Genomic DNA, 288,358 nt, shown 5'->3' with positions numbered 1-288,358 from the left:
CACACACACGCAATGTGACTGGGAAATTGGTGTCACCTTCAAAGCAGCTGGCGTTTTGGCTATAGTCTCTTCCTGCGGCCACACAGTGGCACCGGTGAGTAAAGTGAGTCCTCACCCCTCAACAATAGACGCAAGAGATGTGACGTCACACATAGAACGACGCAGAGAGCGGAAGCAAGCGGTAATGTAAGCGTGGTAACATAATAATGTCAGATAAGATGGGTGAGAGGGGTGAGGACCAATGAAGAGAAAGAGAGAGACTCCAAGAGCCGAAAGCAGAATGTCTGACAGTGCACTAAAAGGGGCGGCGGAGGGGGCCTTAGGGGTTCCAGGTTGTAGCCTGGGGGATCTCTGGTTCTCTGGAGGTAGCATCCAACCGTATGATAAGGGATTTTTGCGTGGTCCTGGACGATCGGTCTTGTCTAGGAAATAGCTCCACCCTTGCTTCTAGGGTACGGGCTTCAGGAGGGATGGCAACCTCTGTTGGGTCTAGATAGGTTAGCTCTCTCTCTGGGTCATGGCAGGGACCCACAAAGGGGGTCCTGAAGAATCCCGATGGACGGTCCTGAGCGAAAGGCCCTAGGTCCTGGCAGGGTCCTGGGCGGTAGTCCTACTGGGTCCGTGGAGGTTGCTTCTAGACTATTGGGTTGTAGTGGGAGCCCTAACCCAGGACCTGAGGGGTCCAAATAATAAGGTTCCCTAATGAAGACCCTTCAGGATTTAGGTAAGTGAGTGAGTCTTAGGAAGTAGCACCCAGTATCCCGAGGGTTCTCAGGAGAGAGCCAACATTAGTCGATCCTGGGATGTATCCCCCTGGGTCCTAGGAGGGAGCTCCCTATCAGGTCTGCGAAGACTAACCTCTACACCTTTGGGTTCCGGGGCAGTAGTCTCCCTCAAATCCTGGGTGGTAGTTACCCCAGGTTACAAGGTCTTAGAGGTAGACCCCTTGCGTCATGTCAGGGAGCCCCAACCAGGTTTTTGAAGGGGAGCTCTGGGAGAGAACGCCCCCTCAGGTCCTCGGTTGTAGCTAATTGCCTGGGTCTTTGGAGGTAGCCCCACCCCAGATCCTGGGTCAAAGTGGTACTTGTCGGCCAGTCAATGTCTTGTGCTTGTGGCCCAAAAAACAGGAAATCAGAGACGTTTGGAGTGTGCTTGAACATCTACATGCAAGGACTACTACTGCGGCCATGTATTGTATGTGAAAGGACCACCCACCACAATCCAGGTTTACTGTATGTGTCGTGCTTGAATGGAAAAAAAATCCATCTCAAAATGTATTGATCCCAATCTCAATGGTCCCTTTGGCATCAGTGTCCACTTTCCACCCTCGGCAATCCACTCTTACCATTACCTTGGTGCGTCCACCTGGGTTGTCCTGATGTAGCCCAGGTGGCATTCATTGCCACTGGGGAAAACCTGTGGTCTTTGATTGGCTGGTAGAAATCAGCTGACCCAGGAGCTGGCGACGCTGGTGACTGACATGATGCTGCAGCGTTTCTTCACCATCATGTTAATGTAGGCCCTCATGATCTTGGCGATCTCGCCAACCTAGGAAACATTTTGTATCGTTTGCTGCCTCTTCTATGGAAAATAGATTAAATTGGACTAAAAACGAGCGTAATTTACCAGTGGAGTCTCAAAGAATATCTCCCTCTCATCCACGATGATCTTGTAGGTGCAGAGCTGCGACGCGCCAAAGAAGGTGATCTGTTCGTATTGGAAGGTCTCCAGCGGTTTCGGTTCACCTCTCTTGTACACAGACACGTTGTCGGCGCTCACACCGAGCCACAGATCGTGAGGGAAGCCCCCTTCTTTACACTGCAGAAGAAGACAAATATGCTTGAGCTGGTCTTAAAAAAAAATCGAATGAAAAAATCAGTTCATTTTTGTCACCTCAACATCGAAGAGCGTAGATCCGTATCCGGGCCACTCCTTGATGATTCCCATGTAATTGAGCATAGCCTGGTGCTGCGCCATGCCCTGCAAACGAGTCCACTTCTCCAGGACGCTAGTGCGAGTGGCTGACGTCTCCTCCTTCACCCACATCTCTAACATCTGCTCCTCCTCCACCTGCAACAACATTAATAGCTCAGATCAAGATTAGTCGAGGTTTGCATGCGCTTGTTCTTCTGTCTTACTGACCTTCTGTTTCTTCAGTGATCCCGTCTTGAAGCTCCTTCTCAGCGTACCGTCCAGGAAGCTAGGTGTCTTTCTTTTCTCAGCCCCAACACCAACAATTCCGCCCGGGCCCCCAACCATAGCCTTCCCGTCTCCCGCTCCACCTCCTCCAGCTCCGCCCGCCGATCCCACGCCTGGTTTAGTAGAGTGTATGATGCGGCTGCGAAGACGTCCAATGGGATAGACAGTCCCCAGGCTCCAGCCGGCCCGACCAGCCCCATCGCCGTGGAGATACTGGAGGCGCAACGCGGCCAGGTGCTGCAGAGTCTCTTCAGACCCCGGGAAGTGTCCGCTAATGAGAGACTCGTGGGCCTGTAAGGTGACAATCAATCAGCCTGGGGTTGGGCTAGCTCTTTTAGTGCCTACCTTCAATCTGTAGGTAGGTGCTCACCTGTTCAAACATGAAGGCAAACTCCACTCCTTCTTTGTTCATGCTCTCCACATCCAAGAAGCAGTAGAGCTTGAAGTAAAGCTTCCATTCTCCTTCTTCCTCCTCTTCCTCACTGCCAGCAAGCCTGGCAAAACAAATACAGCAGAATTTTAGCAAAAATACCAGCATACAGTAGATAAACGGAAAAAAAAGATAATAATGATCAATTTTGATAATAATGATTGGCCGGTTCGGCTGGCTGCTTTGAGTTGAATGGCTCGATAGGGTAGGTTAGTTGGTTGGTTGAGTTTGTTAGGAGGTGGGCAACTGGATGCAGGGCTGTCTGGGTTGGTTTGGGTATTTTTTTTGGTGGGATGTTTGGCTGTTAGGTTGATTTGTTGGCGTGCAGATTACTGTATTTTCCGCACTATAAAGCGCACCTAAAAACCTCCAATTTCCTCAAAAGCTGACAGTGCGCCTTATAATCCGGTGCGCCTTATATATGGGCCAATATTGAGCCACAACAGGTCTCGCAACTACGGTAACTACGCCGACTTCATTTTCCCCCGTAGAAGAGCTTCTTCTTCTACGGGGGAAAATGAATTCGGTGGCTGCTTACCGTAGAAGAAGAAGCGCTTCTTCTTCTACGGGGGAAAATGAAGTTGGCGGCTGCTTACCATAGTTGCGAGACCTAAACTTTATGTAAAGACCCAAAAATGGCTCCTATTAAGAGACACGCTTACGACGCAGAGTTTAAACTCAAGGCAATCAGTCACGCAGTAGAACACGGGAATAGAGCAGCAGCGAGAGAATTTAACATTAACGAATCAATGGTGCGGAAGTGGAGGAAGCAACATGATGACCTCTGCGCCAAGTAAAGAAGACTAAACAGAGTTTTCGAGGGAACAAAGCGAGATGGCTACAGTTGAAGGACAAACTCGAACAGTGAGTTGTTGAACAGAGAGCAGCAGGTAGAAGTGTCAGTACAATCACTATTTGTTTTGTTGACATTCCCTTTAGCGCAGCTCCATCTAATGGATACATAACGTAACCCCAGCCTCTACTATAGCGCCTATTCTATGCGCCTTATAATGCGGTGCGCCTTATAATAAGGTGCGCCTTATATATGAACAAAGTTTTAAAATAGGCCATTCATTGAAGGTGCGCCTTATAGTGCGGAAAATACCGTAGTTGGTTGATTGATGGAGGCGGGAGTAAAGTTGGGGTTGGATGGTGGGTGGCTAGGTTTGGTTGCTTGGGTAAGTTAGTTCGTTAATTGAGTTGATGTGATTCGGTTGGTTGAGTTCTTTGGTAGGCGTCTGGGTGGCCCGTTTTGCTAAGTTTGTTAGTTAATTATTGGGTGGATTGGTTGGATTGGTTACTTTCTCAATTCTTTTAGTTTGGCAGGTTTTGGGGGTTTTGTTTGATTAGGTGGGTTAATTGGTTGGTGGGCGGTAGCGTTAAGACTGGTAATTTGGTTAATTGTTGGGTAAGGTAATTGGTTAGTTGGTTTGATGATCAGTTGGTTCAGAGAGTTGGCTGGCACAAAGTGGTTTTGAAAACAACTCCGTAAGTTATTGGCTCGTAAATACTGCAGGTAAACTTTAAGTTGCGTCTAATGAGTGTACAAATAGATGATTAGATGTGTGTCAATAAACACAATGTCGTTTGTAAACTGCGTGTTTAATAGATACCTTTCGAATTTTGCCAGGACATCTGCCACGATGACTCTGCTCTCCAGCGCTCGATCTGTGACAGCGTTGTGCTCAAAAAGTGAGAAAAGGTTCTTGCTGTCCTCCATGGCCAAACCTCGAATCAACTTCTCCACAACCTTTAGCAGAAACATTTAAAACCAGATGTGTTTGTTGTGCAGTTCAGTCAGCTTTGTGTCCGTACTTGTCTGTAAGCTTTGTGTGCGCACCTCTCCTGCTGTGGTGTGGGAGTTGATGGAGATCTTGCAGGACCCTCCCCCATGGCAGTAAACCGTGGTGCTCATCTCTTGTCTCACCAACAGGGCGGCAATCTCCTCCTGTGAGGGCACAAACTCTCGAGTCTTGGTCTTCTTCAGGGACTCGCCGATGAAAGTGGCGTAGCGTTCGATCTCAGTGCCGGGATAACGCTCGCGCACCCTGACGAGGGACACACACATACAAAAATAAGTTTAATTACTTCTAGTGCGAAGAAATGTAGAGAGGCAGTGATCACAAGACTTACCTCTTGAGATGGAAACGCAGATATCTGAGAATGGCGCGACTGGGGAGGAAGGTGCAGCTCATGCAGGTGAGGAGGTGCCAGTGCGCCCGATTGGCCGGGCTGTTGGGCTGAGGCACGTGATTGGTCTGCTTGATCACCTGGCAATAAACCTAAGACACAAAACACGATGCTAACATGAAGACCCAGTAAAAAGCTAAGAAACAACAACAACTGAGGAGAAGAAGGTTCCCCTAAATTTACTTTTTAACATGAAGAGACACATTTTACTCAAAAAGGGGAATATGGAGTGGAGATTGTGGAGTGGGGGGAGGGTTTCACTGTATTTATGTTTCAGCAAGTAAACAACATCGGAGGAGAACAAAGGTCTCCTAAATATACTTCTCACAATGAGGTGACCAATTTTTTTCACAAGGAGAATATGGAGCACTGCAGCAAAGTGGAGAAGGAACGTTTCCTGTAGTTACTTCTCAGGAAAATAAGACCAATTTTTTCTAAGAAGAATATGGAGCATTGTAGCAAAGTGGGTAATGTGGAGTAAGGAGGTGTCCACTGTATTTACTTTTCAACATAAAGTGACCAATTTTACTCAAAAAGAAGAATATGGAGCATTGCAGCAAAGTGGAAAATGTGAAGAACGATGGTCTCCTGTATTAACTTCTCAGCAAATAAAGACCAATTTTATCCAAGAAGAATATGGAGCATTGGAGCAAAATGCAGACTGTGAAATGTGAGGGTTTCCTAAATTTACTTCTCAACATGAAGAGACCAGCGGAAATGCTGATTATCGGTCCTGCTAGACACCGACACCTATTTATTAATACCACCTTAACATTTCAAGGTTCAAAGTTCAAGGTTCAACTTTATTGTCCCCGCGGGGAAATTTGTCTTGGGCACAGAGCATCATTGCTTTCTTAACATACACAAAAACAAAAACACAAGCACAGACACAACCACAACCAGACAACTAACATTTAAACATCAGAACATGGAGCTTGATAGACATAGGTGGCACTTTGATGTAGGCATCAAATCTACAGTATGGAGATAAAGATAAAGTACCAGTGTGCATTGCACTAGAGCTCATGGATAAAGTTGACAACCAAACAATTACACAAGGCGACTCGGTAAAGAATCTGGGTATTATCTTCGACCCAACTCTCTCGTTTGAGTCACACATCAAGAGTGTTACTAAAACGGCCTTCTTTCATCTCCGTAATATCGCTAAAATTCGTTCCATTTTGTCCACTAGCGTCGCTGAGATCATTGTTCATGCGTTCGTTACGTCTCGTCTCGATTACTGTAACGTATTATTTTCGGGTCTCCCTATGTCTAGCATTAAAAGATTACAGTTGGTACAAAATGCGGCTGCTAGACTTTTGACAAGAACAAGAAAGTTTGATCATATTACGCCTATACTGGCTCACTGGCACTGGCTTCCTGTGCACTTAAGATGTGACTTTAAGGTTTTACTACTTACGTATAAAATACTACACGGTCTAGCTCCATCCTATCTTGCTGATTGTATTGTACCATATGTCTGCGTTCGAAGAACTCCGGCTTATTAGTGATTCCCAGAGCCCAAAAAAGTCTGCGGGCTATAGAGCGTTTTCTATTCGGGCTCCAGTACTCTGGAATGCCCTCCCGGTAAAAGTTAGAGATGCTACCTCAGTAGAAGCATTTAAGTCCCATCTTAAAACTCATTTGTATACTCTAGCCCAGGGGTCGGCAACCTTTACCACTCAAAGAGCCATTTTGGCAAGTTTCACACATTAAAGAAAGTAATGGGAGCCACAAAAATGTTTTTAAAATTTAAAATGAAAAACACCGCATACAAAGCTTACATGCTTTGTGCTATGTTAACCAGGGGTCTCAGACACACGCACCGGCACGCACTTTAATGTGGGAATTGGATGTTAGTGCAGCCCGCGAGTTTTGGATGAATGTCGCTTGCGTCACACTTGCCAACCCTCTCATTTTTCCCGGGAGACTCCCGAATATCAGAGCGTTGTGACACTGCATTTGGCGCCCTCTACAGTCTGCCCAATCAGTGTACCTGCTCGGCCACAAGTGGAATGCAACTTTAGCTTGCTCACGTAAGAGACAGCAAGGCTACTAACTCAGCAGCCACACATCTTACACTGACGGTACCAATACCCAGAATCCCATGCAGCCCTAACTCTTCCGCTCAACCAACCACGAAGAGGGGGGGGGGGGGGGGTTGATGTGTGGGGGGATTTGGTGGTAGCAGGGTGTATAATGTAGACCGGAAGAGTTAGGACTGCATGGGATTCTGGGTAATGGTTGTGTTGTGTTTATGTTGTGTTACAGTGGGATGTTCTCCAGAAATGTGTTTTTCATTCTTTTTTGGTGTGGGTTCACAGTGTGGCGCATATTTGTAACGTAACAATGTTGAAGTTGTTTGATACGGCTACCGTCAGTGTAAGCTGTGTGGCTGATGAGTAACTATGCTTTGCTGTCTCCTGTGTGAGCAAGTAATAACAACATACAACATGTAGCTGGCCTGACATGCTGTAAGTAAATGCTATAGAGGACAATTACTGCAGTGCAATTAGGGCATGCCCTTTATATAGTAATTAGAGTGTTAATAGGATTATTTTTCCCTGGGAGTAGTCTATGAGAGACACTGACATCCATAAGTCTCCTGGGAAAATCGAGGGGGTCGGCATGCATGTAGCTGAGCCGCATCAGAGTGGTCAAGGAGCCGCATGCGGCTCCGGAGCCGCGGGTTGCCGACCCCTGCTCTAGCCTTTAAATAGACCCCCTTTTTAGACCAGTTGATCTGCCGTTTCTTTTCTTTTCTCCTGGTCCGGTGGCCATGGATGAAGTGCTAGCTGTCCAGAGTCGGGACCCGGGCTGGACCGCTCGCCTGTGCATCGGTTGGGGACATCTCTGCGCTGCTGACCTGTCTCCGCTCGGGATAGTCTCCGGCTGGCCCCACTATGGACTGGACTCTCACTATTATGTTAGATCCACTATGGACTGGACTCTCACTATTATGTTAGATCCACTATGGACTGGACTTCCACAATATTATACTAGACCCACTCGACGTCCATTGCATCCGGTCTCCCCTAGAAGGGGGGGGGGGGGGTCACCCACATATGCGGTCCTCTCCAAGGTTTCTCATAGTCATTCACATCGACGTCCCACTGGGTTGTGAGTTTTTCCTTGCCCTTATGTGGGCTCTGAACTGAGGATGTCGTTGTGGCTTGTGCAGCCCTTTGAGACACTTGTGATTTAGGGCTATATAGATAAACATTGATTGATTGATAAACATTGAACTTTACTTAAAAAGGAGAATATGGAGCAATGCGGAAAAGTGGAGCGAGGGGGTCCACAGTATTAACAAGTAAAAAACAACAATGGAGGAGAATAAGGGTCGCCTAAATGTACCTTTCACCATTAGGGGACCAATGCTATTCACATGGAGAATATGGAGCACTGCAACAAAGTGGGTAATGTGGAGAACGATGGTCTCCTGTATTAACTTCTCAGCAAAAGATGACCAATTTTCTATCCAATAAGAGACTGAAGCAGACCAAGAAATCAGAGATCTGCAGCAAAGTGGAGATAGTGGAGCGTAACACTACGGCTCTGAAGAGTGTCTCTCCAGCGACGGGCCCACACTCCCCACCCTGCTTGGTTTGTTTTCCAGAGCACCAACCTCATCCCTGAGCGGGCGCAGGTCCTGGCAGGTCTGCAGGATGCCCTGGATGATGGGCACCGTGTCGGCCAGCGTCTCCATTTCCTGCAGCGAGTTGAAGACCCGCACTGCCTCGTCCTGCAGGCTGGCGTAGCCTTGCTGCCTTTGCACTGTGCAGGGATTGACACAATTAAGAGTTGGGTGACACTGGCAGTTGAGTTGTAGGTGGGGTCAGTGACTCACGGCTGGGGACCTCGCCGTACGGTAGCGGCAGCAGCGGCGAGTGGAGAGGATGCTGCGTGTATCTGAGGATGGGGTTCCTTTTGTACATCTGCTCCACTATTTCTGGATTGACGCTGTTCTCCTGTGGGATCACGACATGTAACTTAATGCTATCAATAAATGCTTGTTCAGGGGCTTTTACCTTGATGTCTCTGATGAGCTGTAGAGTCGGGGTCTCAATGGGGGTCTTGCTGTCTATGACGCCTTGTATGGCGGCCGTCCATCTCATGGCCTCATTCAGCATTTTGGTATAGAGGCGATAGGAGTGTTTTCTGCCATACACTGTGATGTTCCAGTAGCCTGCAAAACATGTCAATCAATCAATCATCCCTCAGGAGTTTTTGTATTTGTCCCTTACCCGTCTCCCTGTGAACTCTTTCGTCAGGCTGGATGATGGAGCACAGCGAGTTGAGGACAAGCGTTCCCATTTTGGACGAGTTGCGCTCGGAGCTCTTGTAGTAATCCAGGGAGTTGTGGGTGAGGACGAACCAGCGCTTCTTCAGCTTCAGGGAGGTGCTCTTGGCGTTGGTCTTCACCTCCTTCTGGAGCCAGCCTGGAAGGAGGTCGACGAAGACGAGGTAAGGAGCAAGAATTACCTGCACGGTTCAAAAGCGCTTAAAGGGGTCACGTCACCTCGAACGAGGAACTCCTGGCCGTCGATCCGCGCGTCTCCTTTGGGTTTCTGCAGCAGACTGATCCAGTGGTGCATCTCCTCGGGCGTGTCGCTGTTGCAGTGGATCACACGGTTGGCCGTGATGATCACAAAGGAGTTGGGCCTGGAAAGAGCACACTAATACTAAATCCACCTGAATTTATTACATTACCGTAATGACTTTTAAGATGAGTAAATAGAAGATCAACTATAAGAAAAAATGCAACAAAAATATGTGGTTTTTAATATTTCAGTAAAGTGGAATTCCTCAAATTCAGTGGAAACACGTCTGCAAATTCTGTGGAAACACGTCTGCCTGTCTTATGGCTTGTTTGGTGTGTGTGTCGCCCCCCCGCCCCCCCAAAAAAAGTAAACAAAAAATATAACCAAAAGGGGGGTGTTGTGTTTGTGTGTTTATTTTTCCAGGATAAAAAAAACATTACAATTAATAAATAAACTGGTCACAAATAAAAATAACAAAAAAAAGACTAAAAAACAACAAAAGAAAAGACCAAATAATTAGTTTCACTTGAGTTTAAAAAAACATTTATATCTATATTTTTGGTATATTTTATATTAATACATTTATTTAATTTTCTAAGGAAATAAAATACAAAAAGCGAGAGAGTATATATATATATATATATATATATATATATATATATATATATATATATATATATATATATATATATATGTATGTATGTGTATATATATATATACTGTATGTAAATATATATATATATATACAGGTATATATATATATATATATATATATATATTTCATGGCGAGTTTACTGACAGATATAAGTAAGAACTTTACACTACTTTATATTAGAAATGGCAACAGCGGAGGATGAATGTCCCATGACAAGAAGATAGAGAAAAAGAAGAAGATTATCGACTACGGTGTCGGCACGGACTACAAAGGCGGACTGCGCAATTTTTCAGGATTCACGCAGATCCCAAATACAGATCAGCAGGTACCAGAAGGTAAGAAAAGTTGCTTTTGCATAATATTGCGAAACAAAACGCCAATATGTCCATCAGCTTCCAGTCCTGTACTCCCTGTCACGGCCAGGGCGCATTCCAATGCGCCCTCATCTTTGCGCTCTGCTTGCTGTGCCTCGGGACGCGCCCACATGCCGGAAAGGCTGTGGGCGATCAGCAATCAGCGCACCTGGACCTGATGAGAGGGAGCTGTATAAAGGACCAGTGGACCCAAGGATCCTGGCGGGAACTTAGTTTACCCTTTGTGTACCTTGAGCCGAAGCGCCTCTGCCTCTCTCTCTCTCTCTCTCTCTCTCTCTCTCTCTCTCTCTACCTCTCTCTACCTCTCTCTCTCTCTCTCTCTCTCTGCGTTTTCCCTCTGTGTCTGACATCCTTGTCTGTTCTCCCTCAGTTCCGTCCAGAGTCTTAGCCCTTGGATATTCTTTCGTGTTTTGCCTTCCTCGATCCTCGACCCTCGCTCTGGACACGGACCTTGTCTCTTCTCTCCTGCCCTGGATCATCTGCCTGCCCCAGGGACTGCCTTGTTCATTCACTCTCGACAACACTTGGTAACACACACTTCAGTTAACCTTACACATAGCCTCACACACACACACACTCTTGGGTTTTGACACACACACCATTCTATAGTTTATTTGGTTAGTATTGTTTAGTTTATTGTATTGTATTGTTGTATATATATATATATATATATATATATATATATATATATATATATATATATATATATATATATATATATATATATATATATATATATATGCACAAATAAAATTTATGGCGAAGTTGGTAGAGTGGCCGTGCCAGCAATCGGAGGGTTGCTCGCTACTGGGGTTCAATCCCCATCTTCTACCATCCTACTCACGTCCGTTGTGTCCTTGGGCAAGACACTTCACCCTTGCTCCTGATGGCTGCTTGTTAGCGCCTTGCATGGCAGCTCCCGCCATCAGTGTGTGAATGGGTGAATGTGGAAATACTGTCAAAGCGCTTTGAGTACCTTGAAGGTAGAAAAGCGCTATACAAGTATAACCCATTTATCATTTATCATTTAAATACACAGAACTATACTGCCCCCTAGTGTCTGAGCCGTCATCTCCCTCTGCAAACATAACACTCCCTGTCATACTGAGTTTCTGTTTCTTGGGCGGGTCGACTCTAAACAAATCCCGTTGTACTTTTTAAGTGCAATTACAAATAAAACATCTCGTTTCTCTTGTATCTTGTAGATAAAAATCAGACTCACCGATCAGGATTGTCAGACGCGCAGACGGAGTCGATCAGGCCCACATCGAGCGTTCCCTGAAGAAAAAAAACATTGTTAGAAAATAACAATATTAGAATATATGGCATACAATTGAGTCAGCATATGCTGCTCTCTCTTGACTAATATTGCAAACTTTTCATGGACTGACCACAGCATTTTTGGGGTTGGCCTGTTCGTGGGACATTTCCAGCAGCTGCTCCGGCGTGCACACCCGCACCTTACTGAGCACCTTGAACCAACCACTGCACATAAACAGTTTGACGTCGTTAGCACGTAGCTGTTCTGCAGCCGACATAGGGCGAGCACCGCACCTGGCGTCCTCCGGCGACTCCGCAAACACCTGGTAGGTCCTCTCATCCGTCACGATGTTCAGGGCGTTTTCCTTCTCGTGGTTGTCGACGATTTCCCTGAGAGGACACGACACGTTGTTTACCGAATTTTGCAATTCAGGCGGGCTGAGGAATTGCGTCTTACTTTGCAGCTCGGATGTCGATGGTTCCCTTCAGCTTCTCCTCGCTGTCGTTGTCGTAATACATCAGCTTGCTGTCCCTCAGCACGAACCAGCGCATCTTCCAGTTTCTGATGCAAGCAGTACGGTTAGTTCAGTTTGCAACATGCATCTTGCTTACACTTGACACGATAGTGCTGAAAAGTTCTTAAAAAAAACTTTAAATTTGAAGGCAAAACAAAATAGCTTCCATTTTGGATGAATTGCTTTGAAGCGCCTGAAATTAGAGCAGTGGTTCTTAACCTGGGTTCGATCGAACCCTCGGGGTTCGGTGAGTCGGCCTCAGGGGTTCGGCAGAGCCTGTGTCGCGGAGGTCAAGACACACCCGACTCATCGTGTAAATAAAAACTTCTCCCTATCGGCGTATTATGGATACCCCCAAACAATGTTCCCTGTAATTTTCCATATGTGTGAGAAAACGCAAAAACTCCTTGAGCATTCGGTGGAGCACATGTGAGCGACATCAGACAAGCACACTGTGGCTACAACAGCAGCACACCTGTCCCAAACCTGACTAAATAACAAGTTCAATGTTTTATTATTGTAATCAAATGACAGCAGTTATTTCCATGAGATTATTTTCTAATATAATGGTTTTGGCCCACTTACAATGACTATAACATATTGTTTTTCATAAGCTGTGTACTAGTATTATGTCTGGGTGGGGTTCCTGCTTTGGAAATAATGTGTACCCCTTTCAGATATCGCATATAGTTCCCACTAAAACATTCACATGTTGCACAATGAGATGTAAACATGGGATCATGTGTACATTCGTGTAACTTTCTGTTTGTAAAATATATCTTTATTAGTATTTTTTTAATATAATAACATCGTTTTATGACTACGGTTCGGGTTCGGTGAATGCGCATACGAAACTGGTGGGGTTCGGTACCTCCAACAAGGTTAAGAACCACTTAATTAGAGCAATATATTTTATAACAAATAGACCAAAATTAGCGATTGGTCACACATCGATGCATTATGACACACAAGAAGGGATAGCGTGTCCATTGATGCCTCGATGTGTGTGTCACTTTAAGAAAAAAACATGTGACCGACAAAGCTGCTGCGTCCTGTAAAGCGCCAAACTTTTTATCAAGAAGCGTGGGTAATCCACTCTTGACATTACCTGAAAGAAAGTAAATGTTCTTCTTTTAATGTTTACCATTTGTTTAATTGATCAGAGTTGCACATTTCATGTTCATTTCTGCACAGCTATTACAAACCCCTAAACCAGTGAAGTTAGCACGTTGTGTAAATGGTAAATAAAAACGGAATACAATGATTTGCAAATCCTTTTCAACCTATATTCAATTGAATAGACTGCAAAGACAAGATACTTAACGTTCGAACTGGTAAACGTTATTTTTTGCAAATAAAAAAGCTGGCACAAGTGGCAAAAAAATTCTAAGAAAGGTGAGGAAATCTCATCAAACACTTATTTGGAACATCCCACAGGTGGACAGGCTAATTGGGAACAGGTGGGGGCCATGATTGGGTATAAAAGCAGCTTCCATGAAATGCTCAGTCATTCACAAACAAGGATGGGGTGAGGGTCACCACTTTGTGAACAAATGCGTGAGCAAATTGTCGAACAGTTTAAGAACAACATTTCTCAACCAGCTATTGAAAGGAATTTAGGGATTTCACCATTTACGGTCCGTAATATCCTCAAAAGGTTCAAAGAATCTGGAGAAATCACTGCACGTAACATTGAATGCCCGTGACCTTGGATCCCTCAGGTGGTACTGCATCAAAAACCGACATCAGTGTGTAAAGGATATCACCACATGGGTTCAGGAACACTTAAAAAAAACACTGTGCGTAACTACAGTGGCTTCGTAGTAAAAAAAAAGTGCAGGTACTAGACTGGCCTGCCTGTAGTCCAGACCATTGAAAATGTGTGGCGCATTATGAAGCGTAGCGGAGACCCCGGATTGTTGAACAACTTAAGCTGTACATCAAGCAAGAATGGGAAAGAATTCCACCTGAAAATCTTCAAAAATTGGTCTCCTCAGTTCCAAAACGTTTACTGAGTGTTGTTAAAAGGAAAGGCCATGTAACACAGTGGTAAAAATGCCCCTGTGCCAACTTCTTTGCAATGTGTTGCTGCCATTAAATTCTAAGTTAATGATTATTTGCAAAAAAACCAACAAGTTTCTCAGTTCCAACATTAAATATCTTGTCTTTACAGTCTATTCAATTAAATATAAGTGGAAAAGGATTTGCTAATCATTGTATTCTGTTTTTTCTTTACGATTTACAGAACGTGCCGACTTCACTGGTTTTGGGTTTTGTAGTTTAAAACATAGATATACATATACACAAGTATGTTTGCTAACTATTAATGTATTGACATTGTTTTGATCCAGCAGATGGTACATGTATGAATCCCCATCACAGTATCAGTGCAGTGTCAATACAGCCAGTGAGTGTCCCTCACATTCACTTATTCATCACACCACGGCAACAAACATGTACATTCTGCCGATTTTGATGGTTTAGATTCTCAATATGTCTGCTAATTGAGTAAGAATTATTTAGTTTTTTTAAATATTTTTTTCATATTTTATATAGAAGAGCTACTAATCATTGGTGGTGTATTGGTGCATGCTTCTGCCTTTCATAGCAGCGAGCCTGGGTTCAGTTCCCGGCTCGGGGTGCCCCAGGATGCTATGAAAAAATACTCACACTCTTTTCCCTCCATCGGATTTGGTGCCGTTGACTCGCATTATAATAACCACATTTGCTTGATATTCAGAAGTGGTACCTCGGCATACGAGTAGGGGTAAATGTCTGTGAAGCAGCTTGTACCTCGGAAAACACATTGCGAAACAGTGTCGCTCATTAAAAGTAATCAACATTTAATCGGTGCTTGGCCCCCCAGAAGAGCACTATTTTAACATGCCTTTTAAAAAAGAAACAAACTTTAGATAAGAATTATCGTATGGAAAAACATTATAATATAATGTTCTCTGAAGTAATGTAATAATAATGTACAACATTTTGCATGGAGAGCGAACTTCTAGGGGCGGAGGGAATTATATTTATATAGCGTTTTTCTCTAGTGACTCAAAGCGCTTTACATAGTGAAACCCAATATCTAAGTTACATTTAAACCAGTGTACTTCTAAAGTATATCGTTCAAGGTGCTTCACCGTATTTTCATGGATAAATGTCTGCTGTTTAGATATTATTTTAACATCCTCGGCTGGTGTTATCGACTCATTGGAAAAGGGCCTAAGGTTCCCTGCTCCTGGTATCTGGTGGTTAGTGTTGTGTGTGTAAATTAGTTAATGGATGAATGTGATCATTTATGTACTGTATATATACATATACTTAGGTATAGTGACGTGCTATATATGTATATGTGTCATTATCATGTTGGTGTGTGACATTTACCATACATCTGACTAAGCAAAGGCGTGTGTGTGTCCGTGTGTGTGTGTGTGAGTGTGTGTTCTTGTATTTCTACCCTTCTTGAGACAAGGAAAAGTAACGTCCGTATGAGGACCGGTGAACAAGTTAGGACCGAAATCATGGTCCCAATACGGAAAACCATCGCATCTGATAGAGAATGTCTCTTTTGCACCGCTGATGGTGAAATCTATCAAAATCAGGGTGGTCCCAAAAAGGAGGGATTTTTCAAATTGACTGTGTGTCGGTTATAAAAAAAAAAAAAAAAATATATATATATATATATATATATATATATATATATATATATATATATATATATATATATATATATATATATATATATATATATATATATATATATATATATATATATATATATATGTATATATAATTTTTTTTTATTTTATAATTTTTTTTTACACAAGTGTGTGTAAACATTTGAAGTGCTCCACCTTTGGCCAAAATTAATACAAAAATAAACATTAAAAAAAATAAAAAAATAAAATTTGTATATATATATATATATATATATATATATATATATATATATATATATATATATATATATATATATATATATATATATATTTATTTATATTTTTTATATATATATATATATATATATATATATATATATATATATATATATATATATATATATATATATATATATATATATATATATATATATATATATAAGAAATTATATATATATATCAAAATTAGGGTGGTCCCAAAAAGGAGGGATTTTTCAAATTGACTGTGTGTCGGTTTTAAAAGTGCTCCCCCTCTGGTCAACATATGAAATAACAGGTGTGTGTAAAAATTTGAAGTGCTCCACCTTTGGCCAAAATTAATTTAAAAAAAAATAAAATATATATATATATATATATATGTGTGTGTATGTGTGTATCGAGACATACTGTAATAGCTTAAAGTAAATAATGAAGATTAAAAAGCAATTACAAACATTTTTTCAAAATGTACTAAAAGCTTACCTTTTTTTTATTTGCATAGTATGTACATGTATATATTATTAATGTTGTCTTTGCAAAAACACAGTAAAAAATGACAAGCCCAAAATGCTAAATGGTAGGACAAATTTAAAACATTTTTAAGTTTTTGCAACATTTACAGCCAGGCACGTGCACACATAGGGCCCTATGGGTGCTTGAGCCCCTGCCCTTTTTTGCCTTGTCTTAAAAAGTGCCCTCTGCCTGTGTGTGTGTGTTTTTTTTCTTTTCTTTAAACAACATTAATAAATTCCTGTCAGGGATGTAAAAAAAACCAGCGGTACAAAAACTCCACGTTTTCTTGTAATACCGGGTTGTTTGAGTCTGCCGCTTCCGCCAGAGAGAGAGAGAGAGAGGGTGAGTGAGTGAGTAAGTGAGAGGAGAGAGAGCCAAGTTACTGCGCCCCTCAGGAGACGTGACAGTGGAGCAACTTGCACCTGTGAGTTATGGTCTAGTCGCCGTCCACTTATTCAGCATCTAATATGGGTAATATTTCAGAAAAACGCTGTATTATTCTATTATTCAATGTGTCAGCTTCTGTTTTTGCCGGACGTCGGAGCACAGCGCATCAATTGAGCACGGCACATCAAGTCCGCACAGAGCAGAGCGGATCGTGCGGGACAGGAAGTAGCGTACAAAATACAAAATAAAACACCGGGTTAATTTTCAAAATAAAATGCACTGTGTTTACGGCGGATCACATTTCTCTCACAGTAGAGTTTTAGATATAAAGTTTATTGTGACTTTGCTAATACTGTGTGGGTTAACAAAATAATATTAATAATAATGATAATAATAACAATAATAATAATAATAAGAATGATAATGATAATAATAATAATAATTATTATTATTATTAGTAATAATAATAATAATGTCAGCATTCTGGGGATATAAGATGTAGGTTATCTGTTAGGAATATTGCCATCTGTATTTAAACTTGATTCATGTTGATTATGCCTGCAGCACAATGCCAAAAAAAGAAAGGATACAGCCCTCTACTGGCCCCTGGTCCATATTTTTGGCTCTGTATTGCGTTTCAGTTGTTTAGTCTGAGCATTAAGTGAGAAAGACCATAAGTTACAACTTGATGGTGTTTTCATCAAGTTAAGGGAAGAAGGACAGATTTTCACATTGAAGTTTTTTCAATTTGGGTATTTATTTTTGTATTTTTTTTCAAAGTTCATGTTGCACTGTTCAATGTTCAATATTAAAGTGCTTATCTTTAACAATAAATAGCCTAATAATAAACCAGTGTTTTGTTGCTTTTCATGTCTTCCAAGCCTATGATAATGTAAATTAACTCATTATGACCATAATTTGTTGACACAAAAGAAATGGCAATCACTTTTACCTACAAAGGACACACAGCTAAGTAGTTAGCTTCCTATTAGCAAATTTAATTTTACAAAAAGGCCCAAAAAAAAAATTCCTGCCCTTTTCTGACTTTGAGCCCCTGCCCCTCTATAATCATGTGCACGTCCCTGTTTACAGCAATACATTGTCCCGATCTCGTTCTTACGTCCTATTGTCTCATTGATTTGTAATAATGGAAGATGGAGAAGCCATGTTACTTTGGACATAGAATTTGAATACACACAAATAAGAAAATAAAAATGGTAAAAACTACAACAACCTGCGTGAGAGTGTAGACAGGCCTCCTCCTTTCTTGTAGAGCCAACCCGACTTGAGGGACTCTTGTTTGGAGCGGAACCACATGAAGGTCTCGTCTTTTAGGACGCACCAGCGCCTCCTCCAGGGGATCATCAGACCGGCTGCGGTAAACATCGGAAAGGTTAAAGCGTCGATTCATGATCATGACTGATACGGCTTTTTTAGGGCCGATACTGATTATTAGTAGTCACGGAGACCGATAACCGATAATTGGAGCAATAAAAGCTATTTGGACATGAATAGTATACGTCACTAAACGGATGGACAAAGCTTTGAGTTGTTTTTTTAACTTTTTTTTTTTTAGGAAACATCGGCACCAATATTTGCCCAGCTGATAATCGGTCGATCTGTAATCATGATTATGTGTAGAAAAGTATGTGTTGCGTTTCACTGTTTGTCTGGTTGCAGAGACGGTAGGGCACGTTCAGGGAAGAAGCCCCTTTTATTAGGGAAACGCAGGAAAAACTCACCCTTCATGTAGAGGTAGCCGTGGAAATAAGGTGGCCCGTTTCCGTTAAACACCGTCACCCGTCCGTTTGTCACCTCCTCGTCTGTGTCCATCATGCCGTCGTGCTCGTCGTCGCTGCCTGCGTACTGAAGAAGACGACAGAATAATCACAAACGGGACAAGAGTGAACGTGGAGATGTATGGTACATACAGTCGTGGTCGAAAGTTTACATAAACTTGTAAAGGACATAATGTCATGGCTGTCTTGAGTTTCCAATCATTTTTACAACTCTTATTTTTTTGTGATAGAGTGATTGGAGCACATACTTGTTTGTCAAAAAAAACCATTCATGAAGTTTGGTTCTTTTATGAATTTATTATGGGTCTACTGGAAATGTGACCAAATCTGCTGGGGACCACAGAACTTTCCTCCAGAAGGTTTTGTCCTTGTCCATGTAATGTCAGATGAAACACAAATTGAACTGTTTGGCCACAGTACCCAGCAATATGTTTGGAGGAGAAAAAGTGAGGCCTTTAATCCTAGGAACACCACACCTACCGTCAAGCATGGTGGTGGTATTATTATGCTCTGGGCCTGTTTTGCTGCCAATGGAACTGGTGCTTTACAGAGAGTAAATGGGACAATGAAAAAGGAGAATTACCTCCAAATTCTTCAGGACAACCTAAAATCATCAGCCCGAAGGTTGGGTCTTGGGTGCAGTTGGGTGTTCCAACAGGGCAACTTCACACCGCGGTGAGGGATGTCTTGTCCTTGGTTTTTTGTGTCTTGTGAATTTCATGCTTTAGTTCACTTGACCTTCCTTATGTGTCATCAGTTTGACGTCATCCCTGATTGTTTCCACCTGTTCCTCATTACCCCCCATGTGTCTTATGAGTCCACGCCTCCCTTTGTTCTGTGCCAGAATGTCTGGTGCATCTCCAGCCTCATACCCAAGCCTCGTCTCGTCTTGTTTTCCAGATCCTGAATTTCCAAGTTGGTATTTTTCCTTTTCTCCTCTTAAGCAGAGTGAATCTTTGTTTGTTAAGTTTTCAAGTCGCAGTGGTGAGTTCAGTTTACTTCTACCGTCTCTTCTTTTCCCCATTTTTGAGTGAACTTTTGTTAATTATTTCTCTAGATAAAAATCAGTGTAGAAGCTTTATAGCCCATTGTTTTCCCCTCCTTTTTGGAGCGTCTTTTGTTATTTAAATGTCATAGTTATATTCCTCGCTCGTGTAGTTAGAGATAGATATTTTTGTTTCCTCCTTTTGGAGTAATTTTCGGTTGGTTCACAGTGAACAACACAGTGAACTTTTCAAAATAAAAGCCTGCCGGATTATTCCCCACCTATGCATCTGAGTCCTATTCCTGACCCAGGCATGACACAATGACCCCAAACACACGTCAAAAGTGGTAAAGGAATGGCTAAATCAGGCTAGAATTAAAGTTTTAAAATGGCCTTCCCAAAGTCCTGATTCAAACGTGTGGACAATGCTGAAGAAACAAGTCCATGTCAGAAAACTAACACATTTAGCTGAACTGCACCAATTTTGTCAAGAGGAGTTGTCAAAAAATTCAACCAGAAGCTTGTGGATGGCTACCAAAAGTGTCTTATTGCAGTGAAACTTGCCAAGGGACATGTAACCAAATATTAACATTGCTGTATGTGTACTTTTGACCCAGCAGATTTGCTCACATTTTCAGTAGACCCATAATAAATTCATAAAAGAATAGAGATGCTTTAAAATGTAATATCGGAAATGATCGGTATCGGTTTCAAGAAGTAAAATGTATGACTTTTTAAAACGCCGCTGTGTACACGGACGTAGGGCCAATAAACCTTAAAGGCACTGCCTTTGCGTGCCGGCCCAGTCACATAATATCTACGGCTTTTCACACACACAAGTGAATGTATGTTCATACTTGGTCAACAGCCATACAGGTCACACTGAGGGTGGCCGTATAAACAACTTTAACACTGTTACAAATATGCGCCACACTGTGAACCCACACCAAACAAGAATGACAAACACATTTCGGGAGAACATCCGCACCGTAACACAACATAAACACAACAGAACAAATACCCAGAGCCCCTTGCAGCACTAACTCTTCTGTGACGCTACAATATACACCCCCCGCTACTCCCTACACCAGTGATTTTCAACCACTGTGCCGCGGCACGTGTGCCGTGAGATATTGTCTGGTGTGCCGTGGGAAATTATGCAACTTCACCTAATTGGTCCAAAAAATATTTTTTGCAAATAAATAATCATAATAATGTGCCGTTGTCTAGTGCCTGTGCTGTGTAGAGCTTGGCAGGGTAATCTTGTAATACTCCATACCAGTAGGTGGCAGCAGGTAGTTCATTGCTTTGTAGAAGTGGGAACGCGTCAAGGATGGTTTGTCGTGATCCCAATATGCAGAGCACAGCAGGAGACAGCGTGCAGGTAAAAAGATATGTAAAGCTTAAACCAAAAATAGGAAAAGGCACTGAAGCTCAGGGATGGCTATGTAAAACAAAAGTAAAAACTGAACTGGCTACAAAGTCAACAAAAACAGAATGCTGGACGACAGCAAAAACTTACAGCGTGTGGAGCAAAGATGGCGTCAACAAAGCACATCCCGTACATGACATGACAATCAACAATGTCCCCCACAAAGAAGGATAGCGTACGCACAACTTAAATAGTCTTGATTGCCAAAACAAAGCAGGTGCGGGCAATAGCACTCAAAGGAAGGCGTGAAGCTGCTACAGGAGAACCAAACAGGAAAGGTCACCAAAATAACAGCGCAAGACAGGAAGTAAAGCACTACACACAGGAAACAACAACAAACTCAAAATAAGGCAAGACAACCTGGTGGAGTTTCATTTTTTTAACTTTTTCTGCTAGTGGTGTGCCTCCGTAATTTTTTTATGAAAAAAATGTGCCTTGGCTCAAAAAAGGTTGAAAAACACTGACCTACGAGCATGTCCCAAATTCCAAGCTGCTGTTTTGAGGCATGTTAAAAATAATAATGCACTTTGTGACTTCAATAATAAATATGGCAGTGCCATGTTGGCATTTTTTTCCCATAACTTGAGTCAATTTATTTTTGGAAAACCTTCTTACATTGTTTACTGCATCCAGCGGGGCATCACAACAAAATTAGACATAATAATGTGTTAATTCCACGACTGTATATATCGGTATCGGTTGATATCGGTATCGATAACTAAGAGTTGGACAATATCGGAATATCGGCAAAAAAGCCATTATCGGACACCCCTATAAAAGAACCAAACTTCATAAATGTTTTTTGTGACCAACAAGTATGTGCTCCAATCACTCTATCACAAAAAAAATAAGAGTTGTAGAAATGATTGGAAACTTAAGACAGCCATGACATTATGTTCTTTACAAGTGTATGTAAACTTTTGACCACGACTGTATGTGTGTGTGTGTGTGTGTGTGTGTGTGTGTGTGTGTGTGTGTGTGTGTCCTCACATGTCATGTATTTTAAAGAATGGTTGCTGTGCAATTTACGCAGATGACACAACAATATATGCTTATGCTGATAATTGCACAGACCTGAGCAGTATACTACAAGACAAGGTTATGCAGATTTCTAAATGGGTTACAGAAAATAAGATGAAACTTAATATTTCCAAAACAAAATGTCTTGTTGTTTGCTCAAAACATGCTCATAGAAAAGAATGCATATTGAATGTTTCTTTGAACGGAGTTCATATTGAACAAGTTAAAGAAGCCAGGTTGCTGGGAGTTACAATAGATGAAAGACTATCTTGGGCCACTCACATTAATAACATAGTAACAACAATGAGCAGAAGCATCTCAATCATAAGAAGAAGTGCCTATTTTTTAACTAACACAACTACGAAACAAGTTATACAATCCCTTGTATTGTCACATATTGACTACTGCCCAGCAATCTGGTCTAATGCATCTAAACAAGAACTCAATAAAATCCAGCTTACCCAAAACAGAGCTGCCAGACTCGCTCTCCATTGCTCATTTAGGACCAGCGTTGAGATCATGCATAATGAATTGTCATGGATGAGAGTTGGTGAAAGAGTAGCGTGTAGTTTGATTCTATTTTTAAAAACAATCTATACATACCATAAACCTTCATATCTGTATTCTCAGCTGTTGCTTGCTAGTGAAAGTCACAACTATGGTACCAGGTTAGCCCTAAGAGGTGCTTTCACCCGTCTTAAACCCAAAAGTGATGTTTTGAAAAAGACTGTAATGTATAGGGCAATCACTTACTGGAATCGACTTCCACAATATCTGGTATCAATCACCAGCAGAGTGGGTTTTAAGAATAGACTAAGAGGAGAAGTATTGCGGAAAGAGATTATTCTAGATTGTACCTAATGTCATGACTGTTTTTATTGACTATTTTATTGATTATGGGACAAGCAGTAGAAAATGGTGGATGGAACTTTTTTCGTCACTTACTGTTTGTCTTTGGTACACTAATGTATATATTTTAGGCCATTGGTTCTTTGTTTTATTTTTTATTTTTTTTTTGCAAAAATATATATATATCTATTTTTATATTGCTCTTTTTATCTTTGGTATGAACAATATGTAAACTCGAAGTTATTATTATTTTTTTGGTTCTTTGTTGTTGCTATTTTTGTATTACAACATTTTATTATTTGATCATGTTGTACTGCATTTTAATCTTTTGTTTTGTGATTGTGTGATGTTTTTTGCCTGGACCCCAGGAAGAATAGTCTCCACTGCGGTGCAGACTAATGGGGATCCTTAATAAACTAAACTAAACTAAACTCACAGAGTCTGTGCTGCCTCTGTAGGACTCCATGCTGGCGTTGGTGCAGGTGGACTTGCGCGGGTGCTCCTCGTCAGTGGCGGCGGCGCTGCCCCGGTTGCTCCCCGACACGGAGCTGTCGTCCCCGGCCGTGACCGAGCCCTCCTCCTCCTCCTGGTCGTAGTCGGACTCGGTGTCGGCGGGCATGCTGTAGATGGGCTCCTCCCCGTCCACCAAGCTGTCCACCATGCTCACCTTCCTCTCAGGGGCGGCGGCGGCGGCGTCATCACCAGTCCGGGGTGGGACTGGAGTGGCGTCGGCGGGACATTCTGAAGGTACCATCCCTTCGGCGAACGCAGGCGGAGGTGGCGGCAGGTGGGCAAACATGGCCTGATCCATGGGCGTGTCCGTCTCCGCGGGAGGTGGGAAGTCAGGAAGCGGGATGCACTCCTCCTCGGCGTGGAAACCCTCGTCCACCTCCTCATCCTTGGACGCGCCAGCCGGCACGGCGTTCGCAGCCCTGGGGGCTTTCGGTTCAGCGACCGGCTTTGCCGCCGCGTCCCCCAGCGCGGGGTCCACCACGCCGTCGAAGTTGAGGAGGTCGATGAGGCTCGTGGCCTTGCGGGAGGCTTCCTTCTTCATGCGCTTGAGCTCGGCGTCGCGGCGCAGCTGCAGCTCCTGCTTCGACGACTCGCACAGCTGCGACACCTCGTCCTCCCGCTTCTTCTGCAGGCGCTCGATCTCACGTTCCAGCTGCAGGATCTCCTCCATCTGACGTGCCTCGTCCTAAATGTGCAGAAAGCCAAACTTAGTCCAGTGGATGTGTGTCCATGAGAATATGCAAAAGATGCTGATGATGTGTTGATTGATTGATTGAGACTTTTATTAGTAGGTTGCACAGTGAAGTACATATTCCGTACAATTGACCACTAAATGGTAACACCCGAATAAGTTTTTCAACTTGTTTAAGTCGGGGTCCACTTAAATTGATTCATGATACAGATATATACTATCATCATAATACAGTCATCACACAAGATAATCACATTGAATTATTTACATTATTTACAATCAGGGGTGTGGAGGGAGGGGGGGGGGGGGGTGGGTGGGGGGATATGGACATCAAGTAGTGGACATAGAGAGAGAGAGAGAGAGAGAGAGAGAGGGAGATCAGAAGGCATAAGAAAAAGAATCTGCATTTGATTGTTTACATTTGATTATTAGCCATCCGGGGAGGGTGTTAGTTTAGGGTTGTAGCTGCCTGGAGGTGAACTTTTATTGCGGTTTTGAAGGAGGATAGAGATGCCCTTTCTTTTATACCTGTTGGGAGCGCATTCCACATTGATGTGGCATAGAAAGAGAATGAGTTAAGACCTTTGTTAGTTCGGAATCTGGGTTTAACGTGGTTAGTGGAGCACCCCCTGGTGTTGTGGTTATGGCGGTCATTTACGTTAAGGAAGTAGTTTGACATGTACTTCGGTATCAGGGAGGTGTAGCGGATTTTATAGACTAGGCTCAGTGCAAGTTGTTTAACTCTGTCCTCCACCTTGAGCCAGCCCACTTTAGAGAAGTGGGTAGGAGTGAGGTGGTTGATTGAGAAGCAGCTCGGAGGCTATACCGTAGAACAGACCTGGGCAAATTAAGGCCCGCCGGACATTCCCCAATCATTTTTGTACAAACCCCGTTTCCATATGAGTTGGGAAATTGTGTTAGATGTAAATATAAACGGAATACAATGATTTGCAAATCATTTTCAACCCATATTCAGTTGAATATGCTACAAAGACAACATATTTGATGTTCAAACTGATAAACATTTTTTTTTTGTGCAAATAATCATTAACTTTAGAATTTGATGACAGCAACATGTGACAAAGAAGTTGGGAAAGGTGGCAATAAATACTGATAAAGTTGAGGAATGCTCATCAAACACTTATTTGGAACATCCCACAGGTGAACAGGCAAATTGGGAACAGGTGGGTGCCATGATTGGGTTTAAAAGTAGATTCCATGAAATGCTCAGTCATTCACAAACAAGGATGGGGCGAGGGCCACCACTTTGTCAACAAATGCGTGAGCAAATTGTTGAACAGTTTAAGAAAAACCTTTCTCAACCAGCTATTGCAAGGAATTTAGGGATTTCACCATCTACGCTCCGTAATATCATCAAAGGGTTCAGAGAATCTGGAGAAATCACTGCACGTAAGCAGCTAAGCCCGTGACCTTCGATCCCTCAGGCTGTACTGCATCAACAAGCGACATCAGTGTGTAAAGGATATCACCACATGGGCTCAGGAACACTTCAGAAACCCACTGTCAGTAACTACAATTGGTCGCTACATCTGTAAGTGCAAGTTAAAACTCTCCTATGCAAGGCGAAAACCGTTTATCAACAACACCCAGAAACGCCGTTGGCTTCGCTGGGCCTGAGCTCATCTAAGATGGACTGATACAAAGTGGAAAAGTGTTCTGTGGTCTGACGAGTCCACATTTCAAATTGTTTTTGGAAACTGTGGACGTCGTGTCCTCCGGACCAAAGAGGAAAAGAACCATCCGGATTGTTATAGGCGCAAAGTTGAAAAGCCAGCATCTGTGATGGTATGGGGGTGTATTAGTGCCCAAGACATGGGTAACTTACACATCTGTGAAGGCGCCATTAATGCTGAAAGGTACATACAAGTTTTGGAGCAACATATGTTGCCATCCAAGCAACGTTACCATGGACGCCCCTGCTTATTTCAGCAAGACAATGCCAAGCCACGTGTTACATCAACGTGGCTTCATAGTAAAAGAGTGCGGGTACTAGACTGGCCTGCCTGTAGTCCAGACCTGTCTCCCATTGAAAATGTGTGGCGCATTATGAAGCCTAAAATACCACAACGGAGACCCCCGGACTGTTGAACAACTTAAGCTATACATCAAGCAAGAATGGGAAAGAATTCCACCTGAGAAGCTTAAAAAATGTGTCTCCTCAGTTCCCAAACGTTTGCTGAGTGTTGTTAAAAGGAAAGGCCATGTAACACAGTGGTGAACATGCCCTTTCCCAACTACTTTGGCACATGTTGCAGCCATGAAATTCTAAGTTAATTATTATTTGCAAAAAAAAATAAAGTTTATGAGTTTGAACATCAAATATCTTGTCTTTGTAGTGCATTCAATTGAATATGGGTTGAAAAGGATTTGCAAATCATTGTATTCCGTTTATATTTACATCTAACACAATTTCCCAACTCATATGGAAACGGGGTTTGTAGATCTTTAAGATGGAAACTGTAGCTGCCATTGTGATGTGCAGGGATGTTTTCAAATGACCGTAAGTCTTGAATTATACAAAGTATTTCAATTTCAACAAGTGGATTAATAAATCATTTTTACAGATTGTCCCTCACAATTTTGACAAAATAATAGAATGATAAATGACACAAAATGTTACTGCATATGTCAACAAACAAATTAGGAGCCTTTGTTTGCTTACTTACTACTAAAAGACAAGTTGTCTTGTATGTTCATTATTTTATTTAAGGACAAACTTGCAATAAGAAACATATGTTTAATATGCCGTAAGATTTTTAGTTAAAATAAAGCCAATAATGCCATTTTTTGGTGGTCCCCTTAATTGAGAAAAGTATCGAAATACATTTTGGTACCAGTACCAAAATATTGGTATCGGGACAACCCTAGTGGGCGTCTTGCACTATATTGTTGAGGTAGTAACATTGATGTTGTTTTAAACAAGGAACCGCTCATTGCACACTTAAAGATACAATACTTGCCTCTATAGGTTTATTCTTGCTTTCAGCGTCTTCATCCCCATCTTCCTCCTGCTCCCCATCGCTGTCTGTCTTCATCTCTTCTTCGTCCTCCTCCTCCTTGTCCTCATCTTTCTTCCTCTCCTCTTCCTCTTTCTTCCTCTTGGCGTCTCGAATCTTCCTGACCCGAGTCCGGGCCACCTGACCTCTCCGGTGCTTCTGCAGCACCTGCGCCGCCTTGCGCTGCCGGACGAAGTGCCTGCGCTGGATGTGCCTGCGGAGGTGCTTCTGCAGGGTGACGGTACTGGCGCGTACTCGCTTGAAGTGTTTCCTAGGCAGACATATTTTTACCTCAGTAGTACAATAGATGATACAAAACCCAAAACCAGTGAAGTTGGCACTTTGTGTAATTCGTAAATAAAAACAGAATACTTTTCAAATACTTTTCCACCTATATTCAATTGAATAGACTGCAAAGACAAGATATTTAATGTTCAAACTGAGAAACTATTTTATTTTTTGCAAATAATCATGAACTTAGAATTTAATGGCAGCAACATTTCCAATGGGAGACAGGTCTGGACTACAGGCAGGCCAGTCTAGTACCCGCACTCTTTTACTATGAAGCCACGCTGTTGTAATACGTGGCTTGGCATTGTCTTGCTGATATAAGCAGGGGCGTCCATGATAACGTTGCTTGGATGGCAACATATGTTGCTCCAAAACCTGTATGTACCTTTCAGCATTAATGGTGCCTTCACAGATGTGTAATTTACCCATGTCTTGGGCACTAATACACCCCCATACCATCACACATGCTGGCTTTTCAACTTTGTGCCTATAACAATCCGGATGGTTCTTTTCCTCTTTGGTCCGGAGGACACGACGTCCACAGTTTCCAAAAACAATTTGAAATGTAGACTCGTCAGACCACAGAACACTTTTCCACTTTGTATCAATCCACCTTAGATGAGCTCGGGCCCAGCGAAGGCGGCGGCGTTTTTGGGTGTTGTTGATAAATGGCTTTCGCTTTGCATAGTAGAGTTTTAACTTGCACTTACAGATGTAGCGACCAACTGTAGTTACTGACAGTGGGTTTCTGAAGTGTTCCTGAGCCCGTGTGGTGATATCCTTTACACACTGATGTCACTTGTTGATGCAGTACAGCCTGAGGGATCGAAGGTCACGGGCTTAGCTGCTTACGTGCAGTGATTTCTCCAGATTCTCTGAACCCTTTGATGATATTGCGGACCGTAGATGGTGAAATCCCTAAATTCCTTGCAATAGCTGGTTGAGAAAGGTTTTTCTTAAACGGTTCAACAATTTGCTCACGCATTTGTTGACAAAGTGGTGACCCTCGCCCCATCCTTGTTTGTGAATGACTGAGCATTTCATGGAATCTACTTTTATACCCAATCATGGCACCCACCTGTTCCCAATTTGCCTGTTCACCTGTGGGATGTTCCAAATAAGTGTTTGATGAGCATTCCTCAACTTTATCAGTATTTATTGCCACCTTTCCCAACTTCTTTGTCACGTGTTGCTGTCATCAAATTCTAAAGTGAATGATTATTTGCACAAAAAAAAAATGTTTATCAGTTTGAACATCAAATATGTTGTCTTTGTAGCATATTCAACTGAATATGGGTTGAAAATGATTTGCAAATCATTGTATTCCGTTTATATTTACATCTAACACAATTTCCCAACTCATATGGAAACGGGGTTTGTAGTTCAAATATTAAATATCTTGTCTTTGTAGTCTATTCAATTGAATATAGGTTGAAAATGATTTGCAAATGATTGTATTTTGTTTTTATTTACGATTGACACAACGTGCCAACTTCACTGGTTTTGTACTTCAAAGTACGTGATTGTCAGGGTCTCACTTGGCCGAGAACGTGAGGAGGTGAGCTCGAATGATCATGGCCGCCTGCCGTCGCACTTCGTCACGGTCTTTCTCCAGACGTTGCTCCAGAGACTCCTTCATAAACACCTGACGTGAAAGAGGAGAGAGTCAGAATTATGCAGAAAGACAAAACAATGCGTCTTACTTTGGTCTTCCCCAGCTGCCATTCTTTCTTGGTCTTGTCATATCTGGTTAAAAGATCTGTGCTTCTCTTTTTGTCGTCTCCCGCTGCAGCTGCTTTCTCTTTGGAAATGATCTTGTATCTGCAGCAGGAAGAAGAGAGGAAATACATCTTAGAGCTTAGCAAGATGTTTTGGGCAATTGTATGCTTCCAATTTACGGAAATTTGTTGGAGTGTAGTGGGGAACTTGTGTACGTTTTCACTGTATTTGGGTTTTTTAATGGCAAATCATATATTTTTACACAAATAAATCAATATTTTAAATTACAAATAATGCATAAATAATTATGATAAATTCCTTAAAAATTTACATTATTTATTAACTTTAAAATAAATACGTACATACAATTTTTTGAAAATAGTTTTAAGCATGTGGGGTTCCTCGGAGAAATGTTTTAGGTCAGAGAGTGTTCAGTATATTCCATTATAAATAATAAATGTATGACTATAAGCTATTTTTTTTACTGATGACTTATATTTAACATAGTTTTTTTTTTTTTTTAAATGCCGTAAGTCAGCACAATTTTAAATGTGTGGGGTTCCTGAGGGAAATGTTTGAGGTAGTTTTTAATATATATCATTATAAATAATGAATATTTAAATGTATTACTTTTTATCCATTTTCTATTATTTAGATTTAGCATAACTATTTTTTTTAAATGTATTTTCTTTAAAGAAAAAATTGGTCATAAGCAACACAATTTTAAGTGTGTGAGGGTTCTAGAAGAAATGTTTTACGTCTCATAGTTTTCAATAAATTCCATTATAAATAGTGAATATATAATTGTATTACCTTTTTACTTGTTATTTAGATTTAACATAAATAATTTTAAAAAAATGTATTTCTTCAAAGAAAAACTGTCATAGACAATCCTAGTTTGAAGTGTGTTGAGTTCCTCAGGGAAATGTTTTAGGTCTCACAGTATTTAATATATTCCATTATAAATAATGAATATTTAAATCTATTATCTTTATGTATTTTTTATGTATTATTTAGATTCAACATTAAAATAATACATTTTATTTTGTTTTACATCTTCCTTAATAATGTGCATTATTTATTAACTTCAAAATAAATACGTACTTACTTTTTGTTTTTTAAATAGTTTTAAGCATGTGGGGTTCCTCAGAGTAATGCTTTAGGTCACATAGTGTTCAGTATATTCCATTATAAATAATACATGTACGACTATTAGCTTTTATGCTTTTTTTTTTTTTTTTTACTGATGATTTATATTTAACATAGACAGTTAATAAATTTAAAAATTGCCGTAAGCCAGCACAATTTTAAATGTGTGGTGTTCCTGAGGGAAATGTTTTAGGTCGTTTTTAATTTATACCATTATAAATAATGACTATTTAAATGTATTACTTTTTATCCATTTTTTATTATTTAGATTTAGCATAACTTTTTTTTTTTTCTTTAAAGAAAAAATTGGTCATAAGCAACACAATTTTAAGTGTGTGAGGGTTCTCGAATAAATGTTTTAGGTCTGATAGTTTTCAATAAATTCCATTATAAATAGTGAATATATAATTGTATTACCTTTTTACTTATTATTTAGATTTAACATAAACAATTCTTTTTTTTTATTTCTTCAAAGAAAAACTGTCATAGACAATCTTAGTTTGAAGTGTGTGGAGTTCCTCAGGGAAATGTTTTAGGTCTCACAGTATTTAATATATTCCATTATAAATAATGAATATTTAAACATATTATCTTTATGTATTTTTTATTTATTATTTAAATTCAACATTAAAATAATACTTTTTTTTTTTTTTTTTAAATCTTCCTTAAAAATGTGCATTATTTATTAACTTAAAAATAAATACGTACATACAATTTTTTAAAAATAGTTTTAAGCATGTGGGGCTCTTCAGAGTAATATTTTAGGTCACATAGTGTTCAGTATATTCCATTACAAATAATAAATGTATGACTATGAGCTGTTATGCCTTTTTGCTTTTACTGATGATTTATATTTAACATAGATAGTTCATTTTAAAAAAATATGCCGTAAGCCAGCACAATTTAAAATGTGTGGGGTTCCTGAGGGAAATGTTTTAGGTAGTTTTCAATATATACCATTATAAATAATGACTATATAAATGTATTACTTTTTATCCATTGTTTATTATTTAAATTTAGCATAAATAATGATCTTTTTTTAATTTTCTTTAAAGAAAAAAATCGGTCATGTGCAACACAATTTTAAGTGTGTGAGGGTTCTCGAAAAAAAATGTTTTAGGTCTCAAAGTTTTCAATATATTCCATTATAAATAGTGAATATATAATTTTATTACTTTTTTACTTATTATTTAGATTTAACATGGATCATTCTTTTTTTTTAAATTATTTTTTCAAAGAAAAACTGTCTTAGACAATCCTAGTTGGAAGTGTGTGGAGTTCCTCAGGGAAATGTTTTAGGTCTCACAGTATTTATTATATTCCATTATAAATAATGAATATTTAAATGTATTATCTTTATGTATTTATTATTGAGATTCAACATTAAAATAATACAATTAATTATTTTATTTTTTTATCTGTCGTACTGCACTTGTGGAGTTCCTCAGGGTAATGTTTTAGGTCATATTCTGTCATTATCTCTCACAAGTTATATTCCATTTCTTGTGTTTTGTTTTATTTCCTGTCCAGTGCTCTTATTTTTCATTCCACTTCCTGTTTGCCTCCATTTGCCACCATGTGTCTGGTCTCGGCGCTGGCTCACTCACTTTCACATTTTTAATTATTCTAATCACTTTCTGTGGGCGTATAGAGAATTTCTCCCAATACTTTTGTCTTTAAAGTCCATAAAACAAACATTTATCACAAAAAACTATTTGTTATTGATTAATGCTTACCGCAAGAAGAAGTCTTTAAAAGTTCTTCGCACGGGGAACCCGGCGCGACGAATCTTGACTGTCTCCAACATTCCAGAGTACCTCAACTGATTGATGACGACCTCCGGGTTAAAGACGCTGGGGTTCTGCACAGCAAAACGAAGAACATGTTGAAAAGAGAAACTGGATTTTGTGATGTATCCTGTCCTAAATGCATGTTTGAAATCAACTCAAACCATAAACCATTTCATTTAAAGCTCTAATGGACTGTGCCAAGCAGAGAAAATGGCTGACCTTTTCCATGTTGGGCTTAATGCAACGGATGAAGAAGGGATTGGACGCACTAAGAGTGGCCATGAGAGCATGGAGGGAGTCCTGTGGGGGACAAATGAGATACTTGATGAAATGTTCTTTTATGCTGCTGCGTCGTGTTTTGTGGACATACTCGAAACTGGGAGCTGACGGTCGGCTTGCGTCTGGCCGTTCCCATCTTCTCCTCGTTGTTCCTGCTGCCCACCTTCTCGAACAAGTCGTAGATGAAGTCCAGTCTGGAAAACATAAAGACATACAGTACAGGCCAAAAGTTTGGACACACCTTATTTCACCTTATTCAATACGTTTTCTTTATTTTCATGACTATTTACATTGTAGATTGTCACTGAAGGCATCAAAACTATGAATGAACACATGTGGAGTTATGTACTTAACAAAAAAAAGGTGAAATAACTGAAAACATGTTTCGTATTCTAGTTTCTTCAAAATAGCCACCCTTTGCTCTGATTACTGCTTTGCACACTCGTGGCATTCTCTCCATGAGCTTCAAGCACAGCTGTGAAGTGAAAACCATTTCAGGTGACTACCTCTTGAAGCTCATCGAGAGAATGCCAAAAGTGTGCAAAGCAGTAATCAGAGCAAAGGGTGGCTATTTTGAAGAACTAGAATATAAAACATGTTTTCAGTTATTTCACCTTTTTTTGTTAAGTACATAACTCCACATGTGTTCATTCATAGTTTTGATGCCTTCAGTGACAATCTACAATGTAAATAGTCATGAAAATAAAGAAATCGCATTGAATGAGAAGGTGTGTCCAAACTTTTGGCCTGTACTGTACATGGTGGACTTGCTTAGAAATGCCAGGTTTTTCCATGAAAACGTGCAATAATCTCAAAGATATACATATATACTGTACATATATTGATAATTATATTGTCGTTATGTAATGAAAAATATGTATACCTTCAAATGTATTTATTTGTAGTTATTATTTCAGTAAAATATACAATTTTATTTTTCCTAAATGTATTCATGTCTCCAAAAATTGGAGATACATCTTTATCATTGGGCAGAGACAATGTGAAAAAAAAACGCACATAAAACTCAATTTCCGCAATAATTTTACACAATTTGCACAATATGCATTTAATAAAATATATAATAATAAAAAAATACAACATACCTAGTTTACTATCAGTTGTCAGCTTTTGCTTTAAAATATTTTTTTTATTCCACAATAATATATAAAATATTTATTGTTATTATTGCAGAACAATGAAAAGCAGTGTGTCAGTTCTTAGAGATTAAAAAAAAAAAAAATGCAATAATTACAGTAATTTATTTATTTATAATTATATTTATTTCAACAGTTGCAATTATTTTATTTTAAATAAATGTTATTTATATATTGATAATATAAAAGTATTTTAAGGGGTTTATTTCATATTTAACTAAAACATTTTATGTAATGATAATATTGATTTATTTTAACAATATTATTTATTTTATATTTAATATGTGCAGGTAATATAATCATTATAGTTTTTTTTAAACATAATTTTTTAAATATAATACATGCATTGTAAATATGTGTGAGATTCAATACAATGGTTTAACAATTGCAAGTTCGCCCCTATATTCCCCCGTCTCATTTAAACAATAAAAAAAAAATAGGGAGGAAATTCTACTTATTTATTTAAAAGTATTACATTTCAATTATAAATAATATTACAGACAAAATGTTCCCCAAATAACAGACTTTAAGGTGAACTATAATAAATAATATTGGGGTAAATAATTTTCAACAGGGAATAATGAATGGTTGCCATGTTTTATACATGAATTAGGTTTATACATGTATGTTGGGACAAATCACTCAATAGCTTGTATTGTATTATTTGTGGCAGTAAAACTTACCTGCTGTCTTTGAGCATGTTTAGGATATCGTCTCTGAAAGTGTCTCTGTTCTTCTCCAGAATCCCTTTCACGTCGTACAGGACCTGACCCACACAAACTTTGTGACCTCGGTCCAGATCACATTAAAAGTATCCCGTTAAAGAACTTACCTCTCCGGCGTAATGTTTGATACCAAACTGATGGTCAGCCAGTCTGGGCTTCACATAGTAAGGATTAGTCTGTCACAAAAACAAAATGTGTGATGATCGTCTGCAGCAGCTTGCCGGCTCTAACATTGCAGCAAAGAAGAACTCACAGAGTGTCGACTGTGTAACTTTTCCAGGAGAGTGAAGTCTGTTCCTTTGGGGAAGCGACTCTCTTCATTCACTAGAGCCAGCAAACCCAGTTTCTGAGGAACACACAAAACCATTGTACTGAGAGCCACCAAAATCAGGACTAACTCTAACCTAGACACAAAACCATAACCCCTTGTCCCCTAACCTGGACTCCTAACCCCAAGTCTTAATCCTAACCTACATTCTTAACCCATAATTCTAAAACCAAACCGCAACTCTATATCCTTAACCCTGAAACCCTGAAACCTGACCTAAACCTAGTCCACCAGCCCTATACTCTCGATCCCTAACCCATAACCCTAAAACCTAACTTCAACCTTGTCCACCAGCCCTATACCCTAATGAATCCCTGGAGTTAAAAAAAAAATGCATACAAATTTTGTTTTAATATGGTTTCTATAGGACAAACATGACACACGTATTAAACATGCTCTAATGATGAGAGTATTTGGCGAGTGCCGTTTTGTCCTAATTTTCAGCTGTCTTTGAACTCGCCGAAGTTTGATTACAAGTACAACTTTCTACGACACTGCCACAGAAAGACGTGCTTTATGCCACTCCTTCTTTGTCTCATTTTGTCCACCAAACTTTTTATGCTGTGCATGAATGCACAAAGGTGAGCTTTGTTGAAGTTATTGACTTATGTGGAGGGCTAATCATGCATATTTGGACTCTGCATGATGGCAAGCTAATCGATGCTAACGTGCTGTCTAGACTAGATGTATGTACATATTGCATCATTATGCCTCGTTTGTAGCTTTATTTGAGCTCATTTAATTTTTTTTACTTATGTCTTCTCCGTATTTAATTCATATTTGCATGTCTCATGACACATTATCTGTATGTAATATTGGCTGCATTTCTGGTAGTTGTTTGTGTGCCATGTTGTACCAGACCACAGCAAACGTTACCTAGCTTGCAGATATTGTAATAAATCCATTAGAAGAAGACAGCCTGCCGTTTCCTTAAACTTGGACACACACATCTATACCTTTGGACATTCTGAGCCAGTTATTTCGACAAGTTATCTCATCCTGTGAGAAGCCTTCAAAATCAAAATCAAAATATCAAAATACATCATTTTTGTCAACGAAGTTTTGCGTCAGCCTTTGATAGTAGGCTAATATAGCTAATATAGGCACTAAAGACTATACAAATGGGACCCATGACCTCCCTGCTTGGCACTCAGCATCAAGGGTTGGAATTGAGGGTTAAATCACCAAAAATGATTCCCGGGCGCGGCCACCGCTGCTGCTCACTGCTCCCCTCACCTCCCAGGGGGTGAAAAAGGGGATGGGTCAAAAGCAGAGGATAATTTCACCACACCTAGTGTGTGTATGACAATCATTGGCACTTTTAAACTTAACTTACATCATGTGTTGCCTTCATTATAACACTTATATAAGACTTTTAAAGTCATTTTGATAATAGGCTAATATAACTAATATAGACACTTACATCATTTGTTGCCTTCATTATAACACTTATATAAGGCTTTTAATTTTTTGCCGTTCCAGACAGATTTTATTTTTGTATTTTTGGGTCTTTCAACATTTTGGGTTGCCGACCCCTGCCCTATACCTATACCAGGGGTCGGCAACCCAACATGTTGAAAGAGCCATATTGGACCAAAAATACAAAAAACTAATCTGTCTGGAGCCGCAAAAAGTTAAAAGCCTCATGTAAGTGTTATAATGAAGGCAACACATTAAGTAAGTGTCTCAGAGGGCGAGATAACTCCTGGAAATTACTGGCTTAAAACTGCCAAAGGTATAGATGTGTGTGCCCAAGTTAAAGGAAAGGACAGGCTGTCTTCCTCTAATGGATTTATTACAATCTCTGCAAGCTGGGTAACGTTTGCTGTGGTCTGGAACAACATGGTAACGTTTGCTGTGGTCTGGAACAACATGGCACACAATCAGAAATGCAGCCAATATTACATACAGATGATGTGTCATGAGACATGCAAATATAAATGAAATACACAGAGGACATAAGTAAAGGAAATTAAATGAGCTCAAATATACCTAAAAACGAGGCATAATGATGCAATATGTACACACAGCTAGCCTAAATAGCATGTTAGCATGGATTATCAGCACTCCACGAAAGTCAATAACGTCAACAAAGCTCACCTTTGTGCATTCACGCACAACATGAAACCTTTAGTGGACAAAATGAGACAACGAAGGAGTGGCATAAAACAAGTTTTTCTGTGGCAGGGTCGGAAAAAGTTGTAAATGTAAAACTACGGTGAGTTCAAGGACCGCCAACATTAGTAGGACAAAACGGCGCTAGCCAAATACTGTCATCAGTTGAGCATAAACACAAACAGTGGGCTTTCTAACAATTTGGAAGGTTTGTGTTATGTTTGTCCTCCTCCAGAAACATTATTATATTTTTCCCCATCTTTTTCCATTTTTGAAAAAGCTTCTGGGCGCCTCTAGCACATACTTGCCAACCCTCCCGTTTTCAGCGGGAGACTCCCGGTATTCAGCGCCTCTCCCGATAACCTCCCGGCAGAAATTTTCTTCCGACAAACTCCCGGTATTCAGCCGGAGCTGGAGGCCACGCCCCCTCCAGCTCAATGCGGACCTGAGTGGGGACAGCCTGTTCTCACGTCCGCTTTCCCACAATATAAACAGCTTGCCTGCCCAATGACGTCATAACATCTAGGGCTTTTAGAGAGTAGAGTGCACAACTGCGCACACAACAAGGAGACGAAGCAGAAGAACGAGGAAGTTACAGACATGGCGACGCCATCGACGAGCAAGATGAAGAAATACGCTTGCAAGTTCCAAAACGAATGGAAACAAGAATTTCAGTTCATCCAGGACAGTTCGAAGAGGAAGGGGTATGTAATTATGTTGCCTGTACATTTTGTAAAACAGACTTCTCCATTGAACACGGTGGCCGAGTCATGAACGGAGGAGAAGTTAAACAGGACAATACTGCCCTCTACTGGATAGCCCCCGGAACACTGAAATTCAAGTATTTATTTTATTTATATGTATAATAAAATAAATATATATACATATATATATATATAGCTAGACTTCACTGAAAGTCAAGTATTTCATATATATATATATATATATATATGAAATACTTGAGTTGTTGAATTCTAGCTGTAAATATACTCCCCTATTAACCACGCCCTTAACCACACCCCCACCCCGACCGCCACCTCCCAGTATCGGAGGTCTCAAGGTTGGCAAGTATGCTCTAGGGCGGTGCTAAAGAGCCGCATGCGGCTCGAGAGCCACGGGTTGCTGACCCCCGACCTATACCAAACATTGTGAAATTTCAATAATAATATTGCTTGTAATCTGTTGCTTCAATTTTATGGAGTAGATATGGTGTGTCTTTTCTACCAGTGTTATTATGCACAGTACCTTCTCTATGAGGTCCAGACACTCTGCGTTGTCCATCCAGTCGATGGCGTCCCATTGGACACCTTCCCTGCAGTCACATGGACACAAAGGACACTTTCAGCACTTTTAAGGAGGCTTCTTGTACTTTTTAGTGAGTTCAAATCGTGCACCTGTTGTACTCAAGCTGCTCCAGGGAGAAGATGTGCTTGTTGAAGTACTCCTGGAGTTTCTCGTTGGCGTAGTTGATGTTGAACTGCTCGAAGCGATTCACCTGAGAGCACACACACACACACCAGTGACTCATTATGCATATGTTTGTGTGTGTGCGCGGTGATGAAGCCAACCTCAAAGTTCTCAAAGCCGAAGATGTCCAGGATGCCGATGGACTTAAAGTTTTCCTTCCCTTTAATCTTCTGGTTGATCTTGAGGATGATCCAGGAGAAACATTGGGAATAAAGCGCCATGGCGACGGAATCCCGGGAATCCACGGCCTGCGTTGACGTGCCAGGTGTAGCGTTTGGACGAGGAACAGACAAGGAGAAGGGTCCGCGTGTGTGTGTTAGCTGACCTGCTCGATGGTGAGCGGGGAGCAAATCTCCTCCCCTCGCAGTATGATGGAGCGCTGAGTCAGCACTTCCGACAACTGGAAGGCGTCCAGGCCCAGAAGCTCGCTGGCGGTGGTCACCACTGGAAAGACAAACATTTATTTATCCGTCTGTGCCGTCCAGGTTTTTGTCTGGTTGTCAACCTTGCTTGGTGGTGATCTGGGCTCCTCCCGCTGTCATGAACTCCACGTTGCCCAGCTGAAGGACGCCGGACAGCAGCTTGAACATGTCTCGGATCTCCTCCTCGCTGAACTCCAGAACCTTCAGCGCCTCCTATTCAATCATTCAAGCGCGTGTCACCTGATTAATATTTGCAGGAGTTTGAGTTTCAAACGCTCAATGACTAATGGACAATCATTTTTCAACCAATCGTGTAAAATTCTATAGTTACATCTGGGGCATTTACAAAACCCAAAACCAGTGAAGTTGGCACGTTGTGTAAATGGTAAATAAAAACAGAATACAATGATTTGCAAATCCTTTTCAACTTATATTCAATTGAATAGACTGCAAAGACAAGATACTTAACGTTCGAACTGGTAAACTTTGTTATTTTTTGCAAGTATTAGCTCATTTGGAATTTGATGCCTGCAACATGTTTCAAAAAAGCTGGCACAAGTGGCAAAAAAGAGTGCGAAAGTTCATCAAACACTTATTTGGAACATCCCACAGGTTAACAGGCTAATTGGGAACAGGTGGGTGCCATGATTGGGTATAAAAGCAGCTTCCATGAAATGCTCAGTCATTCACAAACAAGGATGGGGCGAGGGTCACCACTTTTGTCAACAAATGCGTGAGTAAATTGTCGAACAGTTTAAGAACAACATTTCTCAACCAGCTATTGCAAGGAATTTAGGGATTTCACCATCTACGGTCCGTAATATCATCAAAGGGTTCAGAGAATCTGGAGAAATCACTGCACGTAAGCAGCTAAGCCCGTGACCTTCGATCCCTCAGGCTGTACTGCATCAACAAGCGACATCAGTGTGTAAAGGATATCACCACATGGGCTCAGGAACACTTCAGAAAACCACTGTCAGTAACTAGAGTTGGTCGCTACATCTGTAAGTGCAAGTTCAAACTCTCCTATGCAAGGCAAAAACCGTTTATCAACAACACCCAGAAACGCCGTCGGCTTCGCTGGGCCTGACCTCATCTAAGATAGACTGATGCAAAGTGTAAAAGTGTTCTGTGGTCTGACGACTCCACGTTTCAAATTATTTTTGGAAACTGTGGACCTTGTGTCCTCCGGACCAAAGAGGAAAAGAACCATCCAAATTGTTATAGGCGCAAAGTTGAAAAGCCAGCATCTGTGATGGTATGGGGGTGTATTAGTGCCCAAGACATGGGTAACTTACACATCTGTGAAGGCGCCATTAATGCTGAAAGGTACATACAGGTTTTGGAGCAACATATGTTGCCATCCAAACAACGTTATCATGGACGCCCCTGCTTATTTCAGCAAGACAATGCCAAGCCACGTGTTACATCAACGTGGCTTCATAGTAAAAGAGTGCGGGTACTAGACTGGCCTGCCTGTAGTCCAGACCTGTCTCCCATTGAAAATGTGTGGCGCACTATGAAGCCTAAAAGACCACAACGGAGACCCCCGGACTGTTGAACAACTTAAGCTGTACATCAAGCAAGAATGGGAAATAATTCCACCTGAAAAGCTAAAAATGCACCTGTGTCAACTTTTTTGCAATGTGTTGCTGCCAGTTATTGATTATTTGCAACAAAAAAAAAAGTTTCTCAGTTCGAACATTAAATATCTTGTCACTGCAGTCTATTCAATTGAATATAAGTTGAAAAAGATTTGCAAATCATTGTATTCTGTTTTTATTTACGAATTTCACAATGTGCCAACTTCACTGGTTTTGGGTTTTGTATAATAGCACAGTAGAAGGACATGTTTTAAATCAATTTCCACCATTTTGCATGGAGGGATTCAGCAGTAGAAGAGTTATCTAACGGATAGAAAATTTTAAATAGATACAGTCTAAAAAGGCTGAGTCCTCTGAAGGGTGCAGCCCCTTATTGTCGGTAAAAAAAAACATCTTTGTAGGACTATGAACATGATATTTGACCAGTGCAACATAATCCAAATGATCAATAAGATGACCCAGTGTCCTCCTGACCATAACGCTGTTAAACAGCTCTTTGTCGTTCAGACTCTTGTCCTGGAGACAACCCGACTGGCTGAGGTAATGGAAAGACTCGGCTGGATCCTCCAGGAAGTACACACCTGACACATGGAGACACATGTAGTCAAATTACCCAACCACTCGACAGAAACGTCCAATCTGACAAATTCAACCAGACATACTTTTATGCTCTTTGTTAGCTCCCGCCAAGAGAGCGTAGAAGATGTGGTAGTTGCGTTCTCCGGGGTTCTGTCGCACCACTCGGTTCTGTAGCGAATCAGTGAAGGTTGTGATGACCAAACCTACGCTAGTTTATGCTGAGCTTACCTTTTCTAGTAAATCTGATACAAAAAGAGTCAAGGAAAGTCGACGGCTATTAGGTTAAGGCTGATCGGCTCGGGGATAAAAATCGGAGTGTTTACATGGCTAAAGATTGTACTCACGTGAAAGATTCCTTCAAAATAGATGCATTCTCAGGGAGACACAATTACATGTCTATATTCCTTTTTACACAAATGCAGGAGTTGCATTAATTTCAGAAGTCTGCTTGTCACGTTAGAACACCGGCTCAAACTTGAGAGCAAGCTGTCTATCCACAGAGCAATGCCGCTTCGAGGATAAAAATCTTCACCACCACGGTGGAAAATAAACTAAGTTTCTTCCAGGTATTATCATTTTATGAGGACTAGGGGAAAAGGATGCCCACACACACATTCTTGTATTTGTTACCTTCTTGAGACCTCCCAAAAATGCCTACCTCTTTGCGACCACCCTTTCTAGATATATAAAGATTTGTATTTACAACATTAATAATATATACATACTATGCAAATATAAAGAAGCTTGTTGTGAAAAATGAGTTGGACTTTCACAAGAAAAAGGCCAATTTCACAAGAAAAACTTAGAATTTTGGCAGTATTGTAATAAAAGTCGTAATTTTACTCAATGCAAGTCCAAATTTTACAAGAAAAACTGAACATTTGTGCAATAGTAGGATAAAAGTTGGAATTGTGCTCAATAACAGTCAGAATTTTACAAGAAAAGCTTAAAATTTTGGCAATTTTATGAAAAGAGTCGTAATTTTACTCGACAAAAGTCACAATTTTATAAGAAAACTTTAAAAATGTTGGCAATATTATAATAACAATGGGAATTTTACTTGGCAAAATTATGACAAAAGTCACCAGTTTACTCAAAAAATGTCACTGTTTTACAAGAACAACAAAAAAATGTCACCATTTTGCATTACAAAAATAATCATTTTACATAAAAAAAAAGTAATAATTTTACGAGAAAATATTGCAATATTACAGAAACAGAAAGAATATGAGAAATTGTTCCCAATTTCATAAGAAAAAAGTCGACACATTGTGAGAAAAAGACTGTTTTTAGTTCATCTATTTATTAATATATTTTTTGTTTGTAATTGGTTTTTATTTTTCATTATTTATTTCAAGTTATTACAGTATGTCTCTATTTACATATTTATTTATTTAAAAAAAAAAAAAAAAAATTTTAGCCAAAGGGTGCGTATTTCAATTTCTTACACACACTTGTAATTACATATGTTGGCCAGAGGGGGAGCACTTCAAATTGTTACACACACTTGTTATTTCATATGTTGACCAGAGGGGGGGCACTTTTAAAACCGACACACAGTCAATTTGAAAAATCCCTCCTTTTTGGGACTACCCTAATTTTGATAGATTTTACCACCAGGGGGTGCAAATGAGACATTCTCTATTAGATGCAATGGTTTTCCGTATTGGGACCATGATTTATGTCCTAACTTGTTCACCGGTCCTCATATGGAAGCTACTTTTCCTTGTTGATGTCTCAAGAAGAGTAGGAATACAAGAACACACACACACACACACACACACACACACGCACACACACCAAGCAGGACGACACAAGAAGCTAACCACTACATCTTCAATGTAAAGTAGCAATGATCGATCTAGATGTCGATACTATCAATACCTACTACAGTATCAGTATATAAACCAGGGGTCCCCAATCTACGGCCTGCGGGCCGGATACGCCCCCCCCCCCCCAGCGTCCATAATCTGGCCCGCGGGAAGGCCCAAGTTTAAAAAAAAAAAAAAAAAAAATGTTTTAATTTTGTTTTGTTTTTTTATAATTTTTTATTTTTTTTAATTTGTCCTTACTAGTCCATTTTCTACCGTCTCCTAGCCACTCAGGCAAATCATATTGTCTAAAAATGCATCTTACCATCGATAATGTGACATGCAGCAAGTGCGCTCTTTAGGTCAATTATATATACAGTATACACACACATATAGACCCATATACATACATATATACATATATGCTAAATTGTTTTACCCCAATGCGGCCCCGGAGTCAAAAAGTTTGGGGACCCCTGATATAAACAATAACAAAGTGGTTAGATCGATATTTTTAATGATTTATTTAATTACTTTATGTGGTGTGTCAGCGCTTCATGAATATATTTTATTTGTCAAACTCAGCTGTCAAAGAACACTTGATTAAATTTTGAAATAATTAACTACATCATTCATAGCACTTTTACATTTATTACATTTGTAATTAAATGCATACACATTAGTATTAAATGTGTCATTAATTTATTTAATGTAAAATAACATGTATTATTTAATCGTTTGAATATTTTAATATTCAATGAATTGTAAAATCATTGGACTCGATTTGTTAGCCCCGCCCACTGACTTTGATGGGTGAGTTTGACAGAAAATAAATCCATGAGGTGCTGTCGCACTGGTTCATGGAATAATTAAATAAACCATTAAATCGTGAAATAATCAAACTGTGAAATTATTAATCAAATCATTAAATAACATCATCAACATTTTATTGAAACGATCAAATAGTTAAATATAATTTTGTATTATATAAATAATTTTAATTAATTAATGACACAATTAAGTGATCATCTAAACATTTATTCATTTACTTAATTTTGTCCCATTTCACCCTCCATACAAATGCAATTCTGAGGTTTTTCTACAGATACATTCTGCACTTACCACCCACCAACTGCTGAAACTGAAACGTTAATCGGCGCATTCACACTATTTGTATATTTCCCGAAGAAGGATACAATCGATGACGCAGCCTCCTTGGATGTTGCCGCTCTCGGAGAAGTGAAGCTGGATGAACTTCCCGAAGCGGCTGGAGTTGTTGTTGTAAACCGTCTTGGCATTTCCGAACGCTTCCATGATGGGACTGCAGAGAGACGGACACATGGTTGATTTCCAGAACATCGCAGTATCGTCGCCTCCTTCCGAAGCACTTATGGCGTCTACTAAAATCCCCCCCAAAAAACATGCTCTAAACCAGTGTTTTTCAACCTTTTTTGAGCCAAGGCACATTTTTTGCGTTGAAAAAATCTGGAGGCACACCACTAACAGAAATCATAAACTCAGTTGACAGTTAAAAGTCATTGTCGCGATTGTTGGATATGACTTTAAACCATAACCAACCATGCATCAATATAGCTCTTGTCTCAAAGTAGGTGTACTGTCACATCACGCCCTGACTTATTTTGAGTTTTTTGCTGTTTTCCTGTGTGGTGTTTTAGTTCTTGTCTTGCGCTCCTATTTTGGTGGCTTTTTCTGTTGTTTTGGTATTTTACTGTAGCAGTTTCATGTCTTCCTTTGAGCAATCAAGAATATTTCAGTTGTTTTTATCCTTCTTTGTGGGGACATTGTTGATTGTCATGTCATGTTCGGATGTACTTTGTGGACGCCGTCTTTGCTCCACAGTAAGTTTTTGCTGTTGTCCAGCATTCTGTTATTGTTTACTTTGTAGCCAGTTCAGTTTTCGTTTCATTCTGCATAGCCTTCCCTAAGCTCCAATGCCTTTTCTTAAGGGCACTCACCTTTTGTTTATTTTTTGGTTCAAGCACAAGACACGTTTTTACCTGCATTTACAAAGCAATTAGCTACCGGCTGCCACCTAATGATATGGAAGAATATTACATGGTTACTCTGCCGAGCTCTAGACAGCCCTGACACTCAACAACAACACATAATTTGCAGACTATAATTACTGGTTTGCAAAAAAATATTTTTAACCCAAATAGGTGAAATTAGATAATCTCTCATGGCACACTGCTCTAAACAATGTGTGCAAACTACAAAATTGCACTATTTTACAACTATTAGTGGGTGTGTTGCGTGTAACCTTCTAGGATTATGATAGTATTACAGTATATACCAGCTGTTGAGGGGGGCTCTATTCACCCTGCAGAGGTGTGTAGTCCTTGGTCATATCCGCCCGCCATTTTGTAGTTTTTAAGGGATGCGCTATATTTGTAGTCAGTTTTTAACAGAAAACTGCCTACATCATATCCAGCCTCCATTTTCTAGTTTTTAAGACATCTGCCAATTTTGTTGGCAGTTTTTACCGGAAGTCCACCTGCATCATATATGGCCACCATTTTATAGTTTTTAAAACGCCTGCCATTTCTGTAGTCTCTTTTAACATCAGGATGATTTCTACTCTAATGTACTGTACTTCCAATACTGTTTTATTATTTAATAAATTAAATAATATTATAATAATATTTTAGAATGATTAAATAAATCATTAATCAAATAAATCACTTTGTAGGTTTCAAGACATCGCCAATTTTGATTTAAAAAAAGTAAAATATTTATAATATAATAACAGAGTATTTATATAATATTTAATGATTTATTAAATAATTCTAAAATATTAATATACTTAGACTTAGACTTAGACATTAAAGTGTGTCTAAGTCTAAGTCTAATAATATTTTAGAATTATTTAATAAATTATTAGACTTAGACTTAGACTTAGACATTAAAGTTTGTCTAAGTCTAAGGCTAATAATATTTTAATAATTATTTAATAAAAAAATAAATATTATATAAATACTCTGTTATTATGTTATAAATATTTAAAACTTCATTTCAAAATTGGCGGTGTCTTGAAACCTACAAAATTATTTATATGATTAATGATTTATTTAATACGACTAAAATATTATTATAATATTATTTAATTCATTAAATAATATTTAAATTATATATAGCAAAATATATAAAAAATATAGCAAATTTGGCGATGTCTTGAAACCTACAAAATGGCTGGATATGATATAAAATTTAATGATTTATTAAATAATTCTAAAATATTATTGGACTTAGACTTAGGCATTAAAGTTTGTCTAAGTCTAATAATATTTTCGAATTATTTAATAAATCAGTAAATATTATATAAATACTCTGTTATTATGTTATAAATATTTGAAGCTTCCTTTCAAAATTGGCGATGTCTTGAAACCTACAAAATGGCTGGATATGATATCATATTTAATGAGTTATTAAATCATTCTAAAATATTATTAGACTTAGACATTAAAGTTTGTCTAAGTTTAAGTCTAAGGCTAAAAATATTTTAGAAATGTTTAATAAATAATTAAATATTACATAAATACTCTATGTTATTATATTATAAATATTTAAAACTTCCTTTCAAAATTGGCGAGGTCTTGAAACCTACAAAATGGCTGGATATGATATCATATTTAATGATTAATTAAATCATTCGAAAATATTATTGGACTTAGACTTAGACTAAGACATTAAAGTTAGTCTAAGTCTAAGTCTAATAATATTTTAGAATGATTCAATAAATCATTAAATATTATATAAATACTCTATTATGATATTATAAATATTTAAAACTTCCTTTCAAAATTGGCGATGTCTTGAAACCTACAAAATGGCTGGATATGATATCATATTTAATGATTTATTAAATAATTCTAAAATATTATTAGACTTAGACTTAGGCATTAAAGTTTGTCTAAGTCTAAGTCTAATAATATTTTCGAATTATTTAATAAATCAAACTTTCTTTCAAAATTGGCGATGTCTTGAAACCTACAAAATGGCTGGGTATGATATCATATTTAATGATTTATTAAATAATTCTAAAATATTATTAGACTTCGACATTAAAGTTTGTCTAAGTTTAAGTCTAAGGATAATAATATTTTAGAAGAGTGCGGCTACTAAACTGGCCTCCCATTGAAAATGGGTGGCGCATTATGAAGCCTAAAATACGACAACGGAGACCCCGGACTGTTGAACAACTTAAGCTGTACATCAAGCAAGAATGGGAAAGAATTCCACCTGAAAAGCTTCAAAAATTGGTCTCCTCAGTACCCAAGCGTTCACTGAGTGTTGTTAAAAGGAAAGGCCATGTAACACAGTGGTAAAAATGCCCCTGTGCCAACTTTTTGGCAATGCCATTAAATTCTAAGTTAATGATTATTTGCAAAAAAACATTACGTTTAGTATCTTGTCTTTGCAGTCTATTCAATTGAATATAAGTTGAAAAGGATTCGCAAATCATTGTATTCTGTTTTTTTGTTTTTTTTACGATTTACACAACGTGCCAACTTCACTGGTTTTGGGTTTTGCACATTCTGCATATTCATGAAGACAGACGCGCTAAATGAATTGCTCTATTTTGCTCATTTGCGAGTGTTTTTTTTTATACACCCAAACCTTCAGTAGATCTGGGGCCGTACTTATCAAGCTTCTTAGAATTACTCCTAAGAAGTCTGCTAAGAGTTGACTTAAGAGTAAATAAATTATTCGCTGAAAGCTGCACTTAAAAGTTAGTTATCAAGCGTCTTACTCACACTTTCAGCGAAGTGTAGGACTGAATCTTAAGTGTCACACTCAGAGCTGAATTACGACATTACTATGTGCCGTAAACGGAATTTTAGGTGACGTCATTTCTGTGTCCATAGAAATGACCAATCACGGAAGGGAATCCGTTGTCTAAGAATAAAGAAATATCTTGGAAATATTTAAGTGGACAATGGGAGTGTATATTTTGACAATAAGCTACAAAATAATACAAAACAAACTAGTCCCCGCCGGCACTCACGCTACCGCTCCCTCTCTTCTATCGCCCACACACTCACTGACGTCACTCACCTCACGGCCACACACATACGCTACTGTCATAACATTTTCTTTCCAATTCATTAATTAGGCAACTAATTTGAAAGTGGTGTGGGTGGCTCTATATATACTAGCCCACTGCAGACACATGCAGAAATCAACAAGGAATCGAAAAGTGTTAAATCTGTGACAAAAATAATATCCGCTCTGTCTAAACGATACCGTTTGATCAGCTGCTCGTCATCAAAAAAAACAAAAACATTGTTCCGTTCCCTGAACGTTCGCGCACGTCTCTCTCGCCTCAGTGCCATCCCCTGCTGGCAACTCCTAACCACTTAAGACACCTCTGAAGGTCTCTTAAATATCGTGGAGAGTAGGAGTGATTCTTAGACTTAAGAACGTTGATAAAAAGCTTTCATTCTTAAGTTTGAGAGTAGGACTAAATTTCGCAAATTCTCAGGACTTAAGTGTAAAATGGCACTCTAAGAAGCTTGATAAGTACGGCCCCTGGCCCTTAGTGTTGGGACTATCTACAACAATATTGGGTGTTATTTATGTACCTGCTTTGCACGATGGCCTGCTCCACTCGCGTGGTCTTCTCAGATGGTGGCGTCCCAGCAGAGTTCTGACTCATCACCGACAGGAACTGCAGCAACAGTTTGGTGCTTTCTGTCTTTCCGGCTCCAGACTCACCGCTGACACACACACACACACACACACACACACACACACACACACACACACACACACACACACACACACACACATTAGCATCCAACTTTCCTTATCTCAAGATAACGGGATCTGACCTGATAAGGACACACTGGCTGTCATGGCGCTTCCAGATGCAGCGGTAGCATTCGTTGGCGATGGCGAAGATGTGCGGCGGCAGCTCCCCCAGCTGGTGCTTCGAGTAGCGGTCCACGCTCTCCGGGTCGTACAGACCTGGGATCTGCTTGTAAGGGTTGACGGCGGCCAAGATGCTGCCGATATTTGTCTACAGAGAGAAAACAGTAAACAGAGTATATTTGCTTCTTTGTCAGGATAACCGACCCCCGGGTGTCAAAGAGCGCGAGATTAGTGAAGGGAAGTGAATTATATTTATATAGCGCTTTTCTCCAGTGACTCAAAGCACTTTTACATAGTGAAACCCAATATCTAAGTTACATTTAAAGCAGTGTGGGTGGCACTGGGAGCAGGTGGGTAAAGTGTCTTGCCCAAGGACACAACGGCAGTGACTAGGATGGCGGAAGTGGGGATCGAACCTGGAACCCTCAAGTTGCTGGCACGGCCACTCTACCAACCGAGCTATACCGCCCCACAGATTACCGTGTTCATGTTTTTAAACACCAGAACTAACATCCCAATCACATCAATTAGCTCATTTATACCATATCGACACACTTTCTCTTTGGCCCTAATGTGATATAAAGGCAGTGTTGCCGTGGTTACAGCATCCACGTCAATGGAACGCAATAGCCCTAATAAGGGGTCAGCAACCCGCGGCTCTGGACCTCTTTCAGAGATGTGTGAAAATAGTAAAAGATGAAGAAAAAAAAATGTTCTCTGCATTTGACCCATCACCCTTGATCACGCCCTGGGAGGTGAGGGGAGCAGTGAGCAGCAGCGGTGGCTGCGCCCGGGAATCATTTTTGGTGATTTAACCCCCAATTCCAACCCTTGATGCTGAGTGCCAAGCGGGGAGGTAATGGGTCCCGTTTTTATAGTCTTTGGTATGACTCGGCCGGGGTTTCAACTCACAACCTACCGATCTCAGGGCGGACACTCTAACCACAAGGCCACTGAGCAGGTAATATGGTTTCTGTCGGAGAACAAACATGACACAAACCTTCCTAGTTGTTAAAAATCCCACTGTTTATGTTACACATGCTTCACTGATGAGAGTATTTGGAGAGCGCCGTTTTGTCCCACTAATTTCAGCAATCCCTGAACTCACCGTAGTTTGTTTACACGTACAACTTTCTCTGACGCTGCCACAGAAAGACGTGTTTTATGCCACTTCTTCTTTGTCTCATTTTGTCCACCAAACTTTTTATACTGTGCCTAAATGGTGTATATTGTAGCGTCCCGGAAGAGTTAGCGCTGCAAGGGGTTCTGGGTATTTGTTCTGTTGTGTTCATGTTGTGTTACGGTGTGGATGTTCTCCCGAAATGTGTTTGTCATTCTTGTTTGGTGTGGGTTCACAGTGTGGCGCATATTTGTAACAGTGTTAAAGTTGTTTATACGGACGTACCCTCAGTGTGACCTATATGGCTGTTGACCAAGTATGAATTGCATTCACTTGTGTGTGTGTAAAAGCCGTAGATATTATGTGACTGTGCCGGCACGCAAAGGCAGTGCCTTTAAGGTTTATTGGCCCTCTGTACGCTCTGTTTTAAAAAGTCATAAATTTAACTTTTCGAAACCGATACCGATAATTTTGAAACCGAAATCGATAATTTCCGATATTACATTTTAAAGCATTTATCGGCTGGAAGGGATTATTTCTTGTCCTGTGAGGATCACGCTTACGTAGATGTTGTCTTTCTGGTAGCGCTGGTACAAATTGTGCATGATGGCCGCCTCGTGGAGCTCGGCCAGCGACGACATGTCCTCCACGCCGTGGATGCTGGACGGGTGCATGGCGCACACGCGCTCCCTGGTGACCTCGGCCTGCTGCAAGTACAGCGCCTGCAAAAAAAAAAAGAGCCAATACATTAGGTACACCCTCGCGCAATTTGCTGTACGTAAACATATCATATACACGGTATATGGCAAGTAGTCATTGAACAATGGGTTTTTTATCACCAGCTGACATCATAAAGGTCACCTATTCAACTTGTTTTAAGAATAGAAACTTCGGCCTTTCAAAGAGTTGATTGTTGACATGTCAAATCAGTCCCAGTGTGTGTGTGTGTGTGTGTGTGTGTGTGTGTGTGTGTGTGTGCTGTGGTAACAGATGCCGGGGCACTCTCTTGGCACTCTCACAACTTAAATGGATATATTTCACTTGGCTACCTTTTACTGCAGAAAAAGCAACTTGCAAGCACGTTTTAAACAGATAAGCATGCGTATTAATATTGCAATATTAATACAAACTGTGTGCCCAATCAGTTATTAAAGGTTCAATGTGCCCACTTAGGCAGTCATTCATTCATCAAGACACATTGCATGCTGTTAACCAGTGTGTGTGTGTGTGTGTGTGTGTGTGTGTGTGTGTGTGTGTGTTTACAGGATGTCATTCTGATGCATAGACAGGAGGACACGCATAAATTAACGCGCTTCTTAGTTACGGCGCTTTATCAAAACTTGGAGGGCAAATATATAATCAGAATATATTTTCTTTATTTTTTTGCAGTTTTTTTATTTTTATTATACTAGTTTAATACCGCGGGCAGGCTACATAAATGTTCCATTTTTTAATGTACTTTTTGAACTACTGTATGAAGAGTAATATTATAATCTCAGATCGCAGTAGTATGTATTATTTATGAAACCCTTTAAAGTAATGTAAGCCTAGAGGGCAACGTAAGAACTTCTTTATTTATTCTACATGTATTTGTATTTATTTTATCATACTATTGTACCCTTTGTCACATATAGTGTAACTCATTTAATAACAATACTTTTTTTTAAAAATAGAAGGTAATAATGTATTAATAACAATAATGGTGTATTAATAATACTACTAAAAATTATGATCATTATCTTTAGTAATAATGCACTCCACAAAGAAAATGGTGACCCATGATAACGATATATTATTTGCAATAATAATAATAATAATAATAATAATAATAGAAAAAATAATATAACAATAATAGTGCACTCCATAAATAATTTTAATAATAATAATAGTAATAATATAAAAAATAATATAACAATAATAGTGCACTCCACAAATAATTTTAATAATAAAAATAACAAATAACAATAATAAAATAAAATGAAAAAATAATATATATACACACATAAATAAATAATAACAATAATAATAATACCAACAACAACAACAATAATAACAATAATCCACTCTACAACGGAATTGTTGACCTAAATTAAAATTAAAAATTTTGTATTTATTATTTTATTTAAAAAAATAATAATTTAATGTTGTTACAATGGGTGAAATATTCTTTACAGTATGTTTTGTACATGTTTATATTCCTATTATATATTATATAATTCAACACAACTGTCAATTGCGCCAGTTTACAACATACATTACACGGTAATTTCATATGTATTACATAACAATACGATAATAATAATAAAAATAACAAATAACAATAATAAAATAAAATAAAACAATAATATATATACACACATAAATAAATAATAACAATAATAATAATACCAACAACAACAACAATAATAACAATAATCCACTCTACAACGGAATTGTTGACCTAAATTAAAATTAAAAATGTTGTATTTATTATTTTATTTAAAAAAATAATAATTTAATGTTGTTACAATGGGTGAAATATTCTTTACAGTATGTTTTGTACATGTTTATATTCCTATTATATATTATATAATTCAACACAACTGTCAATTGCGCCAGTTTACAACATACATTACACGGTAATTTCATATGTGTTACATAACAATACGATATAGTTAGTACAATAACATACAAAATAAAATAAAAAGACTCTGTCTTATTAATGAACGTATTTAACTAAATTGTATTTTCTAATATTAACTTAACATTTTTGTGTTAAACTCAGATTAAAACATGCATTTTCAACTAATAAAAAGCAAAATACACCAGCAATAATATCAATTAAAGTCAATGTTGAAAAGTCAGGTCAACATTTTCTTGATAATGTGATAAATACCAGTTTTATTTTCTCATATTTACTCGGAACTATAATCACAATAGTACACGTACACACCTGCTACCTCCCTAGAAGTGTCAATCAAAAAAAGAGCATATTTTTAATTAGACCGTGCAATGTTGTGGCTTGTGGATAACGTGATATGTGTATTCATAAATGTGAATAATAAATGTTTTTACGTGCACAGCAATGACTTCACATGTGAATCGAGGTCCTCTTTTTAGTTCCTGTTGCAGATTGAACGCCTTTTTAAGCCTTCTGATGTTTGGATGTGGGCTTTGCACGATTCAGGCGGCGACGAGCCAAGAGGTCATGTGACTTGACGCGTTAACCAGAAACCGATGTATGCAGAATTAGAGATGAGAGAGGAGAGAGAGAGGGAGAGGGAGGGAGGGGGAGAGGAGAGCCCTCGGCACAGTGACCTACATTCTCTCCAGCAGCGCAGGATATCGCATATTCATAATCATCTTTTACCTGCAAGCTGGCTGCACTGACCTCAGATCAGACGTACACTCGTCTGATTTCATCTCATCCGGCAATCAGGAAGTTGTTTGTGGCAAAAAAGGTATAATTCTCACCAATGCTCCAAAGCATTCACACATATGGTTTTCTACACCAAAATATATCTATTTATTATTATTCAACTTATTATTATTATTCTTTTTGGCACGCTCTACCTTCCACATTTTTCATCCGATTCAAACCGTTCCAACTTCAAACTGTTCAGCTCATTCGGGAATCGCGGGCTTTCCCTTGGCAAATTCCAAAAATTCCCAGATTTCCCAGAATTTCAGGTTTTCCGGGACATTTTTTCCCATTCAAAATGAATTGGCCATTTTTCAAACTTTCACCATTTCCACATTTTTCTACCTATTCAAATCATTCCACCTTCAACACATTTCACCAGTCTGTAAATTCAAACTATCGTTTTTTTCCAAGTTAAATACAAATTCCAGGATTTTCCAGAATTCCTGCTTTGCCAAAGCCCTATTTCTACCCTTTTTTCTGGCAACTACTCCTTCCACATTTTTCTACGCATTTCAACCGTTCCACCGTCAAAATATTCCTCTTAACCAGGACCATTTCTCAATTCAACATGTTACTACTTCAACATTTCTCAACCAACACCAACACCAACCATTCCAACTCATTCAGACCATTCAAGTTTTTTTCATTTTCAAAAAAATTCCCGCTTTTCCCGAAATTAGTTAGTTAAATTAGTTATGAATTTATTTGATTTATAATTCAAAATTTCCTGCGTCTTCGAAATTAATTCACCATGGTCAGACCCGGAACCAATTAACAGCAATAAACAAGCGTGTACTGTAAAGTAGTTAACCACTGAAATACAAAAAAAAACACTCTCCCTCGCTTCAGCCATGTTGTACTGAGCAGCCTGGACAGCCCATCTATGTTGCATTACATGCCGTTTAGGATTCTATGGGTATCATCACACTTCTCATTGCCGTCCTAATCTGGGGTGGCCTCACACATACAAAATAAAATGAAAATAAAATGAAAAATGCTTGTTGGTCTTGATTCAATTACGCTTCATCAGTTCATCAGCAGTGAGGCGGCTAAAAGGCTTTTTTGTGCCAACAAGCACACGTTCTGTCTACTAGGGGAGAACTGCCTTTCCTGTCTTTTTTTAGCACAATGGCAAAATGTGTGTGAGTGTGTGTGTGTTTGCGTTTGTGTGTGTTTTTTGTCCAATTATTTAAAAAGTTAGAAAACGCATGCACGCGTCCTATGTGGATGTTCAACTGGTGATTGGGACCAATGTGGGTCACTTAACATTACTTAAAACCAAACATTTATGTACTTTTTAGACATTTATAGAGGTTGTGTGTGTGTGTGTGTGTGTGTGTGTGTGTGTGTGTGTGTGTGTGTGTGTGTGTGTGTGTGTGTGTGTGTGTGTGTGTGTGTGTGTGTGTGTGTGTGTGTGTGTGTGTGTGTGTGTGTGTGTGTGTGTGTGCGTGTAAGGCCTCCCCACAGCATGTTCCCAAAAATCCAGGTCACGTAACACGCATTTCATCGCTAACATAGTCACTGAATGTGGTGTGTGTGTGTGAGTGTATGTGTGTGTGTGTGTTGTTGTGTGTGTTTCTGAATGGAATAAAAGCAGACACATTCTTCATACTCGCAAGAAAATAACGTTGTGTATTTACAAAGAAAAAACATTCCTGATTGCACGAAAAGGAATTTATATTTTTATCATTTATTCTGGGAGAATAAATACTGTTCTTAAAAAAAAAAAAAAAGACCAAATATAAGAATAAAGATTATGTTTTTTGAAAACTGCTTTTATTTAAGAAGTAGTTTAAGAGAAATCTTTTTTGATAATACATTTTTTTTTGAATAAAAGTTTTTGTGATTTTTTTTACAAGAATAAAATTGTTTATTCCTCATTCAAAATTGTATGTAATCTCATCTCTTTTTCCCCTTAATAAAATGTGATTTTATTTTATTATTTAAAAAAAAACTAAAAATACTGTTGTTTAAAAAAAAAAAGACCTAATATTTAAGAAGTATTTTGAAATAAATATATTTTGATAACAAATGTTTTTTAAAATAATAGTTTTTGTAAAAAATTTTTTACAAGAATAAAGTTGTTTATTCCTCATTTAAAATTGTATGTAATCTCATCTTTTTTCCCCTTAATAAAATGTGATTTTATTTTATTACTTAAAAAAAAAAAAAAAAAAATACTGTTCTTTAAAAAAAAAAAGAAGAAAGACTTAATATGAGAATAAAGATTGTTTGTTGAACTGTTGGCTTTTATTTAAGAAGTATTTTGAAATAAATCTTTTTTGATAATAAATGTTTTTTAAAATACTAGTTTTTGTGATTTTTTTTTTTTTTTTACAAAAATAAAGTTGTTTATTCCTCATTTAAAATTGTATGTAATCTCATCTTTTTTCCCCCTTAATAAAATGTGATTTTGTTTTATTATTTTTAAAAAAAAACTAAAAATACTATTGTTTAAAAAAAAAAAAAAAAGACCTAATATGAGAATAAAGATTATGTTTGTTGAAAACGTATGGCTTTTATTTAAGAAGTATTTTGAAATAAATCTTTTTTGATAATAAATGTTTTTTTAAATAATAGATTTTGTGATTATTTTTTTACAAGAATAAAGTTGTGTATTCCTCATTTAAAATTGTATGTAATATCATCTTTTTTTCCCTTTAATAAAATGTGATTTGATTTTATTATTATTTTTAAACGACATTTTCCCAATTACATTCTTACAACACGTATCTATTTATTTTGTATGTGTGCATTTATTTTTGGTGATTTAACCCCCAATTCCAACCCTTGATGCTGAGTACCAAGCAAGGAGGTAATGGGTCCCATTTTTATAGTCTTTGGTAAGACTAGGAATAAACAGACATCACTACTATTTACTAAATGTCATGATTAGACGGCTAATCTACTTCCATCAATCAATCAAAGTTTATTTATATAGCCCTTAATCACAACTCCCAACAGGTATAAAAGAAAGGGCATCTCTATCCTCCTTCAAAACCGCAATAAAAGTTGACCTCCAGGCAGCTACAACCCTAAACTAACACCCTCCCCGGATTGCTAATAATCAAATGTAAACAATCAAATGCAGATACTTTTTCTTATGCCTTCTGATCTCTCTCTCTCTCTCTCTCTCTCTCTCTCTCTCTCTCTCTCTCTCTCTCTCTCTATGTCCACTACTTGATGTCCATATCCTACCCCCCGCCCCTCCACACCCCTGATTGTAAATAATGTAAATAATTCATTGTGATTATCTTGTGTGATGACTGTATTATGATGATAGTATATATGATAGTATATATCTGTATCATGAATCAATTTAAGTGGACCCCGACTTAAACAAGTTGAAAAACTTATTCGGGTGTTACCATTTAGTGGTCAATACGGAATATGTACTTCACTGTGCAACCTACTAATAAAAGTCTCAATCAATCAATCAATCAAGTGTCTCAAAGGGCTGCAAAAGCCACAACGACATCCTCGGCTCAGATCTCACATACTTTCAAAATTTAAAGGAGCCATCTTTACAATTTGTTTTAAAATTGCTCAACATGCGAGCTAGCTTTTGCGGCTGTAGCTACTAAACTACGATGTCAGACGGACATCACTAAAATTTACTACATTTCATGTATGATTGGACATAGCTAATCTACTTTCAAAATGTACGAGCTTTGTTTAGAATGTTGTTTTTATTTTAAAATAGCTGGTTATACAAGCTAGCTAACATGAATGTAGCTGGTAAACTACGACGTCAGACTATCAGCGAATGGACTTCACTACAATTTGCGACATGTAATGAATGATTAGACAGCTAATCTAATTTCAAAAATGTAGCTGAACCATGTTTAGAATGTTTTCATTTCAAAAGTCTCTGGTCATACCAGCTAGCTAACACAGAAACTACAATCTCAGACTGGCATTAAACAAACTTCACTACAATTTACTACATTTCATGAATGATTAGACTTAGCTAATCTACTTTCAAAATTAACATGAGCTTTGTTTAGAATGTTGTTTTTATGTTAAAATAGCTGGTTATACGAGCTAGCTAACATGAATGTAGCTGGTAAACTACGACGTCAGACTATCAGCAAATGGACTTCACTACAATTTGCGACATGTAATGAATGATTAGACAGTTAATCTAATTTCAAAATGTAGATGAACCATGTTTAGAATGTTGTTTTTATTTCAAAAGTCTCTGGTCATACCAGCTAGCTAACACGGAAACTACAATCTCAGACCGGCAGCAAACAAACTTCACTACAATTTACTACATTTCAAGCATGATTATACATAGCTAATCTACTTTCCAAATGTACACGAACATTGTTTAGAATGTTGTTTTTATTTTAAAATAGCAGGTTTTACGAGCTAGCTAACATAAATGTAGCTGGTAAACTACGACGTTGGACTATAAGCATAATGGACTTCACTACAATTTGCGACATGTAATGAATGATTAGACAGTTAATCTAATTTCAAAAATGTAGATCAGGGGTCACCAACCTTTTTGAAACCAAGAGCTACTTCTTGGGTACTGATTAATGCGAAGGGCTACCAGTTTGATAGACACTTAAATAAATTGCCACAAATAGCCAATTTGCTCAATTTACCTTTAACTCTATGTTATTATTAATAATTAATGATATTTACACTTAATTGAACGGTTTAAAAGAGGAGAAAACACGAAAAAAATTACAATTAAATTTTGAAACATAGTTTATCTTCAATTTCGACTCTTTAAAATTCAAAATTCAACCGAAAAAAAGAAGAGAAAAACTTTTAAAAAGAATTTATGGAACATCATTAGTAATTTTTCCTGATTAAGATTCATTTTAGAATTTTGATGACATGTTTTAAATAGGTTAAAATCCAATCTACACTTTGTTAGAATATATAACAAATTGGACCAAGCTATATTTCTAACAAAGACAAATCATTATTTCTTCTAGATTTTCCAGAACAAAAATTTTAAAAGAAATTCAAAAGACCTTGAAATAAGATTTAAATTTGATTCTACAGATTTTCTAGATTTGCCAGAATAATTTTTTTGAATTTTAATCATAATAAGTTTGAAGAAATATTTCACAAATATTCTTCGTCGAAAAAAACAGAAGCTAAAATGAAGAATTAAATTAAAATGTATTTATTATTCTTTACAATAAAAAAAATAAATTTACTTGAACATTGATTTAAATTGTCAGGAAAGAAGAGGAAGGAATTCAAAAGGTAAAAAGGTATATGTGTTTAAAAATCCTAAAATAATTTTTAAGGTTGTATTTTTTCTCTAAAATTGTCTTTCTGAAAGTTATAAGAAGCAAAGTAAAAAAAATAATGAATTTATTTAAACAAGTGAAGACCAAGTCTTTAAAATATTTTCTTGGATTTTCAAATTCTATTTGAGTTTTGTCTCTCTTAGAATTAAAAATGTTGAGCAAAGCAAGACCAGCTTGCTAGTAAATAAATAAAATTTAAAAAATAGAGGCAGCTCACTGGTAAGTGCTGCTATTGAGCTATTTTTAGAACAGGCCAGCGGGCTACTCATCTGGTCCTTACGGGCTACCTGGTGCCCGCGGGCACCGCGTTGGTGACCCCTGATGTAGATGAACCATGTTTAGAATGTTGTTTTTATTTCAAAAATCTTTGGTCAAACCAGCCAGCTAACACGGAAACTACAATCTCAGACTGGCAGAGGTGGGACCAAGTCATTGCTTTGCAAGTCACAAGTAAGTCTCAAGTCTTTGCCCTCAAGTCTCGAGTCAAGTCCCGAGTCAAGACAGGCAAGTCCCGAGTCAAGTCCAAAGTCAAGACTAGAAAGTCTCAGTCAAGTCCCAAGTCCTGCATTTTGAGTTTCGAGTCCTTTCAAGTCCTTTTAACCACACACTAATATTTTTACACAGATTGTGTATGCTTTTAAAACGCTGTATTTATTTATTAAAACAAGTGCATTTGAAATTGCAGGAAAAAAATGGTGCTGACATTGCAATTCATAATAGCACTATTAACCAGTCATTTTAATAGTTTAAACAATTTTAAACATTTAACTCATTCCTTTACAGAATAAACACATTTGCAAAAATAACATTAACATACTATTGGTTGTATTTTATGAAAATAACATTACCACAAAGTTGAGAAGGAGCAAAGATCTTCAATATTTGTATGTGAGAATCACAAATAAATCTTCTGGGGGAGGATGACGCCCCTACAGGGGTTTGGTTTACAAACTTTCAGCCCCACCTAAAACAAAATTCACCAGCCGCCACTGATTATGATGCATTCTCATTTTAGGCAAAGTATAAGACAATACTTTCTTAACAGTATAATTGTAACCAGGAATAAGTCTTCAAGTAACAATATTCAAATACTAACATTGTTGGGTAAGACAGCATTTGGTTTTATTCTGAATCCAGTGAAACAGATTGGTGGTTTTAGCTGATATAAAGACTTTCAGGTGTTTATATATGTTTAAGTATTTGGCAGACGCTTTTATCCAAAGCGACATACATAAAAAATAGATATAAAACAATCACTGTAAACATGATCATTTAAGGGAAGAATGTAATACAAAATATCAATACAAAGTGTCAAGACAGAATAAACTCTCTACTGCTGCAGCAACAGAGATACAGTCTATAGGTCCCTAAAATATATAGATATCTAATGTATTCATACATTGTTTATGTAGGATATACGCATGTATATATAATCTAATCATATTGTTCCTTCAACTTAAAAATAGCTGACCGTTTTTTTCCCCCTTCTCTGGGATTATATTCCAGTTTTAATCTCGGACGTCTGGTCATTTATAGCGTATAAGAATATTATATTACTGTTAAGCAAACTATGAATAATAAAAACGCCAAAACATGTGTCCGTTATCATAGCTACACGTATGACAAAAAAACGCGTGAAAATGAGTGGTATTCAGTGAGGTAAGATGAATTAAATTTGCTGACAGTTCATTGCTCCTGCCAAATGAATTGCACTGAGTGGAGCGGATCACCACTCCAAGATGGCGGCTCCGCGTCTCGTCTGCGCCAGTAGGCAGTAGCGCTCAATGCTGCGTACCCTTAAAACATGTCTATGGTTATAACGTTAGCAGTGAGTTTGCAGCCTCACTGATTTAACTACACAGCAAATAAAAGTCATGTTACTTAGCCAATAAACGTTATCTTACATTCAAAACTTACCCTTCTTTGGGCAACTTCAAATGTCGAACGAAGTTGGAAGTTGTTGCGTCTCCGTCTGTAATATTCGAACTACGTGATTTGCATACGGCAATTCGTTTTTTGTTGACCAAGTCGTAGTTTTTATACCCGAACGAAACCAACTTTGGCATAATTGTTTCTCACTGCCGCATTATTTGACAACTCATGTTCGGTGGTTGTCCTGCAATTTGATTGGATGAGAGCTGTGGGATGAAAACAATGTAGATCTAATTTGATTGGCTGTTGTACTGACAGCACACACGCTTATAGACACAGACGTGTAAAATGAAAGATACGGAGCGCTCCCAAATAACTTTTTAAGGTTTGGGTTTTGGGGAAAGTAGCAAGTCATGTCAAGTCAAAAGGCTCAAGTCCAAGTGAAGTCACAAGTCATTGATGTTAAAGTCTAAGTCGAGTTGCAAGTCTCTTTACATTTTGTCAAGTCGAGTCTAAAGTCATCAAATTCATGACTCGAGTCTGACTCGAGTCCAAGTCATGTGACTCGAGTCCACACCTCTGCAGACTGGCATTAAACAAACTTCACAACAATTTACTACATTTCATGCATGATTAGTTAGCTAATCTACTTTCAAAATGTACATTAGCCATTTTTAGAATGTTGTTGTTTATAATTGCTTGTCACGACGACATGCAGCTAACACAGCTATTGTACATATGGTACCTTTTGAGGACTGTGACATTTGCTTTTTATGGTTTATAATCTGTCAAACAACATAGTTGTCTCACTTTTGTAGGGCGTAGAATGGTTGACTTGATTTACAATGTTGTAGAAGAAGTTGTAGAGTGTGTCTCCGAGCGAGGCACAGCAGCGGTGTCTCATTGTTTTAACGTTAGCGTTAGGATTCGCTATCAAATATTTAAGCGCTTCCAGCAGGGCGGATGTTTGAAAGTAGAGGAGTGGGGGGTTGGGCAAATTAAACACATTCATAATCAGGACTAACGAGGATGTATGATTCTTAGCTGACTATCTACTTACTGTAATTCTAGTGGTGCAGTAAACATTCATTTATTGTGAATGTACTTTGAGGGGAGGATTGAAACTCTTGGCGGCTGTCTATTATTAGCTGCCAACTGGAGCACATTTGTGTGTGTGTGTTAAATCTAAAGTGCAATGTGTGTGGGTTATACAGATTAGATGAGCACACTCATGCTCACGCTCTTAATGAGATTTTAAAACGTTCAATGACATTATTTTGGCGGAGGACGTGGCATTAAAAGGTTGTGGATATACAGGGGGGGGGGGGGGCTAGAGGGGCTGACATCCAATAAAGTTCTCATTTAGCGGCGCTCTAAAGGTCATTGCGTGTCAGAGCGGGAAGGTGGAGGTTCTCGTCCCGCTTTCAAAGAAAAAACAAATTCAAACCAATGACGACAAGAGTGTCTAGTGGCTCCCTGGAGCTTTTTCCAAAGATGTGTGAACATGGAAGAATTTGTATTTTTTGTTTTAATATTAAAGTTAAAAGTTTAAGTACCAATGATTGTCACACACACACTAGATGTGGCGAAATTATTCTCTGCATTTGACCCATCACCCTTGATCACCCCCGGGGAGGTGAGGGGAGCAGTGAGCAGCAGCGGTGGCCACGCCCGGGAATCATTTTTGGTGTTTTAACCCCCAATTCCAACCTTTGATGATGAGTGCCAATCGGGGAGGTGATGCGTCCCGTTTTTGTAGTCTTTGGTATGACTCGGCCGGGGTTCGAACTCACAACCTACCGATCTCAGGGCGGACACTCTAGCCACTAGGCCAGTGTTTTTCAACCACTGTGCCGCGGCACACTAGTGTACCGTGAGATATTGTCTGGTGTGCCGTGGGAGATTATGTAATTTCACCTAATTGTGTTAAAAAAATATTTTTTTTGCAAACCAGTAATTATAGTCTGCAAATGATGTGTTGTTGTTGACAGATTGCTGGACGACAGCAAAGACTTACAGCGTGTGGAGCCGCAGACGGCGTCCACAAAGTACATCCGTACATGACATGACAATGAACATCAAAATAGGAGCGCAAGACAAGAACAAAAACACCAAAAAACTCCAAATAAGTCACGGCGTGATGTGACAGGTCATGACAGTACACCTACTTTGAGACAAGAGCTATAGTGAAGCATGGTTGGTTATGGTTTGAATATCCAACAATTGCGAGAATAACTTTTTATTGTCAATATTGGCTGCTGAAATTAATCTTTTTATGTTTTCTGCTCGTGGTGTGCCTCGAAATTTTTTAAATGAAAAAAATGTGCCTTGGCTCAGAAAAGGTTGAAAAACACTGCACTAGGCCACTGAGCAGGTAATATGGTTTCTGTCGGAGGACAAACATGACATAAACCTTCCTAATTGTTAGAAATCCCACTGTTTATATTAAACATGCTTCACTGATGAGAGTATTTGGCGAGTGCCGTTTTGTCCTACTAATTTCAGCGATCCTTGAACTCACCGTAGTTTGTTTACATGTACTACTTTCTCCGACGTGTTTTATGCCTTCTTTGTCTCATTTTGTCCACCAAACTTTTTATGCCATGCGTGAATGCCGAAAGGTGAGCTTTGTTGATGTTATTGACTTGTTGGAGTGCTAATCAGGCATATTTAGTCAATGCATGACAGCAAGCTAATCGGTGCTAACATGCTAAATAGGCTAGCTGTATGTACATATTGCATCATTATGCCTCGTTTGTAGGTATATTTGAGCTCATTTAATTTCCTTTACTTATGTCCTCTGTGTATTTAATTTGTATTTGCATGTCTCATGACACATCATCTGTATGTAACACTGGCTGCATTTCTGTGTTGTTTGTGTGCCATGTTGTTCCAGACCACAGCAAATGTTACCCAGCTCACAAAAATTGCAATAAATCCACTAGAAGAAGACAGCCTGACATTTCCTATAACTTGGACACACACATCTTATCTCATCCTGTGAGAAGCCTCCATTTTACTAATGATTTCCAATGTTGCAAAAATGTGTAGAATAAAAATAAAAATGCAACATTTCTGTCAACGAAGATTTGCATCAGCCTTTGATAGTAGGCTAATATAGCTAATATAGACACTTACGTCATGTGTTGCCTTCATTATAACACTATATATAACACTACAGATTTTTTTTTTTGTATTTTTGGTCCAAAACGGCTCTTTCAACATTTTGGGTAGCCAACCCCTGCAATAGCATAATAGCGTTTACCTTGACACATACATATAGATCAGGGTGAGGTACCCAAGCTTTTTTCACTGAGGGACACAGACTGACAAAAGAATGTTGGTAGTTTTCACCTTCAAAACCAATACAATATGTGGATTTTTTAACAGAAAACAAAGACGACTATTTTTGGACAAATGAGGATTCACAACCGTATCTTTTTGAAGCTGAATATACGGAGGATGAACTGCTGCTCATAGAAGCGAGCACGAACAGACGGTGAAACGTTAGGCTAATGCCGTAGCATGCGGTCGCAATGCGATTTGTGACTACGCTAGTAGAAAAAGTACCTCTGTGTTCGCTCTTACAGGGGTGGTATAGCTCAGTTGGTAGAGTGGCCGTGCCAGCAACATGAAGGTTCCAGGTTCGATCCCCGCTTCTGCCACCCACACTGGTTTAAATGTAACTTAGATATTGGGTTTCACTATGTAAAAGTGCTTTGAGTCACTAGAGAAAAGCGCTATATAAATATAATTCACTTCACAATAACAATGTCGCTACAGCTTGGTTATTATACAGGTTACGGAACGTAAATTAAGTATTGTTGGCGGTTTCTGGAAGCATTTTCCAAGTGAATTAATTGATACCATTAAGCCGCATTGCCAGCCACCAAGAACTAGCCGATTTGTACAGATTAGAATGTAAAAAAAAATTACTTTTGCAGTTCCCCTTTAAAGGCCTACTGAAATGATTTTTTTTAATTTAAAAGGGGATAGCAGATCCATTCTATGTGTCATATTTGATCATTTTGCGATATTGCCATATTTTTGCTGAAAGGATTTAGTAGAGAACATCGACGATAAAGTTCGCAACTTTTGTTCGCTGATAAAAAAAGCCTTGCCTGTACCGGAAGTAGCGTGACGTCACAGGTTGAAAGGCTCCTCACATTTCCCCATTGTTTACACCAGCAGCGAGAGCGATTCGGACTGAGAAAGCGACGATTACCCCATTAATTTGAGCGAGGATGAAAGATTTATGGATGAGGAAAGTGAGAGTGAATGACTATAGTGCAGTGCAGGACGTTTCTTTTTTCGCTCTGACCGTAACTTAGGTACAAGGGTTCATTGGATTCCACACTTTCTCCTTTATCTATTGTGGATCACGGATTTGTATTTTAAACCACCCCGGATACTATATCCTCTTGAAAATGAGAGTCGAGAACGCAAAATGGACATTCACAGTGACTTTTATCCCCACGACAATACATCGGCGAAACACTTTAGCTACGGAGCTAACGTGATAGCATCGGGCTCAAATGCAGATATAAACAGATGAAATAAACCCCTGACTGGAAAAATAGACAAAAAATCAACAATACTATTAAACCCTGGACATGTAAATACACGGTTAATGCTTTCCAGCTTGGCGAAGATTAACAATGCTGTTGCTAACGACGCCATTGAAGCTAACTTAGCAACCGAACCTCACAGAGCTATGATAAAAACATTAGCGCTCCACCTACGCCAGCCAGCCCTCATCTGCTCATCAACACCCGTGCTCACCTGCGTTCCAGCGATCGACGGAAGGACGAAGGACTTCACCCGATCATCCGTGCGGTTGGCGGCTAGCGTCGGCTAGCACGTCTGCTATCCACCTCAAAGTCCTCCTGGTTGTGTTGCTACAGCCAGCCGCTAATACACCGATCCCACCTACAACTTTCTTCTTTGCAGTCTCCATTGTTCATTAAACAAATTGCAAAAGATTCACTAACACAGATGTCCAGAATACTGTGGAATTTTGAGATGAAAACAGAGCTTTTTTGTATTGGATTCAAAGGTGTACCAATACTTCCGTTTAACTAGTGACGTCACTCGCATACGTCATCATACATTGGCCGTATTGGCATGTGTTGCAATGTTAAGATTTCATCATTGATGTATAAACTATCAGACTGTGTGGTCGGTAGTAGTGGGTTTCAGTAGGCCTTTAAGAGTTTATGGGTTTTAATGTCATTATTTATTTGTCAACTTCTAAACAACACATCTTGTGTTTTACAGACCTAAAAAATATGATTGTTACACTATTCTAATTCATCCCAGACTCTGATGCTGCAAACACCAAGGGTAAGACATTCATCTGAAAACTGTAATACAAATGTTGGAACGGAGGTCAGCACAAAACTTCAATACCCATAATTCACTGAGTCACCCCCAAACGCTGACTAACTAATCTATGGTCCAGGAAGCAGTGCTGGGCTCAGCTTTAAAATGCTTCAAAAGTCCCAGACCTTTCTGCTCCGGTGCATCTGATTTTTGGGGATTAATGGCTGTCCTTAAGAATTAAACTAAATACTGAGGCTGAAGCTGCCTCTAGCTGAATGCCAAACACATTGCCAGCGTGATGCTGAACATCCTGAAGCTTAGCATCTGTCTGTTTAGCATTTTTCATAGTTGGTTGTTGTGATAGTGTGTGTTTGCTTGCGTGCGTGCGTGTGCGTGATTTCTTACCTCTCCATAGTCAGTAGTGACAACAAGGGTTCCATCTCCGCAGGAGTTAACTGTGGCCGGAACCAGCTGTTCCTTCTCTCTGACCCAAACGCGGGCCCCCTGGATGGCACAAACACATAACAATATAATTTAAATGTTAATTGTGTTACGACTACATTCAACATTTCTGTCTGAGGATTTTTTTTTTTTTTAGGAAATAAGTTTAGTTTTTTCACAGAATAAGTCACAATCCTAAAGTAATAAAGTCAGATTTTTTTTTCAAGGAAAAAGTCATAATAGTATGAAAGTAAGCACATATTTGGGGCGGAAAAGTGTCCTTTAAAAAAAAAAAAAAAAAAAAAAGCATATGCGTGGGTTTCCTCCGGGTACTCCGGCTTCCTCCCACCTCCAAAAAGACATGCACCTGGGGATAGGTTGATTGGCAACACTAAATTGGCCCTAGTGTGTGAATGTGAGTGTGAATGTTGTCTGTCTATCTGTGTTGGCCCTGTGATGAGGTGGCGACTTGTCCAGGGTGTACCCAGCCTTCCGCCCGAATGCAGCTGACACAGGCTCCAGCACCCCCCGCGACCCCAAAAGGGACAAGCGGTAGAAAATGGATGGATATATATATATATATATATATATATATATATATATATATATATATATATATATATATATATATATATATATATATATATATATATATATATATATATATATATATATATATATATATATATATATATATATATATATATATATATATACACATAATATACATACATATATACATACAGTATATATATTAACTTTTGTAATATCATGAAAAAAAGTTTATATTTTTTAGTTATAAAAGCCACAAAAAGTCATTATTTAACTTGAATTAAATCATATTTGTAGTAAAAAAAGAGCATTTTTTGGGATTAAAAATACGTAATAATACAAGAATTAAAATTACAGGAAAAAGTCGTAATTTAAAGAAGGTAAAATGAATGTTTTGTTTATTTTCTAAAAAAGGTCAAAACTGCTTTTAATATATATATATATATATATATATATATATATATATATATATATATATATATATATATATATATATATATATATATATATATATATATATATATATATATATATATATATATATATATATATATATATATATATACATATATATATTGAAAACACTGTGAGGATAGAGTTGTAATATAAGAATACATACATATTGTTTAGTGATAAAAAATATGACATTTTTTTGGATTGTAAAGTTATCAAATTATATATATATACATATATTTATATATATATATACACATATATTTATATATATATATATATATATATATATATATACTGTATATATATATATATATATATATATATATATATATATATATATATATATATATATATACACATATATTTTTATATATATATATATATATATATATATATGTATATATATATATATATATATATATATATACTGTATATATATATATATATATATATATATATATATATATATATATATATATATATATATATATATATATATACTGTATATATATATATATATATATATATATATATATATATATATATATATATATATATATATATATATATATATATATATATATATATATATATAAATAACTTTGCCGTTTTCCCACATTGAAAAATAGTAATCTTACAAGAAATAAAAAGTCAAAGTAAAGTTGTATTTTTGGGGGGGGGAAAAGTCATAGATATGTTTGTTTGAAAACAAATGTTATATTACAAAAAATATAATAAAGTAATATGATAAAAATATACTTAATAATACAATATGTTTTTTGTTTTAGTTTAATTTAAAAACAATATTTTCATACATAACAATCAAATGACATATGTGGCGCTCCTTTGGATTGTTTTCAAAATGCTTTGTAAGACATGCTAATAGTACATGTAATACAGATATTGTCAACGTTTTGTAATCAGTAGATAAATGATTGTTTATATATGTTGCAAAAACCTTTTGCTTAATGTGGGCCATGTTTTTTAACCAATCTTGCTCAGACTTTACACAAGTGTTTCTCAGTCCCTCAAAGGTGCGCACCAAATTTCGTGGTCATTTGGCTAAACATCCTAAAGTTTCACCGGGTGTTTTATAGAGCACATTGAGCTGTGTGAGAAATTCCAAGCCAAACCCATTTACAGGGTTTAATTACAGCGCCACCATGTGGTGTATTTGATGGAAAAACTTTATTTTGACAAATTTTGTGTCAAACGGTTTAGGAGTAGAGGAGTTAGCTTACACACAAAAAATAATAGAAAACCTGCAGGCACCCAAAAAAAGACTTGAAACTAGTTTCCATGCAATCAGTAGTGGAAGGGTTTGTTTGAAGGGGTCAAGCGTACATTCCATGTTGGCAAATAACAGTTTGTTTTTGTTTTTTTAATGGCCATGGTAACCTTGAACATGTTGGGCATTATTCCGGTCGGCCTGTGTCGGTGCACAGACAGATGTGCTTAATGAGAGATAAAGACTGTAACATCTGCTCTTTCTGTCTCTGTCCAGCAACAGTGCTTGAAATCGGTGTTTGTGTTTGACTCGCGGGTTTAGAGGAAGTGCTCGTCACACACCTTTACACGCCGACATATGTCTCTTTCACTCCGTCTTTGACCTCTGACCTCTAAAAGGTTGGTCACAGCATGACAATATAGTAAATACATTAAGGGCTTTAAAAAAGGAAACATTAGATCAGGGGTACCCAAACTCAGTGGGTTAAAACAATTTGGCCGGGGGGTGGGCTGTATATAAATATATATGTATATTTATATATATATATATATATATATATATATATATATATATATATATATATATATATATATATATATATATATATATATATATATATATATATATATATACATATATATATATATATATATATATATATATATATACAGTCGAGGTTACTGTGGTTTATCCTTCATATAGTGCTCAATACCGGGGTAGAGCGGAATATACGTTAGGTCAGGAAAAAACACAGAGGCTATTTCATCCCTACAAGCCTCTTTCGCAGGTTTCTCTGCTCTTCAGGGTATTTTAAATAAAAATTGTCACAACCTAACATTGATTAAACGTCGTCAAAGAGCATGTTGTTTCATCGTTGTATTTGTGTTGCAGAATATTGGTTGGGAAATGACCAAATTTCAATGGTCAAATCAACGTCCGAACCCAACATGGATTAAACGTCGTCAAAAAGCATGATGTTTGAATTTTTACGTTCGAGTTGCTCAACGTCCAGTACCTTGTTCTAAACAAAACATATATACACTACCGTTCAAAAGTTTGGGGTCACATTGAAATGTCCTTATTTTCAATGAAGATAACTTTAAACTAGTCTTAACTTTAAAGAAATACACTCTATACATTGCTAATGTGGTAAATGACTATTCTAGCAGCAAATGTCTGGTTTTTGGTGCAATATCTACATAGGTGTATAGAGGCCCATATACAACAACTATCACTCAAGTGTTCTAATGGTACAATGTGTTTGCTCATTGGCTCAGAAGGCTAATTGATGATTGGAAAACCCTTGTGCAATCATGTTCACACATCTGAAAACAGTTTAGCTCGTTACAGAAGCTACAAAACTGACCTTCCTTTGAGCAGATTGAGTTTCTGGAGCATCACATTTGTGGGGTCAATTAAACGCTCAAAATGGCCAGAAAAAGAGAACTTTCATCTGAAACTCGACAGTCTATTCTTGTTCTTAGAAATGAAGGCTATTCCACAAAATTGTTTGGGTGACCCCAAACTTTTGAACAGTAGTGTATGTATGTATACGTTAGGTCAGGAAAAAACACAGAGGCTATTTCATCCCTACAAGCCTGTTTCGCAGGTTTCCCTGCTCTTCAGGGGATTTTAAATCCCCTACAAGCCTGTTTCGCAGGTTTCCCTGCTCTTCAGGGGATATAAAAGCAGGGAAACCTGTGAAACAGGCTTGTAGGGATGAAATAGACTCTGTGTTTTTTCCTGACCCAACGTATGTATATATATATATATATATATATATATATATATATATATATATATATATATATATATATATATATATATATATATATATATATATATATATATATATATATATATATATATATATATATATATATATATATATATGATGTCACGTTATCGATGGGAAAATGCATTTTTAGACAATATGATTTGCCTGAGCAGCAATATAAAACACAAAATTGTATAAAACACAATGCTAGCTCTTCTGTTACGGCTCTGATGCAGCAATTGGATACAATCTCAGTGTGAAATAAGCTTCAGAAATGTTGGGAGTCTAGCCAGACTTAAATGTTTTGTCCGACAGTGCGTGGCGTTCCGCAAGAGTCAATGCTCCGACCTTTCTACTGTTTGCTATTTTGTACATGGTCCTGGAGTTCCGCAAGGTTCAATGTTCCGACTTTTCAACTGTATGTTATTCTTTACAAAGATTGCAGGCTCTGATGTTCTCATGCATCTATTAAACTGATCACATGTTTTCACAGTGGTTTCTGTATAAAACACAATGCTAGCTCTTCTGTTACGGCTCTGATGCAGCAATTGGATACAATGTTAGTGTGAAATAAGCTTCAGAAATGTTGGGAGTCTAGCCAGACTTAAATGTTTTGTCCGACAGTGCGTGGCGTTCCGCAAGAGTCAATGCTCCAACCTTTCTACTGTTTGCTATTTTGTACATGGTCCTGGAGTTCCGCAAGGTTCAATGTTCCGACTTTTCGACTGTATGTTATTCTTTACAAAGATTGCAGGCTCTGTTTTCATGCACCTATTAAACTGATCACATGTTTTCACAGTGGTTTCTGTACAAAACACAATACTAGCTCTTCTGTTACGGCTCTGATGCAGCAATTGGATACAATGTTAGTGTGAAATAAGCTTCAGAAATGTTGGGAGTCTAGCCAGACTTAAATGTTTTGTACGACAGTGCGTGGCGTTCCGCAAGAGTCAATGCTCCGACCTTTCTACTGTTTGCTATTTTGTACATGGTCCTGGAGTTCCGCAAAGTTCAATGTTCCGACTTTTCGACTGTATGTTATTCTTTACAAAGATTGCAGGCTCTGTTTTCATGCACCTATTAAACTGATCACAAGTTTTCACAGTGGTTTCTGTACAAAACACAATACTAGCTCTTCTGTTACGGCTCTGATGCAGCAATTGGATACAGTTTTAGTTTGAAATAGGCTTCAGAAATGTTGGGAGTCAAGCCAGACTTAAATGTTTTGCCAGACAGTACGTGGCATTCCGCAAGAGTCAATGCTCCAACCTTTCTACTGTTTTTTACATGGTCCTGGAGTTCCGCAAGGTTCAATGTTCCGACTTTTCAACTGTATGTTATTCTTTAGAAAGATTGCAGGCTCTGATGTTCTCATGCATCTATTAAACTTATCACATGTTTTCACAGTGGTTTCTGTATAAAACACAATGCTAGCTCTTCTGTTACGGCTCTGATGCAGCAATTGGATACAATGTTAGTGTGAAATAGGCTTCAGAAATGTTGGGAGTCTAGCCAGACTTAAATGTTTTGTCCGACAGTGCGTGGCGTTCCGCAAGAGTCAATGCTCAGACCTCTCTACTGTTTGTTGTTTTTTACATGGTCCTGGAGTTCCGCAAGGTTCAATGCTCCGACCTTTCGACTGTATGTTATTCTTTCTTTGACCGATCCGTGTTCTTCTTCGCATGATGTTTGAGTTCAGCGAGGCCGCACAAACTTTACAACCCTATCCAGGTGTTTTCCCCTAATTCATTTCGCATAGGTACTTAGACGCTATTTTGGAAGCAGGAAATTCTAGTGTCTTGGTGCCGTTTACACAGAACAGCTACCTTGACAGAAAAGGGTCAAATGCAGACTTTTTCAGACAGCAGGAAAGGGGTTTATGGAATAATGCTGATTTCAAACGTCAGTTTGAATGCCATTCAATGTTCTTATTTGGTTCTCTTTTAGCAGCTGTTGAACAGAGATTTGAGACGAGAGGCAAGGGGTTATGACTGAGGCTAAAATGTGACAATGAGGTTAAATGGAGCGTTTCGGAAAGGTGACAGACGGAGACAGGAGGGTTTTGTTTGACCGCTCCGAGGTTCATATTTCACAAAGGAGGATGGTAGAAGGGACGGATTGATGTGGTTTGCTGACACGTTTAGTCATCAAACGTGTGTTTCTGTGCCACTAACGCTAAAGGTTTGTTGTCATGCATGGCCATTCATGCCTGTCTGGACCAGGAATTCCCAGAAGAGGAGAAGGGTTTGGGGGGATGGGAAGAAGACATAAAAACGAAGAGGACTGTGCGATTGAGAGTGCTGGGTGTGGTTGTAACGCTGCTCGGTCATTTATAACACTCCACTGTATTCTCCCCAGGCACAGTCGGTGATTAATGAGGGACCAAAGATCAATTTACTTAAAGCCATGCATGCATTCTTATAGCAAAGCTAACTAGAGGGTGTGTTTCCATTGCATCCATGATACTGTAATATGGCTTCTGAGTCCAGTATGTGAGCTTTGAGTAGCGTGACTTTGAACAGGATGGAAGTGAATTACAGCATCTCCCACTGAGAGAACTAAGGTCATGAGGTCATGCTTTATGTGCCGGAATCTAACGAGGCAGACGATCGACAGACTCACTAAAAGAAAAAGAGCTTGTAAAAGCAGGTCTTTTTCTGCCTTGTCATGGATCTGTATAAACTGTACCGACACCAGCTGGGAGGAAAAAGTTGACCTTTTAGTTTGAAAGGGTGTGGTCACACTTGAAGTCCGGTGTTCTACTTGGTGTACTTTTTGTACTCGGTAGTCACTTTAGTGCAGTCTGATTTGGGTTCCCAATTTCATACGTATATTACTTGTTACTACTTAGTATTTAGACAAAGTATTCCCTTCTTTCAAAATGTTGTTATGTTACAGCCTTATTCCGAAATGGTATAAATGTATTTGTGTCCTCTAAATTCGACACACCTCATAATGAAAATTTAAAAAAGTTTTTTCAGAATTGCTTCTTTATTTATTTCAAATTAAAAACTAAGAAATCACATGTACATAAGTATTCGCAACCTTTGCTCAATACTTTGTTGATGCACCTTCGGCAACAATTACAGCCTCAAGTCTTTTTGAATACGATGCCATAAGCTTAGCACACCTATATTCAGGCAGTTTCGCCCATTCCTCTTTGCAGCACCTCACAAGCTCCATCAGGTTGGATGGGAAACGTTGGTGCACAGCCATTGTCAGACCTCTCCAGACATGTTCAATCGGATTCAAGTCTGGACTCTGGCAAGGACATTTACACAGTTGTCCTTAAGCCATTCCTTCGATATCTTGGATTTGTGCTTATGGTTGTTGTCCCGCTGAAAGATGAACCGTTGGGTTCGAGAGCACACTGGAGCAAGTTTTCATCCAGGATGTGTCTGTACATTGCTGCATTCATCTTTCCCCATATCCTGACTAATCTCCCAGTTCCTGCCGCTGATAAACAACCCCACAGCATGATGCTGCCACCACCATGTACGGATGGTATTGGCCTGGTGATGAGCTGTGCCTAGTTTCCTCCAAACATGACGCCTGGCATTCAGGCCAAAGAGTTCAGTGTTTGTCTCATCAGACCAGATCATTTTGTTTGTCTTTCAGGTGCATTTTGACAAACTTTTACAAAGGAATAGTTTCCGTCTGGCCAGTCTACCATACTGGCCTGGTTGGTGAATCTCTGCAGAGATGTAAGGTTCTCCTCTCTCCCCAGAGGAATGCTGTAGAGTGACCATCGGGTTCTTGGTCACCTCCCTGACTTGGCGATCCCTCAGTTTAGACAGCCGTCTAGCTGAAACAAGAGTCCTGGTTTTTCCAAACTTCTTCCATTCACGGATGATGGAGGCCCTGTGCTCATTGGCCCCTTCAAAGCAGCAGATAATTTTCTGTACCCTTCCCCAGATTTGTGCCTCGAGACAATCCTTTCTCCGAGGTCTACAGACAATTCCTTCGACTTCATTCTTGCTGTGTGATCTACCATGCACTGTCAAGTGTGGAATCTTTTATATATAGACACTTGTGTGCCTTTTTAAATCATATCCAAACAACTGAATTTAACAGAGGTGAACTCCAATTAAGATGTAGGAACATCTCAAGGACAATCAGTGGAAACAGGACCTTCATGCCAAAGGTTGTGAATACTTAAGGGGGACATGTGATTTCTTAGTTTTTTATTTTTAATGCATTTGCAAAAAATGTCTAAAAATTTTTTTCACATTGTCATTATGGGGTATTGTGTGTATAATTCTGAGGACAAAATGAATGTATTCCATTTCAATGTACCTTGGCTAATTAAGGCTGGAAAACATAGCTTTATATGATCCTGGAGTTTAACAAGGCTCAATACGCAGACTTCTATGTTATTCTTTACATGATCCTGGAATTCCATGAGGCTTGGTACTTAGATCTTTAGGTTATTTTTGTTACATGATTCTGGAGTTCCCCAAGGCTCGATACTCCGACCTTTCTGTGCTATTCTTCAAATGATTCTGGAGTTCCGCAAGGCTCGATTACTCTGACCTATCTTGGTTAGTCTTTACATGACCCGGAAGTTCCACATTGCTCGATACGCCGACCTGTCTGTGGTATTCTTTACATAATCCCGTAATTCCAAAAGGTTCAGTACTTAGACCTTTCTATGTTATTCTCTACATGTGGAGTTCCACAAGGCTCAATACTCTGACCTCAATGTTATTCTTGACATGATCCCGTAATTCCCTCAGGCTCGATACTAGAACCTTTCTATGTTATTCTTTATATGATTCTGTAATTCCATAGGTGTCAATATTCTGACCTATGCTATCTTTGCTATTCTTTACATTATTCCAGAGTTCCACAGGGCTCAATACTGCGTCCTATCTGTGTTATCCTTCTCATGATCCCATAGTTCCACAAGGCTCAATACACAGACATGTATATGTTATTCTTAACATGACCTGGTCCATGTTAGTGTATTATTAAAAAAAATGGTCAAATGTGTTTAACCAATATATGACCCTGGTCTATGATAGTGTATTACTAAAAAAAAGTAAAATATGTTTAACCAATGCAGTGCTTTCTTTGTGGCATTATGGTTTTCAGGACATAATGCCTCCTCTGATTGCCTATGATAGAAGGCGCTTTGTGAGTTTGGTTTTTAATTTCCCGGCAGCATGAGAACAATGCCTATGCTCAAAATGGGAAAGCACTAATTACACACATCAAGATGCACTACATGTGCAAACAGAAGCCACAAAAGCACAGTAAGAGATATAGTGGATAGCAAATGAGAGAACGCCATAAATAAATAATGAAGCAAACCGCTAATAGGGGGATAATTAAAGGTGGGAAGGAGACGGGAGGTCACAGAGGTACCGCCGGAGTTTATAGACGTGTCAATTTACCAGAAAATATTAAACATTGCAACCATTCCAACATCACATGCAGAGTTTGGACACCATTGCAGACCAAAAAAGAAACATGCTCAATAAAAGTTGTATGCATTGATTTAGTGGGCCAGACAAAGCTGTCATAAAGCACTCTGATCCGTCCCCGAGCGCTCCAGGCTGAAAGTGTGTCAGTAATATTCCATTAAAGGTGATAATATAATCAGGACAGAAGGGCTTTCAGCAGATTACATCAGTGACGGCGGCCACAGGAACGGAGAGGGATGTTTGCATTTATTTATTTGTGCATCTGTGTGTGAGTGTAGTGTCACATGTCCTGTGGGAGTCACATCCAAAATGATTATAGTTGAAATTCAACACCACAGCTATGAAAAGTGCAAAAGTAGAATGAAAATAAGCAAGAAATAAAAGGTTTAATGAACCCAATGGCCACCAGACAACCTTACATTTGACCTTAACCCAAAAATAAACAAAGGAATCATCCAATTTAAACCAGATTATACTTTTCTATTAAAATAACTGTGTGTGTGTGTGAGTGCGTGCGTGTGTGTGTGAGTGTGTGTACTCTGTAAATCCTCTTTAAGAGGCCAGTTTTGAACAGCCTGCTAATTATCCTATTCTCTCTCATCTTGGATTAAACTACAATCTCACACACACGCTAACACCATGGCTACAGGACTCCATGGAAACAGGGTGCCATGGTAACAGCCTCCCTTTCCTCTCTGGACACAAATTGGATGCTGGGAGATGAAGTTCCCTTTTTGCTATGAGATGCTGTGCTGTTTTTTTGACTAATTAAAATTACATTTAAATATACATTTCAATACAAAATAAAATATACAAATAACAATACAAATTAAAATTAAAATACAAAAAAAGTACAAATAATAATAATACAAAAATAAAGAAATTTTTAAAATATAAATTAATTAATAAATACAAATAAATGAATAAATAAATTACTACATAATAAATAGCAATAAAATACATTTAAAAAATAATGTGAGGATTTAAATCTCTAAAAAAAAAAAAGTCTCAAAGTACATTGTACAATAAGCAGCAACAATTCAGAAATAGAACAAAACGATATGATATATATGTTAATACTATATTTAATAATAACAGATTTGTTTTAAATGTATATTCACATTTGTTTTCTTTTTTAAAGAATATTTGCATCAAAACAAATCATGCGACGACGTCGAATCGACCACGCCCCTAACCACACCCACACCGCCACAGGTGTTTTGGCAATTTAGGGGAAACCCTGACATTGATCAAATAAAAATGTCTCACATTACGATCACGGTTTGTCAGAGATGTTTTGTAATGTAATTATGTTATATTTGCACCTAAAGAAATGCTAGTATATCAGTTTAGGAATATGGGGGCAGGTGGGTTGGGGTGGTGGTGATTTTTCTGGCTGGTTGAAATATTGTATAAATAATTTTATAACATGTTCTGGAGGTTGAGAAGGTTTAAACAATGTCTTGCAGCAATATGAAGCCACTCCCCCTGAAAAACATCTGTCTAGGGTACACTTATTAATGATGAAAAATGTATATTTCGTATAGTCTGGTCTAGTGTTGTCCCGATACCAATATTTTGGTACCAGTACCGGTACCAAAATAATTTCGATACTTTTCGGTACTTTTCTAAATAAAGAACACCACAAAAATGGCATTACTGGCTTTATTCTAACAAAAAAATCTTACGGTACATTAATCATATGTTTCTTATTGCAATTTAGTCCTTAAATAAAATAATGAACATACAAGACAACTTGTCTTTTACTAGTACGTAAGCAAACAAAGGCTTCTAATTTAGCTGCTGACATATGCAGTAACATATTGTGTCATTCCTCTTTCTATTATTTTGTCAAAATTATTAAGGACAAGTGGTAGAAAATGAATTATTAATCTACTTGTTCATTTACTGTTACTATCTGCTTAATTTCCCTGCAATGAGGTGGCACCCGAATGCAGCTGGGATAGGCTCCAGCACCAACCCCCCCCCCCCCCCGCAACCCCGAACAGGACAAGCGGTAGAATATGGATGAATGGATGGATCTGCTTACTTTCTATTTTAACATGTTCTATCTACAATACTGTTAAAATGTAATAATCACTTCATCTTCTGTTGTTTGGTACTTTACTTGTCAAGACTAGGACTATGGTGACGCAAATTACTGCATGGATTGTTTTCCCGTGGTGCAAAGCGACTGGACTGGACAAGGCTTGCAGGTAAATACATGTTTAATCTATGACTATAAAAAGGTACAAATGAAAAGCGCGCACAAGGCGGAAAACAAACTTGGCTAAGAAAACAAAAACTAGCACAAAGGCAGAACTATGGACATAAAAACGAAAACACTTACTGTGACATGAAAATAGACAAACTCACTTGGCAAAGCATGGAACTATGGCATGGAACGCGTAATCATAGGAGTAACAGGGGTAATGTCGCCAGGCCAACTACCTGGCAACTACAGGCTTAAATAATAGTGTCTTGATTACAAAAGGTGCGTGTGTCCAAATGAGTCAGGTGCGTGAGTCCAAATGCATGACAGGTGAAACCAATGAGTTGTCATGGAAACAAAACAAGGGAGTGAAAAAACAGGAACTAAAAGTGTCCAAAAACCAACAGAATATAGCCAAACAAAACATGATCAAAAGACATGGCATTACTTTAGTTTTGGTTGATACCACACATTTAGTAGTTACAGGATCATACATTGGTCATATTCAAAGTCCTCATGTGTCCAGGGACATACAGTATTTCCTGAGTTTATAAACATAATGTAAATTTTAAAAAAACGAAAGAAGATGTGATGCCAAAAAATATTGACGTAATCATAGTAGTATTGACTAGATACGCTACTGTACTTGATATCATTACAGTGGATGTTAAGTGTAGATCCTCCAGTGGGCGTTTCAGTGTTAGAACTTCACCTTTATCGTTAGTTTTTAAGCCAAAATGCGTGTGGCAGGGGTGGCGGACCGGTACTTTTCAGAGGCGGTATAGTACCAAATATGATTCATAAGTATCGCGTTGCTATACTAATACCGGTATACCGTACAACCCTAGTCTGGTCCTACAGTATCTTGCAGCTTCAGCTCATTAAAGTACAGAAAAGGATTCTGGGGGATGTTGCTTTTGTTGCAATTTGCCCTACAGTAGCAAAGACTTGATGACAGCAGCGGCGTCCCAGTCCCACCTACACACGCATGAACAAGTAGGCGATAAAAGAAAGACTCGTGGCCCACAGACAGCCGCACTGTATTGTAGCTTAAGGGAGGATGAAGTTGCAAGGAGAAAGACAGAAAAGACAGAAACTGAGGCATCTCCTAAGCAGAACAAATGTGTTCGGAGCAGCTGAATATAGGTCACACACATCTCCAGCGACTATTCCCTCCCTCTTGCCTCAGCAGCTTCATAGCAAATTCTGCATAATTTCAGCCACATAACGGAACGAAAAATGTACCGAATCTGTTATACAGTGCAGACAAGCTGCATTGGTGTTGGTTGGCCTGCTTGGATAACAGCGTTTTGCACATAATTCAAGCAGGTGATTAATATTTCAGTGCTGTGCTACAGTCTTTGCATGAAAAAAAATCCTCAGAAGCTTTCTATAATGTAGTGGCAGCGTCCACTTTTGTCCACTTACAGTTTTACTAGCTGTGGGACACCACAGAGATGAAACACATCCAGTTTGCTTTTAAAAGTGCTATGCGGCTATGGTCCGATAGCACTATGAAAAAATGCTAAGTGTTTAGAGTTTGATGAGCCCACCATGTCTATAGGCCCACAACTTCACAAAGGACAGATTGGTAAAAAAAAAAAAAAGTTTTTTGTTTTTTTTTAAATAAAGCAGGCTTCACTACACATATTAAAAAGCAGCCTGGGGAGCTGAGGACTATCCGCCAGTAAACTACAGATGTGGGAGGAGTACGTTTGATCATTCTGTTAGAGATGCTACCTCAGTTGAAGCATTTAAGTCCCATCTTAAAACTCAATTGTATACGCTAGCCTTTAAATGGACCCCCTTTTAGGCCAGTTGATCTGCCATCTCTTTTCTGCTGCCCCCCTGATACTCTAGCTGCTCAAAGTCAGGACCCGGGGTGGACCACTCATCTGTGCATCAGTTGGAGACGTCTCTGCGCTGCTGACTTGTCTCCACTCAGGATGATCCCCTGCTGGCCCCACTATGGACTGGACTCTCACACCATTAACTAGATTCACTATGGACTGGACTCTCACACTATTAACTAGATTCACTATGGACTGGACTCTCACACTATTAACTAGATTCACTATGGACTGGACTCTCACACTATTAACTAGATCCACTATGGACTGGACTCTCACACCATTAACTAGATCCACTATGGACTGGACTCTCACACTATTAACTAGATCCACTATGGACTGGACTCTCACACCATTAACTAGATCCACTATGGACTGGACTCTCACACTATTAACTAGATTCACTATGGACTGGACTCTCACACCATTAACTAGATCCACTATGGACTGGACTCTCACACTATTAACTAGATTCACTATGGACTGGACTCTCACACTATTAACTAGATGCACTATGGACTGGACTCTCACACCATTAACTAGATCCACTATGGACTGAACTCTCACACTATTAACTAGATTCACTATGGACTGGACTCTCACACCATTAACTAGTTTCACTATGGACTGGACTCTCACACTATTAACTAGATTCACTATGGACTGGACTCTCACACTATTAACTAGATCCACTATGGACTGGACTCTCACACCATTAACTAGATCCACTATGGACTGGACTCTCACACCATTAACTAGATCCACTAAGAACTGGACTCTCACACCATTAACTAGATCCACTATGGACTGGACTCTCACACTATTAACTAGATCCACTATGGACTAGACTCTCACACCATTAACTAGATCCACTATGGACTGGACTCTCACACTATAAACTAGATCCACTATGGACTGGACTCTCACACCATTAACTAGATCCACTATGGACTGGACTCTCACTATTATGTTAGATCCACTATGGACTGGACTCTCACACTATTAGCTAGATCCACTATGGACTGGACTCTCACACTATTAACTAGATCCACTATGGACTGGACTCTCACACTATTAAATAGATCCACTATGGACTGGACTCTCACACTATAAACTAGATCCACTATGGACTGGACTCTCACACTATTAACTAGATCCACTATGGACTGGACTCTCACACTATAAACTAGATCCACTATGGATGGGACTCTCACACTATTAACTAGATTCACTATGGACTGGACTCTCACACTATTAACAAGATCCACTATGGACTGGACTCTCACACTATTAACTAGATCCCCTATGGACTGGACTCTCACACTATTAACTAGATCCACTATGGACTGGACTCTCACACTATTAACTAGATCCACTATGGATTGGACTCTCACACTATTAACTAGATCCACTATGGATGGGACTCTCACACTATTAACTAGATCCACTATGGACTGGACTCTCACAGTATTAACTAGATCCACTATGGACTGGACTCTCACACCATTAACTAGATCCACTATGGACTGGACTCTCACACCATTAACTAGATCCACTATGGACTGGACTCTCACACTATTAACTAGATCCACTATGGACTGGACTCTCACACTATTAACTAGATCCACTATGGACTGGACTCTCACACTATTAACTAGATCCACTATGGACTGGACTCTCGCACTATTAACTAGATCCACTATGGACTGGACTCTCACACTAGGCTTAAATAATGCCTCTGATGAGCAACAGGTGAGCGTCCCGAACACAAGAGGCAGGTGAAAATAATAAGTAGCCATGGTAACAAACTCAGAGGTGCACAAACAGGAACTAAAGGAGTCCAAAACTGACAGAAAACACAAAACATGATACGGACCACGGATCATGACAATTTCTACATTCACCCACTGATGGCGGGAGCTGCCATGTAAGGCCCTAACCACGACCCATCAGGAGCAAGGGTGAAGTGTCTTGCTCAAGGACACAACGGACGTGACGAGGTTGGTAGAAGGTGGGGATTGAACCAAGAACCCTCAGGTTGCTGGCACGGCCACTCTCCCAACCCCGCCACGCCGTCCACAATAAATATAAAAAAGATAGTAAGCTTAATTTTATTTTATTTTTTATGTTTTGTTTGTAATTGTTTTTTAATCTTCATGATTTACTTCAAGTTATCACAGTATGTCTCTATATACATATTTATTTTATTTTTTAAATTCATTTTGGCCAAAGGGGACGCATTTCAATTTCTTACACACACTTGTTATTACATATGTTGGCCAGAGGGGGGGCACTTCAATTTTTTTACACACACTTGTTATTTCATTTGTTGACCAGAGGGGGAGCACTTTTAAAACCGACACACAGTCAATTTGAAAAATCCCTCCTTTTTGGGACCACCCTCATTTTGATATATTTCACCACCAGGGGGTGCAAATGAGACATTCTCTATTAGATGCAATGCTTTTCCGTATTGGGACCATGATTTATGGCCTAACTTGTCCTCATAGAACACACACACACACACACACACACACACACACACACACACACACACACACACACACACACACACACACACACACACACACACACTCACACACACACACAATGTTTACGGATGTTTACTAATGTCCCCATACATCCTGTATTATTGTTATTATTATTATTATCATTATTTTACTACACTTCTCGTTGTCTTGTTCTGCTTTGAATAAACTTCCAAAGGTCTTCCTGATGTTTTTCATGGGAGATCCCAGAAGGATTTTAAAAATAGAATTGAATAAAAAGACTGAAACTACAGCGGTACCTTGGGTTATGAGTTATTGGTTCTGTGACGTGCCCCCAAAACAGGCTAATTGGGAACAGGTGGGTGCCATGATTGGGTATAAAAGCAGCTTCCATGAAATGCTCAGTCATTCACAAACAAGGATGGGGTGAGGGTCACCACTTTGTGAACAAATGCGTGAGCAACACAGTTTAAGAACAACATTTCTCAACCAGCTATTGCAAGGAATTTAGGGATTTCACCATCTACGGTCCGTAATATCATGAAAAGGTTCAGAGAATCTGGAGAAATCACTGCACGTAAGCGATGATATTATGGACCTTCGATCCTTCAGGCGGTACTGCATCAAAAAGTGACATCAGTGCGTAAAGGATATCACCACATGAGCTCAGGAACACTTCAGAAAACCACTGTCAGTAACTACAGTTGGTCGCTACATCTGTAAGTGCAAGTTAAAACTCTACTACGCAAAGCGAAAGCCATTTATCAACAACACCCAGAAACGCCGCCGGCTTCGCTGGGCCCGAGCTCATCTAAGATGAACAGATGCAAAGTGTAAAAGTTTTCTGTGGTCTGACCAGTCCACATTTCAAATAGTTTTTGGAAACTGTGGACGTTGTGTCCTCCGGAACAAAGATGAAATGACCCATCCGGATTGTTATAGGCTCAAAGTTGAAAAGCCAGCATCTGTGATGGTATGGGGGTGTATTAGTGCCCAAGGCATGGGTAACTTGCACATCTGGGAAGGCACCATTAATGCTGAAAGGTACATACAGGTTTTGGAGCAACATATGTTGCCATCCAAGCAACGTTGTCATGGACGCCCCTGCTTATTTCAGCAAGACAATGCCAAGCCACGTATTACAACAGCATGTCTTCATAGTAAAACAGTGCAGGTACTAGACTGGCCTGCCTGTAGTCCAGACCTGTCTCCCATTAATGTGTGGCGTAATATGAAGCCTAAAATACCACAACGGAGACCCCGGACTGTTGAACAACTTAAGCTGTACATCAAGCAAGAATGGGAAAGAATTCCACCTGAAAAGCTTCAAAAATTGGTTCCTCAGTTACCGAACGTTTACTGTGTGTTGTTAAAAGGAAAGGCCATGTAACACAGTGGTAAAAATGCCCCTGAGCCAACTTTTTTGCAATGTTTTGCTACCATTAAATTCTAAGTTAATGATTATTAGCAAAAAAAATTCTCAGTTCGAACATCAAATATCTTGTCTTTGCAGTCTATTCAATTGAATATAAGTTGAAAGGGATTTGCAAATCATTGTAGTCTGCTTTTATTTACGGATTACACAACCTGCCAACCTTACTGGTTTTGGGTTTTGTATATGGAGCATTTACATTGTAGGAATCTAGTTCAAGTGAGTCATACTTTACTCCCAAATCATCTCGTTTTGGAATAGGAAGGAGGTTGCAGTGTAGTAGTCTAATGCCACCTGACATTTCATGCTCGGCCGCTGCTCGGCCAGCTATCATTCTGCATGGGTTGAAATAGAGAAGGAGTAAGAGGTCAGCTGTTGACTCTCACGAAAATAGGAAGGATGGAGAAGCACAGGAATGAGGCTATAAAGTGGATATTGGACATACACACACAAACACACACACAGATACCTCTTGACAGGAGTTATGCTTGTGGCTATCCCACCTTGCGTATGCAAGACTCACCAGAGTCCATTTTTATTGCTCTAACACAGAGGTCGGCAACCCAAAATGTTGAAAGAGCCATATTGGACCAAAAATACAAAAAAAAATCTGTCTTGAGCCGCAAAAAAATGAAAAGTCTTGTATAAGTCTTATAATGAAGTCAACACATGATGTAAGCGTCTATATTAGCTATAATAGCCTACTATCAAAATGACAATGTGTCGCAGGCTGAAGCAAATCTTTGTTGACAAAAAATGTTGAAATTTAATGTTTATTCTACCCATTTTTACATTGGAAAACATTAGTAAAACACATGCTTCTCAGAGGGTGAGATAACTCCTCTAAATGACTGTCTTAGAATGGCCAAAGGTATACATGTGTGTGTCCAAGTTAAAGGAAAGGCTGTCTTCTACGAATGGATTTATAACAATCTATGCAAGCTCGGTTACGTTTGCTGTGGTCTATACAAACAACTATCAGAAATGCAGGCAATATTACATGGAGATATGTCATGAGAAATGCAGATATAAATTAAATACACAGAGGACATAGGAAATTAAATTAGCTCAAAAATACCTACAAGTGAGGCATAATGATGCAATACGTACATAAAGTGTGTGAATGTGAATGGGTCAATGTGGAAATAGTGTCAGAGCGCTTTGAGTTCCTTAAAAAGGTAGAAAAGCGCTATACAAGTACAACCCATTTACCATTTACCATTTTAAAGCTAGCCTAAATAGCATGATAGCATCAATTAGCTTGCAGTCATCCAGTGACTAAATATGCTTGATTAGCACTCCACACAAGTCAATAACATCAACAAAGCTCACCTTTGTGCATTAATGCACAGCATAAAAAATTTGGTGGACAAAATGAGAAAAAGAATGAATGGCATAAAATACGTCTTTTTGTGGCATCGTTGAAGAAAGTTATACATGTAAACAGAGTTCAAGGACCGCCAAAATTAATAGGACAAAACGGCGCTTGCCAAATACTCTCATCAGAGAAGCATGTTTGATGTAAACAGTGGAATTTCTAACAATTAGGGAGGTTTGTGTCATGTTGTCCTCCTACAGAAACCATATTAAAACAAAAATATATTTTTTCCCCATCTTTTTTCTTTTTCATACATTTTTGAAAAAGCTCCAGGGAGCCACTAGGGCGGTGCTAAAGACATGCGGCTCTAGAGCCTTGGGTTTCAGACCCCCGCTCTAACATGAGCTTTCAGTCAGTGGGTGTGATGGCTGATAATCAATATGTTAAAATGGAGGGGGAAATGTGCGACCTTCCATTGTTGCTTTGAGGGGAGTGTTACTAACACACTTTAGCCTGTAACCCACGGCGACAACCTGCTGATCGGCACACATTACAAATGTAACTTTCTTAAATGTGGTCAAGAAATAAACAATTCCAGCACTTAAACGTACATCCTATCAAGTAGATATTGGATGCTGGATTGAGACCATCACTCTAATAATATCTGCTTGTCCATATTATCACCTAATTCAATGGATAACCAGAATAGCACACATGTTCCGATCAAGGGTTTTATGCTACCCATTCCGATACGATCATCCATAGGTGAAATCGGCTATACCAATACCGATCACATGCATTAACTGTGCATTTCTCAATGTATTTATGCTGCGTGACAGTTTAACAATCTCTACACAATGTTCAAACGAGTTTATGTCTGATTTTTTCAAATCAAAACAAAGTCAATAGTACACTGTGGAGGGGGGCGTGGTCGGCGCGCCTCTTGCGGTAATGGAGTGTGTATGGCCCGGTTTCGAAGCCCAGCTGACAGGTGAGTAGATTGCCCAGCTGGGGATGATTATCTAATCACCTGTCGCCTTTATCAGCAGCGGCCGGAGCCAAGACGGGAGAGACGGCGGCTGGGAGCAGAAGCACGGACACGGCTGACTGAAAAGTCCTGCACCCTGGTGTATATGCTAATAAAGACTTGCCCAAACCTGTATACCCCCCCACACAAAGAGACGTTTACATACACTACCGTTCAAAAGTTTGGGGTCACCCAAACAATTTTGTGGAATACCCTTCATTTCTAAGAACAAGAATAGACTGTCGAGTTTCAGATGAAAGTTCTCTTTTTCTGGCCATTTTGAGCGTTTAATTGAGCCCACAAATGTGATGCTCCAGAAACTCAATCTGCTCAAAGGAAGGTCAGTTTTGTAGCTTCTGTAACGAGCTAAACTCTTTTCAGGTGTATGAACATGATTGCACAAGGGTTTTCTAATCATCAATTAGCCTTGGATAGTTGCTGGAATTGGGCCTCTATACGCCTATGTAGATATTGCACCAAAAACCAGACATTTGCAGCTAGAATAGTCATTTACCACATTAGCAATGTATAGAGTGTATTTCTTTAAAGTTAAGACTAGTTTAAAGTTATCTTCATTGAAAAGTACAGTGCTTTTCCTTCAAAAATAAGGACATTTCAATGTGACCCCAAAGTTTTGAACGGTAGTGTACACAATAACTAAACAAAAGTAAACACTACTACTACTACTCTTTTAAATCCTGGTTTTTTTGCCCTCAAAGTCCTCCTGTGTCCATGATATTATTCCCTAAGTTTGTAAACATTAACAAAAACAACTAAAAGCAGATTTGGTGAAAAATATCGATCTAATCACTCTCGTTTTGATCATATACTGATACTACCCTCTGTATCAACACTACCAAAGTGTGGATCGATCCGCCTTCCTCTTACATACAACAGTTTTTTACATTATACTCTCCCTAACTCCTATTCGTAAAAATCTCATATAAAGTACCCTGTCTTTCGTTATTGACATTTTATATGCACTTACTCACGCAACACGGAACCTCCGTTGATCTGAGAATGAAGTTGTTGTAAAAACAAGTGACAAAAAGTATGTTCCGTCATTTTTCTTCGATGCTCAACGGCAATTAAAACCAGTGGCGGGCTGTGCGTTTCCCACCTAGGCCTTCAATAAATACCTCTCAGAATACCATCATTTATGTCGCCACATGACCACGGCTGGAGAAATACTCTACAGAAACGCACTTGCGCCCTGCTGGGCATTGAATCAACTCAATTTGTCACTAGTGTACAAAAAGGGCTATTGTTTGGCGCATTTAAAAATCAATAAACCCGCATTGGACCTGGAACTGTCAAAACTAAAATAGTTGTAAAAAATTATATATATTTGAACTCCCAGTACCGCTCGTAGTTGGTTGATTTGAGTGGAAGTGGTTATATCTGCCACCTAATCAATGTTTTGCTCTGCTACTTTGTCGGTTAAAAAAGCAAGTACCGCTTATTTCTCCGCTGGCCGGGTATGGCTCCGGTGCCACTTTCTGCTTTCGTAAATCACAACTTCTGATTGGCTACCTGCGAGTGACAAGTGAGTATCCAATCACAGTCACGTTGAACGTAAGGCTACTGTCAACAACTCGGCTATTGCAACTGAGTATCCTCCGTTCGTTAAACTGCAGAGCCGCCGCTAGTGTTGGGTCAGAAGGCCACTGGCAGAATTCATGCAATGCATGGAATTCTGATTGGATAAAAGCTCCAACTTAAAAGAGCAACACTGGAGCCTAATAATAACCACTAGGCCACCTACTCAGTGGCCTAGTGGTTAGAGTGTCCGCTCTGAGATCGGTAGGTTGTGAGTACTAACCACGGCCGAGTCATACCAAAGACTATAAAAATGGGACCCATTACCTCCCTGCTTGGCACTCAGCATCAAGGGTTGGAATTGGGGGTTAAATCACCAAAAATGATTCCCGGGCGCGGCACCGCTGCTACTCACTGCTACCCTCACTTCCCAGGGGGTGATCAAGGAGATGGGTCAAATGCAGAGGACAAATTTCACCACACCTAGTGTGTGTGTGACAATCATTGGTACTTTAACTTAACTTTAATATGATATGAAGATAATATAATGAATACTTTTATATACTGTCTGTATGGAAAGTCAATTAAAAATAAAATAAACTTTTATTAATTAATGACCGTGATTGGCCTAGTGGTTGGAGTGTCCGCCCTGAGATCGGTAGGTTGTGAGTTCAAACCCCGGCGGAGTCATACCAAAGACTATAAAAATGGGAGCCATTACCTCCCTGCTTGGGTTGGAATTGGGGGTTAAATCACCATAAATGATTCCCGGGTGCGGCCACTGCTGTTGCTCACTGCTCCCTTCACCTCCCAGGCGGTGATCAAGGGTGGTGGGTCAAATGCAGTGAATAATATAATAATAATTATAATCATTGGTACTTTAATTTTAACTTTATTTATGTTAGGCCAGCAGAGAAGGCCTTGCTGGCCCTGACGGCAGACCACTGATTAAAGCAGGCTTGGGCAATTATTTTGACTCGAGGGGCCAAATTTAGAGAAAAAATATGTCTGGGGGCCGGTATATATCTTTTTTTAGGAACACTAATACAAAACCTCACAATAATGTCTGATTGAATGCTAAAAAAAGTTATGACAGACGGCTTCAAAAAACCAGAATGGTATTTTCCCTTTTTTTTCTGAATGAGACACGCAGAATGTACATGAAAATAAAGAATGCGGGATTTACAATATTCACTACGAACGATAAAACACTGAATATTGACAACATGTCATGCAAAAGCGCAGATTCCAACCACTGAAATACTTTGTATAGTTCAATACTTACGGTAATTAGAAAACATCACTACACATCATAACGGCAGCTACACTTTCCATCTTAAAGATCTAAAAAAAAAAGATATCTGATTTTTAGGAACACTAATACAAAACCTCACAATAATGTCTGAGTGAATGCTAAAACGTTATGACAGACCGCCTTGAAAAACGGAATGGAATTTTCAATTTTTTTACTGAATGAGACACTCAGAATGTACATGAAAATAAATAATGTGGGATTTACAACATTAACTATGAAGGATAAAACACTGAATATTGACAACATATGAACGTCACACCCTCCCCAAAAAAATAACTGTTGATAAAAGTCGGTTCTGTTGTTTATTCCTGCTCAAAGGCAATCCAAACAACACCTGTGGCCCCCGGTGGAGGTACCAGCAAGGTCGGACGTTGAAGATGATAACAGCCCCATTCTTGCAATCTCACCTCTCCCTCAGCAACGTCCACCCCTCCCCTCCTTCCTCACCCACTTCCCTCCCCCCAGCTGTGCACATACCCACCCAAATGCAATGCATCCACCCCAAAGTGCACTATATAAAAAAAAAAAAAAGCAAGCACACACTCAGACAGCTGTAAGGAAACATAGCATGGATGATGCTGCAGGCCGAGTCCATGGTAGCAGAGTGGAGGGCAGCTTTATGGAGGTGTGTGAATGTAACAGCTCCTGTTTGGCCAATTTATCTGCGGTGAGGAATAATCCACAAAGCCGGCAGACAGGCCTCCATGCTGCAGCGGCCATAAAGTGACAAGCTGCATAGTTTGCATGCTTTTACTGTCCCAAAAATAAAAATAGCAATATGCGTGGAGAGCAACACACCTGCTATGGCGGGTGTGAAGTCAAAATGAAGAAAAGCAAAAAAAAAAAAAAGCATCCAGTGTGCAAGATGCATGCCGAATGTGTCACCAACCTTCATAATTACATACCTCCGTGAAGAACCCCTCCATGCTGCTCGGTCTGTCCGCCCCAGAAGACGCGCGCCGGGCCCCGGCAGAGCGCACACGCTGGCTCCGGTCGCCGGTGCGCAAACGTCGGCGTGTTTTAGCCCGAATGTGCCGCTGCCGCGTCCCATTCACAGCACCGTCATCATCAGCCTCATCTTCCTCCTCCTCCTCCTCCTCCTCCTCCAAGTGACTGGGCTAAATGCCACATGAGAGCGACAAATCCACGGGGGGAGGAGGGAGGGAGGGGGGAAAGGGGAAAAAATCAAATGTCCACGATTGGCTGCCGGTTGGCTTCTTTTGGTGGTTCCGTGTCTGTGATGGTGAGGTGAGATGGAGGACCAGTCGGGCCGGGCTGTGAGGACGAGCCTGACGCTGTTGCTGCACCGTGCACGCCGTTGGAGGATGGGACGGCATGCATTGCACACATCCTTATACACACACGCACACACACACACACACACACACACACACACATACACACACGCACGCACACACACACACACACACACGCACGCACACACACACACACATTCTTGTATTTGTTGCCTTCTTCAGACCTCCCAAAAATGCCTAACTCTTTAGGACCACCCTTTCTAGATATATAAAGATTTGTACTTACAACATTAATAATATATACATACTATGTACATTTACAAAAAGTAAGCATTTATTTGTATTTTTAATTTTTTTTGTAATTGGTTATTAATCTTTATTATTTACTACAAGTTATTACAGTATGTCTTTATATACATATTTATTTGTTTATTTTTATTAATTTTGGCCAAAAGGGGCGCATTTCAATTTCTTACACACACTTGTTATTACATATGTTGCCCAGAGGGGGAGCACTTCAAATTTTGACACACACTTGTTATTTCATATGTTGACCAGAGGGGGAGCACTTTTAAAACCGACACACAGTCAATTTGAAAAATCCCTCCTTTTTAGGACCACCATAATTTTGATAGATTTCACCACCAGGGGTGCAAATGAGACATTCTCTATTAGATGCAATGGTTTTCCGTATTGGGACCATGATTTACGTATGTCCTAACTTCACCGGTCATCATATGGAAGGTACTTTTCCTTGTTGATGTCTCAAGAAAGGTTTAAATACAAGCACACACACACACACATTAAGTGGACCCCGACTTAAACAAGTTGAAAAACTTATTGGGGTGTTACCATTTAGTGGTCAATTGTACGGAATATGTACTGTACTGTGCAATCTACTAATAAAAGTGTCAATCAATCAATCAATCAAACACGCACACACACACACGCACACACACACACACACGTTATAGTATTAGTTACCTTCTTGAGAACTCTGAAAAATGCCTACCTCTTTAGGACCACCCTTTCTAGATATATTAAAATATTTATTCACAACACTAATAATATAAACATACTATGCACATATAAAAAAAGTAAGCATTTATTATTATTTTAGATTTTTTTTTGTAATTGGTTATTAATCTTTATTATTTACTACAAATGATTACAGTATGTCTCTATATACATATTTATTTGTTTATTTGTATTAATTTTGGCCAAATGGGGCGCATTTTAATTTCTTACACTTTTGTTGTTACATATGTTGCCCAGAGGGGGAGCACTTCAAATTTTGACACACACTTGTTATTACATATGTTGCCCAGAGGGGGAGCACTTCAAAATTTTGACACACACTTGTTATTTCATATATTGACCAGAGGGGGAGCACTTTTAAAACCGACACACAGTCAATTAGAAAAATCCCTCCTTTTTAGGACCACCATAATTTTGATAGATTTCACCACCAGGGGTGCAAATGATACATTCTCTATTAGATGCAATGGTTTTCCGTATTGGGACCATGATTTACGTATGTCCTAACTTTACCGGTCATCATATGGAAGGTACTTTTCCTTGTTGATGTCTCAAGAAAGGTTTAAATACAAGCACACACACACACACATTAAGTGGACCCCGACTTAAACAAGTTGAAAAACTTATTGGGGTGTTACCATTTAGTGGTCAATTGTACGGAATATGTACTGTACTGTGCAATCTACTAATAAAAGTGTCAATCAATCAATCAATCAAACACGCACACACACACACGCACACACACACACACACACACACACGTTGTAGTATTTGTTACCTTCTTGAGAACTCTGAAAAATGCCTACCTCTTTAGGACCACCCTTTCTAGATATATTAAAATATTTATTCACAACACTAATAAAATAAACATACTATGCACATATAAAAAAAAGTAAGCATTTATTATTATTTTAGATTTTTTTTTGTAATTGGTTATTAATCTTTATTATTTACTACAAATGATTACAGTATGTCTCTATATACATATTTATTTGTTTATTTTTTATTAATTTTGGCCAAAGGGGGCGCATTTTAATTTCTTACACTTTTGTTGTTACATATGTTGCCCAGATGGGGAGCACTTCAAATTTTGACACACACTTGTTATTTCATATGTTGATCAGAGGGGGCGCACTTTTAAAACCAACACACAGTCAATTTGAAAAATCCCTCCTTTTTAGGACCACCCTAATTTTGATAGATTTCACCACCAGGGGTGCAAATGAGACATTCTCTATTAGATGCAATGCCTTTCCGTATTGGGACCATGATTTATGTCCTAACTTGTTCACCGGTCATCATATGGAAGGTACTTTTCCTTGTTGATGTCTCAAGAAAGGTAGACATACAAGAAAACACACACGGACACACACACACACACACACACACACACACACACACACACACACACACACACACACACACAGACATTCTTGTATTTGTTGCCTTCTTCAGACCTCCCAAAAATGCCTACCTCTTTAGGACCACCCTTTCTAGATATATAAAGATTTGTATTTACAACATTAATAATATAAACAGTACATACTATGTACATATACAAAAAGTAAGCATTTATTTTTATTTTTAATTTATTTTGTAATTGGTTATTAATCTTTATTATTTACTACAAATTATTACAGTATGTCTTTATATCCATATTTATTTGTTTATTTGTATTAATTTTGGCCAAAGGGGGCGCATTTCAATTTCTTACACACACTTGTTGTTACATATGTTGACCAGAGGGGGAGCACTTTTAAAACCGACACACAGTTAATTTGAAAAATCCCTCCTTTTTCGGACCACCCTAATTTTGATAGATTTCCCCACCAGGGGTGCAAATGAGACATTCTCTATTACAGGGGTCACCAACGCGGTGCCCGCGGGCACCAGGTAGCCCGTAAGGACCAGATGAGTAGCCCGCCGGCCTGTTCTAAAAATAGCTCAAATAGCAGCACTTACCAGTGAGCTGCATCTATTGTTTAAATTGTATTTATTTACTAGCAAGCTCGTCTCGCTTTGCCCGACATTTTTAATTCTAAGAGAGACAAAACTAAATAGAATTTGAAAATCCAAGAAAATATTTTAAAGACTTGGTCTTCACTTGTTTAAATAAATTCATTAATTTTTTTACTTTGCTTCTTATAACTTTCAGAAAGACAATTTTAGAGAAAAAATACAACCTTAAAAATGATTTTAGGATTTTTAAACACACATACCTTTTTACCTTTTAAATTCCTTCCTTTTCTTTCCTGACAATTTAAATCAATGTTCAAGTAAAAAAAAATTATTATTATTGTAAAGAATAATAAATACATTTTAATTTAATTCTTCATTTTAGCTTCTGTTTTTTAGTCGAAGAATATTTGTGAAATATTTCTTCAAACTTATTATGATTAAAATTCAAAAAAATTATTCTGGCAAATCTAGAAAATCTGTAGAATCAAATTTAAATCTTATTTCAAAGTCTTTTGAATTTATTTTAAAATGTTTGTTTTGGAAAATCTAGAAGAAATAATGATTTGTCTTTGTTAGAAATATAGCTTGGTCCAATTTGTTATATATTCTAACAAAGTGTAGATTGGATTTTAACCTATTTAAAACATCTCATCAAAATTCTAAAATTAATCTTAATCAGGAAAAATTACTAATGATGTTCCATAAATTATTTTTTAAAGTTTTTCTCTTCTTTTTTTCGGTTGAATTTTGAATTTTAAAGAGTCGAAATTGAAGATAAACTATGTTTCAAAATGTAATTGTCATTATTTTCATGTTTTCTCCTCTTTTAAACCGTTCAATTAAGTGTAAATATCATTAATTATTAATAATAACATAGAGTTAAAGGTAAAATGAGCAAATTGAATATTTCTGGCAATTTATTTAAGTGTGTATCAAACTGGTAGCCCTTCGCATTAATCAGTACCCAAGAAGTAGCTCTTGGTTTCAAAAAGGTTGGTGACCCCTGCTCTATTATATGCAATGCCTTTCCGTGTTGGGACCATGATTTATGTCCTAACTTGTTCACCGGTCCTCATATGGAAGGTACTTTTCCTTGTTAATGTCTCAAGAAAGGTAGAAATACAAGAAAACACACACGGACACACACACGCACACACACACACACACACACACACACACACACACGCACACACATTCTTGTATTTGTTGCCTTCTTCAGACCTCCCAAAAATGCCTACCTCTTTAGGACCGCCCTTTCTAGATATATAAAGATTTGTATTTACAACATTAATAATATATACATACTATGTACATATACAAAAAGTAAGCATTTATTTTTATTTTTAATTTATTTTGTAATTGGTTATTAATCTTTATTATTTACTACAAATTATTACAGTATGTCTTTATATACATGTTTATTTGTTTATTTGTATTAATTTTGGCCAAAGGGGGCGCATTTCAATTTCTTACACACTTGTTATTACATATGTTGCCCAGAGGGGGAGCACTTCAAATTTTGACACACACTTGTTATTACATATGTTGCCCAGAGGGGGAGCTCTTCAAATTTTGACACACACTTGTTATTTCATATGTTGATCAGAGGGGGAGCACTTTTAAAACCGACACACAGTTAATTTGAAAAATCCCTCCTTTTTAGGACCACCCTCATTTTGATAGATTTCACCACCAGGGGGGCAAATGAGACATTCTCTATTAGATGCAAAATGCTTTTCCCTATTGGGACCATGATTTATGTCCTAACTTGTTCACCGGTCCTCATATGGAAGGTACTTTTCCTTGTTGATGTCTCAAGAAAGGTAGAAATACAAGAAAACACACAGGGACACACTCACACACACACATACTCATTCTTGTATTTGTTACCTTCTCGAGACCTCCAGAAAATGCCTACCTCTTTAGGACCGCGTTTTCTAGATATATAACGATTTGTATTTACAACATTAATAATATATATATACTATGCAAATATGAAAAAGCTTGTTGTGAAATATTTGTTGGAATTTCACAAGAAAAGGGTCACAATTTCACAAGAAAATTTTTGAATTTTGGCAGTATTATAATAAAAGTCGTAATTTTAAAGAGTTAAGTACCAATGATTGTCTCACACACACACACTAGGTGTTGTGAAATTTTCCTCTGCATTTGACCCATCACCCTTGATCACCCCCTGGGAGGTGAGGTGAGCAGTGAGCAACAGCGGTGGCCGCGCCCGGGAAGAATTGTTTGTGATTTAACCCCCAATTCCAACCCTTGATGCTGAGTGTCAAGCAGGGAGGTAATGGGTCTCATTTTTATAGTCTTTGGTATAACTCGGCCGGAGTTTGAACTCACAATCAACCGATCTCAGGGCGGACACTCTAACCACTAGGCCACTCAACGCAAGTCAAAATTTTACAAGAAAAACTGAACATTTGTGCAATATTATGATAAAAGTTGGAATTTTACTCAATAACAGTTGCAATTTTACAATAAAAGCTTAACATTTTGACAATTTTATGAAGAGCCGTAAAGTTACAATTTTATAATAAAACTTTAAAATGTTGGCAATATTATAATAATAATCGGAATTTTACTTGGCACAATTATGTCAAAAGTCATGATTTTACTCAAAAAAGGTCACTATTTTACAAGAACAACAAAAAAATTGGCAATATTGTGATAAAAGTCTGAATTTTATGTGACAACTGTCATCATTTTGCATTACAAAGTAACAATTTTACATTAAAAAGTCATAGTTTATGAGAAAATATTGCAATATTACAGAAACCGAAAGAATAGGAGAAATTGTTCCCAATTTTTAAGAAAAAAGTTGACACATTGTGAGAAAAAGACTGCTTTTTGATAATTATTTTTTTGAATTTTTTGTTTGTAATGGGTTTTTAATCTTTATTATCAAGGGGAGAATGAGGGTAGCATGAAAATGAGCCACTAGTGCAAATTGAACACAATTGAAAGGACAGATTCTGACAAACAAGAACTTTCCAGGTGAACATGTATTTATTTTTTTGTAAGGGGAACCATTTTTTCCATGAGGAGAATGAGGGCAGCAAGAAAACGGACTGCCAGTGTGCATTAGACACGTCAGTTTTGTGAAAATTAGCTAAAAAAAACAACAACAATGGAGGACAACCAGTGTCTACTGTATTTATTTGTTGGTTAGGAGACCCATTTTATCCAAGAGGAGACTGGGAGCAGCAAGAAAACGTGCCACTAGTAAAGGTTGTTGAAAGGAGACATGCTAACACACAAGTATTTGTTTTTGTTGGACCACTTATCTAACAAGAGACTGGGGACAACAAGAACATTTACTGTTGGAGTGCACTAAACACGTCAGTTCAAAAAAAAAAATGCTAATAAACAACAACAATGGAAGATAACAAGTGCCTACTGTATTTACTTGTTGGTAAGGAGACACACACAACAGGAGACTGAGGGCAGCAAAAAAAAATGGGCTGCTCGTAGGACACAGTTAAACATGTAAACAAACAATACCTATTAAGACAAATGAATGCAGGTATTTACTTCTCTGTAAGGAGACCGTGTTATCCAACAGGAGACTGAGGACAGCTAGATAACGGAATGTACGGAACACAGCTGGAAGGAGACATGCTAACAAACAATAACTATTGAGGAGGATGAATAAGTATTTCTTTGTATGGAGGCCAATTTTATCCAAGAGGAGACTGAGGGCACCGAGAAAATCTGCACTAAATGCGTCAATGTTTATGAGATGTTTAAAAAAGCAATAAAGGGTCCCCTGTATTTACTTCTTAGCATAAGGGAACACATTTTATGAATTTAATCTAAATGGAGAATGAAAGCGACAAGAAAACAGGCCAGTTGTGTTTTTCAAATTCATCAGTTGGAAAGAAACATACTAAGAAACATAAACCAATGGAGAAAAACAAGGGTTTCCTGTATTTACTTCTTAGTATTGAGTCAGATTGCATCCAAGAGGAGACTGAGGGCAGCAAGATACGCACTGAATTCATCACTCTTCAGAAGACACACCGGAAAATAACGATGGAAGGGAATGATTGTTTTCAGTATTTACTTCTCGGTTTTATCCAAGAGGAGACTGAGGGCACCAAGAAAATCTGCACTAAATGCGTCAATGTTTATGAGATGTTTAAAAAAGCAATAAAGGGTCCCCTCTATTTACTTCTTAGCATAAGGGAACACATTTTATGAATTTAATCTAAATGGAGAATGAAAGCGACAAGAAAACAGGCCAGTTGTGTTTTTCAAATTCATCAGTTGGAAAGAAACATACTAAGAAACATAAACCAATGGAGAAAAACAAGGGTTTCCTGTATTTACTTCTTAGTATTGAGTCAGATTGCATCCAAGAGGAGACTGAGGGCAGCAAGATACGCACTGAATTCATCACTCTTCAGAAGACACACCGGAAAATAACGATGGAAGGGAATGATTGTTTTCAGTATTTACTTCTCGGTTTTATCCAAGAGGAGACTGAGGGCACCAAGAAAATCTGCACTAAATGCGTCAATGTTTATGAGATGTTTAAAAAAGCAATAAAGGGTCCCCTCTATTTACTTCTTAGCATAAGGGAACACATTTTATGAATTTAATCTAAATGGAGAATGAAAGCGACAAGAAAACAGGCCAGTTGTGTTTTTCAAATTCATCAGTTGGAAAGAAACATACTAAGAAACATAAACCAATGGAGAAAAACAAGGGTTTCCTGTATTTACTTCTTAGTATTGAGTCAGATTGCATCCAAGAGGAGACTGAGGGCAGCAAGATACGCACTGAATTCATCAGTCTTCAGAAGACACACTGGAAAATAACGATGGAAGGGAATGATTGTTTTCTGTATTTACTTCTCGGTTTTATCCAAGAGGAGACTGAGGGCACCAAGAAAATCAGCACTAAATGCCTCAATGTTTATGAGATGTTTAAAAAAGCAATAAAGGGTCCCCTGTATTTACTTCTTAGCATAAGGGAACACATTTTATGAATTTAATCTAAATGGAGAATGAAAGCGACAAGAAAACAGGCCAGTTGTGTTTATCAAATTCATCAGTTGGAAAGAAACATACTAAGAAACATAAACCAATGGAGAAAAACAAGGGTTTCCTGTATTTACTTCTTAGTATTGAGTCTGATTGCATCCAAGAGGAGACTGAGGGCAGCAAGATACGCACTGAATTAATCAGTCTTCAGAAGACACACTGGAAAATAACGATGGAAGGGAATGATTGTTTTCTGTATTTACTTCTCGGTTTTATCCAAGAGGAGACTGAGGGCAAGAAGAAGTTGCGTGCATGTGTGCACAGAACATCAACTAAGTGACCAGTTCAGCCATGAAGCGATGTCTAAATCAGCCATGAGGAGCGAGCTGTCCGCAGGAGGAGGGCTAATTATTCTCAATGATCTCTCAGAAAAAAGGCTCCGCCCCTTCAACTGGCAGCTCGCCCCCCCCTGTGGGGTGAAAAATGAAAACCGTGTGACTCCAACAGGACAAATTTGACATGGCATAAAAAAAACATACAAGGTCCCCAAAGACATGACTTTGTCCAAATGCAGCAAAGAAGCAGACAGATGGTTAATGTGCACAGTGTTCACGAGGCCGTGTGCACTTCGTGTGGGTCGAAGTCTGTCGCCCCAACGCTCCCTTTATGAGCGCCAGGCTGCAGGAGCCAGGTGCAGCCGCCACTGTCTGCCCAGCAGGGTGAGGCCTCTTTGGGGTGCGGCTTTGTGAAAGCTCAGCCTCCTCCTCCTTCTCCTCCTCCCTTGAGCCCTGGAGGTAAAAGTGGGGCCTTCTGTACGCTTATTATGTATGTGCCTCCCATCTTCCACAACAGCAGGGTCTCTCTTTTTGTTGTTGTTAGGCATACAGGAATAGACAAACTCTATTAGATGAAGGCGGAATAAACCCTATTTATTCAATATATACATTTTTATGACATTTCGATCACTGTGTGGAGGGGCCCCGTTTTGCGTGAAGAAGCGCATATAAAATGTCAATTAATGAATGACAGGACTTTTCATGCATATGTTTTCCCAACCCCTTACTGCTCCGTCACTAATAAGACTATAACGGGAAGTTTCCCCGGAGATCCTCACTATAACTGGTGGCACGCTGCATTAGCACGAGTCTTGTAAGGCGGTGGTTCCTGATTCGATTTCCAGTCGGAAGGTTTGCATATTTTAATTATGTCTCTATCATAAAGTTCCCATTAATTTGTTTAATTACAAAACATTGTAAAAAAGTTGGTACAGGGGCATTTTTACCACTATGTTACATGGCCTTTCCTTTTAACAACACTCAGTAAACGTTTGGGAACTGAGGAGACCAATTTTTGAAGCTTTTCAGGTGGAATTCTTTCCCATTCTTGCTTACTGTACAGCTAAAGTTGTTCAACAGTCCGGGGTCTTCGTTGTCGTATTTTACGCTTCATAACGCGCCACACATTTTCAATGGGAGACAGGTCTGGACTACAGGCAGGCCAGTCTAGTACCCGTACTCTTTTACTACAAAACCACACCGTTGTAACACGTGCAGAATGTGGCTTGGCATCGTCTTGCTGAAATAATCAGGGGCGTCCATGAAAAAGACGTTGCTTGGAAGGCAACATATGTTGCTCCAAAACCTGTATGTACCTTTCAGTATTAATGGTGCCTTCACAGATGTGTAAGTTACCCATGCCTTGGGCACTAATACACCCCCATACCATCACAGATGCTGGCTTTTGAACTTTGCGCCTATAACAGTCTAGATGGTAATTTTCCTATTTGATCCGGAGGACACAACATTCACAGTTTCGAAAAACAATTTGAAATGTGGACTCGTCAGACCACAGAATACTTTTCCACTTTGCATCAGTCCATTTTAGATGAGTTCGGGCCCAGCAAAGCCGGCGGCGTTTCTGGGTGTTGTTGATAAATGGCCTTGTCTTTGCATAGTGGAGTTTTAACTTGCACTTACAGATGTAGCAACAAACTGTAGTTACTGACAGTGGTTTTCTGAAGTGTTCCTGAGCCCATGTGGTGATATCCTCAGGCGGTACTGCATCAAAAAGTGACATCAGTGTGTAAACGTGTACATCTGTACCCCTGTACAGTGGCATTACGCTCTGGCGAAAGATTGTACGCCTCCTCTTTCATTTGGACTTTCCCTGATTACAGCTGTTTCTAAGGGACGGGGGTCGTAAACAGCCATCGCCTTTGATTACAACAGTTCAAAGAAAAGGTCGTAAAACAGTTCACAGAAAAGGTCCCCTGTAGGGGAGTCAGGTCAATATCTTTCTGTTGATTACAATACATGAAAGAAACAGGACACCTTCATGTTGCTTCCCATCCTACACAGTGGAGTTTTACAAGCCTTCTTCTTGGTAGGTTCGTAGACAGCTTTTGTCTTCTCGCCGGGCACTCATTGAAACACAAAGTTTTGTGATAACTTAGATACAATTATTCTGACACTTTTGGCAATATAGTGTATTTTACACTGACAAAAACCATGCAAACCACAAAATCCTCTGCCACACTTCCTGTATGACCTGCACCCAGCTAAAAACATCACCCGACTGGTACTCCCGGATGCATACAGCAAAGGCAATCAACATATTCCCCTGGAGGCCTGCATAGAAGTCAATAGCCTAAATACCACGGCTGTGCAGATTTTGCCGGGAAAATCCCCAGAGTGAAAAAAAAAAAGACAGGGGGCGAGGGGAGGCGGGTGGCTTGGGGGCTGCTGTTGTTAATAATTACATGGCCAAAAGCCACCGGCCCCAAAACAACTCATGCAAATGTGCACCGCACACGCACGCACAGTTAGATTCTTATTACCATGACAACAGGGTGACCTCTCTCTCTTTTTGGATTGATACTTTAGTGAGTGTACAGAACAGAACTCTGCTTTGTCATCGGGCCTCAACTCTTAAATTCACTCTCTCCTTCACCTCTCCTCCTCCACTTACCCTGACGCTGCAAGCGTGTGTGGGTGCGTGTGTGTGTGTGTGTGTGTGTGTGTGTGTGTGTGTGTGTGTGTGTGTGTGTGTGTTGCTCTTTCAGACAGATACTCACAGGCCACAATATTAGGTACACCAGATCCAATAATAAAAAAAGGCTGCAATATTAATCTGCTTTTACTGAAATGACTGCAAATGCGCGGTTACTGACGACAATAACGTATCCCAACAGGCAATCTAGGTGACGTGTTGATGGTGCCACAGTAGTTAGCTTCTTTTTACACTTGTGCAGTAATCAACTATGTACAAACCCCAAAACCAGTGAAGTTTGCACGTTGTGTAAATGGTAAATAAAAACAGAATACAATGATTTGCAAATCCTTTTCAACTTATATTCAATTGAATAGACTGCAAAGACATGATACTTAACGTTCGAACTGGAAACCTTTGTTATTTTTTTGCAAATATTAGCTCATTTGGAATTTGATGCCTGCAACATGTTTCAAAAAAGCTGGCACAAGTGGCAAAAAAGACTGAGAAAGTTGAGGAATGCTCATCAAACAGTTATTTGGAACATCCCACAGGTGAACAGGCTAATTGGGAACAGTTGTGTGCCATGATTGAGTATAAAAGCAGCTTCCATTTAAATGCTCAGTCATTTACAAACAAGGATGGGGCGAAGGTCACCACTTTGTGAAGAAATGCGTGAGAAAATTGTCCAACAACTTTAGAACAACAATTCTCAACGAGCTATCGCAAGGAATTTAGGGATTTCACCATCTCCGGTCTGTAATATCATCGAAAGGTTCAGAGAATCTGGAGAAATCACTGCACGTAAGCGATGATATTACGGACCTTCGATCCCTCAGGCTGTACTGCATCAACAAGCGACATCAGTGTGTAAAGCATATTACCAAATGGGCTCAGGAACACTTCAAAAAACCACTGTCAGTAACTACAGTTCGTCACTACATCTGTAAGTGCAAGTTAAAACTCTAATATGCAAAGCGAAAGCCATTTATCAACAACACCCAGAAATGCCGCCGGCTTCGCTGGGCCCGAGTTCATCTAAGTTGGACTGATGCAAAGTTGAAAAGTGTTCTGTGGTCTGACGAGTCCACATTTCAAATTGTTTTTGGAAACTGTGGACGTCGTGTCCTCCGGACCAAAGAGGAAAAGAACCATCCGGATTGTTATAGGCGCAAAGTTCAAAAGCTAGCATCTGTGATGGTATGGGGGTGTATTAGTGCCCAAGGCATGGGCACCTCCATTCTGCATTCAATCATCAGCAATCAACGCACCTGTCGCTGATGAGAGGACTTGTCTTCTTACGCCAGAGCAACCTGCTATCCTGGGCCAGAACGTAGCTACCTGTTCCTGTACAGTAAGCTGAAATTATACAAGCTATATGCATATTCTCTCTCTGTGTTTCTCCCCCTCTGTGTTGATTGGTCTCGTGCCCCCCTTGTCGTCTTCCAGCAGCCTACCTCCGTTCCCGCGTTACAGGCTGTGTGTCTCGTTTCCCTGTGTTCCCCTCTGGTTCTCTGGCTGCCTCTTTTGGATCTCGATCTCCCGCCTGGACACGGACTTTGACGCCTCTCTATTGCCCCAGACTTTCTGCCTGCTCACGGACCTCCGAGCCAGCCTTGCCCCTCTTTGGACTTCCGCTTCTCGCTCAACACTACTGGTAACACTTAACATTTAAGTCCCACATATAGTCGCACACGATACACATATTTGGGTTAGTTCACACCTCATGTTATTGTATATAAATAAAAATAGAGTTAAACAACGTCCCTGCTGTCTGTGGCGTCTTATTCCCCTGTAGACATAACAGCAGCTCTGTTTTTTTAATTTTACCTAAAAAATAACAGTGGTAACAATTTTCAATTTACAGCAATTCCGCGTAAAAACCACAGTAAATTTTACGGAAAAATTCTGCCAACTGGTCTGCAGTTTGTTAGAGTAAAAAAAGTGAAAAAACTCAGTAGATTTTATGATAAGAAACTGGCAAATCAGTTGCCAGAATTTTACTTTAAAAATAAAAGTGGTACGTTTTTTTTCATTAAAGGTGATGCACTGTCAAAACAACACCTGTAGATTTTACGGTAAACTGGCAGTTCAGTCGCCAGAATTTTACCGTAAAAATAAAAGCGGTACCGTCTTTTTAATTTACAGTAATTCGGTGTAAAAACCACCGCAAATTTTACTGAGCAGACAGTTTTTACCTTAAAATCTACAGATTTTTTTTTTTTTTTCCACAATGCACTGTAAATAAATATGTAATTTTTACAGGTCAAAACTGCAGCTCAGTCACCAGAATCTTATCGTTAAAATAAAAGTGGTACTAGTTTTGCATGTACTGTAATGCACTGTAAAAAAAAACTACAACAAAAAAAACATCATCGAGTCTACAGTAAAAATCTGTATGTGAGCTCAGTCGCAAGAATTACACCGGAAAAATAGAAGTGGTACAGTACCATTTTTCAATTTACAGTAATTCTGTGTAAAAAAAACACTGATACATTTACAGTACAATTCTGGTAATGGATCTGCCACACTTTTACCGTTAATTGTATTGATTAATTGTTTTACAGTGCGGAGTTTAAATTAAAAAAAAGTAGATATTACAATAAGAACTTGCAGCTTAGTTGCCATTTACAGAAATGAACTGTAAAAACAACAACAGGAGCTCAGCTAGTAGAATTTTACTGTAAAAAAAAAAAAGGTTAGTTGGTTGAAGTTTATTTCGAACATGTATACAATTTCAATATGATAAATTCCATATTATCTTTTTTATTTACAACATGTCCGAAAAGGAGTAGGAAGAAGCAGAGCTTATTTAATCCTACCCGTTTTCTACCTCATAGTTATTCCAGTAATATCATGTTCACTTCCATTTGTACATAATGTACATGAATTATTTCTGAATACAACAGTTCTTTATATAAATAGTTAAGTCAGTTATGATTCACATAATGAGATAAATAATATCGTATTTTCAATAAGTTCAAGACGTTTGTACTTTGTGAACACTTGAAGTTTGAACAGCTTCTTAAAGTGGATCATAGTTGAACATTGCTAGACGTCTTTGCTTAATCCATTTCATAATTTAATTCCACATACTGATATGCTAAAGGTTTTAAGTGTTGTACGTGCATGTAAGTGTTTTATGTTAGGTTATATTTCTCCTCTTTTGTTGAGAAGAACTGTTGTACATTGTAGAAGTTTGTAATTTATTTGAACATCATTTTAGCTGTTTGCCAATGCACCAAATCATGGAATTTCAATATTTTTGAGTTAATAAATAAAGTGTTTGAATGTTCTCTACATCCAACATTATGTATTATTCTAGTGAATGAATGATGGGGTTTTTTTTCCATTAACAGCTATGCGGTGTAAAAATGGCAGTAGATTTTAGGGTTAAAAAATTTGTATTTTAGTCACCAGGGTTTTACTGTAAAAATACATGTGGTACTATTTTTTACAAAAAAACAACAACAAAAAACGACCGTAGATTTTACAGTGGAAAACTGGCATCTGAGTTGCCAGAATTTTATTGTAAAATAAAAGTAATTCCGATTTTCCATTTACATTAATTCAGTGTAAAATCCATCGTAAATCTTATCGTAAAAGCTTCTAGTTTTTTTTATAAATAATAAATGATAAATGGGTTATACTTGTATAGCGCTTTTCTACCTTCTCATAAAATCTACAGGTTTTTTTTTACAGTGTACATATTTTATTATTGTTCACGTTTCACACTTGTTGTATGACATTTGAGAATTTTAAAGATCCGACTTGAATTCTGCATGATGTCACCTGATCTGTATGACTCATCATTACACGCACACACGCACACGCACACCCACACCCACACACACATACTTCACATCTCTGAGGATAAAGAAGGTTATGTGGAGGTTTCTTTAAACACCATTTTAAATTATAGTGTAGATATTCAGACCATACTTGCTGAGCTGTGCAGTCTATCTTTAAAACGGATTATAGATCAGAGCAACCGTTGTCCATAGTGCGCACTATACTATAACGACGCACGTACTGGAAGGGTGTGCTCTGATTGCTCTGTCTGGACAGACGATGACTTCATCCTGAGAACCATTTCCGTACCCATCAGGCAGCATATTCAAACCCCCCACACGTCCGAATACCTAATTCCCGACAGACAGTAGGGTAATTTAATCATCCCGCCGTGACAGTCTGGCAGAGTGCACATACTCCAACACACATGAACCATGACACAAATACTTGTTATACACATACAGATCAAAGACATGGTAAGTTGTATACCTCATCCATCACTTAAAGAATTAGTGATGAATGCATAGAGAATAAACTACCGACCTGATAAAACCTGGTAAATCCGAAAAGTAAAGAGATAATATAGTATTATCTGCTCGTATATGCTACCTTGGCATTGTTTGAGCACACTGCAACTAGTCCTGGATAGTCCCGCTCTTTAGTGGGACTATCCAGTGTGCCGTGAGATACAGTCTGGTGTGCCGTGGGAGATTATGTAATTTCACCTAATTGGGTTAAAAATATTTTTTGCAAACCAGTAATTATTATCCGCAAATGTGCCGTTGTTGAGTGTCTGTGCTGTCTACAGCGCGGCAGAGTAACCGTGTAATACTCTTCCATATCAGTAGGTGGCAGCAGTTAGCTAATTGCTTTGTAGATGTCGGGAACATGGTTTGTTGTGATCACAATATGCGGGAGGCAGCGTGTAGGTAAAAAGGTATCTAACGCTTAAACCAAAAATAAACAAAAGTCGAGTGCCGCTAAGAAAAGGCATTGAATCGTAGGGATGGCTATGCAAAACGAAACTAAAACTGAACTGGCTGCAAAGTAAACAAAAACAGAATGCTGGACGACAGCAAAGACTTACAGCGTGTGGAGGAGACGGCGTCCACAAAATTACATCCGTACATGACATGACAGTCAACAATGTCCCCACAAAAAAGGATAGCGTCCGCACAACTTAAATAGTCTTGATTGTGAAAACGGTGCAGGTGCGCGGAATAGCGTTCAAGGAAGACACGAAACTGCTACAGGACAATACCAACAAAAGAGGAAAAGCCACCAAAATAGGAGCGCAACACAAGAACTAAAACACTACACACAGGAAAACACCAAAAAACTCAAAATAAGTCACGGCGTGATGTGACAGGTGGTGACAGTACACCTACTTTGAGACAAGAGCTGTAGTGATGCATGCTTGTTTATGGTTTGAATTCATATCCAATAAAAACAACTTTTTATTAGCAATATCCGCTACTGAGTTTCATTTTTTTTAATGTTTTCTGCTGGTGGTGTGCCTCAGAATTTTTTCAATGAAAAAAATGTGCCTTGGCTCAGAAAAGGTTGAAAAACACTGCTTTAAAGTACCAGTTTAATGGAAAAATAAATGCTCTCTATATGCTGAATTGTGTTTCATGTTATCCTTTAAATCAGGGGTCGGCAACCCAAAATGTTGAAAGAGCCAAACAATAAAAGCCTTAAATAAGTGTTATAACGAAGGCAACACATGATGTAAGTGTCTATATTAGCTATATTAGCCTACTATCAAAGGCTGACGCAAATCTTCGTTGAGAGAAATGTTGTATTTTAATTGTTATTCTACACATTTTTGCAACATTGGAAATCATGAGTAAAATGGAGGCTTCTCACAGGATGAGATAAGTCCTGGAAATAACTGGCTTATAATGACCAAAGGTATAGATGTTTGCGTCCAAGTTAAAGGAAACGGCAGGCTCTCTTCTTCTAATGGATTTATGACAATCTTTGCAAGCTGGGTAATGTTTGCTGTGGTCTGGAACAACATGGCACACAAACAACTATGAGAAATGCAGCCAATAACATACAGATAATGTGTCATGAGACATGCAAATATAAATTAAATACACAGAGGACATAAGTAAAGGAAATTAAATTAGCTCAAATATACTTACAAACAAGGCATATTGATGCAATATGTACATACAGCTAGCCTAAATAGCACGTTAGCATCGATTAGCTTGCAGTCTTGCACTGACCAAATATGCCTGATTAACACTCCAAGTCAATAATATGAAAAAAAAAGCTCACCTTGGTGCATTCACACACAGCATAAAACGTTTGGTGAACAAAATGAGACAAATAAGTAGTGGCATAGAACACGTCTTTCTGTGGCAGCGTCGGAGAAAGTTTTACATGTAAACAAACTACGATGAGTTCAAGGATTGCTGAAATTAGTAGGACAAAAAGGTGCTTGCCAAATACTCTCATCAGTGAAGCATGTTTAATATAAACAGTGGGATTTCTAACAATTAGGAAGGTTTGTGTCATGTTTGTTCTCCTACAGAAAATATATTAAAACAAACAAAAAAAAATGTTCTTCATCTTTTTCCATTCAACACATCTCTGAAAAAGGTCCAGGGAGCCACTACGGCGGCGCTAAAGATGCGGCTCGAGAGTCGCGGGTTTCTGACCCCCGCGTTGAACCATATCCAATTCAATGTCCAATTCTCAAAATATGTGAACATTTCGTCTCAACATCTACAAAATGCCAACATTTCAGACAGCCATTTTGAATATTCCGCTCCAAATGCCTTTTGTTCTGGATCCGATGACGTCACGGTGGGAATTGATCTGCACTCTGCTCATAGTCAGCAGATCAGTGATACTGGAAATACGCAAAAATTGGATCAAAATGTGCTGTTTATCATTCACAATCCCTATGTAGACGAGAACACACCTTTTTCTTTTTTTATGCATTCTCAATCTGGAATAAACGTTAAAGGCCTACTGAAACCCACTACTACCGACCATGCAGTGTGATAGTTTATATATCAATGATGAAATCTTAACATTTCAACACATGCCAATACGGCCGGGTTAACTTATAAAGTGCAATTTTAAATTTCCCGCTAAACTTCCGGTTGAAAAACTCCTTTGGATATGACGTATGCGCGTGGCGTAGCCAGTAGAACAGAGGTATGGCTCCCCCATTGAGGCCAATACAAAAAGCTCTGTTTTCATTTCATAATTCCACAGTATTCTGGACATCTGTGTTGGTGAAAATTTTGCAATTTGTTTAATGAACAATGGAGATTGCAAAGAAGAAAGTTGTAGGTGGGATCGGTGTATTAGCGGCTGGCTGTAGCAACACAACAAGAGGGCTTACTTGGATAGCGGACGCTCTAGCCGATGCTAGCCACCAACCGATGCTAGCCGCCAACCGCATCTGTGATCGGGTGAAGTCCTTCGTCGCGCCGTCGATCGCTGGAACGCAGGTGAGCACGGGTGTTGATGAGCAGATGAGGGCTGGCTGGCGTAGGTGGGGCGCTAATGTTTTTATCATAGCTCTGTGAGGTCCGGTTGCTAAGTTGCTAAGTTAGCTTCAGCGTCGTTAGCAACAGCATTGTTAAGCTTTGCCAGGCTGAGAATTATTAACCGTGTAGTTACATGTACATGGTTTAATAGTATTGTTGATCTTCTGTCTATCCTTCCAGTCAGGGATTTATTTATTTTGTTTCTATCTGCATTTGAGCCAGATGCTATCACGTTAGCTCAGTAGCTAAAGAGCTTCGTCGATGTATTGTCGTGGAGATAAAAGTCACTGTGAATGTCCATTTCGCGTTCTCGACTCTCATTTTCAAGAGGATATAGTATCCGAGGTGGTTTGAAATACAAATCCGTGATCCACAATAGAAAAAGGAGAGAGTGTGGAATCCAATGAGCCAGCTTGTACCTAAGATACGGTCAGAGCGAAAAAAGATATGTCTTTCACTGCATTCTAGTCCGTCACTCTAACGTTCCTCATCCACAAATCTTTCATCCTCGCTCAAATTAATGGGGTAATCGTCGCTTTCTCGGTCCGAATCACTCTAGCTGCATTGAAAACAATAGGAAAATATGAGGAGGTGAACAACTGACTACGTCACGCTACTTCCGGTAGGGGCAAGGCTTTTTTTTTATCAGAGACCAAAAGTTGCGAACTTTATCGTCGTTGTTCTATACTAAATCCTTTCAGCAAAAATATGTCAATATCGCGAAATGATCAAGTATGACACATAGAATGGATCTGCTATCACCGTTTAAATAAAACAATTTCATTTCAGTAGGCCTTTAACACAAGTCATCTCATATGACCGTCCAAAACCCACCAGCAATACTCAAATTACATATTGCAACCTGATTATTAACAGAGTATCCGGCTACTATTTTTCCCTGCCTCGCCCTCCAGTCAGGGCTGGAGGATTGTGTGCTGTAGACTGTTTGTTGTCTCCAGTTTTCCTTGAATCCTGTATTCTGGTTTGTGTTTTCCCTGCATTTTTGACATTAAAATAATGTTTTCCTGCATCAAGTCTGCCATCTCTGCATCTTGGGGTTCGTCACCAACACTTCCTGACAATACCGGTACTTTAATGCTTTAGTTATACGCAGGATTCCCGCAGGAACGAGGCAAAAATACAACCCAACCTTCTGTAGATGCACTTGACATTTCAAGTGTGCACGACTCTTTTTCTTGAACTAAATCAATCTATTTTCATATTTAGGGGTTTTGTGACTTTCAGACCTTTGTGCTATCTGTATGAAGCCTCCTATCAGGACCATTTAAATGACCCAAATCACTATAATTAGCAGGATTACAGTGGTCATTCCTCCTAGGAGTCTCTCTCTCACACACACACAGCTACAATAATGTACCCTATCACACACCAAAAAGTAACTTGATACTGCAAAAGTACACAGACTTAATTGGCCTGCGTGTGTGCAGTGATTGCAGTATTTAACCGTGTGACTAAAGCAGTGCACAAAAAGCCCAGCTGTCCCTCTGAGAGGCACAACAACCCTATTTAAATATTCAGCGCAGGCAAACAGCGACAGAAGGTGGGCAAGTGTGTGCAGACCCTAATCTTGATATTGCACAGTCAGCACCTGCATCTTGTTGGACACACACACACACACAGGCACTTGTACTACTTCAAATGACATGTAGATTGCTGTTGTGCCCTGCATGAATAATTTGTCAATCGCAGCTTGAAGATATTTAACACAAAAAAGGCATTCTGGTCCATTAAACCTGGTGTAAGCATTAATGCATACACTTAACCATAATCTATACAGCGGGTTTTGCAATAATGGGGATGTTGTAGTTCATTTCAAACATGCATACAAAAATGACATTGAAGTACATTTGCATGCTTACAGTTTCACAATTTAACATGTCCAAGAAAGAGTAGGAAAAACAGAACTTATTCATTCCTCAAAGCTAATACTAATAATGTGTTCAGTGTTCACATTAGGGCTGCAACTAACAATGATTTTGATAGTCCACTAATCAGCGACTATATTATTTTTTTTAATTAGTCGACTAGTTAAACCGGGGGTGTCAAACTAATTTTAGCCCAGGGGCTGCATGGAGGAAAATCTGTGCACATGCGGGCTGGACTATTAAAATCATGGCATTAAGACTAAAAAATTAAGACAACTTTAGATTGTTTTCTTTGTCTTACTTTGGCCCAAAATAGAACAAACACATTCTGAAAATATTACAATAAAAATATAGAAAAAAATACCGGCAGCGGTAAAGTTCAGATCCATGAAGGAAAGAAGAAAGTGAATGAATGTTTACAACTGAATAAATTTATATATGCATAAAAATGTGTTTTCTTTGGTATTATTTTTTTAATGAATCAAGTAACGTTTAAGACAACCTTTTTTCAAAACACATTACAGAATGTGAGATATAACAGGATAATGCATACATTTATCATTTTGTTTTCAAAACGGTTACAAAAAATTGGGACCCCAAAAATTTACTGTGGGACCCCATTTTGAAAATTCCTAGCGCCAACACTGATGGAGTACTGGTGCGTGCAAAACAGCAGCAGGCGGCTGAGGCCTGCGGGCCGGTTCTAATACTAATTAGAGTGTCCGCCCTGAGATCGGTAGGTTGGAGTTCAAATCCCAGCCGAGTCATACCAAAGACTATAAAAATGGGACCCGTTTCCCTCCCTGCTTGGCACTCAGCATCAAGGGTTGGAGTTGGGGGTTAAATCACCAAAATGATTCCCGGGCGCGTCGCCGCTGCTGCCCACTGCTCTCCAAGGGGATGGGTCAAATGCAGAGGACAAATTTCACCACATCTAGTGTGTGTGTGACAATCATTGGTACTTTAATCTTTAATCTTTAATCAAATATCATCCCGGGGGCCTTGACTTTGACAAGTCGGAGTTAAACGATTATTTTGTCATGATCTGCTGTACACATTTGAGTTTGACCACAAAGTATATATCACAGAAAAATAAATCAACAGATTTCAAGTGCAAGATGTACTGTAGACATCATATTCAGTGCAAAAAAGTATTTTTTTTTAGCTGCAATTATTTACTTAAAGGAATAAAAGTATGAACATGAAAATTATTAGGGGTCTAATTATATTCGATAATTGATAATCTAATAATCAATTATATAAATAAATAATAACAACAATGAATAATTATAAATGATAAATATAATAACAAACAATAAAAACAATAGGAAATAATCTAATAGTTAGATAATAGACTAATAAAATAAACTGATACATTTTAATTCATATTGAAATTGCATCAAGTGACTTGTCGACAATAAGAAATCTTTGTCAATTATTTTTATAATCGACATTGTCGATTATGTCGACTAATCCTTACAGCCCAAATTCACGTCCTGTGTTCAATATGTACCATGTTGCACATTTTTTAAATCATAAAAAAAAATGATAAAGATGTGTTATAGTAGAGTGAGTCAGAAGCGTTATTGAATGGACTGTACAGTATTATAAATGATTGATAAATACTTAAATAATAGCTGACAAAAACATTGTTTTTCAATACTATATTTAAAGGAGCTGTTTGCAACATTTACAAAGATGCCTAGAGGGCGCCAACTTTCCAATGTTTTTCACACAGTACTGTACATAAACTGTCAGTTTAGGCTGCTCGCCGGCTCCTCATCACCACTCCAAGATGGCGGCCGAATTTCTCGCGTCATAGTAGATTGCACAGTACAGTACATATTCCGTACAATTGACCACTAAATGGTAACACCCGAATACGTTTTTCAACTTGTTTAAGTCGGGGTCCACGTTAATCAATTCATGGTAATGGATGCAACCTTTCTGCTAATGGGAGAAAAGGACACATTTGTCGGCCGGATTCGAAGGATACTTGGAGCTTTTTTGAATTGGGACAGTCTTCGCGCACCGCGATGACGTCAGCACCCACACAAATTCGCACTGCAAAGGATGCAGCCGCCGAATTGATGATGAAATGATATGACAAATTCCAGATTATTATTATTTTTAATTAATGATGACCCTACAGCTTCTCCACGAACATCTAATCATATGTATTTATTATTTAGTGTTCACATCACATTCCACAAACATGACTGCAAACTGGGTGTTACGAGAATCAACCAATTGGCGGCGCCAGTTCCCAACCTGTTTACAGAAGGCGGGTCCAGGATCAACCTACCGCAAATAAGGCCCGCCTTTACTCAAACCCTATTGGTTGTTGCATAAAAACAACTCATTGCTTGCTTTCTGATTGGCTCTTCGTCTGTCCGCTTTGACAGAAGGTGCTAGCTACATGCTAAAATATGAAACCGAACCCACCGCGGATGAAAGGAGTCAACAGAAAACGAAAACTAACGAATTGACAGAATAAAATAATGCAGGGCAGGTTGGTAAATTAGTAAACCAGTCGATGTGAAAGACTCCTATTGACGCGGAGTTTACGTGCGGCGACACCGAGAAGGTGCCTTTTTTTTGGCAGGCCTACGTCATGTAAACAACAAAAACACCTGAGCCTCCTGCACTGCACCTCTTCGTCAATGTTTGTTACCTGCAGGCAGACCCTCGTCAAATGTAAGATGTGCATTTATTTCCCACTGTCTGTTTTTGTGTTATGACATTTTCATGTGGCCTTTGATTAAAAAAAAAGTCTCAATGCTGGTTATCCTTTTTTTTTTGTAGCTGGAAATGTTGAATACCAACTTCCGGAGGGGATGCATTGTGCAGGAATGGAGGTAACCATCATATTCAGTACATGTTTCTGTGATAATGTCTCATATAAGTAGTTACACCCTCCAAAAAGCAATGCGATCATGTGTCTGGAGTCAGATTTCTTGGGGTCATCCTAGATCAGCCTTGGGCAATTATTTGGACTCGGGGGGGCCAAATTTAGAGAAACAAATGTGTTTGGGGGCCGGTATGTCTATTTTTAGGAACACTAATACAAAACCTCACAATAATGTCAGACCCACTCGACATCCGTTGCTTTCGGTCTCCCCTAGAGGGGGGGGGGTTACCCACATATGCGGTCCTCTCCAAGGTTTCTCATAGTCATTCACCGACGTCCCACTGGGGTGAGTTTTTCCTTGCCCGTATGTGGGCTCTGTACCGAGGATGTCGTTGTGGCTTGTACAGCCCTTTGAGACACTTGTGATTTAGGGCTATATAAATAAACATTGATTGATTGATTGATTGATTGATTGAATGCTAAAAACGTTGTGACAGACCGCCTTAAAAAACAGAATGGAATTTGACTTTTATTTAACTGAATGAGACACTCAGAATGTACATGAAAATAAAGAATGTGGGATTTACAATATTAACTATGAAGGATAAAACACTGAATATTGACAACATATGAACGTCACACCCCCTCTCGATCGACATATTTTACAATCAAGCGAAACGCAAAAAAAATGCAACAAACACAGCGAAATATGAACGGGAAGGATAAAAAACCCACCTACAATCTGATACATCTGATATATCACTAAGCTTTAGAACTTTGTTGTAAAAATCTACTTCCGCGTCTGTCCCTGACACCCACATTTCAGGCTGGCCGCTCTGGAAACACTCTGTGGAAACGCTCCCCACCCACACTGCTTGGTGCCTCGTCTGAGATGCTGTGACTTAGATTACCATAGTAACTAATTAAATTACCATAGTAACTAGTATATCATGCAAACGTGCAGATTCCAACCATTGAAATACTTAGTATAGTTCAAGATTTATGGTCATTTGAAAACATCACTGCACATCATAATGGCAGCAACAGTTTCCATATTAAAGATCTAAAAACATTTTTGGGAATGTCCGGCGGGCCAGATTGAAAAGCTTAACGGGCCGCATGTGGCCCCCGGGCCTTAATTTGCCTAGGTCTGTCCTAGATGAAAAGTTGACATGGAAAGCTGATATATTGCATGTGGAAAAATAAGGTATCTAAAAGCTTATTTATTTTGAACAAGGTTAAATACGGCTTCCCGTATAATACCATGAGAATGTTATATTTCTCAATTATTCTACCTTGTTTCAATTATTGTGCAGAAATATGGGGAAATAGCAACATCATGTCTTTATTTCTTTTACAGAAAAGAGCGATTCGTATTATTTTTAAAGTAGGATATAGAGACCACACAAATCCATTCTTCATTAGGTCAGGATTATTACAACTAAAAGACATTGTAGAATTGCATACTCTTATTAGTGATGTTCAAAGCTAGAAATAAAGTTCTTCCGAAGGACTTACAAAAGTTATTCATGTTCACGTCTGAAGATGAGAATCACAGAGGGCCGTATGACTTTAAACATCCAAGAGCGTTAAGAAATTTGAAACAAATGTGCTTGTCTGTTGCTGGTGTGAAAGCATGGAATTCTCTAAAAGACTTAAAAGGTTGCAAGAATGTTTTTTAATATAAAAGGAGTTACAAAAAGACACAACTGGCATTATATATATATTAAAAAATATGTTGGAGTTCGGGTGTTGGTGGAGGGAACAGTGATAAAGTCATCTAAAATAATTTGTGTTAAAAAAGGGGGCAAATAAATACAAGAATGTTATTCTTCCATCTGCTCCTTTCTGATCATGGAAATGTATAAGAAACAAAAAAACAATGAAAGTGTTTTTTAATATAAAAGGAGTTACAAAAAGACACAACTGGCATTATATATATATATATTAAAAAATATGTTGGAGTTCGGGTGTTGGTGGAGGGAACAGTGATAAAGTCATCTAAAATAATTTGTGTTAAAAAAGGGGGCAAATAAATACAAGAATGTTATTCTTCCATCTGCTCCTTTCTAATCATGGAAATGTATAAGAAACAAAAAAACAATGAAAGTGTGAACTGTGCGTGGCTTGTATATATGCATTTTAATGAAAGGAATACAAAGAAATGAAGACGATGATCATGTCAACGAAAATCTCTGAATCATCTCTCACACTTCCTGAGATAAACTGCGAATTATTAGATAAAGCAAAGTGTGGCCCTACCAACAGTTGCACTGCTGTTATAATAAAACCATTGTTAACTGTACAGGCCATGCTTTAAGACCATACAAGTGTAAAAATAAGTTAACCAATAAATGAGTAACGCAGACGTTTTCTAACATCAGTGTCAATCGAGAGCAGTTTCATTCTAACAAAATGTGAAAGCCGCTTGCATGGAACAAGTTAATTCTGTAACTTGTATAATCATTTGGAGCGCATGACAGTCCCTGCATTCGGGCAATGTAGCTGAGATAGGCTACAGCACCCCCCCGCGACCCCTAAAGGGGCAAGCGGTAGAAAATGGACGGATGGATGGACAGTCACTGCAGGAATTTATGATGCAACAATCGCAACATCCATCCGTCCATTTTCTACCGCTTGTCCCGTTCGGGGTCGTGGGGGGTGCTGGAGCCTATCTCAGCTGCATTTGGGCGGAAGGCGGGCTACACCTTGGACATATCACTACCTCATCGCAGGGCCAACACAGATTGCTTGCTGGCTCCTCTTCTTTTTAGAAGATAGGGGTCCATCGTCCCTAAGAATGATGTGCTCTGTAGTGACTGTACAAGCCAATACGAGCTTTGAAGTTTCTGCCGCATATGGGACAGATCAGATCAGGTGGTAATATACATTTTGGCATGACTCTTCTTTCCAGGCTCCTCCTCCTTTTTTCAAGTATCATAGATGTTATTTTCTCCTCATACTTTGTCACTCCTTCACTGACTGCAGCTCTCCATGTTATTCTGTCTTTTGCTAGGTCTTCCCAGTATGTAGTATCTACCGTATTTTTCGGAGTATAAATCGCTCCGGAGTATAAGTCGCACCGGCCGAAAATGCATAATAAAGAAGGAAAAAAACATATATAAGTCGCACTGGAGTATAAGGCGCATTTTTGGGGGAAATTTATTTGATAAAACCCAACACCAAGAATAGACATTTGAAAGGCAATTTAAAATAAATAAAGAATAGTGAACAACAGGCTGAATAAGTGTACGTTATATGACGCATAAATAACCAACTGAGAACGTGCCTGGTATGTTAACGTAACATATTATGGTAAGAGTCATTCAAATAACTATAACATATAGAACATGCTATACGTTTACCAAACAATCTGTCACTCCTAATCGCTAAATCCCATGAAATCTTATACGTCTAGTCTCTTACGTGAATGAGCTAAATAATATTTGATATTTTACGGTAATGTGTTAATAGTTTCACACATAAGTCGCTCCTGAGTATAAGTCGCACCCCTGGCCAAACTATGAAAAAAACTGCGACTTATAGTCCGAAAAATACGGTATTTAACATTGTTTCAATGTCTTCTTTAAGCAATCCTTGTAGCGTTTTCTCTGCCCACCAACATTTCTTTTCCATTCATTTAGCTGACAGTACAACATCTGTTTTGGCAGTCTGTCGTCATTCATCCGTATGACACGCCCTGTCCATCGTAGTTCAGTGTTTCCCATAAACTGCCAAGATACCTGTGGCGGTGGGGGCGTGGCTATGGGCGTGGTCACCATGGCACCATCGAGTAATTTGCATAATTTACTACAATGATATGATTTTCTCTAAAAAGGCTAAAAAAATTGATACTTACTAATTAATAATAACAGTTTTGTTTTAAATGTCCATCCATCCATCCATCCATCCATTTTACAATACATTTACAACACTTTATGTACATATTTATAAACAGATTTGAACAATAAGTTATTCACTGAAATATATTTATTAATTGTGGTTCTTACAAAAAATATATCTTATAAAATATAAAAGCTAAAATGTCTCTTAAAGCTCTGCCCCTTTAATTAGTGCATACTAAATAATTTAACTTTAGCCTACTACTACAACCATATTATTTACCAGCAACATAAAGTGAAACAGAGGCGGAGGTGTCCTGCCACAGTCAGTAACAAATAAACAGAAAACAGTAGTGGTCAAATACAAATAAGGCAACAAGAGAAGTATCCTACACTTCTCTTTTGTAAAGTAAATCTGAACAGCCTATATGGGCATCTACATCAACTATATGATTTGCCTGAGAAGCTGGACAGGACAATTTTTTTTTTTTTTTTAAATGTATTTGTGGCGGACGTAATTCTTTCATGACGGGCCGCCACAAATAAATGAATGTGTGGGAAACACTGGTAGTTGGTATTTAACAATGGTACTCTCTACACTGGGAATCATGGCCTGTTCAAGTACACGGATGTTTGTTCTCATATCTTGCCACTTAATATTCATCATCTGGCGTAGACGTCGCTGTTTGAAACCTTTCAAGTGCTGTGAAATGTATTTGATATGCTGTCCATGCCTCTGAACTGTATAGCAAAGTTGTTATAACAATTGCTCGGAACACTTTGATTTTTGTATCTAGTCTGTCATGATTTTGGAACACTCGAGTCTTAAGCTTTCCAAAGGCTGCAGCAGCTTGCCTGATTCTGTGATTGACTTCTGCATCAATTATTAGCATTTGAAGACATTATACTACCAAGGTGTGTGACGCTTTCTATATTTTCAAGAGCCACTTCTTCTGTATTTATTGCTGGTGGTTGCAGGATGACGTCCTTGGGCGATGGTTGGTAGAGTACTTGTGTTTTATTTGCATTTATTTTAAGTCCAAGTTGTGTGTATGCATAGTTAAATGCATCCAGTATTACTTGCAAATCTTCTGCACTCTGGGCTGTTATTGCATTATCTACACGGCATATTGAAATTCTACCACTGTGGACCATGAAACTTTTGTTCTGGCTTGCAGCTTCCTCAGGTTGAACAGTTTTCTATCTAGCCGAACTGCAATTTGAAATAGCTCAGCTGGTATTCGTGAATATGCAATGTGGATCACAACAGAGATAAAGACGGAGAACAGTGTCAGGCATCCCTGTTTTACTCCAGTTTTTACTTCATAAGGAGCAGAATCATGGCCATTCCCAAGTACTGTAGCTGTCATATTGTCATGCATCAATCGGACTATACTGATTAATTTTGGAGGACATCCTGATCTTGCCAGTTCTTCCCAAAGTAGTTCCCTGGAGACAGTGTCAAATGCTTTTGTGAGGTCAATAAACGCCATATAGAGGGGTTTATTTTTTTCAATGAGTTTTCTTGTCTCACCGATAATATCATGTCAGTTGTTCCTCTGTTTGGTCTAAAGCCTTATTGAGATTCTGGGAGTATGTCCTCAGCAATGGTCTGAAGTCTTGTGTTGAGGATTCCTGACAGGACCTTACTGGCAGTACTGAGTAGTGATATGCCTCTGTAATTGCCACATTCTGCTCTATCACCCTTTCTTTTGTATATCTTCACAATGTTGCCATTCTTTAGCTCTAGTGGTATTTCGTGGTTAGTGGAGCTCCCCCTGGTGTTGTGGTTATGGCGGTCATTTACGTTAAGGAAGTAGTTTGACATGTACTTCGGTATCAGGGAGGTGTAGTGGATTTTATAGACTAGGCTCAGTGCAAGTTGTTTAACTCTGTCCTCCACTTTAAACCAGCCCACTTTAGAGAAGTGGGTAGGAGTGAGGTGGGATCTGCGGTGGAAGTCTAGAGGTAATCTGACTAGCTTGTTCTAAGATGTTTGGAGTTTAGATTTGAGTGTTTTGGAGGTGCTAGGGTACCAGGAGGTGCATGCGTAATCGAAAAAGGGTTGAACGAGAGTTCCCGCCAGAATCCTCAAGGTGCTTTTGTTGACCAGAGAGGATATGCTGAATTGGGATGGTGATCTCTCATAGTATCTCATTTACGAACGCACAACGGTTCACAAACGCTCTTGACGTGCAGGGGTAAATGTGTTGGAACATACTGTAAATGAATGTTTGAGATGGACAAACACTTTTCTAACCTACAGCTATGGACGATAAGGAAGGCTTTTATGGTGTTTCTTTTTGCAATTATGATTAATTATTAAAAGTATTAGTTAATTAAAACAGTACAGTAATTTGACAATAAGCTCTAAGTATTTGCTCTGACTGGCATCTAATGTCTACTTTTAAGTCTGCGCGGTATAAAACGAGTAAAACATCAATAGAATTTGTTTTACAATTCTTTTTAAAATTCTGTGCTTTTTGAGGAACAGTTAAGACTTTGACTACAAATGTATAAAAATCACAGTTTCAATGTTTAAAAAAAAAAAAATCCTGAAATCATGGCAACTTTCATCGCAAAAAAAAAAATGCTGCAAATTCAGGAATTTTAAGCTGCAACAATCACAAAGAAAGCTCGCAAAATGGAAAATGTAGGTCTTGTATGAACATGTATAACAGAGCCAGTGTTTTTTAATAGCGGTAAAGCAGCTCAAAGTTGATAGGTTCAGTGTCCTTTTGGGGCGGCGTGGCGTAGTGGGTAGAGCAACCGTGCCAGAAACCTGAGGGTTGCAGGTTCGCTCCCCGCCTCTTACCATCTAAAAAAAATCGCTGCCGTTGTGTCCTTGGGCAGGACACATTAATACACCCTTTGCCCCCGGTGCCGCTCACACCGGTGAAATGAATGATGAATGATAGGTGGTGGTCAGATGGGCCGTAGGCGCAAATTGCAGCCACGCTTCCGTCAGTCTACCCCAGGGCAGCTGTGGCTACGAATGTAGCTTACCACCACCAGGTGTGAATGATTGATGGGTTCAGAAAAACATGTAAAGCGACTTTGGGTACTTAGAAAAGCGCTATATAAATCCCAGGTATTATTCTTATTATTATAAACAACAACACAGCAAGTGTAACACACATGATTTTCACACCAAATGATACTTTGAAACAGTTTAGCTCTCTGTAAAGTTAATACTAATAATAATTTAAAAAATACATCAAGTTTCCTACCAGCAAAGCCGTTAATGCTAATGTTCTTTGACCTGGTGGTTATTTGCTTTGTAGACCACGCACACGGCGACTATAGGAGATTCTGCGGTTATTTGAGCCGTCGACAACTGGAACGTTTAAGGTAAGCCTAATAAATAAATGAACTAAAGTTGCATGTAGTGTTTACTGCACATAATCTTTCCTGCAACTCCCCGATGTTGTTCATGCTGCAGTCAGTGACTGCGGCCGTGGCGACCCGGTGGTGAGACATCAGCTATGGCGCACTTTGACACGGAGTACCAGCGCCTGGAGGCGTCGTACAGCGACTCTCCCCCCGGAGAGGAGAATCCCCTGATGCACGTTCCAGAGGGAGCTAAATGTACGACACACACAGACACATTCTTTATACAAATTTGTAGCCAGATTCCTAACCTTTAGTTACTCTTTTGCAGCTCAGTGGCACCATATCGAAAACCTGGACCTGTTTTTTCAAAGAATATCCTTTTGAATATTCATAATTTGAAATTCCTGTTTCCCTTCGATGGACCGCATCTCCCCCAGTACCAGCAGCACTCATACCACCACAGACATGACGCTGCACCACCACGCTTGATTGTGATCGTGGCACAATTATCTTGCTATATATCGACGGCAAAGAGTGTGTTGACTCATTTTCAGTGGGTTGTTAAAGTTAAAGTTAAAGTTAAAGTACCAATGATTGTCACACACACACTAGGTGTGGTGAAATTTGTCCTCTGTAAATAGAGATGTCCGATAATATCGGACTGATGATATTATCGGCCGATAAATGCTTCAAAATGTAATATCGGAAATTATCGGTATCTGTTTCAAAAAGTAAAATTTATGACTTTTTAAAACGCCGCTGCACGGAGTGGTACACGGACGTAGGGAGAAGTACAGAGCGCCAATAAACCTTAAAGGCACTGCCTTTGCGTGCCGGCCCAATCACATAATATCTACGGCTTTTCACACACACAAGTGAATGCAAGGCATACTTGATCAACAGCCATACAGGTCACACTAAAGGTTAAAGTGTAAACAACTTTAACACTGTTACAAAAATGCGCCACACTGTGAACCCACACCAAACAAGAATGACAAACACATCTCGGGAGAACATCCGCACCGTAACACAACATAAACACAACAGAACAAATACCCAGAACCTCTTGCAGCACTAACTCTTCCGGGACGCTACAATATACACCCCCGCTACCACACACCCTCCACCCCGCCCACCTCAACCTTCTCATGCTCTCTCAGGGAGAGCATGTCCCAAATTCCAAGCTGCTGTTTTGAGGCATGTTAAAAAAAATAATGCACTTTGTGACTTCAATAATAAATATGGCAGTGCCATGTTGGCATTTTTTTTTCCATAACTTGAGTTGATTTATTTTGGCAAACCTTGTTACATTGTTTAATGCCTCCAGCGGGGCATCACAACAAAATTAGGCATAATAATGTGTTAACTCCACGACTGTATATATCGGTATCGGTTGATAACAGAATCGGTAATTAAGAGTTGGACAATATCGGAATATCAGATATCTGCAAAAAAGCCATTATCGGACATCTCTAGGTGTAAATTTATACTGTTATACAAGCTGTACACTGACTACTCTAAAGTGTACCTGGGAGCTCAGTTGGCAGAATTTTATTGTAAAATTTACGATGGTTTTTACAGCATACTATACATGGAGAAATGTACCACTATTTTTTCATGGTAAAGTCTACGGTTGTTAGTTATTTTTAAAGGCTTATTACTGTAAATGGAAAATTAGTACCGGTTTTCTTTTACGGTAAAATTCTGGTGACTGATCTAGCAGTTTTTGTCACCGTGAAATTTATTGTCATTTTTTACAGTGCGCAATTTGAAGGATGACTTGCTTTGTAATACAAGCAGATATTTGCAGATATTTTTACTGTCAAAATGGAATGAACAAAACATTTAGTAAGTAAAGATAAAGTTATTTATTGACCCATATTATTTCCAGGCTTTCACGGGTCGTATGAAATGATGGTCCGGCCCCCCCAGCCTTGACTTTGACACCTGTGGTATTTTCCATTTGGGAATATTTACTGTAATAAAATATACTGGGCTTTAAAATCTGGGATTTGTGTCTTCTCAATGAACCGCAGCTCCCACGGTAACAGCAGCACTCATGCCGCCCCTGACTTGTAACCAAGACACCGTAATCTTTCTACATACTTGTGTTTCCAGCTATCTACACAATATTGGCTGTGTTTTGACTCTTTCAGTGGGTTGTAAATACTGCTATACAAGCAGTACACTGGCTACTCTAAAGTATGTGAGAGTATGAGGGAATACTGTGTATTTTATATCATGATGACTACAGACAAATTCCTTAACATTCATCACATTTATAACCTGCATCAGAAGAATGGATTCACTTGTATGCTGCTGGGAGAGATCTTCGAGCTTGTGTACGGATCCCTGTTAATGTCTTTTTTTTCGGGGGCAGGATTCTTTGTAGAGCTTGGCGTCTTTTCTAATAGCATTTGACGGGTTTTTGTGCAGCCAGTTGCTGTTTGTGGTGGGCTTCACTGTCTTCCTGGCCAACTGCGTGGACTACGACATCCTCTTCGCCAACAAGTTTGTGAATCACACGGATTCGTCGAAAGTCACGTTGCCCGACGCCTTTGTACCGGTGGACGTCTGCAGTGCACGGTGGGGATCATTTTATTCTATGGCGCTGACCATCTACTGACTGGATGCCTTCTTCACAAGATTGGGTTTAGAAACAATATTTATCATAGACTTCTCTTTACTCCAAAATATAGTCAACAGAGGCCTCATGCAACTAGAGCTGCGTGGGCCTCCTGCTATAACAGATGTACGTTCAAATCCAGATGTATTAAAGTGTGTGCAGGCACAAAGCCAAGCACATTCTTTTTTACATCGCAATCAGCTTGAAATAGGTCCCACAGACCACGGCCCCTTATAAATATGCAAATCCTATAGAAAGTAGCCATGTGCTTGAGTTCGGCAAGTCTAACTCATCCTCATTATCTCATGAAATGGCTCGGGAATCTCAGGAATCTATTTACTAGCAAACTTTGTGAGTCTTTTTGTGTCATAAATCAGAGATGTATGATAATCGCTTCAATATAAAGTCAACTTATATTCCATTATACTCGTCAGGCTTGTCACTGACAGTTGGGTGATGTTTTGAATTTTCCTCAGTGTTCGCGTTTTATTTCCTGTCAGCGCTCTTATTTTGGTTCCAGTTCCTGCACGATTGCCAATCAGGCTACTAATTATACCTGCCTCTTTTTTATCGTGGTGTGATTTATGAAAAAGAAGAAAAGCAAAGCAAAAATTAAAAACAAAATGGTTGTGTCAAGAAGAAAGTGAAGAAAAAGATAGATGTGCCTGGCTAAATCGACACATGGAAATTAGTGCTGCACCCCGTTTGAAAGAAATAATTGCTATTACATGTAAAGCTTTAGAAGAGGCGGGTGACTCTGATTACCCCCCTGTATAAATATAAATTGTAGGGGTGTGGTAAAAAATCGATTCGAATTCGAATCGCGATTCTCACGTTGTGGGATTCAGAATCGATTGTCATTATTTATTTTATTTATTTTTTTAATTAATCAATCCAACAAAACAATACACAGCAATACCATAACAATGCAATCCAATTCCAAAACCAAACCCGACCCAGCAACACTCAGAACTGCAATAAACACAGCAATTGAGAGGAGACACAAACACAACACAGAACAAACCAAAAGTAGTGAAACAAAAATGAATATTATCAACAACAGTATCAATGTTAGTTACAATTTCAACATAGCAGTGATTAAAAATCCCTCATTGACATTATCATTAGACATTTATAAAAAAAAAAGAACAATAGTAGCTTACACTTGCATCGCATCTCATAAGCTTGACAACACACTGTGTCCAATATTTTCACAAAGATAAAATAAGTAATATTTTTGGTTCATTTAATAGTTAAAACACATTTACATTATTGCAATCAGTTGATAAAACATTGTCCTTTACAATTATAAAAGCTTTTTACAAAAATCTACTACTCTGCTTGCATGTCAGCAGACTGGGGTAGATCCTGCTGAAATCCTATGTATTGAATGAATAGAGAATCCTTTTGAATCGGGAAAAAATTGTTTTTGAATCGAGAATCGTGTTGAATTGAAAAAAAAAATCAATTTTGAATCGAATTGTGACCCCAAGAATCGATATTGAATCGAATCGTGGGACACCCAAAGATTCACAGCCCTAATAATTTGTTAAACTTATAGCAAAATGGGTTTATACAGTATCCTGTTTAGAGTATTAGAGTTTGATGTGAAAATTATGTAATATGGATAGGTAATACAGTTACATTTCCAGTACATGGTCAAGAAACTAGAGTAGATAGAAGGAGACAGGCCGATACACTATGCCAACACAAGTCTGTCACTGCGCGCCTTTATTCAAGATGTTCAGTGCACCTGGACAGTGATTTTTTAACTATGTGACTGTAGATTCCTAATGAAGCCTTAGCTTGACGCTCTACTTTCTCCTGCTCCGCTTGCTGCGGCAACCACATACAAAACTCCAGACGCTCCTCTTCGTTTCGTATCATGTACTTGTGAACTTAATCATTCAAAAACGTAAAACAATAATGACGTGGGAACAAATGAATGGCAAAATGAAGCGAGTTTGTTACAGTAAGAAATAGTTAGAAAAAGTAAGAATAAGGTCAAAAAACTGTGTGGCTCGATTCCCCCATACCTGACTGCCATTACCCATAATACCTTGTGTCCAAACCATATTACCATACAGATCCTTCCCCCATATATGCAATTAAACTGTTACGTAATCTTCACTGTATTAAAGCAGTATTAAATAGTACGTCATCAAATTATTCAGACAAATATAATAATTACAAATAAAGTGTACCTTATAAATATTCTAAGCATGCAAAATATATATTTTCGTATTATGCAAATAAAGTAAATAGTCCCATTTTGGCTGAATAAACATAAAGCACCTTCCATAAAATGTAAATTAACTTAAACATAATTTAGGCTCCTACAGTGACTATTGAAAAAAAAAAAAAATTATATATTGTAGTGTTTATCAATTAATTCCACTGATTTTTGGGGGGACAATTAATGTCACACTGTGAGCTTATGTATTTCTCTCTCTGACAGAATCCGAGACAATGCGTTCGTCATCTTTGTGTTGATTATCTCTGGGGTGTTTTGGCTACACCGCCTGGTGAAGTTCATCTACAATGTCTGCTGCTTCTGGGAGATCCGATCTTTCTACATCAACGCCCTCAAAATGACAATGGTGATACCAGCCATCCTTGTAATGTTGGGTTATTACCACCGCCATAAAGTTATGTAATCTTTGCCACTGGTTTGTCAGTTAGTTAGTTAGTTAGTTGTGTCCCAAATGGAATGTCCGATATAAGATAAGGAACAGCTGATTCAATTTTGGGCCAGATCCGGATCATTTCTGCTACATGATCTTATGTTTGTGTGTGTGTATGCCAGTGGCTCACCAAAAGATAGCGTAGACAGAGAAGAGTGGTCTCTCCTTTTCTTTCATTCCGCTATTGATTGCTCAAAAAGTTACGGGTGGATTTTCATCCACCTTTAAAGAAATGTCTGAAATGGGACAAGCAGTAAGTTAATGTATTTTGGGGCTCATCCAGATCATTTCTACTATGTTACCTTACGTTTAATGTACAAGCCTCAACTTGTGTGTGTGTTTGCTTGTGGCCCACCTCCACCCACAGAGACAGAGACAGTGGATGACTCACAAGTTTGTTTACTTCGTTTTTTTCATGCTAGTATAGAAGATAGCTTACAATGTTATGGGTTGATTTTTATCTAACTTTGAGGAAATGTCAAGAAATGGGATAAGAAACAAGTGATTACATTTTGGGGATGATCCAGATCACCGTCTGGATTCATGACTTTTTCACTATTGAAAGATCAGGCCTGGCAAGTGCTTTTCTCGTTGAGTTTTTTTGTGTTTAACTTGTGTGTGTGTGTGTGTGTGTGTGTGTGTGTGTGTGTGTGTGTGTGTGTGTGTGTGTGTGTGTGTGTGTGTGTGTGTGTGTGTGTGTGTGTTTTTTTATCCAGTCGGAGCTGCCCTATGTAACATGGCAGGAGGTCCAGGCCAGGATAGTGGAGATCCAGAAGGAACACCAGATCTGCATCCATAAAAAAGAGCTGACGGAGCTGGACATTTACCACCGCATTCTCCGCTTTAAAAATTACATGGTTGTTACACACCTGAGCCGTTTTAAAAAAAATCTGATCCAGCTCTATCTAACCTCGAAACGCACTTTACTCTTGTCTGCAGGTTGCCATGGTGAATAAATCGCTCCTTCCCGTCCGCTTTCAACTTCCTGTACTCGGAGACAGTGTGTTCTTCACCCGGGGCCTCAAGTATAACTTCGAGCTCATCTTCTTTTGGGGACCAGGTGTGTGTTTCCTGCATCCTCACTGGATTTCTTTCATGTAGGAGTGCATTTTTCTTTAAAGGCCTACTGAAATGAAATGTTTTTATTCAAACGGGGATAGCAGATCCATTCTATGTGTCATACTTGATCATTTCGCAATATTGCCATATTTTTGCTGAAAGGATTTAGTATAGAACGACGACGATAAAGTTCGCAACTTTTGGTCGCTGATAAAAAAAAAGCCTTGCCCCTACCGGAAGTAGCGTGACGACACCGGAGGAAGGACTGCTCATATTTTCCTATTCTTTACACCAGCAGCGAGAGAGATTTGGACCGAGAAAGCGACGATTACCCCATTAATTTGAGCGAGGATGAAAGATTCGTGGATGAGGAACGTGAAAGTGAAGGACTAGCGTGCAGTGCAGAACGTATCTTTTTTCGCTCTGACCGTAACTTAGGTACAAGGGTTCATTGGATTCCACACTCTCTCCTTTTTCTATTGTGGATCACGGATTTGTATTTTAAACCACCTCGGATACTATATCCTCTTGAAAATGAGAGTCGAGAACGCGAAATGGACATTCACAGTGACTTTTATCTCCACGACAATACATCAGTGAAGCTCTTTAGCTACTGAGCTAACGTGATAGCATCGGGCTTTACTGCATATAGAAACAAAACAAATAAGTCCCTGACTGGAAGGATAGACAGAAGATCAACAATACTACCAAACTCTGGACATGTAAATAAACGGTTAATGCTTTCCAGCTTGGCGAAGCTTAATAATGCTGTTGCTAACAACGCCATTGAAGCTAACTTAGCTACGGAACCTCGACAGAGCTATGCTAAAAACATTAGCTCTGCACCTACGCCAGCTCTCATCTGCTCATCACGACCCGTGCTCACCTGCGTTCCAGCGATCGACGGTACGACAAAGGACTTCACCCGATCACCGATGCAGTTGCTGGCCCGGAGACGGAGGAAGTCAAGGTGAGGTCGTTCGGCTAGCGCGTCTGCTATCCTCAAAGTGCTCCTGGTTGTGTTGCTGCAGCCAGCCGCTAATACACCGATCGCACCTACAGCTTTCTTCTTTGCAGTCTCCATTGTTCATTAAACAAATTGCAAAAGATTCACCAACACAGATGTCCAAAATACTGTGGAATTTTGAAATGAAAACAGAGCTTTTTGTATTGGATTCAATGGGCTCCGAATACTTCCGCTTCCACTGTTGACGTCACGCCCAAACGTCATCATATCGAAACTTTTTCAGCTGGAAGTTTGCCGGGAAATTTAAAATTGCACTTTATAAGTTAACCCGGCCATATTGGCATGTGTTGCAATGTTAAGATTTCATCATTGATATATAAACTATTAGACTGCGTGGTCGGTAGTAGTGGGTTTCAGTAAGCCTTTAATATGGCCAACAAGAAGTGCATGATTTATGATAGGGCTGGGCAATGTGGCCTACAGATCATAAATAACTAGAAAAGCGCTCGGGAAAGGCCCTACCAGTAAAAAAAATCTGAGGTCACCCCCCAAAGTTTAATCACATTTCTAACATTTCCTGAACATTTAATCAAAATGTGCCAATACATTTTTGAGCCATCTATAGCGGAATATAAAAACCCAGAATGAAGCCTCTGGTCTGTCATCCAATGTCTTTGTCTCTGTGGGTGGCAGCAGGGACGCTCGCATACAAAAGCATACACACACACACACACTGAAGTTGAGGCTCATAACGTATATGTAAAGTAAAGTGGTTTTTAGACATTTCCTGAAAGTTTGATGAAAATTGCCAATTTCGTAACAATTCTTGAAAGTTTGATGAAAATCACCTGTAACTTTTTGAGCTATCCGTAGCGGATTGAAAGAAACAGAGTGAAGCCTATTGTCAGTCATTCACTATTTGGGATGTCCGATAATATCGGCCGACAAATGCTTTAAAAAGTAATATCGGAAATTATCGGTATCGGTTTCAAGATTATAGGTATCTGTTTCCAAAAGTAAAATTTGTGACTTCCTAAAACGCCGCTGTGTACACGAACGCAGGAAGTGGTACAGAGCGCCAATTAATCCTTGAAGGCGCTGCCTTTGCGTACTGGCCCAGTCACATACTGTATACGGCTTGACACACGCACTAGCGAATGCAAGCATACTTGATCAACAGCCATACAGGTCACACTGAGGGTGGCCGTATAAACAACTTTAACACTGTTACAAATATGCGCCACACTGTGAACCCACACCAAACAAGAATGACAAACACATTTCGGGAGAACATCCGCACCGTAAAACAACATAGACACAACAGAACAAATACCCAGAACCCCGTGCAGATGCTTGTTTTCATTCAGAAAAATCTACCTCTCACACGTGATGACAAGGAGAAAAAGAATTAGCCCACTCTTTGAGCTTCATCTGTTGCACAAATAGACTAATAGTCAGGACTGAGTGAAGCTGTTTTATTTATGTTTTGTGCCTTTTTTCCCCATGCACTTTAAAGGATGGCTGTCTTTTCTACTAGTCTAGACTGAAGCAGTTTTATTAATGTTCATGCACTTTAAAGAATGGCTGTGTTATCTACTAGTCTAGACTGAAGCAGTTTTTTATTTTTGTGCCTTTCTTGTTTTTATTTGCACATTTTTGTTACTCATACGAATATGTTAAGAACAGGGCAAATTGAGCCCAGTTTATAGTATACTCTGGACTGAAGCTGTGTGCCTTCATTGTTTTTGTAGCTGTTGTTTTGAGGCATGTTTAAAAAAAATAAAAAATGCACTTTGTGAAAGTCAAAGTTAACAGTGTTTCCCATAGTTGTAGTGGGTATCAGGATTATTTCAGGGAGAGCATGTCCCACATTCCAAGCTGCTGTTTTGAGGCATGTTAAAAAAATAATGCACTTTGTGACTTCAATAATAAATATGGCAGTGCCATGTTGGCACTTTTTTCCATAACTTGAGTTGATTTATTTTGGAAAACCTTGTTACATTGTTTAATGCATCCAGCGGGGCATCACAACAAAATTAGGCATAATAATGTGTTAATTCCACGACTATATATATCGGTATCGGTTGATATCAGTATCGGTAATTAAGAGTTGGACAATATCAGATATCGGCAAAAAAGCCATTATCGGACATCCCTATTCACTATCTTTGTCTCTGCAGGGATGCTAGCATACACACACTGTAACATAAATGTAAAATACCATTGTAATAAAAATGATCCGGATCAGGCCCAAAATCAGTTGTTTCTCATCCCATTTCTAAAATGTCCTAAAAGATTCATAAAAATACACACTTTTTGATTTTTTTGCTAACTAACAAAAGGTGGTAATAAACCTCAACTAGTAAAACTCAAGTTTTGCCTTTATTGATCATAAATAGGAATTCGTCCTGCAGCTGATTGTTTAGGAAAAACACTTTGTAGTCTAAAGAAGTCAGACTTGTTGACATCAACATTTGTTACTTTTCCAGGTTCTCTGTTTGAGAACGAGTGGAGCCTAAAGTCTGAGTATAAAAGAGGAGGGAACCGCCTAGAGCTGGCCGACAGGCTGGCGTCACGCATCCTGTGGATTGGTGTGGCCAACCTCCTCTTGTGTCCCGTCATCCTGGTGTGGCAGATCCTCTATGCTTTCTTCAGCTACACGGAGGTATCACATGTCAACTCATTTGTCCGTCTATTTGGTAAAGGTAAAAATACCTTGTCATTGTGTTTGTTAAGGTGATCAAGCGAGAGCCTGGTTCTCTCGGGGCCAGATGCTGGTCTTTGTACGGCCGATGCTACCTGCGCCACTTTAATGAGCTGGACCACGAGCTCATGTCTCGGCTGAGCAAAGGCTACAAGGTCAGTGAGGTCCACATCTAACTAGCTTAGCTGCTTTTGTATTACTGATGAGAGGCAAAAACGCAAACAAATTGTAAATGACTCAAGCACAGTGGTGGACTGGTTCTGTGGCTGTATGAGTGCTGCGGTTCATTAAAGGGGAAATGCGCTTTTTTGGAATTTTGCCTTTTGTTTCAATCATTATGAGAGACAAGAAGACAAAATGTTTTTTTGGTTTTTTTCGCTTTCTAACTTGTAAAAATTGGCTCGTTCTAGGTTGCTAGAAATTCAGCTAATTGGAGCAAACCATTCTACCTCTAAATCACTTTAAAAATTCATTCAAAAAACGTTAACAATACTTCATTTACGTTCTGTATCCCGTATAATAACCAAGCTGTAGCGACATTGTTATTGTAAGAGCGAACACTGAGGAACTCTTTTTTTTTTAGCGTAGTAACAAATTGGCATGGTTCGGTATTAACCGTAAAAGCGAGCTACGGCAAGATATAAGCTAGATTCTATGTCAAACACAAAACGCGTTTGAGTTAGTAATGCACAACACAATGCGATAAGACACCAATCTGTACTGATTGAAAAACATGAACAATCATATTACAGTATCTGTAAAGTATTAGCCTACATTTCATGTTTATTTGTACACAGCTGAGCTAGCCAGACAGCGTATGTACTGTAGTTGTACTAACACACTTGACCTTCTGCATGTATCATTAACGATAGTAAGTGTGACTCACTCGATGGACAGTTGTTCGTCTGGTCCAGCTGGCCGGGGACGTTGCATTTGGGTAAGCAATCCATTTATGTCGAAATAGCTTGTCTCCAAGTTCCACATTTATAGCATCGTCGCTTTCACCTCACTCTACCAGCTTCCGTCTGCTCCAACGTCTCACCCTTATCTTCATGCTTGCTTCTATGGGGACGGCGTGGCGCAGTTGGGAGAGTGGCTGTGCCAGCAGTCTGAGGGTTCCTGGTTCAATCTCCACCTTCTACCAACCTTGTTGGTAGAAATGTGTGTATGAATGGGTGAATGGTGAATTAGTGTCAAAGTGCTTTGAGTACCTTGAAGGTAGAAAAGCGCTATACAAGTATAATCCATTTTACCATTTTTTTTTCTATAAACAGTAGTTCATCCTCAGTACATTTACCTTAAAGATGAGGCTAAACATAATAAGTATAAGAATATTTGATAAGTATACTAAACTAATCAAGTTTAGTATACTTGATAATAATGATTTCAGGCAAAACTGGACAATCATGCATTACATACTATACATTACCTTTTGCACTATATTAATTTATATTATAATGTGTAGTCAACTTTGTACCTTTTTATGTCATTGCCTGAAATAAATAAATTAATGGGAAAAAAAAAGAAAATGAATGAAATGATACTTAAGATACTAAGAACAAAAACAGTTTATTCGTCTCAATAATGGTGATTAATAACTTATCATGGGAGCGGCTCTACACAATGTATGGACATCCATGGTTGGCTGTTAGCCGCCTGTCAGACGGGGTACCACAAATAGGTACAGTGTCAGCCAGGGGGGAAAGGCATAAATCGGCAATTGCCAATCACATAGTTTTTCACAAATACCCGCCAATGCTGATCGGTCCCCAGTGCTCGCACTAAATATTCACACCAACTGCACTATTTGGCATTTGTATCACCAGCTATTTGTAGTCCTTTTCAGTGCACAGTAAATCTAAACTGTTGCAGAACACGGACTATTCTGAAAGTATATCCAGTAGGGGTGTGGGAAAAAATCGATTCGAATTCGAATCGCGATTCTCACGTTGTGCGATTCAGAATCGATTCTCATTTTTAAAAAATCTATTTTTATTTAATTTTTTTTTTCATTTAAAAAAAAAAAAAAAATAATAATATTTTTTTAATTAATCAATCCAACAAAACAATACACAGCAATACCATAACAATGCAATCCAATTACAAAACCAAACACGACCCAGCAACACTCAGAACTGCAATAAACAGAGCAATTGAGAGGAGACACAAACACGACACAGAACAAACCAAAAGTAGTGAAACAAAAATGAATATTATCAACAACAGTATCAATATTAGTTACAATTTCAACATAGCAGTGATTAAAAATCCCTCATTGACATTATCATTAGACATTTATAAAAATAAAAATAAATGAACAATAGTGTCACAGTGGCTTACACTTGCATCGCATCTCATAAGCTTGACAACACACTGTGTCCAATATTTTCACAAAGATAAAATAAGTCATATTTTTGGTTCATTTAATAGTTAAAACAAATTTACATTATTGCAATCAGTTGATAAAACATTGTCCTTTACAATTATAAAAGCTTTTTACAAAAATCTACTACTCTGCTTGCATGTCAGCAGACTGGGGTAGATCCTGCTGAAATCCTATGTATTGAATGAATAGAGAATCGTTTTGAATTGGGAAAATATCGTTTTTGAATCCAGAATCGCGTTGAATCGAAAAAAATCGATTTTGAATCGAATCGTGACCCCAAGATTCGATATTGAATCGAATCGTGGGACACCCAAAGATTCGCAGCCCTAATATCCAGGTGTATTTCCTGTAATACTGTCCCTTGAGAAGATATATGTAATAAAACCTTGAAGGGTGTACTCGTGTGAGATTCTCTTTATAATTATTCTGTCCTTTTCTTTGTCGTTTGCAGGCGGCCTCCAAGTACATGAACTGCTTCCTCTCTCCCCTGCTAACTGTGGTGGCCAAGAATGTCGCCTTTTTCGCCGGGTCCCTTCTGGCAGTCCTGATCGCGTTGACCATCTACGACGAGGACGTGCTCGCGGTCGAACATGTCCTCTCCTCGATTACGCTGCTGGGAGTGTGTATCACCGTCTGCAGGTAGGAGGTTGTGCCCTTCAGCAAATTGATTGCTTTTGGCCTCATATGAGATGTTCCTCTCGGTCTCCTCAGGTCATTTATTCCGGATAAACACATGGTGTTTTGTCCAGAGCAGCTGTTGCGCATCATCCTGGCTCATATACACTACATGCCTGACCACTGGCAGGGCAGTGCCCACCGATATGAGACCCGGGACCAGTTCTCCCAGCTCTTCCAGTACAAAGCAGTGAGTATGAATACCCAACTGGACAAATGGACATTGTCACCATATGAAAACAAGTCCTGTGTTTTTTCTTCGTAGGTGTTCATACTGGAGGAGCTTTTGAGTCCGGTGGTGACGCCCATCATCCTCATCTTTTTTTTGAGGAGGAAGTCACTAGAGATCATCGATTTTTTTAGGAACTTCACCGTAGAGGTGGTGGGAGTGGGAGACACGTGTTCTTTTGCCCAGATGGACATCAGGCAACATGGCCATCCTGCGGTAAGTTGACACCTTCATATTTACACATATTGTGTTTGCATTCAAACATTTACCTTTATTATGATAAGAATGCTCTGTTTGATTGATGTGAGGGCCAACATTTGTATTTCCTTTGTAAATGTTGACTAATTTCACACTTATTCATACGTTTGAAGTGTTTTTTCTCCCATACTGTATTTTCCGGACTACGAAGGCACCGGTATATAAGGCACATTAACAACATTTTTCAAGAAAAATTATTTTTCCATATATTTCCATGGTGAGTGCTATTGACAGTGTAACATTATCAAAACAATAAGCCGCACAGTACTACAAGCCGCAGATATATACATTGTGAAATAAGTTATTCACACATAAATATTTTGTAAATGTTTTTTTTAATTTTTGAGGAGGAAGTCACTAGAGATCATCGATTTTTTTAGGAACTTCACCATAGAGGTGGTGGGAGTGGGAGATACGTGTTCTTTTGCCCAGATGGACATCAGGCAACATACCTTAATTGTTTCCAAACGGTGCCTGTAACATGGCAGTAAAACGGTTGATCAAACAAAACAGAAGTCATCGTCATGGATCCACTAGCTGCGGAAGCTAGCTCTCCAATCAGAGACTTTGATTGATTGATTGATTGAAACTTTTATTAGTAGATTGCACAGTACAGTACATATTCCGTACAATTGACCACTAAATGGTAACACCCGAGTAAGTTTTTCAACTTGTTTAAGTCGGGGTCCACGTTAATCAATTCATGGTAGACAGATTCAATAACTCCACTGTGACGTCCTGGTAAATTTACGAAACTAAAACAATACAAAAAGAATGCTATTGTAAGTTAGTAGTACTTACACAGACGCTCGTAAATGTGTTAGCATATTAGCTAATGCTTACGATGCTAGCTTCATTACATTACGATAGCACGTACAAATATGCATGAAAACACTCCTACAGTCATCACACATGGGACGGTTTAGTAAATATTGATTGTTTAGTTATATTGTAAAACTTACAAACGATGCTTGGACTGATTAATGAAAAATACTTTCGAGTAGAAACGCAGAAAGACGGTTTTACTTCCAGTTCAAAAACAGGCATTAAAACTGGAAGTACATTTTCAACCTGCAACAGCTGCATTAAGCGAACTCGTCTAAAAGATTGTGCCTCAGCCCAAACAATAACACACATTTTCAGTGTCTCTGCTGGAGTTTAACGAAAGCTATTTTAGAAGCCGCAGGTTTCAAAGCGTAGAAAAAAAGTACAGAAAATGTCAGGTGGCATACTTTATGGTCGTCTATGACCTTTCATTTCTAGTTATTTTTTCGTAAAGGCAGATTTTATGATGCAACTCTTAGGGCTGGACAATGTGGCCTAAAATTGAAATCTAAAAAACCCCAAAAAATCTATTCATCATTTTTTTTATTCTCTTTAAAAAATAACAACTATATATAATATCAAATTCATAACCAATTTTGCTGTTATTTTAAACTACAAAGGTAACTTGTATTCTCCTCCTTGAACAAAAGTGCCAGTTGTTCTTTTGTTTTAAAAACTAAATGTTGTAGTTTTAAAGGAGACAGACTCACAACGACAGGGGTACCTGATGAAGTGTCATTTTGACACTATTTTCCACATTCACCCATTCACACACACATTCATACACTGATGGCGGGAGCTGCCATGCAAGGCCCTAACCATGACCTGTCAGGAGCAAGGGTGAAGTGTCTTGCTCATTGACACCACGGACGTGACTAGGACGACGGAAGCTGGGGATCGAACCAAGAACCCTCAAGTTGCTGGCACGGCCGCTCTACAAACCGAGCCGCGCCATCCTTAGATAGAAACGCATTACAACAGAAAGTAACCAGACATAAACAGTAAATTAACAAGTAGACAAAATTATACAATTGGAAATGATGCAATATGTTAGCGCATACTCCAGCAGCAAATTAGGAGCCTTTGTAACTTGTTTGGAAATGGTTCTAAATATCGTTTATATGCCAAATAATATATTGTTATATAAGTATATCGTTATAACGGGAGGCTGCAATGTATATCACGATACAGATTTTAGGCCATATTGCCCATCCCTCTGCACCAACACATGCCAATATTGCCAATGGACCAATGTTTTAGTGGTGCAAGATAAATATCAGACAGATATGAGGAATTAGGACTTTATAAAGATAATTCTGATAATATTAGAAAATAGCTCCAATTAATGAAAAAAATGCTCCAATGATGTGAGATTACCCGCACTGGAGTAGGGTGAGCGAATCAAGCGCTCCTTTTATACTACCTCTTAGGAGTTTGTAAACTTCCCCTGAGCTCACTGTTAACAAACATGGCTTTGATCGTGCAGGACTTTTTTCACAGTTTCAGAGGAAGTCATTTTGTGTGCTGTTTTCACCAAAAGTGCAAAAGACCAGGGAAAAAAAACAACCATAACTTATCAGCCACATGAAACGCCAGCATCGCTGTGTTTTGAAAACCTAAGAAGATGCTTGCACTGCTAAAGAAGCTGCCGCCAAAAAAGGTACGCACATGTAAATTAAAAACATGTTGGCCTTGAAGCAGGAAGTTTAGAAGCAGGAAGTTATCAGTACAGGTATGGGCTTAAAGGCACAAAATATTGTGCATCACTACAACTTGTCATAGGAACAACCCCTTTGGTGCACAAATTTAATATAGATAAGCGGTCAACCAGATTTGTCGGGCACTTTTTAGTCATTAGAAGAATGCAGTGGACTAAGACTTGGTGAAATGCTTGACATCAACAGGACCAACTTAAATAGGTTCAGTTGTAATGTGGTTGTGTGAATATGCGCACACTGACGGCGGTATCCCGCTTTACTGTGTTCTGTATTAAAGGCACAGATGGATAAATGCCAGATAAAAGAGTATGTAAAAATATGAAATAGGCTTGTAAACATGAAGGAGTGCATAGCTGTAAGATGTGCGTCTTTTCATTCACAGTGGATGTCAGCGGGGAAGACGGAGGCATCCATTTACCAGCAGGCGGAAGACGGCAAGACAGAGTTGTCTCTAATGCACTTTGCCATCACTAACCCCCAATGGCAGCCTCCCAGAGAGACCACGCACTTCATCAGCCTGCTGAAGGAAAGAGTTCAGCGAGAGGCCACCACAGCTCCTTCAGACTCTCATCATGTCTCTTTCTACGAATCTGAAGTACTGTGACGCACTCAAGTATGGCCATGTTGATATAGCGCCACTAATTTAGATTTTCTTCTTTTTTGCTTTGTAGCCGAGGAGCCTGGTTGCGAATCTCCTGGGGGCGCCGTCCACCTTGGCATCCGTTCATTTTGGCGGGGACAGTTTATTGGGCAGTCCTGCAGCAGCAGCAGCAGCAGCATTAGCCGGCACTGATGGGGCGTCTGCCTTGCGTTCTCTTTCCCCCGTCAGCAGCATTTTTCACCTCAGGGGCAGCACGAGTGCAGCCTATAGGACCCCTGGACACACCTCCGCCATGAGCAGGACAATGGCGGGCTCCGGGTAGGAACATTCTCTATTAGAACAAGAGCTCATTTTGCTAAATTACACTCTAATTGATGCCATACCACAATTAGTCGCTGGGTGTTGTTGCTATTTAATACATTTACATGTGGCCCACAGCATGATTTGTAGTGGTCGACATCATTCAGAACAGCCATGGTATCTGTAAATCTGGCGTTTATGGTGGCATTTCAAAGGAAATTTTCTCCAGAGGCAAATTTTTCCATCAGAAACAATGTAAACATCCATGTTCGGATGAACGTTGTTATATGATAATGGTGTTACTAGCACTGCTATTTTTAGTAGTAAAGAATACCGTATTTTTCTGACTTTAAGCCACTCCGAAGTATAAGTCGCACCGGCCGAAAATTCATAATAAAGAGGGAAAAAAACATATATAAGTCGCACTGGAGTATAAGTCGCATTTTTTGGGGAAATTTATTTGATAAAACCCAACACCAAGAATAGACATTTGAAAGGCAATTTAAAATAAATAAAGAATAGTGAACAACAGGCTGAATAAGTGTACGTTATATGAGGCATAAATAACCAACTGAGAACGTGCCTGGTATGTTAACGTAACATATTATGGTAAGAGTCATTCAAATAACTATAACATAAAGAACATGCTATACGTTTACCAAACAATCTGTCACTCCTAATCGCTAAATCCCATGAAATCTTATACGTCTAGTCCCTTACGTGAATGAGCTAAATAATATTATTTGATATTTTACGTTAATGTGTTAATAATTTCACACATAAGTCGCACCCCCGGCCAAACTATGAAAAAAAAACTGCGACTTATAGTCCGAAAAATACGGTATATAGTGTTGATGTAGCAAGCTACTTTTTCCATGTAGCTTGTAGTGAAGCTTGCTACAATTCTGTGTGGATAGCTATTAAAGTTAATTAATGTACTCGCTTACGTTAAGACTGTCTGTGCAGTTGAGTAAATAAACCAACCATTTTTGCTTGAGAAAATATGCCACTTCTGTTGTTTCCTCTTTGTTTATCAAACGCCCATCTTTTCATCTATTTTTCCATTCCTAAAAGGACGGATGCTCGAACGCTGAGTTCAGGCAGCAGTGCGTGGGAGGGTCAGCTCACCAGTTTGGTCCTATCCGAGTACGCCTCCACGGATATGAGCATACATGCACTTTACATACACGAGGTAGGTGGAAAATGTCCACGTGTTGTCTTGATCTCTTATCTGTTTTCATGCTTTCCTCCCACAGCTGCACAAGCAGCGGTCGCGCGGCGAGCTCTCTCGTCACACATGGCATAGGCAGGAGAGCGACGAGAGCAGCGACAGCGTCCCGGACGAGGTCAAGAGCGTGCCCAGCTCACGCTACAAAAACTTCCCTCGCTCGCACACCTTCCCCACATCAGTACCCAGTCCCACTGCAGTCATCCCTTCTTCAGTCTCTGACGGCAGTGCCTCCGCGGGTCAGGAGGGGGCTTCATCCCAACAGAGAAACCAGCGCCGATACAGCGGTAACTAGAGAGTAGACCTTCATCAAGCCGACTGTATTTGTCAGAACATAGGCTGCACCGTATTATAAGGCGCACCAAATGAGTCATATTATAATTTTTTATTCGACATTTAAACCACTTCCTTGTGGTCTACATAACATGTAATGGTGGTTCTTTGGTTTCCTCAGGATGCGTCGTTTTGTGGACGGTCTTATTTACATGGCTCCACTTCAACAGCGTCTTCTCTCCGTCATCTTTGTTATACCGGTTGTTTTTAGCGCTTCCATAGCGAGTCTACTGACAGATATAAGTTAGAACTAGAGATGTCCGATAATGGCTTTTTTGCCGATATTCCAATATTGTCGCAAATCTTAATTACCGATACCGATATACACAGTCGTGGAATTAACACATTATTAGGCCTAATTTTGTTGTGATGCCCCGCTGGATGCATTAAACAATGTAACAAGGTTTTCCAAAATAAATCAACTCAAGTTATGGAAAAAAAATGCCAACATGGCACTGCCATATTTATTATTGAAGTCACAAAGTGCATTATTTTTTTTTAACATGCCTCAAAACAGCAGCTTGGAATTTGGGACATGCTCTCCCTGAGAGAGCATGAGGAGGTTGAGGGGGGGGTGTATATTGTAGCGTCCCGGAAGAGTTAGTGCTGCAAGGGGTTCTGGGTATTTGTTCTGTGTGTTTATGTTGTGTTACGGTGCGGATGTTCTCCCGAAATGTGTTTTGTCATTCTTGTTTGGTGTGGGTTCACAGTGTGGCGCATATTTGTAACAGTGTTAAAGTTGTTTATACGGTCACCCTCAGTGTGACCTGTATGGCTGTTGACCAAGTATGCTTGCATTCACATGTGTGTGTGAAAAACCGTAGATATTATGTGATTGGGCCGGCACGCAAAGGCAGTGCCTTTAAGGTTTATTGGCGCTCTTTACTTCTCCCTACGTCCGTGTACACAGCGGCGTTTTAAAAAGTCATACATTTTACTTTTTGAAACCGATACCGATCATTTGGAAACCGATACCGATAATTTCCGATATTACATTTTAAAGCATTTATCAGCCGATAATATCGGCAGTCCGATATCGGACATCTTTAGTTAGAACAGTACGCTACTTTATATTAAAAAATGTCAACAGCGGAGGATGAATGCCCCACAAAAAGAGGATAGAGAAAAAGAAGGAGCTTAATGGCTACGGCGCGGACGCGTGCAAATTTTCGGGACTGAAATAGACCCCAAATACACATCAGCAGGTACCAATAGGTAAGAAAAGTTGGTTTCGCTTAATAGGGCAAAACAAAACACTAGATATGTCTCCTCATTGGTGCCATTTTGGAGTCCTTAATAATACCCGTATGTGGAAGCACAGTACGTCTGACTACGGAAGCCGTTATGCTCCGCGTTCCATCAAGCAGTACGGGCTTCATAGCTTACCAAAGTTGTACTAAAACATTTTGACAGATTTTTGAGCGCCGTGTGTAATGTTCTACATTCTCAATGAAACATCAAAGTTTTGGTGTTGCTTGCTTACGGGTACTTGCTAGCGTCATTTATTGAACAGGCGTCAACCTGCAGTCCACATTAATCTCTAAGGGGGGGCTGCCATCTACTAGTCACACTCATTACACCGTGTACCAAAAAAAATTGCTTCGAGGTTGGTAAGCACAACCAGTATTTTTACATATATATGCCGCACCGAGTTATAAGACGATTTTTAAGAAAATTAAAGGATTTTAAGTGCCCCTTATAGTTCAAATAATTAAAAAAAAATTTTACTTTTGTCATTAGAAAGAATGCAGTAATGACAAATTGATTATAAAAACACTAGGAAATCAAAATACAGTAGAAAATATGGAGAAGCTGATGATGGTGTGTTTGACAAACTGGAAGGAGATATGGTCGAAGTTTGCTCTCCAAGGTAAATGTTGTACATTATTATTACATTACTCCATAAAACTACTGTAGGTGTAGTGCACTCTATTGTATTGTGTTTCATACAATATTAAAATGTATTTAAAGAAAATCTTCAAAATGAAAGATATAAAAAAAAAATCATTTTTACAGTACATTCAAATCTATTTCTAAGAAATTAAGGTACCGGTACTATCATTGGTACTATCATTGTCATTATGTCACTTTTATAAAATCAATTCAAGCAAATTATTCATAATTTAACATTGGTACTAGGGATGTCCGATAATGGCTTTTTGCCGATATTCCGATATTGTCCAACTCTTTAATTACCGATACCGATATCAACCGATAACGATATATACAGTCGTGGAATTAACACATTATTATGCCTAATTTGGACAACCAGGTATGGTGAAAATAAGGTCCTTTTAAAAAAAATGTAAAAAATAAAATAAGATGAATAAATTAAAAATATTTTCTTGAATAAAAAAGAAAGTAAAACAATATAAAAACAGTTACATAGAAACTAGTAGTTAATGAAAATTAGTAAAATTAACTGTTAAAGTTTAGTACTATTAGTGGACCAGCAGCACGCACAATCATGTGTGCTTACGGACTGTATCCCTTGCAGACTGTATTGATATATATTGATATATAATGTAGGAACCAGAATACTAATAACAGAAAGAAACAACCCTTTTGTGTGAATGAGTGTAAATGGGGGAGGGAGGTTTTTTGGGTTGGTGCACTAATTGTAAGTGTATCTTGTGTTTTTTATGTTGATTTAATAAAAAATAAAAAAATTAAATAAATAAAAAACGATACCGATAATTTCCGATATTACATTTTAAAGCATTTATCGGACATCTCTAATTAGTACATTTATAAAGTGCCCAGGGATGAGGTGGCGACTTGTCCAGCGTGTACCTGGACAAGTCTTCCGCCCGAATGCAGCTGAGATAGGCTCCAGCACCCCCCGCGACCCCGAAAGGGACAAGCGGTATAAAATGGATGGATGGATGGACATTTATAAAGTACATTATGTATTGTGTTATGTTGAGAACGGCTGAGAATTGAGGTGATAATAATCAAAGGTGAAGGCAGAATTTTTACACCTGCAATGGAAATGTGAGACATTTTTAAATGATTCTATGTTGTTTTTTACGGAAGATATCTTAGGGGGAAAGGCGGTGACAAGGTCAGCCCGTGTGCCGATGGGCGGGTGGGCTGAGGAGTATCAATCGGCAGCACCGCGTCGCCACGAGTCACTACCGGAGGAGAGCTCTGAGGATGAGTTGCCGCCGCACATACACAAGGTCGTATTATGTGCGGAATTTACACCAAAAAAACGAGCATACACTGGAAATAAACTGATTTTTTTTTTTCAGGTTTGTTAGCCAAGCCTTGGGGAAGCATCGTCATTCTTATCTGGATCGTTCTCCTGGGTTCTGACTCAAAGAAGATTTACGTCTACAATTAAGTAAACAAAATGTTAGTTAATTTAAGTTATCGTGTGGGACTTTAATGAATGAAACAGACACAAGTTGAAATTGTTCTCTATAAAAGTTTTTGTTGCCCAGTATGTGGAAAGATATCACACAAATATAATGTGCTGGGTCTTCAGCTTGCAGGTTTGTGTATAAATTGAACAGAAATCAAGTTGCACTTAAGGTGGGTATTAGAAATCTATTGTGTCTGTAAAAAAACATGATTTTTTTTGCAGCTGTAATCCTAAACAAACGCGTCTTCAGCACAGGTGCATGACTATCACGCATTTTTCTAACTGAGGTGTATAATTCACTGGCTCTACACAGACCATCGCGTCATAACAATAGCATAGCAGCGTTACTTGTTGGTTTTTTACGTTTGTCAAGAGGGAAAAAAAACAATGATGCACTTTAATGACTTACTGCAGAGGCTGTAACTTTAGCTTAGATGTATTGCATGTGTTTTATGCTGATGATTTCAGATGAAGTCACTTGAAAAGGGATGTGTGCCATAATGTTCATGAATGACATGTTTACAGTTTGACTATCTGGCGGCGGGTCTCGGCAGGGTGTAGTGGTGAAGAGTTAGCGTACGAAATGTGTTCATAGTTTGTGTAAAATACAATTTTGTACAGACGTTAATTAAACGGGAGGAAACTTAAGTGTGTGTCTTGAGTTTTGTTAATGCTAACAAATTTATCAGTTGCAATAGGTTGCCCAATGGCGATGGTCTGTATGTAACAGGCAATTGTCTCTGCGAGTCCATCCTTGCTATGCCTAGGCTTTCCTCATCTTTCCTAAGCCTATCACCGGGTTGAGTCCATCTTCTGCACTGCCAAAAGTCAGTGTTTAAAAACAAGGAAAAGAAAATACAAAAATTAGGGGTATTTTATTTGAACTAAGCAAAATTATCTGCCAATAGAACAAGAACATTTGGCTTGTCAAGACTTCCCAAAACAAGTAAATTTAGCTAACCTCAATGAACCCAAAAATACCTTAGAATAAGTATATTATTACTAATAAAAAGTGCACTTTTCTTGGTAGAAAAAAAAGACTTTTTTGCTCAATATGTTAAAAAATATTCTTTAATTAAGCAAATGCTAGTGCCATTATATTGACATAATGATATGCGCTCTGCAGCATGATTTTTTTTTTCATGCTTGAAGTAAGAAATTATTACTTTAAAAAAGTAGTTTTATACTTGTGAGTGTTATTGACACAGCTTTGCATCAGTTGATATTCTAGTTTCAAGCATGTTTTACTCAATATAGGTCATCAAATCTCAGCAACAAGCTGTAATATCTTACTGAGATCATTTAGGACCAAAACCCTTAAAACAAGTAAAACACTCTTAACATAAAATCTGCTTAGTGAGAAGAATGATCTTATCAGACATAAAATAAGCAAATATCACCCTTATTTGAGATATTTAATCTTACTTAGATTTCAGTTTTTGCAGTGTGGGGTCAATTGCGCAACCGTGTCCATCCTTCCAAACGCCAATCAAATGTCCAGCTCTATCTATTGGCCGCCCAATCACAGCGCAAATACCAACTTTTTTTGTCCTGCCTTTGCTCGCACTACTTTTGTAAATAAGAATCAAATTCGCCTTATTTGGTGCAGTAATCTCTTTGTTATGAAAGCTCCATAGTTACACAATAAACATATGCTATTGTTATTTTGCTGTCATTTTGATTGTTGTATTGTGTTAGAATTACCACGTAGCAATTTGCCTATAATATAAATTTTGAGATTATTATACAAAACCCAAAACCAGTGAAGTTGGCACATTGTGCAAATCGTGATTACAATGATTTAAAAATCATTTTCAACCTACCGTATTTTTCAGACTATAAGGCGCAGTTTTTTTCATAGTTTGGCCGGGGGTGCGACTTATACTCAGGAGCGACTTATGTGTGAAATTATTAACACATTACCGTAAAATATCAAATAATATTATTTAGCTCATTCACGTCAGAGACTAGACGTATAAGATTTCAAGGGATTTAGCGATTAGGAGTGACAGATTGTTTGGTAAACGTATAACATGTTCTATATGTTATAGTTATTTGAATGACTCTTAACATAATATGTTACGTTAACATACCAGGCACGTTCTCAGTTGGTTATTTATGCCTCATATAACGTACACTTATTCAGCCTGTTGTTCACTATTCTTTATTTATTTTAAATGTCTATTCTTGGTGTTGGGTTTTATCAAATAAATTTCTCCCAAAAATGTGAGTTATACTCCAGTGCGACTTATACATGTTTTTTCCCTTCTTTATTATGCATTTTCGGCCGGTGCGACTTATACTCCAAAAAATACTGTATATTCAAATGAATAGACTGCAAAGACAAGATACTTAACGTTCGAACTGGTAAACTTTGTTATTTTTTTGCAAATATTAGCTCATTTGGAATTTGATGCCTGCAACATTTTTCAAAAAAGCTGGCACAAGTGGCAAAAAAGACAGAGAAAGCAGCTTCCATGAAATGCTCAGTCATTCACAAAGAAGAAAAGGGCGAGGGTCACCACTCTGTCAACAAATGCGTGAGCAAATTGTCCAACAGTTTAAGAACAACATTTCTCAACAAGCTATTGCAAGGAATTTAGGGATTTCACCGTCTAGGGTCTGTAATATCGTCAAAAGGTTCAGAGAATGTGGAGAAATCACTGCACGTAAGCGGCAAGGCCAAGTGGTGAACTTTTTTGTAATGTGTTGCTGTCATTAAATTCAAAGTTAATGATTATTTGAAAAAAAGAAAAAAAAACTTTCTCAGTCCGAACATTAAATATCTTGTCTTTGCAGTCTATTCAATTGAGTATAAGTTGAAAAGGATTTGCACATCATTGTATTCTGTTTTTATTTACGATTTACACAACGTGCCAACTTCACTGGTTTTGGAAAATAAATTGCGGCTGTTTCAATCCATTTTACAACTAATTGCTTGGATTCAAAATGACGTCAAGTCCGGCTTATTGAATATCACGCCGGCGTCTGATTTTGAAGGGTACTAGATGCCATTTAGCCTTTCTTGAAGAAAAACGCCCTATGCTTGCGTTGTTTTCGGCTGTACGAACCGTTTAAATCGCGAAAAGGATAAACATTTCTTCAGAGTTCCTCGAGAGGTTATCAAGAATGGCGGAAGATTGCAAGATTTTATGAAAAAAGACGACCAAAGTACGCCGCACTCCAGTACAAGGGAGCATAGCCGAAGAATGTACGAGTTTGCAGTGACCACTACGTACGTTAAAGGCTCGTTTGATATACTTTTAACGTTTAGTGTTTCCCACTTGAGTATGATGTGTATTTCCGGTCTTGTCATCCTCGTCTGGACAGAAGGGTGACATGGCATTGCGGCTGGATCAAAAGAGACGTCGGAGACGCTTTACTGAACCAAAAGTTGCTTTATTACAAGTGAGCGTCATTATACAGGACTGCAGTTCCTGGAGGAGGTCAGGTCAAAAAATGTGTCTCTCCTAACTTGGAGGAGCTGAACCACAGTCTTATATTCTTTTGTGGAGGTCTTGCTCCTCCGGGTTCTTCGGACCACCAATTACCGACATGCCAGGCTCTTCCAGGTTGACAACACTGTTTTATTTTACAATAAAAGTGCAAAGTCTTTCGGGGTGCTTTTCAGCAGTTGTCTTTTCTCTCAATCGAGCACACGAATGGTTTCTCTCCAGGATGTCATCTGTCTTGCTCTCTCTCTCGCTCTCGTTCGTGCTCGTGCTTCACCAACCGCCATCAACAACTCTCCCTTCTCCTTCCCGACTGCTGCCTTTAACAGAGCGACAGGTGATCAGACAAATACTCCCAGCTGGGTCATCTACGCACCTGTCGCTGATCTCGAAGCCGGTCCTGGCACACCCCGCTTCGCTGCAGGTCCCCCCACATCCTTCTTTCTCTGTCTGGGTGTGTGTTAATTCAGGAGAGTACAACTTCACCATGTTTTTCCTTGCCCGTATGTGGGCTCTGTACCGAGGATGTCGTTGTGGCTTGTACAGCCCTTTGAGACACTTGTGATTTAGGGCTATATAAATAAACATTGATTGATTGATTGATTGATGTAAGGATATGTTCACGTGTAAGTGACCGGAAAACAACCTCTATATGTTGTAACTTAAATGTCGATGTGAAGATAGACATGGAGTCTTTACCATGAATTGATTAAGTGGACCCCGACTTAAAAACAAGTTGAAAAACTTATTCGGGTGTTACCATTTACTGGTCAATTGTACGGAATATGTACTGAACTGTGCAATCTACTAATAAAAGTTTCAATCAATCAATCAAAAAGTCTCTCCTCCAGGATAGTGCTATCACTTTTGCATTCCGAAGTCTGAATTTCTTGCCTCTTCTCGTGAGAGAGCAAATTCCAGTCCACATGCGAATGTCCAACCATTATTTACTTAAACCTGGTGGTTCGCTTTCTCCAAGTTGAATACAAACATTCACCATATGTAGAACATAATATGACTTAATTATTTCACTTCACATACATCAGCTCTGAGACAATGTACTGCAAAGAGAAAAGATAAATAGTAAAGTTGCATGTTTTATTACACATACAACAACACAAAATACAACCATCTAGAACATCCAGTAATATGTACATTAAAAACCATGTACAAAAATATTTACAAAGAATATGGTACATCCCACACTAACCTTATACAGTATATAAACCAGAGGCAGGTAATTGTGCAAAGACCACAGTGGGTTTGAGGTAAGGAAACACTTTTCTCTAATACACGGCACACTCACTATTCTCTCACATCAATTACACAACAACTTGTTGAAACACTTTGAATGTATTTTTTACAACACGTTTAAATAAATATATGTGGGGGGGGCGTGGCCTGCGGACCTGCAGCGAAGCGAGGTGTGCCAGGACCGGCTTCGAGATCAGCAACAGGTGCGTAAATGACACAGCTGTGAGTGTTTGTGTGATCACCTGTCGCTCTGTTTAAGGCAGCAGTCGGGAAGGAGAGGGGTGTTGTTGTTCATGGTGGAACCGGAGGACGAACGAGAGTGAGAGCGAGACGGACAGAAAATGACTGAAAAAGGACCCAAAGAACATTTATTGCAAAATAAATCATTGTTCGCAAAGAGGAACACAGCTGTCATGTCCGTCATTGGTGGTCCAAGGAACCCGGAGGAGCGAGACCTCCACAATATAATAGCTTATTGTTCATTTATGATTTTTATTGAAAATGGACAAAAGTCAAATAAGTACAGGCAAATATTGACATGAAGCCACAGACTGAAAAAGGACCCAAAGAACATTTATTGCAAAATAAATCATTGTTCGCAAAGAGGAACACAGCTGTCATGTCCGTTATTGGTGGTCCAAGGAACCCGGAGGAGCGAGACCTCCACAATATAATAGTTTATTGTTCATTTATGATTTTTATTGAAAATGGACATCAGTCTAATAAGTGCAGACAAATATTGACATGAAGCCACAGACAACTGCACTCCTAAATGTTCCCAGCACAGTGCAGCAATAACACAAAAGCAAACAAAAGGCTCATCAATGATCTACATTTCAATTACTTTTCAATCGGTGTTAAACTTGGGATAAGTCTCTTTTACACATTTTAGGAAAGCACTCCATACTTCTTGAAATTTCACAAAACAACGACTCAATGCCAGCATAACATTTTCCAATTTAAGAAAATAAAGAATATTTTTTATCCGGCGGGTGTGGCAGGCAGGTTCCAATTTAGCACAATGAGTCTTTGAGCTAACAAAGTAGTGAATGCTACCAAATTATTTTCAAAAAAAAGTGTAAAATGTTGTTTTTGATTTTGTGTGGAGTTTGCATGTTCTCCCCGTGACTGCGTGGGTTCCCTCCGGGTACTCCGGCTTCCTCCCCCCTCCAAAGACATGCACCTGGGGATAGGTTGATTGGCAACACTAAATTGGCCCTAGTGTGTGAATGTGAGTGTGAATGTTGTCTGTCTATCTGTGTTGGCCCTGTGATGAGGAGGCGACTTGTCCAGGGTGTACCTCGCCTTCCGCCCATGTGCAGCTGAGATAGACACCAGCACCCCCCGCGACCCCGAACGGGACAAGCGGTAGAAATTGGTGGATGGATGGATGGATGGATGGATGGATGGATGGATGGATAGTTTAAAAGAATCTGCCTTTCATGGGAGGTTGCAAAATGTCGTTGCAGAATTATCCTCTGTGATTGGTTTAATGTTGAAATATGCTCATGAAGCCGGAAAAAGCCGGGTGCTTTGTCACTGGCCAAATGTTTGTTGAATATATTGAACAAAGTTGGACGGAGGCGCAACTGATTGGGTTAACAATATTACAATAAAGTACACTGATTAATCCATCACCGGATACTAGAAATATTGATAGAGTTTTAAACACTGTGGATGGCCTCTCCAGCAGAGCCCGGATAGCTCAGTCGGTAGAGCATCAGACTTTTAATCTGAGGGTCCAGGGTTCAAGTCCCTGTTCGGGCGATGCTTTTTTTTTGTTGATATTTTTATTTTTTAAACGCCGTTTACGAATACTTATGTAATACTCATTGTAAATAGTATATAAAGAAATAGAATATATCGCCCATGTGTCGAGGTTATATAGCAAACATGTTAACCTGGAATGTCCGCTGCTAAGCGGCTTCGACTCACAAAAACACAGTAAAATTCCACTTCAGAATAAATAAATATACATAATTTTCATTATGTTGATAACACATATGCTAACCTATTTATACATCACGACATATATGTTGTGATTTATTTGTGTACTTAAACTAAAGCAGAACGTTGCTGCCCCCTGTCGGTGGTATTTTGGTATAGCTACAGTGAAGGCAGTGAGTAGGACGATTGCTTAGATACCATCCATCCATCCATTTCCTACCGCTTGTCGCGGGTGGTGCTGGAGCCTATCTCAGCTGCACACAGGCGAAGGCGGGCTCGTTTGGCAAAAATAACATTTGAAGACACAAAAATAGCATTTTAAGACGCAATATAATTTGCACAGTCTAAGAAAAGCATGTATTTCTCTGTTTAAAAAACAAACCAATATCCATCCATCCATACATCCATTTTCTACCGCTTGTCCCTATCGGGCGGAAGGCGGGGTACACCCTGGACAAGTCGCTACCTCATCGCAGGGCCAACACAGATAGATAGACAACATTTACACTCACATTCATTATCCACCTTCACTAAATTTGAGTCGCCAGAAGAGATCAAATTTGGTATTTTTTATAAACGACTGTAACATAGAAATGTTTGTCAACATTATTATGCTCCAGGCAAAATGTTTTCTACATAAATGTCGATTTATGAAAGTAAGGCCTACATTTTCTGTAGGGCTGCGAATCTTTGGGTGTCCCACGACTCGATTCAATATCAATTCTTGTGGTCACGATTCGATTCTAAATCGATTTTATTCGATTCTACGCGATTCTCAATTCAAAAAACGATATTTTCCCGATTCAAAACAATTCTCTATTCATTCAATACATAGGATTTCAGCAGGATCTACCCCAGTCTGCTGACATGCAAGCAGAGTAGTAGATTTTCGTAAAAAGATTTTATAATTGTAAAGGACAATGTTTTATCAACTGATTGCAATAATGTAAATTTGTTTTAACTATTAAATGAACCAAAAATATGACTTATTTTATCTTTGTGAAAATATTGGACACAGTGTGTTGTCAAGCTTATGAGATGCGATGCAAGTGTAAGCCAATGTGACACTATTGTTCTTTTTTTTAATTTTTTATAAACATCTAATGATAATGTCAATGAGGGATTTTTAATCACTGCTATGTTGAAATTGTAACTAATATTGATACTGTTGTTGATAATATTTATTTTTGTTTCACTACTTTTGGTTTGTTCTGTGTCGTGTTTGTGTCTCCTCTCAATTGCTCTGTTTATTGCAGTTCTGAGTGTTGCTGGGTCGGGTTTGGTTTTGGAATTGGATTGCATTGTTATGTTATTTCCTCCGCCGGGTGGCGGGGCTCTCCCTTAGAGATAGGGTGAGAAGCTCTGTCATCCGGGGGAAGCTCAAAGTAAAGCCGCTGCTCCTCCACATCGAGAGGAGCCAGATGAGGTGGTCCGGGCATCTGGTCAGGATGCCACCCGAACGCCTCCCTAGGGGGGTCTTGAGGGCACGTCCAACCAGTAGGAGGCCACGGGGAAGACCAGGACACGTTGGGAAGACTATGTCTCCCGGCTGGCCTGGGAACGCCTCGGGATCCCCCGGGAAGAGCTGGACGAAGTGGCTGGGGAGAGGGAAGTCTGGGCTTCCCTGCTTAGGCTGCTGCCCCCGCGACCCGACCTCGGAAAAGCGGAAGAGGATGGATGGATGGATGGATGGATGGATGGATGGATGTTATGGTATTGCTGTGTATTGTTTTGTTGGATTGATTAATTAAAAATAATAATAATAATAAAAATAAAAATAAAAAATCGATTTTTTAAAAATGAGAATCGATTCTGAATCGCACAACGTGAGAATCGCGATTTGAATTCGAATCGATTTTTTCCCACACCCCTAATTTTCTAATTGGCTTATCGGGTTACATTCATCAATCACATCTTGGAGAATGATTAAGAGTACAAAAGCCCTTAAATTGATATATTCTTTAAAACATATAAAGTGATTTAGGTTGCCCTTTTGCCTTCCGGCTCAGACCCAGGACACGTTGGGAAGACTATGTCTCCCGGCTGGCCTGGGAATGCCTCGGGATTCCCCGGGAGGAGCTGGACGAAGTGGCTGGGGAGAGGGAAGTCTGGGTTTCCCCACTTGGGCTGCTGCCCCCGCGACCCGACCTCGGATAAGCGGAAGAAGATGGATGGATGGATGAGGTTGCCCTTTTTGTCTTTTTTTATTTTTATTTTTTTTATTTTTTTCATATTTTTTAGTAGTATTACTCTATCTGTATTTGCTTTTGTTTTCTTTCCTCGGTGTTGAAAGTGCCTTTAATTTTGTGTGAATTATAAATGTATGTTTTGTTGTTCAATTAAAAAAATAAAAACAAAATTTGAGTTGCAGTATTGGTTTCATTCTTTAATTTGATTGGTCAACTAGTTTTTCGGAGGCGGGCCTTTTTTTCCCTGGTGACTTTACATTCACGTCCATTGGCCAACATTTTGAAGCATCGCGATTTGATTGGCTAATGCCCTCAGGCAGCTTCACCGAGGGCGGGTTTAAACCTTCTTGGCGGCCATATTGAATATCCCGTCTGACACTTGGTTTTGTCTCGGCCAAGTTTTATAGATTTACGCAAGATAACTTTATGTTTGGAGGGAGCAAGTTTTGTGTTTTCCCCCCCAGCCGATGCAGGGCGTCTGTCCTTGTATTAGTTTCGTCCTAACTGAGGGATGGATGAAGATGAACGCCAGAGGAAACTGGAGGCTGGGAGAGCCAAGGTTAGTTGCGGCGCACGCTAATGTTGGAATGCTAACATTTAGCCAACTCTTTTGTTATGGGTTGGCGTGGTTTACTGCTAAATACTCTTTATTAACACCACTTTAATGAATGTTTGCTTTTAACTGGTGCAAATTCAGCTTAGGTTTTAGCCCAATCTACGACAATTTAACTTAAAACCCAAATGCCGCGCTTAAGACGCGGCTAGTGGAACGACATCTACATTAGTCATTATCAAAGACCTCTTCTGCATACATAAAATGACATCTTTTTAAAACTATGCCGGCAAACTCATTAAGCAAGGAAATTAAAAAACCTTATTGGCAACACTAAATTGGCTCTGGTGTGTGAATGTTGTCAGTCTTTCTGTTTTGGCCCTGTGATGAGGTGGCGACTTGTCCAGGGTGTACCCCGCCTTCCGCCCGAGTGCAGCTGGGATAGGCTCCCGCACCACCCGCCACCCCGAGAGGGACAAGCGGTAGAAAATGGATGGGTGGATTCTTTTTCAGCTTACTTGTGTTCCGCCCGAATGCTGCTGAGATAGGCTCCAGCACCCCCCGCCACCCCAAAAGGGACAAGCTGTAGAAAATGGATGGATGGATGGATGTGTTTGAGTGTTACCTAAGCACGGGGCACCTGGTGCGCCAATGTTGTGAGATGCGTCACTTCCGGTCAGCTGTGTGGACATACTTGATTTTTGCCATAACAAATGCCATAACAAACCCCACTATGGAATGGACTCTCACTATTATGCTTGATCCACTATGGACTGGACTCTCACTATTATGTTAGATCCACTATGGACTGGACTCTCACTATTATGTTAGATCCACTATGGACTGGACTCTCACTATTATGTTAGATCCACTATGGACTGGACTTTCACTATTATGTTAGATCCACTACGGACTGGACTCTCACTATTATGTTAGATCCACTATGGACTGGACTCTCACTATTATGTTAGATCCACTATGGACTGGACTCTCACTATTATGTTAGATCCACTATGAACTGGACTCTCACTACTATGTTAGATCCACTATGGACTGGACTCTCACTATTATGTTAGATCCACTATGGACTGGACTCTCACTATTATGTTAGATCCACTATGGACTGGACTCTCACTATTATGTTAGATCCACTATGGACTGGAATTTCACAATATTATGCTAGACCAGTGGTTCTCAACCTTGTTGGAGGTACCGAACCCCACCAGTTTCATATGCGCATTCACCGAACCCGAACCGTAATCATAAAACGATGTTATTTTATTAAATAAATACTAATAAATATATGTTTTACAAACAGAAAGTTACAGGAATGTACACATGATCCCATGTTTACATCTCATTGTGCAACATGTGAATGTTTTAGTGGGAATATCTGAAAGGGGTACACATTATTTCCAAAGCAGGAACCCCACCCAGACATATAATACTAGTACACAGCTCATGAAAAACAATATGTTATAGTCATTGTAGGTGGGCCAAAACACTTATATTAGAAAATAATCTCATGGAAATGACTGCTGTCATTCGATTACAATAATAAAACATTGAACTTGTTATTTAGTCAGGTTTGGAAAAGGTGTGCTGCAGGTGTGACCACAGTGCATGTGCACGTCTGACGTCGCTCACATGTGCTCCACCGAATGCTCAAGGTGTTTTTGCATTTGCTCACACATATGGAAAATTAGAGGGAACATTGTTTGGGGGTGTCCATAATACGCCGACAGGGAGAAGTTTCTATTTACACGATGAGTCGGGTGTGTCTTGACCTCCGCGGCGGAGGCTCTGCCGAACCCCTGAGGTCGACTCATCGAACCCCTAGGGTTCGATCGAACCCAGGTAAAGAACCCATGTGCTAGACCCACTCGACGTCCATTGCATCCGGTCTCCCCGAGAGGGGGGGGGTCGCCCACCCACATCTGCGGTCCTCTCCAAGGTTTCTCATAGGTTTAGGGCTATATAAATCAGAAACAGAATAGTTTTATTGCCATTGTTTGAGAACGGGTTCACAAACTAGGTGTTTTTCTTGGTGCAATCGTGCAACATAAAACACATATAACACATATTTGGTAATAAAAAGAGCTGTAACTGAGCTATCAGATCATGTTATAGACATAGAAGGAATTCAAGGAGCTACTGTTAGGAGTTATTGTTCATTTGCCTGATGGCCGAGGGGAAAAAACTGTTCAGGTGGTGGGAGGTGTGGGTCTGGATGGACCGTAGTCTCCTGCCTGATTGATTGATTGATTGATTGATTGAAATAACCAGGACGCCTAGATAATTTCAACCAAGTCTCTCACTTTGGTGATAACTAACAGTCATGTGATTAAGTGATTCAGTGTTGGCGCTAGGAATTTTCAAAATGGGGTCCGAGGGACCCCATCAAGTCATAAAAATGGGGTCCCACAGTAAATTTTTGGGGTGCCACTTTTTTGTAAACGTTTTGAAAACAAATGGTAAATGTATGCATTATCCTGTTATAGCTCACATTCTATATAGTGTTTTGGTGAAAGGTTGTCATAAACGTTATTAATTTCATTTTAAAAAAATAATACAAAAGAAAACCCATTTTTATGCATATGTAAATTTATTCAGTTACATACATTCATTCACTTTCTTCTTTCCTTTATGGATCTAAACTTTACCACTGCTGGTAGTTTTTTCTATATTTTCATTTAATAAGTTGTAGGTGTATTTATTTCAGTATAAAAGTGTTTTGCTTTGGTCATGAATATGATAATCGTGTGCCAGGGCATACATGCATATGACACATTTTTTAATTGATTATTCTCACCTGTATGTAGACAGGCCTCGAATTTAAACTTTTTAAGGTCAAGGCAAGTGTTGCCTTAAAGGAGGGCTCATATTTTAGGACACCAAGGCAAGTTAGAAGGCCACCAAGGCGAACATTATTTTTTTTGCAGGCAGGGGCTCCAAAGCATGCATGCATATGCCCCCTTGTGGTTTAGTACAACAGTTTGGCCAACAACAACAACAACAAAAAACAGGAGTGACAGCGTGTTTCCTCACCTCATTAACTAAGTCGTAGCAGCTGATGGACGCTGTATTGTCAAAATGAAAGCAACATCATATAGTTTTTCTCCTTCGCTGTATACTTTTATTGTGGGGACAAGTGTCTCCAATATTGTCCACACCTGTCTCCCTCTAAACACAGCAGTGCGCTCTTGAACACATGGCGGGAAGCGAGGGAAAATTGACTGCAGCGTCCCGGAAGAGTTGGTGCTGCAAGGAATTCTGGGAATGTGTTCTGTTGTGTTTGTTGTGTTGTGGTGCAAATATTCTCCCGAAATGTGTTTGTCATTATTGTTTAGTATGGTCTCACTATATGGCATATGTTTATGACAGTGTTGGCGTTGTTCATATGGACACCCTTAGTGTGACATGTATGGCTGTTGACTAAGTATACTCTGAGGGTACACCCCTGGAGCAAGATTAATGCTGTTAGTACGCCATGTTTGATATGTCAAGTTATGATAGTGCGCATGTGTCTGATTTCGAGTTGTCTCAATTGAAATAATAATGATAGGGATTTTGGTAATTTATAGAGGAGACCGTTTTACTAACCGCTATTTATCATTATGCCATCGACCATTATATCCCTTGTCCAATAGCAAGTGAAAAGTCAAGGGCGGTCACGGCAAGGAGTTGCCGCAAATGTTGGTCAATTTTTGGGGCATTACGGCAAATGAGAGGGCGTTCATTTGCCGTGGTTATATTCGAGCCCTGTGTAGATTATCAGTCAGTAAAAAACAGCCACATCTACACTTTCATGGCAAATAATGCCAACAAACTTAGAATTTGGCAAGTTAGTTTCAATGTCATTTAATACAGTGGCACTCAATGCCTCTGGCATTTCATCTCTGGCTTTGTGATGGCCATAAGCTGTGTGTTCCCCTTTAAGAAAAGCGGTATGTGGGGTGAGTGACGTGTGTAAGTGAGTGGGCAAGTTAGGAGAGGGAGCGCTAGCATGTTCAGGAGTGTTAATAGCATGGTGGATGTCTGAACTGTCGGCACCATGGTCTGGGAGCAGACAAGCAGGAAAGGTGTAACATGATGTTTCTTGGTGCCTGGTGAGGCTGGATCTTTGAAAATTAGTGCACCCGGTCATAAACGTGTTCTTTTTCTTAGCCCGTTTACATGGCGTGCAAAACATATTTCCATCGTCATCGTTCAGCCACTTTTCATTGAAGCTTCGCTTCTTGGGTTTATTGCTCGCCATGACGAAAACAATTACACGTGAGAGTAATGCAGTATTTGTGATCGATAAAACTTTTGTGAATCAAAATATAAGAAATTGTACCGGAAAGTGCATTACTTCGAAGTTGTCCAATAATTAATCATTTGACCCGGCAAATATAAACAAAGAAAGCGATCCATACATCCATCCATCCATCCATCCATCCATCCATCTTCAACCTCTTATCCGGAATCGGGTCGCAGGGACAACAGCTCCAGCAGAGACCCCCAGACTTCCCTCTCCAGAGCGGAAAGCGATAATCGATTTAAAAAAAAAAAAGAAGCAAAACAAATAAACAAAACGGTAAAAATAAAAAAAGAATCCAAGCCCCAGGGACGCGCGGACTTCCGGCAATTCGCGTCCTTTCTGATTTAAATGCAGTAGATCGCAAAAAGCCGCTGCCTGACCAGGGCTCAGAAAATCTGCAGAGACTCCTCCCAGCCCCACCAAGGACTGTTTTCATTGCTGGACTCTAGAAAGAGGTTCCGCAGCCTCCGTAGCAGAACCTCCAGGTTCTGTAACAGCTTCTTCCCTCAGGCCGTAAGACTCTTAAACACATTAAAATAATCCCCTCAATTCCCCCCAAAAATGGATTAACTCGCTGGAATATAAAGACAATATAACATACATCCATAAACGCGGATGCATATGCAAAAGTGCAATATATTTATCTGTACAGTAATCTATTTATATCTACATCTTTATTGCTTTTTTATCCTGCACTACCATGAGCTAATGCAATTAAATTTCGTTCTTATCTGTACTGTAAAGTTCAAATTTGAATGACAATAAAAAGGAAGTCTAAGTCTAAAAGACACAAAAAGTGCATTAATGTCAACACAGTGATTATTGCAAATGTCAGATGTAAAGGTCCACCAACTGTTGTTGACAATTGTCAAACACTTAAATTTAGACTCATTTCAAGCAGTTCAATGGTGCATTTACAGTACATTTAATCTATGCCATAGATGCTATGGTATTTTGAACTGAATCCCTGATGTTCCTCATGACAGAAATCCTACAACATGCCACAGAGACAGCTGGTAAGTAAGGACAGAGAGGGGGCGATCAATCAAGGTGTTCTGCTTTTGTACACTGTACAGTCGAAATTTCTTGTAAAACAATTTCCCTGAAGACAGTTAGAAAAAACTTTATGGAGCACAAATGGGACAATTCAGTTGGTTGATGAGGTAATTGAATACCTCTTGCAATAAAGTAAGCTGGGATAGGCTTCAGCTCACTCTTAACCCCCAGGGGAATGGAGAACAGATGGATGACGAAGATTTTCTTGCTTAGAACTGAGATCGCGATTCTCTGAGACAACAGACGCTATGTTCATGTAGGGCCGTGTGGTTTATTTTTTATGTAAATCACACTGTTTTGTATACTTTTCATTGTATTGCTTTGCTTTAAAAGAGTGCTATTAAGCAAAACCAACTTTTCTTACCTATTGGAACCTTCTGTTGTGTATTTGGGATCTGCAAAAGTCCCAAAAGTTTGAAATAAAACCGTGGAGGCATTGCAGAGATATTTATAAAACAATCTCCACTTCCTTTTATACTTCCAGGAAACGAGCCGTTTGGATTTTGCCCATTTGTTGACATTTTTCCAATTGGTGACAATGACGGGGGTCCGCCATTGTAGTTCAACGCTGTAGTAATTAAGCTCCTTCTTTTTCTTTATCCTCTTGTTGTAGGGCAGAAGCTCGTACATGCACATGCACCTTCCGCTGTTGCCATTTTTAATACAAAGTGGTGTATAGTTTGAACTTAATCTGTCATACTTTGTATAGAAACGCTAAAAACTACAGCGAAGATGTAAATAAGACCGCCCACGAAACGGCACATCATGGAGAGACAGTCAGAAAGCAGCTTGAAAACCGTCTGTTAAAACATTATATATGCAATTTTTGACCAAAGAACCACACTTTATGTTGAATTGAGTTTGAGTTTATTTTGAACATGCAAGCATACGACATGATACATCACAATTTCCAGTTTCTCTTAGACTACAATTAAGTGTTTTTTAATGCAGACAATATCATTTATGGGGGAACTGCACTTTTTTGGGGAATTTTGTCTATTGTTCACAATAATAATGAGAGACATGACGACAGATGTATTTTTTTTAACGCATTCTAACTCGTAAATAAAAGTCGCTTACAACGGAGCCAATGGGAGATTTTCTATGCCGCCTATTAACCCCAACAAATAACCATCCAAAAACCGCCAACGATACTCAATTTACATTTTGTGACTTGAATATTAACCAAGTATTAGTGATATTGTTGTTATAAGTGCTAACACAGACTAACTATTTGTAGCCGCGCCATGATCACAAGCTAGTGTGCGTATATTGACCTCATCAAGTGGTAAGCTACTTCCTTGCTTGTGGAAGTTCATTGTAGATCATACATAATGCCTCTCACCTGGATAGTAGAAGGATGAGGACGTATTCCGACAAGTTGGTACACTTTGACAGCCAATTTAGACCCAGGAATGGTTAGAACGACACCAGAAGACGCTTGGTTCCACCCATCTTTGCTTCGCGAGTATTATGAGTCATTCTTTATCTAAGCTGGATTATAACAAGCTTCTATCAGTCGGCATCCTAATGACAGCATACATTGTACAGTGAGTGATGTTTTAATATCTCATGAAGTCTGCTGTGAGTAATAGTGAATGATGTTGAATAAAAAAGCAATCGTCCTGATGCAATGAGCAAAATACGTAAATATTAAAGTATAATATACAGAAAGTAGAATTATAGTAAATAAGTCAAATATACAGTCTGGCCCATAATAAAAAGGATAGTGAAAAATTTTAGCTTATTTACTACAGCACGGACTCCAATGGTATACTTGCGAAAAGCACTTTGTGTAAATTTCTACTCGCTGGCGTAACAAATGGGGAAAACGGCTCATTTCTCGGAAGCATGAAAGAAGGCAACATTGTTTATAAATATCTCCACAATGCCTTGATGGTTTGACTTAGAAATTTTAGGGTTGATGCAGATCTCAAATACAGAACAGCAGGTAACAATAGGTAAGAACAGTTGGTTTTGAATAATAGGGAGCATTTCAATAAAATGGCACCGCTTGTTAGTGACAATGTGTTAGTTTTTTTCCCCCGTCTTTTTTAAAACTAAATTTTAGGTTAGTGTGAACCGAGATCACACTTTTTGTTACCTATTCACAGGACTGTCAGTGAGGGCAAACGTGGTTTCGCTTGCATCCCACATTGTTGCTATGGTAATCTGGTGCTCCATGGCACATTAAGAAGAAGTCACATTTCTCTCTCCATTTGAAAATGTTCATACCTTTTCTAATCAGGCTTCAACAAAACAAGAACTGCACTATTGTACTCGATCACAAGTAAGCGGCCTTGGGCTGGGAACAGCCTGTATGGCTCTGTGTCTTTCACAGGAATTATTAGCGCTCAAGCAGAGGTGCTGAGCAGGACGATTGCACTACACAAGCATTGTAAGCAGCAGTATAAGGCCACTTGGAAAAAAAATAAAAATAAATCTCGTGAAAGACGTTGCAAAAGCGTCATTCCTTTTACAGTGGGGGAAGCAGGCGCATGCGTGTGAGTCACTATCACACAAAGCAACAAGTCGATCTCCCAGGGCCGTGTCATCTTAAATTGAATGTGCAACCACAGATTTTTCTCCCCTCCTCTTAGTGTGTGTGCGTCCGTACGTGTGGCTCCACCCTCCCTCCCTCGGTCTAGACAAATACCATCCCTTATTCAGAGTTTGTTTATCCCTCAGCACAGTGCACTGCTTAGATAGTTATTTTTATCATAGGAGGCAAAAAGATCCACATCTGGGAAAACTGCTCCCCGGATGGCAGCATCCACCAGCTTGTCAGATATTGACAATGTGAACTACTTCATTCTGATTTAAGCTGCTTAAAAAGGATAGAGAGAGAAAGAGTGTGAGAAACAGGCTGATGTAGATTTTTGTCTGTGATTTTTAGGTAAAACTAACAGTGCAGTTTTGTTTTTTTACTGATGACATGTACAACATGTCTCTTTTTTTAACATTTTGCTGTGATTCTGGTCTATTTTTTTCTCTTGTAAATCAAACTATTTTCCATGGATGCTCTGTTGGCGTTTCTTCTTGCACGCTCATTCACGGGGACAATCAACAAAAACACACTCTTCAGTGAAATTTCACCTTTTCTTCAGTGGTTTTCCACCTTTTTGACTCGCATAATGATGCTAGTGTGGTGGTGCTCGGCGGTCCTGACCTACGTGTCCGTCTACCTCTCCCTGTCCTTCCTGCGCAGCTTGCTAGCTTCCGACAGAGACGGGCGAAAAGCGGCGGTGCGGGGGCGCCGAAAAAGACGGCGAAGAGGAAGGGCCAGGCTGTCTCGCAGGATGACGGTGCGACGCAAGACCCCCGCATAGAGCCCACGCTGCTTTTGCCGGCCAATGATAAAAAGACAGAAGAGAACTCCGTCCATGAGGTGATTATTGGAATCTTTCTTTTTAATTATTTGCAGCTGTGTGACATGTCCACTCAAAGGTCTTAACATGCGGCACATGTCAAAATGATTTGCATTCTTATTGTACTGTATGCTTTTGCAAGTAGCCCATGCCCCCCCTGCTCAGTAAACATACATTAAACAAATAGGTCACTAACCATCATGTTGCCTGCAAGCCCCGCTGTCATAGCAACTTGGCCCGGATTAACTGTGGCACTGTATACAAGCCATTTTTTTTTTTTTACACAACATTGTCAGTCTGTTTGGTAAATGTAGTAGTTGCAACATCCATCCATCCATTTTCTACCGCTTGTCTATTTCGGGGTGGCGGCGGTCTAAAGCCTCTCCCAGCTGCACTTGGGTGGAAGGCAGGGTACACCCTGGACAAGTCCATAATGCACTTTTTCCAAAGCAAACCGGCTTAATTGGTTCTTTCATCTCTCAGGAGGCGTCAAATCCTAACAATGCTAAGGTTCAGCCACTCAGCGCGGAGCCAAGCTTCTCTCCTGTTGACGAGCTAGGGGACCAAGAGCTGTTTGTCCTCACAAGTAACGAAGAACTACAGGTATGCGCCATCTCAAAAGTATTTGTAATAGGGGGGGTGTATATTGTATCGTCCCGGACAAGTTAGTGCTGCAAGGGGTTCTGGGTATTTGTTCTGTTGTGTTACAGTGCGGATGTTCTCCCGAAATGTGTTTGTCATTCTTGTTTGGTGTGGGTTCACAGTGTGGCACATACTTTTAACAGTCTTAAAGTTGTTTATACGGCCACAGTGTTTCCCATAAACTGCCAAGATACCTGTGGCGGTGGGGGCGTGGCTATGGGCGTGGTCACCATGACATCATCGAGTAATTTGCATAATTTACTACAATGATTTGATTTTCTCTAAAAAGGCTCAAAAAATGTATACTTACTAATTAATAATAACAGTTTTGTTTTAAACGTCCATCCATCCATCCATTTTACAATATAATTACAACACTTTATGTACATATTTATATACAGATTTGAACAATAAGTTATTCACTGAAATTTATTTATTAATTGTGGTTCTTACAAAAAATATATCTTATAAAATATAAAAGCTAAAATGTCTCAAAGCTCTGCCCCTTTAATTAGTGCATACTAAATAATTAAACTTTAGCCTACTACTACAACCATATTATTTACCAGCCTTGGGCAAGACACTTCACCCTTTGCCTCTGATGGCTGCTGGTTAGCGCCTTGCATGGCAGCTCCCGCCATCAGTGTGTGAATTGTGTGTGTGAATGGGTAAATGTGGAAATACTGTCAAAGCGCTTTGAGTACCTTGAAGGTAGAAAAGCGCTATACAAGTATAACCCATTTATCATTTATAACATAAAGTGAAACAGAGGCAGAGGTGTCCTGCCACAGTCAGTAACAAATAAACAGAAAACAGTAGTGGTGGTAGATAGACACAGAGCTTCATCAAACATCTGATCCACTGAACAAAGAGCTCCAAAAATCTTGAACTTTAGACTGCCATCAGTTTTACTCCCTACACTTAACCATGTGTTTTCTACTGCCTGCAGACTTTTCACCCTTTGTTATATACACATGTTGTGTTTCTAATATAAATACATTTAATAAAGTCAAATACAAATAAGGCAACAAGAGAAGTGTCCTACACTTCTCTTTTGTAAAGTAAATCTGAACAGCCGATATGGGCATCTACATCAACTATATGATTTGCCTGAGAAGCTGGAGAGGACCAAAAAAAAAAAAAAAAAAATTTTTTAATTTTTATTTTTAATTTATTTATTTTTTTATTTTGTGGCGGACGTAATTCTTTCGTGGCGGGCTGCCAAAAATAAATGAATGTGTGGGAAACTCTGGGCCACCCTCAGTGTGACCTGTATGGCTGTTGACCAAGTATGCATGGCATTCACTTGTGTGTGTGAAAAGCTGTAGATATTATGTGAATTGGGCCTGCACGCAAAGGCAGTGCCTTTAAGGTTTATTGGTGCTCTGTACTTCTCCTTATGTCCATGTACCACTCCGTAAAGCGGCGTTTTAAAAAGTCATAAATTTTACTTTTTGAAACCGATACCGATAATCTCCGATATTACATTTTAAAGCATTTATCGGCCGATAATATCAGCAGTCCGATATTATCGGACATCTCTATACTCTTGTCTAAGATTGATGCAATTTCTGATGTTTTCTTTTTTTTCAACTGTGTGAAGCAATTGAAGCAGGCTGTGGAAAAGCGCAACGAGATCATTGCCAAGCTCAGCTCCAACCTGCAGAAGGATCAAACGAGCAGAGATGAGGTCCAACTGGAAGTGCAGTCACTCGCTGGTCAGATCCAAGCACTGCAGAAACAGCTACAGCAGGTACGTCTTTAAGTTAGGGCTAGGGTTGTAACTAGAGATGTTCGATAATGGCTTTTTTTCCGATATTCCGATATTGTCCAACTCTTGATTACCGATATCAACCGATACTGATATATACAGTCGTGGAATTAACACATTATTATGCCTAATTTTGTTGTGATGCCCCGCTGGATGCATTAAACAATGTAACAAGGTTTTCCAAAATAAATCAACTCAAATTATGGAAAAAAATGCCAACATGGCACTGCCATATTTATTATTGAAGTCACAAAGTGAATTATTTTTTTTAACATGCCTCAAAACAGCAGCTTGGAATTTGGGACATGCTCTCCCTGAGACCTACTACAACTATGGGAAGTACTATACTTTGACTTTCACAAAGTGCATTATTTTGTATTTTTTTCAAATATGCCTCAAAACAACAGCTACAAAAACAATGAAGGCCCACAGCTTCAGTCCAGAGTATACCAGAGTCATAAAGTAAACAATAACATAGTCCTCCTTTAGTGGAGGACTGCCTGGCATACTGTATAACAGGCAATTATAAACTGGGCTCAATCTGCCCTGCTCTAACGTATTTGTATAAGTAACACAAATGTGCTGCAAGCTAGTGGTGAGTGCTTGAAGTGGCCTACCAGTCAGTCAGAGCTTCTGAAATGCTGTGTTGAGACAGGGGTGGTTTTTGTTGTATTTTTGTTTTTTCTCGGCGGAGTCTTTAAGCGACAACTATGTGGTACTACTTTTCTCCGCTGTTTGCTTTTCATCCATCTTCCGCTTGTATTCATCGTGTATCTCCTTATGATTCTTGAAGAGGTGGGAGATCAAATTGCTTAAAGGAAGATGTCTTGGTTCCTCCTCGCATAACCAACTTTTTGCAGTCATTGCAAATTGCCAGTTTTTTATCCGTCAGAGACACTTTAAAATAATCCCAAACCATGTCATTAGTCAGTCACCGAGCTCGCTAGCTTGTTAGCCACGGCTACAGCACCGGCAACAACACACTCTTGTTGTTGTTATGCTCCACTCGCGGCGGTTTGATGAGGTCATCAAGCGTCGCCAGTAAACCTCTCATGCTGCAGTCGTCAACTCCTGTGTTGTGTGTGGGAGAGGGGATGGGGGAGGGGCTGCTGACTGGGAGACGCAACTGCTCTGTATTCCTCCCTACGTTCGTACAGCGGCGTTTTAAAAAGTCATAAATTTTACTTTTTGAAACCGATACCGATAATTTCCGATATTATATTTTAAAGCATTTATCGGCCAATAATATCGGCAGTCAGATATTATAGGACATCTCTAGTTGTAACAGTATCAAAATCTCACAGTACGATATTATATCAGTATTAAGACAATGGTACGATGATATTGTGGTATATGCCAAAAAAAAAGTATTAAAAATGCTAGTGTGTAAAATGAAGTGGCAGGAATGTTGAGGATAAACGCACTTACTGTAATTGAACACAAACATAATGCTCAAATGTCCTAATCATATTTATTACTACGGACTAGGGATGGACAATTAATCAAATTTTAATTTCGATTTTGATCATGGCTTCTCACATTAATGAATATTTAATTTGGAGAGAAAAAAAAGATTAATGACCTGCATAACATGCATGCAAATTCCGGAACTTGTGACGGTGATACGGATTAGTGAGCGTAGTAGTGAAAAAAGACAAGGTCTACAAGACGTTTGGGATCTCGTCTTGGTTACTACTTTTAATTTGACACCGCGCTAATTAATGATCACCAAACTCAACAAAAAAGTAAGGCATATGACACATGCGTTGAAGTAACCGCGGACAGAGTCACATAATTTTACGCTTTAAACTGAGAACAGCACACTTCCCCCTTCACAATAATAGTCCATTGCGCCACATCCGGGTTTTTTGTATCGGGACAAATCCTTAGAGTTTGAGCAGAAATACGTCGTTTAGGAATTACCTATACACCATAAAACATTGACAAAGTGCTACGTATGTCACATGATTGATTTTTAAAGTGATACATTTGTGAAATGAACAAATGCACAAAATATAAAAACATGGTGTTTACTTTCTGATATCAATATAAAACATTAAGCAGTTTGACTAATGAAGATAAAGTCTAATAAACAAGCTTCGTTGTTCTTCAACAACACAATGTGTTTCAGCGCAACACTTTGGCCAACAAAAATAAACACGAGTGATACCTCTTACACCTAATACCCAATCTTCAGTTTTAGATGCGTTTTTGACACCACTTACGATTTTAAAAGGATCAATTACATGTATTGACAATCAAGTTTTTCCATTTACATCCTGAGTAATGTTAAGTGTATTGGATTGTACTTCTGGCAAATATATGTCAAAAACTTAATAAACATACAAAAAAAACCAACATATTTTTGCTACTTGTGTTTTGTAAAGCATAAACTTGGCGAGTCCAAATAAAAGAGATCAAATGTGAGCAAAAGGCAAAGGCAGCAGTCATAAATGAAGCTTTCAGCACATACACAATGTTGAGATATATAGTTATATTTTGTTAAAGACGGAGAAAAACACACATACAGTACTCGTAAACGGCGCGTTTAACAACAAAAAGGCAACAAACATGGCTGTAGACATAAAGGTAAATCATTAAATGCAATCTTACCCGGGCAAAAACGATGCATGATTTATCCGGGAGAATCATTACACCAATTTGTTTGACCCAGCCACACACAAAGAAGTTGTAGACCTCTGTGCTTTTCCAAGTTTTCAACTGCTTTGACATGCAGAATGTGATATCTGGAGTACCTGATAGTTCGACATGTCTGGGAACGTGACCGATGGATAATCCTTGATCACTCAAAAAATCTTCTTTTGATAACGTATAGGGATAGATTCCATTACATATTTTTATTTATTTTTTGCTCGTATCTGCTTTTAGCGGTAAGATCTTGGCCCCTTGCTTACTCAGATAGGTCGCACACTGTTCGCTGCACAGTAGCCATGTTGGTTTGGTGGCCCACCACTTCGTTTACTTTTGTTCAAAAGTCCCGTGTTTGAATACAACCTATACATTACAGATACTGTGATATGATTAATCATGTTTTTCAGTCAGTACAGATTGGTGTCCTATCACATTGTGTTGTGCATTACAAACTCAAAAGGCGATGTTACCACTAGGGGAGGGAATCTTTGGGCACCTCACGATTCGATTACGATTCAGTAGCTACGATTCGAATAAAAATTGATTATTGATGCATCTTTAATTTATGTATATTGATGCAGTTTTACATTTATTTTCGTTTCACTAAATAAGCGTTTATCACTTGCAACTTTTAAAAACAGCGCATTTGTAATTAGAAACAGTTAAATTAGTTCCCATCACATTTATCAAATTAATGGAAATGTGTGCAAAACTGGAACATAAGTGCCCTATAATCTCTCTAACATTGCTCTCAGACAAATTTTAGAACTGTCTTCATTACATTATTTGCAATAAATAAATTGATGATCAATTATTGACATTTACTAATCGATTTTATTATCGTTTATGTCCGAATTGCAATGCATCTAAAATCTATTTTCCCCCACCTCTAGTTACCACGCTAGAAAAATAGTTCCTGAGTTTGCTCCTACAATAACAATGTCGCCACAGCTTGGTTATACAAGTTATGGAATATAAATAAGGTATTGTTGGCGGTTTTTTGATGTATTTTTAGAGTGATTTAGAGCAGTGGTCCCCAACCTTTTTGTAGCTGCGGACCTGTCAACGCTTGAAAATTTGTCCCACGGACATGGTATGGTATTTATTTATATATATATATATTTTTTTTGTCATAAAGAAATACAATCATGTGTGCTTATGGAGTGTATCCCCGCAGACTGTGTAGATCTATATTGATATATAATGTATATATTGTGTTTTTTATGTTGATTTAATAAAAATAAAAACATTTTTTTATTTTATTTTTATTTCTTGTGCGGCCCGGTACCAATCGGTCCACGGACCGGTACCGGGCCGCGGCCCGGTGGTTGGGGACCACTGATTTAGAGGCAGAATGGATTGACCCCATTAGCAGCGTTGCTAGCCACCTCGAATGAGCCGATTTATCACAAATCAGAATGCAAAAAAAAAAACCTCCACAATGAAGTTACAGTAAAACTAAGCACACAAAGGAAGACATTAATATACACAATAAGTGCACATGCATGTAGGAATCATGTTAAATCAACAATACAGTTTGGTATAAACTGTTAAAAAGCAATACAAGTATACGGTATGAAGGTTGGCTCCAATGCTAACGTACAATGGAGCAGCTCATTTATAGGTTAATGAAACTCAGCAGAGCAAATTTGTACAAATGTTTATTAAATGAGATTTTAACACAACAAAGTTGACATAAAATTTCAAGGGTATTTCTACTTAAGGGCATACATCTACCAAACTCTGGAGAAACAAATACTGACCTTTGACTTTGGACTGCTCTTGCAGCACAAATGCCACCTTGTGTGCGTGCTGACTAACTACAGAAGCCTTGTTGCTCAAACCTCACACTCTTAATTTAAAAAGGAACAATGTAGTCTGTTTTGTGGAACATGAGGAGATGGAAGCACATACATCACCTGCGAGGTGAAATGTTACTTACTGTATGACAAATAAAAAAAAAAGAAAAAAAATCCAAATTTGTTTTTTAAATGTAATTATTTAACATGTAGTCGCCTTAAATGTTCATGTGGTGGCCCGCCTCAAGTAAGTACATATATGGGAAACACTGGAGCGGGAACGTTTCTTCCTGTTGCTCACACACAACATTGACCCACTTGGGGGGAAAGTGTCACAATTTTTTTTGCTATTTCACAGTTACAGAAGACATCAATTAAAAAATATTTGTTTTTTAATTTAATTGGAAAAAAATATGTTTTGTCTTTAAAATCATTTTACAAAAATACTTCTTAAAAGGTTATCTCATGTTCATGGTTGTCTTGTATTCAGTTCAATAAGGTATGCAGGTGTTCTCGTAGTAAAACTAACTAACCCATCAAAGTCTGCATGGGTGCCCAGACATTGTTAAAGGAAATATACAGCAGCAAACATTGAATTTGAATGGAAAAGTTAAACTTGCATCTATGCTTTCTATGTGATGCAGACAAGTGTGGGCTTTCTTCGCCTTAAAAATCAGCCCAGAGGAGAGGTCCCTAATGAGAAACCGCAGCATGGCTCCCACATTGAAGACCTCAGCCTGGAGGACATCTCCATGGAGCAGTCGGCAAGCGAAGGCCTTTGCTCTCAAACGGGCGCAGACGGCTTAGGCACGCATAGTGAGATGGAGACGGAAAACGTCCTGCACGAACTAAGGGCCAGGCTGCAAGAGGAAAAGGAGAAGACCTTTCGCGCAAGCGCCGAACTGGAGCAAGAGAGGGCAAATCACCAACATGTGCTTTCTTTACTGGAGGAGCAAAAGAAAGGCTGGGAAGAGGAGCGTAACAAGAGGGAGGAGCAGCTGCAGGAGCTCCAGCGTCACTTCGCTGAGTTGCAGCAGGCCAAAGAGGAGAAGGAGGTGCTCAACAGAGAAGTGCTGGAGCTGAGGAACAGACTTGAGCAGGAAAACAAGGCAGTGAGGAGATTGGGTGAGGAGGAAACCAAATTCACCCTCCGTCTCCAGAGCCTCGAGGATGAGCGACTCCGACAGGAGGAGGAGATGAGGAAGTTGGAGGAGGAGATGAAGAAGCTGAAGGAGGTGCACAAAGAGGAGCTGGAGAGAGTCAGCCAGTTGTTGGATGAGAGCATCAAAGAATTGCAGCTCAGAGAGGAAGGGGTCGGGGGACTTAAAGCTTCTAAGGATCTTCAGAACCAAGCAAAAGCTGCGTGTTGCGTTGATGAAACCAATGAGGACACAACGAATGTATCGCCACATAGGGACTTTCTGACGGAGCGCTACTTGTCTTCTTCCTTTGCACAGTCTTCATTGGTTCATGGACATATCGATTCCTGCAGTCAGCTGGACGGCTCTACTGACCAAAGGTTAGAACAATCCGAATTGTGTGTTTTAATGCCTCTCCTAATTGCTGTCACTTCCTCCTTGCAGCTTTGAGCTCAACAGCGGAATGTTTGGCGATGAACCTCTGCTTTCCATTTCCAACCGTGCCCCAAAAGAGAACTCTCATGTTTACAACAGCTCCCCTCGCGTCCCACTGGCAGACAATTCAAACGCCCCCTGGCTAAACAACTCCACTTCCCACCCGTTGGAGGCGAGCGACGTCTCTCAGCAGCTTTTCGACGGGACTGACCTAGAAAAAGAGCTGCTGAACCAGCAGTGCGATGAGCTGCGTCAGGAACTGGCGATGAAGGACCAACACTTGAATGTGTTGAGCGAGGAAGTCATCAAGATGGCTGAAGAGCTGAAGGAAGCTCGAAGCAGGTAAACATGAGGTTTTGCGTAAAAGTGACTTGGGACGGCTACTGAATTTGATACTTTTATAGGAACTAGGGATGTAACAATATTAAAATGTCATATCACGACCAAAGTTATCAGGGTTATCATTATTGCGGTATTGTTGAATGTGCTCAAAAAGTACTTATACACAACCATGATGAGGTCAACCCCTTCAGATCCGACCACAGGATTTAGAGAAAGCAGAGCCCACGAAGGAGCACGTTCACAGTGCAACTTTATTTTTAGTAAAGCATGGCTGCCGAACACCCACCTGGAAAGATCGGAATACCTGTGCTTGCTGTTACTGATAAAAAAACAAAAAGAGGAAATTTGAGGAAGAAAAAGACTGTATGTCTAAAAAAACCAAAAAAGAGACAAAACTCGAAGGAGTACTGGTCTGGCGTATTAAAGATGGAAGGCATTGCGGGCCAGTCTTGGAACATTAGATTACCTGTCTGGAAGGAAAACAGCTACTTGCGCATCCAAAGTTAGTCCATTTTCCTATATTTTGTGTGTGTATCATTTTGCGTGGGTACGTGTGTTACTGATAGTCTGCAACAAAATACGAACTGGGTGGTCCTTAGATGCAACTTTAGACTGTCAACCTATACGTGTGCACTTCCAGATAGGAGACTCGGAGGGACTATCAGCGAGGTGCGCAGAGTGGGGGGCGGGATTTACAGTTTGAATTCTGCCTGGTGACACAAGATTCAAGTACCCTAGCTTTAAGGCAACACAATCTAGCCTACACACTACTGCTATATAATGTCTTGGACGTACACATGCTCAGCTGCATGAAAACTATATAATGCAAATTATACTCACAAGTGTGACAAAACCAGATAACTGGACAGCACAGCTCAGTGTTAAATGTTAAAATAATAATTAAAATGTTATCTTTAAACTATTAACATTTATTAACACATTTGAACACACTTAGAATACCAAAAAATTGATTCTGTATCGATTTAAATGTGAAAGGTACCCATTCTTAAAGGTGACGCACAATCTTTGTCCAGCTGGACCTTATGCCTTTTATCTTTGTGTCCAGGTGGGCTCAAGTAACAGATGAGCTCATGGAAGCTCACCAGGAGCTCGAGGAGAAGGACAGGAGGAGATACACAGAGGAGGAGATCAATTCAGAAACACTCAAACAAGACAGCCTTAAGAACAAACTCGGTGCCTTTTTGGAGAAAAATAAGACGGAGGCAGACGTCTCTCCGGAATCTTCCCTGCTGCTTGTCTTTTCAGCAGTGGAAGGTGAACGTGTCGAGGAGCTCGAAGAGGATCAGGAGAGCTCCCCATCACAACAAAACCAGCAGGAGGTGCGGGAAGCATTGCAACAGGAGATTAAGGAGACGACAGAGATTAATTCACAGAATGACAACCAACTACAAATGTTAAAGGTACAGTAACATACAATGTATTTCAATATAGTGAAATATTTTTCTTTATTTAAATACAGAAAAAAAATCTAAATATATCAATGAAAAAATACAATTTTTACATTATTATTATTGTGAAGAACCTTAATGATAAAATTATGAACAATCCTTTAAGTTTATCCATCGATCCATCCATTTTCTACCGCTTATCCCTTTTGGGGTCGCGGGGGGCGCTGGAGCCTATCTCAGCTACAATCGGGCGGAAGGTGGGGTACACCCTGGACAAGTCGCCACCTCATCACAGGGCCATATTCCTTTCAAATACATGATTGTAAAGAATATTTTTTTACAACTTATTATAAAAATTTATAATTAAACATGTTTGAGACAATTATCACCATCAATAATATTATTAATAAAACTAATTGTTAATTAATATCAGCATCGTTATTATGATGCTGATTGATGGTAATATTTTATTAATTGTAATCAATTTCATTGTTATATTTAATACCATTCATTATTGTTATATGGTTAATATACAGTTATTTTTATTTTTATTTTTATTTTCATTTGAATAAAAATGAACGGCTTGATTTAAAGAACATTCTTATAAAGGCAGCATACAAAAAAAATACTGTTTGTCCTCAAATAGCGGTCTCGCCGTGCCCCTTTTTCCTGTATTTTCCGGGCTATAGAGCGCACCGGTATTTAAGACGCAACCACCAAATTTTAAAAGCAAAAAAACATTTTGCATATATTAGCCCCACCGGCCTATAAGCCGCAGATACATACTGGTGCGAAAGATTTTGTAAATGTTTATTTATTATATACTTTGTTTCCAAAAAGTGCCTGTTACACGGCAGTAAAACAGCTGATCTAACAAGACCGAAATCATCGTCATGAATCCACTAGCTGCGGAGGCTCGCTCTCCAATCAACTAAACGGACTCAATAACCCTATTGTACCGTTTAGGTGAATTTACAAAACTGAAAAGATAAAAAAAGAATGCCAATGTAAGTTAATAATACTAACACAGACAATTGTAAACGTGTTAGCATATTTGCTAATTCTAGATTACATTCTACAGACATCACACATGGAAGGTTTAGTCTAGTAAGTATTAATTGTTTTAGTTATCTTGTAAAACTTACACAAACGTTACTTGGAGTGATGAATGAAGAATCCTTTCGAGCAGAAACGCTGTGGACGGTTTTAATTCCGGTTCAAGGTATGAAACAGGAAGTACATTTTCAACCTGCAGTGAGCGACCACATACAAAAGATGGCACCATAGCACAAACAGTCTTTCAGTGTAATATGAAAGTTATTTGTTAAATACAAAACATTACGGCCGTCAACAAAGAAAATCCATAAATTAGCTGCAACGTTTTATAAGCCACAGGGTTCAAAGCGTTGGAAGAAAAGTAGCGGCTTATAGTGCGGAAAATATGCTAATTGTCCCCCTAGGAAACATCCCCTCCAATGTCTGGTACTCTCAGCAGATAAGTAAATAAACAATCTGGCCACCATTTCCAGAAATAGAGCGAAATCTTGTTATTAGATTGATCATTCATCAACATGACCTAATTCATAGACAATCGGGAGTTAATTGTGTCTGATGGCATCTTTTTTAGTAGTTAGTAATATTTAAAAACTGTAAAGACTAAATAAAAATGACTGAATGCACTAAATTCGATATCTCTCGCCTTTTAAGGCCAATTCCGATGACCTCATCATGGAGCTGGAAGAGACCAAAAGAAAGCAACAAACCACATCCACCCTACTTGACAAAAGGACCTTAGAGATGGACAAAGCGCTAGAAGACCTCCAAAGTACACATGCTCAGCTGCTAACTGTCCAAACGGAGGTGGAGAGCCTGCAGGGAGAGCTGGAGAAGCGGCAGAGCAGTTTGCAAAGTGCAGAGAAACTGAGGAGTGACCTGGAAGCTAAGATTATATGCCTGGAGGAGGCACGACATCTGGCAGTGCAAGAAATGGAGATGCATTTAAGAAAGGAAGAGGAGATGGGTGAACAGGTAAAGAAGATGAAACAGGTGCTTCAAGAGGAACTTGAGCAGTTTGAGAGCACGCTTCAAGCCAAGGATGTAGAGGTGAGACATATCTCCTTTGAAGAACTACCCAGCAAAAATCAATGTAGTTACTGTATTTCTTAATATTTTTTTTTATACAGCTGGCCGAAGAGAGGGAAAAATGGGAAAACGAGAAGCAGGAGAAAGATAAAGAACTTCGAGACTTGAGTGAAATTTTAGAGGAGCTGAGAATGGAGAGGGAGGAAGAGGTGAAGGCTCTAATGGACAGGCAGGTCTCAGCTGTAGAGGAAGCTACAGAGAGACTTGAGGTGTGTCACCAGAGAGAGATGGACCACCTGATGGATAAACATCAACAAGAGGTACAGCTTATAAACTGCTAATTTGTTTTTTTTTGACAAAAATTAATTTATATATATTTTTGTGACGTGTGGTAACAACATAACTTAAGCACTCAGCGTGGGCAAAAAAAATGTCAACCTTTATTTTAGACAAATGTAACTAAAGTAAATCAAACGCTAGGTAGAGCAAGCTAAAATGTTGTCCTTCACTTCGACCTCTATTCTGAGGAGCGTGTGGGCGAGCAGTCAGAGCTAACACTATTGTTTTTTTTGCCACCCTCCATTTTGCGAAGTATCGTGATACTTGCCACTTTTTGATGACGTATGGGTCGGATGAACACGGCCCCATCAGCAGTTACATCGGATACATATCGGATCTATAGCCATATACAAAAGGGGCCTTGAATAATCTGTATTGTAGTGACATGGAAAATTGGGTACTGTGGAACCTCGATTTACAAATTTAAAGTTTGTCAAGTTGAGCAAATTTCTCCATAAGAAACAATGTAAATATGAAAGATGGGTTCCAGCCTCGACAAAAGTCCTTATTTTAGTTAAGGTTTGCGCACTTTGAATACAATACAAAGAGCTATAGAGTACTGTATATCAAACAATCAAAACCATGGTTAAATAATGAAATTTATTGTTGGCCGTTTTTTAAATCTTATTTATTGGATTTTATGGGTGAAATAGAGCAGTGGTCCCCAACCACCGGGCCGTGGCCCGGTACCGGTCCGTGGATCGATTAGTACCGGGCCGCACAAGAAATAATAAAAAAAAAAAAAAAAAAAAAAATTTTTAATTTTTTTTTAATAAATCAACATAAAAAAACACAAGATACACTTACAATTAGTGCACCAACCCAAAAAACCTCCCTCCCCCATTTACACTCATTCGCACAAATGGGTTGTTTATTTCTGTTATTAATATTTCTGGTTCCTACATTATATATCAATATAGATCAATACAGTCTGCAGGAATACAGTCCATAAGCATACATGATTGTATTTTTTTAAGGCAAAAAAAAAAAAATCCCCCCCCCCCCGGTCCGTGGGACAAATTTACTAGCTATTATACCACTGAAATAGAGGGCCTCCCATTTTTATTTACATTTATTTACAAGTTAAAATGCATTACAAAAAAAACGCATCCATCATTTTATAATGATTGTGAACAATAGGCAAAATTTCATAATGATTGTGAACAATAGGCAAAATAAAACAAAGTGCAGTTCCCCTTTAAAACTTGACACAAACTGCACTGCCTGCTAGTAACTACAAGGATTGGTTAGTTAGTTTGTTTATTTCAAACATGCAATACAATTACAACAGAGGGAAGTAGTCTTTAAAATCCAAAATTAAAAAAAAACCATTTACATAAAGTGAAGGTGGGACACTGGCTGGTATGTTGAACTGAATTGAGTTAGCAAAATGCACAACACTCGTCGAAGGCCGAAAAAACACAGAAAAGGCACACACGCTAAAGCACTGAGAAGTGACTAGTAGTGTACTAGGCAGCAAGTGACATAGAGGGCTCCCCCTCCCCGAAAAGGAATTACTGAATGAAGCGTTCGCACACAGAGACATGGTTCGCACACAGAGGTATAGTCAACTAGAGCGAAAGGTTCATAAATCGAAAAGTTCGCAAATAAAGGTTAATTGCGGGTCCACTGTAAATGTTGCATATGGGTGAACTAAAATTTGAATTGATCTGCAGTGTGAACATAGCCCAAATGTGCTGTCATCCACTTGAATAATTCAGAAGTAGGAAACATTGTGGTCATGTACAACCAGATATATACTTTTTTTTTTTTTTTTACTATTTGGACATCTTAAAACAGATGAAATATGAGTAATGATGCCCTCTGTCAATTCATAGATATCAAAGTTAAACATCTGCATTGAGACTAAGCTACTGGAGCAAAAAGTCGCTGTGGAACAAGAACAGAAGCAACAGTTGAGCCTTATCAAAGAGGTATGTAAAAAAAAAATTAATGAATAAACTCTCCCCCCCCCACGTGTATTTTTTAAATATATAGTTTCCTGTTCTTGCATTGCCTTGCAGGTGACTGAACGGGAACATGAGCGGATGCTGTCGGAGCTCAACGTCCAACACGATGAGGCGCTGCGTCAGCTGAAGACTGAGGTCTGCTTAGAGTTGAGGGAGAGTCTGGAGGCTGCACACCAAGCTGAACTGGAGCAGGCACAGGTAACCGCTTCGCCCTCTTAAAGGGGAACTGCAATTTATTATTATTTTCCTATTATTTGACAGTCCCTATGGAAGACAGGACCACGTTTTTATTTTTTTCATGCTTTCTAACTAGTAATTTATCGCTAGCAAAAGTCCGCTAAGAATGGGTAATAGAACTTATGTCATCGCATCTATTGTGCTTATAAAGCCCTTTAAAGAAACATCCAAAATTGAATCCAGTCTTGGACAAAGTGTTTAACTATTTTAGATGATTTCTATGTGGTCAGAATGCTGCCAGCACTAAACCTTGTGAACTGATCAATAATGTGACCGTGAAGTCATCATAAGTCTCCGTTTGTGCCGTGTACACGCATCCGCTATGCGGAGAGTTTTGGAACTTTTGATTGATTGATTGATCGATTGAAACTTTTATTAGTAAATTGCACAGTACAGTACATATTCCATACAATTGACCACTAAATGGTAACACCCGAATACGTTTTTCAACTTGTTTAAGTCGGGGTCCACGTTAATCAATTCACTCTACACTTTGGCCAGCATTTACAAAAGTCTGCGTTTTTAAAGACAAAAGTATGGTCTTCAAGTAACTGGTGGAGCCTCTTTAAAACAAGTGAGTGGGGGGTCAATGATAGACTTTTTGCTTATAAAGAGGCTGTTGGGACACATATTACTGTTTGAACGTCATTAAAAAGTCAATTTTGTCTAACAGACGACCTTGTAAAAGTAATATGTCCTCTTCACTAGACAGACTTTTGAATATATGCACCTAATGTTTTCTTCCCGAAAAGGCCCAGAAGAACCTTGAGCTGGAAGCCTTGCGCTTGAGACTGACAAACGTCCACACGTCCGAGCTTGTTTCCCAGGAGGCTGTCACCAATGCTCAGGCCTCCTTGAGGGAGGATTTCACCCAGGAGATAGAACTCCTGCAAGCCCAGTACCAGTTAGACCTGGAGCGTATCAGGGAGCAGAACCAGACTCAGCAGGACAGACTACGTGAGCTGCATCATTGTGACATGGGTGTGTATTGGAATACTCTTTGAACCTGGCTGATTTAACTTTTAAATATGATTGCTTTTGTTTTTGTTTAATGTTCAGAAGAATTGAAGCAGCAGTTTGCAGAGGAGAAAGGTTCTACGGAGGAGAAGCAGACCAAAGAGATACAGGTCAGGCTTTAGAAAAAAACATATGTAGTAGTTTATTTTAAGTAATTTCCTAATCTTTTGTTTGCACAGGCTCTAAGGTCAGACTGGCTAATAAAAGCTGAGAGCACCCAATCGACACTCCAAAACAGCCTTATAACCACCCAAACAGAACTTGCCAAAGCACATGAGAGCCTCAAAGAGATCAAAAAATCTTTAGTCGAAGCACAGGAATCTTTGACCCAGACTCAGACTGAGCTACAAGAGTCAAAGGCCCAACTGGAGAGCTTCCAGACTGCCAGTAAGGAGCAGCAGCAGAACTTGGGGGAGGAGCTGAAACAGGCCTGGGCTGACAGGGACGCTGCTGCCCGTAAGCTTCAGTCATTACATTTCTGATTTGGAGAGCTTGAGAAAGGAATTATTATTATTTAGTCATTTATTAACAATGATATTGCACAAGGCTGCAGCAAGAGAACCAATGTTGTTATAGCATGTGTCATCTCACAAAAAAATTTTTTTTTTTGGTTAGTATTTTTAAATACTGAGACAGAGTTCTTGAAACCTAAAAGTTAAGTCATGACCAAAACATTTGGCCACGACTGTATTGCCATCTTGTAAAGTTAATTAAAAAACATAGTGAGGTTGCCCACAGCTACTGATGCAAATGATTTTGGACCCGGTGCTAATTTTAGAGCCTAACAGTTATTACATTTTGTGTACCACGCAGTGAATCGAATAGAGGTAATAATTTCATTATTTACATTATTTTTTTGTTGTTTTCGTTAATGCTGTCCAGATTCTCTAGAGGAGTTGCTTTCCAGCCACAAGCCATTGCTTCAGGAAAAGGAGCAGCAAGTGCGCCACCTAGAGGACAAAGAGCGGCAACTTCAGCAGGAGGTAAGCCTGTCCTGAATGTTGAAAATAACGACCATAAAAATGGTTTGTAATTCTATCGCATTTTGCCACAGATAGGTTTAGTCATGTTGTCATTCTGTCCAGCAGGTGTTGCAGCTGCAAAAGCAGAAAGACTTGCTGAAAAAGAGCTCGGAGCAGGAAGTAGGTCAGTTGTGGGCACAGCTGGACAGCATGAGGGCCAGTCGTGAAGAGTTAGGAGGTGAGGCATGATTGCAGCCGTTTCATCAAATGTATCAATTTAAGACACTATTCAAAAACGGTACAGGTGGTTTTTACTCTTCGTGCAAGTTCTTTGCATGTCAAGTTTTAACGTTCTTCGGAATCTTTTACCAAATTCAACACCTAAGTCACTGAGACAGTACACACACTTGAATACAGCGGAACCTCGATTTACGAACTTAATTGGTTCTTTAGCAGGGTTTGTGACTAGAAAAGTTTGTATAAAGAAGCAACTTTCTCCATAAGAAACAATGTAAATATGAATATTGTGTTCCAGCCTTGACAAAAGTCCCTTATTTAGGTAAGGTTTGTACACTTTGAACACAATATCAAGTGATATACCTTACTGTATATCAAACAACCATAACGGGTGATGGATCAACTTTTCTTTTGATTAACAAGCCAAAACAATGACAACAAGTTCAGCACATGCAGAAGGCACATACAGAAGACGCACACATAAGTCTCCCTGGTGGTTTCACAAATTACAAAAATCCTTAACTTTAAATACCATATTGTTACAATAATAAACATTTCAAAAGAAAAATCATATCACAGTTGTTCCTTACAGAACGAGAAAGGTTTCGAAGGGCATGGGCTAGCATGCTGCTTAGCGGAACACGACACGAGATGAGCTCAGAGGGGGAGGGGAAATGACGGCTGTGTGTGCATTAGTGCTCTGGACAAACACGCTGAAATGAGAAAGTTTCCTTGACTTACTGTGGGGAAAAAAAGTCCTCTTGTCGCAATTGGAGACTTTCTCAATCTCTTCAATGCAAGCGGGACACACAATGAATGAATGAATGAAGCGTCCGCTTACGGACACACTGTTCGCACACATAGGCACATTTGGCTCAGCACAAAAGTTCATAAACCGAAAAGTTCACCAATAGACGGGTTCGTAAATCAAGTTTCCACTGTAGTTGCCATCGTTTGAATTCACAAGATTCCGATTCCTCGTTTTGATTCTTAAATAGGCAGGGTCATCATAAAAGTTTGCATGGAATAAATGATTATTTTTTGAGTAAATTAGTAACTACACCAAAATGTCCCTTTTTTAAAAAAAATAAAAAAAAATTGTGGCTATTTCTTCCGGATTTGGAATTGAAATTTGAATGATTCCGGTAGATTTGTAATGTTAGTCCTTGTACTAATTGATGCACGATGTCCAATCCTTTAAAGTACTTATAAATTAATAATAATAAAAAGAATGCAAGAAATAAACCAAACCATTAAAAAAGTCCTTACTTTTATTCCTGTGGTTGTGTTGCAGGGAAGGCGGAGACAGGCGTGTCACATTACTTAGTTGTTAGAGGTGGGAATCTTTGGGCACCTTACGATTCAGGAGCTATGATTCGATTAAAAATCTATTATTGATTCATCTTTAATTGATGTATATTGATTTACTTTCGTTTCACTAAATAAGCGTTTATAACTTGCAACTTAATAAAAACCCAATTCATTTGGAACAAGAAACAGTTAAATGAATTCCTACATTTATTAAATTAATAAAAATGTGTGCAAAACTAGAACACAAGTGCTTGATAATAAAGTAGCTGGTCGTATCTCTCGGTGAAGTGGCTCGCTGTAGTCCGCCAAATTTTAGAACTGTCTGCATTACTTTATTTACAATAAATAAATTGATTATCGATTGACGTTTACTTATCTATTTTATAATCGTCCATGTCTGAATTGCGATGCATCTAAAAATCGATTATTTCCCCCACCTCTATTAGTTATGACTGTCCATTTCATAGGAGCATGTCACATTTTCAAAAGATACCCTGCTTTATCATTTGACTGGGCATGCAGCAAATGTGGATTTTTCCACTTTCTGAACATTTTTCGTTGTCTAATTTCTAGGGCTGTCTTCGACTCAGGATTTTCATAGTTAAATCTGATTTGTTAGATTATGCTTATAGTTGACAATAAGTAGAATCAATGGCGTCTTTGTGATATGCAGTATAAACTGACTGGTCACTCGGTGTCAGTCACGACACATTGACTACAGTACCTCTTGCAAGGTTCAATCAAGCAGCTTAAAAAAAGGACTACATTCTTTCATTGAAGATAACAAAACATTCCAAGTCAACCTGACTAATTTCACATTTCACTTATCTTTTCTTTGACGCTTTATCATCAGAAGAGTTTGCCTCAAGCCTGGAAGACCGAATGAAGGGAAAAAATGTAATTAAAAATAAAAGTGACATTATTCTTCCTCAGTGTAGCAACGTGAGACTGCGTATTCGTTCACCTCTGTATTCTTCCGCCAACAGGCACATACAGTGCCCTCCAAAAGTATTGGAACAGTGAGTCCAATTTGTTTATTTTTGTTGTAGACTGAAAACATTTGGGTTTGACATCAAAAGATGAAAATGGGACAAGAGATCAACATTTCAGCTTTTATTTCCAGGTATTTACATCTGGATCTGATACACAACTTAGAAGATAGCACATTTTGTTTGAAACTACCCATTTTTCATCAGAGCAAAAGTATTGGAACATGTGACTGACAGGTGTGTTTTGTTGCCCAGATGTCTCCAAATTACATTGATTATTCACACAATAAATAGCACTGAATGTCTGAGCTCAGTTTCAGATTGGGTAGGATAGGTTTTGCCTGTGCAGACTGACTTTAGAGGTAGAACCAACATGAAAACCAGAGAGCTGTCTATGGGTGAAAAAGAAGCAATTGTGAATGTGAGAGGAGATGGACAATCAATCAGAGCCATTGCACAAACATTGGCCATAGCCAGTACAACCATTTGGAATGTCCTGAAGAAGAAAAAAAACACTGGTGTACTAAGCAACAGACGTCGAACAGGTAGACCAAGGAAAACATCAGCAGTTGATGACAGAAACATTGTGAGAGCTATAAAGAAAGACCCTAACACAACCGTTCGTGACATCAGCAACAACCTCCGGAGGGCAGGAGTGAAGGTATCCCAATCTACTGTTCGCAGAAGACTTCATGAACAAAAGTACAGAGGCTACACCAGAAAATGCAAACCACTCATTAGCAAGAAGAATAGGAAGGCCAGGCTGGAATTTGCCAAAAGGTACAGAGATGAGCCTCAAAAATTCTGGGAAAAAGTTTTATGAACTGATGAGACAAAGATTAACTTCTTCCAAAGTGATGGAAAGGCGAAAGTTTGGAGAAAGAAAGGATCTGCTCATGATCCCAAACATACAAGCTCATCTGTGAAACACGGCGGAGGTAATGTCATGGCTTGGGCTTGCATGGCTTCTTCTGGGACGGGCTCTTTCATCTTCATTGATGATGTAACACATGATGGCAGCAGCAAAATTAACTCAGAAGTCTACAGAAACATTTTGTCTGCTAATTTAAAGAAAGATGCAACCAAAATGATTGGGAGATCCTTTGTCATGCAGCAAGATAACGACCCAAAACACACTGCCAAAACAACAAAGGAGTTCATCGTGGCAAGAAGTGGAAGGTTTTAGACTGGCCAAGTCAGTCTCCAGACTTAAACCCAATAGAGCATGCATTTTACCTGCTGAAGAGGAGACTGAAGGGAGTAACCCCCCAAAACAAACAACTGAAAGAGGCTGCGGTGAAAGCCTGGAAAAGCATCACAAAAGAAGAATGCAAAAGTTTGGTGATGTCAATGGCTCACGGGCTTGATGCACTTATTGAAAGAAAAGGATTTGCAACTAAATATTAAGTCTTATTCACTTTAATCTATTTTAAGTTTATATGTTCCAATACTTTTGCTCACCTAAAAATGTTGTGTTCTATTACAAATAATGCTATCTTCTAAGTTGTGTATCAGATCCAGATGCAAATACCTGGAAATAAAAGCTGAAATGTTGATCTCTTGTCTCATATTCATCTTTTGATGCTAAACCCAAATGTTTTTAGTCTACAACAAAAATAAAGGAATTGGCCTCACTGTTCCAATACTTTTGGAGGGCACTGTAACTAGTCTTTCTTTTTCTACCGTATCATGTCGGCGTATGTTGTGTTTTTGCATGGACTGGATCCTATCAATGATGAAGTGAAAAATCACGTAAATAATTAATGAAGCATCTGTCAAACGTGTATTTCTGTCACGCGCAGAGCTTAAGGAGCAGCTGTTGGCTCGCTCGTCCCGCGTCGATGACATTGAGCGCCTCAAAGTGGAATTTAATGAACAAAAGCGTGAAATCAAAGAGCAGAACGAGGTTGAGTTGGAGAGCCTGCGGAGGTACGAGAATGCCAAAAGACACGTCTTTTCACAGTCATGTCTTTGTAGGTTGTTTCATTGGAACACAAAATAACCTCACATTATTTTAACACTGACAAATGCTACCTGCCTCAGATACTTTGAGCAGCGTTTGCGCGTGTCGGACGAGAGCTACCGAGAAGAAATCGCTCTGCTCCAGCTAAGACTGGTGGAAGTCGCTTTGGAGGAGTCTGTGCTTAAAACCACTGACAGCAGGTACGCCACAAAAGTTATTTGATAAATGTCCTGAGATCTGTAAAATTATGATCTTTTCTCATCGTGAATCCATTTCAGTTTCGTCTCAGAAGGTCCGACTGAAGAGGAGGAACATGGCGAACAATCTGACACCAACCTCAAACTGGAGAAACAGAAGGTGAAGCAGCACGTTTGTAAACAATGAAGATAGACTTGGAAATACTTGATTATTTAATTGCATATTGACACAATTAAGTTTCATCAAGTTTGCTTTCTAAAGAAGATCATTATGTTGAGATGCAGCCATCGAGCAAAGATATTTACTTAAATGTCATGATCCATCCAGGAAGTGCTTGACACCCCCTTTGAAGAGGAGCTCACTGTGGAGCAGGTAAGACCAGCAAAATTCATATTTGCTAACCTGAAAATAGTACTTTTACCACTTTGTCTTATTTCTATTGATTAATGTATTAATGTTGCTGCTTTGTAGGTGCCTTGTGACCTGATGGACCATTACGATGGCGAGCTGCAGAATATGACAATGTGTCATTCACTTGATCTTCAGCAACTCAGGGCCAAACTCTCTGGCCATCACTTGCAAGGTTCCTTTACATGCCTAAAACATGCATCTTTTATGTGGAGAATTATTTACTATTCATCTCTCCCACAGAGGTCACTCGTGTCCAATTGGAGGCTGCAAGACAAGTAGAGGTGAGAATATGAGGCAATATAGATAATAAATGCCTGCTGGTTGTACTGTAGCTGATTTTGTGCCATTTGTGATAATCTTTTAAATCAGGTAGAGGTAGAACAAAGGTTATGGTGTTTCACTGAGGAGCTGCACACAAGATTGACCCTCATTCACACCTTGGAGAACACAGTGGCCATCATGGACAAGGAACACAATGCAGAGCTGCAGAAGGTACAATTCTTGAACCATGTAGAACACTGGTATTGTGATCATTTGCAAGTTAGAACTATGTTTCCGCTGTAGTTGAAACAGGACTTTGAAGAAGAGCGCACTTGCCACGAGGAAGCACTGATGCGTGAGAAGAAACATGCGCTGGAAGAAATAACGAGCATACAAAAGGAGCTCCAGGAGAAGCATGAAGCTTGTAGGACTGATTTCTTACGACAGCTGGAAGAGAAGACCTCCTTGGAAAAATCTCTCATGGAGGAAAAGGACAAGTTAATATCTCTCCAGACCACACTCGATAACAGTGAGGGTAAGCTTGTTGATAGTTATCGGACCGAACGTTATGCTGATAATGACTCTCCTCCGCTTTTGTAGACTCAAAGGCTCTAAAAGCCAACAATGATGTGGAGCTCCAAAGTGAGAAGAACAGCATGGCAAAGGAGATGAAAGAACTTGCCGTTTTGCTCCAGCAGCAGGCTGACCAGTGTCTTAAACAAACCCAAGACAGGTCAGAGATTTACACACATACATACCTAAATATGAAATCAACAGTTGAATACTGCATCCTTTTACACACAGCAAGTTATTTGGACACTGTCTAAAAGCAGTGGTACTTCTCCCTCAAAGTACCCTAACTTTCAGTATTTTGAGATATGATTTAAGTGTTTTGTTATGCTTTGTCTTGAGCATATATTTGGGTTACGAGCCCCCCCCCCCAACGCTAGTTGGCGTCGTGAATGTCAGAATGAACCCCGTAAGATTCGCCCCAGAACATCCAGTTTTACTCGCTAGCGTAAGCTTATAGCTAGACAGGGTTTCCCTAGGATTGCCAAAATACCTGTGGCGGTGCGAGCGTGGTCATCATGACGTCATTGTATAATTTGCTATGATGATAAAGAAAATAATCTTTAAAAAGGCTGAAAAAAAATGCATACATTTAAAAACAAATCTATTATTTACCATATATTTTTATATTGTTTTGCCATATTTTTAATTGTTGCTACTTTTTGTACATGGTACAAGTGTCTAGAGATGTTTTGTGACTTTTTCTTTATTTAGAAATGACTGACGTTATTATAAACTTGACTCGTGTTTAGAGACTACTTCTGTCCCTCGATGTCCCTGACGGAAAAACACAAGCTGCAGCAAGCATGACGTCACACTTGCTTCATGCTGCTGCTCCAGTTGGACTTTCTCTCCTTAAAAGCTGCCACTGTCCTCTTAGTATTTGCACATTTTGTAGATCGCTGTCTGCAGGTATATCTGGGATGTATTAAAGTTACGTCCACATCGCAGACATGCTTCCTCCACTCCAGACAGTCGTGCGCGTCTTGTTTACAACACAACATCCAGTTTTAGTCGTGCTGTTTTCGGTGATCGAAGTCTTTTTTTCAGCGCTCGAATTTCGGTGCATCACTAGTCAATAGTGCGCAAAAAAATAATGTTATCAAGTTTAACAACCATGACTTTATTCTCATAAAATTGTGACTTTTTAAATATTTGTTTTGGTGTTCTGTCATTAATTGATTTTCTTAAATGTATGACTTTTTATTGTAATATTACAAGTCTAGTCCATAAAATTCCAACTTAATTCACAATAAAATCTAACTTTATACTTGTTAAATTTGGTCCATTATTTTTTTATTTGATCTCACGACTTCTCTTAAATTTTACATATTTAAAAATGCCCATTTTTAATACTCCTAACACTATAATAATATCCCCCTCCCCCTATTAAACACATTTTGAATTCAGTTTTACACATTGAGAAACAAATACTGGCATACACGATACATTATTGTACTAAACACGTAGTTACACAACATTACGTCTTGCCAAACGTCTTCCTACTGGAAAATGTTGAGTGAATATTTGGGATATGAATCTTACAACAGTTCATGATTCGATTCCAATTCTTTGTGACGATTTGATTCAGATTTGATTGTGATTCAACAAGATTCAAACCGAGGCTTGCAATGTATTGTTTTGTGTACATATATTATAATAAAACTTAACTTTTCCTGGAGGTCGCCTAAAAAAAATAATTTAAAAAAATGTAGTCTTAAAGAAATTATATTATTAAAAAAAAAAAGATATTTCAAAACTATGAATCAATTCAGAATCGAAATAAGCATCGTGATACAGATATGAGTCAAAACATTTTCCGGCACTTATGAATGGCTTGTGTGACAGTACTCTGTGCTGGATCCATAGCCACTCTTTTTTCCCCCTGTAAATGGCGCCATCAAGCCATTCTATTTAAATGACTTACAGTGTTTCCCATAAACTGCCAAGATACCTGTGGCGGTGGGGGCGTGGCTATGGGCGTGGTCACCATGACATCATCGAGTAATTTGCATAATTTACTACAATAGGATTTTCTCTAAAAAGGCTCAAAAAATGTATACTTACTAATTAATAACAGTTTTGTTTTAAACATCCATCCATCCATCCATTTTACAATATAATTACAACACTTTATGTACATATTTATATACAGATTTGAACAATAAGTTATTCACTGAAATATATTTATTAATTGTGGTTCTTACAAAAAATATATCTTATAAAATATAAAAGCTAAAATGTCTCTTAAAGCTCTGCCCCTTTAATTTGTGCATACTAAATAATTTAACTTTAGCCTACTACTACAACCATATTATTTACCAGCAACATAAAGTGAAACAGAGGCAGAGGTGTCCTGCCACAGTCAGTAACAAATAAACAGAAAACAGTAGTGGTCAAATACAAATAAGGCAACAAGAGAAGTATCCTACACTTCTCTTTTGTAAAGTAAATCTGAACAGCCTATATGGGCATCTACATCAACTATATGATTTGCCTGAGAAGCTGGACAGGACAAAAAAAAAAAAATTGAAAAAAAAAAAAAAAGTATTTATTTGTGGCGGACGTAATTCTTTCGTGGTGGGCCGCCACAAATAAATGAATGTGTGGGAAACACTGACTTAAGAAAAATTATAATAATTTTTGGTGCCGCACTGCAATTAGACAGGGATTTACTTTATGACTCTTGTCTTGTAAAATGTACACCATATTCATCCTTCTAAAGTTTTAACTTTTTTTTAATCTATCTCTCATGACTTAGTTTTTGTATTACAACTCTTTTTTTTTTTTTTAAATGTTTTCTAGGAATGACCATTTTCTTCTTGTTAGAACTGAATGCTTGTATGGTATTTGCTTCATGTGTAAAAAAAGTATATATATATATGTATGTGTTTTCATAGTTTTTTTCCCACCAGATTTGAGGAGGAAAAGGCCATGTTGGAGCAGTATTTCTCCCAGAAAACTGAAATCTCTCTGGTTGAGCTTAGGAGCAAACACAAAACTGACCTGGAACATGAGAGAGCGACACTTCTCAACAAACACTCCCAAGAAATGGACGGTCTTATCATCAAACACAAAGCACAACTGGACTCTCTCGGCGCCAGTCACAGAGATCAGCTCGTAGCCGTGACTGCTGAGCTCGAGTCCAAGCACAATGCCCAGCTTGTTGCCTTGGAAGCGACCCTCAATTCCAAGCGCAAGGAAGACCTCCAGGGCCTGGAGGCCATGTTTCAAGAAACCAGCAATGCCCAACTTGAGGCATTAGAAGCAGAGTTGTCCTGGAAACACCAGGAGGAGAAGGATGAAATTGAAAACAGGATGCTTGCTAACATGGACACCTTGGAGGCCACATACTTAAAGGAAATACAAGTAAGTTGGCTTTGTGGTGTTATCGGTTTTTAAATGCTTAACTGCGTTTCTAATCTGCTGCCTTTTTTAAAACCAGACATTGCGCGATGAACTGGTGCAGATGGAAAAGAAGTACCAAGCGCTTACCAGTCAAAAAGCAGAAATGGTGGAGCGTCACATTGCAGAGCAGGAGTCAATCAGAGAGGAGCTGCGGAAGGAGATGGCTCAGATGCACATGAACAAGTTTAGAGCCATGGCTGGCGAGCTTAGCCATGTTCACCAGGTTGAAAAGCTGCTTATTCTTACATTTTTTAGCTCTCAATCAATGAAACAAGCTATAGTGGTACCTCAGGATACGAGTTTATTGGTTATTTGACAAAGCTCGCATTTTGAAAAGGGTTGTATTACGAAACAGCGCCGCCCATTGAAGTGAATTAAAATCCATTTAACCAGTGTTTTCCCCCCCCTTCTTGCATTGAACAAGAGAGCGCACAGTCGACCAAGTCAATTTCCCTGTGTGTTAAACATACTTGACCAATAAAGCCAATTCTAAAGTAAAATATTGTATGATGAACAATAGATTGCGCTAGAACAATTACAGTAATTAAGAAGTCGTGTACTAATAATGTACAGCTTTGGACTTCTACAGTATCTCCTTCGAGCTCCTTCTCTGTCAAACACACCATCACCAGCTTTTTTGTATTATTATGGATAAATGTCCGCCGTTTAGATATTTTACTGTCCTTGGCTGGCGTTATCGACTCATTCTACTTCAGTTTGGTGCAGACTAGCAGTGCTATGCTCCAGCTGCTTAACCAAGTCATGTTATGTTTTTGATGATTTATTTTTATAATTCAATGAGGTGGCGACTTGTCCAGGGTGTACCCCGCCTTCCGCCCGATTGTAGCTGAGATAGGCTCCAGCGACCCCAAAAGGGACAAGCGGTAGAAAATGGATGGATGGAATTCAATGAATATCGTCCACTTCTTTTAAGCGCTGTCCTTCACACTCATTTGTTTTCGTTCCTATAGTTGGAAAAACAAAGTTATGTTGCTCACTAGCTATAAGATAATGCTAGTGAGTAAGACGGGATGTTTTGGTCGAATCCTACAGGATTGACTGTGACATTCACTGCGCCAACTGACATTCGGTAGGTTGGATACCTGAATTTTTGCTGGCAACCTAAAGCTTAATGTTTAGCCAAGACAGCTTGTATCCCAAAAAAAACTTGAACTATGGTGCACTTGTTTCCTGAGGCACCACTGTATAGCTTTCCCTTTAGTAAGTATAGTACAGTAAATGTAATACTGCTTTTAAATAATTTCATGTACATTATATCTTTTTTTTTTGTCTTACAGGCTGAACTGTCTGCTCAAAAAGAGTCACTAGATGCTGAACACTGCAAAGCTCTGAGCGAATTAAAGGAACAGGTACCTATCCAATCATTATTCTTACACTGTTGCTTCAAAAGGAATTGATTTAATCGTGTCACATGCTGTTTCAAATCAGTAATGTTATATGCATAACGCGATTATTTAATTGGATTTTATCATTCAAAGCCTTCCTGTGGCATCTACATGGTAGTCCACTTTGATAAATAGATGCCGCACCCAGAGTACATTCCTTCTTTTCTAAATAACAAGTGGTGTCGCTAGGTGGTTGTAATGATCTTTACTATGGTCTGGGATGGTGACCATTCACGTTTGAACCGATACGGTATCTATTCCCAGGTACCGGGAATTGGTACCGGGTTTCAACAGTACTAATTTGATAGTTTCTGTGCGTTAATAAATATATATATACAATTGTTTTTAAAAAAATAAAAAATACGACCAAATTTTTTCGATTGCAACATTTAAAAAAAAAAAAAAAAAAGGGCTAATTATGATAACTACTGCCCAATTATCTTGTTTCATTATCACATTTCTGAGTATCATTTGCAGGTATTACATTAAGTTGCAATTACAGTCGCAAGTCCAAGATGTTAGATTGCAGTAGTGTATAGGTCATTTCAGTCCTTGCTGCCTCATGTTGCGCCTTACAAAGTGTTAACTCTGTAAGTATTGTAGTTATTACGTACCAGCTGTTTGAATGTAACGTGCATCTTAGTGGCAGTTTTCATAATCAAATTTGAAGGTGTTGAAATTAAAAAGTTAGTCATTAATGCTAAGCAGTAGCATATCAATAGAAAAGCCAATGTATATTAGCATCAAGCTGGCACATTTGTGGAAATGTGGAGCCTTACTTTCGAGTGTTTTTTGAGTGAATTTCTTTGTTGGCATTGAAAATTGCAAAATTACTTAAGAGGTAGTTTGGCTGAATCCGCTCTCAGTGCTGCTGGAGTGATCGCCCAAGTGCAAAGAGTTGGCAACCGGGCGTAACGTCAAGCGCAACCCTGGTACTGCAAAATGGCACAGTTGGATTTTACGTGAATCGGTGCTCTTTAGGACTGGCGGGATTCAACAGTCACTACCAAAAAGTACCAGATTTGGTACCCATCTCTAACTATGGCGAATGCCACACTGTGTGTTGCAGTAGAAGTCGCCAAACTCTGCTTATCTTACCTTCTTCATCCACCTCATCTTCTCAGGTTTTACAGCTGGAGCAACAAAACAGCGCTGCTCTCCAGGAACTGACGCACGCGTACGTCGCTGAGAAAGAACAACTCTCCCAGCAGCACCAACTCCAACTACAGGTGAAAATGCACGCTGCTCCCGTGTATGTCAGTTGATCTCTGTGCCTCTAACAGCCCATCAGAGAAAGGATTACATAGTCACCCAGGTCTCATAATGGTGTGTTTGTGCGGAGCTTGTTCTGAGGATTTATTTGTGTTCCGAGCCTTTGGGCGGCCTATTTGTCGCGGCATTACTAAACCAGCAGACACTGTTGTCTGTCGTAGGAGCTGAAGGGAATCTCTGCCCGAGAATTGGAGGCCTGTCGCAGGGAGCTTGAAGAGGGGTCGTCGAGGCAACGGCAGCACTTCCTGGAGGAGGCGGAGCTCCTCAAAGTCCAATCAGGGGAGAGACTGCAGGACAAGATTAATCATATGAAGGTAAAAGACACATTTTTTTAATTCTTACCTTCTGCTTCTTACCCTTAAAACATAAATTGATGTATTTGCCAGTTCGTTTTGTGTTTTTCGTATATTCATCCAGCAGTGTGACTTTGAAACATTATGTAATCTCTGTGGATTATTGAGAACTGGTGTGTGCCTTGCCCCTCTTAATCTCCAGATGCACCAGTTCATTCGAAGGGTTATTTTATTTTTTCTATTGGACGCTTTCCCAGTGGAGCTTTATTCAAACCCAGTTTTCACATAATCCCACCATCATATATGATGTGGCGTTCTTGTCCGTCTGTGTTCTGACCACTGCCGACTAGTGCGTGTGTTTGAGTCCCAGCCGTCTGAACAGTGGCTAAAGGGGATGGATCTAAGCTTTTTATCCTCTGATGCAGAAGCTTTTTAGGCTGAAGGTTCTTCTTTTTTTTTTTTTTCCCCTTCCCCTACACATTTAGAATTTTACTCGCAGCCCGTGAGACATGGCGGGAGAGAACTCTGATGAACAAATATACATGTAACAGTTATTTTTCTTCAAGGCTGATTTTGAGCAGCAGAAAGAGGCGGAGCTTGAGGACCTGAGGCGGGCATTCGCGTCTGAACAGGAAGAGAAGGAGCGCAACTACACGAGCAAAATGAGCCAACTAACTGCCCAACTGCAGCAACTAGATGCTGTAGTAGCCCAGGTACTGTTATACTATACTATACACACATGCATACAACCTGTGTACCGGCTTACTGTATTTACACTATCCAACTTTTCTCTAACTGGGCAGTGAATACGTTTTCATGTGTAAAATTAACATTATAATTACATTAAACATTTGCATTTGCTCAAATTCCCTTGTTCGACTATGAGTATTGCATTTTTCTTTTGAGGTGACAGAAGATACTACTAAAAAGCATGTCCTTTCACATTTTTATTTTTATTTTTTTCAAGAATAATCTTTTGTGTAGTAAATTAACAATAAATGCTATGCGACACACTGCCTGGCAAAAATAAGGTGAGACAATTAATTCCATAAAGTTCTATACGCTTTTTAAATGGCACATTTTTGTTTGTACAGAGTTGCGTTCATTTCACGGCAGGTTTTTTGTTTTGATTAGTTTCTTCGTATTGTTTCCCTCCTCCCCTCCTGTCTTTCCATTTTTTTAATCTTATTTTATTTCTATGCAAACTCCAAATCTTGTAAATGGTCTGATACGAGAACTTCACAACACAACTGTAGAAAGTACATTTATTTCCGGCAGTAACCAGCAACTGTTGCTCAGTACCCTGCTCAGTTTTTCTTTAATGGTAGCCAAAACTTTTTTTTTTTTTTTTTAAAGTAAGAACTGTATTTAAATCGGATTAAGGCAGCTAAATAAAGATAAAATTGTCTTCTGGGGAGCTGAAGAACTACCTTGGGGTCACCGCTCCTTTGTTCTCGCTACTCCAGATTCTCAAAAAGTCATCCAATTATATCCAATATTTTTACTGTTTGCTAATAAAAAATTGGCCGTTGGGGGTGGAGAGGGAGGGTTGCTGTCTTTGCATCTCTGAGAAGTGGCAGGGGCTGGAGCCAACCTCTGACCTCGGACCAGTCGCAGCAGATTAGATGTGGTCAGGGAGGAGGCTACTGAATCTGAGCGTTATGGCCAGGATGAGAAGAATGCAGATTTAACTGTTAACCCTCAAATGAGAAGGTACTCACAGCCTCAGTTAAGGGTGAATAACCTATTGCCAGCTGAAACATTATCAGTAAATATCCAAAAGGTCTTTACCTATTTTCTTAGTTAAAGCCAGGTGGTGGCCTTTTTTGGGGGGGAGGGGGAGCAGTGTAGCTTATTTTTTTTATATTCATATTTAGCCCACAAACTAGTTGAGCCTCAATGAATAGCGCCTTTGCTGGTTGAAAACCTAATTCCAACCCATTTTGCCTCATATTTGACTTGAATTATCTTGAAAGCCAAAAAGGTTCTCAAGTTTTTGAAGAATGTAAAAACATTTGGGATTTTTTTATTTTACTTTTTTCTAACTTTCTTTTTTTATTTTTTGCTCAAATTTTTCAATTTTTTTTTTTTTTTTTTACCATTTTATTCAGATGACACTGGTTCAAAATCGTAAAATAAGTATTTGAAAACTGTGACATCCTTTTGATAAAAAGGCCATCAAATGGTTTAAAATGAGGGATGTGCGGATTGGTCAGCAGCTGATCAGAATTTGCAGATTTTCGTGAAAAAGTTTATTATAAACCATTGCTCATAAATTCCTTTCAATGCCGAGCACCTCTGGCCGATATTTTATTTTTGATCAATCGACAGAGGCGTCTAGAAGATAATTACATACACCATACACAGTTTGGTGCAGCTCCTTTTAAGTTAATAATATTCACTTCCATTGCGACAAATAAAGTACATTTCTTAATATCCTAAGTATCATAATCAAGTATCATTTTGACTGGAGGATGAGGCTAAACATTTTACACACAGCAAGAGCAAGTTTAGATTTTTCTTTCAAAATCTTTGAATCCTGTACACAGGAGAACTTTTTCTGCAAAAAAAGATTGATAGCATTTTTGGCTTTTGTTTAGTTATTGTGTACTATTGACTTTGTTTTACCATAACAATTGTATGTCATAAAATATAATTAGGAACTAGTTAGATGTTAAACTGCCAATAGCACTTACCATAAATAAAAAGGAAATACTATTTATACATGGGATTTGGATTGGCCAATCTCACTCATTGAAGATCGGAATCGGCAGCATAAATCCCTGATCGGAACATCCCTAGTTAAAAAGAAAAAAAACAGGTTAGTTTTGGGTGTTCTTTTTGCAGCTGACCTTGATCGAGAGATTTGAGCAAAGAAAAGAAAGAAAATCCAAAAATGTTTTTTTTTCCCCTTTAGAAGATAGACTTAAATGTCCTGTTTTGCTTTGGAGTATTGTCGATTAACTGTCAGTGTATCGTACCCCTGCGAAAAAATGACACATGGAAATTTTACATGAAAAAAACCCTGTCAGGAAAAATAATGTATAATGGAGTAAGAACAAAAAGCAAGTTAATAATTGTTTGCCTAATCAATTGTTATTCCCCAATATAGAAACATTGCTTTTTTGGTTCAGACATTTAATTTTAGATTCAGTTAGTGACTGTAGAAATGTAAGTGTTTTTACATCACACTAGTTTAAACTGTCACTATTAGTTATGGGTGTTTCTAATAGTTCAGTTGTTTCATTTAGATAATTCCGCACCCCCCCACAAAAAGAACTTGTAATCCTCATGGAGCCATTAAGTGTTCTGGGCTGCAAACATCAATTTAGCGTTTTTATTTTGCCACCGTCATGGCGCCTGTCCAGCTTGGCTTGTTTGATTGGAAGATATTAACATGTACTCTCACCCAACCCCTCCCTTGTGGGGTTGACTAAAGAGCGGCTTAAGAGAGGTTGGGAGGGTTCTGTTACCTGGGCGACCCCATTGTTCGGCGGATGCAGGTGGCTGCACGAGACATTTTTAATGGGGAGCGGGAGGGAGAGCCAAAAAGGAGGGAAGCTATGGTGATAGCCGAGGCAGAGAGGGAGACGCGCAGGGAGGTGAAGGTAAGTTAAAAGCTTGTCATGATGTCCTGCAATTGTCAGAAGTCTCTAGTGTTTCTCTCTTTGGTTCTTAGAATGGATTTTTAGAGGAATTATTCACATCGAGCTTTTGTCTTGCGTTTTTTCCCAGTTGCGAGCGGAGGTCGGCTGTCTGCAGGGAGAGCTAGAAGGCAAGCGTGCAGAGATGGAGACTTTGGACACCCTCCTCCAAAGACGGGAGCGCGAGGGCCAGGAGGGAGGCAACCTTCTTAAAATGCTCACTGATGACCTGCACGCTGCGAAGGAAGAGCGGTAAGCGTTGCTTTCAATGCTGGTGTGCGTGCGTAAGCGCTCATAGTCTCTTTTTTTCAGACGTAAACTGCACCAGGCCAACGACAAGCTGAAGAAGGTGTTAATCGAGATGCTTCGCAGCATTATTGCTACCGAAGAACTGATTGGGCAGAAGATCAGTGCCAACATGTCTACTCAATCTTCCCATCAGAGGAGCTCAACAGGGACTAAAGGGGCTCAAGAAGCAGGTTTATGTCATGTCAAGTCTTTAATTATACATTTTTAATATATATATACACTACCGTTCAAAAGTTTGGGGTCACATTGAAATGTCCTTATTTTTGAAGGAAAAGCACTGTACTTTTCAATGAAGATAACTTTAAACTAGTCTTAACTTTAAAGAAATACACTCTATACATTGCTTATGTGGTAAATGACTATTTTAGCTGCAAATGTCTGGTTTTTGGTGCAATATCTACATAGGTGTATAGAGGCCCATTTCCAGCAACTATCACTCCAGTGTTCTAATGGTACAATGTGTTTGCTCATTGGCTCAGAGAATAATTGATGATTAGAAAACCCTTGTGCAATCATGTTCACACATCTGAAAACAGTTTAGCTCGTTACAGAAGCTACAAAACTGACCTTCCTTTGAGCAGATTGAGTTTCTGGAGCATCACATTTGTGGGGTCAATTAAACGCTCAAAATGGCCAGAAAAAGAGAACTTTCATCTGAAACTCGACAGTCTATTCTTGTTCTTAGAAATGAAGGATATTCCACAAAATTGTTTGGGTGACCCCAAACTTTTGAACGGTAGTGTGTGTGTGTGTGTATATATAATATATATATATATATATATATATATATATATATATATATATATATATATATATATATATATATATATATATATATATATATATATATATATATATATAGTATATTAGGGCTGTGAATCTTTGGGTGTCCCACGATTCGATTTAAAATCGCTTTTTTTTTAATTCAACACGATTCTCGATTCAAAAACGATTTTTTTCCCGATTTCAAAACTATTCTTTATTCATTCAATACAAAGGATTTCAGCAGGATCTACCCCAGTCTGCTGACATGCAAGCAGAGTAGTAGATTTTTGTAAAAAGCTTTTATAATTGTAAAGGACAATGTTTTATCAACTGATTGCAATAATGTAAATTTGTTTTAACTATTAAATGAACCAAAAATATGACTTATTTTATCTTTGTGAAAATATTGGACACAGTGTGTTGTCAAGCTTATGAGATGCGATGCAAGTGTAAGCCGCTGTGACACTATTCTTTTTTTTTTTTAATAAATGTCTAATTATAATGTCAATGAGGGATTTTTAATCACTGCTATGTTGAAATTGTAACTAATATTGATAGTGTTGTTGATAATATTCATTTTTGTTTCACTACTTTTGGCTTGTTCTGTGTCGTGTTTGTGTCTCAATTGCTCTGTTTATTGCAGTTCTGAGTGTTGCTGGGTCAGGTTTGGTTTTGGAGTTGGATTGCATTGTTATGGTATTGCTGTGTATTGTTTTGTTGGATTGATTAATTAAAAAAAACATTTAAAAAAAAAAATTTTGATTTTTTAAAAATGAGAATCGATTCTGAATCGCACAACGTGAGAATCGCGATTCGAATCGATTTTTTCCCCACACCCCATATATATATATATATATATATATATATATATATATATATATATATATATATATATACACTATACATGCATACACATGCATGCTAGCAGATCAGTTACTTTTATCTTATTGTGTGCTTTGGGATTTCTGCCACAGATGTGACTTCTGAGGACATGGAGCTGACCGACCTTCTCTGTGAGAGTCTCCTGGTTTCAGACACACAGATCAACCCCGGAGGAGAGGAGGCGGCCCTGAACGCCTGCAGCCGACTGCGCCAGACAGTGGATACACTCCTGGAGCTGCTCAATCAAGCAAACACGCAGGTACTGTTAAAGGGGAACTGCACTGTTTTTTAATTTTGCCTCTTATTTACAGTCTTTATGTGAGACTGGAACACATGTTTTTCTTTTTTTTTAATGCATCCTAACTCGTAAATAAACGCCAGAAAATGTCAGCTAACAATAGCCAATGGGAGTTGCTCTATTCCGCCTATAAAGCGCTCTAAAAAAAAAACTCAAAAACCTCCAACATTTTGTATACACTGTTAGTATATATGTAATGTAATAACAGGGCTATTCATAATAATGTGTCATATTTACGCATGTTTGTCATTTTTAAGCAGTACAGCGGCGTATTAATTTCACAGACTCATCACAATGAACTCAAACTCAACTCAACAATGTTCACTTTTCCCTTCAACAATAACTACTACTCATGGCAGACTTCACGAGAGCCAACAACGAATACTTTGGGACAAATGATCCAGAAACTTATATTTTTGAGCCTGGATATATGGAGGATGAGCTGCAGGTTTAAGTAGCTGTGTGCTAAACAGATTCAGCTTTGGTGAAACAATCATGTAGCAGTACTGCTAAGTGCAAAACAAGAAATACAAACTACTAACATAATAAAACAATCACTTACTGTACAATGTCTGCCGACTGATGGGATGTTCTTACCTTCCCATTTAGATGAAGAATTAATCATCATCGTACCGCAAGTTTAAAAAAAAAAAATGCCCGCAAAATATTTTTTCTTGTCTTCCTCGCCATCTCTGAGTTGTATGTCAAAGTTTCAACTTTCCACTAGGGTTGTCCAGTTACCAATATTTTTGATACCGGTACCAAAATGTATTTTGATACTTTACAAAATAAAGGGCACCACAAAAAAATATATTTTTGGCTTCATTTTAAATACAAAAAATATTTCAATACAATAAACATAAGGTTCCTTGTAAACTCAATAATTTTAGAATATTAAAAAATTTAATAAAAGGCATGAAACACATGGGCACTATTTTACATATTACACATAGTCTGCCATAATCTAGGATACGGTTAATGTCAAGTTATGTTTTGTTTGTTTGTTTTATCCCCTAACTTGAAAAGGGTTTTGATTTTTCGACCAGGGGTTACACTGGGACTTCACTCTTTGGTTGAATCCAATGATGAGACAAATCTCTGCTTATCCTTTTATTTTGGACTTGATTGTCTCTTTTTTTCATTGAATAGTTTGTAAACTGAAAAACCTTTGGAAAAGGTGGACAAATACAAAAGCAATTAGGGACCAATATAAACAAATTACAATAAACCGTATTTTAAAATGAAAGTGTTTCCAAAAGTACATATACATGACCTTTAACAGCTTAGATTTGACATTTAAACTAGTGATGGGTCCGGCAACACCGATGCATCGGCGCATGCGTCGAGCTCATAGAGCGATACCCTGTGTCGGTGCGCGTATCGCTTTTAGAAAGTCACGTGACCGAACACGAGCTGTTTTGGTCACGTGACCGCTCATGAGCTGTTCTGGTCACGTGACCGCTCATGAACTGTATCGCACTGACGCCTGCGCGCCAAACTGTGTTTATTAGGAAGCGGTGCAATGCGTGTTGTTGACGAACACCATTAGGGCCGCTTGTTGTCACTGTCACTCAAAGTTGCATTTCAAAATTACACAGAATAAGTGTGTTTATTTTGTTTAGAATTCAGATGGGTTTGATTTGGTGCGCGGCATATATTGGCTGTGCGGCGCACGGTGTGCGCGGAGGACGCTTGAGCACTGCGCAATTGCGCAGGCGCGCACCTTAGAGGGAACGTTGCTCACAGGGCACAGAGGAGGCGTCAGTGCGATACAGTTCGCGTATCGGTCACGTGACCAAAGCAGCTCATGATCGGTCACGTGACTTTCTAAAAGCGGTACGCGCACTGACACAGGGTTTCGCTCTATGAGCTCGACGCATGCGCCTATGCATCTGTGTTGCATGACCCATCACTACTGTTACTAGAGAAGGTACAGGAATGACGGCGTGGCAAAGTTGGTAGAGTGGCCGTGCCAGCAATCGGGGGGTTGCTGGTTACTGGGGTACAATCCCCACCTTCTACCATCCTAGTCATGATACATGTTCACATTATTTGACTGTATCTAAAAAAGATAAAATATATTTTTATTTAAATGAAGATATGAAATAATCCTAAATGAAATACAATGACTTGGTTTATATTATTGTATATACTAGGTCATAAAATCAGTGTCAGTTGAGTCGGTCCATAGGTTGCCTGTAGGGATTTTTAATGTCCAGCAGATGTCAGTATTTAGTGACACAGTATCAATACAGTTTTGCAATGTGTCGAAACGCTTCATGAGGCCTCATCAACCCATCACTAATTTAAACATTTAACAACCACTTGGCAATTAAAATAAATTCAACATATCAAATCAAACATCAAAATAATATAAGTCATCTCACCGTCAGCCACCCTGGTCTCTGTAAATAGTTGTCACTACTGTATTTGGCAAATTGTCCTCCAGCAGTGTTTGTTGGTCTGAAGTCTGAGCTGGAGCTGCAGACTTAAAAAGAGTGGATTTGATTGCTTCAGGTGAGAGCCTTCCTGATTACTGATGGTCTTAAGCTGTTGGGAAATGTTGCCTGTAATTCCAGTTCTGTCCTCTGGGGGGAAATGGGAGCCAAACTGACATTTGGACATGAGGCCCTTCTGTTTGGGTGAAGGCTTTGGCCTTATGTAGAGTTTGCCAAAACAGTTAAAATAGAATAGAAAGCTTTGACATTTTATTAAATGCTTCATGATTTTTGTTGCCACTTTTGGCCTGTGCTTTACGACAAATAAAATCATTAGTAAATACTACAATCAATAGTATTGCTAAAAGTACACAGATATGACATGTAGCAGGTAAAACAGACATTGTGAAAGATAAAACACACATTGTAGCAATTTGTTACAAAATTCAGTCATTTCACTTGCATTAGTTTGCGCTACGTGGGCGATTTGGACTCCGCTAATATTTGGCTGTGGCACCAAGCCAAGCAGCTGTGTGCACGTCTACGTAACTGTATGTGCACAACAGGGGAGCTAGTTGACTACATTACCTTTAAACTTATTGTGCAGGGCTGGATTAATGTTGGTTTAAATTGATTTCGAACATGTATGCAATTACAAGTGGAATATATAATTTATACATTTACATTTCTCTTTATAACATGTTCGAAAAGGTTATTTAAATGTTTACCTAAGTTTGAAGTGCAGGTGGTTGTGCCACCTTTGGCGAGGCATGTTTTAAAGCACTGCTTGCAGCGTGACACTTTTAACTTGATCGATAGTTTTGAAGCCCAAATACCTTCATATTGCGCTTTGTGCACCCTTTTTGTTAGCAAGGGGATTTGCCAGTTTTTCTCTTCTCGCTTTATCTGCTTGTGCGCTTTGTGAGTGTGTGTGCGGTGACACACTAAATATACTCCTTCACTCAGCAACGCCTCCGCGCAGCACGGCAGCGTGCGGATGAAAACAATTCCGGTATTTTTCAAAGGCAGTTTAGGACCGTTTTCAATTCATTGGTACATACCGTACAACCCTACTTTATACTACTAGGTGAAAGGCCTGATTTATAGTCTGATACTAACTTTTACCAGCTCAGAAGCGATGCAGCAGCTCACCGGCTCAGTATGTCAATATTGCAGCCTAAGCTAGTTAGCTCTCTGTGATCACAGTGCCGCTAAAAAAAAAGTTCCTTAACATTAGCGCTTGTAATAACAATGCTTGGTTAATATTCAGATCACAAGATGTAAGTGCAGTATTGATGGCCGTTTTTGGATGTTTTTTTTTTTTTTTAAAGAGCTTTATGGACACAATTGATAACTCCCTTAGCTGCATTGTTAGCCACCCTGTACTTTATATATTAGAATTAGGGATCTCCGATAATATCGGACTGCCGATAAATGCTTTAAAATGTAATATCGTAAATGATCGGTATCGGTTTCAAAAAGTCAAATTTATGAATTTTTAAAACGCCGCTGTGTACACGGACGTAGGGAGAGGTACAGATCGCCAATAAACCTTAAAGGCACTGCCTTTGCGTGCCGGCCCAGTCACATAATATCTACGGCTTTTCACACACACAAGTGAATGCAAGGCATACTTATTCAACAGCCATACAGGTCACACTGAGGGTAGCAGTATAAACAACTTTAACACAGTTACAAATATGTGCCACACTGTGAACCCACACCAAACAAGAATGACAAACACATTTCGGGAGAACATCCGCACCGTAACACAACATAAACACAACAGAACAAATACCCAGAACCCCTTGCAGCACTAACTCTTCTGGGATGCTACAATATACACCCCCCGCAACCCCCTCCCCCACCCCATCCCCGCCCACCTCAACCTCCTCATGCTCTCTCACGGACAGCATGTCCCAAATTCCAAGCTGCTGTTTTGAGGCATGTTAAAAAAAAATAATGCACTTTGTGACTTCAATAATAAATATGGCAGTGCCATGTTGGCATTTTTTTCCATAACTTGAGTTGATTTATTTTGGAAAACCTTGTTACATTTTTTAATGCATGCAGCAGGGCATCACAACAAAATTAGGCATAATAATGTGTTAATTCCACGACTGTATATATTGGTATTGGTTAATATCGGAATCGGTAATTAAGAGTTGGACAATATCGGATATCGGCAAAAAAGCCATTATCGGACATCTCTAATTAGAATGCATTAAAAAAGTAACATAGGTGTTCTTGTCTTACACAACGATTGTGAATGACAGACAAAATTACAAAAAAGTGCAGTTCTTCTTTAAGCATATTTTTCCTAAATTACTTGAGTCAAAAGATATTAACCAAAGTTGTTATTCCCCACCCCCACTACAGCTGGAGCAGACTTATAACATCCACTTATGTCTGGAGGAAAAACTATCTCAAGGCCAAGTGGACTCAGCCCAACTTGTTGAAGAGCACAAGGTCCTGTTGGTACAAATTGACCACGAGGTTAAGTTAAAGAGTCAGCTGGAGCTGGAACTCCACAAGGCGGAAGGTGAGTGCTGTGTGCTGACAAATAGAAATGGATGAAAAATAATCTCTATTCTGTATAAAAAGGTCTCAAAGTATTTTTGTTGCATGATATACATTTGGCCGTCTAGAGCTTGCATTACTGTTGTTATATTGTGATGTATCATGTTGATGACACATTCTAGCTGTGTCCTGCAAATTTGACACCGACAAGTGAATGACCACGTCCTTAGCTAGCGGCCAAGGTTCCTCCATAGTGCACAGCTATCAGCAACCCTTGCCTTCGATTTAAATCTGAGCCAGTAGTAGGAAATTATTTGAATATTTAATTTACCGTGTTTTCCGCACTATAAGGCGCACCGGATTATAAGGCGCACCTTCAATGAATGGCCTATTTTAAAACTTTGTTCATATATAAGGCGCACCGCATTATAAGACGCACAGCATTATAAGACGCACAGAATAGACGCTACAGTAGAGGCTGGGGTTACGTTATGCATCCCGTAGTTGCGAGACCTGTTGCGGCTCAATATTGGTCCATATATAAGGCGCACTGTCAGCTTTTGAGAAAATTTGAGGTTTTTAGGTGCGCCTTATAGCGCGGAAAATACGGTATATTGTTACACCACCATCCTGTGTTTACGTTCGCTCAAAACGAATGTAAAGTGTCTAAACAGAAGAATTCAAGCTTGTTACATTTTAACAGAAGTGTAGCCAGAAACCTGTTAGAGCTATTACCAGGTTGATTAATGATAGTTTATGGACATAATACAGCCAAAAATCTCTCTCTCTATATATATATCTCTTAATACATCTATCTATTTCGCTATCTCTCGATCGATCTCTCTATAAAAGTGCTTCAGTAGCCCCTATTGGAAATACACCATTTTGGTGTGTTTGTAGCTTTAATACCATGAGTTGTTTATCCGTGAGTGTCTCACAAAGAAGCACTATTGTGCACCTCACTTTTTTGTTTACATTTACACTGTAACTGTGCACCTGTCCAAAGTATAAGACATTTTCAATGGGGAGCGGGAGGGAGAGCCAAAAAGGAGGGAAGCATATACAACAACGTAACATTAAAGAGTGGACACAGATGTTAGCAACATTAGCACTAAGAGCCACAGTGCTACCATTATACTCACGTTTTACCAGCCACATCATAGGTTAGCCTATTCGCTGAATAAAAATAAAAATGATCAAAGATAGTGCTCTCACGTCTATACCTGACTAAAGGATGGATGGCAGATAGACAAGCTTTATTTTTAAGAGCGCAGCAAAGCTTAAGATTACAAAGCTTTCTTGAAAATGGTGGGTGTATACATGGGTTAGGTGCAGTTGAGAGGCCCTGTCAGGGAGGAGCTTTTCCTGCATGATGTCATTAAAAGCCACAACTTCAAAAGCGATCTTATAAATGTAGCAAAGCTGTACAGTGTTCCGTCTATTACCGTGGGAGTTATGTTCAAGACCCACTCATGGTAGGTGAATTTCTGCAAAGCAGGGAGGCTTATGTTATGAATTTTAAGATTATATGCATTTAAAGTCTTTATAAGCCCTCCACACAGCTTTCTCACACACATATAAACACGTTCTATGTTCTTAAAACACCAACGTAATTTTAACTAAAAACTCAAATCTCAACGTACCTACTTAAAATTAATTTAGTAAGACATTGAGTAAGTGAACCGCGATGTGGGGAGGGAACACTGTATTAGGGCTGGCCTATAAAGCGATAACAATATGTATTGCCAAATAACTTTTCTTTGATAGTAATGAGACAATTTTCATAGTATTATTTTGTGCATGTTCTATCAGACTGTTAGAAATACAACAGCACACAGCGCACTGCGGCACAAAGATAATAATATAAGACGGTGAACATAAGGTTGTGCTTTGTAGGGAGACATATTACATGTTCATAATATGTGTAGTCAACTTTGTACTTTTTTTTTATTTTATTTTTTTAATGAAATAAATAAATGAAAAAAAATAAATAAATAAACTTAGACATGTCAGGTGGGTTTATGATTTGTATAAGTATGAATGTTGTCTTTTTTTTTGGGTAGAGTAGACGATGTTTCTTCCCTTTTTAGTGTAGGTAACCATATTTCTACCACAGAAGCTGTAGACATATTTGCGTCACTTCTGGATGTGTTTTGCTCAACATATATATCAATATAGTGATATATTACATGTTCAATGTGTACAAACTGTACAACATATTTAAAAATCAGAGCACACTAACATGGAGGAGAATAATTGTTCTTGAGTAAATAACTTCATGTTCTGTTGTTAAATAAGGTTTATACATGTGATAATGTTGCAAATTGTTGTTTGTGTCTCTGAAACTGTTTGTGTACGTGTGCATACCCTGCATACTAGTGGTGTGCCGTCAGGGCCAGCAAGGCCTTCTGTGCTGGCCTAACATAACCAGAAATCATGATCATGATTAAAGATAGAATTATTTTTTAATTGACTTTCCCTAAATATCTAAAATTATTCATATTCTTTTCATGTCATATTATGCACGTTCCAGTGCTGTTGTTTTTCAGTTTTAGTTAGTATCCAATCAGAATTCAGCTAGCTTATGTTGCCATGCAGTACGAAATCTGCCAGACGCCTTCAGAATCAACAATGTCCGTGCACTGTAAGTGAATGGGGACATACAGTTGATAGACAGTTGCGATAGCCAATCAGATCACGAGTTGTTGTCAGTAAGGCTTTTTAGATGGCCTCACGTTGAACGTGACATTTACACGTCTTGTGATTGGATACTCAACGGGACCGTTAGCGGATTAATTTGAGAAAACATAGAGTTGAGCGACAGTTGCGATAGCCAAACAGATCACAAGTTGTTGACAGTAGCTGTTCTGTTACAACTAAAAGTTGTAAACTCTTGTTGTTAAAGTGTGTCATGCTTGTCATTTTTAATTAACATTTGTACATGTGTATTTGTCGCCATCATGTGGTCAGGGCAGTTGATATATCTTTGATAAGTGTGTACTTTGAATCAAACTTTATTGACCGGAAGTTCCATAAGCCAGGCAGATAAATTGACGGTATATGTTTTAATTGCTGATGCATTATAATTTATTTTTAAATGTGCCAGAAAATAACCCGTTTTGTATACTGTTGTCATTCAATGCCCAGTAGGGTGTAAATGTGTTCCTGTATAGTGTTTCTCCAGCAATGATTTTGTGGTGACATCATTTATGGTATTTTGAGAGGTAATCATTGAAGTCAAAGATCAATGAAGGCCTAGGTGGGAAACGCACGGCCCGCCACTGCTGCATACATGTCCTTGCTTGTATGAGGGATCAGTGATTGATTCCCCTGTCTTATATGTAACTTACCGGTACACAATAGCTTTAATAACAGAAATTGCCATTTCAGTATACATAGTGTGTAAATGCTGAAAAGTCGAACTGAAATGCGAACAGTATCCAGAAAGTGTCAGGTAACAAAAAATGTAACTCAACAGTTAGCAAGCGCCGAGCACTAAAATATGACTGAGGTGTATACCTTAAAAAATAGGTAAAAAAGCTAACATGCAAATGTTAGCATTTTAATAGTACGCATGCAGCAAGTATCAAAATATGACAGAGGTGTATAGCCTACATGTAAAAATAGCTAAAAAGCTAGCATGCCGTTGTTAGTATGTTAACGGTACCATGCTTACGTTTTAACGTTAGCATGCGTCTATCCATCCATTTTCTACCGCTTGTCCCTAGTACCAAAATACACTACTGTTCAAAAGTTTGGGGTCACATTAAAATGTCCTTATTTTTCAATGAAGATAACTTTAAACTAGTCTTAACTTTAAAGAAGTACATTCTATACATTGCTAATGTGGTAAATTACTATTCTAGCTGCAAATGTCTGGTTTTTGGTGCAATATCTACATAGGTGTATAGAGGCCCATTTCCAGCAACTATCACTCCAGTGTTCTAATGGTACAATGTGTTTGCTCATTGGCTCAGAAGGCTAATTGATGATTAGAAAACCCTTGTGCAATCATGTTCACACATCTGAAAACAGTTTAGCTCGTTACAGAAGCTACGAAACTGACCTTCCTTCGAGCAGATTGAGTTTCTGGAGCATCACATTTGTGGGGTCAATTAAACGCTCAAAATGGCCAGAAAAAGAGAACTTTCATCTGAAACGCGACAGTCTATTCTTGTTCTTAGAAATGAAGGCTATTCCACAAAATTGTTTGGGTGACCCCCAAACTTTTGAACGGTAGTGTATTTGCCAAGTATGTACCTGTAAAATTTGCTAAAAAGCTAGCATGCTAACAGTTAACACATGTCAAGTACCAAAATATGACCCTGAGGAGTATATGTACAAAATTAGCTTTAAATTAAAAAAATTTAAAAAAAAGGAGAGAATGCCAGTGTTAGCAAGCTAATGTTACTATGCTCGCTAATGACTAACGGTAATAAGGAGCATTTTGACTATGGAATTATTTGAATCGATTAAGAAATGTGGAGTTCTGTAAAATTGACCATTTCGAATGGGGGAAAAATGTCCCGGGAAATGCGGAATCGTTGGAAATGTAAAGATTTTGGGGAGGGAAAAATGGTAGCATGCCTGTCATGAATGAGCCGAACATTTTTGAAAGTGGAATGGTTTGAATCGGAGAAAAACTGTAGGGTATCAAGGCAAACGAAAAGTAGGGTGGAATAATTAAAATACTTTGGCGCACTCACATAATATGCATATACAGTACATGTAAAAAATAATGGGCAAAAATGTGTTTTATAATAATTAGTGTGTGTAAATATTGTAAAGTAAGCTACTGTACATAGAGCCTGGTATCTCTATATTCTTCAGTACATCTGTCATGTTCAGACCCTGACAAAACAATACATATTTCAATCAAAAATAACTTTCAGATGTCTTCACATCTCTCTTAGTAGCAATTGTCAGGTTCAAACACTGATGACATCTATTAAACAGACGAGAAGCAAGGAATCATGCAGAGACAGAGTTAAATTTTGCTCAATTGAGGAAAGACGTTTTTTGGGCTGTACTCTAGTTACAGATCCAAACTACGCTCTAAAGTCTAGCCCACGTTCTTCCTCTTTTTATCTGGGAGGTCCCTGGTTACATCACTGAAGCTGTCGCTGAGGGAAGGGGGTAATCTCGACAGCTCCAGTTAAACACAATATATGATAATACAAAAATGCAAATGTGCTAACAGTCGTGATATCGCCCTGTCTCGGCTTTGTCTGCGTCACTGGACACAGAGACTGATACGAGACGACTTCCAATCTTTGGATTTGCAAGTCGTCTCTTTGCACAGATAGAGAAGTACTACTTCAACACAATTGATAATAACTTTAGCAACGGCCCTTAAGCATAAGAGTTGTGTGATAATTTATACATAATTATTCTAACAGCAATAGCAATGTAACGTTTAAAAAAAATATAAAAATCTTAATTTGAAACCGTGAAACTGATGTGACTGATGTGATTTTTTTTTAATGATTTTTCTCCCCATTTGCCCAGCTCTACACTGTATATAGATTTTTTTCACATTACTGTTACATTATTTTCAAAGTTCTTCTGTTAACGTAGAAATTAACTTGTTCCATGCAGGGCTCCTGGAGGGCTATGTGGCCGAAAAAACGTCTTTAGAGGAGGCCCTGCTGCAGAAGGAGGCGCAAGAGGAAAGATTAGTGAAGGAGCTAGAAGACCTCAGGTGGAAGGTGCACCAAACAGAGGGCCTCCGCACTGAGCTGAACAGCATCAGAGCGAAGCACCAGGAGCTCAGCGAGGAGCACGCCGCACTCTTACGCCTGAAGGAGCATCTCTCTGCCGGCCTTGGGGAGAGGGAGAAAGGTGAGTGGGGGTAGTGTGGGCTTGTGCGACGCCAGTCACATGACCTACCGGCCGTGCATTTATGTAACTGCCGTGCTCAGATGTGTCTTCTTTCCGTAGGCCATTGGCTCAATTTAGATCCTGACGCTGGTTTGTGGGTCAGAGTATGTGTAAGGAGGAGGTGGGGAGACTGTGTGCTGTGGTGTTTGGTTGCTTTCATAACAATCAGTGCCAGTACTCTATCTTGTTGCAGAACCTCTTGGCGTGTGGTGCTTTATTCATTCCTTTCCTTAAAATGCTTTAGATTGAAAACTCTCTTTTGCTTTTTGAAGAGGACAGTATGTGTAACTGTATGTGATTAACCCAACATATCCAGCGTGCCGTGTTAAGAGTAAGACATCTGCTCTCTTTTCCCACAGCTCTGCTGGCAGAGACTGAGCGTTTGACCCAGGACAGGCTGGACTTGCAGCGGCAGGCCGAGAAGGACCGCGGCTCTCTGTCGCAGCGCCTCAGGATCCTGGAGAGGGAGCTGGAGGAGCAGGAAACAAAGGGCTTGGAGATAGAGCAGCACCACAAGACCCACACCGAAGACCTCAGCCAGCAAGTTCAAGCGCTAGAGAAACAGCTCAAACACAATCGGCAGTTTATAGAGGTGATTTTTACACTTTTCTCCATTTCCTTCAGTGAGTGGAGGTCCAGTTCAGTGATATGTTATGTTTGAATGTTCTGTTGTCAATAGAGGGCAAAATAACATGCTTTTCTCGTGATTTCTTTTTTTTATGCGTTGTTTCATGGCAAACAGGAACAAGCCGTTGAGCGTGAGCATGAGAGAGATGAGTTCCAACAGGAGATCAGGCGGCTCGAGAGTCAGCCCAGGCAGATGGCGGGGGGAGACCTCAAAGTGCACAAGGTGAGAGTTCCTTGGTATTTAGCTTGTTTTTCCTTCTTTTTCTTTTATTAGGTTTGGTTTCCTTACATTTAAACACTTCCTAGGGATCTACATCAGTGTTTCTTAACCATAGGGCCATTGTTGGGCAACGAGCGCCGCCAAACAATGTTTTTAGCACCCAGTTGTAATACACTTTTCCACCACTTCTGGCAGTAATGACAGTCTCAAACAAAGTCTGGAGCTAAAGTCATGGAGACGTTTCTTAAGCGCAAGAATTATGACTAAAGTGGTAAAGCTGAATTTTGATTTGCACTTTAATTTTATTGACAGTTTAAGAAACCTATATATTAATTTAGTTGGAATTGATTTATTTTAGTTGTAAGTAAATTTCTGTTTTCATGAGTCCCTTCATTTAGACTTAGACAAACTTAAATGATCCACAAGGGAAATTGTTCCACACAGTAGCTCAGCTACAAATGATGGAAAAGATGGAAAGTACAATGCATTTATAAAATAGACTAAAAGCAATATAAAATATAACATATATACGTAATATTTACATAATATATGTACAGTATAGGATATATACTGATATATTATATTATATGTTTAGATCATATATACAATATATAACAATTACCATGTACAATATTACAGTATATGTAACAGGTGCAGCATAAAATAGAGAGTAAATCCAGCAAAAAATAGACATTATAAACAAAGAGAAGTAGCTAACATAGAAGGTGTCAGGTAATAGACATCATCTATTGCTGAATGGCGAGTGATTATACAGCTGGATGGAGTGCGGAATGATGGAGTTTGCAGTTTATTTGATTACCGGTAGTGTTTGTTTTTGTAACCAGCCTTTCCTAAGCCTTGATAATCTTTGTGATTAACACATTGTTTCATATTATTTCACAATGTTTATCCTGTTAAACTTTTAGATATGATTATTTAATACCATTAAAATCAAGAGTCAAATTTTTAATTCAGTGTTAATATTTGAGTTGGCCCTGGGCCCCTCTGTAAAGGAAAAGTCGGGACACAAGGTCAAAAAGGCTAAGAACCCATAGTCTACATAACATGTAATGGTGGTGCTTTTATCAAAGTTTTGCATAGATATTGTTTTACACGCTATCTTTAAGCCGCTTTCTGACTCTTGAGAATCTTATTTACGTGCCAAAGCCTTCCTCCCAGCCTACTTTGACTCTGTTTCCACCCCGTCAGCCATGTTGTTGTTTTTAGTGCTTTCATATCAAGTCTACTGACAGATATAAGTTAGAACTATATTCTATTTTGTATTAGAAATGGCAACAGTCAGTCTGCCTCACAACAAGAGGATAGTGGGGGGAAAGGAACTTATCAACTACAACTGAATAAAAATAGCGGACTCGCGCAAATACGTCACAATCGTCTCAAATTCGTAGTGTTTGCTTTAAAAAAAAAAGAAAAAAAAAAGCAAGTGTTTTATCTCCGACACATCTCCATGTTTTGGACTAAAATTTTCGAGATTATGGGGATCCCAAATACCCAACTTAAGTCCAAACATGTAAGGTAAGTTATTTTTGCATAATATTATATTTAATTGACTTATTTTAATTACTATTATTTTACAATTTTTCAGTGTTATTTATTTTTTTAAATCAAACTTAATTTAAGTTCTGATGACTTTTTTTCACTCATTGAGTCTCTGTACAGTACAGATTACTTTACTATAGCAAAGAAATTACAGCAGAAGTGCACATGTTTACATTTAAGTGTGTTTTTATGTGAATTGTGTGCAATTTGTCAGTAAAAAGCTGTTAACCGAATGTCTATTGGTGCTTGTAGAGGTTGAAGTGATGAACTGAGCTTGACTTTTGCCATGTGTTTATCCCTGTGCTGAATGGATTGCTGTAGTTTGAGGACTTGGTTCTGCAGGTATGGATTTTGTGGAATACGTCTGAATCTCGTGCATGTGTTGCATCATTTTCATGCCATCTTCCATAGCTTGGGACTAGTAATGCTTAAATCTTCATGCCCTTTTCATCAATCATGTGCCTGCATCCATTGGCTCGTCTTTCTCTCCTAATTACTCTTTCACCTCCATGTCCCTACCCCCTGGAATGCCTTCACATTATCATTCTCCTTTAGAGGCTGCTCATTTGGAATGGCTTTTTTTTTTTTTTTAGTTAAAATTCATAGTCTGCAAATCCTGACAACGTGTACCTCTCTGGAAACCTCCCAACGCTGGGTTCTGCATGTGATTGTAGGTGGAGAATCTACAAGCGATCATCAAAGATAAGATCGAGGACCACGCCTCTTCAGTGGAAGCCAATCAGCAAGCGCAGCGGGACGTTGCCGAGCGCAATGAGGAGATTGACAAGCTATCTGGGCGAATCAGAGCGCTCGAGCAAGAGCTGCTCAATAGCGCCGAATGCAACAGATCCGTCGGTCAGCTCGAACAAGAGCTTCACCGTGCAAAGTTGAGAGAAGAGGAGCTCACGCAAGTAAACGCTGCTTTGGGATTTTTACTCCATAGTTTGTCCACAATCCTAATTTTGCATCTGCCGTCTTGTCAGGACAAACAAGCACTGGAGCAGCAGCAGCTGACCAACAAGCTTCAGATATCAGCTTTGCAGTCCAAACTAGATGAGACGCGACACTGTTATCATGAAAACACGCGTGAACCCACCCAAGAGCTTAGGGATGCTCTGGATGCTGCACAGGAAAACCTACAGAGCAAAGAACAAGAGGTTGGTTGGATTTTGGCCATTATTTTTTTAGGGATGTCCTGGTCAGCATTTTTGGCCCCCGATCCGATTTCGAGTCCTGATCCGATACTTTGAGGATGTTGTAGATTATGGAACTGAAAATCTAAAGTAAACATAGTAACACGTTTTTATAAAGTTTATTTCATGACATCTACAAATTACTAATATTGTAAGTCAGATGAGATGCTAAATGTGTGGTATTGAATATGACATACAATTTGTTTGAGCAAAATAAAGTCATGGACAATAACTAAACGAAAAATACAAAATTGATGGAAAAATACTATTGGCTCCCATTTAAAACATTTGTTATTTTGCCCTCAAAGCCTTCCTGTAACCAGAGACTTATTTTAAAAATTGTCCCTATTCAATTCCATGATTGAGACATCTTCATCCATTTTATGTATGGGTGGTAGCAATGATGGGTTTAGGCCAGAGAATATTTAACGAGCCCGGAAATAACGCCAGACCAGCTCACGAGTTCAGTTTAAAAAAAAAACTTGGATTGCAGTAGATTCTTAATATTAGAGCGCCATCTTACAGCCCATTTTTGACTAGCTTTCTGTGCAGTAGGTCCTTAAAAACAGAAGAGCACTCCTGTTGCACTTTTTCCTCCCAAAATTTAGTAATGCTGACAAAAAATACAGACCAATGCTGAGAATGCTGGTTCTCAGAAAGGAATCCTTAGCTTTTTGAAAAAGTGGCCCCTCCAAAAAAATGTGTTGACTAGCCCTGGTTCAGGCTTATATGCGTGTTGTTATTTTAGGTTGAAATTCTACTGGGCCAACTGGACAATGTGCAGAGAGACTTGAGCATAAAAGAGGTGGAGCTGAAACACCTCACACTACAGCTGGAGCAGCTCACTTGTGAAAATGCTGCGCAAGTTCATGAGCTTCAGGAGCAAATTGAAAACCTCAAGGTAAGCAATGCATGTTTAAACTCATATTGTATCTCACAAGAGTCAGGAAACCCCTCACGTTGTTTTATTAATCATCTCTACAATATATAAATTAGACATTCAGATTGTCACAATACAAGTTGGAATTTGTGTTTCCCCTCGCTGAACCACAGCTCCCCAGGGCTGGCAGCACTTATGCCATGACGCTATGTACCACCATGTAGCGCTCCATAAAAGACACCATTTATTTTGCCAGTTATTTAGACATTACAGTCGTCGTTCGTTTTTGACTGTTAAATAAGTGAATTTCTGCAAAGTAGGAATTCTTATTTATGTATCCAACTTCTTTTTTTCTTTTTTTTAAAGAGCATAAAAACCTGTTAATGAGCTTCTAAATATATTTTTTTAACATTATTAGAGCCCTCTAGACATGAAACAACACCCGCATAGTCAACATTACACTTGGTTTATTTGTACATATACCACAATTATATGGTACCTTGGCCTTAATACCGTGATATCGTACAGGGAGATTTTGATGCCGTTACATCCCTACTTTAGAGTAATAAAGTCTCTCTCACACAGTTCTTAAACGCAACCATTAACCTGTGAAAATACTGCAACGTATTTGATCTGCTGTGTAATACAGTACAGTACAGTGCCGTATTTTCCAGACTATAAGCTGCACCTAGTATATTTCAGGAGAAAAAAAACAAGTTTTCATATATTAGCTGCACCGAAATATAAGCTGCATATATGTACTGGTACATTGTTAAATGAGATATTTACATTAAAAGATTTTCTAAATGTTTATTTACATACCATAAATATTTCCAAACTCTGTGTTACAGAAAAGTAATTGAATGGATAAAATAAAAATCAAAGGTTCTTTATCAGGATTCTGTTTCCTTGTACTTTGTAAACACAGTTTGAACATTTTTTAAAGTGAATCATTTTAGTACGATACATTGTTTGATTTCTTTGCTTAATCCATTCTATAATTTAGCCGTTAGCTAAATCTATAGATTAACCACACCTTGGTATAAGGCGCAGGGTTTAAAGCTTGGGAAACAAGTAGTGGCTTAAAGAACGGAAATAAGTTAATATAGCCATTTCTATGCTTAAATGCATTATTTAGGCAAAAAATAAATCAATAAATCAAATGTGCTTAGGCCTAAATATACATATATTTGACTAAAAAGACGTAGTCAAACGCAAAACAGCAAGGAATAATGACATGATTTTTTTAATAAATAATTTGAAAAACCATGATAGTAAAGTTACTGGTTGTGTTGATTCACTTTCAGTGGATCGTAAATCTGTTTTGACTAACTTTAAAGTATACACAAGTTTACTCAGACTTTGTATAATCTTATTTCTTATGATTATATATATATATATATATATATATATATATATATATATATATATATATATATATATATATATATATATATATATATATATATATATATATATATATATATATGTACTGTATATGTTTTTAACTATTTCTAGGAGAATGTGTCCACCCTTGCTATACTGGCGGATGAAAAAAGAAAGGTGGCAGACCTCATGGAGGAAAGCCTTCCATCCGCTCTACTGAAGGACAAAAACGAGGAGATTGACCACCTGAACAATGAGATCCAGAGGCTGGAACTGGAGCTGGAAAATACCAGGGACAACAAGGTCATACACACATACATAAAATAAGCCTTTTAGTTTTCAGTGAGAAAATGACTTGGTGTGGATGACCAGACGAAAAGCTCTGCTTTGCTTGGGGAAAAGTATTTTGGTACGCTCTGTTTTACGTGTAGAATTCCTAGACCCCCGCATATAAGACGACTTGTGTTCTAGGGAAAAATATAGACCCAAAAATGGAAATGCATTTGTGATTAGTACAGATCAGATCCAAGGCTGCTCTGTTCTGCCTGTTTGAAACGTACAGTAGTTATAACTAGATGAGGCAATTCCTGAAGGAATTGCGTGTGAATGCTACAATGCTGAAGTTGAACTGAAATCCTGGAATGTTTTTAGAATTGTTGAAGTAGAGCACACAATTTCCAAACAGGCGGAATACTTTGAAGTTGGAACAGTTGGAATCAGATGAAAAATGTGGGAATTGTGGAACTTTGAAGAATGTCCCATTGATTTCAATGGGAATTTCCAAAAAAAATTGAACATTTTGGGTAAAGCGGGATTTTTTTTTTTGGAAAATGGTAAACAACTTGAATGGTCTGAATGAGTTGAAATGGTTGGTGTTGGAATTGTTCAAATATTTCAAAAAATGTTGAAGTAGTAACCTGTTGAATTGAGAAATGGTATTACGGAATTCTTGGGATTTCGGGAAAACCGGGAATTTTTCTAGGTCAAAAAACAACTTCGTTTTTTGTCCTAAACAAGAGGAATGTTTTGACGGTGAAACGGTTGAAATGCGTTGAAAAATGTGTGAGGAGTAGTCGCCAAAAAAAAGGGTGGAAATAGGGCTTTGGAAAAACAAGAATTCTTGAAAATCCTGGAATTTTTTTGAACTTGGAAAAAGGTAGTTTAAATTTCCAGGATGGTGGAATGATTTGAATCGGTTGAAAAATGTGGAAATGGTGGAAGTTTGAAAAATGGCCAATTCATTTTGAATAAGAAAATTGTCCTGGAAAACCTGGAATTCTGGGAAATATGGGAAGTTTTGGAATTTGTCAAGAGAGAGCCCGTGATTCCCGAATAGGCTGAACAGTTTGAAGTTGGAACGGTTTGAATCGGGTGAAAAATGTGGAAGGTAGAGCGCGCCACAATCTGGAGAAGAAGAAGTTGAAGAAGTTTGATAAATGGATGAATTTTGGTGTGGAAAACCATAGTGTGAATGCTTTGGAGCATTCACACAATGATGTTTGTGCCAATCATTTACTTTTTTTTTTACACAAATTGCCTATTTGTTTTTTTGTCCTTCTGTCAAAAGGATTTGGAGGCTGACCTTCACGATTTGAGCTCACAAGTGGAGCATCTTCAATCTGAAATCACCAGATTGCGCCAGGACAGACATGAAGAGGAGGAGCGCCTTCACGAGGTCATCAGCAAGCTACAGGCAGAGCTTTCTACACTCAGCGCCAACGTGCATGAAGTCAGCGACTCTCAGGACGGCGACAGCATCAACCACTCCCCAGCTCCTAGCCCGGAACCTCACCACTTCAACCTCCAGGAGCTAGAGAGGCAATGCGAGCCGCACAGCCTAAAACAGGAGCTCGGTCTGACTTCCTCTCGGACCCTTCGATCTCGCATCAAATCCCTCCAGAGTCAGCTGGAGACGGTGGTGGCGGAGAAAGAGAGCTTGGAGCGTTTGCTGCACACCCAGGAGGATGAGTATAGAGGACACGGGGAAGAGTTTGGGCGAAGGCTCACAGCTGAAAGGGAGAAGGTTGATGAGCTCCAAGGGCTCATCGCGCTCAAGGAGGCTGAGCTGGTGGAAGTCAAGGCCCAGCTTGAAGAGTCCAAGGAGGAGCAAAAAATATTTGAAGATGAGAGGAACGATTTTAGACTACAAGCCCAGCAGGTGCAAGAAGAGAAAATGCACCTTACTGCTCTGGTTGCTGAACTTCAAGAGAAGGAACAAAATGCGGTTAAAGAGACTGAAGTTTTTAAAGCAAAAGAGCAGGAGATAAAGAATGAAATGGAAGCTCTTCGAGAACGCGGCCTCGCTCTGGAAGAGCAAGTCAAGAGCCTTCAAGCTGACATCAAGGGCAGCGAGGAGGCTTTTGCCAAGGAGGCGGAAACACTTGTGACTGTAAGGCTGGAACTGTGGGCCGAAATTGAGGTGCTCAAGAGGAAAAAGGGGCAGCTCAAGGAGGAAAATGAAAGGCTCAGACAGGACGTTGCATCCCTCAAGGGCCAAATTGAAGACCTGAGGATGCAGCTTCCAGAGAGAGTAAAAAGCCAAGAAAATGCTCAAAAGAATGTGCTGGTAAGTTTTTGTTTCCCTTAAAATCAACGGTAAGAGCTTGACCCTGACATGCAAAAAAATATTCATACCCTAGGTATTTCTCATAAAACATGTCTGACATGAGGCCATTTGTTTTTTTATTTATTTTTTCATAAATTTTAGGAAATTGCAGTTTTTGTGTTACTGCCCCACTCTTCCCCAAGTGGGGTCAAAAATGACCCCAACAGTTCCTTTGGAATCTTCCATGAACCTTTAATTCTTAGCAACTCTGACAGTCCCACTTAACACATCTGATGTCATCGCTCACATCTGATGCAGCTGGCCATTAAACTGGCAGGAGCGAAACGTGACTTGTATGTTGGTAGGAAAAGTCACGGGACTAGTTGTTTGGTGGTCATGTTGGCAGGAGAGTCACGTGACTGGTTGTGTTTGGTGGCCACGATGGCAGGGGAGTCACGTGACTGGTTGTGTTTGGTGGCCACGTTGGCAGAAGAGTCACGTGACCCCCTCCTGAGTGGTGAGAATGTTGACCTCAGATGTGTAAGTGGGACAGTATTGACAGTCAAACTTGTCAGATGTGAGAGATGACATCAGATATTTAAGTGAAACAGTCAGTTGCTAGGAATTGAAGGTTCATAGAACATTCTATAGGAACTGGTTGGGATCATTTTGACTCCATTTATGGAAGGAATATTGATACAAAAAATGCAGTTTTTTGAATCAATGGCCTCATGTCACAAGCATGTTTTATGGAGAATACCTGGAAAATGAAAATATTGCAAATCTTTGTTGCAAAGATTATGAAAAGTAACCCAGTTTATAGCAAAACAGATTTTTATTGGAGTAATTTTTGACTCAACTTGTGGAAGACTATATGTATTAGTAGATTGTGCATCCAAGAGTTAAATGGGAACTGCACTTTTTGGGGGAATTTTGTCTATCATTCACAGAATTCCTTTTTGCGCAACAAGAAATACAAACTATGAAGATAATAAAATAATCACATACTGTACGATGTCTGCTCTCACTGGGATGCGAACTGATGGGATGTTCATATCACACCCAAAGACAATGGGCATATACACAAACACACACCCCACGCCTTCACCACCGCTTGATTCCCCTTCGGGGTGATGGACGGCTGAGTAGCGCTTTATAGCAGCAGGCCGGCCTCCAGTTCCCCAAACCCCCCCCCACCCCCCCACCCCTGTTGCGAGTTGTTGTGATTATACGTAACATGTTTGTGTGCTATGGCAAATGAGTTTTTTTCCCTTGGACTCAGTCTGGAACTCCTCCCGAGGGTCCAGCCTTTGACTGATATTTTTTACTCTTCCCCCCTTTCCCAATATCACCTTTTTCCCACCTTTTTTAAGGAGCGCCGTAAGTGGCTGATCCGTTGGCGGTCCCGTCTTGTCTTCCTGTAACGTATGTCTACTCTTAGTGGGACCGTGCCGTAAATGTAATTTCAGTTCTTATGTGTCTTGTACATGTTAAAGAATGGACAATAATAAAGCATCCTGAATCCTGATCATCTTAGGTGAAGAATAAATCATAATCCTCACACAGGGTTTAAAAAAAAGAAAATGCCGCAAACAAGCATCTTTTTGTTTCTTTCTTGCCAGTTTCCAACTTTTTGGGTAATAGCCATATGCTAAAAATAGTTTGTCTGTGTGACTGCTTACAATAACAATATCGCTCATACTTGGTTAATATTCAGGTCACAAGATAGAAATTGAGTATTGTTGACGGTTTTATTTTTACTCCCATTAGCTGCATTGTTAGTCACCTCATACTTGCCTTATATTACTAATTACAATACTTAAAAGAAAACATATCTGTTTGTATGTATTCTTGTCTTACACAGGGATTGTAAATGATAGGCAATATTACAAAAAAAAAGTGCAGTTCCCCCTTTAAAGTAGCGTTTGTTAAAATGTAGGAGTGCACTACTTGGCTGCAACCAGCGGCGGTGCTGTTGAATTCAGTCTCAACTACTACAACATTGGCAGCTCTGTAACTCCCTTGGCAGCGTGACATGGGCTTCAAAACAAGAGCGAAACACATTCAATGATAGTATGCCTTCAATATAAATAATGATATGAACATTTAATTTATCATTAATTTATCCCATACTGTAGTCAACATTTTGTCCTTGCAAAGCTTTCACTAATAGTACGGCAACAGAATTGACACAATACTCAAACAGGAAATGCCAAGCTGCCCTTAAAAAAACAAAAAAAACTACCTTTTTTTTTAAAAATAAAACCCCGCTTAGAACAGCTGTGCAAGCTGGAAGACCACATCTGGTTTTAGTTAGAGCGGAAGACACGTCACAGCAATGCCACTACAGAGACGACGGGATGTTGCTCTCGCAGAGGGAAGTAACACTGAAATGAGGAAGCAGATCATACTTGGGGTTAGCTTTTGTTTTTAAAATGTTTGCTGATATTTCTTTGGAGTTTTTGGTACAACTGATTCGTCAGAATATGTTGGACTGCTTCACGTTTTTGTGTTCTCATCCACTTTGTTCAGCACTGAAGAAAATGTAGCTTAGGTCATGACGAGGTAAATACAAGAGAATATGTCAGATTTGTGGCATTGATAAATGGTGTGGCATACATTTGTATGTGGTGTAGAAGTATGGAAGTAAAGGAGAAGTTACTGCTTTTATGGTCAGTCACTATGTTGTTTCTACTTTATTGTGATATGACATTTTTCCATTGACAGACGCATTCAGAGGAGGCTGTGACTGAAGCAGATGCTGCTTTAAGACTGAGGGAGACGGAACTGACCGGACTGAGGGTGGAAAATCATGCTTTGAGGGCAGAGTTGACAGCAGTCAAACATAGCTTGAGCAGCAGCACCCAAAGAGCTGAAAAACTACACGAGGGAGGACAGGTGACAATCTGATATACCACCTGCATACAATAGCACTTATGTACGGGTGCATGTCATGATCTTTATACTTGACTTAACTGTGTTTCATGTATTCGCTTTAGAGCAAAAACCGAGCCCTGGCCAACTTGGAGAATGACAACCACATCCTGAAAGTAGAGCTTGTACGTCTGCAGGAGGACCTGGCCTTGCACGAAGAGACATTGGCCTGTCAGCAAAAACAACTACAAGTTAGACAACAAAGGCATCAGCGAGACACGCTTACCCACCACAAGGGATGCTCACCAAATGGTGAGTCGTCATGAACTACACTCAAATGGGTTAACTGCTGTTTGCAAAGACTAAATACAACTAAAAATTAACCAAACTCCTGCATCAAACTTTCTGATATTGTCATACAAGTGTAAAAAAACACAAAACTAAATAAAGGACTTAATAAAATAAAATCACCCAACCTTTGACGCATGGCAGAAAATGTAGCTAAAATAAGCTAGACTAGTCAGTCTACATAAAACTGAATTATTATTAACAAACATGGTGTCAATTGTGTGGGACTTCTTCAATAGCTGCGTGTACATGGGAAAAATGTATTTAAACTGATCATAATTCAGATTAGAATGTTACTGTGTACATAGACCCTAAAAAATGATTCAACTATGATGTGCGTTTTCATGCATTGCAACGTAGAGCAGAATACTTTGTTTTGACATGCGCAGCACATACTGTAAACAGAAGTAGAAGAAGAGTGACTTCCGCTGTAAACAAACATGGGTCCGCGCATTTCTGCTTGTCCAACGTTGTCACATTATGAATTTTTCCTTCTATTGGCTACTTTTGTTTTACCCCTCTTTTTGCAATAGAGCTGTTTTGTGTCTTCCATGTTGTGATTTGTACCGGTTGCCGTAGTTTCTATAGTTGTAGACGTTACGTAATCAGGGCGTGTCTTCGTGTAACGACATACTTAGTACGTGCCTAAGGCTAGTAGTTAACAGTTGGAGTAGCTGTAAGGCCGTAATTAAAACAGCTCGTTGAGACGACAACTGGATCCTTCCTTTTATTGTCACGTCGACACATGACACACCAGACCATACTTTTCTTTTTGCTGGTCTCAGTTTTAGAGCAACAAACTCAACAGTGTGTAACGCTGTGTATTTCTGTACATGTTGAATGGGGGTAGACAGCAGCAAGACAATCGGTTCATTCCAAGACTATTAAAAGTATTTCCCCCTCCACCACCAAAGTATAGTTGACATCACAGACATGCGCAGTAAGGATCATTTCGACCCAAACATGCGCTCCAATCTGAATGACCACGACATAAGCCACCCGTCTCGATCGGAAATACATTTTGATCCGAATGTTTGTGATTGGATCAGAATATTTGAATGGTTTGTTTACATACGGCCTTTTTATCCCGGCTTGGCTTTTAATTCGATTATTTTTGTCCATGTGCACATGGCTACTGTGTCAGAGGAAGACATTTTGCGAACTATTTGCACCAAATCTTCTGGAAACATTCCGGGAGGGGAAAAAAATCGAGGATCAACGTATCAAACTTTATTAGCCACCTAAAACTAAGGAGGGGCACCTAAACCTGATTACATAATGGCACCAGTGCCAACAAAAGCGGGAGTACCCTCACCGAAAAAATAAGCTCTGTGCTTCATTTCAGTGTTAAATGAATGGTTCAAGCACCGTTTAAGCACTGGCACTGTTTTTGAAGTACCGATTTGGTACTAGTATCGGTTAAAACTTAAACGATACCCATTTCTGTGACGGTGTTTTGAAAACCAATGAAGACACCTGTGCTGCTAAAGAAACTGCCCCTAAGCCAGCCACAAAGAAAGGTGAGCACAAACTACAGTAAATTATAACAATATAAAAAAATACTAGACATAAATACATTTTCTGTCTCAGTCTGGAGAAACAGGAAGTTATCTGTATTGGTATATGCTTGGGAAAAAAATCATACATTCCAACAGAAAATATAGGGATTGCTGAAGGCAAATTAACTTTCTGCATCACACTTTTCAACATTACCCGTCAAAGTGTAAAATAAAGCTAACCAGTGTGCCTGGGAGTTGAGTCTCTTCACATTGACAACAAAATCCAGCTGGTGTTGTATAATATGGCTTTACTATGTCACAATAAGTTCAATTGACAGATTAGTATTAAATAATCACTTTTCCCCCCTCAGCCATGAAAAAAGAAAAAGTAAACACGCTTCTGTGACTCATTCTTAAGATTCTCTTTCAGATATTTCTCAGAGAAATTTCGAGGCTGGAGTGATCGTCTACCGTGACGATGCTGAGCTTAGCTCTCCGGAGGTGATGCGTCATCTGGAACGCTCTGAAGAGGTGTTTAGAGATCAGCTCCACGCGTCTGTTTTGGGCTCTCATTTGTCGGAGCTGAGCACACTCAACACCACAGACCTGGAACACTTTCGGGCCAGCAAGTCTCCCGTGGCCCCCATGGAGCCGCCTTTCTCCAGAGCAATCACCCCTGACCTGGCCACGCAGAGCAGCCACTCACCTCGGTCTCTGTCCTTCTCGGATAACTTGGACTCGGTCGGTGCAAGTAAAGTATGTCCCCAGAACACCTTGTTGACCTTTGTATGAAGCTCCTTAACTATAACATTGTATGGTCTTTGGAGGTGTGTGATTTTGAAGGACGTGACCTAACGGCGCCGCCATCGTTACTTGGCTCCACCTCTTCCTTATCAGCACCAGAGTGGGCCAGTGATGGCTACGGCAGCAGTGAGTAGGAACCAGCTTGACATACGTAATGGCATTTTCTCCCACATTTAACGGTGATTTCTTTGCTGTCCAGATGTGAGCTCGGAACTGGGCGCCAGGCTGAGAGTGGAGCTGGACCAGACCGAGAGGCTGGATGCTCAGTTTGTGGAGTATCTCCGCTGCAGGGGCATGAACCCCACTGTGAACACTGACAGTGCTGCAGGCAGCATGAGCTACAGTGATGACCTGCTGTCTCCAGAGCTTCAGGTAGATGTATACACACTAGTTGATGCTTATATCAGTTCATCACAATAATGTATCATATCTCCAGGTGCTGTTAAGGAAAGTGTACCAAGAAAGCTGTAGAATACTCACCCTATCCCAGCGACGTCCCCCGCCGCATGTCCGGGCATTAAGCGCAATCTCACACCTTCATGAGGATGAGGGCCCAACTTTACTGAACCAGGGGGATAAATCCTCCTCAGAGCCCCCTATGAGCTGGCAGCAAGAGAAGAGGGCACTGCAGGAGACGGTGATCGCACTGCGGGAGCTGCTCTGTAGGATGGCCCAGAGACGCACATGTGTGAGTTGCACTGTCAGGAAGATATTCAACATCTGCACTTCTACAAACCACACCTGCAGTAATAGACTTGTTTATACAGTGGTACATCAACCTAAGAGCACATTGCGTTCCACAACCAAGTAAGGCTGGACGATTATGGCCAAAATAATAATTATGTATATTTTTGATTGATATCAAAATCACGGTTAAAACCACAATTATTTATTAATATGAAAACAAGAGTAGTTATTGTACCACCAACACTCAACTTAAAAAGTAATTTAAAAGAACTGGGTATGCATTAGTAACAGACACATAAAAGGATAATAGTAACAACAACAAAATTAAAATAACAATATGAAAATTCTGTTTCTGTTTACATTTTTTTTATTCTGTTTTTTACCTTTTACACTTATTTTACCACCATATAGTGTGCGCTTTTTGTATAATGAATGCAAAATTCAAAATGTATTTATATAGCCCTTAATCTCAAGTGTCTCAAAGGACTTTTCAAACTCACATCGTCCGATGTAAACTTACAAATGTTAGTTAAATGCAAACATCCTCCAATTTAATTGGTGCAATATATCTTTTAAAAAATGTATCGTTATTTTAAGTCAAAGCATAATAATTTTGTAAATTTATCAATAAGTGCTTTAGTTACATTACCCTTGTGTAAGGTACCTTTTTGAAATCTTTATTCTGTAAGCACAGTCAAACCGTATGTTGTGCACAGCGCTGTTATTGTGAAGGGGGGAAGTGTGTTGTTCTGATCTTTAAGTTGACGACTTGAGACTATTAAAGATAAAACTAAATTAAAATCGAGGGAACCTCAAGTTGTGACTGCTGTCTTTTTTTTTTTGTACATTGATCTTACATCGATGTCGTTCACAACAACACAAACAGATGAGATGTCTTGTGTTGGATTGTTCTCGATCGCTTTGTAGTTTAGTCTGTGTTTCAAGTGGTCGTCTATCTTCAAGTGGTCGTCTCGGCATTGTTAAGTTCACAGTAGGAATGAAAGAGTGTTTTGGGTCCCTGACACAATATTTTCCCAAACAAATGTGTCTTCTCTCACAATTAGAGCATTTCACTCACATGCATGTCAATTTCCGTGATGTTCTGCATTTAATTGGCCAATTCTGTTATTCGGTTAGGTTAATGCAGAAATCACATGGCCTTTTTGATAAATTGGATAAAAGTCAGCTTGGAGTCAAAAATCACACCCAGATTTTTCATGGATTGTGTTGGTTTAAAATCTTGTAATTTTGGGTAAAAAGTTATCCTTCTGGCATGCAGGACCTATAACTAAAACCTATGTTTTGTCCTGGTTGAGCTGTAGGAAATTCACTGCCATCCATGACTTGATGTCTAAATTGCAGTATCTATTGGCCCTGTGTCATCAGGAGACACAGCAATGTACAACTGTATCAGTCTGTGGAAACTGGTGCCGTGTCTCCTAATGATGTTCCAAAGAGGCAGCATATAAAGATAAAAAAATACTAGGACCTAAATTTGGGCCTCGGGTAAGCCCACACTTTATTTCATGGGTTCCTTAAGAACATGCATCTGTACTGACATTAAAACATCTCTGTGAGATTATCCAACCTTTACAACGAATCGAGTTACCGAAGAGGAAAGGCAAGAGAGATGGCAGCAAGTAATGGCGTTAAAAAAAAAAAAAAAGCATATTCCTTGTTACGTTATGTCCAGCAACCAGTGTTGTGGTAGAGAAGAGTGGACAGATGCTTTTTAAGCCATGTGCTAGTAGGGTTACTAGGCGGTAGCGGTGACATCGCCTGTTCGTAGCTCAGAGCAACACATACCCCTGGACACACAGAACAACTTCAAGCAAGCGCTCTACACCAAGCCGCAAGTGGAGGAGCAAACTTCAAGCGGAAGCTGGGTTGCTGTTTAAGTTTAATTTCCGATAATTGGGAAACACATTTTTTTCGATTTCCAGCTATAAGTACAGTAAATGCTGCCAAGTTCGATGAGATGTTTTGGGGCGGACATTGCAGCTACGCTATTCAACACCTTGGAGACTCGTAACCTAAATTATGCTCACAATTTAAAGCATAACAAAAAGCTGATACACGCCTCGGAATTTAAAATACTAGTAGGTTAAAGTACTCGTAAGTTGAGGTACCACTGTATCTGTATTTTTGGTTGAATTTTGCAATTATGCCCAATGATGTGGCTTGTGACTGCTATACAAGCAAATGTTTTTGTTTTTCATGCCCAGACTGACTCCAGAAGTGATGGCGACAGAGAGCAGCTGCAAATGGAATCTCAAACCAGAGCGGAGCTGCTCGAAGAGAGCCAGAAACGGCTGTCATGTGCACATGAAACTCAGCAGGAACAAAGGAACAAGATACAGTCGCTCAGGTAGCCACACTTACTCACACTCACACACACAGACCAATGACACAACAAACGAAGTACATTGGATGTTTCATTTTATGCCTCATAATGGCAGTAGGTGTATTTTAAGTATCATGGATTCTTGGAGGACTCTTGGATATGTCCCTTGTATACCGACATTTTGACTGAAATTACAAATCTCCCCAATTGTGGTGTTTTTGTATGGATATAAAATATTGTAGCCTTTGCTTGGCTGTTGAAAGCATGACAAGGAGGTGGTCAATCAACAATTGCTTTCTTAAAACGATAAATACAATATCTACAACCGTGTCACTTAAAGTATGCAACGGCTTGCCCTTCTGTCTGTTTTTGACAGACAGAAGGGCTTTGGCTTTGTCTGTTGCAAAATAACTCTAATCAGGTATTTTTAAAAGGGCACATTTCCTCCAAATGTGCATCTATGCGAGTAGATAACACCTCTGTTGTTCATCGGAATAATGATATATTAGATGTGCAATGTCAAGTACTGTATATTATCTTTAAAATCAGTGTGTAGGATTAGTCTCACAGATGAACACCTGCAATCCATCCTGATAATCTCAAAAGCACAGAACCTTACCCCAAATATTGATGAAGATATTGCCATTTATCAAGCTTCAACAGAAGCGGATGAAAGGTGATCTACTGGTTTGCAAACACTAATTGTTACCAGCTCTGTAATGAGTGTTCATCATCGAGCAGCTCTAGCTACCTTTGCATGAATGAATGAATGAATGAATGAATGAATGAATGATCTTTATTGTCATTGTGCATGTACAGGTACAGGTCCAACGAAATTTAGATTGCTTCCCTGAGGTGCTTTGCATTTTTTTTAAAAAGAAGAAACCACACAATATACAAAAACAACACAATATACACAATATGCAATATACAATGTGGCCTAAGACCACTCTAAGAGGCAATGTAAAAGAAAACGAGACAGTAAAAAGTATAAAGTGACTAGAGAGGAGTAATGCTGAATCCCAGTGTGCTAAGGGGGTGGGAGTCAGCATTTTCTACCTCCTATGCTGTGCAGGCTTTTTATTGTGGATTAATTGTGTGAATAAATATGATAAATATTGTCCAGTTGGCATGTAATCGCTGATTGCACAGTCCCGGATCGTGATTGACCGGTGGCTTCCTCATGTTGCACGTGAGGGAGTTTTTGTTTTTTGTTTTTTTTACAATTTAGCTGCGTTTAGTGCAGTTATGGCCCGGGGGTAGAAACTGTTCCTGAGTCTATTTGTGCGGGTTCGCATGGTTCTGAAACGTCTGCCGGAAGGCAGCCGATCGAAGCTGCACTTTAACACAGCTGTTGGTGTAAAATAAATGCATGTTCAGCTTGCTGCACTGTTTACAATGAACTCTTCAGTCCTCTTAACTCTGGCTGTTTGCTCCTTACTAATATTACATTATGCTGGCGCCTTTTGGACTGGTTGACTCACATCGACACAAGCGGCATGCAAATTTACTTGTGACTTTGTCAAGAGACATAAAGATAACAACTTGTGAACGTAGTCCAGTTTGACATGATTTTCCTCTGTGTGCATTTTCTTGTTAAGATTCTTGTGTTTTTATATATTTTTATAATCTGCTTCAGTTTTTTGATTGATTGAAACTTTTATTAGTAGATTGCAAAGGAAGAGAATACATTATATGAAGCAGTACAGTTTAACACAGTACAGTACATATTCCTTACAATTGACCACTAAATGGTAACACCAGAATAAGTTTTTCAACTTGTTTAAGTCGGGGTCAACGGTAATCAATTCATGGTATTATTTGTTTTTATTATTTATTTAATATTATATTATATTGTATTATATATTTAGTCCATTTAGTGGGGACGGCGTGGCGAAGTTGGTAGAGTGGCCGGGCCAGCAATCGGAGGGTTGCTGGTTACTGGGGTTCAATCCCCAACTTCTACCATCCTAGTCACGTCCGTTGTGTCCTTGGGCAAGACACTTCACCCTTGCTCCTGATGGCTGCTGGTTAGCGCCTTGCATGGCAGCTCCCGCCATCAGTGTGTGAATGTGTGTGTGAATGGGTGAATGTGGAAATGCTGTCAAAGCGCTTTGAGTACCTTGAAGGTAGAAAAGCGCTATACAAGTATAACCCATTTATCATTTATTTATTTATATATTGTATTGTATTATATTATATTTATTTATATTATATTATTTATTATTATGGTAGTATTTTTTTTTTTTGACTAAGTTTACTAAAATGATGACAATGACGCTTTCAAGCATGCGCTTCATTTAATTGATAACAATCTAAAAAACTTAAAAATAAACGGGTGTTTTTTTGTTAGTTGTTGGGGTAGAATCCAAATTAATACGACAAAGTTCTTATTTTGACCCTTACTTTGCATTAAACGGGAAGTCACGGTGTGCACCTTTTAAACGCCGTGTTATTAGACAGTCATGTTATTCCCACTGTTTAGGTACCAATCCCTAGCTGTGTTGTACAATTTTCCTGTTAATACAATATGACAGGGAACTACATTTTCCATTCCACTTTGTCATGCACTCTAAATCAGTTTTAAAAAAAACTACGAAATTTACTGTGTACTATACTCACAATATGTCCTCATGTGCCTTTTCCTCATTCTTTATGCAGGTTGACTATAGAAGAGTGTGAAGAGGCCTTGAAGAAAGAGCAGACTCGAGCCGAGGAGCTCCAGCTGCAGCTGGAGCAGGAACGAGCGTGCAGTGTGCGGTGCGAGAAAGAGGTGGAGCAGAAGATAGAGGTATGAAATACATACACAGGAGAAAATCAATTTCAAGTTATCATTTCATCCAAAGGTGACGCTGTGTGTCTTTCTCCAGCTTATGCAAACTTCTTCTGAACAGCAGAAGTCAGAGGTGATGGCCCTCAAGGGTCATGTGGAGCAGGAGAGGGTGGCCTGCAGCAACCTGAAACGAGAGCTCCAGATAGAACAGTCCCGCAGCGTTCTCTTTGAGAAACATTTGGATGACTTGCAGAAGAAGTTGGAAGACAAACGCCAACAATACGCCGGCCAACAAGAGCTTCACTTGCAGGAGAAGTCTCACATGGAGCGCATGCTAACCGAATCGGAATCCCGCTTGTCCGATGTCCGCTCAAAGTTGGCAGACGCCCACGGGATGCTGGATGAAGAGCGGGACCGCTGCTCCAAACGGCTGCAGGAGATGAGTCGCAAGCAAGAGGAAGACGCGGCCAGAGACAGGAAGTTCATCACTGACTTGCGCCTGCATCTGGAGCAAAAGCAAAGGCAAGGGGAGGAGCTGGCGGCTGTAGTGGAAAAGCTGAAGGCGGAGCTTCTGCAGAACAGGAGGCAATGGGAGGAGGACAGGAGCCAGGAGGAGGCCGCCACCCGGCATCGTGTAGCTGCGCAGAAACAGGAGGCCGACCGCGCTTTAGAGGTTGAGCGAGAGCGATCAAGGCGCCAGGGGGCGGAGCTTGCCGAGCTGAAAGAGAGGATACAGCTGCTGAAGGACAAGGAGAAGGAGCGGGAGGAGGAGTGGGAGAGGGAAAAGAGGAAGGGCTGGCAGGAGCAGATGGAACGGGAGGGACGGCAGGAAAGGACCAACAACAAACTGGTAAGATCAGCACAGCTTATTGACAACCGTGCAAAAAAAGAAACTGAAAATACACTTTTTTGCCGACTTCAGCGCGACTACGAGTTGTTAAGGCAGCAGGACAGCCAGCGCATGGACGAGCTGCAACGCACCCTGACTGAACTCCAAAGGGAGGAGAGACAGGTGACCGCCCAGAGGATGTCTGCACAAAGTGGCGAACGCCATCAGACTGATGACACCAATGACAGGAGCTCACTACAAAGCCAGGTGATGCACAAAAAGTTGCTGTAATATAAATACCATACAACTTGGATATTCCTGAATTTATGTTTTAAAACACATGAACTAGAACTAACTGGTTCTAATTTTTATCATCCTAGCCATCTTTTACTTTAAATTATTGTTCTATGATTTAATGTGCTCCTAACTTAATAGTTGTATACTTTTAATATTATTCATTTAATGTATGTATGGAATGTGTAAAATACATGAAAAAAATTATTTATTTTATAAAATTAAATGTTGTATGTTATATTGTGCAGTCATCCACCGTGTATCACCGTTAATTGGTCCCGGTCTTGACTGCGATAAATGAATTTCCACCAATTAGGAATCCTTAATTATATATAAAATATTTTCATAGCCAAAACCTAATTTTCAAAATTACAAAAGCCCTCTAGACATGAAATAACATCCTTTAGTCAACTTTTACACTCCATTACAATATAGTAATACTTGAAGCTGAGCCAATCAGTGGCCAGCACGCTCCTGTTTGGTCTCCTCTAGTGGCTGATAGTACTGTAATATTGATATTTTTAGTTTATTTAATAATTTTTATTCTTGACAAGTATTAAATCAAGACCAACATTTTTTTTTTAAATGCAATTAAAAAAAATCTTAAATCTCTGATGTGGTAAAGCCGCATTATTCAGAGTGCAATTTGGCGAGGGACGACTGTACTTTTATTGTATTTAAAAGATAAAAAATACTGTAAATGAAATATTAGAAAATAATAAATATTTGAAATTAACTGGCCTTTATTTAATGAACATGAATTTAATCTTTTCTGCAGTAAATGTCTTCACGACAAATCTCGACTTACGCAACATTTAAGGCATTAATGCTGTCAATGATCTTTTTCTCCACCTCACTGTAGATCCTGTCCGTCACGTCGTCCAGCCTTCTAGAGAGGACTATAAGCAAGAACTCCGAGCTAACGCAGCGTGTGACATCGCTAAGTCAGGAGAGAACCGCCCTTAAGCACAAACTTTCCTACCTGGAGCGTCAGCTGCGCCGTGCCGAGGGTGAACTCGCTAACGTCACCATAGAGAGCGAAAACATACCAATTGGTGACATGACCCAGTCAAACAAGGTACGTCGCAGGCGCACTACAACATACAAAGAGTGAATGAATGATGTATTGTCTTTCTTTAATTTACTTTCCCTTTCAGTTGCAGCGGTTGTATGGACGGTACCTGCGTGCTGAGAGCTTCCGGAAATCCTTGGTGTACCAGAAACGCTACCTGCTGCTTCTCCTGGGGGGATTCCAGGACTGTGAGCAGGCCACTTTGTGCCTGATTGCCAGCATGGGAGCACGGCCCTCACCCTTGCCGTCATCCCGAACGCCCCTGAGAAGATTTAGGACCGCCGTGCGAGTAGTCATCGCCATCTCGAGGTGTGGATCAAACAGGGCAGATTTTAAAGGAAGAATTACGAGTGGGATCAGACTTTAAAAAGTGACCTCTTCTTTCTAGGATGAAGTTTTTGACCAGGAAATGGCAGAGAGCCATCAGAAGATTAACTGTGTGTGGGAATGTTAATGGACATGCTGCGGGTTAGTTCTTTAAATACACCCTTATTTGATTTATTGTTGTGATGTGTCTCAGAGTTTCACGCTTTGTGTTTAATACAGGGTTTAAAGCAGAGGTTTTACGTCAGCAGCAGCCACGCTCGAATTCTGAGTCGCCACCAAAAAGAGATGCCGTGTCTGCTCTTGTACCAGCCAACAAATCACCCTTAAGGCTGCGCAACAGGTGTGGTCTTCTTTTATCCATCCATCCATTTTCTACTGCTTGTGGCTTTCGAGGTCGCAGGGTGTGCTGGAGCCTATCCCAGCTGCGCTCGGGCGGAAGGCCGAGTACTCCCTGAGCAAGTAGCCACCTCATTGCAGGGCCAACACAGAGACAGACAACATTCACACTCACTAACAGACATAATTTCAGCTAATCAGAGGGTGTTCTCACACTAGGCCAATCGTCCAGGTCTTGGGCTCGCTTATCACCTCAATCCTGGTATATACAGCTAATGTGAGCGCATTTGATTGCAGTCAGGCACGGCACACTTTCCCTCTTTTGTCATGGTTGAAAGAAGTTTTAATGGGTTGTGTTCCAAATTGCACACCTGCACATTTTCAATGCAGTGCTTGCATTTGTTGCACAGCCCAAAGGGTGTCAACACCTGCTTTTTAAGTTTTAAACAAGTAAACTACGTTTGCAGTGCAAGGTGCAATGCGATTATTATATCATCATCTTGTAAAGACCACACAGATCCATCACTGTGTTTCTATTCAATTACAATTACACTAAGCTGGAAATAATATTTATGTATGGCATTCCTTTGCAGAGTACAGACCTTTTACATAATATATCAAAGACATCAAATAAATCAAAACAATTTGCATCTTAGCTGGCTGTGTATTTAAGTAAGGTGTTTTGATGCTACACAAACGTGCCACGATGGAGTGACGTCAGACGGCCACTGTAGACATGTTAGCGTTAGCGGATGCTACAGTACCTTGCTTCAGAGCAACTTAATGAATTATCAGGGATCCCAGATGTCCTCTATTTTGCGGAATTCCTCTATTCTTCTTGCCCGGTGATTCTTAAACTAGTGGTACGCCAAAAAATCAATTAATTATAGGGATGTTCCGATGCCAGTACGTCACTTTTTGGAGGTATAGGTATCAGATAGTACTTGCAACTAAATCTGTGATACCATACTAATATGCATTTTGTAAGAAACCTCGGGTGTACGACTTAATTGGTTGTCCTCAAATTTCCTCCAGATAAATTCAAACAAAACGGAAAACTCTGATAATTGCTCCCGATAAAAAGATCCCCCTGATCAAGAACTCCCTTGGTGCTCTGGGTGCATCTGTTAAACTCAGCCTCAGAAACCTTGGGGTTGTGGTTCATCAGTCCATGTCTTTGGAGGGTCACTGTTGTCAACTGGCCAAAAACTGTTTTTATCATCTCAGAAATATGTCTAAAGTGAGAAATTTGTTGTCCAAATTGGATCTTGAAATGATCATTCATGCGTTCGTTTCGTCTCGCATTGACTATTGCAATTCTCTTTTCACTCTCTTCAACAAGTCAACGCTAAAGAGACTTCAGACTGTACAAAATGCCGCTGCCAGACTTTTGACCGGTGCACCCAGAACAGCCCATATTACCCCCGTTTTATCCAGTCTTCATTGGCTTCCAGTTAAATTCTGCATTGAGTTTAATATTTTAGTCCTGACATTCTGTGCATTGCATGGTGGGGCCCTTCAGTACATCACTGACTTGCTATGCCCCTACTCTTCAGGGCGCAGCCTCCGGTCTTCAGGCCAGGGTCTTCTAAAGATCCGTAAAACCCATGGAGACCTGACATTCCAGACTCTGGAACATATTGCACCAGTCCCTCCGTGATCTTGACTGTGTTGAAACTTTTAAGAAACATTTGAAAACTTCTCTTTTTAGTAAAGCTTTTAGTTAAGGCGCCTTTTAACCATAATTTTTAATCACCTTTTTATGATGTTGCCCGTGTTGTTTTAAATTGAATTGTTTTACTTCCACTATGGACTGGACTTTCACAATATTATGCTAGATCCACTCGACGTCCATTGCACATCTGCGGTCCTCTCCAAGGTTTCTCATTGTCATCCCACTGGGTTGAGTTTTTCCTTGCCCTGATGTTGGATCTGAACCGAGGATGTCGTTGTGGCTTATGCAGCCCTTTGAGACACTTGTGATTTAGGGCTATATAAACAAACATTAATTGATTGATTGATTGACCTATGTTTTGTACAGCGCTTTGATTTTATCTGTGAAAAGCGCTGTATAAATAAAATGTACTTACCTAAATAGAGCGCACACAAGCCAATAAGTCTGTTAGCAAGCTAATGTTGCTACACAGATATGACTTCATCACCTCTTTTCTACTATAATGGAAGACCAAAGCACCAATGGAGGACTGCGCTGCCAAAGCAAACATCATGACGGCGGCGTGGCAACATTACAAACTCGAGCAGCCAAATAGTTGCACAACATCATGCAAACTTTGCTATGTCTCCGTTTTAAGGGGTGGGACACATGTAGGATGTTTCAATACAAGCAACTTAATGAAGCACTTGAAAGCCCGCCATGCAGAAACACAATGAATAATCAGGAACCGGTTGCAAAAAATACCAGTACTCTGTATACATCCTGAGTTAGCTAGCAACAAAGCTCTAAATGTTATTGGCAATTTTTTAAGATAGTATTCATTTGAACATTTTCTATTTTTAACACCAAGCTTGTAAAACACCACACTAAACAAATACAACAGCAAAAGACATAAACATATTTCAATAAGAATAATAATTTGAAAATTAATACAAATTAAGATGGGGGGGAAAAGGGAAACAAGAAAAAAAAGGACAATACTGTACTAAAGGAATAAAAAGAAAGTGAGGGAGGGGAAAATCACACGCCGAAGTCCAGATGAGCTTGTGAGTACGCCCTGAGAAAGTGTGCAAATTGGCTAACTGTTATCTCTTTCCTTGCTCTCTCCCTTACGCAGGTCCCTTTCCAGCTCAACCCTAACCTCTGGCGCAACATCTCAAGATCCAGAAAGAGCTTTAACTGAATACATCCAAGAACTAGAGAAATTCCAACAACGGTTGGTGGGCTCCAAGCCAGGTGAGCGTTTGGTTCGAGGCAGACGGTACCGGTGAATTCTAGACCTGGGTTGATATTTGCTAAGTCAATTAAATGAACGGTAAATGAAAATGAACACTAATTATGCCAGCCTTGATAATCGCCATATGCATACGTTGTTACGTACTACAAGAACTTTCTATTGGTTTCAGCCGATGCAGGAGTTTTTACTACATGCTCATAAACGGTAATAATAATTGCTGTATAACTCCTGACAGTTAGTGTTATCGTATTAAATTAGAGTGATCAAAAAAATGTGATTGATAACCACACGTTGATAAAATTATGCACGTCATACCCCAATCTAAACTTGTATAAACACATTACTATGTTAACTACTAAAATAAATTATTCAAATTGAATATAAAGGCTGTGTTGTCTTTGCACAAAGTGATCTATATTACCTCCACAGTGTCACTTACATAAACCGTAAGTGAACCAAAGTGATCACCCAATTTGCATTTATTAAAAACATTCTAAAACATTTACGAATTAAAATGGAGAAAGATAAACATATTTAAAAAATATAACTTGGTTGTAAGATTTGTGTATAACAGGGGTGGGCAATTAATTTTTACCGGGGGCCGCATGAGCAACCCGAGCACTGCTGGAGGGCCACATCGACAATATTTCAATTAAATTTTGCTCAATATAATTTTTGATATATACCGTAAGATAAATAATAATAATAATAATAGTAATACTTCAACATAGTGTGTGTAACAGCATTCCATGACTAATATAGATAAATTAACATTAATAAAAAATGACAGTAAAATAAGCACACGTATGACTGAGGAGTCATAGTGTAACTTTGTGTGGTGTTTGAGTTGTCCGACTTTTTGTGTGGCCATAAACGCACCAGTGGTTTAGTGGTATGCGTGTTGGTGACAGATGACAAGTTGGTTTTGGCCTGGTTTGTACGGCAGAAAATGACTAGTTTTTCGAGATAGAAGTGTTTTACTCATGTTTTTGGTGTGGTTATGTACGAATATAAACAGTTTTGCTCAATAAAGTGATCGATATAATTCCTGTCCTCGAAGCATCTCGATAGACGTCACAATAATTAAACGGTGTTCAATTGAACGGTGTTGACGAACACCGTTCGGGCCGCTTGTTGTCACTGTCACTCAAAGTTGCATTGCAAAATTACATAGAATAAATATGTTTATTTTGTTTAGAATTCAGATAGGATTTGATTTGGTGCGCGGCATATATTTGCTGTGCGCAGCGGACGCTTGAGCAGTGCGCAATTGCGCAGGCACGCACCTTAGAGGGAACGTTGCTTGGCAGTCCATGTCTTGTTGAAAACACGCCATTCGTCATCAACTTTTCTCTTTTTAGCGTCTCGGGTGAAACCGTGCATCACTTGTCGCTGTGCACCTTCACTCGCAGGTTGCACACGGACATACGCCCATAAATAATACTTTTCAAAATAAAAGCAGCACAGTTGTATTGCGCGCACGACATAGATGTTTTTTCAACTTTATTTTGTAATTTGTGATTGCAGCTGTTCACATTCACTCACAATCACGCACACGCATACGTCCACACGGAAGTAATACAAATAACGATTTTCAAAACAAAAGCAGCACCGTTGTATTGCACACTCGACATAGATACTTTTTTAAATTTATTTTGTAATTTATAATTGGCCTCACGCGGGCCGGACAGGGACACACAAAGGGCCGGATGCGGCCCGCGGGCCGCAGAATGCCCAGGTCTGGTGTATAAAGTACTTTTTGTGGGGTGATGTGGCTCAGATGGTAGAGCGGTTGTGCCAGTAACTTGAGGGTTCCAGGTTTGTATCCAGTTTTCACTATCTTAGTCACGGCCGTTGTGTCTTTGGGCAAGACACTTCACCCACTTTGCTCCTGATGTGTTAAGCACCTAACATGGCAGCTTCCACCATCAGTATTCCAATGGGTGAATGTAATGTATAATGTAACGCGCTTTGGTATTGTTTCAGGTATGGTAAAAGGACTACTATATAAATACAGACCATTTACCATATTTAAACACGCGTAAAATAATATGGCTCTAATAAGTTAAAAGTTAAAGTACCAATGATTGTCACACGCACACTAGGTGTGGCGAAATTATTCTCTGCATTTGACCCATCACCCTTGATCACCCCCTGGAAGGTGAGGGGAGCAGTGGGCAGCAGCGGTGGCCGCAGCCGGGAATCATTTTTGGTGATTTAACCCCCAATGTCCCAAATTCCAAGCTGCTGTTTTGAGGCATGTTAAAAAAAATAATGCACTTTGTGATAATAAATATGGCAGTGCCATGTTGGCATTTTTTTTCCATAACCTGAGTTGATTTATATTGGAAAACCTTGTTACATTGTTTAATGCATCACAACAAAATTAGGCATAATAATGTGTTCATTCCACGACTGTATATATCGGTATTGGTTAATATCGGAATCTGTAATTAAGAGTTGGACAATATCGGATATCGGCAAAAAAGCTATTATCGGACATCTCTAATTAGTATACAGTAACACACAAGCGTTTTGAATACGGAAGTAGTAACACACATTGTCGGACATGCGCTTTTATGGAAACGGAAATAAATGTGCTGAAGAATTAGTTGCGGCAATGATTAAAATGACCAAAATACAGTAAATATTGTAAAAAGTGTTGTGAACATCCCTGTTACTACATTATATATAGACTTGCAGTGTGTATACAAAATGATGGAAGGTTTTGAAGTTGTTTTTAGAGGCCTTGAAAGGCTATAACGGTGACACACATTTGCTGCATCTTCCAAGCGTTTATCAAAATTAAAATCGCCCCGGCCCCCCCCCAAAAAAAAGATGTGCGTGTTCTTGTCTCTCATGAATGTGAACGATAGGCAAATGCCAAAAAAAAAGTGCCGTTTCCCTTTAAATGAGACAGAACCTATTTCATTGCATTTTGTTGTGAATTTTATTCAAGTGCAACATTTTGCTAACAGGGTATATTTTATTTGTATTTGTTTGTTTTAAACTTGGATATTTAAAAGTTTACATTCCAATTACAATATTAGAATTAGGGGTTTCCCCAAAAAAATGTCATATTAATCACGATTCATATTTGTAACAATTCTTAATCAATTTAAAAAAATGAATCGATTTTGCAGATGCATGATCACGGTATTGTTGAATGTGCTGAATGTCAGATTTGGCAGCTCGACTGCCACGTATATTTAATGAGCGGGATGTGAGCCAGACATGCACCAGTAAAATCCAAACAATAGACGAACCACATTTAGTCCCGCCTCCAAAAAAGGAATGGCGGTTATAGGCAGCCTGTTCCCCTGATGATTGGACATCGGCCCAGGTGAGTTGGTGTTCGCAACACTCACCCCACCTAAATAAAATAAAAAGTTAATGTCAACATGCACCTCCCAGGACGGTTAATGACATTGCAGGTCTAAGTTTGAGGCAAATTCGTGTTTTATTGTTGCAATGAGAATGTTACATTCTTGCTTTTTTACAACTGTAATGGACATATTTTTAGTAATAATCCTTACTTGTAGCAGCACTAAATTATATGTACCAGTAATTACTGTTTGTAGATTCTTTAAATGCTTTCATTAAATCACCAAAATGATTCCCGAGCGCAGCCACCGCTGCTGCTCACTGCTCCCCTCACCTCCCAGGGGGTGGAACAAAGAGATGGGTCAAATGCGGAGGGTAATTTCACCACACCTAGTGTGCGTGTGCGTGTGCGTGTGCGTGTGTGTGTGTGTGTGTGTGTGTGTGTGTGTGTGTGTGTGTGTGTGTGTGTGTGTGTGTGTGTGTGTGTGTGTGTGTGTGTGTGTGTGTGTGAGACTCTCAGTGCTACTTTAACTTTAATTAGATAGGCTCCAGCGACCCCCCCCGTGACCCCAAAAGGGACAAGCGGTAGAAAATGGATGGATGTTTAAATCATTGGTAGAATCAACTTTAATTAACATATTATATATTTGTCTTGTCAGGTTCTTCTCTTCACCAGCATGACCCCAAGAAGTCGGACCACTAAGACCGCCATACATACGCCTTACATCCATCCATGCATGTCTTTTTTTTTAATATGTATTGTGATTTTTTTTTTTTTTTTTTTAGGTACATAAATTATTTTTTGTCTTCTTATATATTGTTATTGTTGTTATGAAGGTTAAAAATGTTTTTGTCATTTTTAAATAGTGTTGTATTTTTCTACTAATGTTTTACACCAATATATGTGCTGTTATGTATGATTTTGCACTGGAAAATCCTGTTTATCAACATAGCTGCGTGTACATATTTCCCGCCATTCTTTTTTTTTTTTTTTTTATCGTTCGTATTTCTACTGTTGAGATAATAAATATTTTAAATGTGATTACAGCACGCTGTTTTGTGTTTGTTTTTTTTTAGAGTGAAAATACTTTCATATATCATGACTGTAATTACTATGACATGACTGCGCATATTTGCCAACCTTGAGACCTCCGAATTCGGGAGATGGGGGGGCTGTTGGGGGCGGGGTTGAGGTGCAGGCAGCATACCCCTTCCCTTCGAGCTGTCCTGGATGAAATTATTTTTTCCAATCATTTTGGAACTTTCAAGCGTATTTCTTCTTCTTACTCGTCGTCGCCATGTCTCTTCTTCGTTCTTCTGCTTCGTCTCCTTCTTGTTGTGTGTGCAGTTGTGCACTGAGCTCCAAAAGCCGTAGATGTTATTGTAGCGTCCCGGAAGAGTTAGAGCTGCAAGGGGTTCTGGGTATTTGTTCTGTTGTGTTACGGTGCGGTTGTTCTCCCGAAATGTGTTTGTCATTCTTGTTTGGTGTGGGTTGACAGTGTGGCGCATATTTGTAACAGTGTTAAAGTTGTTTATACTCCACCGTCAGTGTGACATGTATGGCTGTCTAACAAGTATGCCTTGCATTCACTTATGTGTGTGTGCGTGAAATTAACGTTATCGTTAAGCCAGTTAAAAGATCATTCAATGTGTCAGCATTTCTTGTCATCTTCGAGTAAAGACCATTGTTAAACCCGTCCAACGCTACGTTATTATGTGACTGGGCCGGCACGCTGTTTATATGGAGGAAATGCGGCTGTTAAGGGGTGAAGGTTTCAGGTGAATATTGTTGTCCGGGTGGAAATCGGGAGAAATTTGGGAGAACGGTTGCCCCGGGAGATTTTCGGGAGGTGCACTGAAATTCGTGAGTCTCCCGGGAAAATCGTGAGGGTTGGCAAGTATGTGACTGCGATGTGATTTTTAAGTTTTTTAATTAAGCATTATTTTTATTCTGATTGTTATTCTAATAGTTTATTTCATTTGAATTACATTTGTATTCAAACATACTTAACACTGACTTACTTAGGCCTTTAAATTCCCTAAGGAACATAGGCCATTGATGAAACTCCTTCATCCCCTTCGGTCTTGTGCCCTTCGCTCCAGTTGTTGCCATGACAGCCCTTGCGCCTTCATCTCCTGCTCTGTGGTTCTTCTCCAGGTGGCTCTAGGCCTTCCTCTTGCCTTGCGGGTTCCATGTTAGAGCATGTTTTGTGATTGATCTATTTTGTCTACGCAGTGTGTGACCGATCCAGTTCCATTTCCTTCTCCTGATATGTGTTTCTATGTCTAGTGAGGTCCCACAGGTTGGCATTGGAGATGGTGTTAGGCCAGTAGATACCTAGGAGGGGACGGAGGCAGCGGTTGAAGAATGTCTGTATTTTGTTGAGTATGTTGGCGGTGATCTTCCAGGTTTCTGAACTGTAGAGTAAGGTGGATTTAACGTTTGAGTTGAAGATTTGCAGTTTGGTCTTGAGTGATATGTTTTTTGCTTTCCAGATTTTATTTAGGATAGTGAATATGGTCCTTGCTTTTCAAATTCTGGCACTGACATCCTCCTCCGTTGCTCCGTCCACAGCAATAATGCTTCCTAGGTATGTATGGTTATGATCCATGTTTATTGGGGAGTTGTTCTTGTTGTACATACTTAATAGGGCTGTGAATCTTTGGGTGTCCCACGATTCGATTCAATTTCGATTCTTGGGGTCACGATTCGATTCAAAATCGATTTTTTTTCTATTCAACGCGATTCTCGATTCAAAAACGATATTTTCGTGATTCAAAAGGATTCTCTATTCATTCAATACATAGGATTTCAGCAGGAACTACCCCAGTCTGCTGACATGCAAGCAGAGTACCGGTAGTAGATTTTTGTAAAAAGCTTTTATAATTGTAAAGGACAATGTTTTATCAACTGATTGCAATAATGTAAATTTGTTTTAACTATTAAATGAACCAAAAATATGACTTATTTTATCTTTGTGAAAATATTGGACACAGTGTGTTGACAAGCTTATGAGATGCGATAAGTGTAAGCCACTGTGATAATATTGTTCTTTTTTTTTATAAATGTCTAATGATAATGTCAATGAGGGATTTTTAATCACTTATATATTGAAATTGTAACTAATATTGATACTGTTGTTGATAATATTCATTTTTGTTTCACTACTTTTGGTTTGTTCTGTGTCGTGTTTGTGTCTCCTCTCAATTGCTCTGTTTATTGCAGTTCTGAGTGTTGCTGGGTCGGGTTTGGTTTTGGAATTGGATTGCATTGTTATGGTATTGCTGTGTATTGTTTTGTTGGATTGATTAATTTAAAAATTAAAAAATATATAAATAAATCAAATTTTAAAAAATCGATTTTTTAAAAAACGAGAATCGATTCTGAATCGCACAACGTGAGAATCGCAATTCGAATCGATTTTTCCCCACACCCCTAATACTTAACATGTCTATGAATATTCTCATTCATTTCTATTCAATCAACAATCGATCGCAACTGGACTGTTTGGTTTGTCTTAGACCTTTTGCCTCTCATCCAAGTAGGCTTCATCAGTTCATGCTCAAAGACTTAGATTGATCAAATCTACTAAAAAAAATTCACGTCAATTCAACTATAAATACATACATTTATTTTGAAGTTATTTTATGTAACGTTGTTGCTAACCGTTACGTAACTAGGAACAGAGTTTCAGGCTCGGCCAATCAGCCGCTTTAGTGCTGCTGACGTCATGTAGAGGCTCATCTTTGGGTTCGCTCGTTTTAGACTTATAGACAGCGCTGTTTGTCTCAATGGCAAATCCGATGTGTTGGACTTTAAACCCCGCCCGCCCCTGCACATCCAGTCCACTAAATTAAACGACACTACATGACGTAGATATCGAAATCATGCTAACGCTAGCTCGGTTTCATTTTGACAGGCCGCTGTTGTTGACATTCATTGTTTATTTGGCCCATGTGTAGACCCGTCCTGGCCCGCTTTGAGGACCTGCTTGCATTTTTTGTGTATTTGTCTGGGATGTACGGATGGATACTAGACAGAATCTCGTCGTTTTTTGAGCCCGACGCAGGGCAAAAGCACGAAACTAACGAGGAGCAAGCGAGTGGCGCCAGGGTAAGGCGGCGTGAGGGCCACGGGCGACCGGTTAAACGGAACTACCAGAGGTTTGTGCTCGAAAACACTCTTTTTTTATATTAAGTCACAATTAAAACTCACATTGTTAACTGAATTAGCTTTTTTAGTCACTAGGTAAGGTTACATAAGAGAGAGAGAGCATCGTATATTAGTAGTTAACACAGCTTATTAGATGTTGTATTACACTGCTACCGTAACTATCATAGATTGAGTACACATAACATTGGAAACACAACATGGCAAATTACCGTAATTTCCTTAGTCCTCTGATGTTAAATTTAAGGCCCCGGGGGCCAGATGTGGCCCGTGAACACTTGGAAATACAACCCCCAAAACCAGTGAAGTTGGCATGTTGTGTTAATCGTAAATATAAACAGAATACAATGATTTGCAAATCCTTATCAATTTATAGTAAATTGAATAGACTGCAAATACAAAATATTTAACGTTCGAGCTGAGAAACACATTTTTTTTTTGGCAAATAATCATTAACTTAGAGCAGACTCTGGGCAAATGAAGGCCTGGGGGCCACATGCGGCCCGTTGAGCTTTTCAATCTGGCCCGCTGGACATTCCCAAATCATTTTTTTAGATCTTTAAGATGGAAACTGTAACTGCCGATTGTTTTTGTTTTTTCTCAATTTACAGTAAAAACCACCATATTTATGGTCAAATTCTGGTCACTGTGCTGCCATTTATTTTTTTAGACCATAAACTCTACAGATGTTTTATTTTACTGTGCACTTAAAAAAAATACAAGCAAATGCTCGGGTTATTGTCTAATAATATCATGAGGCAAATCCTTATACGTTAATATTCATATATTATCCACTGTTACATACACTACCGTTCAAAAGTTTGGGGTCACCCAAACAATTTTGTGGAATAGCCTTCATTTCTAAGAACAAGAATAGACTGTCGAGTTTCAGATGAAAGTTCTTTTTTTCTGGCCATTTTGAGCGTTTAATTGACCCCACAAATGTGATGCTCCAGAAACTCAATCTGCTTAAAGGAAGGTCAGTTTTGTAGCTTCTGTAACGAGCTAAACTGTTTTCAGATGTGTGAACATGATTGCACAAGGGTTTTCTAATCATCAATTAGCCTTCTGAGCCAATGAGCAAACACATTGTACCATTAGAACACTGGAGTGATAGTTGCTGGAAATGGGCCTCTATACACCTATGTAGATATTGCACCAAAAACCAGACATTTGCAGCTAGAATAGTCATTTACCACATTAGCAATGTATAGAGTGTATTTCTTTAAAGTTAAGACTAGTTTAAAGTTATCTTCATTGAAAAGTACAGTGCTTTTCCTTCAAAAATAGGGACATTTCAATGTGACCCCAAACTTTTGAACGGTAGTGTATGTGGTTATAGTGTATATATATTTTCTCATTCTGTTTTGCACACTCCTGGAGTCAACATGTGCATAGTCATGTACATAGTGTATATATTCCCCCCCCCCCCTTTTATTGTATATATTGTTTTTCAAAACACCTGACATGTATACTGTGTATATGTACATATCCATTTTTTTAACGTAATCTTTTATATACATGTTACAGGTTATATATCTTTTGTTATTGAATGTATCAAATGTGATGAAAATTTAATGGCCCACAATGGAAACAAGCCTTTTGGCTTTTTGTGCCATCCATTTGCCTTTTTAAAGCATTACATGGATTCAATTCTTTAAGATGTCAGTAAACTTCTCAATCAATCAATCAATCAAAGCCCTCTGAGGGCAGCCATAACTGCGATGTGGCCCTCAATGAAAATGAGTATGACACCCCTGCCTTAGTTATTACTCTAGTGCAGAGAGCCTTTGAAGGATGAGGCATTTCGTTTTGGACTATTGGACAATAAAGTACTATCTATCTATTAGTGGTGCACAAGCTAGATAACAGTTAAAATGTAATTTCCAATGTGCTAAGCTACGTTAAATTTAAGTTATGTTGAAATGAATAATATTTTCATTCCCTAAAGCAGTGATTCTCAACCTTTTTTCAGTGAAGTGAAGTGAATTATACTTATATAGCGCTTTTCTCTAGTGACTCAAAGCGCTTTACATAGTGAAACCCAATATCTAAGTTACATTTAAACCAGTGTTGGTGGCACTGGGAACAGGTGGGTAAAGTGTCTTGCCCAAGGACACAACGGCAGTGACTAGGACGGCGTAAGCTGGAATCGAACCTGGAACCCTGAAGTTGCTGGCACGGCCACTCTACCAACCGAGCTTTGCCAGTGATGTACCCCCTGTGAATTTTTTTTTAATTCAAGTACCCCCTAATCAGAGCAAAGCATTTTTGGTTGAAAAAAAGAGATAAAGAAGTAAAATACAGCACTATGTCATCAGTTTCAGTGCAAAATATTGCTCATTTGTAGTGGTCTTTCTTGAACAATTTGGAAAAAAAGATAGGTTTTTATTTATATTTATAAAGGATTTTTGAATTGTTGCTATTTTTAGAATATTTAAAAAAAATCTCACGTACCCCTTGGCATACCTTCAAGTACCCCCAGGGGTACGCGTACCCCCATTTGAGAACCACTGCCCTAAAGTGTGCAAGTGAAGAGTCGGGTAGGGAACAGTCATGTATGCAACATACAGTCGTGGTCAAAAGTTTACATACACTTGTAAAGAACATAATGTCATGGCTGTCTTGAGTTTCCAATAATTTCTACAACTCTTATTTTTTTGTGATAGAGTGATTGGAGCATATACTTGTTTGTAACAAAAAACATTCATGAAGTTTGGTTCTTTTATGAATTTATTATGGGTCTACTGAAAATGGGACCAAATCTGCTGGGTCAAAAGTATACATACAGCAATGTTAATATTTGGTTACATGTCCCTTGGCAAGTTTCACTGCAATAAGGTGCTTTTGGTAGCCATCCACAAGCTTCTGGTTGAATTTTTGACCACTCCTCTTGACAAAATTGGTGCAGTTCAGCTAAATTTGTTGGTTTTCTGGCACAGACTTGTTTCTTCAGCATTGTCCACACATTTAAGTCAGGACTTTGGGAAGGCCATTCTAAAACCTTCATTTAGCCATTCATTTACCACTTTTGACATGTGTTTGGGGTCATTGTCCTGTTGGAACACCCGACTGCGCCCAAGACCCAACCTCCGGGCTGATGGTTTTAGGTTGTCCTGAAGAATTTGGAGGTAATTCTCCTTTTTCATTGTCTCATTTACGCTCTGTAAAGCACCAGTTCCTTTGGCAGCAAAACAGGCCCAGAGCATAATACTACCACCACCATGCTTGACGGTAGGAATGGTGGTCCTGGGATTAAAGGCTTTACCTTTTCTCCTCCAAAACATATTGCTGGGTATTGTGGAGAAAACCGCTCCATTTTTGTTTTGTCTGACCACAGAACTTTCTTCCGGAAGGTCTTATCTTTGTCCATGTGATGTCTTTACAAGTGTATGTAAACTTTTGACCACGACTGTATGCTCCAGAAAATAAATATTTCAGGTATCTTGTTATCTTCTATGCAGGAGAGGATTTCTGTGCTTCATTAAAAAAAACAACCCTGGTTAAAAATAATTTCCTTTGAGACACTTGCTGCTCACAACACATGACACAAGGCGAAAGCAATACAGTTACAGTAGTATCAAGTAAAAGTACAGTAAAGGCTAATGTGACATACTTGTTCTACAGTGTTGATGCTGCAGACAGTGTTAGTCAGAGTGACCAGATAGAGGCGAAAAGACGAAGAGGAGGTATGCTCACACACACACACTGTAATATCAACATAAAACTTACCCCAAAATCTACCCTAAATAGTAATGGCTGATGCTTGATGTTTTATCCCCTAAATAGTAATGGCTGATGCTTACTGTTTTCCCCAGATGTGATAAGTTTTGTGAAGAACACCGTGGCTAGGGTGACAAGCCTGTTCCGAGTGCGCAAACCGCTGCTATCCACAGACTCTGACAAGCACGAACAATATGACGACACACAGGTTTGCCATTCATTTGTGCATTTTTCAGTCGGATACAAAATTCAGTTTGGGTTTGTCATTTTGAATGCACTGGGGTTTTTTTTTTGGCAGTCATTCTTTCCTTGTTTTATTTTAAAAGTCCTACTCTGAATATCGCACAAGGTTGAGGAATTTTGCTCCTGAATTTTGCTGAATTTAGAACGCTGTTTTTTTCCCCCCGTACGAACATGACTTCCCAATTAAGTGTAAAATACAGTGAACTTGGTGGAACGATTTTCTACGGAGCCCCTAAAGGGACATGGGGGAAGAAAAAAAAAAAAATACATTTTTATTTTTAAATTTTTTTTTAGACATGTATCTTGTGCGCAGGAGAAACTATCTCGTGCGCACGAGAAACTTTGTGTTGCGCACGAGATAGTTTATATATAGTTTATGTCTAAAAAAAATGTATTTTTATTTTTTTATAACTTTATAAAAAGTTTCTCGTGCAGATACATGTCTAAAAAAATAAATAAATAAATTATTTTAAAAAATGTGTCCCCCCCATGTCCCTTTAGGGGCTCCGTAATTTTCCCATAGGAAATGATGTAAATCTGTTTCAGGGTCAAATTGTCAATTTGATGAAACCTTTATGTACAAGCAACGTTTCAGGTTAGAGTTTTAGTGCAAGAGGTTAACTGATGTCCTATGACTAGTATATTTGATGACAAGTTGATGAACCTGCTGGTTTCTGTAAATTGAGCTGGCACTCAGCATTATTACTAGGCCTGGGCGATATGACCTAAAAATAAAATCTCAAATTTTTTTTCTCAAAAAAATGTATTTACGATATTTTTCCCTACTTTCTAAAGAAACCAATGAATACAAATTATAGAGATAATTGGAAACAAGTTTGGATTTTATTTGAAATGACAGTCTATATATTGCATCTTACTCTTAACCAAATCCTAATTTGAATTATGTTGTTTTTTTAGAGTAGATATATATATTGTACTTTTTATGCAATCATTTTCAAATAACTAAATTAAGAGCTTCCTTTGGGAGGAAATACTTCTGTTTGAATGAAATACTTCTGTAAACAAATATGTAGCATTGCATTCAAATCAACTCCAATAGATCAATAAACATACCAATAAACATTAAATATATATATAGAGTGCAGGCCAATAGTTTGGACACACCTTCTCATTTAATTAATTTTCTTTATTTTTATGACCCCCGCGACCCCAAACAAGACAAGCGGTAGAAAATGGATGGCTGCAACAAAAAACTTGCATTTATTTATAAAAATCTATATATTGCCCAGGCCTAATTCTTACATTATCATTGTTGCCATGTTGTACTAAGCAGCCTGGACAGAGACGTGATTATCGCTTTTGCAATTCAGCTAACCTACCATGATTTGACTATGAAGATGAATTTGGTATTTCTCTTTTGATCCAGTCTGTTACACTGGGAATCGATGAGCTGCACACCCCATGGCTGACAAGCATTGAGTGGAGAATGGGTTTGTAAAGGCACCTGTTACTGTACTGTTGATACTAAAAAAAATATCTGCCTATTTATGCTTAATATTCTATTTGTGTTCATCCTAATCCTTGTTTTTCCCCTCCATCGTCCACAGATAAACCAGGGCTTGAGAGGTCGGTGCAGAATCATTTTCAGAGCTCCTCGCCTCCTTTAATGAGGAAATTCAGGCAAGCGGTTTGATATTTAAAAACCTCTTCTGCTCCAAAAGTCCATATATATACGAGGGTATTTTTCAAAAGGGATTTCTTCTCCACCCTCCAAAAAATAATAACATCTACGCTTGGGATGGAACATTTTATTAAATAAATTTGGCCTGGTTGTGTGTTGGTTACGTCATGTTTTTTTTCTTTGTGTTATTAAATCAGGAGTGGTTGATTCATCATTGTGAGGCAAAGTAGGGCCCTATGATTTCCACACTATCTCTTGCCGTAGCTAGCTTTCACGGCTAATACCGAAGGTTGCCGATGTGTTACTACGCTACAAAAATAGTTCCTCAGTGTTCGCTCCTACAATAACAATGTTGCTACAGTTTGATTATTATGCAGGTTATGGAACAAAAATTAAAGTATTTTTGAAGTTTTTTTAATGCATTTTTAAAGTGATTTAGAGGTAGAATGGATTGCTTCCATTAGCTGCATTGCTAGTGTTGCGTAGGCAGCTCTTCCTCCCAGGGATTTTAAGCTGCTGTCCACTCCCAAGTTCTTTTAATGGCAAATAAGCTGGAGTTTAAATTGATCACCAAAAGCAGTAGTTGGTATTTTGTGGTTTATTCTCAAAGCTTTGACAATAATGAGACCAGCCTTGCCTAATCTATCCCGATGCGTGGCTCTATCCGGTCTCTCTTGCTTACCCTCCCCGTTCTGTCCTACCTCGTTGTTTTGTCTACCCTTTGCATTCCAACAGCTTCAAGGCCTACGCACAGTCAAACTTTTACTAAGCAGACTGAATTGGAAAAACACTAGCTGTTTTGTAATATGACTATGGAAGTAAAAAAGTAACACTTAAATATGGATATATGGAAAAGATCTGGTTCCATCACTAGCCACCTAGAACAAACCGATTTTTACAAGTTGAAATGCAAAAAACTTTTTTTCTTGTAAGTATTGTGAACAATAGACAAAATTCCCCCAAAAAGTGCAGTTCCCCTCTAAGACCTAAGAATAAAAACAGGTGTTGATAAAAGACTTTTCTTTTCTGAGACGTTGAAATACATAATGTTTGAGGTGTTATGATTATGGTTTACTTTGTGCTGACATGAATGCTAATTAAAATTACTTTACATTTATTTCCATAATCACATTTAGTACGGATGAATACTGTTATCGATAAGGAATTTCAATAAGGGTATACCAATAAAATCTTATTGATATACATCCCTAACTAAAAATGTGCCTGTTACTACATTACATATATACTTACGTGTATATAAAACCTTGATGGAGGTGTTTTAGAGTGTTTTATAGAGCGACTTGAATAGGCTCCATTGTAAGCAGACTAGCATTTATTTACTAGTTAGAATGCATATAAAAGAAAAATGTGTTCTTGTCTTACAAAAGAATTGCAAATGATTGTTAAAAAAAAAAAAAGTGCAGATCCCCTTTAATGCACTAATCGGTACATCTATGGAAGAAAATTATTATGCTTTGACTTGAAATCCAATTATGTATTGTACGAATAAATGCAATGATATTTGCATTTAATTAATTAACATACTTTTTTGTTTTGATTTTAAACCAGTGCATCGCAATTATTTTTTGTTATGCCTCCCCCCAGAAAGTAGAAAACATTTTGTGCTCCCCACTCTCGGCCGCTACTATGAATAGTATCATTTGTCTATAAAACTGTTATAAATACACCTCTGCATGACATTGTATTCTCACTAACATAAAAGAAAGAAATATAATTCAGCTGACAACAATAACTTTAACATTGTTTTTAATCCCTAACAGAAAATATTAGGTGCATCAATTTGCCTGAAATTGAAAAAGTATATATCTTTATTTAAACCATAAACATTTTTTGAGGGACTTAGACCATTTGATACTAAAAAATAAGTTAGATAAACTCAATAGACAATAATACATTCAAGTTGATCAGCAACATTAACTCAGGAGCACAATATATAAAACACTTTAACCTACAAAACAAAAATTATTGAAACAATTTGTGCTGATTTTTTAAAATCAAAATGAGGAAGTCAGGGATACTGGCTAGAAGAAGCACATTTTGTAGTAAACAGCTTTTTAAAGCATGATACTGATAAAGTATACTCCCGGGATCACACAGTCTTCTGCGCCACAATTAATTACATGTAGGGGAAACCCTCTGTATATAAAGACAGTACATTTAATTTTTTGTGTACACTAATTTAACGGTCAGGTCTTTAGGAAACATTTTAAAGTTGTGTGTATTGTTTTTTATTACAACTGATGAATGATAATGAAGAATATTTTACATAAGAACATGAACAGTCCTTGGACCAACACTGTTTCTCATGTACGTCAATGTTATTACCATGGTTTCCAAACTGTTTAAGTGTATTTAATTTGCGGACCACACAACCCTATTTTATTCAGGACAAAATACTACAGATGTGTTAGAGGTGGTTGAAAAGGAATTCCTCAAGATTAAAAGTTGGTTTGATTTAAATAGATTATATTTGAATATTAGTAAAACAAAATGTATGATTTTTGCAGTAGTAGGAAAGTGTGGATTGCTCATTATATGTCGAAGGAGTAGAGATTCAAAGAACACAACAGATCAAGTTTTTGGGTGTTATGATTGATGAACATTTGTCATGGAAATCACATATGAATGATACGAAGGCTAAAGTATCTAAAACTATTGCTATTTAACACAACGTGAAGGAATTGCTCAATCGAAAAGCATTGTATATTTTGTATAACTCACTGATTCTTCCATATCTAACATACTGTATTGAAGTGCCTGTAAAACATATTTAAATCCAATCTTCCTTCTGCAGAAAAGAACCGTAAGAATCATTACTGGAAATGAATACAGAGAACCCACAAATCCAATATTCAAACAGCTAAACTTATTCAATATTCATGACCTGGTAGAGTAGAATATCCTAAAAATCATGTACAAAGCACATGCAACAATTCTACCAAACAACATTCAAAACACATTTGTAAAAAGAGAAAGTAATTATAGTCTGAAAGGAACTGAGATCTTTGACAAATCTACACTACCGTTCAAAAGTTTGGGGTCACATTGAAATGTCCTTGTTTTTGAAGGAAAAGCACTGTACTTTTCAATGAAGATAACTTTAAACTAGTCTTAACTTTAAAGAAATACACTCTATACATTGCTAATGTGGTAAATGACTATTCTAGCTGCAAATGTCTGGTTTTTGGTGCAATATCTACATAGGTGTATAGAGGCCCATTTCCAGCAACTATCACTCCAGTGTTCTAATGGTACAATGTGTTTGCTCATTGGCTCAGAAGGCTAATTGATGATTAGAAAACCCTTGTGCAATCATGTTCACACATCTGAAAACAGTTTAGCTCGTTACAGAAGCTACAAAACTGACCTTCCTTTGAGCAGATTGAGTTTCTGGAGCATCACATTTGTGGGGTCAATTAAACGCTCAAAATGGCCAGAAAAAGAGAACTTTCATCTGAAACTCGACAGTCTATTCTTGTTCTTAGAAATGAAGGCTATTCCACAAAATTGTTTGGGTGACCCCAAACTTTTGAACGGTAGTGTACATTTAGAACAGTGATAATGGAAATATGTATTTCAATCAGAAGTGTTAGTTTATGGAACAAACTAGACAGTGGAATAAAACAATGTAGATTTCTTTCGGTATTCAAAAAAATGTAAAGATCATGATGATGAAAATATATGACTGAGAATAATTATTTCTTCATTATTGGTTCAATTGTTGTAAAATGAAAACATGGCTTCGTAATCGCAATTGAAAATCAATTGTATTTGTGAAAATAGGAGGCAGATATTGTACGTTTTTAACTTCTTTCTGCTCCTTTTCATTCATGTTTACTTTAATGTTATGTTGATTTTTATTTTATTCCTTTGTTTAATTTTTTATGAATGAAATAAATAAAAAAATGAAATGGAACATCATTGTTAAAAGCTCCTGAAATGAGCAGGATAAATCCTTTTGAACGAATACCCTCATTAATGACGGTATTTTCGGTTTTCACAGTGGGACCTCTTCTGGGCTCCTTGACAAAGAGAGGAGAGGCCCCTTGCAGCTGCTGCCTTCACGGCCTACTGTTAGCATGGGAATACCCAACTCTGACCAGACTTGCAATGGCTTTGGACACACCCGCTGCTACAAGTCCAGCCTTACTGTGGAAGAGGTAAGCCGCGATATTGTTGGATTTAATTGTTTTTGTTAAAATGGCACAAACCCCACGGCAGCGGACAAGCTGGAAATCTGTCTGAGCCGCAATTCCTTGGGATGTTACAATATTGACAGTCCGTGTTGCTGACCTTAGGTATCTTGTGGGTAATTATTTGTCAGGCAGCCGTGACTCTTGCTTAAAGATAAACTGTCAATTGATTGCTGGTCTCACACGACACCCGGACCATGTATTTACGTCTATTCTCTTCTCCTGTTACGTAAGTAACTAGAAAGCATGTGACTCTCTTCACAGACAACCCTGGCTCGTGTTGTTTTAAAGTAAAAAAACATCAACTGATTTGAACTTTGGCACGATAACCCCTTTGTGTCTACACTCGATTAACTTAAAGATTCACAATTGAACCGGCCACTTCTCAAACCGGATAGCCGGTCACATCGGTTTATCTTTAACAACCCTAGTGGGGACCGACATGAAGTCAACTTGTCAAAGGTTTTCAGACGTAATTTCACCTCGTTGACACAAATGGATGTGGACATGCCGATTCCGTAGGTCTAAACTTAAAGAATAATATATAGCGATATCCCGGGCAGCTATATGGGGATATGGGGGCCTTTGTAACATACCAGCTGATACGGGGACCGGGAAAACAGGGGAGTGGTTACACGTAAAAGTCCGCGCTATTCCGCCCCACAACAGAACGGTGGTGTGGATTGCCGGACTGTGGATGCCAGTGCTGTTCCGTGGCAATTTCGCTCAGCAGCCATTCTGCATCCAGTGGAAATCCGGTGTACGAGTTGACAAGTAGCTTGTGTCTTTTAACCTGCAGGCCATAAAGCAGAATGACAAGGAGCACTACAGACGCCTACTGGAGATGGTCACAGAGAAGTACAGCAAGAGCCAACCGCTACCTTTCAACCAAACAAAACCACAACCGTAAGTAGGCTTATACAAGAAAATTGTGATGCTCTCTTATAGGGATGTATCAATACTGCAAAATCCAAGTCGATACTGGAAAGGTATAAAACGCAAAACATAAAGCGTCTTTTTTGATTGATTGAAACTTTTATTAGTAGATTGCACAGTACAGTACATATTCCGTACAATTGACCACTAAATGGTAACACCCGAATAAGTTTTTCAACTTGTTTAAGTCGGGGTCCACGTTAATCAATTCATGGTACAAATATATACTATCAGCATCATACAGTCATCACACAAGTTAATCATCAGAGTATATACATTGAATTATTTACATTATTTACAATCCGGAAGGTGGGATGTGAAGGGGGGTGGGTTTGGTTGATATCAGCACTTCAGTCATCAACAATTATATCATCTGAGAAATGGACATATTAACAGTGTAGGTCTGACTTCGTAGGATATGTACAGCGAGCAGTGAACATAATGAGCTCAGAAAGCATCAGAACAAGTATATACATTTGATTATTTACAATCCGGGGAGGTGGGATGTGGTGGGGGGAGGGTGTAAGTCTAGGGTTGTAGTTGCCTGGAGGTGTTCTTTTAGTGCGGTTTTGAAGGAGGATAGAGATGCACTTTCTTTTATACCTGTTGGGAGTGCATTCCATATTGATGTGGCATAGAATGAGAATGAGTTAAGACCTTTGTTAGATCGGAATCTGGGTTTAACGTGGTTAGTGGAGCTCCCCCTGGTGTTGTGGTTATGGCGGTCATTTACGTTATGGAAGTAGTTTGACATGTACTTCGGTATCAGGGAGGTGTAGCGAATTTTATAGACTAGGCTCAGTGCAAGTTGTTTTACTCTGTCCTCCACCCTGAGCCAGCCCACTTTGGAGAAGTGGGTAGGAGTGAGGTGTGATCTGGGGTGGAGGTCTAGAAGTAATCTGACAAGCTTGTTCTGGGATGTTTGGAGTCTAGATTTGAGGGTTTTGGAGGTGCTGGGGTACTTAGTTTTTTGTTTCAAAATATTTTATGATTTCTAAAATGCAAATTGCTGCCATGTAATTAATTATACAATATACAGTCAAGCGCGACATTTTTTACTTCAAGTTTTCATTCAAATGTACATAAAAGCTAAAAAAATATATTTTTCTACGATTGTGCCTGTGTATCATTTCCACTCAAGAAAAAACATGCTTGTTAAATAAAAGTAGTTACCATATTTTCCGGACCATAGACCGCACCGGATTATAAGGCGCACTGCCGATGAGAGGGTCTAGTCAGGTCTGTTTTCATACAAAAGGCGCACCGAATTATAGGGCGCATTAAAAGGGGTTGTATTTTTTAATGACATTCAGACTTTATATAAATAACGGAGCAGAATCTCCTCATCCGTGGCTCTCTAGTGCAATAACATGTCCCGTGAAAAACCATCCGACTGGTGAATTCCTTGGGTGAATAATGTAAACTCACTACACCGGTATGTTTTAGCGCTTTCATGGCGAGTTTACTGACAGATATAAGTAAGCACAACCAAAATTATTCCGTACATTAGGCGTACCGGGTTATAAGGCACGCTGTCGAGTTTTGAGAAAATTAATGGATTTTAAGTGCGCCTTATAGTCAGAAAAATATGGTAAGTATACTTATTTCAGGCTTTAATTATGATAAAACAAATATAATTTTGGTCGAAACATCAGGAAGATGACAAAAATGAAGGGAAATCCGATTGCCAAAACATCTCTGCAGTGGTGTCAGATTTGTTTTTGTTGAGGGCCACATCGCAGTTATGGCTGCCCTCACAAGGCCGTTTCTTACAGTTCATAATATATGAATATAAATGTATAAGGATTTGCCTCATGTTATTACACACTTGCCTATGCATTTGATTATATATATATATATATATATATATATATATATATATATATATATATATATATATATATATATATATATATATATATATATATATATATATATATATATATATATACATACATACAGTATATATATATATATTTTTTATTTTTATTTTTTTTAATTTTTTTTACGTACACTGTGGAAAAAAAGTCAGTAGATTTTGTGATCAAAAACTAGCAGCTCAGTCGGCAGATTTTTGCTGTAAAACTTTTTTTTTTCAGCATTTACTGCAAAATGGAGAAACGGTACCACTGTTTTTCAAGGTAAAATTCTGGCGACTGACTGAGCTGCCAGTTTTTTACTGTAAATTCTATTGTCATTTTTACATTGTACAACCAGCTTTGAAATCGTAAGTCAAACAGATATTTAAATACCGTAATTTCCGGACTATAGCGCGCATCAGTATACAGGCCGCACCCACTAAATTTTTGAAGAAATAAAATGGGTGCGTAATACAATAAAGTAAAACAAGTGAGTGTAGAGTTTGAGCAGAAAATGCCGTATTGTTGTTCTGTTCTTGAGTGTTCAAATCGTTCAAATAGAGAGATAAGATAGAGCTTTCATAAAGTCCCAAAATAATTGGTTCATAAAGGAAATAAAGTCGGTGGGAAAAACAAAGGTGCGTCGAAGGAAGTTTCTCCTAAAAAATATAACTTTCATCATCTTGTGGAATACAATCGGGCTATGCTTGTGTCTGCAGCGATCACTTTGTAAAATGTTTGTTTGAATAAAAAACGCTCTATAGGCCGCAGACTTTTTTTGGGCTCTGGGAATCACTAATAAGCTAGAGTTCTTCGAACGCAGATTTCTTGCCGGGACATATGGTACAATACAATCAGCAAGATAGGTAGACACCTATCTAGATAGATAGACACCTATCTAGATAGATAGACACCTGTGCATGAGAGACGTCTGTGCAATCTCAGTATTGACCATTGCTTCCAGCAAATGCTTCATATGAATAGTTGTTTATTTTGTATATCCATAACACACTTTATGACCTTATCTTTCTATGTTTTGCAGTGTGTCTGTATCACAAGGTCAACACACGGTGACGGCTTCAAGAAAACCTTTTGAGAAGACACCCAAAAAGATGGGATATTCCAGTAAGAACCTCCAAATTCCTCATGCAAGGATGAGGCTAGTAAAGATAGCTACTGTATGGTTGTTTTAATGGGACGTTTCTGTGTGCTGCGCAGCTGCCCCCACTATGCTGGCTTGGAGAAATGCATCTGCAAACAAGGGCAGGTTGGTCTACTAGCTATTTCTTATACGGGGTAAAATATACTTTTGGATTAAGCATCTGTGATTTATTTTCTAACAGATGGACGGGGCTGCCTCTCAGTAAATCTTACACAGCAGCACCAGAAGACAGCCAGCGTGGGCGAGGTGCAAAGGTATTTTTTCCCCCCATTTTGTATTTGTTGGCATATAGGCAACTTTTGATTGAAGTGTCACAGTCACGTTTTAGTGGAGCGTAAGTCAGGGCTCATTATCACGGTTGGACGTATTTCACCTGTTCTCCTGTGACGTGCAGAAAACAGTACCTGAGTTGGACCTTTCCACAGAAGTAGCCACTCGCCTCAACCTTGTCGATCGAGTGCCGCCTACCGTCAGCCTGCCCGCACCGCACGCTTTGCATGCAAGACACACTGCTGAGGACATACCCCGACTTACTCAGGCAAGACCAGGTCGCACAAAGTGTGACGGGGGTTTACAGGCGGGAAGGATGCCATTAATGCTGTATGCTATGTGCAGGAGATGGCGACAGAAGTAAGCGCTGCTCTGGCACAGAATGACCCCAATTTGGTTTTAAGTGCTGCTTTCAAGCTGCGCATCACGCAGAGAGACTTGGCGACTCTTCAGGAAGCTGGCTGGCTCAATGACGAGGTATTTCACTGTTTTTATTGTGTTCTGTGCAAAATCCAAGTTTACTGTGTAATTCAAGCAGAGTGGTACCTCAACTTACCTTACCCAGTCTGTGGAACGCTTTCCCTGACCACCTGAGGGCACCACAGACTGTGGATGCTTTTAAAAAAGGCTTAAAAACCTTTCTTTTTAAAAAAGCCTTTGTTTAGATATATGCATACTAGTTTCAGCCAGTATGCATATTTGTTCATGCTTTAAAAACTGTTCTAGTTTTTATTTTGTTGTATTTTTTATTATCTTTTTATTTCTTTTTTAAAATTGTTTATACACTGTAGCACTTTGAGGTGGTTTGCACAATGTAAAGTGCTTTTTACAAGTAAAATATATTATTATTATTACCTCAACCAAAGTCGTAACTCAAAACACTCGTACAGTGCATTCGGAAAGTATTCACAGCGCTTCATTTTTTTCGAATTCTCTTATGTTACAGCGGGGGTGTCAAACTCATTTTAGATCGGGGGCCACATGGACAAAAATCTACTCCCAAGTGGGCCGGACTGGTAAAATCACGGCACGATAACTTAAAAATAAAGACAACTTCAGATTGTTTTCTTTGTTTAAAAAAAAAAAACAAGCACATTCTGAAATTGTATAAATCATAATGTTGTTGGGGTTTTTTTTACACTTACCGTATTTTTCAGACTATAAGTCGCAGTTTTTTTCATAGTTTGGCCGGAGGTGCGAACAATACTCAGGAACGACTTATGTGTGAAATTATTAACACATTACCGTAAAATATCAAATAATATTATTTAGCTCATTCACGTAAGAGACTAGACGTATAAGATTTCATGGGATTTAGCGATTAGGAGTGACAGATTGTTTGGTAAACGTATAGCATGTTCTATATGTTATAGTTATTTGAATGACTCTTACCATTATATGTTATGTTAACATACCAGGCACGTTCTCAGTTGGTTATTTATGCGTCTTATTACGTACACTTATTCAGCCTGTTGTTCACTATTCTTTACTTATTTTAAATTGCCTTTCAAATGTCTATTCTTGGTGTTGGGTTTTATCAAATAAATGTCCCCAAAAAATGCGACTTATACTCCAGTGTGACTTATATGTTTTTTTCCTTCTTTGTTATGCATTTTCGGCCGGTGCGACTTATACTCCGGAGCGACTTATAGTCCGAAAAATATGGTACATGTTGCGGTTAATAGTATACATAATTTATTTGTTGTTATTTATATTTTCTGAATAAATTATGTGTTAATGTTCATCAGTCAACTCATTGGTGTTAATTTTCAATCTATCAAGATAAAAAAATGATATCAAAATCAAATTACTGTATGTTATATATGTAGTTTGCTCATTTTCCTCGACTGATGTACTAACATCATGTGATTTATTTTGTACATATGTAGCATCATCTACAAAGATACAAAGAATTGCTATTGCGACATCCAGTGGACACATTTAGAACAGCTGTTTCTTTCATTCAATAATTTCATGTTAATTTTTTTATACTTAGCAAACTCATCCCGCGGGCCGGATAAAACCTGATCGGGCCCTCGGGCCGTACGTTTGACACCCCTGGTTTAGATTTTCGACATGTGTGGGAACGCGACCAACGTATAATCCTTGATATCCCTCGACAAATCTTTTTTTGATCAAATATAGGGATCTATTCCATTGCATAGTTCGATTTTTTGCTCGTATCTGCTTTTTGCAGAAAGATTAAGCCTCTTTTTTACTCAGATAGTTTGTGCGCTGCTTTGCTGTACAACAGCCATTTTAGCTTGGTTGACCACCACTGGTTTTCAATTCCGGGAAGACGTCCCGTGTCAGAATTCAAGCAATGTTGGTCATTTCAAGCATTACCGGAACTTCTTTCCTTGGCACATGGATTTTATTGCTCATAGCAACGTACTTCCTACCGCCGTCAACAAACGTGTTCCTACCGCCGTCAACAAACGTGTTCTTACCGCCGTCAACAAACGTGTGTGTTTTTTAATCATGGCAGACTTCGTAATAGACGACAAAGACAACTATTTTTGGAAAAATGAGGATTCGCAACCTTATCTTTTTTAATCTGAATACACGGAGCTCTGCGTATAGAAGCTAAGTGAGCACGAAGAGAGGGTAAAATGTTGGTGCAGACTAGGGTTGTAAGGTATATATATTAGTATAGTACCGCGATACTAATTAATCTTATTCGGTACTATACCGCCTCTGAAAAGTACCGGTCCGCCATCCCCCCGCCCCCGTTGTCATGTCATGTCATTGCTGGTTTACGAGCAGACGAGCATGTTCGGCAGCGCACAATCACGGAGTACTTACAAGCAGACACAGTGTGTAGACAGAAAGGGGAGAACGGACGCATTTTGGCTTAAAAAGTAACAATAAAGATGAAGTTATAACACTGAAACGCCCAGGTGCTTTAAGACATAGCTAGCTAGCTAGTGGCTAAAGCCCAGCCTCAGTCTGCAGTGTTTTAGCTACTTCTAAGTCACTAATCCTCGTCTCCATGGCGACAAATATAGTGAGTTTCTTACAAGTATCATCCCTGCAGGACGAGGAATAGCTAAACATGCTTCACTACACACCGTAGCTGACTGGCGTCAAATTGTAAACAAACGCCATTGGTGGATCTACACCTGACATCCACTGTAATGATACCAAGTACAGGAGCGTATCTAGTTGATACTACTATGATTACGCCGATATTTTTTGGCATCACAACATCTTCTTTCGTTTTTTTTTTATTTATATTATGTTTATAAACTCAGGAAATATGTCCCTGGACACATGAGGACTTTGAATATGACCAATGTATGATCCTGTAACGACTTGGTATCGGATTGATACCCAAATTTGTGGTATCGTCCAAAACTAATGTAAAGCATCTAAACAACAGAAAAATAAGTGATTATTACATTTTAACAGAAGTGTAGATAGAACATGTTAAAAGAGACAGTAAGCAGATATTAACAGTAAATGAACAAGTAGATTAATAATTCATTTTCTACCACTTGTCCTTAATAATGTTGACAAAATAATAGAATAGAAAATGACACAATATGTTACTGCATATGTCAGCAGACTAAATTAGGAGCCTTTGTTTGTTTACTTACTATTAAAAAACAAGTTGTCTTGTATGTTCACTATTTTATTTAAGGACAAACTTGCAATAAGGAACATATATTTAATGTACCGTAAGATTTTTTGTTAAAATAAAGCCAATAATGCAATTTTTTGCGCGCCCTTTTATTTAGAAAAAGTATCAAAAAGTACCGAAAAGTATCGAAATAATTTTGGTACCGGTACCAAAATATTGGTATTGGGAAAACACTAGTGCAGGCAGTGGCGAGAAAGTCAGGACCGTCATGACCTTTTGCCCAAAGTTTCCCACCTCTACCACCGGTTCATACTGCGACAAACGTGCTTCAGAACAGCTTCAGGCATGCACATCAGGCGTGGGTGGAGGAGCAAACCTCAGCATGAGGGGGGATGTCCACCAGAAGGATGTGGAAGCTGTACCGCTGCTAAAGGTTTGGTTTCCAATGGTATATCTCTATCTATAAGATAATGATAGCAATCACTGCGCATATCCTACGCCATCTAGTGATGGAGAGGCTCGTAACTCAAACTATGCTCGCAATTTTAAGCATAAAAAAATGCAGAGAAGCCGCTTGTATCTCAAATACTCGCAAGTTGATGTACCACTGTGTTATTCTTACTGAGATGGCTAATATTCTCTAAACCTTACACTTATGTTTCCAATGTGCAGGTGATCAACTTCTACCTGTCCCTGGTCATGGAGCAGTGTTCCGACACGGGAGCGAGAGTGTACTCGTTCAGCACCTTCTTCTACCCCAAGCTCCGAGGCGGAGGGGTAGCGGGCCAACCCGGGGGGCACGCCGCCGTGAAGCGCTGGACGAAAGCCGTCGACCTCTTTCTGTACGACTTGGTTCTAGTCCCTCTCCATCTAGGCGTCCACTGGGCTTTAGCGGTGAGTCAGAACACTTGAACAGAACACTCTGTAGACATGGCCTAAGGCTACACTAAGCCTGATAACCCCTTAAACGAATAATTATTTAGCCTAAGCCTCGTTTTGGCCACACTAAATCATCGTTTAAGGTCCCCTCATTGTAGATTTTTTTACACGGGTAAGTGCGCCGTGTATTTCTTGAATCTCCGGCACTTAGCTTAGTATGGACTCATTGATCGTTTACAAAGTGAATTCGGAGAGAAAGTGACGCCATAAAAGACTGCACCCCACAAAGGAAGTGACGTCAAAAAGAACGCACCACAGGCAGCTTCATAATAAAGCGGTTTCGTAACTCGGAGCTAACCACTGGAAATATGGAGGCGAGTCATCCAGACATGCCCGCGTTTCTCCTTCCGCTTGTGGAAATCACACATGAATACCTTAACAGAAAGTGTTTGCAGCTATTTGGGATACAACACTTCTCAGACGGCAAGAGAACTTTCGGATGTCCAGGTCAGCTGTGATTCTACTTACCGAAAAACTTTGTCCATTTGTCGAAGGAGAGCCGACGAGAATGTGGGCTCCCGTGGATGTGATAAAAAAAAAAGGTAGCGTGTGCTTTGTATTACCTGGCCGTCGAGGGAAGACTACGGAAAACGGCGAATGCTTTTGGAGTGGCAAAGCAGACTGTGTCAGTTATTGTCCGCCATGTATGTCGCGGACTCAACGTCTAGGTCCAGAGTATATAAAGTCACCAAAAAGGAATGGACAATGAAGGTGAAGGCAAAAGAGTGAGGAGTGTCCTGACCAGATATCTAGATCCCTAGATTGATTGATGTAAAATGTTCTTTATCACATTGTTTACGTGTCTAATAAAGATTATAATACGGTAATTTATGATGGCTCAGGTTTTATTCACTACAATAGGGCCCCACAGCACACTGGATTCCAGTTAATTGAAATACCACAACACTGGATATTGTTCAGATAAGTTAAATGTAAGAACTTGCACACAAAGCAACACCGGAGGTGACTATGACGTGCGCAATTTCCGCGCATGCGTATTAGGTCGCGTTGCGACGGAGGGGGGAGGGGGTCTTAAACGACCATTGTGTGTGTGTGGACAAGGATAAGGTTAGGTGGGATTTACCCTGGATAACTTTAGCCGGCTTAGTGTAGAAAAGGCCTTAGCATGTTGCTGTGCATATTAAACAACATTAATGTGCCTTCCATCGCTCTCCCTCAGGTGATAGATTTGAAAGCAAAGACGGTGAAGTCCTATGATTCAATAGGCCAAAGACATGACGACATTTGCAATCTTTTACTGTGAGTCTACTTACATATTGTTTTTTATTCCACCTTGTCCTTGCAATGCTTTTAACTGGACATGCTGGTTCCTTTTGCAGCCTCTACCTCAAGGAGGAGCACAAAGCAAAAAAAGTCAGAGAACTCGACATCTCAAAGTGGAGTGTTGGTTGCATGCGAGCCTCTGTAAGTGGTCATGTAAAAATACCCTATTTCCTCAATGGATTGTTTCATACAGGTGTCATGCAAAAATGGAACAATTAAGCCTATAGAACTAATTATAAGGCGATTGTCACGAATCGGCGGCCTCGTCCTTCTGACCCAGAAGCAGAGCTTAGCAGACCCAGTAAAGTGAAGGGTGTTACCCCCGACGAAAACATCGGCCCTGGAGGGAACGTCTCCCCTGTGCTCCTCGACTACGGTCTGCACTGTAGCCGAACAGCTGGAAAGCTGTAACAACTCCATTATTACCTGTCACACCTAATCACAAGTCGGCAATTGAAGGCAGGCAACGGTTAACGATGCTAAACTTTTTTAGCGTGACCAACAAAGCAACTTGTGCTGTCGCCATCACAACTGGCAGCTGCTGCTACCACTACGGAAAAATAACAAATATATTGTCAGAATAAACAGTCTTGTGAGTCACTAGAGAGTAACAGTTAATGTAAAATGTTCAACTACTCAAGATTATCATTGTCAAATACTTACAGTTTTGTCTATACAGAAAAATATCTGCAGTAGGACATGGGCATTAAATTTGTTTTAAATGGCATTAAAAAGCATTAAATTACATTTGCAGATACCTGCAGAAACAATGGTATATTTTATTATATTTTTATTTATGTAACAGAAGGGTTAAATGGAACATTCTTTAAAAAAGAAAAAAAAGGCCACCTTCCTAATAGACACAGAGTACTCTCTGTAGTTGAGTAAACCAACTGTCAGGTTCAAACACTGATGACATCTATTAAAGGGGCGGCATGGTGTAGTGGGTAGAGCGGCCGTGCCAGAAACCTGAGGGTTCGCTCCCCGCCTCTTACCATCCAAAATCGCTGCCGTTGTGTCCTTGGGCAGGATACTTCACCCTTGCCCCTGGTGCCGCTCACACCGGAGAATGAATTATGAATGAATGAGTTGTAAAAATGAATGATGGGTTCTCACTTCTCTGTGAAGCGCTTTGAGTGTCTAGAAAAGCGCTATATAAATCTAATCCATTATTATAATTATTAAACAAGACAAGAAGCAAAGAATTAAATTTGGCTCAATTGAGGAGAGACGCCTCACCACGCACTGGCGAAAGATTGTACGCCTCCTCTTTTATTTGGACTTTCCCTGATTACATGGCAACAGCTGTTTCTAAGGGACGGGGGTTGTAAACAGCCATGGCCTTTGATTACAACAGTTCAAAGAAAAGGTTGTAAAACAGTTCAAAGAAGAGGTCCCTGAAGGAGAGTCTGGTCCTGCTTCCTTTTCGTTTTGTAGTTCTCGGGTCAAGACAATATATTTCTGTTGATTACAATACATGAAAGAAACGGAACACCATGTTGCTTCCCATCCTACACAGTGGAGTTTTACAAGCCTTTTGTTTGGTAGGATCAAAGATAGCTTTTGTCCTCTCGCCGGGAACTCATTGAAACACAAAGTTTTGTGATAACTTAGATACAATTATTCTGACACCAACAACCACAAAACGGGGTATGTTTAGAGTCATATATTTTGTGATAACTGTCCCGTACACTTTCTTCCAGGAAATCCCCCAGCAGAAAAATGGCAGCGACTGTGGAGTGTTTGCATGTAAATATGCACAATACATCGCCAAAGGAAGACCCCTCACCTTCAAACAGGTATTGTACAACGCCTTTGTCTGTACCTGTGATTTCTATGCAAACACAAAAAGTAACACGTTTTTTTTTTTTTTTTACCGCGCAGTGGCACATGCCTCTCTTCCGTAAGTTAATGATTTGGGAAATTCTGCATCGGAAGCTGCTGTAACATGTCCATGCTGAAGAAACGTATACAGACATTGCAAGGAAAGGAAGAAGAAGAACGGAGCGGGGAGGACGATTTGTCCGACTGAAGTCCAGCTGCTCACCGCTTAAGACTTGATTTACGTCCCTTTACAGCTCTGTGACATTAACCTGTTGTAGTCTCTGAGTTTTAATTAGAGACTTTTCTTGGACATGCACATTGAGAGCTTTGCTGCTGGCCGAGTGACTTTTTTTTTTTCCTTTTTATTTTATTTTTTTACCTTTGCATTGTTTGTATGATTGTCATTAGTACTGCCACAAGTGCCTTTTATCTTCTGACACTGACCTCAGATCTAAACTGGAGCGCGGCCATGATTGGATTCCAATGTATGATTTAACAAGCAGCAGACAAGCAAGTTTAAGTTAAACTTGCGGAAAATACATGAAGTTCTTTTTTTTATGACGTGACTGAATTAGTTTTTTGGGAAGTATGTATTTAGTTGTGCTTTCTTCAATGAATGTAGTTGTTTATACCCGGACTGAACCAGTAAGAGGTGTGATGGTAATGTACAGTAGAGTTTTTTACAATTGCATAGCAAACTACTGTAAACAGGCATGTTGGGAGTTCATGCTTTAAAATGTGATGCCGACCCAAAAAAGGAATAAATGTTATTATTAATGTAACCTCCATTTGGCTCATTGTTACTGGCCATAGTGCGGTGCTTCTCGATTATATTTATGTGAGCAGCCGATGCATTGTTGTCTCGACTTTTGACTACTTCTGGTAAAGTAGCTTCAAGATTGCAGTTCGTTTTGAGGACGAAAGTTGGAAATAATTTTCTTAAAGCCCTTTTCTTCCAACGTGGAAAGAGGACACTTGTGTGAAGTTCCCCCCCAGGTCACCACCACGTCCAAATCTCCCCAAACTTGCTGTGCTACGTTTGTTCTGTAAACATTTTCATTTGTGCCTTTATGGTTTTTAAGTTATTCTTTAATAAATCACCCCAAACCTGGTCCAGTTGTTTGTGCTGCAAACATTTCATTAATATCAATGTTATGAATTATTGACCTTTTGAAGGCTCCAATTACGTCACATCAAATATTTTATTTTGAAATATAGGGGCCCCTCCCCTGCAAGGGCTTCAGCTAATGGAAGCCTTTACCTATGCGGTCGAAAAATGGATGGATGGATGTAAGAAAGAGTGTGTTGGTTTGTTTATAAATAAACAAAATGCTTTTGTTTTGAAGCAACCAGAAGGATCTCAGCCAATAATTCAATCTAATGGTGTCCATCGATCTATTTTCTACCGCTTGTCCCTTTCAGGGTTCTGGGGGGGTACTGGATTCTATCCCAGCTGCACTCGGGTGGAAGGCGGGGTACACCATGGACAACATTCACACATTAGGGCCAATTTAGTGTTGCCAGGGGTCGGCAACCCAAAATGTTGAAAGAGCCATATTGGACCACAAATACAAAAAAGTAATCGGTCTGGAGCCTCAAAAAATCTAAAGTTTTATTTAAGTGTTATAATGATGGCAACACATGATGTAAGTGGCCAATTAGCTATATTAGCCTACTATCAAAATGACTGTGTTGCAGGCTGATGCAAATCTTCATTGACCGAGATGTAATATTATTTCTACACATTTTTACAACGTTGGAAAACATTAAAACTTTTTTCTGGAAATGACTGTCTTAGAATGGCCAAAGGTATAGATGTGTGTGTCCAAGTTAATAGGAAACGGCAGGCTGTCTTCTTCTAATGAATTTATTACAAATTTTGCAAGCTGGGTAACGTTTGCTGTGGTCTGGAACAACACGGCGCACAACTATCAGAAATGTAGCCAATATTACATACAGATAATGTGTCATGGAACAAAAATAAACTAAATACACAGAGGACATAAGTAAAGGAAATTAAATTATCTCAAATATAGCTACAAATGAGGCATAATGATGCGATATGTACATACAGATAGCCTAAATAGCATGTTAGCATGGATTAGCTTGCAGTCATGCAGTGACCAAATATGCCTGATTAGCACTCCATAACCAAATAAAAAAAACGGATTAACTCGCTGGAATATAAAGACAATATAACATACATCCGTAAACGTGGATGCATATGCAAAAGTGCAGTATATTTATCTGTACAGTAATCTATTTATTTATATCTGCACCTTAATGCTATTTTTTCCTGCACTACCATGAAACAAAATGTCGTTCTTATCTGTACTGTAAAGTTCAAATTTGAATGACAATAAAAAGGAAGTCTATAACAAGTCTATAACATCAACAAAGCTCACCTTTGTGCATTCACATACAGCATAAGAAGTTTGGTGGACGAAATGAGACAAAGGAGTGGCATAAAACGCGTCTTTCTGTGGCAGCGTCGGAGAAAGTTGTACATGTAAAGCTGTTGAGTCACAGTCTACACAACGCTGAGTTCAAGGGCCGCTGAAATTAGTAGGACAAAACGGTGCTCACCAAATACTCTCACCAGTGAAGCCCAAACATATTAAACAGTGGTCTTTCTAACAATTAGGAATTAGGTTTGTGTCGTGTTTGTCCTCCTACAAAAACAATATTAAAACAAAAAAAAAACTTTTTTCACCCCATTTTTTTCCCATTTCCATACATTTTTTAAAAAGCGCCATGGAGCCATGTGGCTCTCGAGCCTCGGGTTGCTGACCACCGCCCAAGGTGCATGTTTTGGAGGTGGGAAGAAGCCGGAGTGCCCGGGGGGGGGGGGGGGGGGGAACCAACATTAGATGTAATCAATGCATGCTCAGTGGCCTTTGTCATACCAAAGACTTTAAAAATGGGACCTGTTACCTCCCTGCTTGGCACTCAGCATCAAGGGTTGGAAATGGGGGTTAAATCACCAAAAATGATTCCCAGGCGCGGCCACCGCTCCTGCTCACTGCTCCCCTCACCTCCCAGGGGGTGATCAAGGGTGATGGGTCAAATGCAGACAATAATTTCGCCACACCTAGTGTTTTGATTGACTGATTGATTGAAACTTTTATTAGTAGATTGCACAGTACAGTACATATTGCGTACAATTGACCACTAAATGGTAACACCCGAATAAGTTTTTCAACTTGTTTAAGTCGGGGTCCACGTGTGTGTGTGACAATCGTTGGTACTTTAACTTTAATGTATTACGCATGTAGATCAACATTAACATTCAATTAAATTGTTACACAACGAAGTAAGTTTTTTTTTTTTACTACTGTTCTATGCCTAAAAAATACGGCGCCTTTATTTTGAAAGACCCGGAACCGGAAAAGGGATCATGGCCTGTTTTCCATTGCGTTTCAGGTTTCGCAGTGTATTCCATCAACTATTGGGCGAAAGCAGTCTTTAAAAGTAAATTTAGCTCGCTTTTCTTACTAGTAACCCCGACTACTGACACAAATATGAGCGACACTGAGAAAGAATTCCGAGACAAGGTAAGTTGCGTTTGTGTACAACATAATACCGTTGGAGAGAAAATGTCGCAGCATTTAGCTATCGTTAGCTTGTTAGCTTCAATGTTTGTGTTGTGTTCTTGCGGCTATGGCAAGGACACGTCTTCAAACCAAAGACGACATTGTTTAATTCCAACTCCAATGTATCTCTGTGTTTAAGTATATGCATTGTGAATACTTTGAATTGTAACGCTAAGACAAAAAAAAAATCGCGCCGTAGTCCAAAGACTAGGCCGCGGCCTTACCATGCTTTCATTATTCATGCGCCATTCAACGGTCGCCTTTGCTTACTGTAAGATTAAACATACCGGTAGTCATTATTATTAATGACGTCAATATATACAGTTTTAGCATCTTGTAATGTTATGGAAATATTTTATGCTGTATTATAAGACATATTGGGGCCACATTCATAAGGTTGTAATTTTGCAGTATGTAAAATTCGTGTGAAAATGTCAATATTCACAAGGTAAAATTAAATTATTCATTGTATGATTTTTTTTTAACTTTGGAAAAATGTCCAACCCATTTTTTGTTGCCTTGAGCTGTAATCATGACTTTTATTTCACCAATCCTTTCAGTGTGGCCCTAATACTATTTAATACATTACTGTTTTAGTACTGTTGTTTTTTTGTGCCACTTGGTATTCATGCTAAAAACAACAACTTGCCTTATCACCCTTGTTTGTTCTTTGTTAAGGTTGAGGTTGGAAGAAAAGAAAAAGGCGGAAGAAGTTTCAGACGCAAAGTTGTTTTTTGTTTGAAGCCGATGATGCTGTTGATGCATGCTAATGTATTGGAAGCGGAAAAAAGAAGATCTGCCCCCTCGACTAGTGTTGTAATGGCAGTTGCTAAATTGGGGAAGAGGATCAAAAAAAGAAGCCTTAAGAATGTCAAAGAGAAGAAAGAAGAATGAAGGGTTGTTTTGAAGTAATGAAGTAAAAGAAGTAATGAAGTTATGATCAGAAGTTTGGCCGGGTAGGAGTAATTTCTTAAAAGCCTGTTATGTTGCTACTCTTTCTTCCTGTTTCTTTTTCTAAATCATGCATGTTAATAAATCCTTTTTTTAAATCTGTAATTCTCACTCGCCAACCCCCACCCCACAATTCAGGAATGTCCTTCTCAGCTAAATAAGTAATACATTACTGTCACAATGTGTTTTAATGTAACTGTTGTTTATTTCTGGCAAAAAAATAAGCTAATTGCAAAAAAAACATTTCTATAGGGGGTTTTAAAGGCGAGTAGAGTCAGCTCTTGACTCAATTTTGTTATTATTTTCTTGTCTTTGCTTTTTAACTCAATGTCTGATTTGTCCAGGAGTCACAGCCTGGCTCGGGGAGTTCCTCCCCTCGGCGATCTTTAAAATCGGCCAGCCGCTCGCCGGCACGCTCCAAAGGAGGATCCCACCGTTCTCGGTCACGGTCTCGTTCGCGGTCCAGGTCCAGATCCAAATCCAAGTCGAGGTAAGACGTGTTTGTAGACTCACCTACTGTATGCAAGCCAAGCCCAGCAAATACGCTGCAATGACAGCGTGGCGCGGTTGAGAGAGTGGCCGTGCTAGCAACCTGAGGGTTCCTGGTTCAATCCCCGCCTTCTACCAACCTCGTCACGTCCGTTGTGTCCTTGAGCAAGACACTTCACCCTTGCTCCTGATGGGTCGTGGTTAGGGCCTTGCATGGCAGCTCCCGCCATCAGTGTGTGAATGTGGAAATAGTGTCAAAGCGCTTTTGAGTACCTTGAAGGTAGAAAAGCGCTATACAAGTATAACCCACAATGAACTCATTCTTGTTGCACCCTCACTACTTTAGATCCCGTTCTCACCGAAGCTCGCGTAGGAACTACTCGCGCTCTCGCTCCCGGTCTCACCGCCGTCGCTCCAGAAGCCGCTCTGGCAGCGGTGAATCCCGCCGTCGCAGGAGTCACAGCCGCTCTCCCATGTCCAACCGACGCCGGCACATCGGCAACAGGGTAAGGTTCATGTTTTGTTTTTGCCTGGGTTTCCAGAGTGGGGCCTTTTTTGTACTAAATTCCCTTGACACTTATAAAACAAAGCTTTTGATTGATTGATTGATTGAAACTTGTATTAGTAGATTGCACAGTACAGTACATATTCCGTACAATTGACCACTAAATGGTAACACCCGAATAAGTTTTTCAACTTGTTTAAGTCGGCGTCCACGTTAATCAATTCATGGTAAAGGTTAGGGTTAGCTAAGATGGGGATGTTTGGGGTTTCCCCTAGATTCCTACTGTAAATGTGGCATACTTGCCAACCTTGAGACCTCCGAATTCGGGAGATGGGGGGGCGGGGTTTGGTGGTAGCGGGGGTGTATATTGTAGCGTCCCGGAAGAGTTAGTGTTGCAAGGGGTTCTGGGTATTTGTTCTGTTGTGTTTATGTTGTGTTACGGTGCGGATGTTCTCCCGAAATGTGTTTGTCATTCTTGTTTGGTGTGGGTTCACTGTGTGGGGCATATTTGTAACAGTGTTAAAGTTGTTTATACGGCTACCCTCAGTGTGACCTGTATGGCTGTTGACCAAGTATGCATTGCATTCACTTGTGTGTGTGTGTGTGTACAAGCCACATATATTTTCACAATATTATGTCAGACCCACTCGACGTCCATTGCATCCGGTCTCCCCTAGGGGGGGTGTTACCCACATCTGCGGTCCTCTCCAAGGTTTCTCATAGTCATTCTGATCAAAGTCCCGCTGGGTTGTGAGTTTTTCCTTGCCCTTATGTGGGCGCTGAATCGCGGATGTCGTGGCTTGTGCAGCTCTTTGAGACACTTGTGATTTAGGGCTATATAAATAACACTGATTGATTGATTGATATATTATGTGATTGGGTTGGCACGCTGTTAGTATGGAAGAAAAGCTGACGTGACGATAGGTTGTAGAGGACGCTAAAGTCCGTGCCTTTAAGGCACGCCCCCAATAATGTTGTCCGGGTGGAAATCGCGAGAATGGTTGCCCCGGGAGATTTTCGGGAGGGGCACTGAAATTCGGGAGTCTCCCGGGAAAATCGTGAGGGTTGGCAAGTATATGTGGTGGTGGGGACATTGCTTGAGGCCTGGTCAATATGACATCCTATACAGTCTCTTTCCCGACCATAGAGCGCACCGAGATATAAGCCACACCCACTAAATTTTAGAAGAAAATATATTTTCATAATTTAGCCGCACCGGTCTATAAGCCGCAGCTATATATAGGTTGTGAAATGAGGTATTTACACTGAAATATTTTGTAAATGTCTATTTAAATACCTTCATTTTTTCCAAATGGTGCCTGTTACACAGAAGTAAAACTGCCGAGCAAACAACAGAAGGCATTGTAGTTGTGGAAACTAGCTTGTGAAATTAAAAAAAGAATGCTATTGTTTGTTAATAATACTAACAGACACTCATACACGTGTTAGCATATTGGCTAATGCTAACGACGCTAGCTTTATTAGGATTTTAAAGATGATAAACGCTTGGAAGTTGCGGCTAAAGGTAGTCACCGTTGTAGCCTTCAAAGCCCTCTAAAAAAACTTCAAAACCCTCTATTGTTTAAAATACATACTGCAAGTAAATAGATAATGTAGTAACAGACACATTCATAACAATATATAATATGTACAGTATCTACCGTCAAAGGTGCATCAACTAAGTGTTGAACAAATGCTGCAAATACTTATGTACATGTGTTTTCTTAGGGTTTTAATTAAAACAAATTAAAAAAGCTTCTTTTTTTTATAATTAAAAAAAAGCCATCACTTTGTCATCGTGGAGAATTGTCTGTAAGATGTAGAGGACAAAAATACATGTATTATATTTTGGAATAAGGCTTTAACATGACAAAATGTGGAAAAATGAAAGCGCTGTGAATACTCCCCGGATGCACTGTATCACCAATCAGGAGATGATAAATGTTCAAAACCCCTGCAGGCCAACCCAGACCCCAACATGTGTCTGGGTGTGTTTGGCCTGAGTCTGTACACCACCGAGAGGGACCTGAGGGAGGTGTTCTCCAAGTACGGCCCCCTGGCGGACGTCAACATCGTGTACGACCAGCAGTCTCGCCGCTCCAGAGGCTTTGCTTTCGTCTACTTTGAGAACTACGGGGACTCCAAGGAGGTAAGCAGGACGCAAGGCGACGTCTGTATATTTAGGCCGTGTTTTATTAACTCGATGATTAATCACACTCGGGGCGAATCATTTAATCAGGCCAAGGAGCACGCTAATGGGATGGAGCTGGACGGTCGCCGGATCCGAGTGGATTTTTCCATTACCAAGCGAGCGCACACCCCTACCCCTGGTATCTATATGGGAAGACCCACATAGTGAGTGTTTGATGACTGGTTATAAACGCATTCAAGGGTTCTATTGAGCAACGTTCCGCTACTATCCTCCAGTGGTGGTAGGGATGGGGGTGGCGGCGGCAGCAGCAGCAGCAGCGGTGGCGGCGGCGGCAGCTCATCGAGGCGCATGTCAAGGGACTACGACAGAGGATACGACCGAGGGTACGACAGAGGTTATGACCGGGACTATGATCGCTACGAGGACAGAGAGTACAGATCGTACAGGTAGCTTGTTTGTCTGGTGAAACATGGTCTATTATCTCATCTGATCCATGACCAGCTTGAATTGTGTTTGTCCCAATAGACGAAGGTCTCCATCACCTTACTACAGCAGAGGGTACCGCTCTCGATCCAGATCACGGTCCTACTCCCCACGTATGTTTCAAAACTTTTTAAATGTATCATATTGTGGCCAGAGGGGCCTTTATTTACTCAACTGCAGAGAGTATATTGCGCAGGTTATTTGTACAAAAACGTTTTTATTTTTTGGAAAATTCTTATTTTTATAAATAATTTACCTTGATTCAAATTGTATATACCAATATATATGGTCCGCTCCGGACAGGCTAACCTCCTCCAACCTCCAAGGACAAAAAACAATGGGAGACCGGGCTTTCTGCTCCACCGCTCCCAGTCTGTGGAACGCTCTCCCTGACCACCTGAGGGCACAAAAGACTGTGGATGCCTTTTAAAAAAGGCTTAAAAACCCTTCTTTTTTAAAAAAAAAAAAAAAAAAAAAAGCCTTTTTACAGATACATGCATACTAGTTCTAGCTATAAGGCTGTTCTAGTTTTTATTTTTATTATTTTTTTAATACACTGTAGCACTTTAAAGTTGTTTACTTTTACAAATAAAATATATTGTTATTATTATTATTATTTTATATATTCCAGTGGAACCCCTTTTAAGTCGGTCCTGCTAATGTCCACAGTGTGTCGACGAGCTTAAGTCCGCTGAAGCCACCCAACATGGATATACGTGGTCGACATAAAGTTTGATAGCCTAAAGGGTTACTTCTATGAAAAATGGGTCAATTTGTTGTCGGCATGTGTCGTAGTATTAACTTTTATGTTATTGCTCTGCATTGTAAAAACAGCAACATAACTACTGTCTAATTACACTGTATTAAAACATGTAAAGACTTCCTAATCGGTGCAAAGTAGTGAAATAAAATAAAAGCATGGCAGTATTAAGGGGGCTGTTTGCAACTTGCTTAAAGTTACATTTTTCAAAGCAAGGAATATCACACCACCGGCTAACTTGTGTCAAATGTCTATTTTTGTCACATTTTGAAGTTGAACTTTGTAAAACACTTGTGCACGGACTGAATGTTTGCTTTAACTTTTCGTGTAGGTACACATATATAGAAAGGAAAAAGGAAGAAAAAAAGTGGCCGCCATGTTGAGTTAAGGTTTTTTTTTTTTTTTTTTTTTTTTTCAGTTTCAATTTTGGGGGGTTTTGACCAAAAATGTATTTATCAAGTCTTGGCAATATGACAAACTGTTTTATGTTTTAAGTGTTTTATATCGATAATTATTGATAATTCATATCAATAATTGAACAGGAGGACCAGGAGAAGAATACATTAAATGTAAACCTTCTTATTTAAAATGTAACCATCCTCTGATTATAATCCCTTTAGCTATCAAGGCAGAAAGGAAATGTCAACATAAGCACAGAAAACACTCAATGTAAACACAATTCTAAAATCACATTGAACACTTAATAACCTCTTAAAATGAAGGTGCAAAAAAACAAATACGTAAGAAATGCTGATGTGGTCGTGACTCAAATGAGAAAAAGGATATGTTTGTTTGCAGTTTATTTCCTGCTACTATTAGTCACATCTACATTTCATGTCTGCAGTTGTTTTTATGCCTCATCATTTAGTTATAAATGTCCCCGTCAAGATTCAGTATATGCTGTTGAGACTACGAGAGATGTATTTATTTAGTTTATTAATACCATTAAGGATGTTTTCTTGATGCTAACAAATATCACCAAAGATGTAATAATGTGATCATCCGAGTCGAATAAAAAACTGCTGTCCTGCACAACAACTTAGGTTTTACTTTCTGTTATGAAAATTGACAATGGAAATACAGTGGATTGGACCAATAATCACAATATTTATTACTAGGACTTCACATGACGTTAGTTTATTTGCACATGCCGGTCTTTCTCGTTATATGTAGGCATAGCAACCACAAAAAAACACAAACTAATGCCATTTCTTGTTCTTTCTTTATTTTTATTTGTGCTAGTAAACACTACTAATATAATATAGAATAAACTCGATTGTATCACAAAGTTTCTCAAATCAAATGTTCAAACAAACGTTTTACAAAGTATTCCACGAGATGATAAATATTTTTTTTAAGAGCAATTTCCTTCGACGCACTTTTGTTTTTCCCCTCACTTTATTGCCTTTACGAACCACTTCTTTCGGGACTCTATGAAAGCTCTTTCTTATCTCTCTTTTTGAACGACTGTAACACCCAAGAACAGCAATATGGCATTTTCTGCTCAAGCTCTACACTCACTCTCACTTATCTTTTTTAATGCTACGCTCAAGCTGCTTGACTATTGCGTGAAAAACGGATATGACGTCATCATATGTAACCCAGCTAAACACAATATTAGTCACAGTAAAGGTAATCACAGCCCCCTAGTGGCACACTTGAGGAATAATTGAAGTTGTCTGTTTGAGTCGAGGACACTTTTTGAAGAAATACTCATGTTCAAAGTGTTTAGCATTTTATCACGTTTTTTTAATCTCTCATTTTTGTCCACCCCACAGGCCACTACTGAGCAGTGAGTCGTCATCCCATGTTTTATATTTGTTTTGACCACGGCACGGCGAGCAAGTACACACTTCCTTTTAATGTCTGCGGAACCTTGGTTAGTGGTGGGGGGAAAGCATGAAAATACAACTAAATAATTTTTTGTGCACAGCACTCCAATCCCTGAATTTTCAACTTGCTTTGCTGTGAAACCTGGAATCAAAATGACAATGTAATGTGGTAGCAAAGCTAAAAGTACAGATTTTTTTTTTTAGTGTGAAATTGGCTTTGAAGCCTGGATGTTTTTTTATATACAAGCAAGTTTGTCAGTGACATTTCCAGCTTCATGTAGTGGTTTGTATGCAGCTGCTTTTCTTTTTTGGCCCTCCTCTTGACAATTGTTAATGTTCTCACATGTTAAAGTTAAAGTACCAATGATTGTCACACACACTAGGTGTGGTGAAATTATTCTCTGCATTTCTGTAGCTATTGTTCCAAGAAGTCTCGGTCATCAAACATAAAACATGTTTTTCCTCTACAGATCAAATCATACTTTCTGCATTGTATTGAATACATCTTTACTCAAGGTGTTGAATGTAGAGATCTTCTGTTTGTGATACATATTGTCACAGGTTTCCCAATGTTAAGGAGTAAAAAATAACATGTATATAATTGCTTGGGTCCCTTCTGCAGTTTAGTCATGAGTTGGCTACACTTGATCTGAGTTGTATGTATCGTACATTTTATTGTTTTGAGTTCTAAATAAAAGATCACAGGATCACCACTAGTCTGAGCACTTTTTAATATCGTGCATTAAGGACGAGGCTTCGCACTTCTGCAATACTGGTATTACAAGAGTCGAAATGCACAGTGCAGTGCAGTCACATCCTTCCCAATGCCCCCGACCCACCAGAAACTGAGGCGGACACCTTAAAAATTTGCTAAAAAGTCATGTGTCAAGCATGACTCTGAGGCATACAGCTAAAAAAAAGTTGGCATATTAATGTTATCACGCTAACCGTCAGCATGTGTTAAGTTCCATGTTATATGAATTTATGGTGCTCAGATGCAAAATTGTCAAAAAAGTAGCATGTGTCAAGTACTATGTCATGATATTAAGGTGTTCGGCTTCAAAATTGGCTCAAAAGGTTAACATGCTAAAGTTTAAAGATCAGAAAAACTAAATAATCCAAAGCAGCATATTTTACGAAAGATCATTTTTATGCAACAAGTTTTCTTCTTTGTTCAAGTAGAGGTACTACAACTTCTAGTACTTGCAGAAAGTACAAATTATTTGAAGGCCCCTAAATGTATTGCTATTTTAAGTGACATTTTTTACCCCAGAATGCAACGGTACCGTTAAAATGGCTGCCATTTATACCTAAAATGCATTACTTTTTCTTTGGCTGTGCATTTGTCCTTGAAAAACCGAGTAAAATGGGTCGTTCCAGACACTGTTCAGAAGAAGAGCGTTCTTTGATTAAGAAAATAATAAGAGGGGAAAACATTTAAAGAAGTGCAGAAAATGATAGGCTGTTAAGCTAAAATGATATTAAACGCTTTAAAATGGCAGCCAAAACCAGAAAGGCGAGGAAGAAAAAGAAAAATGACTATTCGAATGGATGGAAGAATAACCAAAATGGCAAAGGCTCAGCCAATGATCAGCTCCAGGAGGATCAAAGAAGATCTAAGATGGCCTGTGAGTACTGTAACAATCAGACCACGTCTATGTGAAGCCAAGCTACCAGCAAGAAGCCCCCGCAAAGTCCCATTGTTAAATTAAAAAAAAGACGTGTGCTGAAGCGGTTACAATTTGCCGAAGAACACATTGACTGGCCTAAAAAGAAATAGCGTAATATTTTGTGGACTGATGAGAGTAAGATTGTTCTTTTTGGGTCTAAGCGCCACAGACCGTTTGTCAGACGTCCTGCAAACACTGATTTCAAGCCCCAGTACACAGTGAAGACGGTGAAGCATGGTGGTGCAAGCATCGTGATATGGGGATGTTTCTCGTACTATGGTGTCGATCCTATTTATCGCATACCAGGCATCATGGATCAGTTTGAGTACATCAGTATACTGGAAGAAGTCATGTTGCCGTATGCTAAAGAGGAAATGCCCTTGAAATGGGTATTTCAACAAGACAATGACCCCAAACACGCCAGCAAGCGAGAAAAATCATGGTTTCCGACAAACAGAATTCAAGAAATGGAGTGGCCAGCACAATCCCTAAACCTTAATCCCATTTAAAACTTGTGTGCTGACATAAAAAATTATGTTCATGTAGTACAATCGTCCTGGGCTGCAATACCTGGTGACCGGTGCCAGAAGTTGGTGGACTCCGTCCGTGTGCCACAGATGTGAAGCAGTTATCAGAAACCGTGGATATGCAACTAAATATTAGTTAATGATTCTCAAGAAAGTTTGATATGCAAGCCTCTTAGTTTATACAGTACATTTGGGTTTTGTAAAGAAATATGTCAGCACTGCTATTTTTTTGTTTTATTTATTGACTCTGTAAAATATTATCAAATTCAATTACTGTTTTCCAATAGAATGTGCAGTCTCCCCAATGCATTTGTGTTCATTAAAATACAATTTATTTGAAGAATTTTGAGGTTTACTCACCTTTTTAAACACACTGCTATTACTATGAATATAACTGTATACTCATCTGTGTATAACAGGGGTGTCCAAACTTTTTCCACTGAGGGTTGCACACGGAAAAATTAAAGCATGCGGGGGCCATCCATCCATCCATTTTCTACCGCTTGTTCCTTTTGGGGTCGTGGGGGGTGCTGGAGCCTATCTCAGCTGCTAGAATTAAGAATTAAGGTTTTAGAATGTTCTTCCCAAAGTCCTGACTTAAATGTGTGGACAATGCGGAAGAAACACGTCCATGTCAGAAAACCAACAAATTTAGCTGAACTGTACCAATTTTGTCAAGAAGAGTGGTCAAAAACTCAACCAGAAGCTTGTGGATGGCTACCAAAAGCGCCTTATTGCAGTGAAACTTGCCAAGGGACATGTAAAAAAAATTAACATTGCTGTATGTATACTTTTGACCCAGCAGATTTGGTAACAATTTCAGTAGACTCATAATAAATTCATAAAAGAACCAAACTTCATGAATGATTTTTATGACCAACAAGTATGTGCTCCAATCACTCTATCACAAAATATAAGACTTGTAGAAATGATTGGAAACTCAAAACAAGTGTATGTAAACTTTTGATCGTGACGGTATCTCTTGGATTCGATCTGTAATTGATTAAGGATGCATCATTTATCAGTATGCTTCAAAACATTCCTTGAGAAAATAGACGGGATCAAATCCCAGGCTTCAAGGTCATGTTGTGGAGCTACCAAATCAACCCCAGTGGCAGTGCTACTGGTGGAACTGAATGAAAAACATTTAGAAAACTCAACTGTCAGCAGTTTATTTGGCAAATATAAAAGGGTCCAGGAAAGGACATCCAACTCATCAAGTACTAATAGATTGCCAAGAAAAGGACAATTAAAAAAAATAGGAGTTTTGGATAGATAATGAAAGACCTATGTAAAAAAAGTACCAATTTAAAAAATATTATTGTCAGCCCAACAGTTCCAATTCCTGCAATACCACAGTGAATGCATGACATATTAAATTATTAGGGAGGGAGGTATAAGTCATTATCAGATAGAAACTGTCAGAAAAATTGTATGTAAATTATCAAAAAACTTTCCGTTCTGAGTTCCGAATGAACGGACAAGAGGCTGTCTTTGCTGCACCAAGCAAAGGCTTGGAAAATTCCATTGTGTACGATGGGAGGAGACGGGAGGGGTTTATCTATTGTCATCGAAGACCTGCCCAGGCTGAAGCCAGGACCAGCCCAAGCCCGAGGAATCTTTTTCTTTTGTGTTAATGTGACCAAAAACAAGAGCTGTTTACATACCCCCCACATTCACATTCCGATGGTTTACGACCCTTAACCAGGCATCTGAAATGTCTAAAGAAACTGGTAGAATACACAGAGGAAAAGTACTAGGCGCTCTTTTTTGTATACTGACTGTTAGTATGTAACACTAACAGTCATACTTATATTTCACCTTATCTATGTAATCACGAGAGCCGAGTCGGGAGCTGGTGTAGACGTTAGACAGCTTTATTTCCACACCCTGAACAGAAGTCCAACCAAACATATATGAACCCACCTGGCACTCCCCCTGGTGGTCACTGGGTGTAACCATGCAGACAAAACATACAGCTCAATACACAACATCCCTCCCCACTTATTCAGATTCACACCCACCTAAAACCACCCCTATTAACCCCAGCCTATAAAAACAGACTAGGCCATAAGCACTTAGAACGTGTGTTATGTGCAAAATGATGCTTTGTGCGAATCGGCGGTGTAACCATAAAATACATTGAAATACCCACTTAAGGGGCTATTGTAAATAGGGAACTCAAACTTAAACACATACATGCTTACTTAGGCCGGGGGGTAGACTACCCCCGAACCTCGGAGTCAGTCAACGGGGATTATTCTGCCCCAAAACGTGACATGACTCTCTAACAACCCACGCCCCCCAGTTCAGAGATTAAGGCGGTCTGGAGCTCTGGTAACCCGGAGTGGATACCTCCGGCCTGGCGCGCCAACATCCGCTGTCCGTCTGGGTGACCCTCCTGGCTCGGGGGCGACTGTCCCGGTTCCCAGAGCATCCCCTCTTGCCGGAGAAGGGGGGGGGGAACAACCGGCTGGGCCCCAATTGTCAGTTCACTCTGCACAGCTGGTTGCTCTGGACCAGTGGGAACCAAAAGCGCACGGTCACCGGCTCTCATCTGCTCTGTGTGACGTCTCCAGAGAGCGCCTGCCCCCACATCCACGGAGTAGGATACCGGTCCCTCTTGTGATGCCACCAGTCCAGGCATCCACTTCTCCTCCCCCCGTCGATAATCACGCACCAGCACAGCCTCCCCCACTGCAAACCGTCTGTCCTTAGCCACCAGATCTCTGCATTCTCGTTGGCCCTCCTGCGCCAGCTCCACCGTAGCGACACGTTCGGGTTCACAAGGTCCAAGCGAGAGCGGAGCCGACGGCGCAGGAAGAGCATAGCCGGAGACTCACTCGTCGCCATGTGAGGCGCATTCCTGTAGCTGAGTAAAAATGCCTCCACTCGATGTTGCAGCGTAAATGTTCCCCTAGACGCTTTCAATGAACGCTTCAGCGTCTGCACAAAACGCTCTGCTTGACCGTTCGTGGCGGGGTGAAACGGCGCTGACCTTTTGTGCTTCACTCCGTTTGCCCGGAGAAATGCCCCGAACTCTGCCGCTGTGAATTGTGGCCCATTGTCACTAACCAGTGTCTCTGGTACTCCGTTGCGGGCAAACATACTCCTCAGGGTCTGTACAGTCTTATCCGTCGTCGTCGTTTTCATCACCTGTACTTCTGGCCACTTAGAGTACGCATCTACCACCACCAAGAACATGTGTCCTTCGAACGGCCCCGCAAAGTCCACATGGATCCGTTGCCATGGAGATCCCGGCCACGGCCAGGTGTGCAGTGGGGAGAGCGCCGGGTTCTTTTGGTTCCGTTGACACGTAGAGCATGTCCTGGCCTGCTGTTCAATCTGGGCGTCTAACCCCGGCCACCAGACATGGCTCCGTGCGATGGCCTTCATCTTGACCATGCCCGGGTGCCCGGCATGTAGTTCCTTCAGAAGTTGCGGTCTCAACGCTGGAGGCACCACCACTCTACTGCCCCATAGCAAACACCCCTGGATCACCGTCAGTTCGTCTCGTCGCATGTAGAAGGGTGCCAACGCGTCATTCTGCCCAACTGTTCCAACAAACTGGCCTGACACTACCATATCCACTACCCTTGAGAGCACTGGGTCATATTTAGTTCCCTTCCTAATATCTTCACTGTCCACTGGGAGTGTCTCAAGGTGATGTACTGTCACCCTATCTACTGCGTCTGGCTTTTCCCCATGCGCTACCTGCAGTGGCAACCGTGAGAGACCATCTGCATTCCCATGATCTGCTGCTTTCCTGTATTGAATTGTGTAGTTGTGTACCGCTAACACTAACGCCCACCGCTGTAGTCGTGCGGCCGCCATAGGTGGCGTCGCCTTACTGGGACTCAATATACTTGTCAGCGGTCTGTGATCTGTGAGTAGTGTAAAATGGCACCCGTACCAATAAGCGTGGAATTTACGTACCCCAAAAATAATTCCCAGCGCCTCCCTTTCAATCTGAGCATAATTTTGCTCTGCCTTGCTCAGTGTCCTAGAGGCAAAGGCTATGGGTCTCTCCTCACCACCGGGCATCACATGCGAAAGTACCGCGCCCACCCCATACGGCGACGCGTCACACGCTATCCGCAGGGGCAACCTGGGGTCATAATGCGTTAAAACCTGTTCTGATTGCAAATGGTCTTTTGCTGCCTTAAAGGCTTTCTCACACTCTGGTGACCACTTCCATGCCACTCCGGTGTGCAACAGCTCATGTAACGGGCTGAGCATGGTTGCCATGTTTTTAACAAAATGCCCATAATAGTTTATCAGGCCCAAAAAAGAACGGAGCTGACTCACATTAATGGGGGCTGGGGCCTCCGCTATGGCCTTAAGCTTCTCTGGGGACTTATGTAGCCCTTTTTTTTATCAATGACATGCCCCAAATATTCTAATGAACTCTTGAAGAATTCACATTTCTCCTTCTGTACTCGCAAACCGAATTTTCCCAATCGGCCCAACACTGCATCTAAGTTTTTTAGGTGATCTGCATCGTTCTCCCCAGTCACCAAAATGTCGTCCAGGAAACAATGGACGTTGGGGAGGCCCTGCAACACTTGGTCCATGACTCGCTGAAAGATTGACGGCGCAGAGGTGATCCCGAAGGGAAGACGGTTATAGCAAAACATTCCCTTCTGCGTGGTAATGGTCAGATATTTACGGGAGCTTTCCTGAACCGGCACCTGTAAATATGCGTTCGCCAGATCTAATTTGCTGAAACGCTGCCCCCCTGCTAGCGATGCGAAAAGATCTTCTATCCTCGGAATGGGGTAGTGTTCAGCACAAAGCGCGGGATTCAAGGTCACTTTAAAATCTCCGCATATACGTACTTTCCCTTTTTTTTTTTACAATGGGTACAATTGGAGTAGCCCATTCACTAAACTGTACTGGAGACAGTACGCCGCCCTGTTCCAAAAGCTCTAATTCCTCCTCCACCTTCGGCCGAAGTGCATACGGCACCGACCGTGCTTGGAAGAACTTCGGTTGATGCGCCGGCTTGAGGGTTAACGCCACCTCAAAGCCCTTTAGTGTACCTAGACCTTCTTGGAACACCCTGGCATGGCTGTCTAGTACTGTCGCCATTGTGCGGTCTTCCTGTATGGGATGTGTAGCTCGAACAGTTTTAATCATTGTCCAATCTAACTTTACTTTTCGCAACCATTCTCGTCCAAAAAGAGAGAGAGCGTCACCCTTAACCACATACAGGGGGAGACGTGCCCGTTGTCTGTTGAGACGCACGTCTACTTTTATTACCCCCAAGGGGGTCATAACCTGCCCTGTATACGATCTCAACAGTAGGTTGGTGGTACGGAGGCGTAACTGGCTAAATTTAGCATTGTATAGTTTTTCTGAAATGATCGACACTGCCGCACCTGTGTCTAACACCATTTCTATAGTTTGTCCCTCCACTTTGGGTCTAACCCAGTTAATCGCTGACGCAGCGTTATCATGTTTAACGCTTTTTTCTACCTCCACTACATGTAAGCCTCCCACCCCATCTGAATCTGTTGTCTCTGGGTCGCTGGGCTTAGTCTCCGCCTCTACCTGATCGGCCCTCTTTTTGAATTTTCCTTTCGTTTTCTGTCCCTTTTTAACCCCAAAAAGATGTGTTGTCTTCGGTCCCCACCTGTCTCTTAGTGCATCCTGCAGGTAAGCTCCAAATTCACAGTGCTCTGATAATTTTTTTAGATCTGTTATATACTGTGTAATAGTTTCCCCCTCCCCCTGATCTCTCTTATGAAATCTATATCTCTCCGCTATCACTATGGGCTTTGGGGAGAAATGTGCTTGCAACAATGTCACTACCTCATCATACGTTTTCGTGCCCGGCTTCTCTGGGGCGATGAGGCTGCGCAGTAGACCGTACGTCGCCGGTCCCATCACGCTGAAAAACACCGGCAGCTTCCTCCCCTCATTCAGTCCATTTGCTGCCACGAAGTGCTCAAACCTCTCCACGTATGTCGACCACTGCTCCGTCGACTCATCAAAGGCGTCCATCTGTCCCAGGATGCCCGCCATGCTCGCAGGTCGTCCCGACGTGAGCCGTACCCCCGCTGCTACGCGGAGCTAATGCTAACCAAGCTAAGCTAACGCTAGCCGTCGATAAACTCCGCGGATTCGCCGCCACCCGCCTCTTAATCCGTCGGCAGGCGCATCCGTGCTCGTCGCCAATTATTGTATACTGACTGTTAGTATGTAACACTAACAGTCATACTTATATTTCACCTTATCTATGTAATCACGAGAGCCGAGTCGGGAGCTGGTGTAGACGTTAGACAGCTTTATTTCCACACACTGAACGGAAGTCCAACCCAACATATATGAACCCACCTGGCACTCCCCCTGGTGGTCACTGGGTGTAACCATGCAGACAAAACATACAGCTCAATACACAACAACAGCCATACACCTTACAGTCATATGACACATGCTAACTGATAGCATGCTAACGTTAGCTTGCTAGCATGTTAAAATTAGCATGCCAACTTTTTGAGTTAGTTTTGCAACACTTGTTAACTGTTAGCATACAATCGACGGGATGCTAGCAAGCTAACTTAAGCATGCTAACTTTTCCATTTAATTTGACACTTTTCTCTCTATTTCTCCATCCATTCACCGTACAGCCGTGTTACTTGAAATGTGGGACATGCTAACTGTTAGCATGCCATCTTTAGCGCACATGCTAAGTGTTAGCATTTTAATGTGCCAATGCTAATGTTTTAGGCTAGCTCTGGAGCTCATTGTGTACAATTACACCTAAAACTCTCGTATTCGGACACTCAGGACCATCTTCAAAGTACGGCGGCTTCCAACGACCCCCGGCCAGAGGTCCAGGGCACAGATAGCAGGCCCATCAAAATTTCCACTGGAATTTTCTAGTTGAAATTATTGGGGGAAAATAGCACAGGGCTTTGTGACGATTGTAATCAAATAGAGAATGTAGAGCAGGGGTGTCAAACTTATTTTAGATTGGGGGCCACTTGGAGAAAAATCTACTCCCAAGTGGGCCGGACTGGTAAAATCACAGCACGATAACTTCAAAATAAAGACAACTTTAAAATAGAACAAGCATATTCTGAAAATGTACAAATCATAATGTTGTTATTGTTTTTTTACACTTTATTTGTCGTGATTTATACTTTCTGAATAAATTATGTGATCAGTCAACTCATTGGTGTTAATTTTCAATCTATCAAGATAAAAAAATAATATCAATATCAAATTACAAAATGTTATTTATGTAGTTTGCTAATGTTCCTCGACTAGTGTACTAACATCATGTGGTTTAATTTTTTTTTACATTCATCCATCCATTTTATACCGCTTGTCCCTTTTTACATATGTAGCATAATCTACAGAGATACAAATAATTGCTATTTTTGATTGATTAAAAAAGGGACACGCGGTAAAAAATGGATGGATGGATGAATGATAGAAACTTTTATTAGTAGATTACACAGTACAGTACATATTCTGTACAATTGACCACTAAATGGTAACACCCGAATAAGTTTTTCAACTTGTTTAAAGGCCTACTGAAACCCACTACTACCGACCACGCAGTCTGATAGTTTATATATCAATGATGAAATCTTAACATTATAACACATGCCAATACGGCCGGGTTAACTTATAAAGTGACATTTTAAATTTGCCGCTAAACTTCCGGTTCGAAACGCCTCTGCGTGTGACGTATGCGTGTGACGTAGCCCGGCGAACACGGGTATGCCTTCCACATTGAAGCCGATACGAAAAAGCTCTGTTTTCATTTCATAATTCCACAGTATTCTGGACATCTGTGTTCGTGAATCTGTTTCAATCATGTTCATTGCATTATGGAGAAGGAAGCCGAGCAAGCAAAGAAGAAAGTTGTCGGTGCGAAATGGACGTATTTTTCGAACGTAGTCAGCCACAACAGTACACAGCCGGCGCTTCTTTGTTTACATTCCCGAAAGATGCAGTCAAGATGGAAGAACTCGGATAACAGAGACTCTAACCAGGAGGACTTTTGATTTGGATACACAGACGCCTGTAGAGAACTGGGACAACACAGACTCTTACCAGGATTACTTTGATTTGGATGACAAAGACGCAGACGTGCTACTGTGAGTATGCAGCTTTGGCTTTTTTTTGCGTATGTACGTAACTTTTTTAAAAATATATAAGCTTTATGAACCTTGGGTTAGGTGAACGGTCTTTTGGGCTGAGTGATTGTGTGTGTTGATCATGTGTTTGAATTGTATTGGCGTGTTCTATGGAGCTAGGAGCTAGCAGAGGAGCTAGGAGCTAGCATAACACGTACCGTACGTGCGCGTCACGTATGTAACTTTTTAAAAATATATAAGCTTTATGAACCTTGGGTTAGGTGAACGGTCTTTTGGGCTGAGTGATTGTGTGTGTTGATCGGGTGTTTGAATTGTATTGGCGTGTTCTATGGAGCTAGGAGCTAGCAGAGGAGCTAGGAGCTAGCATAACAAACACGCAGGTGTTATTATGCAGGATTAATTTGTGGCATATTAAATATAAGCCTGGTTGTGTTGTGGCTAATAGAGTATATATATGTCTTGTGTTTATTTACTGTTGTAGTCATTCCCAGCTGAATATCAGGTACCGTGAGTATGCAGCCTTGGCTGCTAAACATTCGATAACTTGACCGTATGTGCGCGTCACGTACGTAACTTTTTAAAAATATATAAGCTTTATGAACCTTGGGTTAGGTAAACGGTCTTTTGGGCTGAGTGATTGTGTGTGTTGATCAGGTGTTTGAATTGTATTGGCGTGTTCTATGGAGCTAGGAGCTAGCAGAGGAGCTAGGAGCTAGCATAACAAACACGCAGGTGTTTTTATGCAGGATTAATTTGTGGCATATTAAATATAAGCCTGGTTGTGTTGTGGCTAATAGAGTATATATACGTCTTGTGTTTATTTACTGTTGTAGTCATTCCCAGCTGAATATCAGGTCACCCCCGGCTCTCACAGCATCTTCCCTATCTGAATAGCTTCAACTCCCCACTAGTCCTTCACTTGCACTTTACTCATCCACAAATCTTTCATCCTCGCTCAAATTAATGGGGAAATTGTCGCTTTCTCGGTCCGAATCTCTCTCACTTCATGCGGCCATCATTGTAAACAATAGGGAACTTTGCGTATATGTTCAACTGACTACGTCACGCTACTTCCGGTAGGTGCAAGCCTTTTTTTTATCAGATACCAAAAGTTGCAATCTTTATCGTCGTTGTTCTATACTAAATCCTTTCAGCAAAAATATGGCAATATCGCGAAATGATCAAGTATGACACATAGAATAGATCTGCTATCCCCGTTTAAATAAAAAAAATTCATTTCAGTAGGCCTCCACGTTAATCAATTCATGGTGATTGTGACATCTAGTGGACACATTTATAACAGCAGTTTCTTTCATTCAAAAATTTCGGCTCATTTTCATACTGTCCTCCCACGGGTCGGGTAAAACCTGCTCGCTGGCCTGATCCGGCCCGTGGGCCGTATGTTTGACACCCCTGATGTAGAGCATGACATAATACGGTGTAGGAAATATAATAGAGATAGAGAAATAATGACAAAATAAGTTTGTGAAAGAGAAGGTTAGTCTACACAGTCTACATGATGATAGTATATATCTGTATCATGAATAAATTTAAGTGGACCCCGACTTTAAACAAGTTGAAAAACTTATTCGGGTGTTACCATTTAGTGGTCAATTGTATGGAATATGTACTTCACTGTGTAATCTACTAATAAAAGTCTCAATCAATCAATCAATCCCACATCAGGGCAAGAAAAAACTCAACCCAATGGGATGACAATGAGAAACCTTGGAGAGGACCGCAGTTGTGGGGCGACCGGTGCAATGGACGTCGAGTGGATCTAGCATAATATTGTGAGAGTCCAGCCCATAGTGGATCTAACATAATAGTGAGAGTCCAGTCCATAGTGGATCTAACATAATAGTGGGAGTCCAGTCCATAGTGGATCTAACATAATAGTGAGAGTCCAGTCCATAGTGGATCTAACATAATAGTGGGAGTCCAGTCCATAGTGGATCTAACATAATAGTGAGAGTCCAGTCCATAGTGGATCTAACATAAAAGTGAGAGTCCAGTCCATAGTGGATCTAACATAATAGTGAGAGTCCAGTCCATAGTGGATCTAACATAATAGTGAGAGTCCAGTCCATAGTAGATCTAACATAAAAGTGAGAGTCCAGTCCATAGTAGATCTAACATAAAAGTGAGAGTCCAGTCCATAGTGGATCTAACATAATAGTGAGAGTCCAGTCCATAGTGGATGTAGCATAATACTGTGAGAGTCCAGTCCATAGTGCATCTAGCATAATAGTGAGAGTCCAGTCCATAGTGGATCTAGCATAATACTGTGAGAGTCCAGTCCATAGTGGATCTAACATAATAGTGAGAGTCCAGTCCATAGTGGATCTAACATAATAGTGAGAGTCCAGTCCATAGTGGATCTAACATAATAGTGGGAGTCCAGTCCATAGTGGATCTAGCATAATACTGTGAGAGTCCAGTCCATAGTGGATCTAACATAATAGTGAGAGTCCAGTCCATAGTGGATCCAACATAATAGTGAGAGTCCAGTCCATAGTGGATCCAACATAATAGTGAGAGTCCAGTCCATAGTGGATCCAACATAAAAGTGAGAGTCCAGTCCATAGTGGATCTAACATAATAGTGAGAGTCCAGTCCATAGTGGGTCTAACATAATAGTGAGAGTCCAGTCCATAGTGGATCTAACATAATAGTGAGCGTCCAGTCCATAGTGGATCTAACATAATAGTGAGAGTCCAGTCCATAGCGGATCTAACATAATAGTGAGAGTCCAGTCCATAGTGGATCCAACATAAAAGTGAGAGTCCAGTCCATAGTGGATCTAACATAATAGTGAGCGTCCAGTCCATAGTGGATCTAACATAATAGTGAGAGTCCAGTCCATAGCGGATCTAACATAATAGTGAGAGTCCAGTCCATAGTGGATCCAACATAAAAGTGAGAGTCCAGTCCATAGTGGATCTAACATAATAGTGAGCGTCCAGTCCATAGTGGATCTAACATAATAGTGAGAGTCCAGTCCATAGCGGATCTAACATAATAGTGAGAGTCCAGTCCATAGTGGATCTAACATAATAGTGAGAGTCCAGTCCATAGTGGATCCAACATAATACTGTGAGAGTCCAGTCCATAGTGGATCCAACATAAAAGTGAGAGTCCAGTCCATAGTGGATCTAACATAATAGTGAGAGTCCAGTCCATAGTGGATCTAACATAATAGTGAGAGTCCAGTCCATAGTGGATCTAACATAAAAGTGAGAGTCCAGTCCATAGTGGATCTAACATAATAGTGAGAGTCCAGTCCATAGTGGATCTAACATAATAGTGAGAGTCCAGTCCATAGTGGATCTAACATAATAGTGAGAGTCCAGTCCATAGTGGATCTAACATAAAAGTGAGAGTCCAGTCCATAGTGGATCCAACATAAAAGTGAGAGTCCAGTCCGTAGTGGATCTAACATAATAGTGAGAGTCCAGTCCATAGTGGATCTAACATAATAGTGAGAGTCAAGTCCATAGTGGATCCAACATAATAGTGAGAGTCAAGTCCATAGTGGATCTAACATAATAGTGAGAGTCCAGTCCATAGTGGATCTAACATAATAGTGAGAGTCCAGTCCATAGTGGATCTAACATAATAGTGAGAGTCCAGTCCATAGTGGATCTAACATAATAGTGAGAGTCCAGTCCATAGTGGATCTAACATAATAGTGAGAGTCCAGTCCATAGTGGATCTAACATAAAAGTGAGAGTCCAGTCCATAGTGGATCCAACATAATAGTGAGAGTCCAGTCCATAGTGGATCTAACATAATAGTGAGAGTCCAGTCCATAGTGGATCTAACATAAAAGTGAGAGTCCAGTCCATAGTGGATCCAACATAAAAGTGAGAGTCCAGTCCGTAGTGGATCTAACATAATAGTGAGAGTCCAGTCCATAGTGGATCTAACATAAAAGTGAGAGTACAGTCCATAGTTGATCTAACATAATAATGAGAGTCCAGTCCATAGTTGATCCAACATAATAGTGGGAGTCCAGTCCATAGTTGATCTAACATAATAGTGAGAGTCCAGTCCATAGTTGATCCAACATAATAGTGGGAGTCCAGTCCATAGTGGATCCAACATAATAGTGAGAGTCCAGTCCATAGTGGATCTAACACAGACCTGGGCATTGTGCGGCCCGCGGGCCGCATCCGGCCCTTTGTACGTCCCTGTCCGGCCCGCGTGAGGCCAATTATAAATTACAAAATAAATTTTAAAAAGCATCTATTTCGAGTGTGCAATACAACGGTGCTGCTTTTGTTTTGAAAAGCGTTATTTGTATTACTTCCGTGTGGACGTATGCTCGTGCGCGCAGCGGCAATCTCAAATTACAAAATAAATTTAAAAAAACATCTTTGTCGTGCGTGCAATACAACTGTGCTGCTTTTATTTTGAAAAGTGTTATTGTGCGTATGTCCTGTGAGGGAAGGCGCACAGCGACTAAAAAGAGAAAAGTTGATGACGAATGGCGTGTTTTCAACAAGACAAGTAAAGGTAAAGCTGTGTGCTTATTTGTGGTACACACGTTGCTGTGTTTAAAGAATATAGTGTAACGACCTGCTGAAGTAGATGTTGTCTTCTTGAGTTGCGTAAATGAGGAGTGAGGAGACGTGCGTGTGGAAGGAACGAGATATGTTGAGCTGTGTTAGTATAGCTTGCTCAATAAAAGTTTAAAAGGAGCGTCAGACTTGATGTGCACTTCTTCTGGACACTACAATTGGTGGCAGAAGTAAAACTTTGCGCATACTGCACTGTTTGTGTGCTACGTCATCGGGAGGTACGTGCCACGTGAGGAGCTCGCCGCAAAGAGAGAGAGAGAGAGAGAGAGAGAGAGAGAGAGAGAGAGTGTTTACAGGTGCAGCCACGCTGCTTGCCACGGGGGGAATTCCGCCCTCAATGAAGACTCCCAGGTTTGATGGCAAGGCGAACTGGGAGGCATTTCATCCCACTTCTGACATCAATTGTAGCGTCCAGAAGAAGTGCACACCAAGTCTGATGCACTTTTTAAACTTTTATTGAGCATGCTATACTAACACAGCTCAACTTATCTCGTTCTTTCCAAAAGGAAAACCAATCCTCACTCCTCATTTCCGCAACAGCAACGCTTCCTCCTTCTTCGCCAATCACCTTACAGGCGTGCTACGTTCACAATGTTTTCTTATCTGGTTAAATAAAGGTTTTACAACAAAGAGGATGCAGGATAAAGTGACAGAAATTGAAATTTTTGTATTGTAATATACATCAGGAAGTGTTGTGTAAGAAAGTGTTAAAAATAAAACCATCAAAAGCCATCTGCTTTTGTATAAAGATAAGTTAGGTTAAATGAAAATATTATTATTATTATTATCTATCTTACGGTATATCAAAAATAATTTGAGCAAAATTTAATTGAAATATTGTCAGTGTGGCCCCCCAGCAGTGCTCAGGTTGCTCATGCGGCCCCCGGTAAAAATTAATTGCCCACCCCTGATCTAACATAATAGTGAGAGTCCAGTCCATAGTGGATCTAACATAAAAGTGAGAGTCCAGTCCATAGTGGATCCAACATAAAAGTGAGAGTCCAGTCCGTAGTGGATCTAACATAATAGTGAGAGTCCAGTCCATAGTGGATCTAACATAAAAGTGAGAGTACAGTCCATAGTTGATCTAACATAATAGTGAGAGTCCAGTCCATAGTTGATCCAACATAATAGTGGGAGTCCAGTCCATAGTTGATCTAACATAATAGTGAGAGTCCAGTCTATAGTGGGGCCAGCAGGAGACCATCTTGTGCGGAGACAGGTCAGCAGCGCAGAGACGTCCCCAACTGATGCACAGATGAGCGGTCCAACCCAAGTCCCGACTTTGGACAGCTAGCGCGTCATCTGTGGTCACCGAATCTGTGCCCCCCCCCTCCACCTCCATAGTGGATCTAACATAATAGTGAGAGTCCAGTCCATAGTGGATCTAACATAAAAGTGAGAGTCCAGTCCATAGTGGATCCAACATAATAGTGAGAGTCCAGTCCATAGTGGATCTAACATAATAGTGAGAGTCCAGTCCATAGTGGATCTAACATAAAAGTGAGAGTCCAGTCCATAGTGGATCCAACATAAAAGTGAGAGTCCAGTCCGTAGTGGATCTAACATAATAGTGAGAGTCCAGTCCATAGTGGATCTAACATAAAAGTGAGAGTACAGTCCATAGTTGATCTAACATAATAGTGAGAGTCCAGTCCATAGTTGATCTAACATAATAGTGGGAGTCCAGTCCATAGTTGATCTAACATAATAGTGAGAGTCCAGTCTATAGTGGGGCCAGCAGGAGACCATCTTGTGCGGAGACAGGTCAGCAGCGCAGAGACGTCCCCAACTGATGCACAGATGAGCGGTCCAACCCAAGTCCCGACTTTGGACAGCTAGCGCGTCATCTGTGGTCACCGAATCTGTGCCCCCCCCCTCCACCTCCACAAAGGAGAGAGGGGCAGAGCAGAAAAGAAACGGTAGATCAA

General features: G+C 39.3%; 5 protein-coding genes, 1 long non-coding RNA gene and 1 other non-coding gene across 13 annotated transcripts in view; 5 read left to right on the top strand and 2 right to left on the bottom strand.

Moving 5' to 3' along the window:
• Window positions 1-89,941, bottom strand: part of myo10l1 (myosin X, like 1) — a 93,381-nt gene extending 3,440 nt beyond the window's left edge. The window contains exons 1-43 of one of the 2 annotated variants that reach the window (XM_062041381.1): window positions 89,597-89,941; window positions 66,014-66,112; window positions 50,296-50,454; window positions 48,573-48,760; window positions 48,324-48,458; window positions 43,917-44,041; window positions 41,138-41,151; window positions 40,993-41,077; window positions 40,805-40,911; window positions 38,810-38,939; window positions 38,630-38,748; window positions 38,406-38,552; window positions 38,232-38,332; window positions 38,083-38,149; window positions 34,648-34,740; window positions 34,502-34,570; window positions 34,353-34,435; window positions 32,607-32,709; window positions 32,456-32,536; window positions 32,183-32,307; window positions 29,282-29,399; window positions 29,117-29,223; window positions 27,252-27,558; window positions 23,503-24,264; window positions 18,724-18,847; window positions 18,216-18,354; window positions 12,110-12,214; window positions 11,947-12,042; window positions 11,784-11,877; window positions 11,615-11,670; window positions 9,342-9,484; window positions 9,067-9,261; window positions 8,851-9,008; window positions 8,670-8,790; window positions 8,448-8,596; window positions 4,763-4,911; window positions 4,470-4,677; window positions 4,243-4,379; window positions 2,570-2,693; window positions 2,143-2,490; window positions 1,894-2,070; window positions 1,627-1,818; window positions 1-1,548 (exon numbers count right to left, since the gene is read on the bottom strand). The exon at window positions 1-1,548 is cut by the window's left edge and continues 3,440 nt beyond it. In XM_062041381.1, coding sequence (XP_061897365.1) covers window positions 1,444-1,548; window positions 1,627-1,818; window positions 1,894-2,070; window positions 2,143-2,490; window positions 2,570-2,693; window positions 4,243-4,379; window positions 4,470-4,677; window positions 4,763-4,911; window positions 8,448-8,596; window positions 8,670-8,790; window positions 8,851-9,008; window positions 9,067-9,261; window positions 9,342-9,484; window positions 11,615-11,670; window positions 11,784-11,877; window positions 11,947-12,042; window positions 12,110-12,214; window positions 18,216-18,354; window positions 18,724-18,847; window positions 23,503-24,264; window positions 27,252-27,558; window positions 29,117-29,223; window positions 29,282-29,399; window positions 32,183-32,307; window positions 32,456-32,536; window positions 32,607-32,709; window positions 34,353-34,435; window positions 34,502-34,570; window positions 34,648-34,740; window positions 38,083-38,149; window positions 38,232-38,332; window positions 38,406-38,552; window positions 38,630-38,748; window positions 38,810-38,939; window positions 40,805-40,911; window positions 40,993-41,077; window positions 41,138-41,151; window positions 43,917-44,041; window positions 48,324-48,458; window positions 48,573-48,760; window positions 50,296-50,454; window positions 66,014-66,112; window positions 89,597-89,617 — 6,165 coding nt within the window. In that variant the 5' untranslated portion in view covers window positions 89,618-89,941 and the 3' untranslated portion in view covers window positions 1-1,443. Of the gene's footprint in view, window positions 1,549-1,626; window positions 1,819-1,893; window positions 2,071-2,142; window positions 2,491-2,569; window positions 2,694-4,242; window positions 4,380-4,469; window positions 4,678-4,762; window positions 4,912-8,447; window positions 8,597-8,669; window positions 8,791-8,850; window positions 9,009-9,066; window positions 9,262-9,341; window positions 9,485-11,614; window positions 11,671-11,783; window positions 11,878-11,946; window positions 12,043-12,109; window positions 12,215-18,212; window positions 18,355-18,723; window positions 18,848-23,502; window positions 24,265-27,251; window positions 27,559-29,116; window positions 29,224-29,281; window positions 29,400-32,182; window positions 32,308-32,455; window positions 32,537-32,606; window positions 32,710-34,352; window positions 34,436-34,501; window positions 34,571-34,647; window positions 34,741-38,082; window positions 38,150-38,231; window positions 38,333-38,405; window positions 38,553-38,629; window positions 38,749-38,809; window positions 39,467-40,804; window positions 40,912-40,992; window positions 41,078-41,137; window positions 41,152-43,916; window positions 44,042-48,323; window positions 48,459-48,572; window positions 48,761-50,295; window positions 50,455-66,013; window positions 66,113-89,596 lie in introns of those variants that run through there. The other variant, XM_062041379.1, reaches the window with a different exon arrangement.
• Window positions 89,942-112,522: 22,581 nt separating this feature from the next.
• Window positions 112,523-143,089, top strand: atg9a (ATG9 autophagy related 9 homolog A (S. cerevisiae)). The gene is made up of 21 exons (XM_062041384.1): window positions 112,523-112,822; window positions 112,931-112,983; window positions 120,103-120,169; window positions 120,261-120,406; window positions 120,480-120,525; window positions 122,431-122,493; window positions 122,588-122,737; window positions 125,236-125,377; window positions 126,178-126,318; window positions 126,401-126,521; window positions 129,977-130,152; window positions 130,224-130,346; window positions 133,029-133,216; window positions 133,289-133,442; window positions 133,518-133,697; window positions 136,665-136,877; window positions 136,954-137,201; window positions 138,258-138,375; window positions 138,440-138,698; window positions 141,781-141,926; window positions 141,999-143,089. Exons 4-21 carry the CDS (start codon window positions 120,304-120,306, stop codon window positions 142,005-142,007), a joined length of 2,580 nt encoding a protein of 859 aa, XP_061897368.1. The 5' UTR covers window positions 112,523-112,822; window positions 112,931-112,983; window positions 120,103-120,169; window positions 120,261-120,303; the 3' UTR covers window positions 142,008-143,089.
• Window positions 143,090-148,511: 5,422 nt separating this feature from the next.
• trnak-uuu (transfer RNA lysine (anticodon UUU)) lies at window positions 148,512-148,584 on the top strand. Its single transcript has one exon. It is a non-coding gene; the product is annotated as a tRNA-Lys (tRNA).
• A 2,726-nt stretch (window positions 148,585-151,310) lies between these two features.
• pcnt (pericentrin) lies at window positions 151,311-235,965 on the top strand. Of its 4 annotated transcripts, none has more exons than XM_062041376.1 (61): window positions 151,311-151,512; window positions 156,796-156,825; window positions 160,074-160,253; window positions 160,717-160,836; window positions 162,479-162,628; window positions 167,742-168,616; window positions 168,681-169,013; window positions 170,080-170,434; window positions 172,130-172,525; window positions 172,606-172,824; window positions 174,682-174,777; window positions 174,868-175,011; window positions 175,803-176,031; window positions 176,110-176,177; window positions 176,247-176,523; window positions 176,950-177,050; window positions 177,156-177,267; window positions 181,369-181,495; window positions 181,610-181,729; window positions 181,808-181,886; window positions 182,055-182,099; window positions 182,199-182,310; window positions 182,379-182,419; window positions 182,508-182,630; window positions 182,703-182,928; window positions 183,000-183,132; window positions 185,885-186,338; window positions 186,415-186,600; window positions 187,676-187,747; window positions 188,908-189,012; window positions 189,217-189,369; window positions 189,915-190,061; window positions 193,084-193,244; window positions 193,305-193,471; window positions 195,041-195,207; window positions 200,064-200,226; window positions 205,803-206,045; window positions 206,444-206,676; window positions 206,827-206,934; window positions 208,813-208,833; window positions 209,166-209,402; window positions 209,475-209,648; window positions 210,433-210,585; window positions 212,083-212,253; window positions 213,518-214,516; window positions 217,223-217,393; window positions 217,495-217,681; window positions 219,647-219,972; window positions 220,044-220,146; window positions 220,220-220,392; window positions 220,457-220,708; window positions 222,933-223,075; window positions 225,713-225,842; window positions 225,922-226,674; window positions 226,747-226,920; window positions 227,810-228,025; window positions 228,105-228,328; window positions 228,408-228,487; window positions 228,566-228,686; window positions 231,475-231,593; window positions 235,578-235,965. In XM_062041376.1, the coding sequence occupies exons 1-61, from the start codon at window positions 151,465-151,467 to the stop codon at window positions 235,619-235,621; spliced, it is 12,069 nt and encodes a 4,022-aa protein (XP_061897360.1). In that variant the 5' UTR covers window positions 151,311-151,464; the 3' UTR covers window positions 235,622-235,965. The 4 variants fall into 4 exon arrangements, with proteins under 4 accessions (XP_061897360.1, XP_061897359.1, XP_061897362.1 ...); XM_062041375.1 differs by having other exon boundaries at window positions 182,703-182,934; XM_062041378.1 differs by lacking the exon at window positions 156,796-156,825 and having other exon boundaries at window positions 182,703-182,934.
• Window positions 187,188-197,753, bottom strand: LOC133646230 (uncharacterized). Its single transcript, XR_009825247.1, has 3 exons — window positions 197,634-197,753; window positions 192,045-192,146; window positions 187,188-189,342 (listed from the first exon to the last, which is right to left on the bottom strand). It is a non-coding gene; the product is annotated as an uncharacterized LOC133646230 (long non-coding RNA).
• Window positions 235,966-238,786: 2,821 nt separating the features above from the next.
• On the top strand, window positions 238,787-262,044 carry senp2 (SUMO specific peptidase 2). Its single transcript, XM_062041373.1, has 17 exons — window positions 238,787-239,082; window positions 242,717-242,778; window positions 242,908-243,020; window positions 244,443-244,506; window positions 244,624-244,696; window positions 248,722-248,878; window positions 249,711-249,817; window positions 252,749-252,831; window positions 252,925-252,973; window positions 253,050-253,122; window positions 253,263-253,406; window positions 253,484-253,615; window positions 257,394-257,615; window positions 258,841-258,920; window positions 259,001-259,085; window positions 260,648-260,743; window positions 260,829-262,044. Exons 1-17 carry the CDS (start codon window positions 238,874-238,876, stop codon window positions 260,889-260,891), a joined length of 1,812 nt encoding a protein of 603 aa, XP_061897357.1. The 5' UTR covers window positions 238,787-238,873; the 3' UTR covers window positions 260,892-262,044.
• A 2,101-nt stretch (window positions 262,045-264,145) lies between these two features.
• Window positions 264,146-272,243, top strand: tra2b (transformer 2 beta homolog). 3 transcript variants are annotated; one of them, XM_062041372.1, is made up of 9 exons: window positions 264,146-264,322; window positions 265,040-265,317; window positions 265,657-265,802; window positions 266,148-266,307; window positions 268,267-268,455; window positions 268,546-268,661; window positions 268,734-268,904; window positions 268,984-269,054; window positions 271,480-272,243. In XM_062041372.1, exons 4-9 carry the CDS (start codon window positions 266,275-266,277, stop codon window positions 271,488-271,490), a joined length of 591 nt encoding a protein of 196 aa, XP_061897356.1. In that variant the 5' UTR covers window positions 264,146-264,322; window positions 265,040-265,317; window positions 265,657-265,802; window positions 266,148-266,274; the 3' UTR covers window positions 271,491-272,243. The 3 variants fall into 3 exon arrangements, with proteins under 3 accessions (XP_061897356.1, XP_061897355.1, XP_061897354.1); XM_062041371.1 differs by having other exon boundaries at window positions 265,040-265,802; XM_062041370.1 differs by lacking the exon at window positions 265,040-265,317 and having other exon boundaries at window positions 264,147-264,322.
• The last annotated feature ends 16,115 nt before the right edge of the window (window positions 272,244-288,358 follow it).

The sequence above is a fragment of the Entelurus aequoreus genome, linkage group LG03 (assembly GCF_033978785.1).
Source record: "Entelurus aequoreus isolate RoL-2023_Sb linkage group LG03, RoL_Eaeq_v1.1, whole genome shotgun sequence".
Lineage (NCBI taxonomy): Eukaryota > Metazoa > Chordata > Actinopteri > Syngnathiformes > Syngnathidae > Entelurus > Entelurus aequoreus.
Note: the sequence above shows the minus strand (reverse complement) of the source record. Positions and strands in the feature narration are given on the sequence as shown.

Excerpts from the sequence above, each read along its gene's own strand:
- senp2 (XM_062041373.1), top strand. The coding sequence starts at position 238,874 with ATGTGTAGACCCGTCCTGGCCCGCTTTGAGGACCTGCTTGCATTTTTT. Across the intron at positions 252,832-252,924 it reads CAAAAAGATGGGATATTCCA|CTGCCCCCACTATGCTGGCT; the intron begins GTAAGAACCTCC and ends TGTGCTGCGCAG. Across the intron at positions 259,086-260,647 it reads TTGGTTGCATGCGAGCCTCT|GAAATCCCCCAGCAGAAAAA; the intron begins GTAAGTGGTCAT and ends ACTTTCTTCCAG.
- pcnt (XM_062041375.1), top strand. The coding sequence starts at position 151,465 with ATGGATGAAGATGAACGCCAGAGGAAACTGGAGGCTGGGAGAGCCAAG. Across the intron at positions 151,513-156,795 it reads TGGAGGCTGGGAGAGCCAAG|AAATCCTACAACATGCCACA; the intron begins GTTAGTTGCGGC and ends TCCTCATGACAG. Across the intron at positions 181,730-181,807 it reads CTTAAAACCACTGACAGCAG|TTTCGTCTCAGAAGGTCCGA; the intron begins GTACGCCACAAA and ends AATCCATTTCAG.
- tra2b (XM_062041370.1), top strand. The coding sequence starts at position 264,290 with ATGAGCGACACTGAGAAAGAATTCCGAGACAAG. Across the intron at positions 264,323-265,656 it reads AGAAAGAATTCCGAGACAAG|GAGTCACAGCCTGGCTCGGG; the intron begins GTAAGTTGCGTT and ends TGATTTGTCCAG. Across the intron at positions 268,905-268,983 it reads AGAGAGTACAGATCGTACAG|ACGAAGGTCTCCATCACCTT; the intron begins GTAGCTTGTTTG and ends TTGTCCCAATAG.
- atg9a (XM_062041384.1), top strand. The coding sequence starts at position 120,304 with ATGGCGCACTTTGACACGGAGTACCAGCGCCTGGAGGCGTCGTACAGC. Across the intron at positions 133,698-136,664 it reads GGCAACATGGCCATCCTGCG|TGGATGTCAGCGGGGAAGAC; the intron begins GTAAGTTGACAC and ends TTTCATTCACAG. Across the intron at positions 137,202-138,257 it reads AGGACAATGGCGGGCTCCGG|GACGGATGCTCGAACGCTGA; the intron begins GTAGGAACATTC and ends CATTCCTAAAAG.